General features: G+C 41.3%; 8 protein-coding genes across 14 annotated transcripts in view; 4 read left to right on the top strand and 4 right to left on the bottom strand.

Annotated features, from left to right (window-relative positions):
* swap70a (switching B cell complex subunit SWAP70a) overlaps positions 1-1,390 on the top strand; it is a 9,164-nt gene extending 7,774 nt beyond the window's left edge. For both annotated transcript variants that reach the window (XM_056412863.1, XM_056412864.1), the window contains exons 12-13: positions 1-23; positions 769-1,390. The exon at positions 1-23 is cut by the window's left edge and continues 74 nt beyond it. In XM_056412863.1, coding sequence (XP_056268838.1) covers positions 1-23; positions 769-887 — 142 coding nt within the window. In that variant the 3' untranslated portion in view covers positions 888-1,390. The remainder of the gene's footprint in view (positions 24-768) is intronic.
* A 3,668-nt stretch (positions 1,391-5,058) lies between these two features.
* On the bottom strand, positions 5,059-96,194 carry sbf2 (SET binding factor 2). The gene is made up of 41 exons (XM_056413641.1): positions 96,080-96,194; positions 79,490-79,575; positions 59,345-59,482; positions 52,905-53,033; positions 52,407-52,517; positions 51,569-51,674; positions 48,094-48,226; positions 46,004-46,112; positions 45,540-45,653; positions 45,244-45,321; positions 44,909-45,022; positions 43,995-44,123; positions 43,633-43,731; positions 43,273-43,477; positions 42,951-43,060; positions 42,117-42,266; positions 37,117-37,185; positions 30,708-30,878; positions 30,034-30,311; positions 28,775-28,947; positions 28,468-28,541; positions 26,626-26,821; positions 25,806-25,933; positions 25,052-25,227; positions 23,520-23,653; positions 23,234-23,435; positions 22,603-22,799; positions 22,273-22,413; positions 20,867-20,950; positions 18,031-18,209; positions 17,271-17,447; positions 17,025-17,126; positions 13,924-14,109; positions 12,743-12,869; positions 12,219-12,346; positions 9,530-9,754; positions 9,324-9,431; positions 9,030-9,223; positions 7,317-7,404; positions 7,101-7,232; positions 5,059-6,324 (listed from the first exon to the last, which is right to left on the bottom strand). Exons 1-41 carry the CDS (start codon positions 96,132-96,134, stop codon positions 6,226-6,228), a joined length of 5,634 nt encoding a protein of 1,877 aa, XP_056269616.1. The 5' UTR covers positions 96,135-96,194; the 3' UTR covers positions 5,059-6,225.
* On the top strand, positions 94,794-115,545 carry ampd3a (adenosine monophosphate deaminase 3a). 2 transcript variants are annotated; one of them, XM_056413644.1, is made up of 15 exons: positions 94,794-95,023; positions 110,472-110,694; positions 110,805-110,985; positions 111,158-111,323; positions 111,418-111,637; positions 111,777-111,906; positions 112,081-112,275; positions 112,470-112,601; positions 112,684-112,847; positions 112,961-113,087; positions 113,898-114,061; positions 114,294-114,414; positions 114,809-114,982; positions 115,138-115,248; positions 115,345-115,545. In XM_056413644.1, the coding sequence occupies exons 1-15, from the start codon at positions 94,999-95,001 to the stop codon at positions 115,519-115,521; spliced, it is 2,310 nt and encodes a 769-aa protein (XP_056269619.1). In that variant the 5' UTR covers positions 94,794-94,998; the 3' UTR covers positions 115,522-115,545. The 2 variants fall into 2 exon arrangements, with proteins under 2 accessions (XP_056269619.1, XP_056269617.1); XM_056413642.1 differs by having other exon boundaries at positions 94,794-95,057; positions 110,455-110,694.
* Positions 98,683-101,887, top strand: adma (adrenomedullin a). Of its 2 annotated transcripts, XM_056413648.1 has the most exons (4): positions 98,683-99,519; positions 100,109-100,211; positions 100,340-100,465; positions 100,633-101,887. In XM_056413648.1, exons 2-4 carry the CDS (start codon positions 100,117-100,119, stop codon positions 100,934-100,936), a joined length of 525 nt encoding a protein of 174 aa, XP_056269623.1. In that variant the 5' UTR covers positions 98,683-99,519; positions 100,109-100,116; the 3' UTR covers positions 100,937-101,887. The 2 variants fall into 2 exon arrangements, with proteins under 2 accessions (XP_056269623.1, XP_056269622.1); XM_056413647.1 differs by lacking the exon at positions 98,683-99,519 and having other exon boundaries at positions 99,538-100,211.
* Positions 115,546-115,650: 105 nt separating the features above from the next.
* lyve1a (lymphatic vessel endothelial hyaluronic receptor 1a) lies at positions 115,651-119,329 on the bottom strand. Of its 2 annotated transcripts, XM_056413646.1 has the most exons (7): positions 118,496-119,329; positions 118,276-118,426; positions 117,950-118,133; positions 117,719-117,858; positions 116,956-117,156; positions 116,703-116,775; positions 115,651-116,449 (listed from the first exon to the last, which is right to left on the bottom strand). In XM_056413646.1, the coding sequence occupies exons 2-7, from the start codon at positions 118,355-118,357 to the stop codon at positions 116,299-116,301; spliced, it is 831 nt and encodes a 276-aa protein (XP_056269621.1). In that variant the 5' UTR covers positions 118,358-118,426; positions 118,496-119,329; the 3' UTR covers positions 115,651-116,298. The 2 variants fall into 2 exon arrangements, with proteins under 2 accessions (XP_056269621.1, XP_056269620.1); XM_056413645.1 differs by having other exon boundaries at positions 118,276-119,329.
* A 97-nt stretch (positions 119,330-119,426) lies between these two features.
* mrvi1 (murine retrovirus integration site 1 homolog) lies at positions 119,427-156,163 on the bottom strand. Its single transcript, XM_056412718.1, has 32 exons — positions 156,145-156,163; positions 155,909-156,013; positions 155,597-155,777; positions 153,511-153,669; positions 149,233-149,350; positions 146,782-146,804; positions 145,261-145,354; positions 145,040-145,171; positions 144,860-144,945; positions 143,903-144,584; positions 142,697-142,841; positions 139,644-139,675; positions 134,587-134,793; positions 130,180-130,286; positions 130,025-130,086; positions 129,307-129,471; positions 129,011-129,088; positions 128,838-128,872; positions 128,648-128,701; positions 127,459-127,902; positions 127,261-127,339; positions 126,793-126,913; positions 126,621-126,651; positions 125,410-125,550; positions 125,061-125,192; positions 123,850-124,003; positions 123,263-123,312; positions 122,802-122,942; positions 122,124-122,185; positions 121,360-121,482; positions 120,779-120,907; positions 119,427-120,372 (listed from the first exon to the last, which is right to left on the bottom strand). Exons 1-32 carry the CDS (start codon positions 156,161-156,163, stop codon positions 120,210-120,212), a joined length of 4,254 nt encoding a protein of 1,417 aa, XP_056268693.1. The 3' UTR covers positions 119,427-120,209.
* A 2,716-nt stretch (positions 156,164-158,879) lies between these two features.
* ctr9 (CTR9 homolog, Paf1/RNA polymerase II complex component) lies at positions 158,880-167,472 on the top strand. Of its 3 annotated transcripts, none has more exons than XM_056412306.1 (23): positions 158,880-159,017; positions 159,731-159,829; positions 159,953-160,192; positions 160,287-160,404; positions 160,491-160,580; positions 162,515-162,771; positions 162,870-162,977; positions 163,069-163,305; positions 163,446-163,664; positions 163,852-164,035; positions 164,118-164,206; positions 164,299-164,484; positions 164,615-164,702; positions 164,781-164,929; positions 165,022-165,138; positions 165,232-165,377; positions 165,463-165,534; positions 165,703-165,838; positions 165,958-166,101; positions 166,186-166,328; positions 166,410-166,479; positions 166,562-166,671; positions 166,748-167,472. In XM_056412306.1, the coding sequence occupies exons 1-23, from the start codon at positions 158,973-158,975 to the stop codon at positions 167,190-167,192; spliced, it is 3,492 nt and encodes a 1,163-aa protein (XP_056268281.1). In that variant the 5' UTR covers positions 158,880-158,972; the 3' UTR covers positions 167,193-167,472. The 3 variants fall into 3 exon arrangements, with proteins under 3 accessions (XP_056268281.1, XP_056268280.1, XP_056268282.1); XM_056412305.1 differs by having other exon boundaries at positions 166,559-166,671; XM_056412307.1 differs by lacking the exons at positions 158,880-159,017; positions 159,731-159,829; positions 159,953-160,192; positions 160,287-160,404; positions 160,491-160,580 and adding an exon at positions 160,948-161,550 and having other exon boundaries at positions 161,900-162,771; positions 166,559-166,671.
* A 440-nt stretch (positions 167,473-167,912) lies between these two features.
* eif4g2a (eukaryotic translation initiation factor 4, gamma 2a) lies at positions 167,913-175,225 on the bottom strand. Its single transcript, XM_056412310.1, has 19 exons — positions 175,124-175,225; positions 174,074-174,199; positions 173,846-173,948; positions 172,897-173,022; positions 172,748-172,814; positions 172,493-172,644; positions 172,236-172,346; positions 171,974-172,156; positions 171,715-171,856; positions 171,446-171,609; positions 171,231-171,338; positions 171,019-171,129; positions 170,825-170,929; positions 170,397-170,612; positions 170,050-170,308; positions 169,742-169,946; positions 169,423-169,631; positions 169,226-169,347; positions 167,913-169,026 (listed from the first exon to the last, which is right to left on the bottom strand). The coding sequence occupies exons 6-19, from the start codon at positions 172,574-172,576 to the stop codon at positions 168,961-168,963; spliced, it is 2,085 nt and encodes a 694-aa protein (XP_056268285.1). The 5' UTR covers positions 172,577-172,644; positions 172,748-172,814; positions 172,897-173,022; positions 173,846-173,948; positions 174,074-174,199; positions 175,124-175,225; the 3' UTR covers positions 167,913-168,960.
* Positions 175,226-224,050: the final 48,825 nt, after the last annotated feature.

The following is a 224,050-nucleotide window of genomic DNA, read 5'->3' as shown; positions in this document are numbered from 1 at the left end:
GCTGGTGCGTCTCATCCAGCCAGGTGGAGAGAGACATTAAAAGTTTCATAAATCAACATTACTCGGATGCATCACAATTTGAATCAAGTCCTGATTTACAAGGACAGCTTTATAGCGAATGTTGCAGCGAGGGACACTATGTGACCAGATGTCGGTGGACAGCAGTCAACACACTCGTTGTGTTCTGGAGCGTTTTTTTATGGGCTTGGCTGGACGTTCCTGGAATTCTGTAGCAACAGTTCATGAAGGCTCTTTCTTGTCTCAACATGACAATGCTCCCCTGCACAAAGCGAGGTCCATTAGCAAAAGGTTCTTCGCAGTTTGGTGTGGCAGAACTTGACTGGCCTGTATACAGAACCCTGACCCCAAGCCCATGCAACACTTTTAAGATGAACTGGTACGCTGGGCCTCATCGCCCAGCATCAATGGTCAATCTCACTCGCGCTCTTCTGCAACCATATCCCTTAATGTTGTTGAAAACCTGGAGGTTTGTTATAACAGCAGAGTCATGCCCTTGGTTTTTGGAATAACAATTAATAATAGGGACTTAATGTGCAGGTATTCCTTTGATCATATGGAGTCATTTACAGCCGAAGAGCGTGGACAACTCAAGAGTTTACACAGTCATGCGAAGACAAAGACATAACAATGTTCTGCTTTCTGAACAGTTTATTAGTGCGCACATTAAGTATCAGTACATGTCAAATGAGTGATTTGTCTCAGCCCATCTTATTAAAAGGCCTCCTTTCTTCTCTTTTAACCTTTCAGGTGATAAAGGACCTCAGAGGATCACTCACTGGGGTCCGGCTTCGTTCACCGACGCTGAGCTGGAGCTGAGGAAGAAGTCGTGGCAGGAGAGTAAGCACCAGGGGGCTCAGGCTCAGTGAACACGTGCACACCGATGAGGAAGACTCGACTGTCACATTTGAGATCTGAAGAGGATCCATAACATGAACCTACTGAGCCATTTGATTTGGGTTGGTTTTAAAAGAGCAGTTGGGACTAACTGTTTCTTCTTTAACAAAAATTCACATTCAAGCAAAAGAAAGTAGTTTGACAATGTAATCTTAAATCATGGCCCACAGATTTAATCTGGAGATTCTGGAGAGTGAGATTCAGTCCGAGAGATGGTGACCATCGGTCGTCATTGGAACTTTAATTGAGATTATTTTAGGAAAAAAACATTCAGTTTTATTTTGTAGAGTTGTTTTTTGGGGGATTTTCTAATTTTAGCACATAGGTTTTGACTGCCTGGGTTAATTCCACTACTTTGCAGTATATTGGCAGATTAATTTCCACTCTAGCTTAGTTTATTAGCTAAAATTGAGTCTGTTAAAGTAATTACGAAGGTGATAACAAAATAAAACACCACCTATACTTTCTGAAAGTGGATGGCTGTTTTCATTTCAGAGGCCCAGGCCCCTAAATGTGCCAGAATACAGCAGGCTCCCCCTTCTTTCTTTCTTTTGGATGGTTTATTCAAGACCTTTTTTTCGTCACGTCTCGTCTCCAGTTTGACGAAGAGTGTCCACCAGATGTCACCATATAAACAAGAGTCTCAGTAAGTTAAGCCCCAAAACACTGACCTACACAGTTTTTCTTGTTTAATTCCACTGCGTGCGCTACATTTTTAAGATGCCTGAGGAGCGCTAGTGTGTCTCTACCACTGGGTCATGAAGGTGCCATCAGCCATATTGAGGAGATGGAAGTCTGGTGTTCTGACCTCTAAACACTTACAGCCTCCCCACCATGTAAGTGGCACTTAACTCCTACTTGTTCCTACTTGGGACATTTTTGTACATCTTATCAAATAGGTTACATATACATATTTCACTTTTTAAAAAGGCAAGTGGAATTTTGGTTCGAGTAGATTAGTCTGGGAATATTTTCAGTGAATGATACGTCTAAGGCACAGAGGACTTTGTGGACACGGACAACAGTAGAATGATGTCCTTGTCAATTGATCTGCCTCACTACATGGCTAATCCAGAGTGAATACAGTTGTTTATATGAATAGAAAATTCTGGATTTCATTTTCATTCATTTATTTGCCAATGACTTCCAGACAGTGAGTTATGCACATTTTAAACTTGGGGGGGGGGGGGCGGGGATTGGCAAGTTGTGTCAAGGTATCCGAATCAGCGTGTTGAGAAATCGAGAGAGTAGGATTAGCGGCTGCTTGTTTGTATGACACGTCTGTACGTTGTCCAGTGTGATCATCTCAAAACAAGTCGAGTCGCACTTGATGCACATGACTTGTCTCCACTTTGCTGCGTCAAAACAAATCCGCTTGAGCAACAAAGGACCACTGTTCTCACCGGTACACCTCACCTGCTGTGTCGTCTTTTCCACCCTCATGTTTCAGTGGAAAGAGAGACGCCGTTACAGGAACCTTGTAACTGGGTCAAACTATCTGCTGTAGGTACTTGTTCGTTTCTGCACAATGAGTGTCTTTACTTTCTGATGTAAAAACTCTCAATCTTACATTTTTTGGAAGGAAAAAGACAGTTCATGTTGAGTTCAGAGTTGTCAGAACAGGAAATAAGACACACACCTGCATTCAAACACTGATATGAGAGTCAGCCCCCTGCAGATCGCTCTGTACTGAAGGGTCACTGATAAGATCAGAAATAGAGAACGACTGCATGCATCACGAGGTAAATACTGTAAATATGAATGTTTTTTACCTCCATAAAAGATGTAATCCACATTGTTTTTCCTTTTATGGACGTCTTTGTTTGCAAGGCTTACAGTTCTTTAACATTTAACGCAATAAAAACTGATCTATACTTAACTGATTAAAATAGATTAGGACAAACCATTAATTAATAGCAGTAATTTGATTTAATTGTTCAGCTGATGGATGATAAATAGATTTGCTGTTCACATTTCTTCGATAAGAGATATTTCTATCCCAGAATCTGAGAAAACCCTTTGATTTTTCTTTGATAAAGACTAATCTCAGAATGGAGTTTCTCATCGTTGTGGCTAAATTTCTCCTCGGCATTCCAAAAATGAGGATGTCTCACCCCTGCCCCATGTGTCCGAAAAGTACCCTAATGTCCATGACCAATTCATCTGATTCATGTCCAAAATATCATCATCGAAGTTGATTTGAAATAGGAACATGTTTTTTGGGGTGGATTGTGTGCTGGTGGAAGAATGTCTGGCAGATTCCTGTTTCGGGGTTAGATGACGTCCCACAGTGAACGCTCAGCCCCGAGCATTTAACATGGTTGAATGGACTCTGGGTTTTGCTGCACAGAGAAACTGTGGGTCACATAAACTGGCAAGTGAAAACCATCAGGGCCTCAGATAAATACCTCGAAGGAAGCAGATATTAACACACACTTTAGAAACCCCAGTACTGTCCCCATAAACTGAAAATCAATGGATGAGAGGACGGCGTCCAGATAAGATCATCTGAAGTTCAGTTGATTAATCCATTTGACCATCTCCCCATTTGACCCCCATGTGCTGCAGGAAGCTGACATCATCCTGATATCGAGGGTGGGACTCGATATGTGGCCAGAACATGAGATCAGTGTTTGGAGTTGTTTCGATGAAGTTTGGAGCAGGTGCCTGCTGAGGGGTCCCAGGGCTGTGAGGCAGAGGGGGGCCCTTAGCAACAGTGAATTATGCATCATTGCAGAGGCACCCAGGAAATGGAAACCGCTACATAGTTCACATTCATTGCAACCCCGGGACTACATGGATAATAGGATTTGGAGGACCAATAAAATAAATTGGTATCATCTGTCATCGTATTTGGGGACTGTGGAAAGGCAAATCAGCTCATTTTTTAAAGCTGTTTTCTTGGACACGAGGCATTTACTGCAGCTGTGACTGTGCATGGGGCATATGGGATCCAAACATCTACAGATATCTGCAATCTTTTGGATTTTCCTTTTTCTGTAAGAGTAACTCAGAATACATTTAGCCGCACAAAATGACAGAGAATAAATCATTCGTCGAGGCAGCAGCCGAGTAGCCAAGCAGACGTCATGCTTCTGCAAAAGCAGTTAGTCAGATAGTTATTTCCTTTTCATGAATCTGGTTTGATCCAGTCAGAGGAACGCAGCTATTTGAAATCAATGATTGAGTAAAATGTTTGCAGGCTTTTTCTGGCTTTGGAGGAAATGATTCCTGTCACGCAACAACACGCCATCCTGCTGGATAACTTCCGCTGCCCTTCTGTTCATGGGCAGAGGTCTTAATCTCCGTGCCCAAAGCACAAGGCTAAATATGGAGAGGTCTGCCAGAGGCTCTGCACCTGCTGCATGTACCAGCCAGCTGAGCGATCGTACTGAGGGACGAACACAATCTCCCTCCCTGCTCTTCTTCAGGCCGTTAGCTTCCTCTCTGAGACAAACTCTCTTTGGACCACAGAAGTCTCGTTTAGAGCCGCCCACCAGGCACCACAGTGCCTGAGCTTGTTGCCCAGTCAGCATCGCCGACAGGCCAACGTTGTTGGCTCAAAGCAAAACAATATGTGTTGCAGCGATTACCTTTCATTGCGAGAAAACCTTGAATACAGATAAGGTGTTCATAAAAAGCCAGCAAAATGTGACAACTACAAATGGTCTAAGTTCTCTTCCTGTATCTTCTGACCCATTGGGATGCTGCAGCTCTGAGCCACAGCGTTGGCTTGTGCTCAGTGTCAGCAGTCCAATATCTTCACAACACAAATGCTTAGTTTCACTTATTAGCATGATAACATTGGATGTATGCAATATTGCATATATAATACAGTACTATTTTAGGGATCACTAACTTTATTAGAATTCACCCTGAAGGAACAGGAATGTAAGGATTCGATTTTCTGGTAATCAATTGCTCAACAAAAGGTCCGTCCTCCATCTAGAGACCTTTCAGTGTCCAGCAAGCCTGTGCAGGCCTACTGCCACGGGTTGTTTCACGGTCTCTACTTCACACGTTAAAGAGGAGCACTGCATGTAAAACATGTCGGTGTGTCTGAAGGCTCGACCATCTCCCGTGGGGGGAATCGGTCAGCCCTAACTCGGATTAACTCACTTAAACAGGAACACAAGCAACGGGTAGTTTCAAGTAGGTTTGGTTTATTTCAAAATATTAGTGTCATCACAAAACATGGTACAAAGATGAAATAACAAAAAAAAGCCTCCGACATCTTTGATAGATTCATTTGCATCTTTTTGCTTTGTTTTATTAAACTATCAGTTGCACAAACAGAACAGACGAGAGGAGAATCTCTGAAAACCACAATGTCCAATGATATATTGAATTACTTCCTTAAAAGCCCTTAAAAGACACAGAGCCTGCCTGGACAATCTAACAACAACAACAACAAATTAATTGTCTCCATCTACTTTCAGAACAATGTTTTATCACAAACGGGAAACCAGTAACAACACATTAAAAAAGCCTAGTTGGTCACATTAGAATTAAGGTTAGAAAAGTTTACTTATATTCAGTACATCATAAAATGAAATATCACATGTATTTACACAAACAATAAAGCCACCACACAGTTACACTTTTAATAAACAATAATAATTTACATTACATGAGACATGTGTTATTCAGAAGTCAATAAAACATTCAACAAAATAGAAAAAACATCACGTATTTAAATAGAAAAATTTCAGGTAACTCTTTTTGAACTCACAGTGCAAATTATTTTTATTTAAACTGTTTGGAGGAAATGTATGTACATTGTAAAGTAATGCCTTTAGTCTCGCTGTCTGCATCTGCTAGAAATTTATATTCGATAAGGAGTGCATACTTTAGAGCTAAGTGCAAATACATAGATTTTTAATGTTGTGCATTATAATCTGAGTTTTTGGCGGTTTATAGGTTTCTTTAAGCAGCAATAACCTTTTCCTAGTAGTAAAATATCCAATAGAAATGTTTTTATATGCTATTTTCTAAATTTCTTTAAGTCTAAAATTGAACCCACAGTTTGATTAGCCAGTGATATTGCTTTGATCTATTTACAGCTTAAGTAGCATCGCATTTCCTTGGAAGTGCAGTCGCCTCAAACATCAGCTCATCGTCACTGCATCCCCGTTGGAGCGGGGGAGGAGAGGAGGAGAGGAGGGAGGCGACAGACGAACAGCTTCGAAGTAACAAGCAGGCACTATGTTCACCGTGGTCCCCGAATTAAAGACGTCCGACAGCCGAGTCGAGCGGGTGTCGCGTCTCTAATGTTCACCACGTCCAGACAGTGTCCAGGAGGGTCACCGCTCAGGCATCCGAGATGCAGTTCTGGATCTTGTCCATCCACAGATGAGCGCTGGGCGCGTCAGAAGCGCAGAAGTTGTAGACTCGCTTGCTGGTCTTCAGCTACAAAAGGATCAGACAACAAGAGTTACATGTGGACCAGAGGGGCAGGGCAGACATACATGTGCAACACAATAACATGTCAAACTCCTTTTCTGTCCTCCACATTGACACCAAGGTTCATCTTTGCTCGACTTGTCAGTGTAATAAATGCTAATAGTTCAATATTTAACTATAAAGGTGAACTCCAGTTTGGTATCACGGTCTAGAGCTTCATTCAAATGCAAAACAAGCGGCGATGAATGCAGGCAATTGGCTCAAAGTCCTCAGATATATCAAAATATACACTATTGCAATAAAAAACTTCACACAGTCGAGTTTCCATGAACACAGCGCTCAAAACAATAAAAGGGAGCTGCGCCGCGTGTTCTGCTAGTTCCGTTAGCCGTCAGCTGAATACACAGCAGAAAGCACCGCGCGGTCCTTGAACATGCCGCCACGACTGGCCACCGGAAATATGAACGGGTTTGGTGCAGCAGAGTACGAGATCAGCCCTGGACAGACAAAGAGGCGCTCGGTCTCACGGCGGACACAACAACAACAACAACAATGGCTTCATTAGCTGTTGACTTTGGTTGATTACTTAGTTACAGCCACAGATATCAGTCGCAACATAAAAAACGATTTGCAAATGTTTTTTTTTTCAATATGCTCGGAAAGAAACTAAAATAGGAGCAAAACAACTCTGCACAAGACGGACAGCGTGGCTGCGGAAGAAGAGACGCTCACGTCGCTGACCCGGCGGCGTCCAGGGAACATCGGGGTTCCCTTGTACTCACGTCAAAGAAGGCCTTTTCACTGATGTGTTTGGGCGCTCCGATGGTTGGCGCGGCGATCGTGACCGACTCCACCTCTGCCAGATCGATGTGGCCTCGGCAGTTGGTGTCCTCCCCGGTGTCGTAGTACCTCATCTGTGGAGACGTGAGCGTTAGTCCGCCGCCCGTCACTCAGGCGAGCGCTCAGTCCTTCCGGAACATGGACGGGGCGCGGCTCACCTGGTGTTTCGTTATATCCAATACGAACCAGCGAGGTTTCCAGCCTTTCAGCAGCGCTCCGCGTTTATACAGGATCCCCTCGTAAGACCTGGAGAACGACACGCGGTGAGAGCCATGTGTGCATTTCAACGCTGGATGTCACGTCTCTGTACTTTTTGCAGTTGACTAGGTTTAAATTTGGGATTTGAGTCTGTTGTCGGCTTGGATGTAAACAGCGATCAGCCTGCTCCCCAGGAGGACCGATCACAATGTGGACGAGCGCAGAAGCAAACGTGTATTCAGTTATTCTGTCGAGGGATTGATATATGATATGATATTCCTTTATTCGTCCCACAGTGGGGACATTTCAAAAGTTGGATTGGTTGGATAAGTACTTCATACAACCCCACTTCAAAATATTCAAACTACTCCTGCTGTGCAGTCAGTTTAAATACTATTCCTAATTCTTTTTTTAGACACATTTTTCTTGTTCATGATCAAAGTGTGATCGAGCGGATCCCACTATCGCTTGTATAGAAAACAAGAGACACAATGAACACACTGAGCCTGACGTCACGCTTCAAGAACAACTGCAGCACAGTTGTACATTATGTTCCCGTTGAGGAAAGAGTTTATAAACAAATGGAACAAATATCAAAGTAATCAGTATCAATAAGACAACTAAGGGAGTACACAGTCAGTGCATTTCCATGATGGTATAATTCGAATCTTGCTTTAGTCGGACTATGCTATCTTTTGGGGGATCTGCTGTTATCCCAATATACATGGCAGTGAGTAATTCGAATCATTGGCCGAAAGCATGTCATATCCGATACGATAGGCGGCGCTGTTTTCATTACAACTCGTGGTGATACAGCCATTTCCGCTTGACCTCTTCACCACCACCAACAACAACATTTCGAGAAAGATGGCGAACAGAGAGCGGTGACTACATCCCTCTACTATTCTTCCATGGTGTTAATAGGAGTACAGCGAATGCAAATGGCGCTATTGGCTGAGTTGATAACGGAGAGAAGACGCCGTCGTCGAAGGTACACGGAGAATTTAATTTATCGTCTCTTTCAACTTCCGGGTCACGACATGGGAGGGAGGGAGGAGGGCGGGATCTCGAGCATGCGCAAAGCCGCAAAGTCCAGTTCGAATCGAATTCAGAGTTACATGCCGCGAGTCGAATTATCAACTGGATCGGACCGAGCTATCCAGGGGTGTTAATCGGACCGAAGTCGGACCGCACATAGTCCGACTAAGGTGTTTACATGAAACGGATAATTCGATTTCAGTCCGACTAAGCCAATAATTTGATTGCATGTAAATGCACTGAGTGATTACGTATCACACTTAACATTTTAATAATCTAGAGAATCATATGATTTATGGATACTATGACAGTGGTTCTACGCTTTAAAAGATGTATTGACGAGTGAGTATTTCTGATACGATGACTTTCTGTTCAGACTTTTCTCTGAACCATAAAGAACACCAAGAAATAGTAGATTTCAATAAGAAATTCCAGATATCAGAGCCAACAGACTCATTTTAACTGTGGTAATTGTAAAATTACAGACCCAGAGTACAGACTATCCTCACAAACATCACACACACAAGCCATGACTCATCTTCCAAACCTGGACCGGCCCCTCGGTACCAGTTTTAAGGGAATTAAATAGTGGACTTCTTATTCTTGTTCCAGTACTCAGGCAGTTCACGACCGACCTGTTCTCCTCGCTCTTGGGGTTGAACTGGTTGTAGAGCGTTGCGGCGCGGCGGTTGAGCCCGTTGGCCGCGTTGGCGCTCGGGTCCTCGCCCAGCGCGCTGTCTGGCAGGTGCAGCATGGAGCGCCGCTGGAAAGCCTGCAGGCTGGACGTGGGAATGAGGCCTGAGATGGACACCAGGGACTGTTTACGGAGCTGCAGACAGACACAAGATGGAAAGTGGGAAACAGTTTGACACGATTGAACAACTGTAATGTGTTGTTTCTGTTTATTATTAATACAACTTAACGCGCACATTTCCTTCTTGAGCGAGGTCTTCCTGAATGCTGAGTCGGACTCTCTCCAGAGTTGTCTGCCATTTCTCAGAGGCCTGGTTCAGCTCACCTTCCAGCTTCCCAATGTCCTGCAGCACCAATGACAGCCGGGAAAGAACACAAATGTTGAAATATGATACGAGAACAAATGGGATGAAACTTCAACATTTTTGGAAATGACTCTTACGGCAAGAAGTTTGGTGATGGCGTCCGGCTGGGCCCGGCTCACGCTGTTGTAACACGGCCACACGATTCTCCTCTTGCTGTTGGAGAGCGTGTGCACCTCCTCCGAGCTGTCCGACCTCGCAGCCATCATCCCCCAGTCGTAACACGGCCCTGTGGACAGAGTCTCATCGGTGAAGTAGTTCCATTTCTTCAGGCTGGGGATGCTGATCGAGGGCTTCAGGATGGCCTACAGAACACAAAGGTTGGAGTCAGAATCAGATGCAATGTGAATGCGTCCATTGTGTAGAATACGATCGGAAAAGGGAAACATTTATGGAGATTGATTTCTTGTTGAGGAAACCAAAAAGCCCACAATGTGTTAGTCTTGCAGAGAGCATCTTGTTAAGTCTGTGGTAGTGTTCACGCGACGGATTGATGAGAGATTTAAAACAATGAAATATTAGTAACATGTTAATAATACACATGATAATATCGTGAAAATGATCCAACATCATGTAAAAACGTACAGACTATCTCTTTCTCCACCTCCCAACAAAGATACATTTCACTGATGGCATTATATTGTTCCCCAAAACAAGACGTCGCAATTATATTGTTATCATGAATTGTGGACCATGCCTACTACGAACTATTCATACAATCTGTCGTATTCATTGAATGTGTTTTAACTCGAATGTTTCCTTCTGTACACATGACATCTGTTACATCTGTCCATCTGGGGAGAGGGATCCTCCTCTCTTGCTCTCCTGAAGGTTTCTTCCCTTTTTTCCCCTGTGAAAGGGTTTTTTCTATTTCTTGGGAGTTTTTCCTGACCCGATGTGAGGTCCTGGGACAGGGATGCCGTATGTGGTCAGACTGTAAAGTCCTCTGAGGCAAATTTGTAATTTGTGATATAGGGCTATATAAAATAAACTGAATTATTGTATTGCCATTAACAAGGTAATATGCTATAGAGAGCAGAACTGATTTGTGTACCAGGCTGTAAACATTTATTTCTGCTGAAAAGTTGAACATTTTAACATGGACGTCTGTGGGGATTGACTCGCTTTTGGAGACAGCCTCCAGTGGTTATTTGAGGGACTGCACTCAATGATTTGATTCATTTCTCAGCACCAGAGGTTGCCTCTTGGTTGTGAGCTGCACCAATAGAAATGAAGGTAACAAAACAATAACTCTGAGGTGACGTACGCTTCCTTGGAGTGAACGGCAGCGGCATTAGAGGTTCACTCTTTCCGTTCTTGCCTTTCACAAGAAAAGCAAGGAACATTTCACGAAGAGGGATTCAGAATTGAAGTCTGGTTTTGGTATCGTGACAACACTCGTCGGTGGTAGTGTGGGTCAGCGGTCCGTCTTTCAATCAGAGGATTGGTGGTTCGATCCCCGCTCACGGCCCTCGTCCATGTGTCCTTGAGCAAGACACTTAACCCTGAATGGCTCCCTGTAGCATCCTGTTCATGTCCACGGGGTACGATTGGAAGACACTTTGGATAAAAGCGTCAGCTAAATGAAATGTAGTGAGGCCGACTGCACATCGTCACTCAACACACAGAAACAGGCTTGTCTCATTGAGTTACACATCACTGTGATTAGAGTTTAGATATCATCGACATCCAACATCTGCTCATTCTTCAAAGCAAGGCCTCAATCATTAACAGGACACTTCTGTCAGAAAACTGGAAGAACACAGAGGCATTCCTAAACTATCAGAAAGAAAATAACTGCAAATGATAAAGAAATAACTCCAGAGACTAAGCTGGATTTCCTGAGTATTATATATTTCCCAACTCTACTTAATTTATTAGGTCAAAAAGGCTCTTTGGCTTTACTTGACATCAGAAATGAAATAAAAACACATTAATCTTAAACATGTAAGTTCCTGTCTCAACCAAAGGCTGTAAGGCAAAACAACGCAGTTAGCAGCTACGTCTGTAACGTCTGCATCAGTTAAACTTCAAAGCACATTTTGTATCAATATCTCCAAGTGAATCAGGACTTGGACGGTTTATTTGATCCGTCTGTGGAGCTAACAGGAGCTCCAGCTGCTTGTGTGTGCAGAGCGGTCAGTTATCGGGAGCCGTAACTGTCAGATGTGAATCGCCGGCAATTTAGACTCTAATGGAAAAAAGAACATATATCTTTCACTTGAGTAAAAGTAGTAATAGTGTCCGAGTATATTATCCATAAAGCACCAAAAGCATAACAATGCAACCTAAAAAGTTAATTTCGCTAGTTATTTTACACCACAGAATTCTTCAATAATACCTGAAATGGAAGAAAAAAAACACATGTTCACAATCAGTCCGCCTGACCTTTTGGTTCCTCCAGCTTACTGGTTCTACATAATAAGAGTTGATTATTAGTTTCTAATATATACAGTATATACGGTGGAACGAGAGTTCAACCACACCATCGCTCCTCAGAGCTGCATGGATCAGTTACATTACATTTAGCTGACGCTTTTATCCAAAGTGACTTACAATCATGTTACATTCATACACCGTAGACACGGCTACAGGGAGCAATTCAGGGTTAAGTGTCTTGCTCAAGGACACACCGACTAGGGTGGGAATTGAACCGCCAACCACCTGATTGAGAGACAGACCTGCTAACCAGAGTCGCCCCTAGTCACCCCAGCTGTAGCGGTCAGCTCTGCTACGCGAAAGAAAAGAGAGGAGGGCAGAATCACTCACGTCGCTCTCGGTGGGGCTGTACAGATAGTTGAAGAAGACGGGGCTCCTCCTGTGCATCCTGTTCATGCACTCCCAGATACAGATGCCCCTCCGGGCCTGTTTATCACCTTTATCCTCAAACAACGTGCCTGCAAAACACACAGAGGAGAAGCTGCTGAGCACACGGGACAATTCATCACACAGACTGTTTTGGCTGATGCGACACAACGGTACGAGAAGATGTCATTTAACAAAAGGGTTTCGGAGTTATAATGCAAGATATGAGAGAAGGTTTTGTTTGGCTACGTTGATCCATGGAGATTCTACTCGCATTTCATCTTCAAGCATACACATAAACCACAACATCTCAATATAGTTAAGGCAATATTTTTGGAGTATTTTTATGCAGGCCTCTGATGTGGTTTCATTCAGATGTGGGGACTTGTGTGTATATTCATGTAGACTTTATAGTAAAGTGCTAATTATATGAAAGTATTGTGATGCAGCATTTCCGCAGAAAATAAAAAATGGTAAAGGATACTGACCATGTTCCAAGCGCTCGTAGTCGGAGTCCAACAGGAAGTTCTTGAAGCGGTTAGAGATGTGATGATAGGCCAGGAACTTCAGATAATACTGATTGAACTCAAACTCCAGAGGATGTTGCTCCAAAATCTGCAAACATGAAAAGATGGATAACGATTAGATTTAAGAGACAGATAGGGGAAGGTCAGAGTGTGTGTGTGACAGCTAGATCGTGTCTTTGTGGCGTCACATCCCTCCAGTGCATAAATGACCAATTAGGAACAGGAAAGAACGTCTCCTGTCCTCGCGGGGGCAAAGGTCTGTGACATCATCACCACCAGACACAATCCAGACTGAGCCAGCAGGATTGCAGACCCATTGTTCCCATCCAGGAGTGTGAGTTGAAGAGTGTTGAATATTTGAGGCCACCTGGGTCTATTGGCAAAAACAACAGCTGTTTTGGAGATGAGGGACTTATATTTTTAGCTCCTCTTGTCCGAATCCCCTGTTTACAGCTCTCCAGGACTCTTGCCAAAATGTCTCAGTGTCAAGGCTCACCGTTTCTAAGGACAGATGCAGAAACTATGTGTTGATGTAGGTGTATGGGAGGGGGTCTGTGCAACCCCCACACACACACACACACACACACACACACACACACACACACACACACACACACACACACACACACACACACACACACACACACACACACACACACACACACACACACACACACACACACACACACACACACACACACACTCTCTGTATCAGCTCCATTCTTAACTCCACTTCCTTCCCCACACCCACACCTTCTTAGAGACCAGCAATCCCCAGAATGCAATTTCCCACATGCAGCTCTAAACACGCACTGCAATGTGAAGGGATGCTGACACACGCGAGCGCAGACAGCTTCGCGCTGATCGCGGACCATCTGGGCAGCACACTCTCTGGAGCAATACGGTGTCGCAATTCCACATCCAGTGTTGGGAATGCAAAGTGCAAAACTAAACCAAATGTATGGATGACAACTGAATTTCTTGCCTCCACCCCCCCCTTGAGGCCTGTATGCTTTTGAGGAATGTGATGCTCTCATGAAGGCGGTATGCACCGTGTGGAGTCATGTGGGGGTCAGTCACAGAGCAGGGCTCGGAGACGCTGGACTGTGTGGAGAGCCGGTGGTGGGGCCGGTGAACCTCACCTGGTGCACACAGTCCAGGAACTGCAGGAAGATGGGCGTGAAGCCGCCGCCCTGGCTGCTGGGACTCAGGTTGCTCCGCTGGCTGAACTTGTGGCCAAAGGACAGCCACTCTTTCTCCAGCAGCACCTGAAAACCTTCCAGGGTCCGATAGAAAGGATCGCTCAGCAGCTGCACCAAAGACACCACCTGCAGAGAAGAAGAGGAAACACGAGGAAGAGAAAGGTCAAAGACAAAACTTATCTGCAGTGTTATCAATCATCCATGAACAAGAACACTAGAATGTGTCTCTGTGCGTTTCTCCTGGATTGTGGTGTGCTCGGTCCTCTTAAAGCCTAATTAAAAAAACAACAAATCCAAAACAGTAAAGTTAAACTAATTATATTTGGTTGATATGAACATACGACACACTGTTCTTACAGGAAAAGAGCACCGGCTTCATATTCGAGGGGGAATTGATGTTCTCGAAAAGTTGACCTACTCTGAGATGTCATTGACAGAAACTGAGACATTTGACATTGAGCCTGACTTTGAACTCATCATCTGCTTAAACATGGAATAACTGGAATGTGTGTAATGTGACCTGTGACAACGTTCAGTGTGTAACGTTGTATTTGTGTACATCTTCTGATAAACAATGTAAGCAAAACATTGTTAATATGAATCTTGGGTATCTAAAAGTTAAAAACATTCAGGTACTGATATCATGAATAAAACAAAAGGTTACTAAATAACTGCGACAGAGATGTGAATTGAGCAGGAGATTCTACAGCTGAAAAATGCTCTCTGACGGACAAACTATTGGTGAAACCTTTTTTAATTTCCTAAACAATTTGTTCTGCTCGGTTTCTTGTTACTTGCAGTATCTGATAACATTTATTGCCGATACCAGTATTTCTGTAACGAGCATGTTTTGTCTCAGTGGGAAAGTATTTGAATAACAACCGGCTTCAATCCCACTGAGATCTCCTGAATATGATACGCTTCATTATGTTAAATATACAGGGTTGAAAATCCCCAAATGAGCGGTTTAAATATCTCACCGCTAAAGGAAAGTGGCAGCTGTCTCACCACCACAGACTGTCATGTTGGATTACCATTCAGCGGACCTTTTGTTTCTTTTAGGGTCCCACTTTGCTTTGCATCCCTTCAAAAGCTGAGCCCAACGTTAAACTGATCATCTGCTATTAATTACATTTATATAACACCGGCGCAAAATCTTCAGGCTCGCTCCACAAACCACCAGCTGAGGAGCACTTTTCTACACATGCCGTGTGCCCGGCCTGCTCCCCTGCACGTGTCTTCCCCGACACGATTAATGAGGCCTGCTGGGTGGAATGAGCGAGAAAATCAGCTCATGGCTTCCCCGTGAGGTTTCACAGAGCGTCCGGCCCTGGGTGGTAGAGAAAGCCCCCCGCAACTGAAATAAACCCCTGTTATTATTAATTATTATTATTTATAAGACTACAGCGGAGTGAGGAACGGATTTGAGAAAGATGGCAGGCATGACAGAGGACACGAGGGAGGCACAGAGGGCAGTTCTGCTTCCTGTCTGCTGGGTGTCTCTGGGCTGTGGTCAGAGGCAGGAGAGCCAGAGCATATGGAGCCCATTTGCCTGTCCGGGCTGATCAGGACCTGGCGGCCCGTGGAGAGAGACGTTCCGGTCCGAACACGCGTCGGACATTAGGGGTCCACAAACTGTACTTTTACACAGCAGCCCTGGGCTTAGCAAACCCAGTAAACACATTGTGAAGGACACTCACTCGCAGCACCAACATGTGCACTTTAACAGGTCAACAAGGAACAAATGAGCTCAGAAAGCAAACATGCCATGAATTGACGACCGCAGCAGGAAATGCATTCAATCGATCTGGATCACAAGAGACCTCCAGTTACGTGCCTTAAAATCAGAACCGTGAACTTTGGAAATCAGCAAAACCCTGTGAGCCAACGAGACTTTTATAATCTCTCTCTGTGTTATCGGGTCACCGGTGGCAGAGCTGATTAGAAGCTGAGCGTGAAAAGCAGGTGTGCCAGAGGATCTGGTATTCACACATGGTGCAGTGCAGTCTGACTGTTTGTTTTACATCAACACCAATAAGAACAGTTACTCATCATGTGGACGAGTGTTTTATGAACCGTCAAGAGACCAAGTTCTGCTTTCAGTCCAATGACACACAGGCATCTTTATGACATTTGGCCAAATGCAATGTGAATCATTGCGTGTTCTACATCGTTAAGAGTCAATGAGGATGATGTCATTGTGAACTGAGTGCTCGTGACTTGGATACATCGTGGTGTTTCATTGCTGCCTTCCACTCAGGATGGTATTGTGTGTTTCTTTTGATCCATGCGGGTTTTTTGTGGACCAACTGCTACGCTTATAAAGACGGGAGTGAAATGTACCAAGGACTTGTACCAGGGGAGTTGTGGTTACACTCATCAACCTCCTTTGTTTTGATTTCTTTGTTTATGGGCATTTGATGCAGCGGAGGCATGTGACGATGTGCGTCATGATTTGTGGGGATTGAGGGGCATTTCAAGAAAAATACTCCTCCTTGACCACCCGCGCAGAGGAAGGAAGACCGTTTCGGTTAGTTTGAATTAGTTTCTGTCGAGTTTGAATGAATTGGGTTTTACGACGCTCCACCGCTCGAACACTTCGCCCAGCTAATAACACGAGAGCTGGCACGCACTGCGAAGATGGAAAAGAGCCGCACTGAACGTGCAACACATATTTACCGGCGTCAGGGATAGTCGCATACATTATACAATTCATTTGATTAAAGTTAATTACTTCTAAAATCATGGCTTATCCCTCGTCTCCATCAGCATTTATAGTACCAGATGTTTTTGTGTTTTTATATTCTGATAAGCCAGCTCTCCTACCTCCACCTCCAAAACACCTAATGTCATTTATATCATTACTTCTTTGCTTCAATCTAATGTATTTCCCTTCAGGTTTTTTCATACACAATTAAGGTTTAGTAGAGGAACGGGATCATGGAAACGTACCAAAAGTCAAACTCTCCATGTTCTTCCTCTGCTTTAAATATTGTCTTATTTGTCTGTTTATTACATTCGGTATTGTGCGTGTTTCTCACCTGTGTAGTGATGTCCCAGCCGTCCTCCAGGCTCAGGAGAACTGATGAGCCGCTGTCCAGAAGCTCCACCAGAATCAGGGCCAGCTGCAGGACCTTGTGAAGCTGTGGGAGATCAACATATGTGCATTTGAACACAAAGACCCCCCCCCCACGCACACACACACACACTTCATTCTCCCTGTGCATATGATACCATTGGATATCATTAGAAAATGCAAAGTCAGTGTTGTTTGTGTCTTTCTTTACCTGCAGGATCCATTCAGAGTCTCCCAAGGCTTTGTGGAAGGAATCCTCGGAGTCGGCCGAGGTGGCGCTGGGAGCGCAGGCTCTCAGCAGCTTTTTAAAAGAGGCTTTCACTTGCCGGGTGTCGACAAAGTCCACCGGCACCAGTTCACAGTTCAGAGAAGAGTCCACTCTGAGGCCCTGCCAAACACAGAAAGATATCAAACATGTAAGTATATGTTATCACGGTAAGTGAGTTAGTATTAAAACTGCTTTCTAGGGTTTAGGTTGGATACAAAGTCCCCAGTCAGACTTGAACCGTGAGTACATGGTAAGTGTTTAACACCTACAGTGCCCGAAAGCTATATGGGACATTTTGAGGCCCTACTTGGTGGTGAATTATTGGACTGTACTACATTGAGAGGCGATGTGTTTTTTTTTGAACTCATTTACACTAAAAGGAAACACAAAAGTGCTGAAAAAATTATCAAAATCATATTTGAAGTGTTTGGTGAAAGTGTTTGAAATATACAAAATACCTCTGTATAACATGTGGTCCAGTACAACACGACCATCAACTACGACCGTAAGGCTGAAGCATACATTAGCATGTCACACAGTTTATGAATAAATCATCACATCACCAAAGTAGACTCCATGAACATTTGGATTGGATCGCATTTGACGGTGCAGGTCTACAGACCTAATAAATTGGACACTGTGGTTCAATTAAAGACTAAATGTCCTCCCCGCCACCACAGAGGAGCTTCCTTTTCGTTCTCACCCTGAGATGGGACTTCTCTCCAAAGACGTAGAGGGTGGCTTGCCGTTTCAGGAGCTGCGCCTGCAGACTGCTGCTCCCTGCGGGGGGCGCCAGATCCTTCCCTGCTAGTCTGGCGCCCACGTCTGCTGTCAACGGGTGATGGCCGAGTCGGCTGCTGGAGCGCAGGCTCGCCCACATGCCTGCAAACACACGAATGCAAGCAAAAGTCACACACATACATACATACACACACACATACATACATACACAGATACACACGCACGCAGGAGCCGGTCTGTTGATATACACATGCTGTCAAACAAACTAAGACTTCATGATGAACAACACATGACATGCGGACGAGCTTTACGTGCGACAGGGATTATGCCATTCTCTCCGTCCACCAACAAAGCAGTTGCCTCTGCGATTCTGTGTGTGTTGAGATATTAGAAGCAGAAGTAGTTGGAATTTAAGAAGTCAACAAGTCTAGAAGCACATTTCTCTGAAAACCAGCATGCAATGCCTTCCAAACAGCATGAATCACAATCAGGAGGGAGATGATTTTTCACAGTAATTACTTTCAGGAGTTGCATTTGTACGAAATATTTGTATTAAAATGCAGACAGATATCATAAGATCCTTGGGGAATGTTTTTTAAATGCTATCTGGAACACCTTTCACAGATATAATCAATAACATAACTGTTTATAGCTGATTGAAGCTCAACAAGACTGCCGCTACCTGATATGACTCAGAGAAAAACAGGCAATAAAGACACACAATAACAAAGCTTTTATATGATTTTTTATGAGAATATTAATCGACTACTATTTGCTTTGGGTCAAATTACAGAACGCTGGAGTCTGTCTTCAGTAGACCACAAGCTCAAAGCCTCATGACTTGTCTGCCATGACCAACGGCATCCTCTCCCCGTCAGTCGGGCTCGGCTTGTTACTAACCACCAGTTAGTTAACTCTGCCCCGCCAACGCAGTAACAATGAACAGGCCACATTAGAGCAGCCACTTTGGCTTGTGAAAAACCACAGCTCCCAGAAGAGCCCTCACAAAGTCAGACGTGATTAGAACTACGTCTCACAGGGTTTGAAGCGCGGTGAAGTGACCTGGTTAGTGAGCTCTTGTGCCGGTTAGAAAGAAAGGAAGGAGGCATGGACGATGCGTTAGAAAGATAATGAGCGCTAGCAGGGGAAGGAGACAGTGTGACTCTACCTTGATGCTGGATTCTTTCCTTACTGGCAGGTTTTTGGTTTGAGTGAGTGAAAAGTTTATCTCTGTACTCAAGCACTGGGCGGTTGTTTGTACGGGAGGTAAAGAGAAAAGATGAGGGCAGGGAAAGAGGCATGAAAAAAATAAATCACGTCAACATCATACGGACATCACCACCGGCTCTACCAACCATATCAGAGACATGCAAATGAAGAGTTGAGACTGGGCCACATTAAGTTATCTTTCAATGATCAAGAGAATGATTGTCATAGCATGCATGAATATGTGTGTCCAAGGTTATGATTGATGGTATGAAAATAAAGACTTTGTTTCGATGAGACACATTCTGTATCTGTAATAGTTGCACCGGGCTGCAGTCAGTTTGTTCTCTCCTCAGCGAGAGAGATGTTACCAGAGGTTGACGAGGAATTGGCTTTACTGACATGGATCCGCAGGTGTCAGTTTTATATGGAAAACTCTTTAAGAACAGGCAAACAAATAGAATCTATCTCTTTTCATTTCCAAAAAAGTTTGTCATATGCCTCCATCAGCATTATTAATAAGATTAATTCGTCTTTGCTAAGATACTGATTTTTTTATTTTTGAACTGTAGAAACATTTCTCCAATATCCCATATGTTCTGACTTTAGTAATCTCAAATGAATCAAATCTGTGGCACTTTCTTAGGTAATCTGGCAAAAAAACCAGTGATAATCCTGCACTTTATATACAGTCATTATTACTGGACAGTTATGCAGTTAATTAATGAAGTAGTCTCCATTTAACAATATAATTTAATCCGCCAGGTTTATGCTCTTTTGCCAGAAACACGGCAGTGAGTTGCTGTTATACTTTAAAGGATTACCAGAGTTACTAAAGTGTATACTGTAGATACTTTCACTTTGGGCACCAAGGCGCAATTATTTACATTATTTTCAGCATTTATTTAAAGTTTTTGGACTGAAAGAAAAATGACTGTAAATACACTTGTTGTATTTAGTTTATTTAGAAACTACTACTTTGTCTCACTCTTGCTCTTTAATACTTTTACAATCTTTATACTATAAGATTCCAGTATTTTCACAACTATTCATTCTAATCATGTTTTCTCACATTCAGGCATCATTGGCTTGGTAATATAGCTACAAACATTACAATTAGAGTCTGCATTCATTGTGGAGAAAGTAAATTTTTTAGAAATATTGAGCTGAAAATCTCCATCAACAGTTGTAATGAATTTAAGCATCAAAAATCTCACCCATTCTTATAAATGTACCCAACTTTCTAAAATCACAGTAATATAATCTTTTACAAGATGAGTGCTCCTTCACTTCTATCTGAATCCTTCCAGAATGTCTTTGCTTTAGTTTCATAGTTTCGTCTTCAGGAGTGTGATTTTAGTGCAACAAAGCATTCACTCATTGGGAGAACACGTGTGGACAAAAGAGAACGGGCAGAACATCTGGGATAACCCGGAGCGCTGACACGCAAACCTCATTAAACTATTATGATTATCCAATATGTGAGTGAAATTAATAAGGCCCCGCGACGCTAAAACACATTCATAACTCAGCTTCTGGAGTTTCATATTTCATCTGGCATCTGGCGGTAGGAAACAGAGAACAACACTCACCTCCTCTGGTAAAGCTGCTTGAGAATGGGAGCTCTAAATGGACAGGAGCCATCTTTGGTATCCTGGATGTCCTCCTGTCACTGCCTGAGGACAAAACATTTGCACAATACATTACAGCAAGTGTCAGTGTGCAGGAAGGTGTGTTTTCATTCAGTGTGAGCCCCAAATCCAGCAAGACAAGATGACAGATGTGCACTGCCTTCTACAAGCAAAACAAAAGTCATTGCAATGATACGTTATGCCTTCGGACTTAGTTTGCACTGCAGAATTGAGCTCAATCCAATTTTCCCATTAAGAACCCTAAACATTAAACACAAGATGCATGCTGGTAAAATGAGTATGTGTGTGTGTGTGTGTGTGTGTGTGTGTGTGTGTGTACGTGCTTGTGTTTGAGCATCCTGGACACAGCTTCAGTCTAGTCAGAGGAGATGAATGGGCAGTGACCCCAGGTTGTCCTTCGATTCTTATATAACCTTTAATTGTACAAATATCCTTCCAATTGTTGCCGAATGTGACACACACACACACACACACACACACACAGAGAGATAAGTTGGTGGAAAATAGCTGTGGACCCGTGCAAACACAAAAGGGAAGAGAGTGATTGCCTGATGGCAGAGAAAAAACAGAGCCGGAGTGAACAAAAATAAAGAGAGCAACTATGCAGTTTTTCTCTTTATCAGAAGAAATGAACTCGTGGCCTCTCGTCCCTCGCAAACAAACTACTTTTTTCCCACGGTAGAGCAAACGCCACCGCACAGTCAATTGAAGACAGGTAGGGCTGCAGCCGGTCAGATGGCGTAGCTTTGGTTTGAGGGCACTATTAATCAACAATATGTAGTTATCCGACATGATATGTGTAGTTATCTGACGTGAGGTATCCACCTCCGTTTGCTTTGTTACTGAACAAGTTGTATTTTTTTTAGATGTTAGAAACGATCAAATATGGTAACTTCCACATGACATGAAGGTAAATCAGCCAACGCTGGCGAGGAACGTGTGTGTGTGCACTATGACGTGTCAAATGCAGGAGCACTAAATAACATTGACGGCTGTATTCCATTAAGGTGTTGGAGCATCAGTGGCTTGCTACTGCGCAGACTCAATGTCGTGGGACATCGAAAGGGAAAGGAGCCTTTTTAATGTGCTACTTAAACCTGTGCTTTTCCTGTCTCCTGAAGTAAAATTGTCACGCTGACAACGGCATTATCAAAGGTCTAAAGACAAAAGTCACAACAACACAACACACATGACACAAATGTGTGTTGGTTTAGATATGAAGAGTCTATTATCTAGAAATATCCAAATAATTCCAGACACAGATCTAAATAGTCAAGTAGCAGAGATAAATGTGGTATAAAGCATAAATAAATGAAACTCCGATGTGGACCCAGAGGTTGGTGTACCTGGGGAGAGGCCTACGAGGGAGCGGTTGGAGGCGGTGTTGTTTCCGTTCATTTTGAAGTGAACAGGGATGGAGTTGAGGATGGCTTGCAGATACTTCTCTTGCTCGAGACTGCTGGACGACTCCGAGGAGGAGGCAGGAGCTAAAAGGCAGATGGCAACACTTTTGACTTGGAAAATAACGAGTTCATAAAAATGATCAAATCAGTTTGAATCAGTTTCATTGGCTAATCGAAACAAAACATGGCGAGCTATTTAGCTTTAGTTAGCCGTTACGCCAGGAGGTCAGCGTTCAGTAACATACTGATGGCACTAGATGTGTAAACGCTCACCTGTTGAGGAGGGGTTCTGCGACTTGAACAATCCCACCACACCCTTGCCGTGAAAGCCTCCCGAGCGGAGCAGCACGGCTTTAGTGCGAGGATGCTTCCAACACACAGCGGGCAGACGGTTGTGTCTGTAGCAGCGGGCTACTTTGTGGAGGCTGCTGTCCTGGACGGCCTGAGGAACCACCAACAGGCCTGGGTAACTGACGGAGAGAGGCAGAATGGACATTTTAAAACTAAATACAAGTTTTTAGAAAAAGGATTGTCTAGCACCAATAAACCCCTGTCAACGCCATTTGTAAATAAAAGATATATTACTGAATATACAGCCAAGCTCTGAAGTGGGATTATGGCTGTATTAGTCACGACATGTGTTTGAATTTGAATCCGTCTCAATTGATATGTCAAACATCTATCAGATAAAGGAGGACTCCCCACTGGCCTTTTGGGATATCAAGGCTTATAAAGCTTCTGGAAGGGCTATAAATCCTGGAGATTAATGTGCTCAGCACCACTGAGTGTCATCTGTGGACCAGCAGCGATCAGCAGGTTTCTCAACTCTTCTTTGATGCACGTCCAGCCGCACTGCAGAAACAATATTGACCTTTATCAGGGTTTCGGGCCTGTGAGTTGATACCTGCGGCAGACGGAGTAGAGTCTGTTCACGGCTGTGATCCTGAACTGCTCGCCTGACTTGGAGCGAGATGAGCTGGCAGGGATGGTGCCCAGGCCGAGTCGCTGGTAGTCACGGAAACAGGACTGCTCCACCAGCTGCTCCATGGTGGACTTCTCTGATGCTCGCAGAGTGCTGCTGGGCAGCGGCTCACCGTCGTCTGATACTGAAACACACGCATACATACAGGAGAATTGAGTTTGGTTTTCCACTTCCCTCAAACAGCTTTCACATGTGCCATTCCTCTCACTTGAAACATCATCATCTTCATTCCAGATCATCCTGCTGCCTCTGTCGTTCTTCTTCAGTGTGGTCTGGTTGCCACGGCCCATGGTGATCTTTCCGGCCCTCTTTGCTCCGTTGACAATAGTTTTGGACAGTGTTCTGTGAGGAGTGCAGGGCAGACAGCGATATCATGTCAAACAAACTGCAGAGGCATGTATTTATTATAGGGCTGTGAAACGATTAAAATTTTTAATCGGGTTAATCACAGATTTTTGTGGATTAATCATGATTAATCACATATTACCGATATTCTCGGTATATTTTGTGAGAACATAGAGATTTATGAGAAAAGACGGATATATACATTCATACATTATTCTATACAATGGTGCTGCAACTCAGCAGTTATTTAGCAGTTTTCTTCCATATGGAACATTAATACATCTTCATCCTAAACAGAATGTTTAACCCTCCTGTTGCCTTTCGGGTCAATTTGACCCCATTCAATGTTTAATGTCGGTGTTCTTTGGGGTCAATTTGACCCCAGGCTGTTTTTCACTAACCCTAAGAAATATCAACTTTTTTATTGATTTAAAGGGCTATTTAGGTAGTCAACAAACAAACATAAAGTACCTCACACTTAAACTTGGGAAGCAATATTAATTCTAATAATTTTCTGGAGGTTTTAATTAGTGGGGTCAAATTGACCCCGAGGGTAAAATATGTGAGTAAATGTAAAGGTAACAGGAGGGTTAAACAGAGCATGTTTCTCTTGTTTGTCAACCATTAACTCCACCATGATACAATCTAAAGGCCTCTAGTCTTCCTCTAGCAGCTGCTGAGGCAAACTGACTGTGTGGGTTTTCTTCATGAACTGGGCCGTGATGAAAGGGACGGCGGGGACACCGCTGCAAAGCTGAAACCTCACCGGCCCGGACAAGTGACTTTTTTTTTGCTCGGTCCCGATGCGCGCGCACGGAGCTCTGTGGCGCGAGACGGAGATCGATAAGTGTTAACGCAACGCGAAGAGACAGAAATGACATGCTGCTGTGGAGATACGATCAACAACAGACGTTTAGTTTAATAAAAGAACAAAGACGTGCTCTAGAGAACATGTCAGGGGGCGGGCCAATCTCTTTAATGTCATGCGATCTACCAACACTACGCCGCGATCGACTGGCAGGTCGCGATCGACGTGTTGAGACCCCTGATCTACAGGAAGTAAAAGTCGTAACAAGGTTTCCGGAGGTGAACCTGCGGAAGGATCATTACCGATGAACAGACCGTCTGCATGAGAGCGGACAGAGTTCAGATTGAAGTGGTGTATTGGAAGCTCATTTTGCAAGTGACTTTTTTTCGTCCCGACGACCAACAACAGACAGATTGGAAGCTCATTCTGCGCATGCGTTAAATGCGTAAAAAAAAAAAAACTAGTTAAACCTGTAATTGAATTAACTGAGTTAACGCGTTATTTTTCACAGCACTAATTTATTATGTACATTAATATCTCAGATGTCCCTTGAAATAGGTGATGTCGTCAAATAACGAGTGACAAACCTGAAGCCAGTGTTCCTCTCTTTTTGTTTTGGAAGAATTAGCTGAGGTGCCGTTTGTCCTGCAGCGAATGCAAAGCAGCTGAAGATGGACTGTGGGGAGCGAAGCCTCTGCAGGTGCTTTCTGAAAATCTCCACCATCTCTGAGCTCACCTCCTCATCAAAAGCCACCTTTAGCAGCTGCAAGAGATTTAGAGTGAAACTGATTATTTACCAACACATTGAAGATTTCATATTCACATTGGATTTGACCTCAGTTCAACCCAAGAACAATTTGGTGAGGCCATCTTCAAATGGAGGGAGTTGGTCAAACAGCCTACGTACATTTCCATCACACATACCAAGAGCATGGGCACTTTCATCATCCATGTCAGTAAAAAGACAGGAATGAACCATAAAAACTTTTACAGCAGTACATCTCAAGACAAACAACACATGCTTGGCTGAAAGAGGCTTTTCTCTTTGATTCTAAGAATCAAGTTTGTGTTATAAAACACAAGACAGTGGGGTCTCAGCAAGATGTGCCGCACAGATTGTTAATAATTATTTCAAGTGTGACGACAAATATATCTGTGAATCCTCTGTTAACCCAGTGAATTGTTTGTGATGTTTTTAGTTTTCTTTCTTTTAATCTAAAATCTATAACAAAGCCACATGAACTAAAACACACTGCATTGTGTCCACTCATCTATAGAAGATCTTTGGTAACATGTTTTCATACTAGACCAACAAAAGAGTCTCGTGAGTTTCACGTTTACCTGAAATGAAGCGGAGCGGAGCTGCAGGCCTTCCTGCATGTTCGGCTGCAGCTGGTTCTGGATGCTGATCTTCTTGTCTTTGGTCAGAGTGGACACTGGGAAAGCTCTGATCACTGCCTGCTCCCCCACTGGACGCATATAGAAACAAATGGTAAATGGACTTGTACTCCGATCACTCAAAGTGTTTAACACTACATGTCACTCACATCCATTCATACACTGATGGCCAGAGCAACCATACAAGGAGCCACCTGCTATCTAAGCATCCACACACCGATGGCACAGCTTTCGGAAGCAATTTGGGTGTGCAAGTGTCACATGGGCATGGACTAGAGGAGCCAGGGTTCAATCATCTTTATGAAGCATGACCAGCATTAACTTCTGAGCCGCAGTCGCCCAAAAAAGATCAGCATCGCATAAGAGCTCATTGATGCATCCTCTTACGGACACAACACACAGGATCACCTGCTAATAACTTAGTATTTAAAAATAAATATTGGATAGTTGACAAAAGAGAGGCGACAGTAGTGAGGGAAGAGAGATGGGGAATGACTTGAAACAAAAGTCATATGGCCGGACATGAAATGTAATGGTTGGTTTAGAAGGAACATTCAGTGATGAAGAGTATGTTTACCAGGGTACGGTATGCTGGCACTTGAGCAGAACAAGTTGGCTTTAACATAGGTTGGGACCTCGCTTTTAATACACATTTACAAATATATGTATTATATAAACATACAAAAATTATCTAAGAAATAAAAGAGTAATATTTCCTATAAGTGAGACCTAAAAGCATGTGTTGCCGTGGTTCAGTATTTACCCAGTGGGTCATGGGGGGTGCCTTTGAAAATGATGCGGTATGTGGTGAGAAAGAGGGCTCCCTCTGCTGGCAGGATGTGAGGGCCCCCCTGGAGACCCCCAGTGGCCCCCTCCCTGCCGTCAGGGTCCAGAAGCACCCGTAATCCCTCTGACACCAACTCCTCTCCAGGAAGCAGCGCGGGACGCAGAATTTTAGGCTGAAGGTATAAAAACAAAAAAACATTAAATGTGAGGACAGACCAATACCCACAAATTATACCTGTCTATGAAGTATGTCAGAGATTACATTTTGACACCGATTGTAAAGGGCTCTAGACTAGGATTACTCGGACTATTCAGTAAAGAAATGTGCTTCAGAAAATCCCCCAAAAAATATAAAATCAAGACATCATTATAATGTTAAGTCACAGCACCACATTCAATAAAGTTTATTTTGTATAGCCTAAAATCACAAATAAAAAATTAGCCTCAGAGGGCTTTATAATCTGTACACGTACATCATCCCTGTCCCAGGACCTCACACATGACCGTGTTGGACGTATCTAAGAATCACATGCTCTTCATCATCAAAAGCGCACACCCACACACTGACCATTAGATTGCAATCTAAAAGAACTAAACCAATTCATGCTCTCTGTACAGACCAATTTGCTATTTCAACCCTCTGAAAATCCTCATGATCTGTTAACTAAATAAAAACAAACAAGTGGACACAGACTGACACAATGTGTTTCTACTTTTAGAATAAGGCTTATTAAGATGAACAGTTACTCAATTCATATCAGGGTTATTTCTCCCCCAGTGGGGCAGAGGATGCAGCACCACTCTGTGTCTCAAATGTCACCTCACACAATGTCAAAGACACAACAACCAACTGGCAGACAAATATAATGCACTCAAGGTTTACATCAAAATGGTATTTAATGTTAGGCTTTGCTTTACATTATTGTCAGCGATTACGTTTAGATGTTGAGTTTCAAACAGTAAATATCTTGCATACTACTATTACTTTTCAAATTCTTTATGGGTTTGGAATTGATTTTTAGTTTTCAAAGAAGTTCACGATGAAAGAAACATCAAAGGGACAGCTGTATCTATTGTATGACCTGTAGACAACAACAGTCAAGTCCGCACCTTGTGTTGCTTCTGGCCTCACAATTCCTCTGTCACAAATATGAATAAAGGACATTAGATCATTCACAGCCTTTCCCATTAAGGCCACAGCCAACCTGGGGGGGTTGAGGTCTGGCCAGGAGCTTCTTAAATGAGTCTTTGAATGGACGGCCGGACCAAGAAAAGTCCCTGTGCACCTTTGTGTTGAACCTACCACGACTACCAGCATTCAGACGTGTCATAAAACCAGACTCAGAGGTGTTTATACCCTTTTTAGTATTTTCTGGCAGTCCAACACATAAACATGTGAGAGATTAGCTGCACAAAGTACCACAGGCAATCTGCCCAGACTGCTCACCACGGTCTCCAGGTTGCTCCCGAAGCAGTACTGGCATGGCGTATATACTTGTAAATACTTGTAAATACTTGTAAATACCCTGAAGTTGTTCTGAAGAAGAACCTAGTGCCGTCAATGCCTCTGGTATCGCCGAAACTGCTGCATCAGGTTTCAGGTATTCTTTTCACAGCAATGTAAAATACATATAAGGGAATTATGACCCATTTCCGTTTTTTTACGCACTGGTATTAGATCAGTACTTAGTACCGGCCAATACGCAGGTTCAGGTATTGTGATCAGTATCGAGAAGGAAAAAAATGATATGGAATTATCTCCAATCTGAACTGTACATACAACTGAAGTCCCAGCAGCCAAGAATAGAGCAACGCTCACCTTTTGAATGGGAGGTAACCTCCTGCTCTCTCTGTGAACTGCCTCCAGAGCCTCCATCTGCATGGCAACGATGCCTGTGGGTCACACGTCGGGGTCAGCCACCATATGTGCGTACACAAGTGCCCACACAGAGTTGGTACGGAGAAACGCATGCATGTCCACACGTTCTTACAACCAGAGGCTGTAGTTACAGATTTTAAGGCCAAAGGTCAGGAGTTGATCAGCTCAGGAGCCTCTGTTGCTGCTGGCCTGAGCTGAGAATACACACGTCGGCGTAAAGCTGCAGGGATTAGTGTGGGCGCTGTACCTGGGATCATGCTGTGCAGGCTCTTGATGTGTTCCTGGGTTACTCCGCTCTCTGTGCACACCTTGTCGATGAAGCGGGCAACGAACCGGACCACAGAGTTGACCACGTCGCTGTTCTCAGAGTCCTCAAACCCGCTTTCTGTGTCAAAGCTTTCTGCAACGCTTCCGGCGATGCTGTAAAACACGCAGGATGACGCAATGAAAATGAGCCGAGAAGAATGTTTCGCATGAGAAGCTGATGGAACCTTCCCTTTGGATTCATAGTTATTGATGAGAACCAAATGTCTTGGGGGGGGGGAAATATGAGACAATTTCCTCACAAACAATCCTTGGCTTCAGCGTTTCTGTTTTCTTATTAGAAATAAAAACAAAACACTGATTAAATAGAAACATTGTGTTCAAAACACATTTTCTATAAAGCTCAAATACCGTACATAACAACAAATTAATAACAAAGTGTAACATTTTGAGCAACAATGTTTTTTGGGTTGATCGTCTTCCAATTCTAAGAAAAGACATACATGGGGGATCTTCATCAGATATAAATCACTTCCAGTGCTCTTGTGTTTGGTTCGGGGGAGAACAGTGTGTCCCCATTGAAGACTGCCCGAGGGTTTTAAACTTCCGAATGGAAGTAAATGAGCCTCACTCTGTTTTGCAGTAGTGATGTAAACCCACGGGATGGATGTGGGCCGGAAACAGGAGAGGTACTGCGTTCCATTTGGCTTACCGGTAATAGGAAAGTATCATGTAGACTGTGGCTGAGCCACATCTGCCCACATACCAATCATCACTTTATTAGAAGAGGAACACATACTCCCCAATCACGAAACCTTACCTCGGAGTTTCCTCCAGACACGCCTGATCGTTCTACCGGACGAATACTGAACAAGCCAAAAATATGTTCTCGTCCACTCGGTTCGACTTTAGTGTACGGTAAAGACACGTGGAAGAAAATCAGTTGATTGCAGTCTTTCTCCACCGGACATGGCTGGACAGAGCCTTCTTCATAGTTCCCCCTCCCCTCCCTCTGGAACTCTCTCCCCAAACTCTTCCCAGACCACACTGACCTTTCTTTATTCAAATCCCAAATCAAAACCCACCTCCTCAGAACTGCTTTTAATGTGCGGTTGTGTGATCCGTTTTAATTGTGTAGCTCTTTTATGATGATTCTAATGTTTGTAATGTGACTGAGTATTTTAGAAAAGCGCTATATAAATCAAATGTATTATCACTCAGACCGTGAAGCTTCATGCCGACCTGTTTGTGACGATGCTGTTGCTGCCGCTCTCCCAGTCGGCGACGGGGGCGTTGCGGAGCAGCTTGATCTTCTTGCTGGTGTCCAAAGGAACGAGCAGGTACACCATGAGGCTGGCGTAGTGGATGGCCTGGCTGAACACGGTGCTCTCCTCATTCGTCACCAACTCATGCTGCTTCTCCTTGCTCAGGCCGGGCCATAAACGCAGCTGCATTGCTGCCAAGGCCATTGCCGTGTGCTCCTCATCGCTGCCCGCTGCAGACTCGGGGCTGCTCGCATCCTGGAGGAGAGGTCAGCGCAAACGGTTTGAGTTTGACACATTTCTTTAAGGTCCGACACCCCATAATGCAGTCGTGGCTGATGAGTGTGGCAAACAGTTCAACAAGAGGATGATTTTCCCCGTAAATGTTTTGTTACTTGAATACTTTGGAAAATTATTTCTGATTAACAAACACAATAAGTATCCATCCGTCCATTTAGGACCAGGTTTATCTCTTTCAATGTCACGTCCAAAGCAGTCCAGAACCCAAAGAGATTTAGTTTATTATAACAAGAAGAACATCAGCTATTAAAAAGCAGGACATAAGACATTTTCTGAGGTTCAATCTTTCCATCTCTCATTAGAGTTCAATACCGTGGGTTTAAACATATTTCATATAATCTTCCACTGTCTTACCTTTAGCCTGGCAGTGATGCAGTCGTTCCCCTCTGGGGTGTTAAGATAAAGAGCTCGGATCTGACTCTGGACCTCGCTGTAGAAAGTGGCCTCCCAGAACTGCTGGTTGGCCCAGATGGGATGGTCCTGAATGCAGGTGTAGGCAAACTGGTTCACCCCGGCAGCCAATTTCTGCAAGACAAGACATATTCCATAGTTCACTCTGCCTTTGTGTTGCGGGACATCAAAACTCTGCATGCTCATTTGAATGTGCCAACCTCAATTAAAATTTAACATGCGTAACCTCGTCAACAACCCCAGTCAAACCGAACACATGCAACACGGCCAAACTACAGAACCACAATTTAGGGAAAAGTGTACAACATATAATTTCCATTTGACAAAACTGTATAATATTTCACTCAGTGTACACATCTTTATCTTTGTTGGAGAGTTGATTGTGAACTTAAAAATACTAAAGATATGTTTCTTAAACAGTATGTTCAGGGGTTAAGCCTTTTACATCCTATCATAATAGTCTCTCTTATATTAAATGTATTTCTCCTGACAGCTGCTCCTGTCTAACATCAACATATCCTCTGCCTGCAATATGCATGTTCAGTCCTGGGTTGCCAACTGCGTCGTAATCGCTCTGGTTGTGGGCAGTCAGACACGTTTATTTGTCATTGGGTATTTGCATCAAGAAGGAATTTGGGCTGCAGCGAGTGCCTCTTGAAAAAAAACAATAAACACACACATAGTCACCCGTGGGCTTCAATGTGAAATCAATCATTTCTCGGTAGTCGTAACATTTTAATAGATAACAACCCTAACAGAGCAACGGACCGCCTCTATTTCCTTCTGTTTTTGGATGTATTTGGAAGCGGTGCTGTTGTTGCATTAGTGCGGGCTGAAGAGTAAAGCACCTGCTGCTGGCAAAAACAGCTACGAGAGAGCACACACCATACAGTGCTCAGCTAAAGGCAGTAATGCTGACCCATTCTGTCAACTACAGGTGTGAAGAAAGAACAACTTTCACCAACTGGCCATCTCCCAGAACAGTCTCACGACCAGGAGTAAGCTCAAGCCGGTTATTTAAATAGCTTCTAATTTCTCTTCCCAGAGCCTGACAATACAGTGATTTCCATTATCACTCCACAGTTTTCCTTTGAAGGATGAGAAGTAGAGCGGTCACTGTAATTGCAACAGACAGAATGAAAACAGCTCTATTCCCAGTGTGATGGGCCAGAGGCCAAGAGAGAGGAGAGCTGGGAGGACAGAGAGCAGATAAGACTCAATCGTTCTTCAGTGTGATTCAGACATATTTAGCTTTTCACATTTTCACCAGAATTGATCATAAACATGGAAATAATTTAGGAAAAAAATAGGGAAATGAAATGTCTCATTACACAAATTCTGAAGCAGGCAGATTACAAAAATGAGAAATGTTACACTGGTGTAAAGAAATACACGAGTATATCCAGAGGACGAGTGACAGAGGACAACAAGAAAAGGAATGTGAGACAATACATTTGAAGGTTTTAAAGCTATAAAAATAGAAAAAAAAATGTCCCCCCTAGAATATAGATAATAACTCCCCAAAAAAATGGCATTCTAAAAACCAACACCGATTACATTTAAATGTTGACACCCTACACACGATCGTTAATTTATTTTGAGGTCGACACCAAAATTCTGACAAGACGACGGCACTTTCAAATCAGTAGTGCAGTTCAGAGACACTCGTGCCAGAGCGCAGTTACGCTAAATCATGTGGCAACATATGGATGGGAGCTGTTTTAGATAAACTGTTCTCTCCCAGAAATAGAGAAGATTACACTTTGCTATCATCAGAGGAACCAAACATACCAACATAAATTGAGGAATTGGGAATCAGGCCAGAAAAACGCTGGATGACAAATCTACTGTAGCTCCAAATGTTTTGAAGAGAGGCTATAATGTGACCGACTCTGGGCCGGACTGGGGAACACATGGTCGACTGACGGACTGACGGAATGGAGACATGCACGAAACAAGACTGTAAATAAATGGTGACAAGTACAGTAATAATACGTTGTTGAAGTCCTTTGGGTAGTTATGGTAATACCTATCTGTCCCGGGAGTGTGCTACGTGTCTTGCAGCAGATGTTGTGTGGGTGTGTGTGTGTGTGTTTGTGTAGGGGGTTGGGGGGGTTGTGTGATTTGTCTATGCTGTCTATACTCAGCCCGTCTGTTCTTTTTTGACTTGTCAGATACGTGCAGGTCATTTTGACCGAGGTCATCTCTACCCAATATGATAATACGCAGAGCTTAAAGAGACATCCACAAGACAGATGCGCAAGGAGTAGGACAGAGAAGGAGGGGAGCAGAGCACAGGAAAGGGAGGAGTAAAGGAAGGTGAGAAGTGAAGATGAAGGGGAAGGAGGGAGTACAGCGCTATCCGACCCGTCTGGCCGTGTGACTATTGAAGAGAAGGAATGCAGCGCGTTAGAGGGAGAATGGGTTAAAAACAACCCGGAAACCACCGAGGGGAGACAGAAAGGAGAACATGCTGTGTCCAGGTCAAATAAATGAAGGTATCATTTAAACTCTGGGACATGATCCCAAGTTTCACACTATGATTGACTGCTGCCTCCAAACATCTGCTGGACAGCCATCCAGCATCACACGCTGATTGTGTCCCTCAGAGACGGTGCATGTCACGGTGGTATATGTCACTGAAGGGAGTGCACACTTATATTTAGACACAAAGTGTTGACTGCTGTGTCTGATATGTCACCAGACTTAGGGCCTTATTTACAATGTACTGGAAAAATGCATAGCATTCCTGAATCTTACATACAAAAACGGTCATTATTTCTGAACTATTCCTCTGTGGTTACGCATGCCTGACCTCTCCACAATCATCTCCTCATTTTTGCAATTCTATACTATATAATTCGAGTCTGTGTATTGTGAGGAAAACTCCTCGCATCCCGAAACTATGTATTCCCAGTCTTCCATCATGTAAAACAAACGGGGAAAAAACATGTTGACACGTTGAAAGTCAGACTAACAAACAGATCCGTCATGGCATCCATAGGCCACAACTGTGTAAAAACCCAATGTACGAGTCACATAAATGTTCCAAAACAAAGTAGACATAGATACGGGAACTCGAGAGCTGGACATTTCTGAGATGTAAAAGCAAGTACGTCATTTTCCTCACGAGGACATGGAGGTAAGCAGTTTGAGTGAGCAAGACGCTAAATCCCCCATGAATAAACTATGGCTGAAAGAATGCCAACAGTCAAGTGTTCTCCACCTGGAAGTTATCCAGAATGGAGTTTGGGTTTTTCTCTTGCTGCTGTATCCAATCTGTGTTGTCCCCGGGAGGAGGCATTTACCCCGGGACACATAAGAATGGAACAAGACATGTGGGACCGCAAAGGGCAGAATAACAACAGAACTAGACGTCAATGACACCAGTTCATCTCCTGATAAACCCACCCCTCGCTAGATAATGACTGCCAAAGGAACTGTCCACGCAGATTAGAACAACATGTAAAACCTGCAACAAAGGGCCACTGTACAAAGGTTGTGTGGCATTTAGATAAACTTTACCTGCCCAGACCGAATGACACCAACCGTGCACAAAAGATATTTTGCATATCAGTTCCCCCCTTCCTTCTATCTGAAATATGAACACACATCTATCAAATACTGTCCCAGAAATGTTTCAGTTTGGGCACAACATCCAAGAAGGGTCAAGCAGAGGGGGAAGTAAAACAAATAAATATCAAATGTGGGTCAATGTTATAAACTGTTTTGTGTCAACATGGGGCCACAAATAAAACCAAACACTGTCCGTCTCCATTCAACAGATTCTGGGAGCAGATGGTTGCAGTCCGAGGGGAGCTTCCCACGTTCCCTGACTTTGGGGCCAGACTTTAGGCGATGGGGACCGTACCACTGGAAGTATGACCAGAGTGTGAGCTTGCCAAAGTCTGGCCAAGAATACCAAACAGGGACTTGACCAATGTCGGCCTCTTGAACTTGAACCAACAGTCTTCCATATGTGGTGCCTCGGTGTTTGGCATGCAATAGCATAACAGTGAACTAGAATTCCCTCCGACAACCAGTGATTGTAATTCAAGTGGTCTGAGAGAAAACTAGACTTCTCAACCCTCTTGACTGTTTTTAGGCTTTGAAAATCGAATGACGGCTGACGTTGGCCAATCGGCTGTCGTTCCAATGCAGATGTGCATGCATGGCTCTTTGGCAAAAGCTTGATTCGACAGCAGAATATCGTGCAGGAAAAGCTGCTATTCCAACCTTAAAAAATGGAGAGAAAATGTTGCTAATAATCTCTCTGAATCATCTCTGAAACACTGACGATATCTTAGCTCACTAGGGGGCCTAGAGTCCCATGACATCTCAAAGGGCTTTATCGGCTTACAGGCTTTGCAGCGAAAACAGGACAGTAGTTCACATAGAATTGGCGCTATATAGCGGGATCAGGATCACAGTTGGGATGATATTTTAAATGAATGACTAGTTCTCAAACAGGAAACACGGTTATGTGTGGGTCAATGATTTGATTCACAGCACACAGGGCATTTACAAGAAGCAAAACAATGGAACAATGGCACTGCAGGACAACCAGACCACCTCTAGACCCTTTGAGATGTTTAACTATAAATGTACCTATAAGTCCAACAAAGTTTATAACAGTGAGAGAGAAAACAGCCTTTCCTGGTCAAAGTTACAATGCCGTGTTCAATTTGTCTCACATTTTTTTCAATGACTTCCGCGGTCTGGTAAGATTTAAGCACAGGTTAACCCTTGTGTTGCCTTCGGGTCAATTTGACCCGATTCAATGTTTAATGTCGGTGTTCTTTCGGGAGTCAACAAACAAATATAAAGTACCTCACACTTAAACTTGGAAAACAATATTAATTCTAATAATTTTCTGGAGATTTTAATAGCTGGGGTCATATTGACCTCAAGGGTAAAATATGTTAGTAAATATAAAGGTAACAGGAGGGTGAAACATTGAATCGGGTCAAATTGACCTGAAGGCAACACAAGGGTTAATAAGTTGCTGTATAATGTATTCCCCACTGTTAGTAGAGCACAAAGCTACTGTAATGCATACGCAGTGGTTCAGAGGTCGTTCTATAAGTTCCATGTCTGTATAGAGCCGGATGTCGAGTGAGCGGCCTCTGAAAGATGAGATGGTTATTGGTGCTGAAGTGTCATATTGTTTTTTGCAAAAATCAAGGCATCCCATTTATTTTACCAAACTTGTAAGGTTGCATTTTGTAATACTCATGATGACAGCTGCTGGGATGCTCCAATACTGAGCTTTGTTTTCCTACATTTTCACTGTGTGATCTTTGTGCGACTAAAATAGAGATGACAGGATATTTTTGCCAGATTCCCTTCCGACGTCACTTTACTTGTCACCCTCTTGGCGAGGCAGAGCTCGAGCTTGTCACGAGTTCAATCACGAGGGAAAATTCTAAAAATATTCTTTCCTCTTATTAGCTGCCAATGCCAGACAAGAAAATCATTTATAATCAAAAATTGCTGTGCAGTGGTAAATTCCTCATGAAACGGACACAAATGATGGATCTGAAATCCTAAAGGCCCGAAAGAGAAACAAGAATAACAACATAAGTCTTATCTAGAATTGCATTAGCCTGTGGCATGTGAAGTGGATGAGTCATGTGGTGGGAGAGAGCGGGTCAGGTCCCAGTCCAGCCTATCAGTGTATGGCACTGGTACCCACCACAAAGCCGATGCGGCCGGTTGTGTCGGTCCCCATAGCAACAAGCAAGCTGTGGGGACATAGCCGTGGTGAACAATGCAGCTACCCCGTGTTGATGATGTGGTTTGGAAACCAAAGACCGTGGTCCGCCCTCTACACTCTGATGTCCACACTCAGAGATCAGCTCAGGAAGGTCAATGCGACCCTTTCTCTCACTCTCACCCTGCCTCCCACCTCCTCGGTTCATAACAGCCTTGTCCGGACTTTTTGGGGGGCGACAGAGATATTGATATTTGAGAGTTACAAAAATCAATATATGATTATCATCAGATTATTATAATTTTATTTTTACACAACCACAATTAAAGAAATGGGAAACCGATAAACCGTGTTGTTGTGGATGTTGTGCGTTTACAAATCGCAACCAACGAATTCTATTCGATCTGGCTTTAAAGCTTTATGTTACATTTTTTTAATGTTATTTGGTCAAAAACGGAGTGATGAGAGTCATTTCAGCAGCTCAGTGAGCATGTGTGAAAATGAAAAACATATTTATAGGGTGTGTACACAGCCACACGACCGGGCGCTGGTGTGTATGCATAATGATGACAATATGACAAACAGTAGCATTGAACCAAACTTGCATACGTCCTAGTTTTTTATTATTATTTGACTCACCCTGTAAAAAGCTGTTGACAGGGGCAGCAGTGCAGCAGCCACGGTGTACTCCTCCGCGCTGGAGCAGTCCTGTGGGTCAAACAACGGGGGAGACATTAGAGCAGAGCAGCGCACAGCAGGAGAAATGTTACACAGCACTGCTAAAACATTTTTTCCACTGGAGCCCCAAAACAAGAAGCACACGTTTTCAGAGAGGTCAGACACTCCGAGGGCTAAAGAAACAATTTTGATAACCTAAAAGATCACTGGGGGCCAAACACGCCATCTTCAACGAAGGTAACTTCCTGTTTCATAGAGACACTCCGGCCCTGTTGAATATCAGGTCAATGCTACAAAAATAAAATAAAAAGTCTGCCTCAACCTCTGCTCCAATATTAGGACATATGCTTTCAATAGCTTTTTATTATCTCTGCCTTGACACAACTGTCAGAGCCTTCCAGCGTCCAATTTATTGGTAATTTTATGTTTTTCATTCTTGAACTAGATTGCTTTACAAGCCTTTTACAATCAGCACTGGATACAAAAAATGCGTTTTTCCAGTGGCATGCTGTGTCCATTTATCAAGAAGGCATGACTAGACACAAAGCAAATGTATTCCTTTTTCTATTTAAATCAGGGAATAGTATAAATATTCCCTCCTCGACATTTTACACATCATGCTGAAGTGTCTAAGTATTATGGATTCTTTCAGGTCAAAGAGGCGACGCTTAGTGGTGCTTTCATGAGAATGGTATTAAGATAAATAGCAAATAAAGAGGCTTAGAGTGGGGGACTTAGGGGCCCAAACTAAACCTCTCGTAGAGATAGCAAAGAACGTTGACAACAGGAAAATAAGAGAAAAGGACGCGAGTTGGATTGAAAAGTATTCACAGGAAATTGGTACTTATCTCTGGAAATTAGAACAGCCAGAGGAAACTTGATTTGACCCGGGGCTGCACCTCATCACCCTCAGTGGGACCTCACATCTCCAGAAAATGTTTAACTAACACACGTTTCTCTCTTTTTATGCCTTCAATTCTATTCGAAACCTTCTAAAACTATGCAACATACTATAAGCGTCTTATCCGAGTCGTACTTTTGGCAGGAGAGATAGAGAGAAGAATGCTGCACTTTCTGATAGCGGTCTTTGATGGGGGCCTCTGTTACCGCCAGTCCTCCCTCCCACAAAAACACACGCAAGAATGTAAAGAGTGGAGAAAATGCAAAACACAAGTTCCACGGCGACACATGAAAGCCTGGGCCCCCCCGTCGACTGAGCAACATAGTTTCTGTTTTATTATTCTTGTCGCTGGTGTTTCTCTTTGCAGTTATTTGGGCTGCAGTGAAATGTTCCAGCCTGGAGCGGCACCAAAGCATTGTTTACCAGCAACCCTAACAATGCTGCAGGTCACACCAGTTCATGGACCCCGGTCAAAATAGAACAACAAGTGGAAAAGCGCAGGCAGAAATGCGTGAATAATTAACAAACCAGTATTATTAAAAAAAGAAAGGAAAAAAAGAGTGAAGTTCAGCGATGCATGTCAACGGTTCTTTGCAACAGAAACTTGGTGAAAATGCCAAAGTCATGCTTCAGATGAAGAACAGCTTCGTCCAGAGGCTGCACCAACACCATATATCTAATATAAAGTATTTACTATCAGGTGTACTTAAACTCCACTTATTATCAGCTACATACCTCCACCTTAATCTCTCGTTCGCAGTCAGAGAGGCAAAGTGAAAGCACAAAATAATTGGAGGTCAACTACTGTAACTAAGCAAACAGATAAGCAGTGAAACCTGCAGCAGGTCTGAGATAAGACTGAATGAAAAGTGAAACCTGAGCGGAGCGGTTTCTAGTCGATTGGCATTACATATAAAACTTGATTAGGTATTGTATTTCTACTTTTTCTGACTCAATCATTGTCAGAGCTAAATAGAGCCAAATGGGAACATTTTAGAAAGGCTTTTTGGGGGATTTCAATCATGGAGTGAGAGGAGGGCATCGTGTGTCCCCACATTTGTGTTTGCGAGGACACCCTGCCGACTTCCTTTCCCCCTTTTATTATTTACTGTAAGTCTCACCATATTCCGCCTCATTCTTGAAGCTGAGCCATGATGGCAATGATGACTAACATAGCTATTCTGTCTCATGACACGTATACAGCCAGAACAAACAAGAAGCACGTGACAAAACACTGGAGGATGTGAGCAAAAAGCAGCTTCCTGTGTCCCAAACAAGTCAGAACTTACCAGGAAAGCATATAAATGAACCGGCACTTACGCCATTCTTTAATCAGATTTGTGTGGCAGTGGACAAAAAAATGTCTAAGCTGAGAGACTATCCATGTTAAAAGCCCTCGGGGAGGAACCGAGAGTACAGACGAGGTTGGTCGCGCTCCGGTTCATTAGCTCGCAGTTCTGCAATTCAGACACGTCAGTCAGATAAAGAGCCTCGTATCCTCCAGCCACATCTGTGAGTACTGCACGCTCTAGCACATAAGACGGTCAAGCTCATGCCGAAATCATGGGCTCCGTGCCGCTGTGGACCTCCCGCCCTAATCCCTTTCATAGTTAACTGCCAGTCAGAGTTTGTTTTTGAGCATCATGAGGCCCTCGGCCATGAGACAGCGGAGCGCAGAGGGCTCATAATCCTATCCGACAGGAAATGGTTGGGATGCCAGGATACATCCACAGCAGGACTCATTCCCCCACATGGTTTGCGCAACGTTCACTTCTAGAAGCTGCAGCACTGACCAGTGCTCACTCACACACTCACACTGTGTGTGTGTGTGTGTGTGTCCAATTAACTCAAAAACCCTAATGAGGGTAAGGATAAGGACAGAACACAGGTGTTTAAATGCTTCTCTTTAAACTGCTTCTAAACATATCAACTCATTCCAGAGAAGGTATAACACATTTTTGTATCCACTACAAAAACACGAAGAATAAACAAGCACTAAAAAGGTAGCAGCACCTCATTCTAAAGTCCTCACCTTTGGCCTAGTGGACATCTTTCTGACACGTACCACTTCCTGTTGCCGTGTCTCGCTGAGGACACTGATTGCAACCAGACGACAGAACCGTCACTTGGCCTGAAGTTAACAGTTGAACACTAAATGTTGCGATTAGCCTCATAACGATGATTTCATTCAAACTCAATGTGTCACATTAACATGGACGCCCACAATCCTAATGAGGCATCATGCTGTCATTTTACAAAAAGCAAGCAACATTTTTTACCGAGTATGTCACTTTGGCTTTTGTTAAAGGACCGAAGGACACAAACATGCACTTCAAGATTTCAAGATTTCAAGATTCAAGATTTCAAGATGTTTTATTTGTCACATACACACACACACACACACAATTGGCAAGTGTGTGCAAAAATGAAAGCAAAAATGGGCAACAACAAAGTGCAACAACACAAAACACAACAATTTAATATTTGTGTGTGTGTGTGTGTGTGTGTGTGTGTGTGTGTGTGTGTGTGTGTGTGTGTGTGTGCCTAAGAGGGGCAGTTGTGTGGGTCTATGTGGGGGTCCTGGTGGTCAACTCGATGTGTCTATTATGATATCTTGAATCCATGTTTAGATGACGACTCACTTTTCCACTTTTTATTGTCGAAATGTTTGTGTCAAAACAAAATGGCCAACTTTGGACCAATACCTAAAACTATATAAAATCAATCCGTTCCAACAGAAGCCAACACATCAAGATCTCATTTTTCCACACACTGGTTGCCTGGCAATCAGCAATGTTCACAAGAGTGTGACAATCACATTACAGTACGCAGCTTTGCATTAATTTAAACCAGAATACAAGTCTTGACAACTACTACAAACTACATAAGAGCAGCGCAGAGCTCATCTGTGCTTCTGGAAATCAAGCAAACCGACATCATGGGGCATAAAAGGGATGATGCAACACGCTTTTCTTTCCACGTCTTCCTGCATGCGTGGAAATAAATAAATAATTAAATTCAGTCAGTAGCTTTGCCAGGTCGAAGTTATAGTAGTGAAGCAAATGACACGTCAAATGACTTTGAATGTCCTTGGCTGAGGCAGATGCTGGGATTAATTGAATTTCTATCATTGTTTGAGGGGGGGGGGGGGGGGAGATGAATGGAATATAAAGTAACTCAATAAAAGTTGCACTCTTTGAGGACTGCTTAACAAGATAGAAATCTTTGGCAAGGGCTGATTCAAGGCAGTAAAACATGAGGCACGACCAATAAAGACCCGGCTGCTCTAGCTGAGTGAAGCCTCACTGACTCTTTATGAGCGGCACAAAAACACATTACTTACACACTTTGACAAGTAGCCGAGGCATGAGCACACCAGAAGGAAACAAACATGCTGGTCGATAAACAGCAAGCAAGTCAAAATGTGAAAATAAATGAAGAAAAAAGAAGCAGAAGAGGATGGACATGCCTGTTCTCTACATGTACGACTGTCCCGCTCACACATTGCTCATGTGAAACTAGGACCAATGACAACTCATAAAATATGGCATCTGCCATCTTTCAACAATATTCATGGTGCGTTCCTTTTTAAAATATATTATGTTATTAAGAATAACACAATAAGTATATTGGACAAAATCAGTTCAGGTCAAACAGAATTGTAATTATTTTTGGAAAACAATTTTAGCTTACAGTATATACAATCTTTCAGCCATCAGTGGATCTACATAATTCACATGATTAAACAGTAAAAACTGATATAATTTGGTTGATCACCTATCGTGCACCATTGTAACTAATGTATGGTGCAATTTTACTGAATGTTGCATCATGGGTGGAGTTTGTTTCTTCATTGATCAATAGATGGTCAGACTACCAGATCTATGAACATCATAACTTTCTAGAGCCCAAAGGCAACGATATGAACATTGAAAAACGTCTAGTAATGTCTTGATTGATAAGTTTGACTAACACAGATATTGTCAATTAATTTCCGATGGAGTATTGAACATGCTTCAGGAAGTAGAAAGGGTCTATGGCTTGTGTTGGCATGACTTACCTGGAGGGCACAGTTCATCATACGGATGATGTAATCAAACTGTTGGTGGTCCAGTATGGCGCGGTTCTGCTGAACATGAAGACTCAGTTCCTCAGTCAGACACTGGCGTGCTGTCTTCCCTTTCAGTGCGCGGAGTGCAGCTGGCAGCGCCTGTTGAGAGGAAGGTGGACAAAGTGGCTTTAAATAAAGAACAAATACCTCAAAGAAAGTGGCTGATCTGATAAGAGATGTTGATTAGAGATAATTGACAATTCGTGATGGGTAAAACAATTGTAATAAAAAAAAGAAAGAAAGCAGGCCCTTGTTTTATAATATATATTATTTTTTGTATATATTCCCACTTTGTACACACACAGTACTCTGAGCTACGATGGCCTGCCGTATGGTTAATGACCATTTGGCAGCAAAAGGATTTCCAGGCTCATGAGGGGGTTCACAGAATACATGCTATGCATTCTTACAATTGCACAGAAATGCAGGCCTAGATTATAACTGGCCAAAATCCCATTTTAAACACATTGGATGCACATTGGGTAGAATCACTAACAGCGGCCACGATGAAGGACATCTTTGTGTCATATAGATGCTTTTAAAAGGACAGGAACCGATTAACCTCTGTGTTAAAACAATAACTACTGCATCATGGATGGAGTGATCGATTACAGGCCCTATCGATTTCTGTGTGGCAGCTGGAAGATACGAGAATGATGATGGTGAGGAGAGATCTACAGCTCCTTAACGGTCTGCTGATTCAGTGTGACGCAAAGATGTCTTCAGTTGATGAGCTTGTTAAAAGGTTGAGGAGCTCTCCCGAGGAAGGACATTGTGCATCACCTTTTCAGTCTCCAGAGTCTTGTTGTCAAATATGAAGGAAATGCAGCTTCGCACCACCTCCAGCCTGCGAGCGCTGTTAAACACGGGGCAACTCTTACCCATAATGGACACTAGGATACAGAAAAGGAGAGGAGTCACAGCAGCTTCAAACTATAGCTGCTGCAAGCATCAGAGCTTTTTCACAAGTCAAATATATATTTAGCAAACACCCGTTCTGTTAAAGCTATGACTGTGAAAGAGATTTAACACAAAGATTGCAGGTATGTAAAGCTTCATCACAACAGTATGCGGGTACAAGACGGCAGTTGAAAGGTGACCATACCGACGGGTGGTCCAGCAGGTACAACACACTTTTTCTCAGATCGAGTAGAAGGAGGAGCGCTGCTGTGCTTAGCCACACCCTCCTGCATCATTTTCTCCACCAGTTGGTCATCCAGCAGGGGGAAGGGTACCTGGTGCACCCGCAGGTGGGACCCCTCCGAAGGCCGGGGCAATTTCTGGAATGCCATGTGGGGGTTTGGGTTCTCCTATAGTACATGTGAAGAGGATACACAGCTGTATGTACAGTGGATATACAGCAAAACATGTGCAGAGCATGCTAAAATGAAGAAATATGCGCTATACAGTAGAACACAAATACAACAATGGAAATACAGCTGGAGATATTTGCATGACGTCTTACATTTCTGTATAGCTGATCAGAGAATGACCTGATGTGCTTCTGCAGATTGGCAGGGCTGACCTCTTCTTCCTTAAAGCTGTCAGTGTCCAAGGCCACCAGCTGCAAAACACACAACAAAACAATAATATTTACTATTAAGAGGGGCTGGATCATCTAGAAAGCACATAAACCAATATCACAGTGCTCCTGCAGCATACCTAGGTCACCATCATAGCTGATAGAGTTCGTCCATATGTCACCAGTCCACATTAAAAACTCTTTCGTCTTTGATTCAGTGTACAAATGTTGTGTATGAAGTACGACTTAGAGCTTAAAAATGACGGGCAAAGTTCAGCTTTAAGTGGAGCATCATGGTACAGTACCTCATCAAAGAGATCGCAGGCTCGGTAAGGCGGACCTCTCTCTGAGACGAAGCCAGCGAAGGCCATGCCATCCAAAACCTTGGTCAGAAAATCATTCTCAATGAGGCCTCGTTGGCCCAGGAAGGCAGTCTGGAAAATGTCAGAATTAGATCAGTTACAATTCCATACAGATGGGAACAATGTAATATTGTTCATATGGATTTACTGCAGACTGAAAGACAGAAAAAAGATTCCGAGATGTTAAAAATATCTCAGCAAGAGGTCCTGAGACCAGCATCTTCTAATGTTAAAATCCTGGATAAGTTATTTATTCAGCATGAACAAAAATGGAAATAAATGTAGTTATAAATGACTACATGCAAATAAATGTACTCTTTGCAGAATTATTTGTGCTTGTGTGATGAAGAGATAAAACACAGTTCACTCAAGTCTTCCCCCTCTCAGCAGTTCCAGGCGAATGAGCGGAGCATTTGTTTATAATGTGATCCATGTGGGGTACTTTCAGGGTGATGTTCTGATGGGTTACCACGGAGACATCACAGACACGAACAAACAAAAACCTCGGCACAAAACAAAAAAGTAAACCTAATACGTTTCATACGGTCATTGCCGGGCTTTACCCAAGGTTACGGGACTGTGTCCGAGAAGCTCGCATAAACAAAAGGATAACATCATAGAAGAGTCACGAACACACACACACACACACACACACACACACACACACACACACACACACACACACACACACACACACACACACACACACACACACACACACACACACACACACACACACACACACACACACAAACATCCTTGGCAGCTCAAAAAGAAACATGCCAGTATTTGCTAAATAACTTCATTCTTTGGTCACATATTGGACAAATGCATTAATTCCATGATGACGATGTTACCTTGTGAAAGTGAATGACGGGTTCAGAATGGATGCGGATGAGCTGCAGGCAGGACCTGTAGCCCTGGAAGAGTTGTGCAAACAACCTGAGGAAGACGGCCCTCACCTCCTTATCCTGGAACACACACACACACACACCTCATCAAGAAACTATGCCACAAATGCACGTCTGATAAGTTATTCCGCAACAGACATGTAATTTATTGTGAGAGTAATGGGTGACCGTCAGTTATTGCTCCCACTCAAACGCTAACCTTTTTGCAGATAAGAGACTTTCTTTTCTTTTCTGGAGGATCGTAAATGAAAGAAGGACATTTGATCGTGATGCTGACTCACCAACAACTTGAGGTTTGAGGGAGCAGTGCGAGGCGGAGGGAATGCATTGTCTGCTATCTCCAGATCCGGGTGCAAAACCTACACAGAATACATGTTTCTCCACATTATTTATTTAGAAGTGAACAATGCTGCACAATGAGTAACCAGCTAAAACAGGATCACTTTGATTTGTATACTTGGTGTTGACAGTTGAATTGCTTTCATGAATTAATTACTTTTTGCTTGCTTAAATATATCATCAAATGTGGAATATTTAAATAGCAGGGCTGCACCTGTATGTGTAGGTTTGTGCTTACCAGGGAGAGGGCCGTCTTTGTTTGGTGTAACAGAGGTTCAGGGAGCTGGGACAATTGGATGCACTCAGGAATCTTTATTGTGCCTCCATCCAGGTCAGCAATGATGACATCCAACTGGTGATACACACGTCATCACAGACACGTCAGGTGGTTAGATTGCAGCAGAAGGGAGTGCTGTGAGCAACAACACGTATGCCGGACAAACATCAGCCGAAACCAGTTAAATAAACATCTTGCTGAAGGGCAGATCACTTCATCTTCTTGTGTACAAACTTCCTGAAGTTATCTTTTCCTGGTCAGTCGAAAAACCAACAATATAACAATTCAGCCTGACGTTTAGGATATTAAAAAAAACTCCAATATTTGTTCACAGGTTATTAACAGCATTGAACAATTTAGGGATCTTCAAGTTCGGTGAATAAGAACCAGAGATTACTGGATGCCTGTGACACATCTTCACTCACCAGATCCTGGATTTCAGTCTGAAACATGGAGTGAACTCCAATGATGAAGGGAGTGGGTGAGCTCAACACCTCCAGCAGTCGTGAAGGCAGAATGGGGATGTATGGGTAACTGAACACGGGAAAGGACACAACAGTTAATACACAATCCGTCCAATGAGATGAGCAAGACTGAGAAATAAATGTGCAAGTGAGAGCTTAACATGTACTTCCTGTGTTTGAGTATACATTATTCTGAAAGTGAAATGCAAGTGGTTACACTCACAATAACTGATCTGGGTCAATTGGAACCGGTCTCTTTAGGGTTTTTAAAAAATAGATTGAAAGAGTTGGAGGTAGGTTCATCTGGTTGTAGATGTTTTCTTTGACTGAGGTATGTGCACCTGTGTGAGCTGGGTTATGATGACTTGAGTCTTAGTTTTGGTTTTATTCATGCTGTGATCTAAAAAATTATCTTTCTTTTTTTTATATTGTCTGCCACTGTTTTATGTTGTATTGTATGAAACATTATCTAATTTGCTACTGCTGCTGTCTTGGGCAGGACACTCTTGTAAAAGAGATTGTTAATCTCAATGAGGCATTTCCTCATAAATTTAAAATAAAAAATAAAATAAAAATATAAGACAGCAGTAAAGCGAAACCTGCCCGTGGCATTCAAATGACATTCATACATTAACAAGATTAATGTTTTACATCATCATAATCATCTACCAGAAACCAGGGCAGCACGACATGGACAATAATGACTTCATAACTGATATACAGCATAATGATAGAGCGACTATTGCTGCTTTCACAGGAAATGTTCGCATAAGAAAATACTGAAAAAGATCCTAAATAATTCCGGATGATTGACAAACAGGTATAGGGAACGGCTAGATGATCACATAAATGTATGCTACTTGTTTATCTATGTTGTTTGCTGCTACTATCTAGCTGTGGGCCATCAAACGAAATGTCATTGTATAACAACAATGACAATAAAAATCTCTTATCTCTTACTTATATAAAGCGGTCTGTGAGAACAAGAAAGATGTGCTTCTGAAATGTGCTGCAGCGGTTCTAGGAGTAGTTTAGTTTTGCTCATCTTGTTGGGCACTTGAAACAGAGCCATAATTGATGTTAGCCGTAAAGCCAGAGGTTGTCAGGACAACATGTCTGCTCTTAAAACAGCCTATTGTCTTAATGCATGTATGATACGTTTTGTCTGCCACTATTTATTCACCTGCTTTCTTACGTTTGTTTTGTTTCACTTTTAAAAACTATTTTTTTCATATATCTTTATTTAACCCTTGTGTTGCCTTCGGGTCATTTTGACCCGATTCAATATTTAACCCTCCTGTCGCCTTCGGGTCAATTTGACCCGATTCAATGTTTAATGTCGGTGTTCTTTCGGGAGTCAACAAACAAACATAAAGTACCTCACACTTAAACTTGGAAAACAATATTAATTCTAATAATTTTCTGGAGATTTTAATAGCTGGGGTCATATTGACCTCAAGGGTAAAATATGTTGGTAAATATAAAGGTAACAGGAGGGTTAAACATTGAATCGGGTCATATTGACCCGAAGGCAACACAAGGGTTAAAAGGGGCCATGTACAGTTAAAATATGTCAACATTTAATGCACTGTGCCAGATTGAAGCGACAGCTAATTTGCATCTGTAGTCCATCGATGAATCAATGGACACGGAAGCAGCAATGTCGTGGTTTAAATTTGTAAAACTGTAGGGAGGAAACTTTACTTCTGCTAAACTTCCCTCTGACTTTAAATAATGTGTTTCACAAGATGAATATAGTATTGCGTGTATTTTTCTCTAAAGAATAAAGGAAGTTAATCACGCCACTTCCAGTAGAAGTGAATTCTGAAAAGTGAGTGGAAAAAAATTTATTGGAAATTTAATAGATAAAATGTCAAATATTGTGCTTTAAGTGATCTCATCCAAATATGCTTGTGTCTAGCAGTCAACACAATAACGAACAAAGTTAATCATCTGTTGAATCACAAGCCGTGCAAGTCATGACACCGGCCGAGATGTTAGTGGAAAGTCACATGGTGGATCGTGCACGCTTGAGTCGAACACATGCGTACCTGTACTTAAGGGGAAACATGAGGGCTTCCAGTGCGCGACATGCCTCTTCCAGCCTCTGGTAACTGGTGGAGTGAAACAAAACCTTGTGTTCCGTCAGAACCGCATAACACAGGCTTAGAACATTTTGGATCCCTGGAACAAAAAAGAGAACATTTATGACATATTTGTTGGTGTGCGACTGCCACATTGTTGCTAATCATTCATCAAGCATTCGTGGCTATTTGCGGAGGATTTAAAGCTTCAAACACAGATTACATCACACGATGTTCTGTTTGTATCCATAACATCTTCAAGACTGATTACTCAAATAATATTCTGTGAAATCTTGTTGGCCTTTTGAGACCAACCAAATCATTCCTAATACTGTATAGAAGGTTGTAGTGCTACTAAATTGGTTGGTATTGTTTGTGTACCAATCTCATTCAGAAAATAGGTCTGCCATTTCTGGAGAAAGTGTTGCACGACTCCAAATCCAGACGAGTTAATTGGATTCTGATTTTAATTCTCAAATTCAAGTGCAATGTTCGAGACTGCGATCAATGCAGCAACAAAAAGTCTGAGCCGGGAAAAAGCCCGACACTCTCGTGGCTATTCTCACTTTATTTTTTTAAATAGAGCTTTCTCTTCCCTGTGCATAGGCCACTGCAGCCTCGTTGATTTATTGAATAAACTTTCCACTCTATGAACATGATATATCTCTGTAGTGTGTCGTGTCTTCTCTTTGGTAGGTGAGCAGTGCACCTACATTGTGTTTACCAAGCCTCAACGCAACGGTTTATGTATTTAACTAAATTCCTACTAGATTACTTTTGCATTGTCCAGATTTTTTTATTTGCATTAAACCGTTGTTGTGTATTTCTTCATCAACAACTGCAATAACACTGCTCTTCAGAGTCTCCATAGTCTGCTCTGTGACCACTGCTTTATTATCGAAAGCTGCTCGCTCATGACGATAAAAACAATACATGTTCAAGGCCAAATGGGTCAGTTGATATGAAACAATGAATATAAGCCTAAAGGAAAACTCATCTCTGAAAACAAAAGGAAATTACACTCTCATACAGTATAAATAATATTTCAAATACCGACATGACAATCAGGAAGAATTCTAAGTTTACAGTTCCTGTTATTGTTTCCTATCAAGCAACACACCGATGCATCACACATTGGAGTGATAAAGGGAGAGGAACACCGGCAGACATACCAGTGCCACTTGGGGTGCTGGGTCTGGATGTTTGCCTGTCTGAGTGGAGCGCGTCAGTGATAAACAGGAAATGGAACAACAGCCTCCACAAAAAATGAGATTTTAAGGGGAATAGACTTTTCAAACCAAATGAGTCGTTTCATCTTTTAAAGACACGGTAAGTCGAATGATGTACAACGCTCTGTGTGCTCTGCCTCGCTCGTTCCACAATTGAGGTTCATGTTGCATAATCACACCTCAGCTTCAGGTGTTTACTTATCTTATGGAAACAGCAACGCACTTCCGAGCCCTAAATAAAAAGTGACAGCAACATCCCCGGACAACAGTTGAGACAAAGGCAACAAACAACAAACAACAGGGCTGTTGATGGCCGGTTTTATCTCGCCCCGGGGGACTGCGCTTCCTGTGCAGTGTGACATGTTTAACACACATTCCTCTCTGGTGACTCGGGTGATGCGTGCACACAGAATGATGTGCTGAACTGACGACCTGCGCGGCGACTCGCCGATCTTTAAATGTACACGAGGATGACCCGGTGAGTGCAAATGATACACTCGCTGTAGCGTAGCTGATATTTTTGTAAAGGGGAATAATTAACAGCCAACGTCTAGCGGCTCGACTCTCAAATTGTATACGGGACATAAATGTGTCCTGCGACAAAGTCCAAAACAAATATTGTATATTATATGAATAGTTAATCAAAGTGGGGTTGAGGACAAAGCCAACAACACATTCCAACAATTTTCTATTTTTCCAACCCTTTCTTCCTCGCATGATCCGAAGAGTAGAGTGAGCCATGTGGTGTCTATGGTCCTACACTCTGCAGTATGCATGTGTAAATAAGAGTTAGATGAAAGGAATGATACCCCCGTCATGTTTGTTGACACTGTCAGCCAGCAGACGGTTAGCATAGCTCAACGTACAAACGGGGGAAACGGCTATCCTGGCTTTGTCTAAAGGGGGAACATTTAAAAAATGGTCTACTCTCTATTAAGAGGTTATATCTTGTTTGTTTGATCTGTAAACAGGTATAAAACGAATAAACTGTTTTTTAAGTTATCTCATTTCCACTGCGGTATTTAAACACTAATGTTGCATATTAAGCAATGAACACCTTTACAGCCCATATTAGTTATGGCACTTGGAGGACTAACGTCGCTGCATAATGTACTGAACTGATTCATAGAAACAGGCTTATGAGGGCTGAAAGGCCATAGCCAGGATTTGAGTCAAGATTGCTGTTTTTTTCTATCCAGATTGGCTACAAATGCATGACTTCCACCTAACCCTGATCGCATGACGTGTATCGTGCAAGTACCCCCCATGTGCATGTTCAGCACGTTGTCCAAACAAACAGAGGATGGTGTTAATACACTCAGGAAATAAAAGCCACTCTGTTTTGAATCACATTCTTCTAATCAAATGAGGGCCAACTTTCCATTACAAATCAAATTTCAGGTGAATCATATTAAATTTCACTATCAGCTCTAACAGATGTAGGACTAGAGTTGCAGAAAGCAAACAATTTCTTCTTAAATAATCTGAAAATCGAATGTACAATAAATTCATGATTTATGCCAAACCATAATTTTCAATGGCTGAAAAAAGTGATGGATACACTCTTCAAACACCATGAGTCATGGTTATATCTTTGAGAAAGCACATATTGATTGTGCAAATCATTTACAGTCTTACAATATTGAGCAATCATGGCAATGCAAAACCAGCAAAGTGAATCAAATCTCCCTCATGTGCTCATTCCAGCCCAGAGAAACTTACAGAAACGTGGATGGGACAAAGCGAAAACCACATAAGCTTGCTTCAGACACATTCGGTGTAGAATTAATCCAAGTTCTTAAAAGCTCGTTGCTAAATACTCCTCATTGTAAAAGTCCCACAGAGCTGCAGTTAACCACCAAGAGATTAGCAAAGTAGAATGAAGCCTCTAAAACCCTGAATGAATGTAAAACATGTCCCAAACACACACTCAGACAATGCCACTAATGTGATTAAGACACATTTTCTTTGAGTGCCATAATTGTCTGATTATAACAACTAACAACACAAAATGTCTGAACACATAAATGAGATATTACGCAGACGTGACAGACTGCAGAAAGAAATGATTGTTCATTCATTAAATTCTCCCCGGCGGGGTTTCTGGTTAAAACAAATACATGACGGGGCAGAGAAACAGTTTGTCATTCACAAGTCATGTCTTCCTGTCTCATGATTACTCGTTAGCAGTTAATCAAAGCGCCTCGACCCACCCAGCTGCTGGAAGAGCAGAGCAACACTTTTGCTGGTGACAGGCAACGTGTCGTTCAAAGGCGTCTGGATGAGCTGACGGTCTCCTGCTCCGAGGCTAAAGAGCTTCTGTATTGGGAAAGCAAAGGCGGCACATGTCATAAAAACAGTCATGGAAATGTTAACGGCCATCAGGTCGACAGTCATCCTGTAAGATTAACAGCCGATGGCACTGTGGGTTGAATCCGATAAAGCAGACACAGACGCTGCAGCTGCAGGACTGAATTAAGCATTTGAATGAGTTTGCTTATCATTGAGCAAAGAAAACATCAATTACACGTTTCCAAAATATAACTGATGCAGAAATGTGCTCTGAATTTAAAAAGTCCGTTCAAATGGTTTATCATTCACATGATATTCACTGAATTAATAGCCTCATCTTCTGACACTTGGCCACCCAATGGCAATAAACTAAATGTGTTTTTTTTATACCTAAGTAATGTATTTAAAATAAATATTTCTCTTCGCCGTTATGAACTTAATTTAAGAGCTCTGCTGTCCTACTCTAGACAGAGGTATTTTTCTCTTCGTACCATGATGGGAAAATGACAAATATGAAGAAAAAGAAGAAAAAGAAAAAAAAGAAATACTGCCTGTGGCTGGACAACAAACTCAGGCACCATCTCAACATGACACTCTTGATTGATTGCACAGCGGAAAATAAATAAATCATACATTTAACAATCACTGCCTCAAAATCAAACGGGACAAACATTACATAGACTGGTCTGGACTGGCCCCCTGTGAGGAACAGGCCAGCAGCAGGGAGGGCCTTACAGGCTGTGGATGCTTTAGCCTTACCTGGGATCCACCAGCAACAGGAACCTGGAATGTAAAGAGGTTGGACACCAGACCCTCCAGAGGGAAACTCAAGCTATCGATGTGCACTGTGTAGATCAGACCCAAGCACCCCTGAAAGGACAACATGTGAAATACAACAATGTCACATCACACATGGACACATACAGAGGAGAACTACTCTATATAGTTATCAGTATTACAGCTCACGATTAAACACCATCCGTGGCATAAGGATAATGTCTGATAGTTGATTCTTACAGCATCTAACAAGGTGTGATCAACTCAGTCTGAGATGAAAAGATCAGCGGTGCTTTTCGCTCATGTACTTCACTGAATTGCATACTTATGCTGAAGCACACTAGGGCCTATTTTGCAGACAGTACAAAGCAGATAAGCGTCATCTCAGAGCTGCAAGATGAAAGCCTTGATTTTGACAAAAAAAACTGAACTAGACAGAAAAACATTTTTGAACCAAGATTTAATCATATGGCTTATTACCCGGAATATTTCGGGATAATCCAGCCTGGACACGAGAATGAGACTTTTTGGTGCGAACACTTGAGCTGGCTGGATCAGGCCATCGTCCTCTGCCTCCTCATCTTCATCAGCTTCAATACACTTTGATCCCTGAAAACATTAAAAAAGAAGCTGTTCAACACAGTGCCATGAGATGTACTGTAGAGCATGCCAGCACCGCTGAGCTCCTGCTTGAGCTTGTGAATACATCATGTGCCTCAAACGCATTACATTGTCCAGCACTCGTCTGGCATGTACTAAACATGGCTTGTGTTAATTGCTAATTTTTCTCTCCAGGAAAAAGCAAACAGCTGTACCCCAACAGAGTGATCAATGGTAATACTGAGCATTGTATGCTGTCATTTAGTAACACGTCTCTAAATCAATTTTCTCTTTTCACTTGGGAGATGAGTCACAAAAATGGCTTGAAAGTAGAATTATGTAGGAAAATAAATTGTCTTCCTCCTACAACACAAAAATAGCCAAGATATAACTCTTGCATCAGACGAAGTCACAGCATCAACTCCAAAACATCTTTAAAATACGGCTTTGTCCCCAGAGATGAAACACACATTCGAGAATGTTGAGACTATTAATTGGCATTTCCCAATCCGTACTCATTCAGCACAGCTGCTAACACAGCTGGAGCTATCCATGAACACGACAGATTTTTCTAAAATCCCGATGAGGATAATAGTAAAAGATCTCGCCTACGATGAGACAAAATCATCGATTTTTAACAAACTATATCATTGACAGTGAACAATATTATTTATTGTTGATTAATAAGTGAATTATTCAACCAAGTTGGTTGAATTTTGCACACATATTCTATGTGCAATTTCTGTGGTGTGTTATTACTCTAACGGTTGGAATTTCAGGTAATAATATTAATCTGAAACAAACGTTGACAGCAGGAAAGGAAAGCATAACCTTCCTGTTAAAGAGAACCACATTCAGATATGTAACAACAAGTGAGATTATGATGACATTTTACAGCAAGTCAAAGGAACACTATAAAGTACTTTTTCTCTGATCAAACACGGCGTCTAACTCTCCCCAAAATCCCGACTAATTTATCCTCAAGGCAACAACCTCAGTCTGGTTTTAATTGTCCCTATCGTGGTTCCATGAGCCCTATCAGAGCACTAATACTTCTCCGTGCTCATTCCTCACTAAAGCCTTTATCACAATCTGGTATATTTCTCGAGGCAGTGAAAACATGCAATAAGTGCTTCAGTATCTGTGGACCAAGGAGTACGGGATTAAACTATCCCATTCAGATGGGGGGTCACATTTCACCATTATTCTTAGGATTTGGTTCAATTATTAGACAAAATACATTCCTTTGCCGCCTGTCTGGACTCTCCCTGGAATCCAACACGGGAAATAAAGATGAGAGGAAGGATTATTAAAACACCCTCACATTTCAAGAGGATCCTCAGTGCCAGACAATGAATCCAGCAAGGTGTGTTTATTTTACACACAATGATGGATGAGGCCAAATATATCCTAATAAAACAATTAACACAAGACTGACAAAAAAAGGTGGGCTATCAAATTAAAAAGTCTTCATAATATTGAATTTATACAAAAAGTATACATAAGACTTGGTCAAGTCTATTTTTGACACAGACATACGCCTCAATTACTGGAAGCTGTAAATTGTTAAATAAGTAAAAAGAGTGTGTATTTTCAAAACAGAATTAATATTTTCCAGATGTATACGTGTTCACCCTGCCAACAGCTTCAGTATTGAGAAGCTTAGAATTCTGCAGCCACTTCTCACATTAAATGTTTACGTTATTTAGGACAGTATAGTCATAAACACCTAAAAATGCTTCACTAACATACATTAAATGAGCAGAAATGACAAAATAAACGAATATCTTTTGCTTCCGGTCTGGTGTGGATGCTGACAGTAAAGTTTATGGCCCTCTTTTTTTAACCCGTGCAACTTTTACAACCAGTCCGGTAATCCTGTGAACTTCCTTTAAAAATAAAGGTAGTAAGGCTGAGGAATTATGACTGTGAGAGACGGAGAAAAACAGTTTACACTAATACAATGAGTGAGGTGAAATACAACAAATGTACATGAATCACAGTCCCTTTATTTAATAATCTCAATAACAATTTGTAAATAAACCTTTTACATGTTTTTCTCTACTGTATAGATGGTGTATATAAGGAGTGGACATAGTCACTGTGACATCATTGACCGATTGGTTTGTGGCCAACGCTTTGAAACCTTGACTTCAGCATGTTGGCCGTCATCATCTTGGTCTTTTGCAACCAGAAGTGACACGAGAGGGCGGAGCTAAGGATAACTGAACACTTCACATTGGTTGGTACCAAAACATTTCAAATTGAACTCAAAACACACTGTAAAAAGGTAAAAATTCGGAGACAAAAACAACTCCTAGACTGGACAACGCCGTGGTAGCGACCTGCCCATCACAAGGTAGCCATGCGCTGAAGCAGACACTGATTATTCTTCTCACTACTCTAAATGGTCACAATTATTTTATATGAACATCAGGTTGTATTGAGGAAGCCTTGAGACTACTGATAGAGATCATAGGCTCATGTTTACAATGTTTACTGAGGTAATAAATCAAGGGAGGAGTAGGGACATTTTCCCATAGACTGCAATACAATCAGATTTATTTTTGCAACCAGATGAGTCACCCCCCCCCCCCCCCACCCGATGGCCAGTCTAAATGTGTTGTTACTGACTGTCCCCTCCGCTCAGCCCTTGTGAGAGAACCCAAAACAGAGGTTTGAGGCATTGAGGTTTCAATACAGCTGAGGGACCAACCAGCATTGGGCAATGAAAAGTCTGTTTGGAGGCTCTTAAAGAAACCCCCATAACAGTTTACAACTAGGCTATTTTTGGTTATTTTCTCCCTTTGACGTGACCATTTGCACTAACTCCTTCCTCATCTCGTGCTTTTTGGGAAAATGTGTCCAGTTGTGCAAACATAGGAATGTTTGTAATTATGGTCCAATTCACGCAACAGGGTGATGAGGAAAGCCTGAACTATTACGGTATCGTTTCTCCAAAGTTACTCCCCGATGATTTAAAAGCTGACTCATCTTTCTCGTACACAGCCACATTAAAATAATAATGATAATGATAATAAAATGATCAACTAGATATGCAAAAGGATGTGAGGTCACAGCGGGCAGAGCGACAGGAGTGATTTAAGGCCTCTAAGAAAAGAAAACAGTGAAATAATTTGCCTGGTATTCTGAGGGTTTTTGGCAGGTTGAGACTTTAATGAGATCATTTCTAAGTATAAAAATGACCCCATCATAACAAATCTGTTGTAATCAGTACTTTTATCTATTTTTTTCAACAGTTGTGCCGCTAATGTGCAATCAAAAGCAATCTTGTATACAAGAGTATGCAAATCAAATAAAAGGCACTGAAGTGGAGCACAGCCACTTCCTCTCTTTTCTATCAGCTTCCCTGCTCACAATTTATGAGCAGCCTTTGTTTTCTAATGCACACAACAACAAATCCTTAAGTTAAAATAGTGCAAACATCTAAAAATAAATGTAAAAAATACGTAAAACAAAACACAAGAATCATGGCAACCCAACCTAGATCTCTCGGTGGATTGTAAGAATCACGAGAGAGACACAAACATGAACCTCAAGCTCATCACGAGTCTGCAAAACTCAGGGTTATCATTGGGATGATCTTATAAGGAGCCTCGTAAAGAGGATGAGAAGCCAGCTGTTCCTATAGATGTGTTGCACAGCTGTTTAATGGAGTGGCAAAGCAAAATATTTGTGCTTACAGATTTCACTACATTCTTAATGAGTCTAGTGTGCAGGCTCAGTGGTTACCACTGTTCCCTCCCAGTAAGACATCATTAGTACATGATCGCCGTGTGTGCGTGGTTTGTTTGTGTTTTTTTAAAATTTTGTTTTTTGCTGTTTTTTTCGTGTTCTTTCACCAGAGAGCTCATGCTCATCAGGGGAGAAGAACAGCTCCAGCCATCAGAATTTTAAACTCGGATTTATTTCCCACGTTTTTTTTAAAAGGTGTGCTTACTCTTTGCTCACCCGCCATCGCGTGAGAGACGAGAGGGAAGGCAGAGGCGCACGAGGGCGCGCCACGGATCGGGGATCTCGTACAGCGCTGCCGATATTATCTCTCCGTCCGCCGTCACTGTGCAACAACTCTGAGCACAACTCCAGCTGCTGAGTGGGGAGAGACACTTCCTCATCCTCCTCACTACTGTGTTTTATGGAATCATGGCTAAGTGGATCGCGCCCAGATTCTGCGCTCCAGCCTCTGGCTTTTCCAGGTTTCCGCCGGCGGCCGGGACCAAAGCTCTCCGGAAAAGGAAAGGGTGGGGTGGAGGAATTTACCTCAACACAACAACGTGCAGCGACGAACGGTGATCCTGAGCCTACACTGGAATCCTTATCATTCTTTGCAAATTCACTGCAAACCGTTCCTCCCACGTTCGCTTTTCATCATCATTGGTGGGTTTACATGCGACGCGAAGGGTAAGGGCGCGCAGGAGCAGGGGACCTCGCCGAACAGACGTGTGTGGGGCGGACGACCTTCCTGACTTTAGTTATTGGGGATTTTAACAAAGGAAAACTCAGCCACGAACTCCTAAATATAGACAAATAATTAAATGCTAGAGAGAAGAGCAGAGAGACCACACCACTGCTACACAACAATCAGCACCGCACGCCCCCGTCGAGCTGCACTGGGGAAAACTGACCACGTCATGGTTCATCTGATTCCCATACAGGCAGAGACTAAAGCTCTGCAAACCTGTGGTGAGGAAGTTCAAGAAGTGGACGCTTCAACTTCTCAGCTTGTGAGGACACAGACATATTCCATCCCTCCAGGGTGAGTTATAACAAACGACAAACCCTGGTTCACAGCGGAGCTCAGAGCATCTGGCGAGGAACCTACGGCAGGATCTGTTTGTCAGCTCAGCTTTCCTTTCAACTGACAATCATCCCGTCCTGCTGCAGGACAAGCTCTCCTGCACGCACGCGGGCAGGACTCCACCTGCAGGTCTGACCGAGACTCTGTGACGACGGAGGCAGGGAAAAGGGCTGGGGGCTCAGTTCAGGACCACGGAGCAGGTTCGGCCCCATTCTCTTCCTCTGCTGTTCTCCTGTTCTCCCTCACACCCCTCCAGTCACTCTCCAGTCAAGCTCCGGCTAAGCCCTCAAAGTTCGCGGATGACACCCCTCTCATCTCTCTCTCTGGGGACGAGACTGGTGGGAGACTGACCACCTGGTGACCTGGTGCAGCCAGAGACAACCTGGAGCTCAACGCCTAAAGACAGTGGAGATGGTTCGCCCCCCTCTCATCCTGGCCGACTCGCCGACGCTGTGGAGTCCCCTGCTTCCTTGGCTCCATCATCTCCAGGGACTCAAGTGAAGCCATGAATCCCATCATCACCAAGAAGGCCCAGCAGAGAGGGATCTTTTTTCAAGGCAGCTGGAGTAAAACAACCTGCCAGGGAGGAATGATGTACAATTCTACCACGGCCATCGTTGAGTCCATCATCATCACTGCCACAGCCCCAGCACCAGCAGCAGCAGCAAGCGATCATCCCAGAGCGGCATCCGAGAGGGCTCCTGCAATCTGCCTTCCCTCAGGGCCCTCAGGTCTCCAGGGCACAGAAAAAGATTGTCGCTGACCCTCCCACCCTCGCACTCCCCTCCCTCCCTGAGAGGAGGAGGAGTGTCCTCTGAGGCACTCCCATCATGACACCACCACCACCACCCACCTTTGACGGCGGTCGGGCTCATCTGGACCCCCTCGGGACTGACTGACTGTCACCCCTGTCACCCACCTCTTCTTCCACCTTCCTCCTCTCCTCCTCTTTCTCTTCCCTTTCCTCTCTCTCCTCCTCCTCCTCCTTCTTCCTCCCTCCTCACACACTCCTTCTTTTAACACTTTAACTAACTAACACCACTTGCACACACCCAAACACATCACATGTTATTATTTCTTTGTCGTGTCTTGTGTTGTTGTTGTTGTTTGTCATGTCCATCCAAAAATCTTCCAAAAAAAAAAAATTCCTCGTTTGTTTGTGAAAACATTCCTGGCAATAAAACTGTTTCTGATTCTGATTCTGATTCTGAGTATGTTTTGTGGGTTTTCACATGTTTACTCCCAACAGTCCTTCAACAGCTGTGCGAGGGGAGCTGAAGACTGACTGATTGGCGGTTGGCCCCGTATGGACCGTATGGACTTAAAACATACGCTTCATTCTGGGATAAGCGCGGCTTCCTGTGACCCTGAACACATCAAACAGTTAGGGAGAATAAACACATGAACCATGAATTCAGAAAGATGTTAAAAAACAGTTTAATCCTCAAAAGTAATCAACCTCAAGTTTGTTTGTGTGCGTGTGTGTGTGTGTGTGTCTTACCTGGAGATTGACCTCAGCCTCGTAGAAAGTGAGGCAGGAGCAGTAGTGCCGGTCCGACTCGATGTCCGTCAGCACAATGGTGAAGAAGGTCGGTGCTTTCCTATTCCTGGACAGCCTCCAACCTCCAGGCTGGCAAAACTGAAAGGATATATAACAAAATGCCATTAAATGAGAATATCATAAAGGGCAATTCACAAAACATTCGTCAGATATACAGTACACTGTTACTTAGGCTCTAATCATCTCTGAGATATTTTCATTGGGATTGTCAAACATTTGAAATTGTTGAAAGCTCAGTGGTTGTTATGTCCCTTAAGTGAGTAAAGCAGATGTTAACTATGAAGTATTACAATTTTCTTTTTTAGAAAGTAATGTTCATCTAAAGTCTTTTTGGAATATTCTACTATTTATATTTTAAAAAATTGTTTGAGAATTTAAGAAGCACGCAAATCAAAACATAACAAAACAGCCATGTTTAGCAAATTGGGGGCATTTTAATTCAGAATAAAAAATGTCAAAAAGCACTTCAAACTGGTTAAAGTCTCAAAGGATAAGTATGAGTCAAAACCAACGGTGACAAAACATCTGTAAAATATAGGAGAAAAACAAGCCTTTTTTTCATGATACAGTGTTCGGTGAGAAATAAAACGCTTTGCAGTAAACTGATCTTGGAGATAGTTTCACAGATATCTTGTCAAACACCAATAGAACTGACCAAATGATGCTTACATTCAGTCCTTAAATCGCTGTACAGTAGCAGAGCTGAAGACTATGACTGACTGGCCGTGGCTCTATAGAACAATTATACAAAGCACCCAGTGTACGATGACTACGTAACGCAAACAAATTAGGTGCCAAAGATGGGTGAGGAGAAATTAATGAATTATTATTCAAGAGAGTGAGACACGTTCAAGAGCAGAGTGCCAAAATATGGAAGGCATGCGTGCATTGCTCAGAAAGGAGAGCGTTAGTGTCTCGTCTCGCTCTGTTTTTGCTGGAGGTCCAACTGGCCCTGGCGGTGTTTAGACCGCTCCTCGGGGGGTTGCACAGCGGATCAGCGGACACATGGAGGAAGAGAGGACACTGGGTGAAGGAGGGGCGGTTGAGGCAAAAACAGATGGACTGCTGGATCTCTGTTCAGCCACAGGCAAATAAACTGGCACGGTAGCATCTCTCGGGGAGAAACACAAGAGCAGTAGAGAGAAGGGCAAGAAGAGAAGGAGAGGGGGAGAAATGAGGGCTGAAGCATCTTTCACACATAGTCACCCCTGTAAAGTACTGGGATGATCTTTCAGCCATCGCCAGAGATTATGACATTTTACACAAACACTACATTCAGGAATATTTCCATCTGGCGCCTTTTCACACGCCATGACAATGCTGGAACCGACGGGGCGAGGGACGGTCCAGTAGATGGAGGTAATGCAACACTTATAGACGCCAACCACCATAAAACTCAACGGACAAGAAGACGTGCGTGTGCGCAAAGGAAGGAGATATTTATATATATATATGTAAATATAATATTTTCAGTAACATGGCGGACAAGGAGACGTTTTTGTCCAGTGACAATGTTTTTGTTCTGTATTAAATAGTCAACAACTTTGCGAGACCAGTCAAATCAAGCGTGAAAGCTTTGGCTCTAACGCTAAACCTTCGCGGATTAAAATACGTCATAACGGGAGTCTTGGGAGTGGCTTGCTTGCTCCCCTTGAACATGTCTTTCGTCAGCTGGACGTAGTAACCCTTAACGTCCTTGTCCCTGCATTGTGACGGCTTTAATTCACCACACAGCCGTACCGCCGTTTCAGTCTTGTGGTAGAGAATTGGCAGTACAGATTCCCCTGAATATTGATCCCTGCCCCCATAAACACACAACCACACACAGGAAATGTTCCTCAACATGTCAGGGAAGACATGTGTGAAAGGAACTTAAGAGAGGAAGAGTGGAAGACAGGAAAAGGTGGTAGGGGGTGGGGGGTGGGGTGTTCGTATTTGGCTAGTTCAACCTGGAAGATAGGACCAGGAAGCCATCATCATCCAGCAGATACAATAGCTCACAGGAAATCTGTTAAACTTGCTTTGTGATGAGGTGTGTGTGTGCGTTTATGTGCGTGTGTATGCGCGTGTCGACACACACTCAGGCCAGACAGGAATCAAGGACAAGTGCAGATAACTGTGATCCTATCCTAAACTATTCCAACTATGCCATTCATTGTTGCTAAAAAAAGAGATAAACACCTTTGGGACTGCATCGCTCCGGAGATCAAAGGTATACCATCCTGTGTGTGCGTCTTGCATTTCTGTTTGTGTTTGAGAGAGTGACTGATTTAAATATGTAAGGAGCAAGAGGAGGCGTCATTAATTATCTTCCCTTATCTTAAATCAGTGTTTCCTTTGAGCCGTTATCTCGCCTGTAGGTCTGCAGAAAAACAGTTGCGAGCTGGCGCAGGCCCAGACACACTTCCCTCCAGTGTTTAGTCAACTTCACTTTATTCCAGGACGATTGCATCCAGACAGACACCTGACTTCATTTAAAATTCAACTAATGGCTGTCTAACTCTAAGATGAATGATCGTCTTGCTTAAATATCGTAGCTGGATGCAATAGCGGCAGTTCATTAAATTAATAGGAACATTATTCTCTTATGACTCTGAACTGCAAAAACAGGGAAATAAAAATTCAACAAACTCAATTTAACTGCACACAGCCGTGTGAAAACCAAAAATATCCTCATGCTTTTTCAAACATCCAACTTGAATGATTATACCCTTTGAAATTCAGTTAACCACAGAATGTGGATGCAAACTCATGGTTAATCCCAGAAGGCAGAATGAATAAAGATGGGATGTTTAAGATTTTTAAAAAATGATAAAGTGGGGAAGCAAAACAGCAATAACTGCAGAAATATCTCTCATATTTCTCACTGTATTTATTTCCTTCTGTGCGACATTCTGTATCCAAAAACAGAGAGTGAAACAGGACAGAAGGACACGTACAGGGAGAAAAATTGCCTTAATACGGACGGACTCACACAAGCACATGGCAGACAGAAAGGGCATCTCCCATTCCAGAATTAGATCTAGTCAAGTGACAAAGGAACTCTGGGACACACTTGCTGTATTAATGTCACAGCTGAGTAAACTGCTGCCCTCCAGCTAAACCCTCTGCATCGCATCATGTGCTGCAGCCCGGTATGATCCCCTCCCACCCAACTGCACTATTATTCACCTACTCAGCCAGTGACACTGGATCTCCAGTCTGACCTGCTAAGCATCGTCACAGCTGACCAGAGTGCTTGAAGAGCAGCCCCACTAAAAAGAAAACAAATCTGCACACAGAGACCTTGCCTGATCAGGACATGGCTGCATGCATTCTTCTACTGTGACAAGACATTGATGCCTGGTCATGCCGGCACAGGCCAGATATAACTGGGGCAGCAGCCACTACTAAAGATGACTCGAGACAGACAGTATGGTATCTCCTTTTAAACAGTCCATGTTGTATTTCTCTGGTATGATAAAGATGAAAACTTGACTGGAAATGGGAAACTTGTGTTTTTATTATGACTCCAACAAGTGAGAGTGCCCTACTTAGGAAATACAAAGAGACTTTGAAAGAGTTTCTGTTACCACAAATGAGCTCAATCCTTCAAATCCTTTTGGAGAGGCACATCATTTGGGTTAAGAAATGAAGCAAATTCAAGCACCAAAGTTCCACATCACACAAACACACAAAGCTACAGGATTTTAAACATGTGTAGACTGAGCTGCCACCTGCAATATGAGCATCAGTAAGAAATACCAAAACTTGAGAGAAAAAGGGAAATAATCCTCAAACCACCATGTCCAACCCTTAGTCAAGAAGACTTTTGGGTCATGAAATGACAGCCTGAAATATGATTAGAATACATCATCCCTGTAGCAATTTATTACTGAAAGGAAAATGTGTGTAATGAAAGAAAATCTAAATCCACCTATACTAATCCAAACTTCCATAAAATACTGTTGAACTACAGACGGAACCGAAACATAAAGTTACTACAAAGACATTGTGTCAAGGAAAACATGTCAACAACAGTGCTATTAAATCATCCTCTTCCTTCCACATTCATGTGGAAGAGACGCATGCCAGGCAGACAACACAATGACGGAAAGTGAAGAGCGTGGTGTCAGGGAAAAGAAAGGGACTGGCCAGGGGTGAGAAGGTCAATGTCGTGCTGCCGGCCCAGAACTCCTGCTTTATCAGGTCGTCAGGATGAGCAGAGAACAAAACAAGCAACGATGGCAGCTCCAGACGAGGATATAGGAAGTGGACGTAGTCGCCCAGACGTTGCCCATTGGTTTGTGGACTATCGTCATAAAGCCTCGAGTCCAACGATTTTTTTCCCCGTAACCAATGTAAAGAGGTCACCAACGTCGGAATGCGGAGGAGTGATGTAGTGACGCCGGATACTGTCAACCACAGTAAGCTTCATTGTCTTATTTCACTCTCACTCATTTAGAACATTGACATAATCTCCCCAGCTCAAGGTCATGAGGGATACAAGAAACAAAACTGTGGACAAAATGAGCATAATAGCACTGTTATCCAAATAATATTTAGTGGTTGCATTTCGTCAATTTACTGCACCAGAGTAGCCCCATCAAAGAGCAATCCAATGAGGTGCATCTCCCCTTCACTTCACTCTGCATCCCCACTTTCACCAACACCGTTGTTTTCTCCTTACTGATCTGTTATGCAATATCTGGCACATATGGTCCATTTTAGAGAGAGATTTTAGATGACTATGATGGACTGCAGTAATTATAGTTAAGCAGGACCGGGAGAGTCATCAAGCAAACATTGAAAACTATGTTGTACTATACTGTACACAACATTTCAAGCTTCATAAATGTCATATGTGTAGGAAACATAACACCTGAAAAACAACTACAAGATGTATTATTAATTGAAAGTACAGTCCAGCAACAAGCTTAGAAGGACAACTCTGCCGAACCCCCAACATCCATTGGGAAGATTTGTTCACTTCAGGGCAAATACGTGGGTTTATTTCAAGACACAGCATGAATAAAAAACAGACGGTTAGTTCAACAAATGCAACTTAAAAACAGAAATGCATAAAGAGGCAAATAATGGAACATTCCTTCGCATAAATCAATCCCCTGCCGGATTAAATCTATATTCCTTAAACCAAACCTGAAATGTTTGTTCGATGTTTACGGCTGAAATGAAGGACCCAAACTTTAAATGTGCTATAATGTATCAAAGTGTTGTCAAAAGTAGCAAACAAACACCATGTCTCCCAGGCATTAACAAGTTAAATTATAGTTCAAGCAGGGAACAAATTAACTCTTATATTAAGTAAAAGTCCACGGATTTTCCCTGCAATGTTTGATGACATGTTCTCATGGTGAAACTGATGTTAAAACCACTAGAATAAGATACCAATAAGCCGAATATAATACATTGTCTCATTGCTGTGACTGAATCTGTGAAAACTGAAACGAGTAGAGCGGTAAGGTCAACTGTTTATAACTCACGGCATTCTCCCAAAAACAATCAATGACTGTTTGAGAAGGACCGTCATGTACGAACATGCCTTCTGCATTAATCATAGCCTGAGAGTTTGTCAGCACTTTTTTTTAAAATTGATGTCAAAGCCATGTTATTAGAGTTTCCCAATCCATGTGATGCGTCAGATATTAAACAGAAATCTAGCGGTGCAGTTGTTTTTGCACAGTATGAATTAAGCTAAAGTATCGGTAGACGAGTGACAATGACGACACGTTATTCTGCACATGGATGACCAGACTTTGTAAGATCCAACATTCGGTACAAGTAAAATAAAAATAATCCAGCCAGTGGCAAGCAAGCTCTAAAGTCTAAAAGAATTACAGACAGTGTAATGATCCGTCTCCCAAATCACAACGAACAACAGACCAGAACAGCGCTTTCAGATTCTGGCATTTGGGACAGCCATGGTGAGAAACACAAACATCCTACTTGGGTTGTTCCTGGCCTTGACGTTCAACATTTAAAACTTGTTTATAATACATAAGTCCATGTGAGGGCATCACCTGTTAAGATATCTTTTGGAGATTTCTTGTACATAAATTTAACTAATATATAATGAAGAAATTGAATGATGCCATCCGAATTAAACAGCAGAGCATTGGCTACAATACCAAGTAATCCATTTGTACATGCTCTGAACACAAGTCGACAACCAAAGATAAACATAACCATAAGAATGACTCGAAAATGACTTGGAGACTCGAAAATTATGGAAATATGAACTATGATCCCGCAAGGATTATACTACCCATGAATGCCGAATGTCTCTTCGTAGTAGTCTCTTGGCTACGTCAATACACATGGCAGTACATATACCTCTGGGATACAGCAAGCGGATGAAGTGGTAGGAAATCTAATTTTGAATTGACTATTTGTCCATCAGCGCAACTTTGAAATCAAACGATAGAATTATGCTACCATAAGTTATCTTTGTCTATGCTTAAAACTAACTTTTTGACAAGGCGTTGAGCACTGTCTGATTTAGTTTGAATCTTTCAAATCGAACAGAGTGGCTTTAAGCAAAGCACTTGAAGTTGATACATGCTTGATACATATATATTCTTGGGACTAAAAGTAATGTGCAGTATTTTGGTTATCTGTCCTTAGCAGGAGCGCATTGCTGAAGCTTTCTTTTTGTTTTCTTTTTCTTACCTATACCATCTGACAGAAGGTAAACATGCTTGTTTTTCCGTAAAAAGTCAAATCAAAACACATGTGAGTGATGCATGAAAGAGCAAGGTAAACAGTTTTGTCCCGAGGTTGTAGATCCGCACAATAGCAGTCCTGCGTCAGCCCCCGGCCTCATAATGGCTGATAACGACCTGCCCATGCAACAGGTGCTTCCTCCAGCTCCTTGTGAGGGCCCTTGATCAGGAACAGTATTCACAATAGGCCTCGGCCTCACTACTGTCATGAGTTCAAACCACAACAAGTTGTGTTCCTCTTCTGAATATACAATGCAGTGTGAGGTGAACATGTATGTGAATCGGAGTGTGTATAAACACAGAGGAATACATTTCATAATAAACACTGCTTCTCTTAAAGCTTCCTCTTAAATCTTAAAAAAAAGTTTTGTTTTGTGTGTGTGTGTTTGGCATGTATGCATGCATGCATGTATGCAGTGTTTCCCCTACCATTATAACAGGTTGGCGCTCCGCCGCCCTGACATCTCCGCCCGCCACCCTGTAATTGTCTCTATTGATCGTGTACCTACGATTGAAGTGTGTGTGTAGGTGTGGGTGCATACACATATACATATATATAATGATAGCAACTTCATCATAGCAACCATTTCTTTGAAGCTTTTACAATTGACATCTGAAAACTATATCAAAGTGAGTATTTTGTTCCCAAAATATCTGAAAACTTAACTGGACAAGACTCGCTGGCCTTCTGATTGGGCCACCTCCAACTACATTTCTGGTTGAATGGTAACACTGATGTCAAAGAGACCGAAAGAGGACCCAGTTAATTAAAAAAGGAGAAGTGTTTACTCGTACTGTAAATGGTTCCTACTAGCTGTTTTTTTCTCAAAAGATAAACACGGGTGCTAGACATTACATCGCACTGCTTCTGTAGCTGCTTGGTTTTAACCATCGTCTTCACAATGTTTTTAGCTCAAAACGTTAAGCATCGTCAAATCAGAGCATACACATGGTTTTATGAAATACTGTGTGTCGGTATGACCTCAAGAGGCCATGCTTTTCCACACACCCAAGCGAAATATAATGGCAGAATATGTCAATGAATAACAGCAATGTAATGTATTATTGCATCATGCTCTTATGCTGGCAGTGGCTACGACTGCTTCAACAAATCGGACTATTTCTCACCGAGAATTTAAGACATCCAGCCCGTGTCAATAAGAGTAGTACATGTCGGACGACACCAAGCAGGCTCAGCATACAGCAGTTTGTCATTATGTCGACAAAGTTAACACAAAAGGGATGCATGACAAGTCCTGTTGCTAAGGCTCAACACTGAGGAGAACATCTGAAACAGGACGTGCACATCTGCATGCATCAGCCAGCACTGGAGGTTATGATACAACTTAAATAATCTCTTTGATAGACAAAGACCGATAGCTAATATATGGAGACATCGAGTCTGTGGATTCCTACAGATATATAAAAGTATGTAGGTGTAAGAGTCATTGTTACATCACCGGCCATTGACCTTGGTGTCAGCAGCAACATTCACCAGTTGCCAGTCACTGTAGAGCTCTTTAGATGGGAGGGAGGAAACATCCACAAAAGCCACGGCATTCCAAAAGTCTTAGCTCTTGGACCTGTTAACCTGACTTCTGGCACCAGTTCACAACTCCATGTTTCTTGCCCAGCTCCTGGCGGGGCCACGGAGCTCGTCACCTCTCATCATCTCTTTCAAGATGTTGTTTGTTTGGACTCTCGGTCTTGGGTCCATCAGGAAATAACATTTCTAAAAGTGTATATGACACGAATAACACGGGACGAAACACTTAATTCCCCAAAACAACTTGTATATAAACAATAAACCATTAAGACTGGAATTTCTACTGTACTTCATCTAAAGGTTTGAGCTGCTCTCCAGCTTGCTGTGGCTTTATTTCAGCCCGTACATTTCCACTTCCTGGTGAGCTCACGGTACTTTTCAGAATGGAAAGCCCTGCTTGCTTGACAGCTCCAGCTTTGTTTCCTGATGTGTTTAGCTTCACTGGCACACGAAGCATTGATTACTCATGTGTGGATCTTCCTGACAAACACATGATCCCATTCCCCCCCGACGGCATCCTGCTATCTGGAATGCACTGTTTAGTTTTTCCGCTCATAGTTTTACAAACATCATAAGAACGACGTGCAGCGCGACATGTCAAGTTATGGTCACTTCAGTCAAGTGATTCAATTAGGTTACATTCTTTTATCTGTCTTTGGTTTGGCAACGAGCCGCAAACTGACTAACCACGGCTGCTGATTATGACAAATACAGTTAAGCCTCGTCATGATTTGCTTACTCTACTCTGCTCAGAGAACAAGACCAGATGGATGAATCCTGGCAGCAATAAAAGGTGATTTTGTTCTCGCATGAACGGAAACGGATCTTTGCCCAAAGGATCCTACTGGAATGTTAAAGTTTAATTTTTTTGAGACAATATATATATTTAAAATAATCTAAATGTTCCAATTCAATTTCCAGCAGTCACATCAACTACACACATGGCACCAGCAGTTTACACATTTCCTGAATAACTTGAGCATCCTTCCTGGAAGTGCCGGGCCACGTTCCTCATTACAGAAGGGATTTGGGGGGAAATTAAGTTCAAGAGCTCAACGTTCTAGACCGTACTAGAAGAATGACACAAATGTTTACAGTCTAGTCAAGTCAGGTCAAATTCCTTCATCAGAGGAAGTTGGGCTCCAAGGTCAATTTTTACAATTTCATGTCAATAATTGCTTGTTCAGAAGGAAACAAGTAGAGTGTAATCTGGCATGACAAATAACGTATCGGTGTTTGTTGTGATGCACTACGCCTTTGCAATTACAGTTTAATAAATATTATGTATTTAGAGAATGTACTGTGACAAACAATCCCAACTACAAACAGAATACAAGGTGCATTAACTTTACTCTCAATAACCCTAGTTTCTCTGTGGTTACCTGTGATTTATTTCTAACTGTTTGGATTAAGGATGAGGTACTCTTGCATTGTTCTTAAGCGGTGTGAATTGGAAGAAGCAATAAACAAACTACCATAGGAAAACATACATCCTTCAAACAGACCGTTTACATATACTGTTCTATCATCTGCGCACTAAGTTCTTCAATGCCTACTGTTTGTAACACTTATAAAGGCTGCTTCTTAAAACTCAGGTTCAGCCCACAACTAACTACCTGGATCAGCAGCACTTATATTTATGTAAAAAAAAGATAAGCAACAGGAAACACAACAGGAGAGACACAATCCATGAAAAGTAGCCCAAAGCCTTATTCCAGAAAATAAGAATATTTCCCTCCTTAACTTCCTAGATTGTGCGGATGCCGTCACCCTCGCTTTGGAAGATTGTTTTTAAGAATAAATTTGGGTTTACCACTGACCACCATCTTGGCAGTTATTGGGGTTAGACTATATCAATTTGGGGAAGGAGCTGTGGAGCAATGAGAGCAGAAGCCACTAGATCCTAATGTGATAGACCGACAAGCAAAAACACTCCAAAAACATCTACCTCGACTTTTACAGACAGCCAAGACTCACAATGACAATTTAATTAGCCATTAAAACCAGAATGGATTTTGGAAAACACGTATTACAAAAGACATTTTGAATGGCTTACAATCAAAAGCCAAGACTGAAGAATGCTGTGGCCATTAGCAAGGCTGCATCTTAAGGCACTTCCGTACGGCTTTAGTTTTTGGCCATTGTGGTGGCCACTTGTATAGCTGTCTTTCTCTCAGTAACAATCATGGCTACAAGTATATATCGGAGTAAGTGGGACAGAAAAGCAAATGACCGGCATGGTATGTGGTCAGAGAAACAACTGCCTCCCTGGCTGACAGAGTGGAACTAAAACCCACATGGCATACAGCGTGTTGGACTGGACCAGCACAGGATTACTATTGTTCAGTGCTGCCGCAACACACCCACAGCCACAGCAGGCAAGACCGAAGAGAGAGCAGTCTCAATATTCAGGGTTTTTCCTGCATAGAGAAAATGTGGGCGCCTAAGCCGTTTTCCCGAACGCCTATGACAAATCCCGAGCGCCTAAGGCAAAAACAGTCTGCGATGGAGAAGAAAAAAAAAGGAAAACAAATGTGTTCATCACGTGCATGTGAGCGAATATGTTCTCAATAGTATGTTTCAAGGAGGCTACAGCCAAACCCTCATTCTGTTTTGATCAATAGTAATCGAGTTGATAAGCGTGTCTTCTTGTCTGATCAATACGCAACTGTGAGGTGCGCGAATGGACCGAGCGGCCAGCTGCTGATCACTCAACAGCCCGACCTGCACGAATACACCTGGACTATTGTCAATAGGGATGCACCGATCTGATCGGCCGATATTCCCATTATTGGTTTTGATCGGCGTTCTCAAAACGGCCGATCAAACTTGGCCGATCAGATGACGTGACATCTGCGAGAAAAACTATCAGAGACGTTTCAATCGCGGCGCATCGCAACGGAGACAATGCGCCCGGCGAGGGCCGGCAGAGGTCAGAGGTCCACGAGGGGATCCTCACGCAGCGAGCGGCGTCCCCGTCCCCCGAGTTGAATCTCTGGGTCAACTCAGCCGACACTCACATGTCTGCCCCTCTAGACTGATGTTCACGGAAAACACATTGGATCGGGAGCGCGCGAGGGTTTTGATAAAGTTAGCGGAAGGATTTAAGTGACAACATCCGGTTTTGCAAAGTTAGCGGAAAGAACCACGTGAAACAACATCCGTTTATCAAAATAAGATGACGACAAATCATACACTAACATATAAAAGTAAACAATTAACTGATTTTGTATCTTTATAGATCGTTTCTGAGATTTAGCTTAAATTATGCTAACATTAAAACATTTTTACTGTACCAAGGAAGAGTTTATAAAAATAAGTCAGACTTTCGTATGTTAAGAAAAGTCCTGTATATAGATTTCCCCAAGAGTTCCAGGAAATGAATGATGCAGATGTGTTCCATACATATCTGAAATCCCGTACAATAGCAATCAAACAATTTTAATGTATCAATTAGGACATCTTTCAAAGTGAAAGTCCTAAATGTTTAAAGAAATCTGTAATTTCTTTAATGTTTGAGGTGCTTTATATATGGATTTCCTCATAGTCCTAGGCAATAATGCTACACAATAAATAGAATGCTTCAATCGACACCGTGATCGGTGTTATCGGATCGGCAGATACTGATTTCAGTGATCGGCACCAAAAAACCTGATCGGTGCATCTCTACTATCTATTTTAATCTAAAGTGGAAGCAAAATGATTTCCTCAAGCATTGCCTCCATTATTTATGTGGAAAAAAAGAAAAGAAAAATACATAGATGTCTGCTAATTACGGTGACATGGTAATACAGACCGTGCGCGACCCTGATATTAGGCTGAGATTCCCACTATGAAATACCTGATGGTAACAAGCCTTTCAAAAAGGTGAAGTGAGGTCGCCTTCAAAATTTGAAAAACAAACTAAGAAATGCGTCAACGAGGGACAACGTGCAACAAAAGGAAAGGTGTGTTGAGAAGAGGTCATTCTCAAACTGCTGACAAAGATTTCTTTTAACAAAAGTCTGACCTGCAGAACCACATTATGAATTAATTAATTGTTTATAAGTATTTGGTAGCCAGATGAAAATTCAACAATTGCATGCAAAATTTTAAACGATTATAGCTGTGGAAAATGCTCCTTAATTAGTCCTAAAAAGTCAGAATTCAATCACATTAAGATTATTTTGACTACCATTAATTTGTCTTTTTCTTTCTATCATGTATTACGGATCAGAGTTACAGATCGGATTCCAGATTAGATCAGCACAAAAGAAAAAGGGAGCAAATATACATTTTAGAGATTCCTGATCATGTTTTTCTGCTGTTGACACTACTAGCTGATCATTGATGATCCATATTGGTATCAGTAGAATGTATTATCAAGTCATAAATCCCTCTAATATCTATTTATATTGTGATAACATCTTTAACCCTCCTGTCGCCTTCGGGTCAATTTGACCCGATTCAATGTCGGTGTTCTTTCGGGAGTCAACAAACAAACATAAAGTACCTCACACTTAAACTTGGAAAACAATATTAATTCTAATAATTTTCTGGAGATTTTAATAGCTGGGGTCATATTGACCTCAAGGGTAAAATATGTTAGTAAATATAAAGGTAACAGGAGGGTTAAACATTGAATCGGGTCATATTGACCCGAAGGCGACAGGAGGGTGAAACATTGAATCGGGTCAAAATGACCCGAAGGCAACACAAGGGTTAAAAGAGTTTCAAGTTTCTCGCCAACATTACAGTTTACGAGATTACATGTGAACACATGATAACATTATAATGTATCTTTGTCAAATTCTCATTTTCACTGAATAGAGTCTGAATAATAATGAAACCAAATGCAACCTTCATTCATTAATTAATTTAATATTACCAAACATCAGCGACAAGAAAAGCACAAATGTCTTGTTCACTTTTTTACTGAATATAGTTAGTAAAATATTTCACACTGTGATGGTTAACTTTAAAATATATAATTAATCCGCGGGTTCACATGTGTGCTGACAACTGACATTGACGTTCAGAAAATAAAGAATATTGCCGTTTAAAAGCTGTCAGAGCCCAGGAGGATTGTTTCAAATTGCTAGTTTTGTTTGACCCACAGTCCAAAAACAATGTGACATTTTGCTCTGCTCAAAGTTATTTGTGGCATTGAAGCAGTCTCCCATATGTAACGTCCTGTATTGATACAGGACCTCTTACTGTTCACTGTGATGCAGCTCCTAAAATTAAATTTTCCAAAATGTAAAGATTGATTTGAGGCGCCATAATGAGAGGAGACATTTTGTTTACATGCGGGGGAACATGACTAGCAGAGACGGAGCGTAGATGGCAGATTTCATGGAATGGACTGACCCTCATGTTCAACACTGAACTTTGCGGTGTTTTGGAATGTGTATGATCTCTAGCACATCGCCGTCAAGACGTCTCTGTTCACCCAACACGGCACACGGCACACACACACACAGTGTTTATATGTGCACACACACACTGACACACTAAAGGCCAAGCCAAGCAGAAACATAAACAGCTATCATTACATGCCGTTTCACAGCCCTATGAATAATTTTCACAACCAAACTAATATTGCGTGATCAAGTTATATAACTTTGTTTCAGGAAGAAATAAGCTATATAATAATTTTAGAAGAAATTGAGAAGATTAATCACTTTGAGAATCTAACTAGGGCTGTCACGATTTACCATTATTGACAATAACCATATTTTAACAAAAATTTAATATTGATATGTGAATAATACACATATGTTAATATAATACAAAGTATTAATTTTTATGGTTAATCGCTCCACCTCCCTTCACTTGTATTTCATTTGACAACAAAATGGAGAATTTGATTGATTATATTGATATATATATATATGTATAAGTAATAAATAAATCAGTTAAATTGTAACCACACACAAAACAAAAGATAAAAAATGTAACAACTAATGCCAACATACTTGTACATTTTGCGGTGTGTTAACATCTGTGCATTTAAGGTATTTCACAAAGTTTCAGAATGGAAGAAAACATGTATTATGTTCATCTAGTTGACTTAGAATTTGAACGATATACCTGCAATTAATACAGCATAATAAACATGAAATGAAACAGTACTTGAAAAAAACAAGAGCAGGTGAAGGAGAAAGGAATAAGAGAGAAGAGTCTACAACTCCCCAATAGATACATTTCATACCAATGCATGTTGTTTACAAACAGCGGATGTTATAAACAATAAATGTTACTTATGATTCAACCACCAAACACCAAGGTAATAGACATTTGTGTCGCACTTTGCTTGCTACAAACTAGTTGTTGTTAAATCTAATTATAATCCGGGTAGATGAAATCAAGCATTCTGATTGGTTGAGCGTGAGTCACGAGGTGTACTTTATTCAGCGAGTGTCCTACAGCTGTTTACATATATTTAAGCCTTCAATATCAGTGCGCACTCAAAATAACAATAACAGTAGAGTTTGCGTGACCATTAGTTGTCAGTTTAAGCTTGACAGTTACCAAACATGTTTCATGTGAACTTTGATATTTTCTTCGGTGAAAGACTTTAGATGAGTGGTAAGCCGAAGAGGAAACTTCAGGTGGACGTCATGCTACCAGAGAGAAGAAAGAAAGTGAGACCTATGAAATGTTGCGCAACAAAATAAACACTGTCAGCCAAAGGAAGTGGGCAATTAACTGCTTCACCAACTGCGAAGAGAAACCAGAAACTAGAAACCAGAAACTAGACCTGAAGACCAGAACCAGAGTGTATGTCATGTTATGTTATATTATGTTATGCTATGGTAGTTGTTGTGTGGTGCCTTGTCCTAAGAATTTCAGTGCCCAGTCTGACCCTGTGTCATTCTGTGCATCTGACAATAAAAAGACTTGACTTGACTTGAATGAAATACTGCGGGATTTCTATGGCACTGTGTGCAATGGAAAGGGTGACCACTAGGGGATCAGCAGCTACGTCTGAACGTTGAGTCGGTGCTAGTGTTTGATGAAGCACGTTCACGTCTGCAAACAATGTTTTTGTTGGCATTGTAAAAACCCGTAGACGTCAGGGACACGACAAAACAAAGTTTGGTAAAGTTGAAAAGATATTCACAGATTCTTACTTCCCGGGCATACAGGGACTATTTTCCCTCGGCTACTGAAATTCGATATCCAACATTTGGTGGCAACAACTTTTTTGTGCTGAAAGGCAGCTTGCTATTTACATACTATTCATAATGTCGCTCACAACCGTATTATCAAAGCAATAAGGTACTCGAGGCAGTACTTTGTCTTCAATAATGTCTGTGTTGTATGGTTAGCTTGCGTCGGGCCTAACAACACCCTTGAAGCGGACATTATTGACGATAAAGTACTGCCTCGAGTACCTTATTACTTGAATAACAAAATACAGGCTGCAAAAAAAAAATTCTGGAGCAAGCAGAAACATCTGTTCTTAAAATTTGAAAAGTAAGACTCTCCTCGTCAAAGAAAGGAGGGAGATCACCATATTATATCAAATAATCTAAACTGAATAATACATTACAAACAGTCCCTGTTCATATCCTTGTTATTCATTTTATCAAGCCACAGCTTAGCTACTTTGGTCTGAGACGTGATCTACGTCCGGCTTTTCATGGTAGCTACAAAGGAATAAAGAGAAATGAGAACAATACGAGTGATTGTTGGGTAAATACTTCACTTCAACCAAAGTACTTCTGTTTATCCCCACAGCTTAGCTTTTAAATTGCTTCTATCTCAATTGTTGTGGTTTTTTTGCATTGTTTATATCATACTAAAATGTGCAACTTAATGTGAGAGTATTTGCTGTTTTGTATCTTTGACTCGATTTAAACAATTCACATTAACTTAAAAATGTGTATCTCTTCTGTCACTTGCCAGTAATTGGCACTTTTCGAAATTGTAAAACTTTAACCGTGGCAGTATTTGTATTACCATTACATACATTAGCCCTGATGTATGAAATGTAAGCAAATGTAGTTGCCTTACCTTAGTAATGACCAGTACATTATGGAGGAAGGCATTGTTTATTTCTGAAATATGCCAACTAAAAGCCTCCTATGTGACTACTACGCCAAGACCGTTTACAGAATATCACGAGTGCTGCGAGGGAGCAGTGATGGAAATGTACTCCGCGAACACAACTTACTGAACTCCATCTACAGACCTGGCTCATCCAGAACAGATGAGGATTTAAGCTGGTTCTTATCATCATCACTTGACAGAAAAGATTAGAAACACATTTTTCCAAGCTCAAGTTGTAAACGCTTTTTTCTTGGTGCATTCCTCATCTGTGGTTATTTAGTTTGCTGGGGGCCTGTTGTGACCACAAAATGTTTTTTGTGCTCAGCTTCATCCACTGTTTTCTCTCAGATGTGTTTCTTGGTGTTTGTAAACGAGTCATTTTCTTTTTCACGGAGTCGAGGAAATCTGCAAATAATAATGGTTTACATACCAGCACAAAACGGAGCCAAAATGCAAATTGCTTAGTGGGTCTGTTAAACACTATGGTGTATCTTCATTAAAGCTTCAAAGCAGGAATTTCAGTCATTTGGCCCAGATCAAAGTTTGTCACAGAACGCATAGCAGGAAAGCACATTTCTGGAACAACCCCTCCTTCCCGTCAGTCCTCTGAGCATTTTATAGAGAAAACCTGATACTTGTTTAGCATGTTATCGAATATTCTATATTATACATTTAGTTTGATCTCAGAAGAAAAACTTCCACTAATTTGCGGCTTATTTGTCAAAAAAGAGCTTTGCCAGCACTCTGGGGATCGCAGTATGTCTCAAATTCAGTTCAGGCTGCCACATAATGAAGAGGCATTGGGGGGGATCACTTCAGCGAGATGGAATACAATAAATTCCTTACCCACCCACACAAGCACAAAAGAAAATGGTACTATGCAGGTCTCAATGACATCTGGAAACACTAAGATAATATATTTAGCTAAACTTGTGGCAGTGTTTCTATTTTTAACTCTATGAAACCAGGATACTTGAGGGGTGACGCTGGGAGAGTAGAGACATCCCGGCGCATCCCTCAGAGTCACTGAAAGGTTAAATAACAGTACTAGGGTTTCAGGCACATATTCACAAAAAATTCTGTCTCCAATGTTCTTTGAGAAGCACTGTGCTTTGCCCTGTGACACACCCTTGCTCATCTCTAAGCAATGTCTCACAATAATAATCTTGATGGCCACCATCAGACGCATTGAGTTACACAGAGGATGCCAGAATGACAATCAAACCCCCCATCCAGAAAATGTCTGTTTGTGCTAAATAACAGCCTCAGATCTCCTCAATTGCCCAATAAATGCCATTAAAAAAAAGTCCTAATATAATAGTATATTGTTGACTTTCAGCTACAGCTATAATTACTCTTGGTCATTAAAAGACAAACAACACTTTATTCTAGAATAATTAATATCCAACCCATATTTAATGTTAAACTTCTAAAACTGAAAATCTGTCCAAAAATTTAGATTTTATTTGCATTAGTACAGAAGGAGCCGGTCATCATGAAAACAATGACTTCATCTCAACAGAAGATGTTGTTTAGATTAGCTCTGTCCATTTATCGGACTCATATTATGCAACTTTTTCGCCAATACACATTCATCACTTGGCCCCTAAACTACATACCTAGTATGACCTTTACCAAACACAAAACATACCTGCAACTGCAAAGTAGAAAACATGTAACATTTATTTTGGCACAGCAATAATCTATTGCTATGCATCCTTTAAATCTCCTCTAGATCTGTATTAAGTTACATTATGAAGGGAGCCGAAAAATGAGTATGACAACAGTATGTGCTGGCTAGTACTTTCAAAGGATCAAGACATTTTTCTTTTTTCCTTCTTGTCGACTGCCAAAACCGTTCTGCTTAGCCATTAAAAGCTTATCTTGAATACGAATATAAATGACCAAAAACAGATACAACACAGGCGCTAATGTCCTGTGCAGTATGATACTGTTAACTGCTGGACTGCCCGAGAGATTGACAGTAGTTTCCAGTCCTGATAAGAACATATTTGTCCATCCATTCCATTGCAATGTCCATATAAGGATAACAGACCCCCCCCCCTCACAGACCCCCTGGGTCGCCCTCAAGGCAGAAAGAGAAGCAGCTAGTCTATTAATATTTTGATAGTAAGCTGGGCATAATGTAGAAAAACGATACTGGTTCCCAATTAGGGAACGTGTAAAGTGTTTAAAACAAACGTCTGAGTAAACAATCATTATGAATTTATTTGAAACAGGAAATGCCAATATCTGTGCATAAGCTCCAAAGGGCAAATATGTTTTTAAAACATGAAAATTCCCCGGGGTACAATCCTTCATATTGTGACACTCAAAATGCCAGAGCATTTTTATAGGACAAATATTTCCAATTTTACGCAGAAATCATTTTCAATTATTAAATCAGGAAACTAAAAAGGAGTGTAAAGACAAGGACACTCACAAACTAGAAAAACACTGTATGTCCTGTGAACACCACACATTGGATCAACTATGAAGTTGTGATATTGGTCTCCACACGGCAAAGGCCACCGTCACAATATTGATAAAACCATCGAGACACTGGTCTTAAAAAACACTTAGGAGTGTCATAGCGGATTTCTACAAATCATCAAATCATGCAAAAATAATTGAGGAAGGTTCTTAACCCTTGTGTTGCCTTAGGGTCATTTTGACCCGAATCAATATTACACCCTCCCCCCGCCTCTGGGTCATTTTGACCCGATTCAATGTTTCACCCTCCTGTTACCTTTATATTTACTAACATATTTTACCCTTTGGGTTCAATTTGACGCCAGCAATTAAAACCTCCAGAAAATTATTAGAATTAATATTGTTTTCCAAGTTTAAGTGTGAGGCACTTTATGTTTGTTTGTTGACTACCGAAAGACACCGACATTAAACATTGAATGGGGTCAAATTAATCCTAAGGCGGGGGGAGGGTGTAATATTGATTCGGGTCAAAATGACCCTAAGGCAACACAAGGGTTAAGTTAATGTTTGAAATGAAGGTGGTATCACCTGCTCTGAATGTTATCAGCCAATTCAATGGTCATTGTCAGCGTTTATCAGACTCATGGATTTGGGATACAATGGGGCTGCTATAACTACCAGTAGCTCCAGAAGGATCGATTCATATGGTTGATAACCGATACCAATCAAGCCAACCTCTATTGGCCACAGTATGTATGACGAGAGCACAGGACCAAGTCAGGTGACGTTGCATAAAGAGCGACAAAGCCCGTATAAGGAGACAGTTGGTGGCGATGGATGGGTTAAACAAACACCCAAATGTATTCTGGGAGGCTGGTCTTCATGCCCGCTGTGAAACCAAAACACCACGTTGACTTATCTGTACTTTTCTTACATAACTAGGATACTTATTTTACCTCAAATCAAAATCATTTTAACGATTTATCAATAATTTTATAAAACTAAAATTCTGACATTTGTTCTGTGGCCGTGGACTATAAATGTAGCAGGTTAAACATATTTACCTTTGAGATGGGGAGGAGAAGTTTGAACTTGATTGGCAAATTTAACTTTGTAAAATGTCAATGTTAATACTTTTTAATAGAAACATATTAACATTGTACCCCGCGCGAGGGTCCGAGGTCTACCTGTCTGACAACATTTCTCAGGGAAACACTGAACACTGACATTCGTGCATCTTTGTGTTCCTGTCTGACACTTTGAATAGTGTACGTCAAACACCCAGATGGTAACGTAGCGTTCCTCCGTTTAGTTATTTAGAGTTTGTAGGAGGCTGTTATAACTCACCATTTCCACTCCCTGAGGAAACGCCGTTCTCTCCCAGTCCTTCTTGGGGAATCGCTGAATGATCTTTCCACATCCCTCCCCTGAATCTGCAGATAAAAAGACATGAAGATATGTCAGTGCATACAAGAGAGCATCATCATGGCACGGAGAACTTTGCATTGCTTTTTTTAATGAGAGAAATATCACCAATTTTAAATGAGCCAATTAAAGTGCATCAGTTAAACTTCATAAAACAATATGTAGAGCTCTAAGTATAAATAATGCACTAGTCAACGAATGTTTCTTTTCTCTCTCTGAAAGGCTTGCATTCTCAGTAACTGTTTCTGACTTATATTTATAACTTCCTTTCAGATTAATTCTGAATTACATCCCGACTCAAAATAAAGTAATGGCCAAAGACGTGAGTGAAAAACTTTAACCATGTGATCGTTTTTCACCATTTCACTTTATTTTAAATCAATCATATCTAATGGGTGTGGCTCAAGATTACTTTTTTAATAAAACAAGACAAAGAGGAATCAACATAACAACATAAGCATGTAAAATGTAAAAAAAATCTGAAATATCAAATCAAATACAGGTCGTCAGCAAGAGTATGAGTGTCTTTCTCCTCCCTCTTTTAACACACAAGTAAGTAAGCATGTAGAAACATCTGGTAAAGTGATTTCAAAGTTAAGCTGATTCACTTGGTCCGAGTCCTTTTTCAAGAAAGCTACCAGGAAGCAAAAACTGCCACCGAAAATATGTTTGTTCATTTTTTGTTTGCAAAAGAGGAAGAAACAAAATCTACAACTGAAACAAAACCAAGAGACCTAAACATTATGGCAGAGCAAAATAAAATAAAATGTAAGACTGAAATAAACAGTCAAAGAGTTAAATGAATGAAGCCGAGAGCATCAGTGAATTGGAGAGCAGTTACTACCAACTACCATGAATTCCTGGGTTGGATTAAAAAAGCCCCTGCAGGAATTTTTGACCAATGCATGTGTGACCAACCACTGCGTTATTAGTACACATTTTTAATTATGTCTATATCCCACACAACTCTTCTAAAAAATGAGCAAACCTTTCAAAATCTTCAGTCACTGCAGTTGATTGCTGTAATAACGAAATTCGAAACATTTCTTCAAATTAACAAAAACTACACAAACACTAATTTAATGGCAAAATTGCACTTAAATCAGTCCACATTCAGTCAATGTTGGCTCCAATAATCACAAAACAACTCCAAGTAAGATCCTGGTGGGACTGATTAACTTACGATGTGTCAGGAGGAATGTGGTCCAAAGTCTGAAATATGGGACTTTACACCATAAACACAAAGAAAGGCCTCTTATTCTTTTAGTGATACTGCTATGACGAGCGATCACTGGAAGTTAAATCAAAAGGAACAAAGGGTGCCCATACAATACATACCGTACTGTATTTGTAGAGTATATAATGCAACACATGCATACACAACTATACGTAGTAGCATGTGTGTTGCTGAGGCCGACAGCTGGATACTGATCCACAGCAGGTGGAGTGAACACAGATTTGCGAGGTTGACCATCGATAGCTTATTACCAGTGAAATAACTCAAATAGATTTCCCTCAAGTCCACATTTGGCTGAATCTTTCAAAACTCTGAAACCTAAATTTGATGTAATAATTCATGGTAACATGAGTGCAGAACAATATGTATTTTGGAGTTTATACATGACTGCAAAACTGTTGTTTAGCAATCTGGATAGCTAATAGGTGGACATTTTATTTAATTTAAGAAAGAAAATGCTAATTTGACTTGCCAAAAAAATTTATTTTAGGATCCATTTCACAATGTTCTTTGACACACTGGGTTATCTGACCCCATGACTTCATCTCAACGTTATTTTAAACCTTTAGTCACTCTTTGACAGTGAGGACACACTTTCTATCCATCAGCCAAAGGCTCTCCTATCAAGATAAATTAAATAAATGTAGTCTCCTTCTTGGATTACAATTATGCAATGTGGATAATATTGGGATTTTGTTTATGCCAAGCAAAATTTTCCAATTTATAGCATTTTGGCTAAATCCTAACATTGTTGAAGAGTCACATATGCTGCAGATAGTTTCAGCTTGAAAGAATCCCGATCATCCGTTTATCTAACAAAAGATATTTGGAAATCACATGGATTTTACCAACTGCAAAACAGCAATTGAGATTTAGTCCGAAAGTTTAAAAAAACCTAGAATGACCCGTTTGGACGTACGCTCTTGCTGGCACTAAAACTGTCAAATTGCTATCATGGTCAGAGAAATCCACACCGACAAACCCATAACCTGTATGTGCCTTTCAAACATCAAGTGTTGCAAAAAAATTGGCTCTAAACTATAAAAAAAACCTCCAATATAAATAAACATACAGAGACACTACTACTAAGAAAATATGTATCGCATCAGACTATGAGGACACAGGGGACCGCACAGTGTAGCATGAATAGCAATGTGCATTACCGCAGTGCTGCTCGTCAAAGCTAACCAAATATGAGCAGCGAGTGTGCCAGCGACTGTTCGATCAAGACAGGGAGGCCAGCGGCCTTTTGACAGTCAGTAGCACATCGCGGCTCTTTGAGACAGTGTGTGTGTGGCTGTCTGTGCTGTAGCTCTCCTATAGCATGAGAGGCTATCCAAGTGTGTTTGTGTGTCTTCGGAAAAAGCCAGTACAGAACTACGCTCATATTTATGCTCCCTAAATGTCTAGAGGAATAAATCTCTTTGTCATGTTTGTTGTTTCTTGCTGGCGCTTATAAATGCCGGTTACCAGCAGTTATATCATCATTTGTGGAGGTCACGTCTGGCCATTTACAATTCAAATCATTTCCTAATGCAGACACATGTCATTATATTCTCCGTGGGGAGTCCCATCTCAACACAGCCAAATGCCATGACTCGGCAAACTACTTAGCAGACTGCTCATGAAGCCCCTATCACAGTTTGGCCAAAAGGTCAAATAACATACTCGTAAAAGGCAAGTTGCAAAAAAGTTTTAAACGGGACAGCGAAATGCTTGACATCATCATAATGTCCGTCTGCTGCAGCCCTCCTGCACCAAGCGCCCCAAGCTTGCCGTCAGCAACTCCTTAAAGCATAGAGCTGTCAAAGAGAGGGACAACTTCATCGTGACGAGGCACTTTGGCTTAAGTGGTGATTGGTCTTGGTTTGGTTGCATGTGTGTTTTAAGTTAGCGAGACGATGGTTATACGTTTGCCTGTGTTCACCTGTAGAGCCGAGCGCGTCCAGACAGACTGGTGCTAGGAGAACACCAGTCTGACCGTAACGCGTCTTCAGGTCTTTACAGCTCTTTTAATTGAAATCACATGCTCCAAGTGCTCCAAGTTCAAATTTTCAACCTCGGATGAAAATAAATGACAGAATTCCTCACATTCCACGAGGCCGCACTCTTTTATTAAAACAAGCCGTGCTTTCAAACACTACCCCCCTGAGAATTATAAAGAACCCCATCATGAGGATAATATAACCCAGGCCTGAAAAGTACATGCTAATTTGAACATCCGCTTGCAAAATGGGTCCAAAATACCAGTTTATGCATTTCTTTATTTTTTGGCAGAAGCTATTTAAACAACACGATCCTGTCCCAGCCCACGTGTGTGCATGTTTAAGAGCTTGGCTCACTTCCATCATCATTATAGCACAACCTGTGTGTGGTACAGCTGGACAAAGTGTGATGTTTTCAGCTTTGTAATAAAATGCAATATATATCTGAAATATCTAGATATATTTATAGCGATATTTATTAGCAACAATAAAATTGTACCGTTAGAGATTTGCACAGTCCAGTGCAAACACTTGACCTCTTTTATGAAACCATTTCTATGCACAGGCTTCCTCTTACTACGTGCGTACCACAATTTTATGTGAACTGTTGTGGGATTCATAAACATTTTCTTATTACGAAAATAAGAAAATAAAATGTACCAGTGGTTGGGACCACTCGTTAACGGATACCCACAAATTCTTACCGAGTTTTGTGGCCAGTTCTGGGTCACGAGACAGGTAATAAAACACAACCACTGAGAAATATGAGTCAGGTTTCCTGGCAGTTTGTTTTAGTGTAGAAAAAGGAACAATGATTTACTTGACGAGGAGATATATGCGTATGGCATGAAAAAATACAATGTTTTAAACAAATTCTGATTAGTTTGATTTGGTAATAATAAATTTATTTTCGAAATATATTATATATTTAGAACAATATATATATATATATATTTATATATATATATAAAATAGGCATCAACCCTTAGCAAACTTACTGGGACTTGAGCCTACACACACACACACACACACACACCTTGAAAAGATTTTGAACCTCATCATTTATCACTGAGTTGTGTGATTTAGTGTCGTCTTACTAAAGAGTGAAGAACCAGTGAAAATGTTGCTAGTCTTTCTTGATTAGAGCAGCTGTTTCTCCTCTTGGTGAAAAAGTTGTATTAATCTTCTTGATTTATCTTCCTGCCGTTTCTGTTGATTGAATCATCCAAATGCTTATTTTACCATGTATGGACAGGCCACCGGTGGAGTTGACGAAACAACTCACGTCAGCCTCTAACCTGATTTTGGCCCAGTAGTGCACACAGGTGCACTGTTCTGGAAACAAGTTCACAGATGGAGCTCATTCACTTTTCTACACTCCAATATCCAGACCCAAGAAATCCACCCAAAACACGGAATTTATATGAAGCCATTTCAGATATTAAGAGATCGAGGATGCACATCCACTAACACTGAAATAATGATCGTCATATCAGACTACGTGGTTACTGTTCGTTGTAGTGGATTTTATGTACACTTGCACATTATATTATAAATAGAGAATATTAAGATGAATGTACTATGGATGTATTGTGAAGCATAAGAGAAATACACTGTTTTATTTTTGTAACTGTATGTAATGACAAATGTGATCATTTGTACCATTCATGTGAATGAATGACATTTTATTGTATAGAGATGTTGCATGAAATGGGTGCCGTTTGAAACCTGAGACGTTACTCTTATTTGAAGGCAGGATCTGATTGTATCTTATTCTGAACGAACTTCTGCTCCTTGACCAGAACTGTAACATTTGACCCCGTCATCTTGAATAATTAACGCAGCGAACAGAATGCCAGCATTGTTTGAATCAGCCGAAAGGTACTAACCCATAGGTGTGAACTGTTTTTGCATGTAATAACTGCCGAAGTCTTTGTGATGGAGCTTTAGAGTTAAACTGAGCTTGAAGCGGATGGACAGTTCCTTGTCTCCGGAGAGGCGTTCATGGGGCCCAGGAGAGAGTCTGTGGCCTACGCCTCCAACTCCACCAATTCGTAAGCAATAATTGTCTATCATCTTTGGCATTAAATGTTGTTAAACTTTAAACCATTGGATCCTGAATTTACTGTAGCAACGGGACCCGAGGTCTTAAACTATTCTTGCATTACCTTCCAGGAAAAATCTGCCCAGATAAAGACATACCCATTCCATTACCCAACCCGCTTATCCTTTTTTTTTTTTATGGGCGCTGGAGCTGTTCCCAGCTGTCATTGGGTGAAGGCAGGGTACACCCTAGACAAGTTGCCAGTCCATCTCAGGGGACATCTAGAGATGGTCAACTATTCACACCCACCTACGGGCAATTTAGAGTCCAATTAACCTGCAGTGAGGAAGCCGGAGAACCCGGAGGGAACCCACGCTGACACGGGGAGAACATGCATGGGCGGACTCAGACCGGGATCCGAACCAGGGGCCCTTTTGCTGTGAGGTGACTGTGCTACACCACCGTCATACCGTCATTCATTATTCCAGTATGTGGAGCGTATTCCAGTGTATGGAGCAGATCAGTTTGCCTGATTGTCATCATCAATTCGGTCACTCCTCTGATAAGCTTGAGGACTGTTTTAAATTCATGAATGAAGACTACATTTGTAAATTCTATATCAGAGCAGCTTTTTCTCTTTACGATAATGGTTGTGGTACAGGAAAAGGGTGACCATCATCAGGAAATGTAACCGTTGTGGTTGCTTTGTGTGGATGGTATGTAAATTAAGGTTTGGATGGAAAAAGGGTATCAGAGATTAGCTAAACTATTGATGTCATACAAATCAAATTCAGAAATCTTTCCAACTTACAAGGACAGCTGCAGGGCAGGAAATATGTAAAAGATGGGCACTTCCTTAAGGTCATGCCCAGGTCAAAATGATGGGTGACAACAAAAACCCATCAGTCAATAAAATTAAATGATAAAACTACCACACACACATTTTAAGATTCCACTTACTTGTGGTTCTCAGGTGGGTTTCCATGATCAACTTAATAAAACTAAGCTCACTTTAAGCTCACTAGTATCGATGCCATCATCACTGTCAGTCGGAGGGTCCAAACCTTCTGAATTCTCCCTGTGAACCCCAGTAATGTATATGTTTATAGCAGCTTATAGTGTGTCCCTTTTCCAGCAAACAATTAGATAACATGTGTTATACAGCCCCTGGTTACATTCATTAATATTCATATGTTAATTATATTCAGACTAGTCAGAGTTCAAAGCAATGTCTGTGTTCAACTCTTCGAGCTTTAACGGTTTTCCTAAGTCAGCTTAGGAAAACCCTTTCACAGGAAGGGATGGCCTCATGTATGGCAGCATTTATTCCCCCCCCCAATAGTATCTATTACATATGTCACATTCATCTATGTGTTATGACTAAAATCTTTGCTGACATGAAGTTTATCATAATTTGAATAGCCATAGAAATCCCAAAGCAGTGAAAGTATAACACCTTATCAACAGTCGCCAGCCGAGTTTCCCTTTATGTCAGTTTTAAACTCCGCAACAGAGAGGAAGGAACTCCTCCATTGTGGTCTGAATGCCTCTCACCACAAAGTCTGAACACAAATGAGAAGCTGCCAAATGTGGAGTTTAAAAGAAAATATTCAATGGAGGCAGAAAAGTAAATCTGTATCGGAGTGAAACAATTCCACATCTGCCATCTTACGCTCAGTAGCAACATTAATGCGACACCGCTGCTAACCGCAAGCAGCCGGTTGATGCTGAAATAATACAAGAACGGTAGACTTGAGATTATTGTTCAATGTGATGTTTTTTCGGCCACGATAATGGTCCTTAAATGTAAAGAACAATATTCAATCAAGCAATGCCTGCTATTATCTTCCTTTCTCATTTCCCCTGGCTTTCTCTATGCTTTTGCTGTAGCATACCAAAAAAAAAGGTATGCTATTATTCTGGTGTTATTGTGCTTATATAAAATGTAATTTATGGTGCTGTTAGATTGCTGCTAGACCACCCTGTCAAACGCATTGGACTGCAGTTAAAATGTAGTTTTTGAAAGGCTAAACGGCAGCAAATATGGATTGAAGCATAACATTGTGTTCAATAAAACCACAAGATATTGCCACTCAGGGTGTAGACGAGGACTTCGCACTGTGTCTATAAAAGGCAAATTAATGTGGAGGTCCCGTGCGTGTAACGCACACAGCCACGCACGCAAATTATAGTATGTAAGACATACAATGATCTTATAGAATATGACGCATTGCTGTAGATTAAACTAACCAACATTATATAAAGGAGTTAAAAAACATGCAGCATACACATTAATGCAGCAATGTATATACTGAACATTTTACTGCAGGGTACTTAAAGTACATGTAGCTGATAATAACTTATTATACGGTTCTGAAAGGAGAACTTGTACTTGTCGTGTATTATTTCATCAGTATATTATTAGTGCCTTTACTGCAGTGAAGGACCTGAATAATCTTTCATTCACTAATTACTTGTCAGTGATTTAAGATTAGGAACTTACTTGGCAAACAGTTGATATACAAACATTGGTTGCTAACCTTGGCTCCAGATCCTTGACCGGGTCAAAATTCTTGTTCATTGCATATACAACTAAATTGTATCTGTTAACTTCTGTAAACACAACAGTATGAATAAATATGATTACATCATGTTTTCATTAATTAAGATCAAAGAATTTCTTTGAGCTGTTTCTCACAAGAGGTTTGACTAGTGAACACACATTGTATGTAATAGAATGAGGGAGTGAATGTAAATCCATCAGTGCAACTTGACGTTTATTTAAAAAAGAAACACAATTGAGCAAACAGTATTTCAAAAGTCTCTACAGTCTGAAAAGTTAACAAAAGCTGTCAGACAAAAGTAGAATATGTACCTCTGAGATGTAGTGGAGTAAGAAGTACAAACACCATACTGTCAAAAAGAAAAGACACTCGCGAGTGAGCAGGTGAAAGTTTCCCATGCGAGCAGGTGAACGCACGCGCAGCTGTTTGAGTTGCATACGCGTGACCTCCATCAACAGGATTCTGTTACACGCACGCTGGATATTGGTTTGCCTTCGTATGAGTCACTTGTGCGTGTCTGGGAGTGAGAAGGAAGAGAATGTGTTGGCCGTTGGAATATCGCACGCAATGTTTCTCAAAGTTGTTAATAACAATAATTTGAATGAAGTTTCGAAATATTGGGTACAGCCCTAGTAATTACCCATGTAGCACTGAGTCCAGCAGGAAAGACGTACGCGTCTTCTGTGAGCAAAACTATGCAAATGCACACGTTTGACAATGTTGTGGGTTTAAACTAATTGAAAGCCAGTGAACATGAATTGATGAGCAATAAACGAGCGGGAGTAAAGACGTAAATACCAAGAATCTCCATTCACATCTTAAAACTCACCATTCAACAGTATATACACACACACAAGTGTGCAACCCACTATCTACAAAGAGTTGCCATGATGCCACCTGGATTCTAACTAACCATTCATACAGAAATTTGAGATTAAGCGTCTTGCCAAAAACACATCTAGGGAGATGGACGACGAGAGCCGGGAATCAACCCACTGACCCTTTGGTTGAAGACCGACCCTCCTCTATCACTGAGCCAGTCAACATACAGTTATGCGGTTGGTTATCACCAGTTGATTGATCTCATTTATGGTCATACAGAGGCTGTTATTATGTAATAAACAGATTATTTCATAGGGCTGGGCAATATGGAGAAAATGAAATACCATCATATTTTAGACCAAATATGTTAACCGATATTGTGACAATATTGTGTTGACCATTGATGCTGACAAAATATTTACAAAATTAGATCCTTGATAAACAAAAAGGGAGCAAAATATAGCTTTTAGAGATCCCTGAAAATGATTTGTTTTGCTGCTGATACTAATTGCAGATCATTGATGATCCATATTGTTGTTTGATTGTATAATTTATTTTCGCCCCAATACTCATTTTCACTGAACAGAGCCTGAACACATCGTCGTCATCATCATCATCACTGGTCCGTTACACCACTATTGGTCATGTGAAATGTAATCATGAAGTCAGTAAAAGCAAAAAAAAGAGCAGCTAGAAAAGCATGGTAAGTTTATAAAATGATATTTCCTTAATGTGATTCATGTAATGTGACTTTTAAGACCAGGAGAAGACAAAGTATGCCATATTAGGATCTTCACATTTTAAAACAATATCTTGTCTCATGTGATGATGATGCAGGATGACAATTGCCAAAACTGTCCAATCACCGAGTTAGCCGTTACCTGCCTGTACAACTTTACTTCTGGACAAAATAAACTAAATTACAGGTGTAAAGCACACTTAGCTACGTGAAAGAACAACACAAGAGAATGGTATTAGAAACAAACACACTCACACACAAACACACACTGTATATCCCCCCTGCACAGTGCCACTGACCCCTCATTTCATGTGTATATGTTACTGCGGATAAAACAAAACAGACTACACAAATCAACTAATGGTTTAGAAAACCAACCACAACACAAGGCAGAACTCCAAGTTCTGGCGTCTACACCATGAAATCAACATCTCCAGCTGTGGAACGGGTCTCCGAAGTCAGTGCATGTAAACAATATTTACTTTGTGGAATTATTCAGCCAAACGTAATACTGACTTGACTAAGTTACAGATGGTGCTTAGCCGTCATCCGAGCATGACTAAAAACATGTCAAATAGAATCTTGGACTAATTACCAGGAGTTAATGCTTTGTTAAACTTTGTTTATGCAACATATTTTCAGACACAGAGATTTGTAAACAGAAATGTAGCCTTTATCAAAATGTAGCCTTTTGATAAAGGTCCTAGGCCACTTCCTAAACATTCTTATCTTGGGAAAACCTTCTGGCTTATAAATCAGTTTTAGGAATGAGAAATATGCCGTTGTATTACAACTAAGCCAATTAAGAGGCATATACGGCAATTTCTGGTAAAACAAATAAAATGTATGTTGCAATATGAAAATGGCAATGCTCCAAAAAAAATACAACATTTCATGCAGTCAGTAACCTGCAGCTGTGCAAGCATTTCCCTGAAATGAGGAAACCATTGTTAAGCTCAGAAGCCAATCCCAAGCCAAGAAATGTGTGATCTTAAAAAAAACAGCACATGAAGTTAACCAAAAGGATCCGGCAATGAAACTATGAACTTCAGCTGGTGTAGACCTAAACAAGCCTGACAACTGTGTAATGGTCCTATTTTATTGAAGTGCAGAGCAGAGTGATGAGGTGTGATGTCAGGCGGGAGCGTGTGTAGTTTGTATATATATATATAGTAGTGCTGTGAAAAATAACGCGTTAACTCAGTTAATTCAATTTCAGGTTTAACTAGTCTTTTTTTTAACGCATTTAAAAAAAGTCACTTGCAAAATGAGCAACACCAGACACACAATCAACTCTGTCCGCCGCCTCTCATGCAGTCTGTTCATCGGTAATGATCCCTCCTCAGGTTCACCTCCGGAAACCTTGTTACGACTTTTACTTCCTGTAGATCAGGGGTCTCGTCGATCGCGCGCGACCTGCCAGTCGATCGCGTAGTGTCGGTAGATCGCATGACATTAAAGATTTGCCCGCCCCTGACATGTTCTCTATAGCACGCCTTTGTTCTTTTATTATAATCTGTTGTTGATTATCTCCACAGCAGCATGTCTCTGTGTTGCGTTAACACTTATCGATTCGATCTCGCGCGCCACGCAGAGCTCGCGCCGCCATCGCGCGTTCGAAAAAAAAAAAAAGTGTGTTGTCAATCTGTCCCCGCCCCCGGTGGTTTCAGTTCAGCGTGGTGTCCCCGCCGTCCCTTTCATCACGGCCCAGTTCATGAAGAAAACCCACACATCAGTTTGCCTCAGCAGCTGCTGAGGAAGACTAGAGGCCTTTAGATTGTATCATGGTGGAGTTAATGGTTGACAAACAAGAGAAACATGCTCTGTTTAACCCTCCTGTTACCTTTACATTTACTAACATATTTTACCCTCGGGTCAATTTGACAATTAAAACCTCAGAAAATTATTAGAATTAATATTGCTTCCCAAGTTTAAGTGTGAGGTACTTTATGTTTGTTTGTTGACTACCTAAATAGCCCTTTAAATAAATAAAAAAGTTGATATTTCTTATATGTTTGACACAGTGAAAAACAGCCTGGGGTCAAATTGACCCCAAAGAACACCGACATTAAACATTGAATGGGGTCAAATTGACCCGAAAGGCAACAGGAGGGTTAAACATTCTGTTTAGGATGAAGATGTATTAATGTTCCATATGGAAGAAAACTGCTAAATAACTGCTGAGTTGCAGCACCATTGTATAGAAGAATGTATAAATGTATATATCCGTCTTTTGTCATAAATCTCTATGTTCTCACAAAATATACCGAGAATATCGGTAATATGTGATTAATCATGATTAATCCACAAAAACCTGTGATTAACCCGATTAAAAATTGTAATCGTTTCACAGCCCTAATATATAGCCAAAGATACAACTGCCACTTCATAAGTAATAATTAAAGGGAAAAAACGGTCTAATGACAGAATTAATGTAAGCAATGCGTACAAGTTAACCATGAAGAAAAGAAACACAGAAATACCAACATACACTGGATGACAAGCATTGTGCAAACGACAAAAAATGCACTTGCAGAACTGGTCTGCTCCAGCTGCTAACATCAGCCACACAACACACGTTGCATCAAGAGCTGTTGATGCCTCCACCAGCCACGGACACCATAGCGCCGTTTTGTGGGGTAAAACTATTTGTTTGCGACATAATGAAAAAGCGAAGCTTACTACGTTTTCAGAAACTCTGGGAAGAAAATCCACAACTTTAGAAAGTCAGTCCAAATACTTTACCAGGTGAAGCAGCCGTTATCAGATGTTGTGGACATAGTGACCGAAAAGAAAGCCTTGGCGAAGCAGAGAAGAACAAAAACAAGACATGGCTTTGATATTTCTGACCCACATCTTTATGGCTATAAAGACAGATACGCCTTCTGGGTACTGTGCATCTTAAAGGCCAATAAGGTTGCTTGGGGTGATTGCAATGTATTTTCAATGCTCTGGTATTATTGAGTGTTTTTTCTCAGATTTAAACAACTTTATCAACCTCTCCCAAAAAGGGAAATCCTTTCGTAACTTTATCCAGTCCATGCACACAGCTTTAAAACCCACAGGTGAGGTATATGTCAAAGGCAACAGACCAACATACGTCCATATGAACCAACATTCATATCTCCAGTTGCGAGGGTCCTGGTTATCGGCTCAGTATCTGAATGTTCCCCTTGAGTAGAGGTTCAAGTCAAGGTTATCGCCTTCCACCACAAGCCTCTGAGTTACTCAGTTTAAAAAAGTTTGTTTATTCTTGTTCGGTAATTTGACAATATCTATCCCGTTTGCTTCTAAGTTTGACTGTATAAGAAATTAATAAAATGGTATTAAAAAAGGTAAACGTCAATTCATTAAGTTTCCGAGGATAAAACCAAGTATGAAGTCATTCTCGATACAACTAGTACAATAATCCTTAAAAAGCATCCGAGCATCTCATAGGATGAAAAAAATGACTTCATACATTGCGCACTTGCAACTCTACATACACACAGCCAAAAGTAATCTGCAGATGGAACTATTTTGCTTTCAATGATTTGGAAGTATTGCTTTTGTCCTCTTGCAGGATCGTGCTATGTAACATATCACTAAGGCGTTCGCCAAGTCCAGAACACAAAATGAAGACTGGAAAAACGCACAAAGTAGAGATTAAGCATCGTATCTGTGAAAAGCAGTTTGCTTCAATAAAAAGTGATGAGATCCGTGCAATAAACTGTTTAAGAAAAGCAGCTGGGCAAATTACTCTTTTTCACTTGGCAAATTATTATTTATGGCAAACAGTATTTACCACTTGCCAATAAAGAGACAGCGTCCCACTGCAAAAGGCAAATACAGAATAAAGTGCAGATTCAACACAGACAGCATCGATATAAACCAGAAAGCCCTTTTGCATTCCAACATTATTCAGGTTTAGGGCTCATGACACCGACCCCCAGGGAAAGTGGAGTCTGATCCGTTTTCTTGAAGGAATCTGCATCTCAGGTCATGCTCCCTTCCATCATACTCCTCACCGCTTATTCATTTTGTATGTGTTTTATGTCACCCAAGTTTTTCAATAAATTGTCCTAAATAGGTCACCAAGTGTTCTTGCTGGAGACACATACTCAGTGCGTTTACATGATGGTATAATTCGAATCTTGCTTTAGTCGGACTATGCTATCTTTTGTGGGATCTGCTATTATCCCAATATACATGGCAGTGAGTAATTCGAATCATTGGCCGAAAGCATGTCATATCCGATACGATAGGTGGCGCTGTTTTCATTACAAATCGTGGTGATACAGCCATTTCCGCTTGACCTCTTCACCACCACCAACAACAACCAACAACCAACAACAACAACATCAACATTTCGAGAAAGAACCATGAACTTTAGTATGTTCAACTCCTTCAATACATTAAGCATAAATTCTGTCTGCTCTTCGGTCCAGAAATGTGTGGTGGCTCTTGTGTTCTCCACAGCGTTGTTTGTTTGTTTTCTGCCGGCCAGGCTCCCGGCAGTGACAACTTATCGTCTCTTTCGACTTCCGGGTCACGACATGGGAGGGAGGGGGGAGGAGGGCGTCGGGATCTCAAGCATGCGCAAAGACGCAAAGTCCAGTTCCTAATCCAATTCACCGTTACATGCCGCGATAGGCGAATTATCAACCGGATCGGATCGAGTTATCCAGGGGTGTTAATCGGATCGTAGTCGGACCGCACATAGTCGGACAAAGGTGTTTACATGAAACGGATAATTCGATTTCAGTCCGACTAAGCCAGTTATTCGAATGCATGTAAACACGGTCACTGTGGACTTATAATCATTCACAAGGGGAACACATCTTTGGAATGAAAAGACTAATAAAAGGAAGCCAATAAAACCAAATCATGCCATTTTAAAGTAATACAAATAATTCAGAGAGAAACTTTACTTCACGGTAATTGAACACGTTTCCTGGCTATACTTTAGGAACTATCTTTATGATACAATATTGCAACTTCAAACCCACTGTACTGTAACCCTACCTCCACACCACCCTGTGAAGTACTGTCCACTGGTACTTCTACACACCAGGTGTGCGCTACTTTAAAACCAATACTTTCTCTTTCTTGCAAAGGTTATCATTGTTCACTATTACTACTCCATTTATTGTGTTGACAAATATAATTTGAGGTTTTTAAAAAAGTTATGGATTCTCAATTAGGGACTGATTTATTTTTTACAGTGTAATTCTGATCCATTGCTAAATGTAAATGAGCCTATTACTCAACAGATTGCATGCTTAACGTCATTTCCAACTATCCATCCATAGTAATCTAACAATGACAAGTGGGTCAGGCCAGTGGAGCAAAAGCCAGCAAAGAACAAGAGGCTTGATGATGACCCGGGTGTGGGTCGACAGGAAAAGATGTTGTTTCTACGACCTGCCACATATTATTACTGTGAGCAGACTGTTTTTTTATAAGCCAACTCTACAGAACGCAGGCTCTCAATAGTTAGAGAAATAATCAGTGGTCATTTATTTCCCTGTTTTTCAAATCTAAAAGTCATTTGGATTTTCCATCTCTGAGTAAATCACTTCTACTTTCAACGAGGGCGTCTCTGCAGAGCTCTAACACAAACCAGCAATGGCTATGCTAGATTATACTCAGGAAAACAGAAGAAGTAGACACATATAATTCAGTATGGAGTGTCCTACAGAGAGGCTGACATGTGGATAATACATAAGCCTGTTGCAGCACCCTAATCAACCACAATCCGAGATAGCAGACATGTTTTGCCTTCTCTCTCCACGATCGACTTCATCATTATAAACAGCGACAGCCGGTGGAGAGTAAACTAGATTAATGATCCCTGTGTCTTCATGTGGCGAGACTCACCAAATGTGAATACTTTCAGACTCCTCTGGTGAAGCTCGGAACATTTTGTCCTCGGAGCACAAAAAATGCATTTGTCAGTTGGTGATTGGATGCTCAGAGCTGATGGGAGACATTGTTTACCTATTGTGCATCGCAAGAAATCCTAAGAGGATTCAGCCGTTCTGGCCCCTCTTTGACACACATGGCGCTCGATGGACACCACCGAGGTGAGGAACTGAAGCTGTGTTCTCTTCTGGCAGGGTGAGTGAATGTGTTTAACTCTTCTCCTCCGAGGAGCCGTTACAATTGGATCTACACAAGTGGATGAGTGGCGATACATTACATTGGTTTGAGGGCCTTTACATTGGTTTGAGGGTATTTATAAATGTGTGATTTGGGAACATGGAAGGACTCCCAACATCATGCCAAAAGAGTGTCCGTCTCCCTATCCATCAATGCTTAGAAATGTGTGCAAAGCAGTTTCCTTAGATGAAAAGAATGTGAGGCTGGACCTGAGGCACGACATGTGAGAGGAAGCATGGGGAGCTCCCAGTGCAGAACAACAGTGAGAGGGGGGAGAGGGAAGAGGCTGAGCTCAAGGACCTGCCCCTGCTCGCAGCTGTAAAACGTTCCGCCCAACACGAAAAACAAGTGGAGCACTCTTCCGACAAAAAACAAATATATAACACAATAAATCAATGACATGTGTGGTGGCCGATTAGGTTACAAATAGCCCCGAAAACAGAGCGTGCTGGACGAGGCGTACAGCCAGCACACCAGAGACACGAACATACGAAAACATGGAAGCGAATGTACTCGGCGAGCAACACACGACCTACAACAAAGCACGAGCGAGGAGCAACATTTGGGTCGACATGCTCTTTTCTGAAAAGGATTCTGCAAAGTGTGCCCCCGACGGCTGGCAGTGAAAGCATGCAGCCCCCGGACCTGACAGCAGCTCGAGCAACAGGGACAGGATGTGACAGCTTTTGAATGCATGAAAAGTTTCGATTGATCCAATAAAGTCACAATCGTGTGTAAACATCTCCTGGTGATTTGACACCGGCCGTGTACTTAGCATCTTTAAACGCCCGCCGGATGGTTTATATGAGAAAATAAAAATAGAGAGAGTGTTTCCAGTGTCGCCTGATAGCTGTGTGGCTAACGTGAAGCTAAGCGCAAAGCTATCCAGCATCAACATCATCCCACAGTGACTGGCGGCCTGGACACAAACCTCAGCGCCGTGGTTCAATCTGAGCCGCCGCCGCTCCGTCGAAACTTACCAGCTTTCTCGTGGTCGTATCCCACGACCATAAAATAGTCAGCAAATCTAGCCATGTCTGCTGCTTTTCCAGAGTAATACCAACACAATTCAGCATTTTTCCTGCTTCCATAGGACAGCCATGTTTGACAGAAGGAGTGTCACTGCGCTTGCGTGCGGGAGAGAGAGACATCCATGGGCGTGGGCCCTCGAGTTTACAAATACAGCACTGTATCCCAACAGAGGCTCTTTTAGGGCCAGACTGTGGGGTCCCCACCGTTTTGTGCCGGGGGAAAGCCGCCACACTAGAATAATACTATAATGTACTGTAACTGAGAGAAATATATTGATAACTGGTTGGAAACTGAGAGAAATACTTTGATAACAACGGTGGGAAAGTGATCAACAGGTGATTTACTGGAGATGCAGCTTGAAAAGAGCAGAATTGTGGAGATTCAAGATGTTGAATAGCAACCAATTCAGCACATTTCCATCAGTATTATGTTCAGCGGGTTGTAGACTACTTTATACTTTTGTACTATACTTTTTCAGTATAATAATTTCAATGCATCATAACGATTTAGTGTCAGGAAAAGGTCTTTCATCTTCCACCGCAAGTGTACCACCAGTACAAAAAAGTACTAGTTCTAATAAAATACATTACAAAAAATATATATATTTTTTTCTGATAGTATGACAAAGCTGCTCCAATTGCAACATGAAAATTATCAGGGGTTATTCCTTGGACTCACATATTTAATTGCGCTTTTTAACGCAACTTCACGGAACACTTAAATCTTCTGGTAAGTCACATAGTCAATAGTTTGTGTTTTAAAATAGCTCTTTCAAACTGAACATGGTTGTTTTTGACATACAGTGTGCAGGGCAGTATATGCACATGTGCTTATTGTAAAATATTGAAATTTATGAGTGTAAGAGAAAAACTAAAAATTCAAGTTTTCTTTGACACTTTTTCTTTCCATCCCACTTTTGTTTGCTAGTAAATGGAGGATGAAGGCAGAGGTAGTCAAATAGTTGAACCAGAGCCAAAACATGAAGAAATGCCCACCAAGTGTTTGCATAACAAGTGTTTATAAATTAACAAGAATGATGGGAAAGCCTAAATCAATACACATTTCAAAGTGACAAACCTGTGACGTTATGGCTTTCTAATAATTATGTATCGCCTGTCAAAGTCCTGCCTTAGGGGCCGACACCCTATTTCCTGGCACACCTGGCATTAGTTGCTCAGGTTTCCTGTCACACATATCTGGGAAGAATAAAAACTGCATCCTATGACAGCAACTTCATGGAGGACAAACAACATATTTCTATATAAGGAGCCAAAAAGCAACAGCAGAAATGTGTTGTCATGATTGCACAATCTCTTATTGTAAACTGAGGGGATTACTTATCTGCCGGAGGCAATTATCATTACAAAGTACTTACAAAACATTTGCTGGTTTACAGCACATGTGTTTGACATTTATGTATTCTTTGAGTTGGGTCACATGAGATATAAATACACTCAGGAAGGCTCTACATCGGGGACTAAAAACAATACGATATGAATTATAGAATGCTGATATGCTAGAGTGGAATGTCAAGTGTTACATATTTCTAAAATGAGCCCACGGGAGTGGTTTTTTCCATTCATTGAAACTGAAACAAATATCCAAACACAGCATTACATACAGCAACTCTAAAACGCTAATGGAAACCATACCTAGCGAAAGTTTCGGCAACAAAATTTCTACACTGATAAAACCAAGTGGTTTTTTTTCTCTGGTATTTACAGAATTTCATAAACTGTACTCAGTGTTTCTGATGCACAGGTTATCTCTTCTTAACAACATCCTCATCTCAGACAGAGACTAATCTACACAAGTTGTTAGCTAGATGAAGGCTGTGCTAAACTAAAACTGGTAAACTCTGTAATGCGTTATTTGTGATAATACTTTATGTGCATGTTTCTCGACTTTCGGGGCTTATTATTCACATCTGCCTCATGGAGCCCACCGACGGACGAGGTTGTTTCCAGCCTGACAGAACAATTCTGAATAAAAATCATAGAAAGAAATATATTTTTTCCTGTATTATTTTGACTTACTTAGCTTTAACTCAATTCAATTAATTTTATTTTAAAGCCCAACATCACAAATTACAAATTTGCCTTAGTGGGCTTTACAATCTGTACACATACGACATACCTGTCCCAGAACCTCACATTGGATCAGGAAAAACTTCCATGTGAAACATGCTGGATGCAGGTTTAGAGTGACTCACTGAACTGACTATCCCATGAAGTCAAATAATGCGAGCGGGTGAGACATAGAGGCACATTTTATGGCTTTCTCTTTTCTCTGAAATAAATTCTTCGATATGCATTCCTGAGGCAAAAATGTAAGTCATTTAGTTATCATTTATAACAGCACAAAATCAGCAGGACTGTTTAAAAAAAAAAAATCTATGCTAATATTGTTCATATATCTTAGATTGTTTTTCAAGTTCATTTTCTGAATTGTAAAATTCCATTTTGCATTTATCCAAATATCCAAATAAATGGTAAGTCTGGGGTCAAATATTTGCCTTGTAAAAGCAAATACATTGAATATATTGTGTTTACAGTTGGGCATACTTACTCTATTTAATCAGTTACTCAATGTTTTTCTTTTTCCAAATCTCAAATTCATCATCGAGTGTACTTTCAAAGCCAACATGGAACTTCACTGTGTCAGGGAGTGCCCTAAAAAGGAGACTGTGGAAACATTCCTTTAATTATATTGTATCCAATTAGCCAGTTAGACTGAAAAGACACCGACAAAAACTATATCTAACTGACCTTAAGTATCAGATACAACTTTTTATTTTGTGATTATTTAGATTACTAATACTCTCACTCTATAGAAAGCAGTCAGCTTAGATGAACACATTGTACTTTTACTGGGACAATTTGTAGTGTATTGTGGGACTTACTGAAACTGAGGACCATTGATTTGTTGCCATTGTATCCATAAACTGACATAAAACAAACAACATTTTATGAGAGCTGTAAAACTTTGTTGATTGCATCATATATAATAAGCCGTGAAAAAGTTAATGGCTCAGTGAAAGAGTGAACACAGGATACGCAGATTGTATTACTTATTCTAAAACTATTTTCTTTTGTCATTTTCATGTCTATTTCCATCTTTTTCTGTGTTGGGTTGTCCTACGTGAGAGGCAGCACAGCAGCAGTGCACTGTATGGGGTGGGGGGAAAGGATGAGAGACTGTGTGTGTCAGTCATGAGCCCCTCCCACCTCCTGTATAAAGGCTCCCAGTCTGGTGTGTAGGAGCTATTAGCAGAGTGAGACACAGCTGCCTCACAGAACCAGTAGGCAATTTCAAGAAACCTGTGGAGTACTCTTTTACAGCTGACTGAGCTTTTCTCATCCATTTGAATTGTATCACTGAATTACAGGTATGTGTACTTTCTTTTAACAACTATATTGCTGTGATTTGCTCTGCTACCACCTGATGGCTCAAACTTGCTTTTTGTTGAGGTCAGGGCACAAGTATACAAGGACAGGTTATCTACCCGGTTATATAAGCACTTCAGCTCTCAATGTGTGCGTCTGTGAAGAAATTGCCTTCAAGGTGTAAAGCATCTGACAGAGGCAGTACATCATATATTGTTGATAAGTTGCAACCGATTTTGCTTTGTTTCTTTAATTACCAACTTTTATTTTGACTTATGAGCTGAGTTTATTTTGGACCCCGCAATGGTAGACTGTCCTTCGTGTTATTGGCCAGGAGCCCAAAGCATGGTTGTAGGTTTACTTAGCTGAGTAAAATCTGACCTTAGCTTAACTTTTTAAATAAATGAATGATATGTGCAAATAACTTGGCTTTTGGACTCTTGTGTAAGCAAGTGCCAGTGTGGCACAGTCACATATAGGAATGCCATAAGAGTGTAACATGCACTGAGGGACAAGAGGAAATTCCTGAAGTTCAAGATCAATTTATAGCATGAATACACAACTAACACATGTTTTCCCTCCTCTCCACAGGAGTCAAAATGCAGTTGATCATCCAGTCCTTTCTCTCGTGCTGTCTGCTGGCGACAGTCGCTCACTGTGTGGAACTTGAAGTGAATCCGGAGTTGAAAAAAAGGTGAGTTAACTCTGGAGGAAATCATTCAAAAAATTAAAATGATGATTTGATATAAGAAGTGACAGTTGGTCAAGTCTGTGACTAAATGATCTGCCTAAGACTAAATAAGAGTTGTTTTCCTCTCCCAGGCGAAGCATATGGCTCGGGAGCAGATTGAGACGGGATCTTGACAGTGTATCAGTAGAGAAGACAGCAGAGTCCGAGTACTTCGTCAGACCGGAAGATATCAGGGATACGTTGCTGCCACATTCCAGGTAAGACCCTAACCATGCTATGCTAAATGTGCAAACTGTCTCCATTTGGCCATCATATAATTTGTTGTCATACAAAAGGAATACATAAGCAGAGAATACTCAACCATTAACAACTCAAGACTGAACGGCATTGATTAATATTCTCTTCTTCTCCTTCTGTCCTCCAGCACTGACATCAATGTCCGAACCAAGAGGTCTAAGAGCTCAGGCGGTCATTCAAGAAGACAAGGCTGTTCGCTGGGCACCTGTACAGTGCACGACTTGGCACACCGCCTGCACCAGCTCAACAACAAGATGAAGATCGGGAGTGCCCCTGTTGACAAGATCAGCCCTCAGGGATACGGCCGGAGGCGTCGATCTCTCCCAGCGCACAGAGTCACACTGAGGCTAGAGCAGGGCAGGCTGAGGCCCGTGTGGAGCATAAATGATTCGCAAATTCACAAGCTCGAGGCTCTCCTCAGACGGACATGAGCGGAACTTAGCAAGAGGAGTTGGGAACAAAAGCGAGGGAGTTAGTGTCCTCTCTCCGTTCTAAAATTCTCGAAATGCCTTAGACTTCTGCCAAGTATTTCCCGGCACATTTTTCAAGGCATGAGAACTGAGTCAGAGCGAGACTGGCTGCACTGAGTTTCTATAAAGGCAGAGCCTCGCAGCTCAGCCATGTAGAGCGCGCAAACAACTGCAGCAGGCGTACAGACACTGGATGGCACAGCGTGAAGCGAGCTACAGGTGCTGCTCTTTGCTTGGCAGAGGGAAAGGAAGAGTGCTAATACCTGGAAAAGTGGACACTTCCTCTGGCTTAAGGAGGGAACTCCCTTCTATCACTCTGGGACTTTACACATTTCTTCCTCAAGGCCAGGACTTTGATACGTGCTATCCTCTAAGGATTATACCACCATGTTCCAAACCGTCAGTACTTCTCTGCACTTTTCCATTTGGACTGAAATTCAAATGAATCATCAGGAAAAGACATCTTCATCACAATGCCAAACAGGAAAATAGGCTAGAGAGCTCTGAAGATCTCAGTTTATATAAAGTTTTGGACACTGTATAAGGGGAATGTCTTAGATTGTGTGAGATATATGTGCCACTCCAAAATGGATTGAAATATACTTGAAATTGTTATTGTTTGTACAAAACCATGTGCAATCTATATTTGTTTTTATTTTATTGTTATATATATATGAATCCCTTTATTTAAATATTATATAAAGGTTACGTTAAAGTACTTATGCAGATAGAACTATTTTTGTACAGGAAGAAATATATATGGGCATTGTAGCTATATGCCATTATTATTTTTGCAATCTGTGGTAATAGGATATGTGTTATACATATATATATATTTGTAAATGTGTTCTATTTTATTTGTGTCAAAGCAATAGCATTGTTATTCAATAAACGTTTTGCATAGAAAATCTAGACCTTGTCCAGACCTCCTTTGCTCATAGTTCTTGTAAATTGGTGGTAAAAAAAAGTGGCATTCTGTGTTCGCTGCTACAGCGAGACACAGAGCGCCTGGTCTCTGTTAAGTGATTACAGGGTCTCATTAGAGCCTCCCCTCCTCTCACTACATTCCCCTAGTTATGACACCCCCCTCAAAAAAGGGCAGACAGGGTACCAGGCGCATTCCTGCTTGGTTCAGCCCATATTTGTCAGCTCACCCCACACCACAGAGCAGCCCTAAAGCCATCAGAGGAGACTGACGCTTCCATCTGTTTTCAATGGTAGATGGTTGGGACACAAAAAGGCCAATGCAGGGGGTTCCGGTCTTACATTCCTGCGAGGGCATCACAAAAACTGCTCCAACAAAGCACTGAATGTGACCTTCAAATTCAAGCAGACCCCCGAGACTGAACAGAACTTAAGGGCTGCAGACCTCATTACTTGACATATTATTACCCTTCCTTTCACATTTTGTGGGAGTTTAGTATATATATATTTATATATATATATATACTAAGTGTGTGCGTGTATATATATATATATATATATATACACGCACACACTTTTTATACTTAACAAATGTTTTATACTAAACAAGTGTGTGCATATTTATATAGCATATTTCTCTTTTGGCTTTATTCCTTTTCTTGTTCCGCATTGCAGAAATTCAAAGTCCAATCAACACTTCATCAACACATTTACAGATTGACGTCAATAGATCAAATCATGAATTCACTGAATGGCACTAAGTCAACTCACCGGGTCCTTAGTAAGAGATTCATTGCCGCTTGTTTGGTGTCCTCTGTGCTCACACTAGCACGGCTATTAGATTTTCCTGGAAGCACTAACTCAATATTCCCCCTGTTCTTATAAACAATTCTAAGTGAACACAAGCAGAACATTATGCAGAAACATGCAGCTGTTCAACACGTTGCAGCATCATTGTGAGCAGGTTATACTGAACGCAAGAAAGGTTCAACACTTTAATGACATGTTCTCTATTGCCATCTAGTGAGATTAGATGGGTAAAACGGTTTAATTTGTGTTTTTAGTTGTATTCAATTAGATCAGGCATCTGAATTCAAACTAAGGTTTGTTTTAATAAGAAGCAAGAACAGCGTTAGAAATATGACTATACCTTTAATTATACTTTTAGGTTATTCATTTAAGTCCGGCCTTTAAGCTCTGCAAATCATATAAAACGGGGAAATCCGGTACCTTTTAAAGAATTACCCCATACTTTCCACAATGTCTCTCAATTAATATGTATTTCAAAGATTATTTTCATCTTAACTAAATACGTTAAGCAAATAGGGTTCACTTTTATTGTCAAGCCTTTTTTCTTTGTCAAAGATTGCAGGGGGGGTCTAACTTTATGCAGGGTGCTCTTACTTTATTGCTGCTTCAACCCGTTCTTCTGCAAGTAGCGATTTATACTGAGAAAAGGAGCTGGATTCTGGGGTGCTTTAGTTTTTCTTAAATTGTATTTGACCTATTCCTGAAGGGTATACTTTAATTATAACAGCACAATTCACAGTAGATAAATTGTGACAAGAAAATATATAAAATAAAGCAAAGGTGCCATCTAGTGGCTCAATAATTTACACATGTTTCTACGTTAGGGAATTTAATTTCTACACAAAATCCTTTTGGTAAAAAAACACTTCCAGTGTTTCTCACCACAATAACAGCTTACTTGCTCATTGATTCTAGGTCTGGGGTCTGGTAGTCAGTGTACTACTGTCTATCAAATGATTCTGGCCCAGGGCAAAGATTCAATCCCCAACAGCCAACTCTAAAAGTACCCTGATAACCTGAGCTGAGAGGATTAGTTTTGTACACTCAAACTCAGTTGGGCTAAATCAGGGACTGTGGGCCCCTTGCTGCTTATGGCCACCGCAGTAAGTCTGGGCCTTGTTCTAAGGCTGTGAGGAGTTCACCTTTGCTGTACTGCAAGACTGCTTAATCTGCTTGGCAAAGGTACCAGAGAAAGTGCTGTGATATGTCTGTGAGACTCTACCCAGAGATCGATTTTACCAGTAAGGGCATATGCAGAATACATGCTATAACAGAGACACTTACTTTTGCCATGACGTACACTGGTGGGGTAAATCCGGGTGAATGTGCTGTAATCGTCTTTGAGGGACTGTAATTAAAGAGAAAGAAGCCAGAGCAGGGGTTTCAAGCTTTGAAACAATTTAGTCTTCTAAGTAAAAACAGTTATGTGTTGTTTACGTCATCAAAAGAGCATCCTTACATTGCTGTTGCTTGTCTGCTCATGTCAGCTAAATGTCCTGCACATCAACAAGACATCCACAAAAGAACATGATTAGTCTCTTAAGAAAGAAGGGGGAGAACAGGAAAACCCTGGGATTTTACATGTTGACCCATTTTGAGCATAAACATCTAATAATATTGCCAGAAAAAGTAGTGAAACGGTGCAAATGACCATAATGGTTGATATCTTCTTTTATTCTGATGTCCCTGCACTCTGATGCGGTACTGAAAGAGTTAAGGATGGAGTGATGAGCCCTGCAGGGTGGTGGATGAGATTTCATATACTCTAGCCATAACACGAGCGCAGCATAACTTAGATGTCTATCCGCTTCTCCGAACTTCAGAGACAGCGGAGCCTGAGGAGGTGAGTGCACTTACTGTATATATTAGTAGTCTAGAAACAGGGATGAGGCGGGATTAGAAGCAAACATCATTTACAGTATCGTTTTATGTCTTTAAATCGCCTTTGAAAAACATCTTGATTTACATGCAGTTTTGTTATTCTGTGTGTGGTGACTGATTTATGTGTGTCTCCATCAAATCCTATTCACTGATGCAATAAAAAAATTGCATCTAGATGCACTGGAAATGTATCCAGCGATTGGGAAGTTGTTTTGCATTCATGGATGAGTGCACTTCCTTCATCTTCACTCTTCTCCAGGCCCTGGCCCTTGAGAAAGACACACCTCTTTTAAAGCAGTTTCTTTACTTTCCCTTGCTCATCACTGTCTCTCTGTATTGTAAATGCTTTTAAGTAAGTGTTGGTGACCTCTCTCTCCGATATGATTTTGTTAAATAGACGACTCAGGGGCTCAGCCATTAAGATCAGAGCCTTGTGTGAGAAAAGACTAAACAAACAAGATAACAAGAATAATACAGACATCTGGGTCTGAGATAGAACTGTGAGTGGTCAGGTAACGGCCTCACATGGGGGTTATCACAGTAATGAGGAAAAACTCCGCTTTAAATTCAGCTCCACATGTTCAGTGCATTTAAACAGACTCACAACCACAAGGGCACACCCGCACATTAGCACAGCGTGAGCACCATTAAGATGTTTCCCACATGAGTGTCAAATAATGCTTTCAGCAAAGCGACACTATGTATAACTCGGTTACCCAGACATCTCATCCGATGTTTCTTAAACCAGATACGTTGATCAATAAGACACAGGCTACTGTGAATGCTGAATAAAAACGTGTAGCTACTGTGTTGGGTGCTGAGTTGAAGAGTCCTCAATATAGATGGAAGGGTATTCTTTTATCATTTAAGGATTGGTTGATCACCCTGCAGTGGTGGGGCAAGAATCAGCAGGTCCCTGTTGTTCACAACAAATGAGTTGTTTCTTTCTTGGAAATTCCAGCATGCAGCATCTGTTGACTCAAAGCCATATTGTTGTTATATTTTGTGGAACATGGTTTATCACAAGCAGATATGGGAAAAAATACAACAAACTGGTCCAGGGCATGGTGAGATTATAGGCTAATTCTTATTATTATTATGCTGATAAACAGCACCAGCACCATGCCGTATTAAGCTTATTTTACCACACTGACTGCTACAGGAGCGTCATTGACATAAATGATCAGTCTAGTCTCTCTGTTATAAATATCTGGGCAGGAAGTATAGACATATAAATAAAATACACTAAGCAGATCTGCATTATGTACATATAACAAATGGGAGAAGGGGGTCAGTTGTCTTTGATATCACACAAAAGTGAGTTATAATATGATTGTATGTGAGAAAAATACCTTCTGAAGGCAATTCTTTGTTTTTAGAGTGACTTCTAACAGGACACCACCGATTAATTATGTATCGTATTAGCGACAACACAAATTTCAGAGCTCAGATAAAAACAGTGCTAATAAACAAAAGCACCAAGATCAATGGGAAAGCACTTGTATTGATCTCAGAATGCCTGTATGGGGGTACTAAACAAAATAATCTGGCAGGTTGTGAATTGAATGAAAAAGAAAACCGTGATGACGACCTCGTTGTGATGCCTCTTTGCCACAGAAGTAGATAGATTTATTAATTAAAAGAGAATGTCAGCAGTAACACATAACACAAAAAAAAAACAAAAAAAAAAAAAAAAAAAGGAAGAAGGGTGAAGGAACAAAAAAAAGAAAAGAGACTGCTGCCCTGTAGAGCCTCCTGTGGCAGAGGAGTCTCCTGTCTATCTCTCCTTGTGGAGGCGGAGCGTGCTGTGGAGAAAGTGCTCCCTCTGTCCGGTAGAGTGTGGTGGAGAGGTGGGTGGTTGTCCAATATGGACACCAGTTTTTTCAACGTCCTTCCTCACCCCACCTTGGGTTCCAGGCAGCTCCAGCTGGCGATGAACAGCCAGAGCCTCTAAGCTGTGTTCAGTTGGCCGGACCGGATGGTGTCAGATGCTGCTCCCCCAGCAGCAGGCTGCAAGTGCAGCACTGGCCACCCACGACAACCGAAACAAGAAACAACAGACTGCACGCTGCAGGAAAGCTTTCTCAGGAAAGTTCTCAGGTGACTCATCTTCTCTGTGGCCCTTCGTTGTACAGGGCGCTGTCGATGGTCGGCTGTGTTCTGTAGCGTGCTCCACTCTCCTCCATGTCCACGTCACCTCCACTCCCAGGACACTCAGAGCTGTCGCCTCCCCACCTTCCACCACTGTCCCTCTCCTGAAGTCCACCACCATCTCTTCTCTGGTCACTCTCCCCCTCTGGTGGTCCTCACACAAGTCACTCCTTCACCCTCCTCTCCCTCCTCCATGTACTCCTCCTACCGCAGAATCATCAAGAGTCACCTTCGCAGAATCATCAGAGTACTTCTGCAGATGGTGTGACTTGTACAGATGAAGGAAGGAGAGAACAGAACAGAGGGGGGCTCCAACATCACAGACCACCCATCACTGACCACTGCCACACACGGCACGCCCTGACCTGTTGCAGACAGCAGCAGAGTCCAGGATGGCAGACGATGGTGGTGCCACCACCCAGCCCTCACTCAGGCAGCAGCAGCTGCATGGTGTTAAATGCACTGGAGAGCTACAAAAAAGTCAAAGTCAGAGACAGACACAGTTCCACACCAGGTGCGACTGGAGCTCGTTGCAGCAGGTAGATAGGCGTCGTCCACTCCCCCACATGATGGTGAGGCTGGTGCAGGTCCAACGATGATTTCACCTGCGAGGGGGAGGATGCCAGAGGTGCCTCGGCCCAGCACCTTCATCAGGGGAGGGGTGAGGCGGGCGTCGTTAGTCGCCAGGCCAGATGGTGTTGCCTGCTTTGTTTGGGGGACAGGGACCACGACTTTTCCCACAGCACAGGACCTCCCCAGCCTCAGGCTGTTGGTTGAAGAGGCGTTGAGGACAGACAACTGGGTGGCGCGGGCTGGGACCCTGGGGCTGGCCTGGGCAGGACCTTCAGCTCAGCTTCTGCTTGGTTAGTTTCTCCAGCCTCTCACCTCAGTGGTGTCACAGAGAGAGGGGAGGGGGGGGAGAGGCCCATTATTGAGGGCTCGGTGGATGTGCAGCTCAGCAGGGGGGACAGAGGGGGAGGAGGTGTTTGGGAGGTGTGATGTGTGGAGGAGACGGGGGATCTCTTTTCCTTTCTCCTTCTCTATGTGTGCCCAATGTGCTCGGTGTAAGTGACACATTGTTTGTGTGTTTGAGTGTTTGTATCTGAATCTCGAGTGAAGCAGTCTTTGTTGACAGCCAGTTTGGACATGGTCTCAGGATTAGTAGCTCTATCATAAGACCACTGGCTCCTTAAAATAGGGAGATGAGCAGTCAGAAAAACAAAACTATAATTGTATGCCACCAAAGACTCATTTATTGACTGAGCCTGATCCAGATAGTTGCAGACAGAATACCTTAAGGTACAACTGAAACTGTACGGTGCTTCACTTGAGATGACAACACCTTCAGACATGGCTGTGAGCAGCACCGAAGGTAAGCGCAGAAATGATGAAATGCATATAAATGTAATACATGACAAAAGGCAAACTCCATCTGCTATTTAGCAAGTAATAGAGGTATTACATCATGGCTAAAAGAGAAACAACACTGTTCTCACACCTAACACCCCTGCAAACACACGTTGTGTATGTATCTGTGGATTTATTTGTGGATGTATTTTCTTATTTTGTTGCTTTAAAAAAAAAAGCATCCTGTGGAGACACAATGCATCTAGTTATTGTGCATAAATGTATGTTACCATTCTCATGCCACTGTGATGTCCATATCAAATAAAGTCAAGTCAACAGACACATGTCGGTCAGCAGTGTGTGGAGGAGATGAGTTACTGCTGGCAGTAGCTCTGACTATATGAACTCACTTTGGTTTATTCAGTTGGCCAACAACCTGAATCACAGCTAATTATTAAGAAATTGTTATTTAATTTTGACTGGATGCAAGGAACTGAGTAAAACAAAATTACGTACAAAATAGCCGTGTAGTGTACGCCCGTCAAAAAAACAAAAACAAAAAAAGGGCTCAACATTTTTTTCTGAATAACGACATTTTCCAGCCACGAGTTCTTGACCCTGGTTGTTATGGCAACGCTAAATACCGTCTGTTCTCTAAATGATGAATGTTACATCGTTAGTATATATGAACATTAACTCACCAGTAGACGCACCTCAGAAGGATTAACCCTGAAAGGTGTAACGTCGTGATAGAGGTCAGTAACACCAGTAGCGACACTACGTGTCACGTGTTAGCGTCACGTGGACTTTCAATTACGTTATTGTACTTAATGAGATCTACTTTAGTGCGCTGGTTGGAGACGAGCCATAGCATATAGGCTACTTTTCTTAACACGTAAATATTGAGTTATACAACGGTGACGTTTAACCGTCACCGTTGTATAACTGCATCATGATGTAGTATATCATATATTAGACCAGCTTTCGTAACGATAGCTGCGGACTGATTTAAAAAATAAAGTGTGTTTAGGTCAACAGTTTATCCTTAGACACGATAGTTTTTTTATTCATGTTTAGTGAAAAACGGAATACATTATTACTATTTTCAGGTTAGTTTTACTTCCCAGAATTTGCTGTGAGTGCGCGCGCGTGTGCGTGTATACTCCTGACAGTGAGAAAAAGAGAAATACAATTTTGTTTTGGGAAATTATTTCAATGGGTTTGAGTGGACAGTTAATAATTGATTCGGCCATCATCTCCGGATCAATACATCTTTATGAGAATATCCCTTTGCACGTGGTGCCATGAAGCTGCGGTGATGCTCACAGCTGTTGTCAGGATGTAGGGTTGTGTGTCCGGAATGATAAGCTTCCTGGAATCACCATGGCAGAGCGGAACATTGGCTTATATGGCACCATTATGCAGCCAGGCCTTGCTCTATTGTTGCCGCAGCACTCAATGAGCAGCACGGTATCCTGTATCACGAGGATATCAGGAAGACACCGTCTGATCACTCAGGTTATCCGCTTGCAGAAATAGACCGTTCTTTGTTTGTTAGCTAATGGAATATATCCAGCATTATACTGTAGTAAAAATAAGCCCGTCATTCTATTCGTAAAGGGGTGAAATTGACTGCCACTTTGAAGTGACATGTCGAGAATAGCTCAGGAGGATTTGCATTCCTCCAAAGGCCAGGAATAAGGAGAATTTAATAATATCTGTTATTTGTAATAAGAAATACTTTCAACTTAAACATATGATATTCTACAGGATTAGTCCATGTTTTCAGATCAGTACCCCATTACAGTCATTTGCTGACAATAATAATTGTCATAGCAGCACTTTTCACAATCTAATTGACTTGCTGCTTTACATAGACAATATTTCTTGAAAAGAAAAAGGCATTGGATGAAAGAAGAACCAATAAAGACAGCAATTAGGAACACAAGATAACCGGAAAAGCAAGTTACAAAGATAATGTTATATAACAAATGTTAAAAGTAACTGTAGAATGAACAGAGAGACTATATGGAAACTAGCGAAAATAGATATTATAAGTCGATGTTATATTGACGACCTATGCCTCTTGTGTGCTGGTTTATTTGTGGCACAACAAGAAGTGATTATTGTCTGGTTTTCACTTAGTTTTTGAGAAAAAAACTATTTGATTTAAAGTGAAGCGTTTATAAGTATCGGGCATGAACAATACACAGAGCTCTCCAGGTGGTGATGCTGTGCAGCAGTTAGTTCATGAATGCCCTACAACCCTGCCACAGGTCGATTTGCTTGTTTACAGAATAAAGATAAAGAGGGCAGGTCCTCTTTGGAACATATTTGATTACATCTCACCAGTCATGATACTGTAGCCTTTACCTTCTTGCAGACATGCCTCGTCAATTCCCAAAGGTAACTCTGAGTGAGGCAGAAGAGGAGACACAACTGTTAGCGGAGAAACTGTACGCATCAGTGCTAAAGGAAGAAGACAGCAAGGATGCTTTATCCTTGTTCACCGTGCCTGAGGACTGCCCAATTGGCCTCCAGCAGGTCAAGGAGCATGAACTTCAGAAGGAGCTGGCAGAGGAACATTCAGAGGAGAGTACCAAAAGGTAGGCCATGCTATTGGTTTGGCACCAAATCGAAAAGGATGTTGTTATCAGTCCGATCAATGTCCAAAATTAAACGTTAGCTTATATTAATTGTATTGCTGATTTTGCAGGAAGAAAAGTCTGAAGATGATTCGTTCCCAGTCCATGTTCCTGCAGAGCCAAGTGAATACAGATTGTACACGGTCCGCGGTGGTCACGCCATACCTGACCCCCAGCTCCACCTGCTCATCAGTACCAGAAAATTGCCCCGAATACCAGAGAGTCACTATTAGTGGTGATTACTGTGCTGGAGTAAGTAACGTAAACATACATTTGTCCCTCACCGTCAGATAAATTGATGCCTTTTCAGCTCTACAATGTGTAGGCCTACATTTACTACTCCCATCTTATGTTGTCATGCTAACAGAATGTTAAAAAAGGTGGCATAATTGCCTAACATGTATCACGTCCATTCCCCATTTAGATCACAGTGGAGGACTATGAACAGGCAGCCAAAAGTCTGTTTAAGGCTTTGCTCATTCGTGAGAAATACTCAAAGCTAGCCTACCATAGATCCTGCAGAACCACAGCCCAGTTCCTCCGCAGAGCTGAGAACATGAAATGGAGCGAAGATGATGAGGTTCTTCCAGGTTTGGAGTGTATAAACATTATAGTAATTGATAAACTCACTGATGTTTTAGTCTGGTTTAAATGGCAGTAACAGAACAATGTTGTGGTCTCCAGACATGTGTCCGTGTCCAACAGATGGAGAAGATCCCTACAGCATTCAGAACATCCCTGAGAATCTGAACTATGAACTGAAGATGAAGGATGGGATTGTGCATGTGTATGATGATGCCGAGGCTCTGAGAGGAAACCAGCCCCACGACCTTCCTTACCCAGACATAGAGACCTTTGCCATAGACTTTGCTCATGTGCTGGCAATGATTGCAGATGGACCAACGTAAGTTGACAAGACAAAACGACACAACAGCTATGCCGGTTGAATACATATCCCTCGTTGTAAAACTGGTTGTTGCATGAAGTTACATTTTCTAATCTGCGGTCCGCTCTAATATCTTATCCACCACTTTGATTTTCAGGAAGACATACTGTTACAGAAGACTCAATTTCTTAAGTTCAAAGTTTTACCTCCACGAGATGCTCAATGAGATGGCTGAGCTAAAGGAACTGAAAAGTGTGCCTCACAGAGATTTCTACAATGTTAGGAAGGTTAGACTTCTGTGTATAATACAATATTGTATCCCACAGATTTCCTCTGTAAAAACATGTTCTTAATTCTGCCATAAATGTAACTATTTGTAAAAAAAAAAAGAAGGAAACATCCTGTGTTGAACCAACAAGTTTTCCAGGAGACTGAACGTGGACATTGTTTCTTTCTCTCAGGTGGACACGCATATACATGCAGCTGCCTGCATGTCTCAGAAACACCTGCTGACCTTCATTCAGGAAACATATAAGACTGATGCTGACCGTGTGGTGTTGGAAAAGGCTGGAAAAAAGATGACCCTGCAGGAGGTTTTCCACAGTCTCAATAAGGACCCCTATGACCTTACCGTGGACTCTCTGGATGTACATGCTGTAAGAAAAGTAGAAACTGACACTGTTTTTTTTTAGACAAGTTGAAATGAAGTGAAAACAGTTCATTGTTTACTCTCTCGTCCTTTGTGACACTTTCTCTTCTAGTACAGGTCAATACCAGTATTGATTAGTGCTTTTTAATTACTGGTCATTCTAATGTCACAATTATGCTTTGTAATGTACAAACTTTACAGGGGAGACACACCTTCCACCGGTTTGATAAATTCAATGCAATGTATAATCCAGTGGGAGCGAGTGAACTTCGAGAAATCTTCCTGAAAACAGATAACCTCATGAATGGAGAGTATTTTGCTCGCATCATAAAGGTATCATATCAAGTAATCATACACTGTAAGTCAGAACCTTTACAGAGACAGCTTATTGCACTCTACTTCTCTTCTTTATTAGGAAGTGGCCCATGACCTGGAGGAGAGTAAGTACCAGCATGCAGAGCCTCGCCTCTCCATCTATGGACGCTCTCCAGAGGAGTGGGATAGTCTGTCTAAGTGGTTTATTCAGCACAAAGTACACTCTCCAAACATGAGGTGGATCATTCAAGTGCCCAGAATATAGTGAGTGCTAGAGGCTTAAGAAATATTATGAGGTATCAAATTGAACAGAATTCTTTAAATTGTGAAGTTGTAAATGTCCTAAAAATATAAGACATTGTTTGTATGTGTTTCAGTGATATTTTCAAGATGAAGAAACTGGTACCTAATTTTGCCAAGATGCTGGAGAACATATTCCTTCCTATATTTGAGGCCACTGTCAACCCACAGAAGCACAAAGAACTTCATGTTTTCCTCAAATATGTAAGATATTGCATAATTTAGAGTCCATCATACTTGTGTTCACAAAAATGACTTGCTCATGTTTCTGATTTATATGTTTACTTTTTTATCTTTTTTAATATAACCTATTCACTGATATTTCTTTGTTGGAGCTAATACTTTAACCCCCCTGGCATTTATGCGCTGTATAAAATCACACATAACTGGTTTATAATGCGCTATAATACAATTGTAAGATGATGTGAAGTGTTTCAATGTATTTGTCAACATTTGTTTCTCACCCATAAGTGGAGGATGGTGTATAAACTGATAATGAATGACAATAGATGATCATTTTATCTTTATAGGGAAGGCACGTGTATTTGTATAGTCCATTTCAACAACAAGGCAATTCAAAGTGCTTCACATAAAACAATTAAAAGCACCAAAACATAATGTAAAATAAAACAAGATTGCAAATCAATTAAGAACATTCATAAAAACATTTTTAAAAAGCTTCTTTATATGAGAAATTATAATTGTTAACAAATACTCTACATTCCTCACAACTAAATTGTTGTGCATTGAAACCATTCTTCAAATGCTAAACGGGGGTTTAACTAAGGTGTTACCTAGAGGAAATGAAGTAAGAAATTTGAGGGTAAGAGTAAACAATTTCAGGACATAAATTATTAATTTGTTGGAACAAATTAAGCAATATAATGTATAATAAAGACTTATAAGTTGAAGAAAACAAACTCATATTTGTGACATGATTATTTAATTTAAATGTCCCTCGGTGCCTGCCAGACTTCATAAATCCATCCCAGTAAATTCCAATCTTCTGCGCAGGTGTCAGGGTTTGACAGCGTAGACGATGAGTCCAAACACAGCGATCACATGTTCTCCTTCAGGAGCCCAAAGCCAGAGCAATGGACTGCAGATGAAAACCCCCCATACAGCTACTACATCTTCCACATGTATGCAAACATCATGGTCCTTAACAACCTCAGAAAGTAAGTGCCAATACCTCCTTATCTCCGAGATATATCTCTTCGTAATGGGTCGGATATTAAAGTATCAATGTTCAAGTTCTGAACTACTGAACACTCATAGCTGATGAGCGTAACTCGGACATCACGATCTGCCGTGCAGCTGATATCTATAAATATTCTCAGTAGGCTATGGTGCATACAAGTATGAACAGATTTTGCTTGTGTTTTGCTTTTCCTTTTGTGTCGTCTGTAGAGAGCGTGGACTGAGCACCTTCCAGCTACGTCCTCATTGTGGAGAAGCTGGATCAATCACTCACTTGGTCTCTGCCTTTCTCACATCAGACAACATCTCACATGGACTTAATCTGAAGAAGGTACTTCATGGATACAGATGCTGTTTGCAGAATTTAAAACGATCAAAGAGTATGTATCAAAAGGGATACATACAAGAAGCAGGGAACATAGCACAGACCATTGCGGGGAACATAAAATAGACCATAGCGGGGAACATAGCACAGACCATAACAGGGAACATAGCACAGACCTATCTGTGTTGATGTGGATTAAGGCATACACATACCGGTCATGTTCATTATTGTGAAGCTGGAACGAAATGTTACATTTAACAACACATTAATTACTTGTGCATCGAAACAATGTACATCAAACAGTAACAGTAATCAAACAGCACTACATGTGCTCCATTCAGTAATGTTTTTAGTTATTGTTTGTCTGACTGAGAGTGGTATCTTTTTAAACTTCCCTCAGAGTCCTGTGCTGCAGTACCTGTACTACCTGGCCCAGGTGCCAATTGCAATGTCTCCACTCAGCAACAACAGCCTGTTCCTGGAATACTCCAAGAATCCTCTCCCAGAGTTTCTGCACAAAGGCCTGTGTGTGTCCCTGTCCACAGATGACCCCATGCAGTTCCACTACACCAAGGTAATCCAAGTCCCATACACAGGACGTTTAGTGTTTCCAGTTCACGATGCCAGAATATTAGTGTACATTTCTATAAACATAGTAATGCAGTGTGCTTTAAAAGGAGTTAGTTCTGCAGTGTAAATAATGATCCATTGCTCATGTCCTGCTTGTAGGAACCACTGATGGAAGAATACGCAATCGCAGCCCAGCTGTGGAAGCTCAGCACCTGTGATGTGTGTGAAATAGCCAGAAACAGTGTGCTGCAAAGTGGACTGTCTGACGAGGTACTGACACCAGTTTCTCTGCAGAATCTTCCCTTACATTTAATCAACATTAATTCCATCTGTTTCTAAATACCTAACTATGTTGTTTGTCTACAGTACAAGAGGCACTTCTTAGGAGTGAACTATCTGAAAGATGGACCTGAAGGGAACGATATCCATCGGACCAATGTTGCCCAGATCCGCATGGGCTACAGACACGAGACACTGTGCAATGAACTCAGCTTCATAGTCGACGCAGTGATGTCTGAAGCTATGAATTCCCAGTCTGAATAATATGGACCTTGTATTCGACAAGCATGCTCTTCGTAAACACCATTTACCTTAAGTTTGAAAACGAATGCTTTGGATGACTGATGGCACTTTGTTTCTCAAAGGTTTAGAGAAAAGCTGTCGAGGGCCAGATGTGAGAGACACATTTAATCACTTGCGATTACACAAACCCACAATGTATAAACAACTGTACCTTACACTCCATTTTGTGAATGGGGGTATGCCAAAGAAACAGTTAGAAACAGTTACTGTATATACTGTACATCAGACACGAGAACATTTATGCTTGAGAGAACGTAACACAATGTGAGAGACGACTCTGATAACAGATGTCTGGTACATTTCCTCCGTCTCTCCCTAAAATACTGTGGCGTGTTTTAAAGAGGTTTGAAAAGATATGAATATATATTTAAGCTTAGGGAAACACAAAAGTTCTTAACGGCAAATTACTTTTTAAGAAATGTTTGAAATTGTTCTAGAAATGTTGCATTTACATCAATGCTCATCATCTGAAGCAATATACTGTATGGCAAAAGAATAAAAAGGTATTCTGTCTTCACAATGATTATTGGAAAGCAAACATTGCCATCTAATGGCTAAACTGCACCATGTAATCATATCACATGAATTCAAAAAACACACACCTACAAAAATAAAAGCTCTTCATGGCCATTATGTTACATTTCTTTCAAACAAAACAATTGACGCGTTCGTCTTTAAAAATAATATTCAGTCGTTGTCCATGGTAGTGCCTCTAAAAACAATCACATCAGATTGTATTTAACTTGCATTGTCATCATCCACTTCTATCCTCTCATCTTCCAGAGCGGTTTCCTTGGTTTCCTTTATGTTCTTTACACATGTCCACTCTTCTGTCTGGATGTATTCTTGCTGCTGCTTCACGTCAAAGCTCAGAGCACGACTCCTCCTCCTTTTCACAGAGAGAGAGAGAGAAACACATCATATGATGCTCTTCTAGAGGCAATAAGAACCAACATGATTTCATACGTGTGTTATCAGTTTATCCACAGCTCTTCAGTGCTGTTATACAGTGAGGCGTTATTGAGTAGTGCTATACAGAGCCCACTAAGAAGCAATTACCTCTTAGCTGATTCATGTATGTACTTCTTCATATAGAAACATTTAACCACAACTAATTTGTTCGAATTTAGAAAACCACTTACATTTGTATGTACGCAAGGAGGATCATTGTCATAAGGAGAAGGGCACACGTTGAGGTGATGAGTATCACCGTCACTGGAAAAACATGAAAGGGCAAAGACATCAGTCATAAGAAACAAAAGTCACGCCAAACATGTTTCTTTGGAGTGTTTACTTGTATGTTTTCACTTAATACAATATTGTCCGAGCAGTATAAATTGAATATGACAAAACGTTCTTCCACAGAATGAATTCCCTTAAATATAATTATCATACCTCCAGTAGAGCTTTGTGCACTGCCAACAAACCGGGCTGGTTGTGCCTCACTGCCAATGGTTTTAGAAGTTGAGGAGGAAGAAGGACGAGAGGAGGAGGAAGATGTAGAGTGCGTGGTCCGGGTAGTACTTGCTGCTTTAGAGTAATCCCTCTGGTTCAAAAGACTATCAGTTGTTGCATCCTTCAATTGTGTCGCTGCATCTGTGTATGTGCATAAAGGCCATGAGAGATTAGATACCTGTTATATAAAGTGCAAACTTTGTTCTGGTGGTCATTCATAAAAAATGTTTTTTTTGTCTCCCATTGGCAACTATGTTATGAAAGTGAAGTCCTTGTCCAGCTTGATAACCCATGCAGGCATTTATGAATGGGTTTTTGGCACTAATGATACATATTTAGTTTATGTATTAAATCAAATAAACATCACAATTGAAAAGGTTTAAACAAGCCTTTTATGATATCCACAATTTTAGTCTTACATGTATTTCTCATGAATTTAGAGCAAAGTAGTGGAGCAAAAACAAAATTCTGTAGCATAGATAATAAATGTGGCTATATTCAAAGTTGGTCAACATGAAAATACATGAATTGTTACTATTCACTTTCACTAATGTGAGTAAAACTTAATACCTTCTGTATATGTTTTATTTACAGAACAAAAACATTTGACAGTGTTAGCTTGCACGATATCTTCCATAAAGTACTGCCTCTTTTTGTGTCGCGTAAAGTACTTGACAAAAAATCTATATAAAAATGTTCATACCTGATTCATTGAAGCAAAACACATCAAATCTTCGTGTAACAGACGCTCGCCATGTCACCAAGCCTTTGCGGTTTTGGCCACAATTAGGAAGGGCATTGATGCGGGGGATGACTGCAAAATGTTCATCAATCCATCCAAACCTGAATCAATTCCAAAAATGACACAATATCAGGGACGTTTCATTAAACTCCACTGAGATGACTAAGAGGAATTTTGTTTCTCAGGTCTTACCTGCACGTTTCTAAACCTCGAGTCAGAGCTTCCTGTACTTGTGCTTTTGAGGCAATGTTCACTCCGAGGGATGAGCAGAGCTTCCGAGCATCAGAGGCATTGAAGGTGTACTGAGACTGGTTGAGGCCATTCAAGCCACTAACCTTGAAAACTCCAGCAATACTTTGGTTTTCTGCTGGGAAAACTGGAAACAGCACACACATTTTTTTTAGATATAGGTTATTTTCAGTGGAGGAGTTGCTTACATTTATCTCCAGACATTTTATTTGAACCCCAAAATATAATTTTACAAATCAATAAATATCAAAACTGCTGGATTCACTTACCTCTGATGCGGCTTGATTCCGTATTTTGATCAGAGGTGACTGGAGTAATTGCGAACAGCGATGTGATGCAAAGCCAGATCATATTTAAGACTTGTCAGAGTTGAGTCGGATGAAAGCAGAGCGATGGAAAGTGAGGCACGGTTTTATGTGCCTGTGAGGCAGATGACAGGGTTAAATAGGGTTGATCCTGTTCACTGGGGCGTGTGGACTTGGTCATTACCAGAAAGTAGCGGAAAAGGAAGAGGGAAGTTCTGCTCCAGGGCCACATCAAGAGCCATCATATGTTCTCGGAGCAGGGCCCAGGAGACGAAGAGATACAATAAATATGTCAACAGGAGATAAAGCTCCAGAAATGCATTGCAAAATGTAGTTAATTGTTCTTGTGAAAATACAGCTTGTGATAAGAGTCCTCCTATAGGCAACATGCACTGTTACTGACATCTGACACTGGGCACCCTCTCCAAATGATTTCCTCCCATGGGGAATTACTCAACCATGAACATGCTCATGATCTCTGGTATCCTCTGATGAGTTTTTGGCACACGACTACATCCCACTTCCACAAAAACATCTCCATACGACCTGACGGCAGGAAATGACGCAGAGCTGACGAACATGCAGCAGTGTTTTTGTTAGATGGGAGGTGTCAATGAGGGCATAATAAATGACCGATCAGGGGCAACGGAAAAGGGCAGATATTAACTTCTCTTAAGGTGTTTGGGTGTTTTTGGGCTCATTGAGCGAGAATGTTGATTTGTTGGAAAGTGAGAACAGTCATGTTGATGAGAACAAAAAATATACATTTAGCTTTAGTTGCATCGCTAGCACTATGTTGCCTGCAAGATAAATGTTCAGTTACAGCCAGCAGCTACATGTACTTATTGTATTTACATCTCAGGAGCTGGTGGTGAACAAAAACAGAGATGTAAGGGAGTGAATATTGAATGTAAATTTACCAGGAGGCCAGAAACCAGAATCCAAATGAATAATAATGATGCTCCAAATATAATTTAAGCAACACACTCATCATACAATTTGAAAAGGTATGTCAATGTGTGACTTGTTTCTACAGTTAGATGTTCGTATGTTAGAAGAGAGAATATAGCACCAACCGGCTAGCATCTTATATTTCTCAGTAGAAACAACTGCAATATCTTTTCAGGCACCTTTATTTATAAAGGTAAAGTGGCAGATCCTCAAATCTACAAACATAAACTAACAACAAAGGTTGGCACACATGTGCAAAGAGGATAAAAATAAGCCTAATGCCATCTAATCAGTGCTCTCATAAAAGAAGAAATCTCTCAGTGCTCTGAAGACAAAATGGCACAAACAAGAACCTTCGACTGCAACAACATATTGCACTTGAGGAACTACTTTGGAATGTGCTTCTATTTGAAAGTATTTAAATACACATAATAGAAATTAAAAAAAACATTTCTTTATATTCTATATTTTTAAATATTAGTTGACATCTCTTAGGGCTTTATTATCTATTGGACCTGAGAGATTATGCTTATAACATTAGAGTGTCGTTGAATATACACTTTTTCTACTGCAGCATTTAACAGAAAAGGCCATATTTATAAAAAGAACTACCCAAACCAAAATAAGCTTATATATATATTATATATATATATATACATATGCACTATATATTTTTTTCCTAAACAGAAATTATCTGTACATTTTTTTATCCAAACAAACATTATAACTTAATAAAAATGAACTGTTAACTATAACAAAGGCAACATTATCCATTAAGCTTCCCAAAACGTCTTTGGCCCTCGAGAGTCAGGGCCATGGATTCAAGTGAGTCCGAGTGTGGTGATATGGTCAACTGGCAGAGACAGAGGGCAACCGGGTTCTTTGGTTGTTCTGCTACACTCAGTCCACGGATCTTCCTCTTGCCTCGCACTAAAGTCCGTCTCTGCTTACGTGTCCTCTCGTCTGTTGTAGTAGTCACTGAAGAATGTAAAGATACTGATAACCAGACACATCACCACAAACAGTGTCAGGGCGATCCAGAGAATTCGCCGACTCAGGGGAATCTTGGGACAAAACCGACCAAGAAGAACCAGAACCTCCTCCATCCTCCTGTGGAGATAATGACCTCGTACAGTTAACATCGGATGTGTTCATTGTTGATAACAGTTTAAACATTTACTGCAACAGATCAAATAAATCCATGTATCTAATGAAATGATCAGAATGATTTATACATTGAAAGGATGGGAACATTTGATTATGTATTTGTTAATAATGGATATGTCAGTTTATTCCTTCCGATTTAATTTCACCTTTTTCTTGTATATTTGACCATTCATGGATAATAATATGCAAACTATGTAGAGCTACATAAAGACTTTGTGTCTATAATCTACCATGTTTATCGCAATGAAATGTCAGTGGCAGACAATAGTGTTGTTGTTGTTGTTGTTGTTGTATGAAGACAGGAGTGTGTGCTTTGCTGCTTCTTTTCACAGCAACAGGTTCAGTTCACCTGCTTGTCCTTCTCTTTTTTCCACTCTCTTCATCTTTATTTTTCAATTCCAGCAACTTCTCTGCAGCGTCCTCCGCCTCCTTCTTCTCCTCCTGGAGAACTTTGCTTTGCTTCAGTCCTTCTTGTAAGCTGCATTTGAAATGTTCACATTAACATGCAAGATCTAAGAATATACAGTATTAATATTGACGTCCTATCATCACATCCTATTTTGTGCTGTAATCTTTCATCCTTTACGTCTCTACCGGGAGTGAACGCTGGCGCGTTTAGCTGCCGCTGCTCTCCGGTTATCTTAACTGTAACTGTTTTAATGTGTTGTACGGCCACCTTGAGTGCCTTGAAAGGCGCCTTATAAAATAAATGTAGTATTATTATTATTATTATTATTATTATTATTATTATCATCAGGCGGCAACGTACAATATGGAATTCATTCAAAAGTCTTTGTATACCAAACATTATATACACCCGCACAACATAACTGAGGAGTCCCTTGAATTTGGTGGTTTATGATGAGAAGCAACAATGTCTTCATACAGAGTGCGTTTGTGTGTAGTTAGGATGAGTTGAGACGGCCTCACCCTTTATTATACGACTCCTCCTCAATCTTGGCCTTGAGCTCGGCTCTGATCTCTGCTCTGATCTCTTCTATGTTGACTGGAGGCTTGGCTGGCACCCTTTCCTGCTCCGACACACTCTTTCCACTGCATTGTTTCAGATGGGAAAGAACAAATCAGGACACCACACCATCACATTTAGTGCACGTTGAGGTTCAATCACAACACTGCGGCCGTGTTTCATAACAGACAACCTGCAGCGCTGTGTGCTAGTGTGCATTACAGACACTATCGCAGGTGAAAACTAAAAGAATAGAGCGGGCACTTTGCACATTTGTTTTTGCTATTCTTGTCTCCTCAGCGAGCATCTCGACACTCGAGAGCTCCACTTGGGCTCTCTCTATAACCAGGATATGATTGGAGGCTTGTGCCTGGACTTTGTCAAACTCTTTGTACAAATGTTTATATTATGTCCCAGGCCAGCATATCCATCAATGGCAGCAGGGTTTGATTGTTTTTATGATGTCGGGGATATTCTCACCCCACTGGGGCTTTTCTCTACACGGTAAAACACAACCTGAAAGTCACATAAACGAGACAAAAAGGTCCCACTGCAGCACAAAATGCTCTTGATAAGAATGATTACAAGTTCAGGCTTGTCTTGGCCCATTGTTTCAGCACCATTGTGTGGGGACCTTGGGAATCAAGCAATGGTGTGTGTACACACTGTGTATGCATTCACGTCTTTATGTATGTGTAAGAACACGCCACGAGAACATGAAACATACCATTCTGCTGCTGGTCGTGCCGCCTCTGTGGGAGCGTTGGCTTTCACATAATTCGCTTCACACTGAAAAGGAGAGTGTTGAATATTGTAGAAGAAAATGATTGCAATAATACACAATAAACAGAAATCCTTATAGAAGGTTAGAGTGGAAATGCGTGTTGAGGGGGACTGCTAACAATTAAAAGATATCATAATGTTACAAGAAACTTCAAATAGAATCTGCTTTTTGGGAATTGTTTTTCAAATCCATATCACATTACTATATTTCCCTTTGAGAGTAGTAGAGTAACAATAAAGCAGCTTAATTTAAAATACAAGCATCTCAAATTTGTACTTAAGTACCATACTTGTGTGAATATATTTAGTTACTATCCATCACTGACAATTACTCTAGATATGACTTGGACCAGAAAGTATTACTAATAACCAATTACAGCAAAATGAGACAAATGGTTTACATTCCAAAACAATATTCATCCATTTTGAAATAGAAAGAAACACAATGTCCTGAACAAAGAGTGAATTCATCACAAAACTCTGACTCAGCAGCCAATTGGAAAGAGTGCGTGTCACTGCATTAAATGCTTGATATGTGTCCTGTTGTGCCCAGACAGGACACAACAGGACACAATAGGACACAACAGGACAGGACAAGACAGGACAAGACAGGACGACCTACCAGGGCAGGAAGAGTAGCACTAGCCATGGGTCCAATGTTGGGGCCCGGGCCCGGGCCGGCTATGACTGGGGTCTGACCCGGGATGTTAAGGAGGTTAAATTTCGGCACCACTGCTACGCTCACCCTCCGTCTGGGCAGAGCCTAGTGAGGGTGAAAGGAGACGGAGCACGTGCCAGTGGTAAGGTTGAAAAGTGAGAGTTTAGGGATGTAAGATTGTTTTGCTTTTACATAAACGACAATGACAAAGGCATGATGATGTCCCCAAAAGAAGAGTGACTGACTAAAACCATAAGAAACAGAGAAGGCAGCAAATCTTCCAATTTAAGAAGCTGGAATCAAAGAATGTGCTTAATAGATGACCGTTAGATAAAAAGTAACCATTTATCAAAAAGTTGTAGTTTTCTGTTGATTAATCAACTAATTATTTCATCACAAAAAAAGTGAAAAACTGAAGCACTTACCTTTCCCAGGGTAAGGGACAACGATCTTGACGGCCGCGGTACTCCATCATCTTTAAAGACAAAGACACACAGGATACAGCATCACATTCATCTCATGCTGCTCAGTAAGACAGCAGAGAAGAGATGGTGGAGATCAGCGGTAGGAAAACGTATTATCTTATTAAAAAGTTTACTATATTTAATATATTACAGCTTTTATTCTGAAGTGACATAAAACCATGAGTACAGTAGGTATTCAAATGAGATTTTACCATTATTATATTTTACTTCAATCTCAAGTACAAGTTCTTGATTCAATGTTCAATAAAAGTAAAGAAATATTTCCAGCTAACAGAACATCTCCTTTTAGATGTTAAACTATATTATTGCATTACTATTACTGATGTTTAGAAGTAGTTGAGATAAAAAAAAAAAATTTAAGTCAAATTCTAAATCTGCTTATGAACAAACAGCTGTAAATGTCCTTCTTACGAGGTGAATCCCTCAATCAGGATGGACAGAAGTACAACAGATGTCATGTGACCAGAATGAACAGCACAACAGAGCTACAACACAGTCAGGTCACATGCCGTGTCGACCTGTCTTACCTCCAGTGTCTATGGACCCTCCGTAACAGCGATTTGAGTTCTGGTTGGCCAGCTTCTTGAACTCCGTCAGCTCCGCATGGTCCTTCTCGTACGTCCTCTTCAGATTGTCCACATATTGTATCATGACCTCGGTGGCCTTGTTCATACGTTTCTCCTGTTGCACAAAGAAGATCAGTCAATACGGCAAGACATTATAAAGTATAGACGACTCGTGTCTGACCTAAAGCCTTTTAGCAGACACACTTTAAACAAATGACTCTTCGTGAAAGGAATATTGACCAATTTAACAAAGTGACTGCTAACTAACCAACGGACACATACACATGTATCTTCCCATGAATATTGTGTTTTTAGACAACAGATGAATATAATTCCAATATTAACTGGTGTATTCACGTTTCATGGTTTGGTCTCTCCAAATATCCGTCTTTTTACATTCAACTTTCTACACTGGCGAGTTGCTAAGTTTGCGTGTGTAAGTCAGCTAAGGGCTGGTAGCGTGCAGCGGGTTCATCAGAAGGTTTTGCTCAAAGCTGCTGACAGATTTTGGGAACAGGGTTGGAAAGAGCAGTGAGACCAAACCCTACAGGAACAGCTGTTAAAATATGTACACGGAGAGAAAATACCTTGTGGAAAAGACCTTATAGTTACAACATATCCTGCTTCATATATTTGCCTTTTCCTTCTACAGTATGGGGATCCACACACTTCCAAGTAGTTATTTGCAAAACCCACAAAGAATATAATATATAAATATATGAATGTGGCTGTCAAGAAAACAAACTGAAAGTCGAGTGACTTCACGTAATCTGATGTTATATGAAAATTATTTCCGTGCGGTTGATATATTCTTAGAATTAGATTTTTATTTATGGATGGGTAAGCAGTACAAGGAAAAGATAAAAAGGGCAGTAATTCATCAGAATAATATGGGATTATTAATAGCTAAAAGACCTTTGTACTGCAAAAACAGTAAATTTGCTCTTGAATTGATGTTTGGTTTGGCCGACCATGACATCAGATAAAGACCTTTCCCATAATTATTTCACATGCTGCCAAACAGGCTTCCCAGTGACCCCGAGACATCCTGAAAAAGTCAGTATTTAAAAAAAACAAGATGTGCTGTATATTGACATAAGGCAGCGTTCCCCTTATCTGTTCTGCATCTGCTCTCTTTGCATTGCCATCTGATTGCGTTTGTGTGACTGCACCTGTCGAACTGCTCCGACGATCTCCGATCTGCTGGAGAGCCGCGTGGCCAGCCGGTGCAGCACGGCTACCGTCTCGATGAGGCGCTGGTAGGCCTCACGCTGCTCCAAATTCTGCCACTGCGGCGAAGTCATCTACAAGAAACACAACGCCGCCTCGTTACAACTCTCTCAGGAAAACACCCTGAACATCAATGTCCTCTTCTGTACCTGGGGTCGGACTCAGACAAGATACATATTTACTGTGGGACGTTTCCAGGAAACATTAAACGGACGAACAAGCACTAAAGAGCCAGAGGGAATTCTTCTTTTCTCGTCAATTTAATGTCAGCTGCTGTATTTGAGGGCTGACCTTCAGTGCTCCTTTGAACTCTTCCAGTTCTTTCTCCGTGTCTTCCTCAGTCAGGTTCCTCTCCCTCTCCGCCTGTTTGAGCCGCATCTCCAGAGTGTAGTTGTCATTGCGAAATGCCAGTGACAGCTGGACAAAAGCGTTCTGTGGGGAGGAAGTCGCTGCAATATAACACTTGGAATGGCACATTAAAGGCACATTAACTACTGGTGATGGCAACACACCAACTCCATATAAAACTCCACCACAGTGCAGCACACACACAGTATTACGAGATAGCATTTGTATTGGTTAACGTGTGAGGGAGAACCGAGTCGCCATGAGCCAAGCATTGGGAACAAGCTGTGACTCTGACATTTGACCACTTGATGTTTTGCTGAGTTGATCAAAGCAGGTCCTCACCGTTTTTCAACACACATGGGTCACAACTGAGAGGAAATCTATGACCTTGCTGAACCAGACAGATCCCAGTGGGAAAAGCGAGACAAGCTGCAGCCGAGCCTGACAACGTCACTAATGTTTGCATTTTTTTCTCCACAGGAAATAGCTCGAGTGTTTCCTAGGTCTGATCAGGAACAGAAAAATAACCTTTCTTGTTGAGCAAACGCCATCAAAATAATACTTTTGGGAACAAAACTGATGATTATGAACATTGGGCATGGCGGATGTTCAGAGGCGAGTGCAACAAAAGATCAAAGTGCTTGTTTCATTTTCTGCTCAAAGTAAACAGATTACAGCTGACCGTCAATTTAGGACCCATTATATGGAGACTCACGCACATCGTTAATGTCTGTGTTTTGAAGGCATACATTTAAATGAGAATATCAAATTGAATATATTTCCTTCTCGGAATAAATATATGAGAAAACTGTATGAGGGCAATTCTAGTTTTATTAGTTTTCTTCTGATATTTAACACATCTAATTGTTTTTTAGCAGTAAATGTGTTTACAAATCATGTTTATACAGACCACCAAAGTGATTTAAAAATGTTCAATTATTGAAAGAATAGTTCAAATGCACTTTTTGGTTCTCTTACCGTGTGACAAGCCCAAGCATCATATAAAAACTAAATCAACCGGAGAATAAATGGACAACGTTCAATTCCTCATCATGAAAGGTTAACAATATGATGTTTTTCTGACTTTGTTCTTTATTTTTTAGCAGGAAGACTGTGTGAGAAAAATTCAAAACCTGAACAGATCTGATACCAACCTCAACTTCTTTTTCAGACAGAGGGGGTGCACTGGAATGAAAGAGGAGCTGTTAGTATGGCGAGTAATGCACATAAAGTACTTGTCTACAGCAAAATAAAGATTTGTTATCGATTAGACAGAGAAAACTAGGCAAAAGAGGGAAGTGAACTAAAGCAGCAGTTGTTGCACACCAGCCTGGTAGACCTCGGTGGAGTTTGAGTTTTCTCAGCATCACATCAGAAATGTTTGGCATGGAGTCCAACTTCTCCTTTGCCTCCTCACTACTGGTCGAGTTTGGAGAAGGTGGAGCTCCTGCAGACACATTGTTGCATAAATCAGTCCTAAAGCCAATTACCTGCTCTCAGTCTCTTTCCAAAACACACAAAATACATGAAACCATCTCATTTCATATTCCTCTGGTGATCTTTAGCTCACATACTTTAACAATCATGCCATCTGCTGATGGAAAACGCAAACAACATTTATTTCTCTGTTATGAGTTTGCCAGCAAATGGGTGGCACCGAGGGAAAAAAAACAAGAAGATCATCATCATTTGCTGACTGCAACAGATTTTCCCTGAGATTCAGGAAGGGCCCACCCTTAAACGCAGCACTGAAAGCACTTTCTGTCATACACGGACACGAGGGAAAACTGTTACCTCTTTCCTGTTCGGCAGCTTCACTCAAGTCCGGTAACTTGGATCCCACTGTGCTTTGGTTACGCAACAGCTTGTGCTCCTGGATACGCAAAACCACACACACAATGAACACAAGAACAACGCACTTACACAACATTTGACAGAAGAGGCGTTGAACAACCAAATCCAGCATTAATGACAGTGAAACGGCATCTTTACCTCTCTGAATTTAGACAGTTTCTGTGCACCTCCCTGCTGAGCGGGGAGGTCCTTGAACCCTGAGGACTTGAAGGCAGCATCCCTGGGCTTGTCTGAGAGGGTATCCTCTGCTGTTGGGACGCCATTTCGAGAATTGAGGGTGCCGACAACATCCCATGAAACGGCCCTCATGAGTGGAGGGAAGGCCCCAATCGTTTTGATCTCTGCTGTACAGGGGGCCTGCTGAGTAGGGGGTCGAGGGACGGGCTTGGCAACCCCTGTGGCCAGGGCCTGGTTGGGGTTTCGACCTGGCCCAGGTCCCTCGTCCGCTTTACCGACTGCTGGAGGACTTTTAGGGACAGCAGGGTCACAGTTCTCTTTCTGAACAGCAAAACGGGGTGTTAGAGTCCCAGAGGACACTTTCCTCTTCTCGGAGGGCCTCCAGTCCACCAATAGTCTGTTGCCCTGAGGTTAGCAAGATAATAACCATTATTAATACACATATTATTCATATTGTGTTCATAACCCTTTTCTGCAACTTCCCCGTATAGATAGACATTTCTTGGGATACGTGAAGCGTTTGAAGGGATCAAAGTCATGAGGTGTTCAAGACAAGTCATCTGGGAAGCATGAAAGTCTGTGCACAATTTCATGGCAAATTTCTGGTTGGACCAAAGTGGTGCCATTCCTCGAGAGCCACGCCCCTGCTAGCATGATTAAAAACCTCTTTCAGAAAGTCAGTAAACATTTGGCTCAAGTGTTAGGATGTTTTTTTCGGACTTATATTTTGTAGGATGCTTTTGCATGACTTAACTCTTCTTCAAACCTCTGTATGTGCATTAGACCATATACAGTTGGTCATATACGTGTGTGACACGTTTGTTTCCGTCACCAATGGGTTTCCTCCCCCCTGAGCACCAAGGATGAGCAGCTAGAGGGATATTTGGTAATATCTTTTATTTAATTCAGCCCGCAGACTGTGTCTCTGCTCTGCACTCTCGTCTTCAGTCTGTCCCGCTCCTTTATAGAGACAGACTCGCAGAGACACAAACACAGATTGTCATCAGCTGGACTGATGACCAATCAGTCCAGCTGATGACAATCAGGCACCATTCCCTGAACCACACCCTTGCTCCACCCACTCTGCAGCCAAGCCTAAACACACCGCGCCGCCACAATGTGTGAATAGAAATAGATCTGTTAATCGAACCTCTTGATCCTGTGTCAAGTCAGGCTGATCTCGCACTGAAGGAACTTCCAGATGCTGCAAGAAAAGACAACATTGCAAATTAACAAATATTACTTTAAAACAAACCATTTAAAAACACAGCAGAGAGAAATTAAATTCATTCACACCAACGTGAGTGAACGTTGTCTTTTAATAACAATCATTTCTTTACCTGCCCAACTAACTGTGAGTTTACATATTTTGCCTCTGTGGGTCCTCCATCTGAAACAGCAGAAAATAACCGCCAACATCATTCTTGCAAAGTCCATTGGACAAAAAGAAATAGAAAAATAACGTAGAAAAGTTATAAATAAATTGTAAACAGTTTTTTAAATAGTGCATTACCAGTTTGAGGAGCAACAATCAATGAAGTGCTTCTAGAAGAACACGGTGAGGATGATGGAGTTAGAGTTGGGGAAAGACCTGTGGAGAAAAAAATTAACTTATTGTTTTTAATTTGACTTTCGACCCTTTTTACCTAAATGAGTTTACCAGAGAATGCTCAGAATCCCTCAAAAATATTTTTTAAAACTAAATTAGACTCACAAAAACAACTGTGTGTCTGTGTGTGTGTGTGTGTGTGTGTGTGTGTGTGTGTGTGTGTGTGTGTGTGTGTGTGTGTGTGTGTGTGTGTTCGCTACCTGAGGGTAAATCAGTGAGGGAGCGGCGGCCGCGACGTGTCAGGAAACGGTCGCTGACCTTCTTGGCCTGTTGGAGGAGCTCCAGGTTCTTCTGTCGATCCTCCTCAGAGAGCTGCAGCTCCGGCAGCGGATCCTTCAGCAGGTCGATCACATGACCCGTGCTGTCTGAGAAAGGCAACACACACACAAGCACACTTTGGTGTTGTGGTTGTTTGTTTTGTCAAGTTCAAGGCAAACAAAACTCAGCTATAGACGAACAGCAATGTTAACCAATATACGTGTTTGCTTGCTAATCAAGTAATAAGGTTTTAAAAATATACATTGTGTACAATAACTATGTGGAAAAGAAGATAACAAAGTATGCGAGTGCTTTGGGAGTTGAAGAGATACTTCCAGGGACGTGCGGTCAGGGGAGGCATCATGAGTAAAAAAAGTATATTCATCTCTCAGGACACAGATGACCAAACTTAGTCGAAGTGTGGTGAAGCTTCTCTGAAATATTTTGGTTTTATTCATCCTTGTGAAGACAGATCTTTCAACAAAGTTACAAAAGTCCACTTAGAAACAGAGACTTCAACTAGGTGCTGGACTAAAGGAAATGTTGCCAATGATAACATCAGAATAGCTCTCACTGAGTTGTGGCTATCTTTAGATAGTTGCAGCTGCAGTGTGTGTGTGTGCGTGCGTGTGTGTATGCATGTACACAGGGTTTACCCACCGACAGTGGTGATGGGTCCTCCGGTGGAGTTTCTGGCCAGGCGAGGTCTGGGACTGTGTGGCCTGAGAGAGGAAACAGTAATGAAATGGATACATTGTCCCCGTTTACAGCTAAAAAAGAAGAAAACGGTTTGAGTGTTTGAGATGGACGGTTACCTGGTCTGCTCCAGAGGTGGTCCATCTTGTTGGACAATCGTGGCCTGCTGTGGGTAGACGATGGTGGGAGCGGTCATGACAACAGCTTGAATTTTGCCTGGTGTACACTGTGCAAAAGAGATTGTAAAAAACAAAAAAACAAAAACACAACAAAACAAATGTCAATGTTAAAATAAAGTGACAGCAGAACTGGCTATAATATTTGTTTTTCCTACATTTCCTAAACATTTGTGTCAGAATATGCATTATATTAGCACAATATTAACATAATATAACATAATACAAGTATTCAAACAATTCTTTTTACAAAAACAACAAGAACAAAAATAAAAAATGAAGTTTATATTGTGCTTCAATCGAGTGATCGCAAACAATGAAGGTGGGCGCCTTTAATGACCCTGAGAGTGGTTAACCTCTGACCAGCTGGTGATACACACAACGGCAGTGACTCCAGACACATTTGAGCAAACATTAAATATTTCCTTCCACGATCTTGATCATCATAATCCTGAAATAATGACTTTATACTTCAACACTTCTCTAAATGTAAAGCACAGCTTTCGTTGCATCGAGCTTTAGGTTGAGGGGGGGGAGGAACAACTCACTTCAAGGAGAATCTCCTCAAAGTGATTTTTGACAAACGATAAAAGGGCTTGCAGGGCTCCAGACTAACTTTTTTTACTAGGAGCACAGTGGCCCCTAACTTAAAATTTTAGGGGCGCAAGCAGAAAATTTAGGGGCGCACACAGGGTTTTTCCTGGGTCAAAATGGGTCTTCGGTGCTCCCCAAAAAAAAAATTGGCGCGGTGCGCGCGCACCGTCTGTTCATGCAGGTCGAGCTATTGAATGAGTGATCAGCAGCTGGCCGCTCTGTCCATTCACGCACCTCACAGTTGTGTATTGATCAGACAAGAAGACACGCTTATCAACTCCAGTGTTTCCCCTACCATTATAACAGGGTAAAATCTCCACCCGCCACTCTGTAATTTTCGTCTACCCCCCCGTCAACAATTCTCGGCTCGCGTGACAGAGCGATGCGCGCGCCGACATCGAAGTTCTGCCGTGATGCGCGCACACGGGTGAGCACACTCTCACCACCCCACCCATTGATTGAATGCATTCATAGAAAGCAGTTTCTTTTAGGAAACGGAATCAAAAATAAATATTACTATGCAGCACGTTCTCTTTTCAATACCATCTAGGGTTTGATGATGTTATGATTAGAGATGCACCGATCAGGTTTTTGGTGCCGATCACCGATCACTGAAATCAGTATCTGCCGATCACCGATAATACCGATCACCGAGTCGATTGAAGCATTCTATTTATTGTGTAGCATTATTGCCTAGGACTGAGGAAATACATATATAAAGCAACTCAAACATTAAAGAAATTACCGATTTCTTTAAACATTTAGGACTTTTACTTTGAAAATGTCCTAATTGATACATTAAAATTGTTTGATTGCTATTGTAGGGGATTTCAGATATGTATGGAACACATCTGCATTATTCATTTCCTGGAACTCTTGGGGAAATCTATTTACAGGACTTTTCTTAACATACAAAAGACTGACTAATTTTTATAAACTCTTCCTTGGTCCAGTAAAAATGTTTTAATGTTAGCATAATTTAAGCTAAATCTCAGAAATGATCTATAAAGATACATCAGTTCATTGTTTACTTTTATATGTTCGTGTATGATTTGTCGACATCTTATTTTGATAAACGGATGTTGTTTCACGTGGTTCTTTCCGCTAACTTTGCAAAACCGGATGTTGTCACTTAAATCCTTCCGCTAACTTTATCAAAATCCTCGCGCGCTCCCGATCCAATGTGTTTACCGTGAGCATCAGTCTATAGGGGCTCAGACATGTGAGAGTCGGCTGAGTTGACCCAGAGATTCAACTCGGGGGACGGGGACGCCGCTCGGTGGTGAGGATCCCCTCGTGGACCTCTCACTCTGCGGCCCTCCGCTGCGGTGCGCCTCTTTTCACACATTAGCCCCCCCCCCCGCTCTCACACACAGGCCAGCCTTCTTCTTCGGTTTTCGTCTCCTTTCTTCTTCTGGAGTTAATGTCGGTTAGCAAACCAGTCATTCAGGCATTATCGCTAACTATAGTGGGCTGAAGTGTAGAACAAGTTTGTAAACAACAAAAATATTTAATAACAAAAAAAAGAAATCTGCTAATTTACTGGTCGCGCATGCGCGAGTTGATGAAAAATTTACTCGCACTGTGTCTAATTTTAGGCGCAAAATGCGACCATTTGGTCGCAGTCTGGAGCCCTGGCTTGTGGTTTGCAGGCAGCAACAGTTTAACCTTCACGTGCTTCCTGCTGCGAGGTCAACGCTGGAGATGTTTTCAGCAGCCACTTGTTGCTCTACAGCAGGGCTATTCAACTTCAGTAGCAAGTGGGCCGAATAAGAAAATCACGGGGGGTGTGAGGGCCGCACAGAATATTGATAAAATAATGGCTAAAAATGAAAAACAGTAATGTATATTTCCACAGGTAAACAGTCACACACGAAAATGCGTCGGTATTGTGTGGCAAAAGTGTTGCGAACAAGCATCACTATAAACATGTTTCAAAGTGTAAATATCCGCTCAAGGTAACCAGTTGTTTCAGATCCCTTCAACCAAACTGTTCCCATGAAAACATAATAAATGTGACTTAATGCATCAATATATAAATTACTTGAGCTGAAACTAATATCTGGTGGCGCAGCGCACAGACTGCATGTCTTTGAGTGCAGACTCCTTTTGCGTGAAAGGGATCGAAACCAGGTCGGGCGATCTTTTTATTTTATTTTTTCGAAAATGTATTTCTTCATCCGTGGCTGTGATGCGCTGCTCACTTATACAATCGTAATCGCCGAAATGGATATGAATGGTGGCTTAAAGATCTCCAGCAATATGTTTGTGAATGTGTGACGAATCTGGTGAGCGAGACAGAGCCCAGCTGCAGATGTGAAGAGAACACAACGCATGCACTCATAGGGAAACCAGTAGGTTTGAAAACCAGTAGGGGTGTAACACCGGCAACCAACACGGGTGCGTAACATAAAGATGTAACCATACAGGTTTGGTTGAGGCAACACTGAAACTCAATGGCTCTGGGTTAGATGTCTCAATGTATAAAAGAGGCGTGTCCGTCAGTTTTATTTTTTCTTACCAAGCTATACTGATTTGCAGGCAGTCTTGCGGGCCAGAGTTAAACTCAAACGGGCCGTATCCGGCCCGCGGGCCGCTAGTTGAATAGGCCTGCTCTACAGTGTCAAGTTCTTCAGGATCAGTCATTTGTTAGAGATAAAGACACACAGCAATATGAATATGAGAAAAAATGAAAAAGAACAATTCATCAGTACGATAAATTATGTTCAATGTGAACATTGGCGTAAATATGTTTATAGGGGCACTTTAGCGATTTAACACAAAAAAGTGAAAATTAAAAGCTGCGGAGGCCGAGATGCCCAGAGTCCTGGTCCTACACCTCTCATAATGCAGGCCATGTGTCCAGAGCCACAGACCTCATTATATAACCATTCCCTCAGGCTAAATTGGCTACATTTGACTCCTAGTGACACAATTAAACTGGACTTCATGAATGAAATTAATGGATTACCCGTTGAACAATTCCACAGTATAGGTCGATCCTCCACTGTTCATTCCTAAATCTTTGTTCAACCATAATAGGAAAGGAGGCAGAACACAAACTGAGATCAAACACTAATTCCCTAAAAGCTCCTTTCAGCTTATCTTTGCACTAGAATCCAAATAAAAGGATTCCTTCTGGTGGTAATGCTGCATAAAGGCCACGGCCGTATTGTAGTAAAGGTGGATACTTTTACAGTGTTGGCATATGCGCCCTGAAGATTTGATTACACAGCTTGATTACATTCTGCAGAGACGTCTTATCTTGCCTATGTGTTTATGAGCGACTGCAGCGGAAGACAATGTTCTCATACTGTTTAACACTTTACTGTCTGCAGGATGTTTGCTGCTTTCATTTCTGAATCTGATCCCTTCACGATTATATCCTCCATATAGTTGTGAAGTGCTGAAAAAGATATATCTCTAATATGGGGATATTTATGATTCAACGGGTCAGTTAACCCAAATGAGAAGGAAGAAGTTGTGAATATAACGTAGACTTTTCTGAAGAACAAACTTAGGAAGTTATCGGCGAACGGGGCCCAATGCCCTCTCACTTAGTAGCTATTGATCAAATGTTTCTACTGCTTAACTATAAGTAGCATTTTGAGGTCAAAGAAGAAACCTCGAGGGCAAGATGTTCAGGAGCAACATTGATAGAATTTCCTCACCAAAGCCAAATGGATTATCCTGTGACAGATTTCATGGCCTCACATGCTTTTTCCAAAAACAGAATATTTGCTTTTTGTGACTCACTGTACTGGGAGAGCTGGACGAGCTGTCCAGGTCCTCGGGGGAATCCTCCTCTTCCTCAGGCAGTGTGGGCATGGTGTGGAGCAGTGGGGGGCGTGAGCGAGTGTGAGGGAAAATAAAAGGTGGCTCAACGGAGCAGGACTCCTCGAAGCTAGGACCACTTTGCTCAGGAGGAGATCCCACCAGGACGTGTTTCTCCTCCTCCAGGAGCTGCGAGGTCATTTAAAACACGAGGACACAAACACAAGTATGTTATGCACGAGTAGACACATGTGTATCAAAGATAACCTTAATTGCAGGTCGTTTTTTAACATTAGCTGCTGATCTTTAATAAAAAGAATGACAAGTGAATGGTGATATTCTGAAGGAAGTCTTTACTGGGTAACTCCAGCTTAATAAGACACAAAGACACCATGAATAAATCCCAGATGAGCTTCATTTGCCTGGAACACCAGCTCATGTTGAACCAAAAGGCTGAAACATCCGAAACAAAACTCTCACCTGAGAATAGACTAATTTCTACCGAGTATATGAGGTAAACATGAAATACAATGATGTAAAAATGTCATAAAACATTGATAAAGCCACGCCATCAATAAACACCTCTCTTCCCCACCCTGGGCTAGAGGAGTGTGTCTGACCACTAGGACGATGGAGCCATGTCGTGGCAGTGGGTGCCCATTGGGTTTGTATTGTACACAAAACATGCAGGAGGACCCGCGGGCACCAAGGAATGGACAGTCGGCTTTGGTGAGAACACTCAATGTTCACAACATGATTGTTGGTTTCCAAGAAAACGTCACATGGTACTTTTAAGTTTGGGAATATATTTATTTCCCTGTTCAGAGAAACATTGATTAGACTCTTCTAGAATCAAGAAGAAGTTTTTCTAAATTGTTTGTATAATTAGCCGTTTTGTTATGTTATGTACTACTCTTATTTTAGGGCAACATTTAGCATGTCACCTGTATCAACTGAAAATAAAATAATTGAAAGAGAAGTCAATTTCATTATATTGATCAGAGTGATGGTCTGTGGAGCGACAAAGAAAAACGGCAACATTCACGCAGAATTCTCTGCTTCCCAACACGAGTGATTGAAAACGCAAATAAATACAACTCATGCTTGAGCATCATGACAAGATTCATATGTTTCTCCTCGGGCAGCAGGTTGTTACACTCAGTGTTACAGGCTGACTGAGGCAATGAGTTCCTGAGGGACAGCGGAAAACCAGAGAGGGCTTGTGAGAAAATGCACGGAAGACAACCGAGAGGAGAAATCATTACTCTGAACTATTCTATTTTTTATTATTTTACTAAAAATGACAATCCTGCTACGAGCTACGATCAAATGGAAAATAACTAATCACTTACGGCAACTGAGGAAAGAGACTTGTTCCTAAGATAGAGGCTGGGAAGGAACCAGAGTGCTAACAAAAGGCAGGGTAGGGAACACTGCACATATGTTTGATGTTAATGACCAATATTTCTGGAGCGTCAGCTTTAAACAATATAAATGCCTGTGTAATTCTAAATTACTGGAATATTGTATCCGAGATATGGCCTGCCTATGTTCATATCTTTTCCAAATCCAAAACAAAGCCTGTGCTATGCTTAATTTATAATAGAGGTGCTAACAATTATTTGTATTTTCTTGATTAAATATGTATTTAATATACAATTATCGTTTTTTTTTTATCCATCAGATTTACATAGTGACATCTTCAATTGTCCCAGAATAAGATACCTCGCTGACTGCTTCAAATGTAAATACTCAAATTTAAGAAGCTGGAGCCAGTTTGTTGTTTTTGCTTCCAATATGACTTCAAGGTTTTTAATTGACAAATCGATTTATCAACTATTGTTTCAGTCATTCCAACTAATGTTTTCCATCAATGGTGCAGTAGATACCTGGCTGACTAAACTACAAAAAAATCACGACACAACACTAATTCGTGAATAAAATAGTACGTGTGCAACTTGTCTGAACCGTTGTTTGATCTCCTGGCTCCTAGCTCCTCCCTTTTTAGTAGCACATTTATGCAAAGATAAGCGCACAGCAGGCACAGTGCATAAAGAGTCCGTATGAACTATTGTCAGTGTTTTTGTGCTGGATGCTAATGCCCGGCTAATTGATTAGTCAAACCTAAAATAGAAAATACATATGCATGAGCAGCACAGAGGTGGCCGTGTTTCTACTGCCAGTGCAGATGATGAATGAGGCAAGCAGGCGAGTGAAAGGTATGATAAATGATTGGATATGTCAGAGGTATGGCATGCACTTTATGCAAGAACAAATGTTCTGTGAATTTAGGGCCAGAATATGCAGTGTGCTGTTCTTTGTCATCAGAATGACAAGTTCTTGGGAACATATAGGGACAGAAATGCTGAGTCACTGCGGAGGAAATGGTTTGTTTAACTGTCTCCCAGTGATCTGCTAGGATCTTTCCTGACTACACGGGTACTGTCGTAGAGCATTCAATTCCTACTATTTCTCAACCTGCATTGTTAGACATTCCATCTGATTCTCATACCAGAAAGTATGGAAGGTCTTCTAGGTATACTTCTTCTGTGGTTAATAATCAAATCAGAGCTAAAGAGGTCAGCTTTGAGATTCTGCATACTGAGTGAGGGGCCAAACATTTCTAAAGCGATTAAATAATTGCTCCTGGAGTTCAGGGCGGCTTTAGTAAAAAAACACCTGCATTTTTTGGCGACTGACTAAACACATATCTTAACCATAGGTTTTAATTCTTCATTAATATTCCATTTTTTCCACAGTTTGTTTCCCTCATAACAGAAAGAGACAAATAAGAATAAGAACAAAGAAATAAAAGGTCATTTTAAAAGCTGGTAGTTGTACTGCCATGTCTGTTTACCCATTTCTAAAAAGAAGAAACAACTTTGTACAAAGCAACCAAAAAAGCAGGCAAATGCAAATGCAACAAGTTTAAATATATTCTGAGGATAAGATACTGACTCCAAACAAAAGGTGCCAACCTGCACTTCACAGGAGGCTCGCTGGTGCAGACTGTTTCCCGGGCAGACCATGAGACTAAGATAAATATTGCAGAACTTGATAGAGTAATTGAATCGCTCAGACTGTTTCCTGTGGTGGGAACAGGACAGAACATACAAGCCTGAACACAGACAGAGCCATGCACCACAACTCATTCAGGACAACTGTGTTCTTAAAGGATACATTCATCTCATGAAACAAAAGAAATATGTGTCCTTTAGTACCATCAGTGTCAAAATGTACTTCTCATTGCTGCCAGGCCTCGCTGTCTCTTCCCTCAGACCGGCACCCTCCTCCCCTCCTCTGTTACATAAGCCCACTCCCTCTTGCCAGATTTGTTTAAAATTTGGTTGTGTGAAGCCCAGAGCACAGGGCCAGCAGAGGAAGTGGTTGCTTCAGAGCTACAACAGAGAGATAACAGGACAGCGGAAGTGTGCGAAAGACAGAACAGAATAAATGAATGCACAGAGATGAACAGTCAGGTGAGTGGGCAGATAGTCACTGACTTTAATACGCATGACCAAACAAAAGAGGAACAAATATAAAATGACGTAGAGTTCCACTTCCAGACAAAGACTAGATTACATAAACTCACCCCGGCAGCCACACGTCAGACGGACAGCTGTCCAAAAGGCCAAAAACACACTTTCTCGCACAAGTTTGACGCAGCGATAAAGACGCAGATGGCTGATGCCGCTGAACCTGCGAGTCCTGTGTCGACCTCAACCCATCACCCACTAAGACACCACAGCTCCACGCAGCCGATCATCTGAACCTGTCCACAGAGAGCGTGTGCACGTTACCTGAGTCCACCACTGGCGTCGGGGAGAAACCCACTCACTCCTGCTGATCTCTCCGACTCAGACCGACTTCCCACAGTCAAACTGTCACTCTCAGCCTTTTCCTCAGAAATATCCTCTTTCCTTGGGGCTTCTCCTTCCTTCTCCCGTCCCCTCCGTTCTCTGTCTTTTTTCAGCAGCAGCCTCTCTTTCACTCCTGGGAGCTTTGACCATTTAAGGAGAAGGGCTCTGAATGCCTCTTTGGGCTGCTGTGGAGTATGTGCGTGAGCGTGTGCATGTGTGTGTGTGTGTGTGTGTGAGTTCTCAGGCTGCTGCTCCACTGATCCACTCATCCCTCAACTAAAACTAATGAAGAAAGTACACAACATGATGTTATTTTTGTCGGCAGGGTTTGTTTCTCTAATAGAAGTGGGGGAGGAGAATGTGTTCTGTGTTTGTTGTGTGGAGGGTTTTTGTGAGCGATAGATAGATTGTGTCCATCCAATCGGTGTTTACTCTGCAGCCCAAGAGGAATCCACGCATCCACTTCTCAGCTCTTAAAGTTCATTATTGTTTGTCAAATCTTGCACCATTTGTGGTGCTTTTTATTGGTGAGAGATTTGGCTTTTAAGTGCTGGGATCATCCAGACTTTTGGGAGGGAAAAAGATCACAGCACACAGAGGCACATTGTTTGGGGGAACGCAGCAAATTACAGCATCACAGTTTGAATTAACGTGAGCTGATAATCTTCAGAGATTCAATGTAAACAAAACATTTTATCAAAAGGAGCAATTTGTGAAAAAAAGTCAGATGTTCTTCTTGTTTAGTTCAACTCGAGTAAATTATCTTTTAAGTTATTTAGGTATTGCGATTGTGTTGTTTTTACCGAAATCCAGTGGTGAATGTAGTATTTAGACTAAAGTTAAGAGTACATCAATGTCAAATACATTCAAAAGTTTCCTTCAGTGAAAGTAAAGTTATTTCTTTCTTAGAAAGGGGGGAGTATTGTCTAAAGTACAATATTCAGCTATTAAGTAGCAAATATATACTTAAATAAAGTACAGTACCTCAATTTATTATTTTCCATCTCTGCCGAACCCACTAAGTCCAATTAAACCTTCTTTACATTGGTATACTTGAAAGTGGTCATCAGTATCCTCTAAAAAATAACCTTTTATAATATCCAAAAAGCCAGTTAAGATACAAAATCCCCCAATACATCCGGCGAACAGTCCTGCCACTACAAACATTAATAATCTTACCGTGAAGCTGTTGCTGCCTCCTCCCGTGTCACCTGTTGGAGCCAGAGCACAGCGGACAGAGAAAACAGTTCATTTGCATTTAACAGTACAGCATGTGCAATGCAAATGTTATGAGTGGTCAGAGAAACATCAGTGTGTGTGTGTGCGTGTGTGTGTGTGTGTGTGTGCGTGTGTGTGTGTGCGTGCGTGTGTGAAAGTGAGAAACAGAATCCTGTGAGCTTGATGCTGGTGTTGTGATATTGATCCGATCGTTAGAACTATTGTAACTCTATTGCTTCAGGAAGTAGCTCATCCCCCTTGTCCACCTCTATAACTAGGGGCAACAATAACCTGGCAACCGTTTTGAGTGCAGGAGGTGCTTTGGTCCGCTGGTTGGTCGCTCTTGGCCCGAGTAACCGCGACTGTGTCGTCTGCTTTGGGAACTCTCAGGAAAAGGTTGGTAATATTGTGTTATCAAGCAAAGGGCTTAACACCAGTAGCTCTTTGTAGAGCACCATTAGAGCTGAGCAGCAATAGGGCACTATAAAGGTATAGGTAATACAATAATGACAATACATATCATATCATTATTTGATTTCTCGTATGTTGACTGTAAGAAGACATACATTTGAGTAAAGATTTGAGTAGTGCTCTTATTACAGCCGGATGTTACAACCTTGACCAGATGAAGGTGATGAAGACGTGCAGTAGACTCCTGGCAGTGTTTTAGCAGCCATGCAAACTTTCAAACATGTTTCCTAATTTTACTTCATTTACACGTCAGACAGTCGGATACTTTTGTTTTTTTTGTCTTTTCTAGGAGGCGTTCAACTGCACCAGAAATCATTTTGCGTTTAATTAATGCTGTGACATAATGTTATGTCCCTGATGAATAAATACAAAAAGTACAGTACTTTTGAGATAGTGTTAATACTTAGCTTGCTGTGTGGGGAGCGCTCCAAATACGATGAAACCTTTCTCATATTAACAATGACTAGATTGTATTACGCACCAACCACAGCTTGAGGTGCAGTAACATCAAACTGACACATTTTATGACAGTAATGTTCCCCTGCTGCAGCATTTTGGGATGTAAACTTTAGACAGAAGGCCATAAAATAAACAAACAAGAAGACACACAGATGACTACTGTATGTAATTTCCCTACTCTGAGGCCACCGGTTCTCAGCAACCGTAACATGCTCCAAACTCTCCTAGTCACAAATTAACAATTACATGCAAGACTGGTATTAGCATTAGTAGTATTGGAAAATATGTGATAAAATGGCAAAATTATGAGGATAACATCCAACAGATTTTCCGGAACAGTAACATATAGCGAGGCAAAAGGTTTGTAAATAAAGGTTTTGTGGCTATAAATAACATTTACATGTAGTTTTCTACAGTTTTTTTGGGAAAAGTCACATTTGATCTCCGAGATGTTTTTAAGGGAATATGTTGACATTTTGAGAAATACCAGATTGATAGCACTCTCATGTGTGTACGCGACATATGAAGCCAACCGTTGGCTTAGCATCAAGACTGGAACGAGAGGGAAACCGCTAGCCTGTCTCTGGGTGCAGGTTACAAAGTAAACAAACAACACTTTGAAGGGTCTCATAACATGTGATATGATCTCATCACATTAGTACAAAACCTGTGTGTAAAAACAAGTTGTGGTTTTACAGGGGGTTATATTTTTGTAGGACTTTTGAATTGATTACACAAACAATATGTCATATGTTCATCGGGCTAGTGAGCTTTAGAGGTGCTGGTCGGCTGTTTTTTTTTTAAGTTAGGTGAAATAAAAAAGGCTTTTTAAACTCTTTAACATCACATCCTTGGTCAATTTGCACCTATTTAACAATTTATGGAAACGTTTTTTCCCAAAATAATTATGTGCTCTTACGCAAGATAGTATACCAATTTTAACCGATAATATCGTATCATCAATCAATCAGTCAGCAATTTTGAGCGACCAGGGACACTAGATAGATAGATAGATAGATTTGTACTTTATTAATCCCCAAGGGGAAATTTGTCGTAACAGTAGCAGCACCAATAAACTAAACACACAAGAATAAAAATAAAATATAAAAAACAGGGATGAAAGATAAAGATGTATACAAGAAGTATACAAAGTAAAATAAAATATATATGTATCTATACAACATATATGCATACACAATACACAATACAATACTAATGACAAATTAAATATAAAAATATTAAATATAGACAGTGTGCAAAATGCAAAGTGTGTGTATGTGTGTAGTGTAAATGAAAATGAAGTGTGTGTGTATGTGTGTAGTGTAAGTAAATGAAATGTGTGAAGTGCAGATCAACATAGTGTGGATATGAAGTTATTATTGCAGTTATTGCACTATGATCTGGCAAGAGGTGATCTGTTGTAGAGCCTCATAGCCGTTGTATGGGTCCAATCGGATGCAAATGGTTTGACATTAAAATACCTTTTGTACCTGTACAGTATTCAAATATTCCACTTAACTCGGGAATAGCTCACAGTATCGAAGTTGAAGTTACTTTTGTTTTACTGTGACTTTAGACACAGCTAGGCTAGCTGTTTACCCTTTATGCTAAGCTAAGCATTTACTCGCTGTAGCGTCTTATTTTCTGCACAAACATGAGTGGTGTCAAATTTAACTAACTCAACACAATTCCTCAAGATTCTGAACTATATCTTCAAAATAAGTCAAAATAAATGTGTTACAAGCTTTTCCAAATATTTTAAAGAAAGTCTATTCTTTTATTCACATTTAGAATAGTTCTGCTTTTGTTAAATATCGACTGTAATCCATCTAAAAGCCTGAATTATGTACTTCTTTGAGCTGCAGATCTTTGATTTCTTTAAACACGCTCAAAGCACTTCAGAGCAATTCAGATGTAAATGTTCAGTGGGCTGTAACACAATAATTCACAGAAACAAAATATAGCAGTGTTGTCACTAACAAATGTCCGGCAGCTAATAATACTTACCCTCACTGTGTTTACATTAAAAAAACAGGCTGTGTCGAACAGGCTACACCATAAACAGGATAATGAAGCCATCATACCATTCATAGGTCGCTGTGGAGGCTCACTGACTTCTGGGATGAGCGGAGACGGAGGAGCGTCTCCCTCTTCCGGCTCCACAACGGACTCAGCGGTAGAGCCTGTGACGTCTGATCCAGGATCAGCTGGCAGACTGAGACATGGAGACTTCAAGAAAGTACAGACAGGGGGAACAGTTTGATCAGGTGGAGACATTTAAAGAGACAACAAAGCAACTTCATGTGTTTGACTGTCGCAGAGCTGCAGTTTATGTGATCTGAAATCACTCTTATAACAGTAATACTCGTGCTAATACTTGAATTATTACTAATAATTTCAGGTTCGGAGTCTTATAAGTCCAATTTCTGCATGTGAACATGAACAACTTTCATTTTTGCACACTCCTCTACAACAATCGTTCCTAAACTAGAGATCAAGACCCCCACAAGGGGTCAGCAGTTGCCTTTGACTGGAGGAAATAAGAAAAACTACATTATGCCAAATTATGTTTATTTTTTGGACATTGATCTCATATTTACAATTTACTTTGAACTATTGCATAGTTTTATCTTGTTGGGTCAGTACAAACTATACAACAAAAAAATGGGATATAACTAAGTACATTTACTTCAGTGATGTAGTTCAATTTCAAGGTACTTGTACTCTACTTGAGTCATTCAGGTGTTACTTTGTAATTCTACTGCACAAAAATTCAGAGGAAATTATTGTACTTTTTCCTCCATTACATAAATGAAAGTGAAAGTGAAAGTTCTAAATATTTCCACCACTGCAAACAGCCACGTTCCTCTATTTTGTGACAAGAGTGGAAGAAGTGTCATAACTTCCACTCTGAACCTTTAAAGCCAGCATCATATACTCTGGCATGAAAACATCTCCATGGAGCAGTTTGAGATGCAATCAGCACAACATTAGAATTACAAATCACAGTTCCCTGGTATTCTTTATTAAAATCCAGACCGGACGATTGTGGACACACATGGCAATAATACATTTAAATGTAATGTTTTGCAGGTGGTTTTCGAATATTAATGTTCCTGCATTATTTGATATCAAACTTAACTAAAAGTAGAAAACATTTTCGCAGACCAATATTTCACTTAATTTTTCAAACAATTGTGACCTTTTCAATTCCCGGTTTCTAAATTAATTTAAAATAACTTTAACTGTTACTCTCGTGAAAAGCAAACAGATCTTTAACGCAGACAAACCTGAGTCTGATCTTTTTCTGTGATCCTGGCCTCCAGAACATCCAGCTGCTCGTCAGTGTCGGCTGCTCGTACCAGAGCCTCCTCCACCCTCTGAGTGATGCTCTCCATCCTCACTTTCACCTGGCTCACCCTCTGCTCGCTCTCTCTCACCAGCTCGGCGGTCTCCAGGGCGCTGTTGACCATCGCCTCCATCCTTCTCAGGGTCTCCAGAAGGCCGTCTGTGGTCACCCGAAGCTGGGTTTGCTCCTGCTCTGAGGCTCCACTTGTAATATCTGTGGCCACTGCGGCATCCCTCTGATCCTTCTTCACAGCTCTGTCTGGTTCTTTTCTCTCGGTATTGGTTCCCTTGTGGACCTGAAGACTGCTGTTCTTTTTCTCCGCGACACACTCCTGTGCAGATATTAGAGAGGTTTGCAGGAGGCAAACCTGCTCCCTCATATCAAGGATCATCTGCTCTGCTTGCTGGAGCTTAACATTAGTTGCAGGGGTCTCCTGGCCCGACTGGGTGTCCTTCGTCCGGGCCTTAGTCCCCTCGACACTGCGGGCTTTCCACCAGTTCACCACAGCCACCTTCTTGGCCTCCTGGATCTGAGTCGGCTCCTTCTCCGAGGCTCTCCACCGCTCCTCCACCTTCTCCCCTTTCTCCTCCCACACACACTTGTTCAGCTCCAGCTCCTGCAGCCTGAAACCACCAGCGCGGCTTGATAAACATCGCTTTTACACACTGTTATGTCTGTAGTTACCAGGGGGTACTAAAACTGCACTTATCCTTGAGAGTCTTACACACAGAAGATAGTAACTCTTACAGGTTACGTAATGAAGATGCCAATGAATATACTGTCAAAACCAGACATCCCTTTTTATTAGCCGGAGAAAGCTTCTCAGAACAGAGACTAACATCAACCAAATCCAGTTTGTGACCATAACAGGAGAAAGGGAGGAAAAAAACTCACATACACATTGACAAGCTGCTGCATGATGCTCGCCTGTTGCAGCTGGCGCTGAGGAAAAGGCCTCTCCTGTCTTTCTACAGGGGCAAAGTCCTGCATGTGAGAGGAGACACGAGATAGAACAGATTCATACGCATCCATGTTACTGCATGTTCTCATGGTCATCCTCTGGGGATTCTCTCCTCACCCTCTCAGGATACTTATTGTGCAGAAGATGAGCTATTTCTGCAGACCTAATCCTGTGGATGATGCTCTGAATATCATCGTTGTTAGTGTGCAGGGACGGGAGGCTTTTGTCCTCCAGATCTCTGTGATGCTGCTGCAGACAAAGGGCAAAGGAATAACCGTCGACATGAGACAAAATATGAGCCCCATGAAAAGATAACGTGCAGACAGCATGCTTCCTACCTGCTGCATATCCTGCATCTCGCTCTGCAGAGAGCAGCGGTTTGGAGGATCTCGACTGTAGAGAATCTGAGGACTGATACAGTGTCTGTCATACCTGTCAGGAACAAACAGAAGAAAAACATTCACTCACTATGAATTAGATTAAAAAGCTTACGTTTAAATAAACTTGTATTAATTGTGCAATTCACACACAATAGGCCTATTTAACAGAGAACATTTGGACAGGAAAAGGTGTTAATGATCAAATTAGTTGTAGTTGAATTTTATTTAGCTCTTTCAGTTTCAGGGTCCTGGTATTGTGCATGTTGGCTCACTGTTACGCTGTCAAGAATCACAGAGTCGTTAAAGTTTATTTCATGAGTAACAACTTTGCTTTTCCTACACACGTCATTATGTCTGCTGTGAAAAAGGTCTAACATGTTGAAATATGCTCTAATGTATTGTGTATGTTTTTTTGCTTTAATAGAGCAGACGGTTTTACTTTTCTGCTAAACTATGTATTTCTATGTTTTATGTTTTTCTGTGTTTATTATATCATTTAAATAATAACTTTATCGGCTTTAGCTCAGTGGGGTAAGAGGGCCGTCCTGCAACCGCAGGGTTGTGGGTTCGATCCCCGCTCTCCCCATTAGTTGCAAGTCGAAGTGTCCTTGAGCAAGGCACTGAACCCCCAGTTGCTTCCCGGGCGCTTCAACGCAGCCCACTGCTCCTTAATAACTAAGGATGGGTTAAATGCAGAGAACTAATTTCCCCTTGGGGATTAATAAAAGTGTATATATTCTATATGGCACCTTTAATAACAGAGTTTACAATAACACAACAGAAAGCTCAACAGTGAGGCCCAACAAAGACAAACTAAGGGAAGAGTTAAACCCTCATGATGTCACACCGTGGTGAAGCTTGTCTTGTCTTGGGTTTTTGTCTCGTAACTTCCTGTTTTATTTTGAAGTCTAACTCTCCTCTCGTTTCAGGTCACTTGCCCTTCCTCATGTGTCACCGGTCTGATTGTCTCCCCTGATCTCTGATTGTTTCCACCTGTTCCCCATTACCCTCATGTGCTTATAGTCTGCGTCTTCCCTCTGTCCTGTGCCAAAGTGTTTCGTCTCATGGTCGTTCACCAAGGCCACGTTCATAGCCACCGAGCCTTTTTGGAAACTTATTACCAACCTCTTAGGAGAGTTTTTGTTTTGATTACTAAACTGCTCACTGACGCCTCAGCATTTGAGTCCTGATCGGAATCTCGGCCTGACATATGAAGCAATAAAAGAAACTTAAAACCAATCGATACAATAAGAAAAATCTAATAAATTATATAAATTATAATAATAATATCAATAATAAAATAAAGCAGTAAAGTGACGACACCTCATAAAAGCAACAAAAAAGTGTAATGAACAATTCCGTGACTATTATTAAACATCATGCTGCTTAGCCAAACAAAGGTGAATAGATTCATGGAAGAACATTTAGATGTAGACGTATAAGAACCTCAAAAGAACTTGGTGTGAATGTTCCTGTAACCTCGCCAGCTCTGACTGCAGACCCTGCAACACCAGAACAGAGTTAACGTGGTAAATACCAGCCAAAATGTCCATTCAAACTATTTCATTCATGATAAACATATTTGAAATACAATATACTTCAAATCGTCAGTGTTCCTGTTACACATATTCTCACCTTATAAGTACGTTCCAGATAAAGAAAATATGGCCCATTATTCGCCCATTATTGTAATTTTTAAATGATTGGAATAAGTGTTTGCATCACATCGCATTTGAAATAGGTCTTTTTGTGATTTAACATGATGTAAAGCACCTACTCTGCTCTTTATCATGACATGTCAAACAAGATTCACTCATTCCATATTACCAAAGCTACTTTCACGTTCACAGTGTTGGCTTTGAAACAAAAATGTACCTCAATCATGCTGTGATTCTCTACATGAGAGTTCTTCATCTTATCCATAAGAATGTCTTTCTATACAAAAACATTTGGAAAAAAAAGTTAAAAGATTAAAAAAATGCTGACTGGAATTTTCTTCTGATAAAATATATCCAAAAAGACCAACCTTTGCGATTTCTCGGTCCCTTAGCGTCAACATAATCAGTGTTTCCTCAAGTTCGGCCTGTGAACATTTAGATGTTTAACTCATAACTCATAACGCAGAGGCAAGCAGTGTTTCACTGATCTGTTCCTACCCTCAACTCAGCATTGACCTTCCGGAGTTTGTTGATACTATCTTCTGAACATGTCCTTTCAAAGCTGAGTTTTTCATTCTGGGTGGACACAAGAACGTCAATATTGGCCAGATTACAAACAACAATGACAATTCATATAGGGGAAATCAAAACAAAATAACAAAGAAGAAGATGATTGTTGATTCTAGGGGTCCAAAGACATACATCCCTGTTTACATTAATGAAGCCGAGGTGAAGCAAGTGAACAGTTATAGGTTCCTGAGAATCATCATCATTTGACATGGTCATCTCACATCTCCACTCTGGTTTCATAAGCTCATCATCGTTCTTTGAGGAAACTTAAGATAGAAAAATTCCTGTGCCAAGTTCTTGTTAACTTTTACAGAATCATCCTGACTGGAAGCATTCCAAAGTGGCATTGGACGTTCACGGCTCAGGACAGAATGGCTCTGCAACGGGTAGGGGTGGGCGATAGGACATAACATTGGATATCACGGAAGTTCTTTTATTTTTTGCAATGACAGTATTATTTCATGGTATCACAAAATTAAAAGAGATTCTCAAAACATGATTCTACTCATGTTCACTCTATTGCGATGTAAGCTGACATTTCTTAATACAGTTGTGGGTCAGTATTAAGAGGTTAGCAGGTCTGTCTTTTCAATCAGGGGATTGGCGATTCAATCGCGCCCTAGCTGATGTGTCCTCGAGCAAGACACTTAACCCTGATCTTATTTAATGTAATGTAATGAAGAGCGGTAGCCAGTATGTAACCATAGACAGCATAAACTGTATGGGAGTGACGTAGTTCATCTGGTGTTGTATCTCCCTCGGCTGCGTGTGTGCAAAATCAATACGTGCATGTTTATCATGCAAAATCTATGTTGGCCAAACATGACACTGGTGGTCATGAAACCCATAGACCGCCCACCCCAAGCAGCTGCTGAATACAACCTCCCTGAACATCATTGGTATCCATCTACTGAGCATCAGTGATATATAAAGTAGGCTGAGATGCCTTCGTAGAGCCCAGAGGATACTTAAGAAGAATAACCATCCCAGTAACAACCTGTTTACAACAAGAGATACTGACGTATCAGCTGCTGTACAACCAGATTTACAAGGAGCTTCTTTCCTCCGAGTGTAAGACCTCCTCAACTCACCATCCATACTCCACCATATATCTTTACCTTCGCATTGAAAATGCGGAAGGTTATGTTTTGATCGCCGTGTATTTGTATGCGTGCGTGTTATTCGCATAAGTCAAAAAGAGTTAAACTGAATCGCATGAAATTTGGTGGGATGATTGGTTATTATCCGGGGACCATTTGATTAGATTTGGGGATCGATCGGGTCAAAGGTCAAGGTCATGAAAAGGAAAAATAAATCTTATTTTTACCATAGCGCGGTCAATTTTTATCCAATTGGCATGCAACTAATGCCAACATGTTCATAATTCAATGCCCAATCTTGTGATATGCGAAGGTATGCGCTCTACCGAGTGCCCGTTCTAGTTTTAAATGTTTTCTTATTTTACCCATGTAGCATAATGGACTTGCATTTCGTTATGCAACCCTTACTAGCCTAGAACATGCACACGTTTAGACTTTAAAAACTACATTACCTTGTCTTCAAGCCTCCTAATGTGAACCTTCAGGCATTCAGCATCTTTGCTCTGATGATGATAAAAGATGTATATGTAAATTGCTGCAGTGAAAAATGTATGTAACATAGAAGGTAGCTCCACTGGGAGACTATTAAATCTGTGATGTACCAGTTGGTTGCAGCTGGTCTGAGTGTGGCTGGCTCTGTCCTGGGCCTCTTTGAACGCCCAGCGGGTCTCCTCCAGTTCTTCTGTCAGGGACCTGGCTCTCACTGCTGACCCCTGAGCACTACACACAAAGAAAAGACACTCAGAGCTTATTGTTTTTTATTTAACTCTACTCACACAAAACAGACAAAAAATGGATTACAGGCAGGGGGTATTTATACAGCACTTTATAATTTGCAAATATGTTTCCATGATTGTCAAAGCAGACAAAGCAGCTAAATTACATTTCAAGCAGTGAGGATGAGCGGGGCAAACCATGAAGCCCATCCTTATTCCAACAAATATATTTTCCATTGTGTCTGTCTTACAATGTCAAAATACATTAAAAAATGTATGAAGAGAGTCGGTCTTTTCATCTCATGAACTTCTTTGATTATTTAATGGCAGTAATTTACTGGAGGTGGATCGGCATGTGACTATTTACGAGGAAGTACTTTTATTTGCTGCTACTGTAAATATTTTCATGGCGTAGTTGTCATTTCCTGTTTTTCCTTCCGGCACCCAAATAAAGTGACACGCATATCAACGGGATCTGAAGCCCAATAATCTACTGCAAGATTCTTCAAATATTTCCCAAAACAGCTGTATCTTTGGGCAGATCCCCAAAAATGTGGTGGTGAGTCACCGCATTGTCCCCAAAGTTTCTCTAAAAATCTTGATTTGTAGATAGAAGATGTGTTTTCAACAAGAACAGAAATCATGCAAACACAGAACAAGAAGTAGAAACGTTTTTATTGACATAGTTAATCTATCTTTTACAATTCCCTGATCAAAGTTTTGAAATTGCTGATTAGCAACCACAAATATCCCTTCAGGTTTGCAATAGCTGCACAACGTATACTGCTTCCATCTTGTGAAGAGATTCTCATTACCTCTTCATCCAGTGGCTTTTCCTGCACATACACTGTCATGTAGCGACACTGACACCTACTGGTGTTCCACTGGGACTACTGCCTAATAATGACTGGAAATAAATAAAACTGTACCTAGGTTATTGGTACTCGATACTTTTAAAGCATCAAACCAAGATAAGTATTACAGGAATCTTCTCCAATCAAACAGAAACTGTAACCGATCCCTTTTTGTGCACTGATCTAAAAAATATATTTTGCTTGGAGACAATTACAGCAAATAGTCTTCTATTTAATGCGACTTGTGATTGGCCCACTACCGCAGCAGCTACAACCCACACGGCCTCTACTCACGCCAACGACGGCACCAGTCAAATGTTCCGACAGGGCGAACAGTTTTAACCTCAGGAACGAGAGGGTGGGCTTTCCTCTTCCGTGACAACGCGGTCCCGCCACCGTGGATCTGGGGGCAGTGTTGTCAGCAGAAATTGGCAAGCCAGTGGGGTACACACAGCTTCCATTTGCCAGATGTACACTACCGTTCAAAAGTTTGGGATCACCCAGACAATTTCATGTTTTCCATGAAAACTCACACTTTTATTTATCAAATGAGTTGCAAAATGTATAGAAAATATAGTCAAGACATTGACAAGGTAAGAAATAATTATTTGTATTTGAAGTATTAATTTTTTTCTTCAAACTTTGCTTTTGTCAAAGAATGCTCCTTTTGCAGCAATTACAGCATTGCAGACCTTTGGCATTCTAGCTGTTAATTTGTTGAGGTAATCTGTTGAAATTTCACCCCACGCTTCCTGAAGCACCTGCCACAAGTTGGATTGGCTTGATGGGCACTTCTTGCGGACCATACGGTCAAGCTGCTCCCACAACAGCTCAATGGGGTTGAGATCTGGTGACTGTGCTGGCCACTCCATTACAGACAGCATACCAGCTGCCTGCTTCTTCCCTCAATAGTTATTGCACAATTTGGAGGTGTGCTTTGGGTCATTGTCCTGTTGGAGGAGGAAATTGGCTCCAATCAAGCGCTGCCCACAGGGTATGGCATGGCGTTGCAAAATGGAGTGATAGCCTTCCTTATTTAATATCCCTTTTACCTGGTACAAATCTCCCACTTTACCAGCACCAAAGCAGCCCCAGACCATCACATTACCTCCACCATGCTTGACAGATGGTATCAGGCACTCTTCCAGCATCTTTTCACCTGTTCTGCGTCTCACAAATGTTCTTCTGTGTGATCCAAACACCTCAAACTTGGATTCATCTGTCCATAACACCTTTTTCCAATCTTCCTCTGTCCAATGCCTGTGTTCTTTTGCCCATACCAATCTTTTCTTTTTATTGGCCAGTCTCAGATATGGCTTTTTCTTTGCCACTCTGCCTCGAAGGCCAGCATCCCGGAGTCGCCTCTTCACTGTCGACGTTGACACTGGCGTTTTGCGGGTACCATTTAAAGAAGCTGCCAGTTGAGGACCTGTGAGGCGTCTATTTCTCAAACTAGAGACTCTAATGTATTTGTCTTCTTGCTGAGTTGTGCACCGGGGCCTCCCACTTCTCTTTCTGCTCTGGTTAGAGCCCGTTTGTGCTGTTCTCTGAAGGAGTAGTACACACCGCTGTAGGAAATTTTCAGTTTCTTTGCAATTTCGCATGGAATAGCCTTCATTTCTAAGAACAAGAATAGACTGGCGAATTTCACATGAAAGTTCTTTTTTTCTGGCCATTTTGAGAGTCTTATCGAACCCACAAATGTGATGCTCCAGATAATCAACTAGCTCAAAGGAAGGCCAGTTTTATAGCTTCTCTCATCAGCAAAACAGTTTTCAGCTGTGCTAACATAATTGCACAAGGGTTTTCAAGGGTTTTCTAATCATCCATTAATCTTCTAAGGCGATTAGCAAACACAATGTACCATTAGAACACTGGAGTGATAGTTGATGGAAATGGGCCTCTATACACCTATGGAGATATTTCATTAGAAACCTGACGTTTCCACCTAGAATAGTCATTTACCACATTAACAATGTATAGAGTGTATTTCTGATTGATTTAATGTTATCTTCATTGAAAAAAACAATGCTTTTCTTTGAAAAATAAGGACATTTCTAAGTGATCCCAAACTTTTGAACGGTAGTGTATGTCAATGGTATTGGGATGACTTTGGGTAGGCTAAGATTATTGTTATTGGCATCAGACTTTTTTTAAAGAATACACAGCCTTAAATTATAACTACCATGAACACCATTTTCCCATAATCACATGAAATATAACCTCCACGGTGACTCGATACAGCTCTCTGACTTGGTTATAGGTAGTGTGAAAATTGTCTTAACGCTTGACTTGTCTGTTTGTGTAATTTTGCATTGTTCTGGTCCATACAGCTGATCTTCGCTCAGCTTAACACATATTTCTTCATAAACCGTTGCACAAATGAGCCAAGGGGGCTCCAGGGCTGCCTACCAAGGGCTCATTGTCAAAGCTACCGCTCCACACTACTAAAATAACGGTGCTAGCCCAGCACATCTAAATAATATCACCATCTTACCTGAAAAAAAGCTGAAATATCCCTAAATTCTACCTCCATCTTGTACATAGATTCTTATTTTCGCACATAGTCACGCAAGACTTTGTCGTGACTCTCCCGGCACATTCACTGCATGTGTGGCTACACAAGCACCTCCTGGACTGGTGCTCCTTCTTCCCCAACATGTGACTTATTTTGCCACACTCCCTTCCATTTGGCCTCATATCCAGTGTCACACCAAATTATTGGGCAGAACGGTAATAATCCTTCGGATTAAGGACAGAGCTCCTTCCTTACTGATGATGGATGTACTATATTTGATCCATAAATTGTGAAATGTGCTTGTCCCTTTCGTAAAAGTGAGTGGTTAGGAATATGGGTAAAATATTATTTTTTATCTCAGTTCTCAGTTTAGTGGTGATGTTGACCAATTGCTAAAATCCATTTTAAATGTTCTTGTTCACACAATGAGTGAACCCAACTCCCAGATAGTTGAATGCTTTTTAAGACCAGTCAATCGGGAGTGCTTCCTTAACATGTTGAAAATATAGTTTATAGCCTGAATGTTAGCCAAATAAGGGCAGGAATGCAAACATCTGGATTATAAATATAGAGCAAAACATCATCGGCGTACAGCTGTATTGTGTGTTCCCGGTAATTGACTACAGTTCCCTGTATAGTCTTCTCTTACTGCTTGTGCAAAAGCCTCCATGTAAAGTGCAAGATTAATGTGCCTTGTGATTCGTAAGCAATCCGTTCAAAAACCTTTTAACTTATTGATCACTTTGATGAGATAGTTGAAAAGATTAAACAAGGAAGTAGTTAATCCCTCACCTGGCCAGTTTTGCTCGCATCTCAGTGACCTCCAGAGTGAGCTGCAGGTTTACATCTTCACCTTGAGCCACCGTCCTCAATAGGCCGCTGTTCTGCTCACTCAGTTTGCGGTGAGCGAGCTTCAAGTCGGCCACTGTGCCTAAAAGGTCTTTCCCCTCACTAAAGCCAAACAAACAGTTTGTGGTGAAGTATGGCAACACATTAGAGGAGAAACACATGCAGTGATTAATAATAATAACAATTATAATACTTCAAATGTATATAGCACTTTTCTAGACACTCAAAGTAGTCAAATAACTAACCAGAGACACTGGTGGCTTTCTGAGAAGGCAGCTTTGCTCGGAGAAGCGGAGGCATCCAACCCTGAAAGGAAGTCCGGCTGAGTGAATCGCCATCTGATGTGTTTCTCAGAACGCTGAACAAAAGAGTGACGGCTTACCGTTTACAGGCACCTTACAAGAGTCAGGCCAAGATACATAACTGCTGTCCACACTAGAGCTGAAACAAACAGAGCCATTAAACGAAAATGTACAGCAAATATAATTGTATTAGGGAATTCAATTACTCTGAAAGCATCGTCCCCTCTTTAATTTTTAGGAATAATCTACCTGGTTGCAACCTGAATAGTTGAAGAAGCATCGATATCTTTTACTTAAGTACAAGCAGCAATAACAGAGTATGATTATATACTTCATTGGAATTGAAGGTCCTCCATTCAGAATTCTAATTAAAAAGTACAGAGGGATTACTCACACAAAAGCATTAAAATGTCACTATTCAGATTATGATGTGTATCATATGTACATTATTTGACTATTTTCAATTATGCATTTACTTGAAAGCAATGTTAGAGTGGAGCTGATTCTAAAATGTTACACACAGTTGAGTTGTTTAATCTATAATAGTCCATCTTTTCTTCTAAGATCATGACATTTTTTTACATGGACGGTCTCCATTTGAAGACAAACCAGTAATTTAGGCTCATAAATAAATGGAGTGGAGTAAAAAGTAATATGTTTCACAACAGAGAGTTTTAGGTTTATTTGGAAATGGTCACTGTTAACTCTTGACATTTTATGAAAACAATTGTCAACCTTTTAAAAATATGTTTCTGCCTCTGGTTTCACTCTTACTAATTTATAATCTATTTGTTCGTGTGATGGACTTATTTGAAATAATTATGACCATGGCTGTTATATTGTCTAGAATAGATTGATCAAATGTCTTGCTGTTGTATCGCTTGATTGCATTTCACAAATATAATTCTATATATGTGTTAGAAAAATGTGACACTGCAAATGCTTTGTAATCATCTGGGTTTGCATATGGAGCAAAGTGGACAAATACATGTAGAAGACTACCTTTAATCAACATCAAAGTAGTCATCTAAAAGGTGGTTGCTCAAGTCTTGAAGTCCTGAATATAATGCTGACGTCCTTCTTTAATAGGTACTCCACTCCCAAGCATCGAGGAGGTCCAGAAGAAACGCTGTCTGCGTCGAGCCCGCAGCATCCTGAAGGACTCTTCTAATCCTGCTCACAGACTGTTCTCCCTCCTGCACCCTGGCAGACGCTTCAGGAGTTTACGGTCAAGGACCAGCCGTCTGAGTAACAGCTTCTTCCCCAGAGTTGTTACTCGTTTGAACTCTACCCCCCTCTGATCCTCATTACACCACTCTATCTGCACTGTAGACACTTTATGCCATTTGTTTGCACTCTCAAGTCAATATTCACTGAATATCTGCACTAGTTTAGCAACCCCAGATAGTTTATGTTTATATCTCTGCATTATTTAATGTTAATTTAATCTGTCTACTGTTTTGTCTAATTTATTACCAATAGTACCAGGTCAGGCCTTAAACCGCCCTTTATTTTCTATAATCTGTATATACTGTATTTACTATGATACTTTCGGTTGCACTTCTGGTTGGATGCCAAACTGCATTTCGTTGCTCTGTACTTGTACATGTGTAATGACAATAAAGTTGAATCTAATCTAAAAAAAATCGTATATAATCGAAATAAAATAGGCCCCCCGCTGCACGTCATACAGAATGATGCACAGCTGATGTGCAGTTTGGCCTCACCTGTCTTGGCTGCACTGTGCGATCCACTCCCTCATGGTGGCGTGGAAACTCTCTCTGCTCACATGAGGGTCCTGACAGTCAGGGTCCAGTAGCTGTCGCAGGGCAGCCAGGCCGTCCTGCTCCGGACTCTGGGCCGTCATGGTCTGCAGGTAGTCCATGATGGTGGAGGCCAATACCTCTCCTGAAGATAGAGATATAGAGAGAGAGAGAGACACACACACACACACACACACACACACACACACACACACAAACAATGATCACATGAATATTTCAGATTAGTTTCGGTGAAAACAATATCAGCCTGTGTACCTGTGTTGGCGGTGTTACATGTATTATACATGATGTCAAGGAGTTCATGTTCAGAGAATCCACTTGCGTCTTTATCCTTCGTCCCACTGTCAGCTGACTCCCACACTAAACATGGAAAGAGGGGCAAAACTTAGAGCACATTGATGTACAGGAAGGATACATGCAAAGAAAGATACTTAACTTCTAAATATATGTCTGATACTTTGATAAAAGAACAACGTAACTGCAACACTTACCATTATTGCCGTCAGACATTTTGTTTGTTTCCCCTGAATCTCTGGAGAGAAGACGTGCTGATGGGCTGTCTCGTTCCTACATGACCTGATTTTTCAATTAACGTCAAATACTTTACAGATCTTTTCCTCCATTTATTGTGTACAGGGACCAAAACTCTCACATTGAAACAATCAATATCTAAGATCTGTAATGGAGTTCTCAGCTTATAATAACTCTTTAGATTTCACTGTTTCAAACGCTTACATGCATGCAGTGAGATGTAAGTCAGTGGTCTACAGCTCAGACATTTTCTGACTTATCTATTACTATGAGGCAGAAAATGTGGCCTCAATTAGCTTGTCAACAATAGTGATGGCAATACTGTGTAAAAATGATGTTTTTAAGGAAGAGCCCAAAATAGCTCCACCAAATAAAAAATATGTAAATAAACAGAGATGACAAGGTTCCATTAAATCAGGTACACAATGAGATTATAAAACACTTTTGTTTGTTTTATAGTTACATAACCATCAAATAGTATTTTAAAAAGAGAAACAAGTGATAAAGATAGATTCTTACTTCTCAGTCGGGGAAAGTTCCTCTGAAAAGAAAAAAAAGATCATATAATGTTAAACCAAGAGCTTCATTTGAATTATTATTATTCTAGTCTCACTCTGACTCACCGTGGTGTTTGCAAAATACGTCTTCAAGATGCCCGTATGCCTGTTCTCACTGCTACACATCAAATCCAGCTGACATCCCCCGGTCCCTGCTCCACCCCCACCTCACCTCACTCCTGCGACAGTGATGCTGTTCATGGATTTCAATTTCAATCCACCGGTTCCACATAACTAAATACTGCTATTGCAACTCAAACGGATGGTTCTTTCAATATTTATGGAGGACTTAAAATATGGAGGACTCAAAATGACTTAAGTATAAATAAATAAATAAATGAATGCATGAATAAATACAAGAATAAATGAATAAATGCTTAAATAAATGTATAAATGAATAAATAAATGCTTAAATAAATGTATAAATAAATAAATAAATGTATAAATAAATAAATAAATGCTTAAATAAATGTATAAATAAATACAGGAATGAATAAATAAGTTATAAATCAACAAGACATCATTAAATAAATATATTTCTGCATTTCTGTATTTCTTCATTTATTTATTTCTCTATTTATGTGTCCACACGTATTTCTTCATTTATTTATGTGTGACATTTACGTGTCCGTATATTCAAATGAGCTGGGCGGTCCGAACCTCTGTCTAAAGCATGATTGGTCACAGGAGTGAAATGCACCTGGTGTGTTGTGCTCTACTACTTCTGCCTGGCACATGATGCTGAAGTTGACTCGCTCAGCTCACCGTTAGCAGAATTTAGCCTAGACAGCTTTTTGACTTCAGCTGTTTATCAATTCCAAGAACACTGAGTACAGACTTGTGTTCTTTTGGAGTCTGGTCTTTGGAATCTGGTCTTGGGAGTCTGGTTTTGGGAGTCCAGACTCTCGAGGACGCAGGACGGTCTTTCTGGTCTTGTGACGTCACCACATCAACTGTTCTTGCGCATGAATTTACTCCAATTATTCACTGTAAAATACTTTACAGTGGAGTAGAATGTGTTGCGGTGTTCACTGTTGTTTGGCGTAGGCTACGAATAAACGATAATAAATATACAACGTCTCGTAGCTTTCCTGACCCAGGGTCGCTACAATATGAAATTATGAATCTTAACCCTCAGTCAAATTGACGTAACGTTATCTTTTAGTAAATAATAAACTCGTTGTGCTCTTTAGATCCTCCAAAACCTAATTATATCTTATGTTTAGCCGCTACGGAGACGTCAGAGCCAGCGGAGCATTTCAAAAAGTCCTGCCGAGATCAGGCTTCTCTCGGCGGCCACACAGCGCGCTGAGCGCCCGGAGCTCACTGGTCCCGCGAGCAGGACCTCAAATCTCCGTCGCATATCCTTATTAGGCTGAATCTCGATAAACCGACCACAGATTTGATGCTTAAACTACTAACTTCTCGGCTGAAAACATCCTTAAATTACATTCCGTGACTCAACAACTGTAGTATTTAGAATGTACAGACAAGAATGCATAATAAACGCTGTTCGTCTACAGATCCAAGTGCTAGGGATCGATTGCTTCTGTCTTGCTCCCTGACTTGACCAATCCTGTTCAACAATGAGGTTCGGACCGCCCAGCTCATTTGAATATACGGACACGTAAATGTCACACATAAATAAATGAAGAAATACAGAAATGTAGAAATACATTTATTTAATGATGTCCTGTTGAGTTATAACTTATATTTATTAATTTCTGTATTTATTTATGTATTTATACATTTATTCTTGTATTTACATATTTATTTATACATTTATTTAAGCATTTATTTATTTATTCTTGTATTTATTCATGCATTCATTTATTTATTTATACTTAAGTCATTTTGAGTCCTCCATAAATATTGTCAAACTTTCAGCTCAGGCACATGTCAAATTTAATTTGTGAGATATTTATTCCCGCATCCTATCAGGTTGACTGAAAACCAACACAGATCATACATCACGTGTTTTCTCATGCAGACATTGTGCTTGTTCGTACTTTATTGTTTTAACGGCGTTTCCATCACAGCGCCTCGTGCGTTCCCCTCCAAGAGGAACCTTTCCTCTATCTCCACCAACCTGCCCGGAGCCCGTTTCCGTTGCACCGGTCGTGTGTTTGTTTCCTGTCGGGAGCATGAAGTAGCGACCGAAAGACAACGGGCTGGAGATCTTCTATTTAGTTGTATACATCTTACTCAAAGTGGACGACTCCTCAGTCAAGATGTCTCGGGGCTCCATCGAGATCCCTTTACGGGACACCGATGAGGTAAAACTCGTCTGATACGAACATTTTATTGCGTTTGTTTGACTTGCATTTAACGTTAAGGGAACCCCGCTGTGCTACTAGCCGTCTATGCTAACGACACCGAGCCTCGTCTGTCATGTTTGAGTGTGTAATGCAGAGTTATGTCAGTGAGAGACGTCACGCTATGTGCACGTCAACCCGAAACGTCAACGCCAGTTTCGTTTGGAGCAGCTCGTACAGAAGAAACATTTAGTGGCAAGCAATGCACTTTAAATCCAACGGTTCCTGTATTTTAGATGTACGAACTTTAAACGAGTTTACACATGTTATCATGTGGCTGGACTGCAGCACCATTCACAGTCGTGGATGTAATTATCAAAGTATATTTAAAGTCTATCCATGTATACACACCAATGGATATTAAAACACACTGGAATGTCAGTTGTGTCTCATCCAGTGAATTACATATCGGATGAAACAAGGTGCTCTACTGTGTTGATGCAAAAGTCATGTAAACATCCAATAAATCCACAAGTCATCAAACACTGGCCTAATATACCCAGATATATTACATTGATAGATACCACAGAATAATTCTAAATAGTTAGACCTCCCGATAGCTTCTCACTGTATGCATCATTTTATTGACCAATAGTCATTCATGTCTTAAATGATGCATATCGTAAGAGTTTTTTCAGACTCAATGACTTTATTTAATGAATTGTTTCTTGCAGGTTATCGAGCTTGACTTTGACCAGCTGCCAGAAGGAGACGAGGTCATCAGTATCCTGAAGCAGGAACACACACAGCTGCACATCTGGATTGCTTTGGCGGTGAGTCAGTGGTTGCATTTTGTATCATTACCCAGATTGTTGGTTTGATGGTTGACTTTAACATAATCCAGATGTAAAAGTTCATCCCATCGGTTGTAACTGTGGGCTCTCTGTCATTTCCAGTTGGAGTACTTCAAACAGGGCAAAACAGAGGATTTTGTCAAACTTTTAGAGGCAGCTCGTATCGATGGAAACCTCGACTACAGAGACCACGAGAAGGACCAGATGTCCTGTCTGGACACATTGGCAGCTTACTACGTTCAGCAAGCACGGAAAGAGAAAAACAAAGATGCCAAGAAAGAGCTTATCACGCAGGCCACGCTGCTCTATACAATGGCAGACAAGATCATCATGTATGATCAGGTCAGAACAAAGTGATGAGTGAAAACCGCTATTTCTCTACTAATTAAATAATCTACTAATACAAGTGAATATAACATGCTCTTGGCTCACTCAGAACCATTTGTTGGGACGAGCCTGTTTCTGCCTCCTGGAAGGAGACAAGATGGACCAGGCGGATGCTCAGTTCCACTTTGTCCTCAATCAGTCCACCAACAACATCCCTGCTTTGCTTGGCAAGATACTTATTAAAACAAGAAGACATCTATCCTGACCACTGTGATTGATTCACTGTAATGATCACATGGTTGTTGTTCAACAGGTAAGGCTTGCATCTCCTTCAACAAAAAGGATTACAGAGGCGCTCTGGCATACTACAAAAAGGCTCTCCGTACAAACCCCGGCTGCCCAGGTAAACGTGTTGCCTGTATCCACCTCAAAACCGATTCCTGTAAGCAGGGTGTCCGCGGGTCCTTAAAAAGTCTTAAAAAGTCTTAAATTGCTTTTCCTAAAAATAAGGCCTTAAAAAGTCTTAAATTGTCTTAAATTCAGATTGGATTGGTCTTAAATTTTTTGGGTGTCATGTCCAGGGGTTTTCCTGGGTCAAAATGGGTCTTCGGTGCTCCCAAAAAATATGTTGGCGGCTGCCTTTACCGTCTATTTATACAGGTCGGGCTGTTGAGTGATCAGCAGCTGTCCGCTCGGTCCATTCGCGCACCTCACAGTTGCGTATTGATCAGACAAGAAGACACGCTTATCAACTCCAGTGTTTCTATAACAGAGTGAAATCCCCCCTCGCAAACAATTCTCGGCTCGCGCGACAGAGCGATGTGCGCGCCGGCATCGAAGCTCTGCCGTGATGCGCGCACACGGGTGAGCACCGCGTATTCGGTCCCATCAATCCCCTACAACGTGAAGCATCGGCTACTTTAGAAAACATGGCAGGATGCAAGTTCAACAACGGCTTGAAAAGAACGAGTGTTTCTGGTCATGGTCGGTGAAATGCTTCTGAATCTGCGTTATGTGTCGCGAGACTTTCCAGCGGTGGAATCTCACGTGCAGAGCAAGAAGCACAGAGACTAGCGAAGGCCGCCCGCGGGGCTAGCTGCTGCTCCGCCGCTAGCTCCTGCTCCGCCGCCCGCAACGACGTCAACTACAACGCTGGAGGTCACCGGAGGAAATCCAGCGCCTTGCAACAAAGAGCTCATCACCGAAGACCAACGCTGCAGTGCGTTCTTCATTCTGTTCCACGAGACTCTGGACCAGACCACCGCGAGCAGACAGCTGGACTTCATGTGCGTTATTGGTGAAATGACCACGTCCAGTCAGGATCCTGTGGAGCTCATGGGCCATGACACCAGGACCTACTTCAGCACCTCAAAGTAAGTCTAACATAAATATATGTATTAACTATCCTCTTGTATATGAGTATGTGTTTCATATAGTTAAGCTTTACTCATGTGTCAAGTTAATAACAGCTATGCATAGGCGCACTACACATTAATTAGACTCATTAAAAATAGTTTTAGAATGGTAGTAGAGTGGTGTTTACCTGTCAATATGTCTACATAGTGTTCACTAGGCTCAAGGGATGGCTCGCGTTGCTTAATTTGTAAAAATAGTATTCATTCCTATTTATCCAGTCTGACATTAATCTGAAGTGGTGGTGTCATAAGAGATGTGGTGACTGTTGTTTGGCTAATGTCTGCCTTTTTTCTTTCTTTTTTCCAGGAGAATGGACCAAATGTCAACTGGAAGTTTTTATATTAATACAGTTTGAAAAGGATTGTTTTCCTAGTATATTCACAAAAGCTCAGCAGTAGACATGAACCTGTGCACAAACATCCATCACATAGAGACATGAGAACTCACACTCACTCACCCACACACACATACATTCTATTATGTAAATGAATTTGCATTTTAAAAGCAGCTGGAAATGTTATTTGTTATTTTATGGATTTTTTTTGTTCAAAAGGAACTATGTTGCATGTATTTTTTAAATATATTTACTTAATTTTAGAGACATTTGTTCATGGGACTTAAATGTTCTGAAAATGTATTAATAAATATAATTTACAACAGCAATGACATTTGTGTTATCCTTTTGCATTACACCATACTGTTAATTTTGAACAGACATCAGTGTGTTTACTTTGAATTAATTAATTTAGATTAATGTATATTTCCATCGTAAATTAGGTCTTAAATTTTATTTAGACGTGGTCTTAAAAAGTCTTAAAGTCTTAAATTTCACTGGTTTATTCCTGTAGACACCCTGTGTAAGGTACGTGTTGCAAGTTCCGCCTCATCGATCTTCTGTCTTGTTCTTGTGTCTCTTTCCAGCTGAGGTAAGGCTGGGGATGGGCCACTGTTTTGTCAAGCTCAGCAAACTGGAGAAGGCTCGTTTGGCGTTTAGCCGAGCGCTGGAGCTTAATTCCAAATGCGTGGGAGCTCTTGTTGGTTTGGCGGTTCTAGAGCTCAACAACAAGGAGGCCGATTCCATCAAGAACGGAGTGCAGCTCCTCTCGCGGGCCTACACCATCGACCCCAGCAACCCCATGGTGCTCAACCACCTAGCCAACCACTTTTTCTTCAAAAAGGTAGTTGCTAGTTTGCCATTGAAATACTTGGGCAGTTCTGACCCAGTGTCTGTCATGTAACTGTTATTCACACCTTTTTTGTTGTTGTTTTTTACCAGGACTACAGTAAAGTGCAGCATCTGGCCCTCCACGCTTTCCACAACACCGAGGTCGAGGCCATGCAGGCTGAGAGCTGCTACCAGTTAGCTCGCTCATTCCACGTGCAGGTAAGACCCCAACGATTCAATCCCGAGGCAGCTTACTATATTCGTTTATTTTATTTGTATTGACCTCTCTGATGTCTCTCTTTCTCCTCAGGAGGACTACGACCAAGCGTTTCAGTATTACTACCAGGCCACTCAGTTTGCCTCGTCCACGTTTGTGTTGCCCTTCTTCGGCCTGGGGCAGATGTATGTGTATCGAAGGGACAAAGAGAACGCGGCACAGTGCTTCGAAAAGGTCTTAAAGGCCTACCCCAACAACTACGAAACGATGAAAATTCTGGGGTCTCTTTATGCTTCATCTGACGACCAGGAAAAGAGAGACGTTGCAAAAGTATGTGTCGTGTATAGATTATTGTGCTGATACAGCTCATTTAGATGATTTACTAATCTGTCTACACTCGTATCTTCACAGTCAACTTAAGTAATATGCTGAAGGCTAATTATTGGAGACACGTTACTGTTGTTCCCTAGGGTCACCTGAAGAAGGTAACAGAGCAGTACCCAGACGATGTGGAGGCGTGGATCGAGCTGGCTCAGATTCTGGAGCAGACCGATATTCAAGGAGCGCTGTCGGCGTACGGCACAGCCACCCGCATCCTGCAGGAGAAGGTGCAGGCGGACGTCCCCCCCGAGATCCTCAACAACCTCGGGGCTCTTCACTTCAGACTGGGCAACCTGGGAGAGGCCAAGGTAGCTCTCCATATACAGTACAGCTTGTATAAACGCAACACCCTCATTTAGCTACATTCACCTGGCATTTCCCACAGTCCATTGACGTCGTCTCTTTCATGGTGGTATTTAAAGTCATTTTGATCCACAATCATGAAGTGGGCAGAACACTATATCTTAAGAACGGGGCATGTCTTCTCTCCTACAGAAATACTTCCTTGCGTCTCTCGAACGGGCCAAAGCCGAAGGCGAGCATGACGAGCGTTACTACAACGCCATTTCTGTTACCACCTCCTACAATCTGGCCCGTCTGTACGAGGCGATGTGTGAATTCCACGAAGCAGAGAAACTCTACAAAAACATCTTGAGAGAGCATCCTAACTACGTGGACTGTAAGCATGCGATATGATGACATCTATAAAGGAACACAAAGTTGTACTCTGTGAAGACTTGCTCGAGTTTTTGGGTTAACAGGTTATCTTCGCCTTGGAGCAATGGCTCGCGACAAAGGGAATTTCTACGAAGCCTCTGATTGGTTCAAAGAGGCCCTGCAGATTAATCAGGTACTTTGTCACCCGTAGTGTGAATGTCATAAAATCTGAATCCAATCAAACCGGATGTCAATATTATCTGATGTTTATTCCTTTTGGTGCAGGATCACCCGGATGCCTGGTCCCTGATAGGGAACCTTCACTTGGCCAAACAGGAATGGGGACCGGGTCAGAAGAAGTTTGAGCGTATTCTGAAGCAGCCGTCCACACAAAACGACACCTACTCCATGCTGGCTCTGGGTAACGTGTGGCTGCAGACGCTGCACCAGCCCACAAGAGACCGGGAAAAGGTGCAGTTCAGGAGTCGCATCACTTCGAGTCTGATGGAGCTCTTCTCCTTGTTTTCTCTGAAGTTGAAGAAGTGAAGAGAAATACGAGGTCCTCACGTGGACTAAGTGTTTTCTTCTCGTGTCTAAACAGGAAAAGAGACACCAGGACCGAGCCCTGGCGATATACAAACAAGTCCTGCGAAATGACTCCAAGAACCTCTACGCTGCCAACGGCATCGGTTCGTTGAGTTCTATTCACTTTTTGTTAGTTCCACTCTTAATATGTATAACGTATTTAACATGAACTCTTTGTCCAGGTGCCGTCCTGGCCCACAAGGGCTTCTTCAGAGAGGCTCGTGATGTGTTTGCGCAGGTGAGGGAGGCCACCGCGGACATCAGTGACGTCTGGCTGAATCTGGCGCACATCTATGTGGAACAGAAGCAGTACATCAGTGCTGTGCAGATGGTAGGGGCCGCACTCTGGATGACTTCTGAACACGACAGTCTCCGGTCGCGTGTTGGTCCTGACGGCTTGAGTCTTGTTTTCTTGCTCTCCAGTATGAGAACTGCCTGAAAAAGTTTTACAAATACCAGAACACCGAGGTGCTGCTGTACCTGGCGAGGGCGCTCTTCAAATGTGGCAAACTCCAAGAGTGCAAGCAGATGCTGCTGAAGGTAACACGAAGGAAAAGAAAGAAGGCTTTTTTTCATCGTCTGCTACAATACGAGGGGAGTATAGCTTTGTCTTTCTGATGTGTTTCGGACAAGGCCCGTCACGTGGCGCCCAGCGACACGGTGCTCATGTTCAATGTGGCCCTGGTGCTCCAGAGACTGGCCACCCTGGTACTGAAAGATGAGAAAAGCAACTTGAAGGCGGTGCTCAGCGCTGTGAAAGAGCTTGAACTGGCTCACAGGTACGAAGCTTGATTTATCTTCCCTCCTCCCAGTCTGATCGTCCGGCTGACCTCGATCCTGCAATTTGATCTCCTCCTCCCACAGGTATTTCAGCTACCTCTGCAAGGCCGGAGACAAGATGAGGTTTGATCTCGCTCTTGCTGCTTCTGAGGCCAGGTCAGTCTGAATCTATCATCACTACAGCGTGAAAAAAATAAAATCGTATTTTATTTTAAGCATATTTGTACGCATTTATTTTGTGCCACAAATGCAATTTAGGCTTTTAGGGACAAATGATTTTTCGTTCTTTTGAAAACGACCTCATACAGTGTTGTGTGTTTGCAGGCAGTGCTCTGACCTGTTGAGTCAGGCTCAGTACCACGTGGCCAGAGCCAGAAAGCAGGATGAGGAGGAGAAGGAGCTTCGGGCCAAACAAGAACAGGAGAGGGACGCGCTGCGTCAACAGATGAGGAAAGAACAGGTACGGATTGGAAGCTTTATGCTCGTTACTAGTCATGAGGAAGAGGTGGGTTTCTGTTAGCATTGCATTGTGAGCTACACTTCTTAATTTATTGTCTTGTGATCTTCAAACCTTGTTAGGAGGACAAGCGGAACAAAGCGGTGGAGGGACAGAAGAAGCTCTTGGAGCAGAGAGCGTTGTACGTGGAGAAGACCAAGGGCCTGCTCACCTTCTCAGAGGGATCAAAGGAAATGGCCAAAGACAAGAAGAGGGGCGGAGGACGTGTGAGTGTCCGATAACAGTCATCAGCAGACTAACCTAAACAGAATGCAGCGTAGATAACATACTTCTTCTTAATTATCTCCAAGCGTAAGAAGGGCGACATGGATGAGTTTGTCAACGACTCTGATGAAGACCTGCCAATGAAGAGGAAGAGAAGGAGAAAGGGCGGCAGTGGCAGTGAACAGGAAGAGGGGGCGGACGGAGAGAAGTCCCGCAGGAGGAGGAGGAAGTGAGTCTGTTACCGATGTTTATTTGGACTGCTGAACGAGGCACAAAAGATACTCTGAGCCAATGTTGTCTTTCGTTACAGCGATGACGAGGAAGGAGGGTCACGGTCCAGGAAGCAGCGCAGACCCAAAGAACGCAGGAGGATGGATAGGGTCCGTTTGAGGTTTCCCTTCTTTATTAATGTTATTTGCCTGATTTGCCATGAATGTTGCATCTTTTCTTCATTTTTAGCAGCAGCCTGAGCGTCTGCCGCCGTCTTTCAAAGGAAAGATCAAGTCTAAGGCGATCATCTCTTCTTCTGAGTCCTCTTCAGATGAGGATGGCTTGAAAATAGCTGAAGACAAGTAAGAGCGGTAACATATAACGATCATTTACACGTAGTACATCAGAATATTGACGTATGCACTTTCCCCCTTCCAGACAACACAAGGACAGTGGCTCAGGATCTGATGAGGGCGGCCACAGCAAGCGGATCGCGTCCGACAGTGAGTCCGATGCAGGAAGGAACCACTCTGGCAGTGAGGCGGGCAGCCCTCGGCGCTCTGCGGGCTCAGAGGATGACTCTGGCAGCGACCGTCCAGTGAAGAAGAGGAGGGTGCAGCGGCAATCTGACTCTGAGCAGTCGGACAATGAGAGCAAGAAGAGTCGGTCAGGATCCGATGACGAGTCCCGGCCTGGTTCGGCCGTCCCGGCGTCCGACCGAGGATCAGATCGTGGATCTGAAGCGGGATCCGACGAGGGTTCACCGCGGCGCTCCGACAACGAAGGTTCCCCGCGGCGCTCCGACGAGGGTTCCCCGCGGCGCTCTGACGAGGGTTCCCCGCGGCGCTCCGACAACGAAGTCTCCAACAATGACAGCGATTAAACCTTCCTTATTCCCATGTAATGCTGAGAAGTCATTTTTATTTTGTATTAAAGCAGGGATTTCTGTCTGTGCGATGTCTGGCATTAGCCCTGAAGGGTAGATTTGTGTTGTCCCAGCAGTGCATTACTCATCTTACTGGAAATGTCTTTACAGATTTTTTTTTGGATAGATCAATGGTTTGAAGTAAACAAAAAAAATATAAACATCTATTTTCTATCGAAGATGGTCAGATGAGACCAAAAATAAGGAGATGCAGTCAAATAAAAATGTCAAACGTGAATAGTTTCATTCTGCGTCTGACCCAAGAGGCATACTGGACGTTAGGGTTTTTGCATTAAAGTAATTAATCTTTAGTGCAATATCACTGGATCGATGAGATAAACTGTTATGCAAGGACAAACATGACCCAAAAGTGAATTTAATTCATCAGTTTGGTGATACTCTAAAGTGTTATCCCCCCAGCTATCAAATTAGCTTTCCACGTTGATCAGTACCGAGTGTCAGAACATTGCCGTGATATGCAGCATTACTCTGACCTTGTCCAGGGAGGGTGAGGACAGGTCGAGTCAGATGACCCGAGGAGGTCTGGACTCGTAGGAAACGGAAGAACTCCAACAGGACAATCTGCATCGGGTGGATTTTAACCATATTACCCAAAAAACTTTTAAAATGTTTGAAAACTAAAATCTTGACTAAAAATAAATCTTCAGGACAATGAAATGAACTGTTAAACTTTATTCAAGGTTGAGCTGTAGTTGTACACTGAACTTCTTGCACTTACCATTACAGTGACATCCCAAGAGAAGGAAAAGTGTACACATACAGTACATTCTTTGTAATTTCATGAAGATTAAAAAGACCATTTAAAAACTCGACAAATATGGCAAACCGACGAAAAATTTCCACGCATGGTGGTGAACAACTGTTGCACAGGAAACTACGCTTTGGCCGTCTCAATGGTAAAACCGAGACATTCAAGTATAGTCCGAGATACATAAGAGGTATATCCATATGAATTGATAAATTAAAAGGCCACACAGATTCATTTTTAACGGCACAAGATTTGACCATAAAAAAAAGCGCTTGATTTATTAATCTAAATGTGGGGAACTGAAAAATCACTGCAAATCAAAACAGCACCATTTTCCAAATCTAGATCTTTATGAATTTTCAGGAAATTAATGGTCTGCTTTCAAGCACATACAACCATTATAATTATGGCAGCCCAAAACCGCAATTCAGGAACAAACCAAGGAAATTGTATCTTACTATTGCAACGACTCATGATGTTGAGCAAGGGTCATCTAAAAACTGATTTAACAAATGCAGATAACGCAATGAGAAAAATCTCATTGCATTATGTTAGAGAATTCTCTTTTTGTAAACAGTTTAAGTAAATAGTTATGGCAGCAGTTTGTGACTCCGACCAGATGGAAAAGGTGATACAATGGGTCGGTTTTGGTGCCGGTACAGTTTCCGAGAAAATACTGCCTACTGTTAAAGAAAACATAACCCAAGATTGCAATGTATAAAACCACTGCAGGACATCAACTTAGATGGAAACTAAAGTAAAGCATAAATACAATATGAATATAATGGTGATGCTGGCTTGATCTGGCGAAACATTTCATAGAGGAATGAATTGTAACAGTGGTTGGAAAATATTAACTAACAAGGAGAGGGAAGGTGTTTATACTGGGAAGGGCTTATGGAGACAAGTAAAAAAGTATTCATTGCATCCTGATAACACATGGCGTTGGCCTGTTCCTCAGTAATCTTCATCCTCAGATTCCTCTTCTTCAGCAGTCTCCAGCCAGGTCAGCCACTGATTCACCTGCAGCATCAACACAATATCACCATTAGGCATATTTATGCTAGGATGCGTAAATACATAATTCGGGATGAAATTCTGGAAGCATGTTTAAACAAGTACAGTACATGACCAGTATTATCCTAGACGAGTCTTATTAACCAATTGGGAGAACAAACGCTTTTGCAACTGGTGGTATAAGCATTAAGTACATAATAATTACCTGAAATAATGCTTTTCCTTTCCCTGGATATTCTTGGGTGACATCTTCTTTCCATGAAAGGAAGGCTTCTTCTTCAATTATTTCCATGTCATAAAAGTTAACAAAGTAGCGCAGTAGCATACCTGGAAGAGAGTAAACATTAAACCTCTGCAGCAAAGTGCAATACCTTCCCCCTTGCTATGCGCGAGTGTAAATACCTTTGGGGAAACCCTTAGTGTTGCAGTGAACCTGCAGGGCATACAGCGCACCGACTTGCAGCTCAATGTGATCGTGGAGGAACTTCTGCATCACTGGCTTGAAAGCCAGCAGCTGCTGCTTCTCCTCATCCTGCTGCTCCTTACTGGGCGCTGACAGCTGCTCTTCATCGTCGTCAGGGTTGATCTCATAAGCAATGTACTGCAAGAAGCTGGGAGACGAGATAATCCATATACCGTTAACTTTAAGAGCTAAATAAATGGGTTGAGGTCAGATTAACAATCAAAGCACTGGTTGATAAGTAACAGTCTGCGGCTGTACCTGGTCATGAGGATGTTGACAAAGCCTTTGTCAGTGTGGAGTTTAGGAGAGATGTTGTCTTTGATCCACTTGTAGATGGACTGTGGAGAGGGATCTACTTTGATCTGCTTCAGCAGCTCTTTCTCCAGCTTCATCAGTGGAAACAAAAAGCTGAGACCTTTGCCATCCAGAATCTCCAGCATCCGGTCCTTGTTCTGGTCAATTTCTATGGAAGAATAAAATTAAATGCATCACTAGCAGAAAGACCCGCACATTGATTTTTAACACCCGTAACAAAACACATACGGCAAGAGTGTATTGAGACGTACCAGGTAGCATCTTCTGCATGTTGATCTTGCTCAGCTGGAACAATTCAGCGAGCCAGTCACGGTCCTTCAGTTTGACCATCTGCTGCAGGCAGAGCAAGAATAGAGGGAAATGTGCCCCATTCTCCAGAGGATGGGCCAAATCTGCAACGCTGACCAGGTCGGCGATGATCGCGCGTGCCGCAAACTGTGCCAGGTAGGACTTCACCAGAGGCACTTCTTCCTCAATCTTGGGACACTGGTCCAGAACACTCAAAAAGGCCTATAATATAAATAAAAGTTAGTTAGAACTGAGTAACCAAGTGATACATTTTTTTTTTGCCACGTATTGTATATCTGAAAATACTGACCTGCATTAGATTTTCACCCGTTGCAAGACCCTCTGTGCAGAGCGCAAGGACCAGGCTGCTTGCATGCTCCTTATCCTCATCGGAACGGTCAAGGGAATAGACCACGATCATATTCAGCATCTCAGACAAAAAGTGCTTTGGAGCTTTCATCTCCCTCACAGCATTCACCGCCTCATCGATGTTCTTGTTGTTCAGGTAATCGGCAACCAAGGTCTCCTAATAATTAAAAAACAGGAGGGTTGTGTGATATGACGACACAAGCGTGTGAAGGATTCAAACGACTGCCCAGTCTGCCTTTGAGGTACATTCCAGAAGTTGCAGTTCTTTGGCTCCAGTGTTTCCCCAGCAGTGGCAAAGCTGCTATATTAAAATATCCCCAATACACAATTAAATGTGAGTGAAGAAAGCAGAGTGCTTAATTTACTTACTGTCATTTTGCGCAACTCTTCTTTTGTAGGCGGAGCCTTTTTGGTAGACTTTGCAGGTTTTTCCTGAATTGGAGGGGGATTAATTTTCAGGCCAAGCTGTGGAGACTAAACAAATAAATCCAAATGAATTAATGTTCTCCGGAACCAGTCATTACCATACCTGTTCATAGGTTTTTAAAATGTAGACATGTTACCTGTCCGAGTGTGGAACCTTGGGCACTTGAAGGAATCATAGCCATCTGTGGCTGCAGCTTTGGGATTTGTTTTTTACTTAAGACGAAAGACTGAGCCGGTCTCAGGCTGATCTAAAAGGTTGAAGACAGTAAGTTTAACACAATAACCAGACTGTAAATTAAATTAGCTGGAACGATCCATACAAATCAAAACACTCAGTTTATCATTGTACCTCATCAGCATTGACTTTCCCCTTCTTGACAAATCGTGGCGCCATATCCTTAGACTGCATCTGCACAGCGTGATTCGGTTTGTGGTTGAAAACGGGTGAACTCTGCCCCTTTACAAAAAAAAGAGAGAAATATTCAGTTTGTGAGGAATGACATCTTCCTCACAAAATTCTTGATTACAAAGTACTGAAAAAAAATACAGTGTAGATATGTTTACCTGGCTTGGTTTTATAAACTGTTTGTTTCCACCTTCAAATTGAGCCGGGTGTGAACCGGTGCTGTTTCCATTGTGGCCGTTGTAGAGCGGGTTTGTGCGGTGACGTCCCATGGTAGGGGAATAGTGGTCCTGAATGACTCCTGGACCTGTACCAATGCCACTTCCTATGCAAACCAAGACAGCAACCATTAAAACATGTCCTAAAAGAATAAACTCTTATTATGAGGGACTAATAGTTATCGCCAGAGAGAATAAAAGATGTGACATACCAGGCATTTGTCCAAACATATCAGCCAGTCCACCAAGAGTTTCTCTGTCAAACTTGATCCTTGTTGGCAGGAAGGAGGAATTTTCCATGAAGAATTCGTTCCTCATGCCATCGTTTGAAGGTGGCATGAAAACACCCAAATCCTGCAAAGAACAGAAGAAAACAAGTCAGACTGAGGAACAGGCAAACTATGAGTACTTGATTGGTAATGTAATCCGTACATTGTGAATAATAGTGGACAGACTGATGAGGAAGCTAACCTTAACGGCATCCTGACGAACTTGGTTGATCGTCTTTGGTCCATTGTCACTATATGCTTTGCGACCGGACCAGTTGTTTGCTCGCTGCTCCACTGTGTTCTGCAGCAGGAAACGAATCCTAGCTGGCAGTTCCTTGCTGTTCGTCAAGCATTGCATGCGGCTAAAGTACTGGTTCATCAAGGACTGAAAGGAGAAGGGATTTGTTAAATAATGATGTAGACATTCCAAGACAACCATAATTGGGTTGTTTCTACATACTCACCCTAGCCCTTTCATGGTCAAGTTTAGGTCCAACTGTTCTCATTATCTGACAGAGGCATTCCAAATCTTCCCCCACATCCTTAAGTTGGACTCTCTTCTTCTTCTCCAAAAGCTTAAAAAGGAAAGAAGTGTAATTGCATAGCCATCTTGCCAGTTTGATGAACAAAGTCATGGTCGGTGTCATCCAAATTTGGGATTTTTCAGATTACTTATACAGTTTGCAATAGCCCACAAGAAATGTTATTCCAAAGACCTTACTGTTTTGATGCACTTATGAAGGATAGATTCATGGATAAGGTTGAGTTTGCCAAGTTCCGAAATGAATTTAATGTTGCCCAGCATCTTGCACTTTGCAACGGAACGCTGCTCCTCCTCTTCGGAGGTGAGTGGAGTGTCATCTTTGTCAAAGACTACAGGGAAAATTTGGTAAAGCGGTTGAATATAGGGAACAATTTTTGCACGGCATGCATATTTAGTAACCGACCACGTGTAGCAATTGTTAAATGCACTTACGTTCAACATTTCTGGTGCGGTTCTCAAATTCATCTTGAAGCTTGGAAATCAGGAGCCTTCTGAAGGTCTGCAAAACAGAAATTGTTCAAATTCCAGAAAGAAAATACCATCAAGTAGTAGCGCTATTTATATTCCTGGACAAAACTTACAGTATTCTGCTTATTTGTTACGGTTTCTGTTGGGTCTTCAAAGTTTGGTGCATCCTCTGACAAGCGTAGACATAGTTGAGCGTATAACTGACTATACTTTGGCTCTTCGAGGGCTTTGTCAACAATCTAAAATAAAAATTTAAATTAAGCAGCGAAGATAAAATTCCAAACATTACTTTCTTTATCAGGATGTAGCAGACTTAAAGCTAGAGTGAAGATACAATTATTGTATAAAACTATACTTAATGAATGCTCATTGGTATCCATGATGTCATCCTAGCTCAGAGGAAAGGCGAATGACCATCCCTTGCTGTGTCGGACAAATATATCGAGCTTTTGCAGTTTAATTCTTGTTATGATTGTGAATATTTCTGAACAGAGTTCTTGGGCTGCAACTAATAATTATTTCAATAATCGATTAAACTGTTAATGGATTTTTAAAATGGTTATTTCCTGGAAAAAAAATTATATCCCACAAGTTTTGGAAAAAGTAATGCAAATGTATTATATTCACGCTGTGTATGAATTGTATGCTTTGGAATTCTTATCGTTAGTTTAAATACTACATCTCATCAGGTTTTTCATGGATACACCGAGTTTTCACAAAATCATTTACGCCATCCACCACAGAAGAATTAATCAATATTTCTACATTATACTTCTTGAGGAAATCCCACACAAGTCGTAACATCTAGCGCCCTTGTGTTCATAACACTTTAGAGGCATTTGAGGTTTGGGTGATAAAACGGTCCAATTCAGCACTAGATCTGTGTTTCATGTATCAACACAAGAAAATGCTTCGACAATTTAGTTTACTCCAGTGTGCATTGGAATGATTATACTATACTTCCATCACAATGTTTAAAGTCTGTTTATCAATTTATGACTAAAACAACTTTACAGCTATGAGTCAGGTGAACATTTTATTAGTTATAGGAATATTACACACCAGCAAGATGGTTCCTTTTAAGACATGTTTTGACTCCACACCCACATTGAGGAGCTCCAGGCATAGTTTGTCAAACTTCTCTGGGGTCAGCTTATTGAGTATGCTAAGAGGGGAGAAAGGACACAAATAGAAAATACTTTATAAGTTATGAGGTCCAAATGTACAATTGAAATACTCCAAGAATTATTACAATAGCCAGAGTAAATATGGATTTAGACAGAAACTTACCCTCTCACTTTCCTGAAGAGTGCATCATTTTGCCCTTTCTCGTTGGAGGAGTTGGCATCTCGTCTAGTGCTTCGAGAAGGTAACCATCTCTGAACGCTAGAACCTGGGGCTTTCCCCAGGAACTCGCTGTAACGGACACAAGACAGTCAATACTACAATACAGAAAGAGATGAACTTAACCACAGGAGTCAAGCCCTGGTCTACCGGGGTGCGTTACAACAGTTCGGTTATCTTAAATCACAGACACTAAAATTTGATTTAACCTCCAGGCGCAACATGTCTGTATATATTTAAAGCCATATGTTGCCCATTTTCAACCGCATCTGCATTGTTGCAGCATCTATGGTACATGAAAATAAATAATGTTCGGCTCCCCCTTTGTTCGGGAGGACCCTACAAAAGGTCTACCGGATACCACAAAACATGCAATTGTGCAATATACGGCAACTTCTGTTGGTGGGAAAGCATGGAGGAATGTTAAAAATGTTTCATACCGCAAACATACAAAGCCAGTTGAAAACATGCAATGTTTCCCTCAAGTCATTTGAGAAAAAAAAATTAAACATTGTAGCATACATGCTACCAGCTGGTGTCAAAATATTGACGACACGCATTAACCTGAACCATTGCCAAATTAAACTAGTAGAATGCGTTTTATCCATATAATTGGAAACCACCAGGAGTGATATAGAACATACCACACCTATTCAGTGGCTAATGAAGGCACTTAGAGACATCCCTATTCCCCATAAGTGTTAAAAACAATATGTGGGAGTGCAATCTAAGCCTCGGAGATTGATTTAATATGTATTAAAAATTAATGACTAGGTGTTCCATGAGAGAAAACTTTGGAAAATCACCTGTTGCCGACAGTCTTGGGATAGTGCTGAGGTGCACCCCCACCTCCTCCCCCTACACTGATAAATAATAAATAAATAAATAAAAGGTTTTAACTTAACATAAGGAGATGTGAGGCTAATCCTTTATTTAAGCCGTTTTGGCGGTTCAGCACAATACATTAGCCAAGTGGAATGGAGTAATGGTAACTACCTGAAACGAGAAGGACCCCCTGAAGCAACGACACTCTCCACTTTGGCGGCTTGACAAAGTATATCTGAAAAGAATAATGTTCCGGGAAAGGGAAGGAAAGAGCGACCTGGAAGTAAACGGATACAAAGGAATCCATTAGCTCACAGCTAGAGTGTCCAAGGCAAACGGACACGTTTGCAGGTCGTTGACATTACAGTCAAGCTTTAATATCTGCCACGGTACGTAGTTATCATTGCGCATCTTAACAATTTAGTTCCGTACACGTGACGGCGGAACTGGATAGTTACCATTTTAATTTAGCGTTATTGTGGCTAAATTATGCTCATAGACCAAGTTGCAGTCGCGCTCCATTTACTGTAAAGCAACATTAACCTCCCAGTTGTCAGTATTATGCGACGTCACCATAAACCAACGTTGACCCGTTACCAGGGTTTACCTTATATAACCCTCCGTTAAACCGTAATCGCGGATTGCAGCGCCACATGAAGGGAAAAACAGGACTCGTTGAAATAATTTTTGTTGTTGCGTATATTATGTTTATATTAAATAAAAGCCATATCACTCTCCGTGTAAACTGCCAACATTACCATACGAGGTTCATACTCGAATCCCATAAATTCAAGATTCACAAAAAGCCCAAACTGGGTGTAAAAAAAACTAATCCAATATGCATGTATATTCAGTTATACGACACAAAAGTCACGAATTTAGACACATAAATGGACTAAATAGAGAAAAAAATAAAATCCCCATCAGCTGATTTTATGAGGTCTTTGTTCAGACACCGGATGTCCACACAGCGACATCTTGAGAGGTTTCGCTGAGCAGGCCGCCCGGTAGCTAACGGCTAGTACGCCGATTGCACCGCTTTTAAAACAAGCCGTAGTTTTCCCGTACGAAAACCCAGCTCAACGTTTTAACATTAACGATGTCAATCTAAGCCACACTTGAAAATCCACATCGATATTTCCCGGCTTCGAATAAAACGTAAGATTATAACGAAGACGAACTTCCTCCCGGACCGGTCGGTTAGCTTAGCGTTAGTCAGACTAGCTTCGCGTTAGCTAATAGTTAGCAAAGACTAGGACGCCGTCGAGATCGCTTACCGTTACAAAAAGAACGTCAGCGTAGCAGTTGTCTTGATCCCCAAAAGAGAAAATGATAGAACATATGAAATTGAACTCGACAAGTCGTGTTTACGCCAATACGGCTTGGTAGTATTTTCTTGAAACACGACGCTTCAGACGGAGTTCGCAACCAGCTACAACAGAGAAAGAATGCTGACTGCTTAGCTACGTCATGCGGAAGCCACATTTTATAGGGTGTCCACGTCACCATCACGCCCTGCCGACGTTACGTACGCAGGACGCACAAACGTTTCGCAATCTGCTCTCACCGGAATAACGTGCCTGAAGTCTTGGCAGAAGAGTTTGTTCTTCACGGTGGTGGCATTTAGCTAAAATATGCGCCGAGACAAATCAAGGATCGTCCTTACAGCTGGATATCGAGAAGCCAACGGAATAACCTGCTTTCGCTAGGGATAGGTAAATATCGATGAAAACTGAAGTCACAATTATGACTTAATAAATTGGCATTATGGGACGGCAATTACACATTTCGACAATATATATAATATAAATATAGGGGCGACTGTGGGTCAGTAGTTAGCAGGGGTTCGCGGTTCAATCCCCGCCCTATTTGATGTGTCTTTGAGCAAGGCACTTAACCCTGAACCCTGAATTGCTCCCCGTAGCTATATCTACGCTGTATGAATGTAACATGTAAAGTGTCTTCGAGTACCTTAAAAGCGCTATATAAATTAAATGGATCATATATATATATATATATATATATATATATATATATATATATTGATTTATATTAATGTATTAAAATTATATTAGTATTGTCTATTATATTAGTATTAGTATTAGTTTTTATATGATTTCTTCAAATGTATTGCTGTTAATTACCCTTTAAAATGGTTGATTCACAAAATGGTAATCTAGTTGTAAACAAATAAAACATATTCATAATGAGGTCATTGTCTGCTTCATACTTGCAAAATCATTGAGACTACAACTGCTTTTACGACTATCCTTGCTAGTTGATACTACTACTACTACTACTACTACTATTACAACTACTACTACTACTACTACTTCTATTACAACTACTACTACTACTGATGCTAATACTACTACTAGAACAACAACAACTACTACTACTACTACTACGACTACTACTACCACTATTACTACTACTACTACAACTACTACTACTACTACTACTACTTCTATTACAACTACTACTACTACTGATGCTAATACTACTACTAGAACAACAACTACTACTACTACTACGACTACTACTATTACGACTACTACTACGACTACTACTACCACTACTACTACCACTACTACTACTACTACTACGACTACTACTGCAACTTCTGGTACCAACACTGCTACTATTACTTTTGGAGCTGGTACTACTACACTCGTTCTTCCTATTTCTGCCCACTGGTATGGGGATGCAAAGATATCTCAACAAGTACCGACAATATTGGCATAAAGTTGTCAGATATTAATGGTACGCAGAGGACTCCTAATGATTTTAATGACTACATGACCTTTTGAAAGCTACTGTAATCCCAAGATTTCTATAGAAATTTCATTGGATATTCATCGGCCCCCCAGGATACATCCAATGTCTATAGTGTGATAAGCTGACCTTTCTTGTAGCACCATCAGAGGACAATATGTAAAACAATTCCCCTCCTTTCAGCAGGTTTATACTCTTTTCAGGCTTTGTGTCCAAAGACTTTCAGATCTGGAATTGAGGACGTCTGTACTTTCTAGCATGACCTCATTTGGTTTCCCTCAGGCTATTGCACAGTGGAGTTTAAGGTGTTGGGTGAAATAGTTTTCAAAGAAGTTCTGTGGATTGGGTGTTGTATTGAGAACAACACATCCGTGTTATTGTTCACATTGATTTAGCAAAATGAGTCACTTCCTCAGTCTGCCAGTAAATGACTACGGCACAAGACCAGACCTGTGCAAGATGAATGACCGTGATAAACATAATTCCCATAATAGAAACACTTTTGCAATTAACTCATCGACCTTTATAGTGCTTATGAGCAATGTAGTGCCAAAGCAATATGCAATCTGCATAGATACTGATAGTTACTAAAACTCTATTTATACTGACATTGTGTTTGGTGGTATTATCCATATGTTTAGTACAAACTGGACTCTAATGGGAAATACACAATGTGACAAATATCTATTGACTTATTAATTTGAACATGTTACTAGTAGTGCTGTGAAAAATAACGCGTTAACTCAGTTAATTCAATTTCAGGTTTAACTAGTTATTTATTTTTAACGCATTTAACGCATGCGCAGAATGAGCTTCCAATCCGTCTGTTGTTGTTCGTCGGGACGAAAAAAAAGTCACTTGCAAAATGAGCTTCCAATACCAGTAGGGGCGAGATCCCCCTAGCGACGCTGGCACTCAGTGGCACTTGCCAGTAGTTGCCACAGCTACTCAGTGGCACTTGCCGGCACTTGCCAGCAGTTGCCAGCAGATGCCACTACTAGTCAAAAAGTGCCACTACTAGTTAAAAAGTGCCACTACTAGTTAAAAAGTGCCAGCAGACGGAGGGTCGGCCGCAGTGACGAGTCTGCGACGATTTAGTGACAAGCTTCACTGAAGTGCCCGGACAGCGGAAGAAATCACTTTCATGATCACAAAATGGAGGAGCTGCGGTTTAGCTAGATAGATAGATAGCTAAAATAGCTAGATACACAGATGGATGTGTGTGTGTATATATAAAAGACACTAATTAATATATATATATATTAATTAGTGTCTTTGTAGACACTTACTGACAATATGCAATAAGATAGTGCTGTACATTACTGCTGTACTATATTTAATATTGTTTTGCTACTACTACGTTTCACTTCGTAATCTATTACACTTATATACCATGATATTGTAACGTCTCGGACGTTATGGCACTGATGACACGGAGACGGGACGACGTTATTAATCCTCCCTTTATTGGGCATCCACCAACACAGACAGCGTGTTCCTCTCAGCTTAGCAGGTCGAACGTCAACAACAACGGTTCCCGTCAACCACCCTTAACTCCCGTTTTCCGACAGGTTAACCCCGCCTCCCCTCTACTCCGCCAATCACAGGCACGCCCCCTCGACCAGCATGCACGGTGCCACACTGTGATTGACAGCCACTTCACAGGGTCGCTACAATATATTACGAAGTGAAACGTAGTAGAAGCAAAACAATATTAAATATAGTACAGCAGTAATGTACAGCACTATCGCATATTGTAAGTAAGTGTCTACAAAAAGACACTAATTATATATATATATATATCTAGCTATTTTATCTATCTATCTATCTATCTATCTATCTATCTATCTATCTATCAATCTAGCTAAACCGCAGCTCCTCCATTCTGTGATCATGAAAGTGATTTATTCCGCTGTCCGGGCACTTCAGTGGAGCTTGTCACTGAGTCGTCGCAGACTCGTCAATGCGCAGACATGCCTCAGACGCGCCTGGCCGACCCTCCGTCTGCTGGCACTTTTTAACTAGTAGTGGCACTTTTTAACTAGTAGTGGCACTTTTTGACTAGCTGCGGCATCTGCTGGCAACTGCTGGCAAGTGTCACTGAGTGCCAGTGCTTAAACTTTAGACTAACAGTGGCATCTCCTCAAAGGAGAATTTCATGGAGGTATAACAGTATGACATGGTAAACAAATTAATTATATATTTTTTATTATTAAAGAAAGGCGGGTACATTATACATATCATGGTATATAAGTGTTATATATTACGAAGTGAAACGTAGTAGTAGCAAAACAATATTCAATATAGTACAGCAGTATTGTACAGCAATATCGTATTGCATATTGTAAGTAAGTCTAAAAAAATACATTATCTATGCAAGTCTGTGGCACTTGCCACAGACTTGCCACTGAGGTGCCAGTGAGTTGCCACTGAGGTGCCAGTGAGTTGCCACTGAGGTGCCAGTGAGTTGCCATTGAGTTGTCGGTGCCAGTGATTGCACTCGCCCTCTCTCTCCAATACACCACTTCAATCTGAACTCTGTCCGCTCTCATGCAGACGGTCTGTTCATCGGTAATGATCCTTCCGCAGGTTCACCTCCGGAAACCTTGTTACGACTTTTACTTCCTGTAGATCAGGGTCTCAACACGTCGATCGCGACCTGCCAGTCGATCGCATGACATTAAAAAGATTGGCCCGCCCCCTGACATGTTCTCTAGAGCACGTCTTTGTTCTTTTATTAAACTAAACGTCTGTTGTTGATCGTATCTCCACAGCAGCATGTCATTTCTGTCTCTTCGCGTTGCGTTAACACTTATCGATCTCCGTCTGGCGCGCCACAGAGCTCCGTGCGCGCGCATCGGGACCGAGCAAAAAAAAAGTCACCTGTCCGGGCCGGTGAGGTTTCAGCTTTGCAGCGGTGTCCCCGCCGTCCCTTTCATCACGGCCCAGTTCATGAAGAAAACCCACACAGTCAGTTTGCCTCAGCAGCTGCTAGAGGAAGACTAGAGGCCTTTAGATTGTATCATGGTGGAGTTAATGGTTGACAAACAAGAGAAAAATGTTCTGTTTAACCCTCCTGTTACCTTTACATTTACTAACATATTTTACCCTCGGGGTCAATTTGACCCCAGCAATTAAAACCTCCAGAAAATTATTAGAATTAATATTGCTTCCCAAGTTTAAGTGTGAGGTACTTTATGTTTGTTTGTTGACTACCTAAATAGCCCTTTAAATAAATAAAAAGTTGATATTTCTTATATGTTTGACACAGTGAAAAACAGCCTGGGGTCAAATTGACCCCAAAGAACACCGACATTAAACATTGAATGGGGTCAAATTGACCCGAAAGGTAACAGGAGGGTTAAACATTCTGTTTAGGATGAAGATGTATTAATGTTCCATATGGAAGAAAACTGCTAAATAACTGCTGAGTTGCAGCACCATTGTATAGAATAATGTATAAATGTATATATCTGTCTTTTGTCATAAATCTCTATGTTCTCACAAAATATACCGAGAATATCGGTAATATGTGATTAATCATGATTAATCCACAAAAACCTGTGATTAACCCGATTACAAATTTTAATCGTTTCACAGCCCTAGTTACTACTCATGACACCTCCTTAAACGTTGCATGTGTTTCCTTTCTGAGATTGTTTCCTTTGAAGATTTAACAGTCGACTATCTCACAGTAAAATATATTTTTAAAGTATTTAAAACTCAACATTTACACATTATCTAATGGGAATTACATTTTAAGGAATAGTTTAACATTTGGAGAGTCAGAAATGCATATCGATACTGTTAAATGTCAGGCAACAAGTCTTTGTACTAAGCTAAGCTATCTGGCTGCTTGCCATATGATTACCAGACAAAGTGGTTTTGAAAACAAATTCACATTTAAACTGAATGTCTTGTTTATTCAGTCAGACTGTATGTACATGATCTAATCACTGAATGTAGCTTTAAAGAGGTATTTCTCTTGACACACTCTGATATACCTTATCCCATCACTTTGAAAGACTTTCTTTTCATCATGTTTGTTTGATCACATTCCCTGTTAGTCTGAGGCATTTCTCTTTGCCTGCACTTGATTGCTGCTTCACTCCTGATTGACGTCAATCTTTCATCCAAAGCAAAATTAAGCCAGTTGTCTGACAGTAAACACTCCACTCCAAGTGAAATAAGCCCAGGGTGCCAGTAAAGTCAGTGAAGGCTCGCTTGTTGTTATTATTTCCTTTGGTTTGCTTTCTTTCTCTTTCGATGTGGGTTTCATTGATCTAAGAGCCTTATTTGATACCATGTAAAGAGATGCTGAATGCAATTAGTCATCATCGCAATAACATAGCTTCTTCTTGCCATGAGGTGAAAGCGCTAACTAATGGATGAACCGATGGATTAATGTAATGTTTTTAAAAATTGCTTCAATCCACTTAAAAAAATAATAATCTGTGATCTTGTTCAAGAGTTTCCTGCTTCACACTCACTCAAATCTGAGAATAGGGTGTTGTGGCTGGATTTCTTCCTTTTTGGTCCATTCTGACTAATCTCTTAACCTGATGCTTATAAACTTGTTCCTCTCTCCTATCTGACTGCTGGTGAGACACCACAGGATACTCACCCACTGGACCTCAGTAATCAAACACCCACAGGACACAGAGAGTTTGGATCAGAGTTCAATTCACGTAGATTTATTTGTAACCAACAGTTTCACAAATAAACCTGAGCTGGGTCCGGTATGAATAGAAAGACAACAACCTCCCTTCACATCTCTCTTTCCCAATCCCCGAACAAACACATTGACATATTGTTTATACCACCACACTTGCATGTGCTCCTTCCTCCACTCCCTCATTACACATTAGTTCTCGTCTCTCAGTTTGACCTCTGTCCAAGTCCAAGCCGGTTCCTTTAAGGAATGTGGAGGTTTCTTGCTGACGTCTCCCCCCTCGTTACTTCTCTTATCGTTATTGTGTCTAAGCCTCCTGGTCCTCACTCTGCAGTCTCCTCTCTACCGGTTAATACTGGACCAGCACAAGGCCGCTGTGTCTGTCTATGTCTGGTGTTCTTGAACCTCGTCTCGGGGAGAGAGCTGTGTGCCCTCTGTCATCTTTGTAGATGTAATTTAAGCCTAATAGAACACAATGGAAACGTTTACTGCACACTATGTATATATGTTGTGGAAGCACCCAATTTGAAACATTTTAACCACCACAAGGGCAATTAGGAAAATGCTGCTTGATCAAGATAATATTTCAACTTGCTCCTCTACTATCATCAATGTGTTAGAGACTGCAAAACTCAAACTGCATCAAGGACCAATCAGACTGAATATCTAAAAATTGCCCAATAAACAATATTGACTGATAAAGTGTGGTAAACTTGTGAAAAATTACAGCAAATGTCATGGCCCCGATATACATTAAGTAGCTATATAAATGTCTAAGTATCATCACATCATTTGAAATCAAGCTCTAGAGATCAAACACAATAAAACAAGAAATATATTCATGTGCCAACTGCTTTCTGTGACAGGTGTCTAGCCGTCACTGGTAGGTTCCCCCTTTAAGCCACACGGAATGAGCAGCCAGAGTGATGTTTTGTAATATCCTTTATTGTATCCGACCACAGGCAGTGTCTCTGCTCGGCACTCCACCCCGTCTTCAGTCCATCCAGCTCCTTTTGAAGACAAAGCCTCGCAGATACACAAACACAGATTGTCATCAGCTGGTCTGATTGTCATCAGTCCAGCTGATGACAATCAGACACCGTTCCCTGAACCACACCCCCGCTCCACCCACTCTGCAGCAGAGCCTAGACACCCCCCGCTGCCACATACCTCCACCGCCCGACTTAGGCCGGGGCAACATCCGGCCTAACCTACTCCCCCTCCCCCCCATGAGAGCGGGAGAGGAAGTCGGCCACGACCATCTGTGTCCCCGGCCTATGGATCACCTTGAAATTAAAAGGCTGTAAAGCCAGATACCACCGAGTGATTCGGGCGTTGGTATCTTTCATGCGGTGGAGCCATTGGAGCGGGGCGTGGTCCGACCAGAGGGTGAATGAGCGTCCCAGGAGGTAGTAGCGCAGGGAGTCGACCGCCCACCGGATGGCCAGGCACTCCGTCTCCACCGTGCTGTACCTGCCCTCCCTCTCCGACAGCTTGCGGCTGATGTACAGCACGGGGCGGTCAAACCCCTCTACCTGCTGGGACAAAACGGCCCCCAGCCCTCTGTTCGACGCATCAGTCTGCAGAGTAAAAGGGAGAGAGAAGTTAGGTGTGTGAAGGAGTGGTTCCCCACAGAGAGCTTGTTTTACCTCTTCAAACACCAACTGGCACCGCTCCGTCCACTGGACCGGATCTGAGGCACCTTTCCGGGTCAGGTCAGTCATGGGGCTGGTCAGCTCCGCAAAGTTCGGGATGAACCGCCTGTAATAGCCCGCCAGCCCCAAAAACTGCCTCACCTCTTTTTTAGTCTTGGGCTGCGGTGGCGGCGGTCTTGTCCACCTGAGGGCGCACCTGCCCGGCGCCCAAGTGGTACCCCAGATACCGTACCTCCCTCCGTCCAACTGCACACTTCCCCGGGTTGGCCGTAAGCCCCGCCTGCCTCAGGGACTCCAGCACCGCGCCGACCCGCTGCACATGCTCCGCCCAGGTGGTGCTGTGTATGATCACATCCAGGTAGGCGGCAGCATATGCAGCGTGCGGACGCAGCACCCGGTCCATGAGGCGTTGAAAGGTGGCCGGGGCCCCGAACAACCCAAAGGGAAGCGTGGTGAATTGGTATAACCCAAACGGAGTGGAGAAGGCCGTTTTTTCCTTAGACTCTGGCGACAGAGGAATCTGCCAGTAGCCCTTGGTTAAATCCAGTGTCGTAAAGAAACACGCAGTGCCCAGTCGGTCCAGGAGCTCGTCGACCCGGGGCATTGGGTAAGCATCGAACCGTGACACATCGTTCACCCTGCGATAGTCCACGCAGAACCGTATCGACCCATCTTTCTTGACCACAAGAACAATGGGACTACACCAGGCACTGTGGGACTCTTCTATTACCCCCATCTCCAGCATTGCAGCCAATTCCCACTGAACCACCTTTCTCTTGTGTTCAGGTAACCTGTAGGGTCGTAACCGCACCGTCACGCCCGGAGGAGTCTAAATCTCGTGCTCTATGAGGTTTGTGCGTCCTGGAAGGAGAGAGAACACATCAGCAAACTGCTTCTGCAACCGGGCAATGTCTGTTTTCTGGGTCCCGGAGAGACGGTCTTCACAAAGGAGCGAGGCCGGATTGGTGGATTTTGGGACCTCAGGCCCCAGCTCCTCTCTCAGATACCGAGGACACCAGAGAAACAGACTCCGCCTCCCTCCATGCTTTTAGGAGGTTGAGGTGGTAAATCTGTGTAGCTCCGACCCTATTAGAACGCAACACCTCATAGTCGACATCCCCCACTCGCCGTGTGACCACAAAGGGCCCTTGCCACTTGGCGAGGAGTTTAGAGCTGGAAGAAGGAAGCAATACAAGTACCTTCTCTCCCGGTGTGAATTGTCTCAGCCTGGCACCTCTGTTGTACAGCCGCTGCTGACGCTCCTGGGCCTGGAGCAAATTCTCACGTGACAGCTGACCCAGTGTGTGGAGCTTTGCTCGCAGGTCCAGGACGTGTTGGATCTCGTTTTTACTGGTGCTCGGCCCCTCCTCCCAGTTTTCTTTAATGAGGTCGAGCACCCCCCGTGGAGTCCTGCCGAACAAAAGTTCAAAGGGAGAAAATCCCGTGGAGGCCTTGGGAACCTCCCGTACTGCAAACAACAGAGAGTCAAGCCATTTATCCCATTTACGTTCATCGTCATTTATAAATTTACGGATCATGGACTTCAAAGTCTTATTCAGACGCTCCACCAGACCGTCGGTCTGTGGGTGGTACGCACTGGTCCGAATAGACTTGATGCCCAGTAACCCATAAAGTTCTCTCAGTGTTCTTGACATGAACTGGGTGCCCTGGTCAGTTAGAATCTCTTTCGGGATTCCGACTCGGGAGATGACCTGAAACAGCGCCTGCGCGACACTCTTTGCAGAAATGTTGCGCAAGGGCACCGCCTCCGGGTATCGTGTTGCGTAATCCACGAAGACTAACACAAAGCGATATCCGCGTGCACTCCGGTGAAATGGCCCGATGAGGTCCATAGCGATTCGCTCAAATGGAACCTCCATTAATGGCAGAGGGCGCAAAGGTGCCCTCGGAATGGCCGGAGGGTTTACCAATTGACACTCCGGGCAGGACGCACACCAACGGCGCACATCCGCCCGGATGCCCGGCCAATAAAATCGGGTCATTATCCGGTCCAGAGTTTTATCATACCCCATGTGACCAGCCATCGGGTTATAGTGAGCCGCCTGAAAAATAATCTCCCGGCGGCTCTTCGGCACAAGTAACTGGGTGCTTTCCTACCCTGTGTGAGTGTCACGGCTCACTCTGTACAGTCTGTCCCTGATCAATGTGAAGTGCGGATATGTCTGCGCTGCGTCAGGGCGCACCAGCTGACCATCAATTCGTATCACTTGGTCAAAGGCTGAGCGTAGAGTATCGTCCCGAGACTGCTCGAGTGGAAAATCTTCCATGGAGTGAAACTCGGGGCGGAGGAGTCTCCTAGGAGGCTCCGCCGGTTCCCCCTCCCCGTCTGCAGTGTCGGACAACCTCGCGTCACCGCTGAGCACGGCGCACACACCGCATGACCCTGTTTGCCGTGAACGCACCCCCGCAGCCTTCCCCATTAACTTGTCAAAGCCCGGCCAATCGGTTCCCAGGATTAAGGGGTGCGTAAGGCGGGAGCTAACCGCGACCTTCACGTTATGCTTTTTACCCCCGTGTCTAATTTCCGCTGACACTATGGGATACTCGTGAATGTCCCCATGCACACACCTTATCTTCACCCACAATGCCTCCACCAAGCAACTCGTACTCAGGACTTGAACCGGCTCATCTCTGGTTCCGAAGCCCAACTAAGCTACATTTGTATTAGATGAATTTAGCCTACTTGTTTTTATCGTGCATATATCTCATACCTTAAACATGTTACCTTTTGTCCACCTGATAGTGGAAAAAGGATACTATATAGAAATCTGGAAAATGAATGAATGTTATTTTTTTACACATTAAGTGTTGGTCTTTTTATTTGTGATTGCAAAAACAAAAAAGTGTGAACTTTTATGGAAAAGAGAAATGTTCTAATCGATTCTACAACAATCACATTGGTGGAGATGTTGATCCCAAATATCATGAAGATTTGACAACATTTAAATTCTTAGCAGGAACAATAAACCTCTATTTGTGTATTACTGTCATGTGTGTGTGTGAGGTCTGCTCACCCAGTCCCTGGGATATCTCCTGCAGCAGTGGGAGGTCTGGTCGGTCTGCCAGGCTGTCTCCCTGATCCACCAGAGCTTCCCTCAGAACCTCAAACCGGTTCAACACCACGAACCACAGCTGGCCCATTCGAAGGCTCTACACATCTCCGTATCTCTCTGCTAACTGTGAGTGGAATTGTGAGAGGAGGGAGAGCATGATGCTTAACTTGACAGATAACACAAACAGTCCCCGTTCGATCTTTTATATTTTCTTTACATCTGTTACCTGTGTCATACTCTCATGGGTCCTGGTGTAATCCAGAGTGAATAAGTTGCCCACGATAGGAAAGGCCCGGGGCCCCGGGGGAAAGCTTCCCGGCCGACGGTTCTTGATATAATTTGCAGTGAGGATGAAAACTACAGTGAAGAACAGCAGACTTTTGACATCCCAGTTAATTAAGGATCCAAATACAGAACAGATTGAATCCATTCTGCACTCGAGGACTCAAGCCTGTCTAAATAAAGCCTGTCCTTGCTTGTCATATAAAAGACTGCCGTGTTGCCCAGAGCCAGTAAGCTCACCTATTGCTCTCCAGAGGGAGAGACTCAATATTGGCTCTTAGCAACAGAGCAGAGGACTCTGCCCTCCTAATGTTTTGTAAAGGGTTTCAAACACTGCTACTCAGTGACCCCAAAAATTAGGTACCACTGCACTGGTTATCAGGTAATAGTTGTGTTCAGAGGTGTCAATGTAAATGGGGGTCCTTACCCTTTGAAGGAGAGCTGATAAAAATAGATAAGCCCTGCAGCAGGAGGTGTATCTACCGGATCTTGCAACCTATTATGTAAGTATTCTAAATTGCTTTCAAAATAAATACATATACTACTCATATACGGTCTACATGTATTCATTCAGGCATTATTTTGAAATGCATTCAGAAAACAGTGCAGATGTAGTGCAGGTTGAGTAGCAGCAGCTGGACCATAAGGGCTTCAGGTGAGGTCTGTGTTGAGGTGTATTACCATGGCTGACAGTGTAGACATTGTCTCCCTGTTTCAAGTGAATTATTATTACCGGTACGTTAAAACATTTATGTGCAGATAAGGCTACGTTTTCTTTTCTTTTTCGGGAACAGTCAGTTTGAGTGACAGTGACGTCATGACGTGAGTGAAGCAGTGTCCTGGACATGAGGGGTGAACCGTACCAGCCTGATCCAAAATGCATCTGAGTACAGCAACTTCAGCACAATAAGTTACGGTTTCAGGCAAAGTGGTACAGTCAGTAACGGTGGCTGCATTACAGCCGTACATTAAAAAAGGTACTTTGTTTTGAGTGTGTCAAAGTGTAACCCCTGTGATATGTCTCCTGGTCAATGCATCTCATGGAACTGGGCAGGCTTGTAGTAACGTCAGTTTATTCTGTATTCAAACACAAGGGACACAGAATAGTTTGTCATCTCCTGTGGGCAACTGCGCATGCTCGGTTCTAGAAAGACGGAGTCACGTTCGCGTTAGCTAGGTTAGCTGTACTGAACACATTCATTACTGGCTAAGAAACACAAATAACACTAATACGTAACTTAATGAAAACATGACGAATACAATCTAAGACAATTACTATGCAAACAAATAAAGCCAGCTCAACTTGTATTTACTTTCTGAATGAGTTAACACGATATTGCCCACAGTCCCGTTCATAGAGACGTTACCTATTGAGGAATCCCGAGTCGCGTTGGGGATCCCCCACAATCCCGTGTTGCTATTGTAAAAGGCAGATACACATTTATTATTTATTTAAAAAAAAGAAGAAGAACAATATTGGACTTCAGACTTTTTTTTTTAAAGGACATTAATCATTTTACCTCTCTAAAAGTTTCAAGAAGTTGAGAGGGTAAAAGTGTATCTGTCAAATAAATTAAGTAGTCGGAAGACAATACACTTGTATTTATCATACATCTGCCAATCATCAAGAAGAAGTATGTGCAACAAATTAAATTATATTTTAACTTATGGTCCCTTTAAAAAAATACTGAGATAATAATATATGATAAAATATAATTAGCATCCAGTTTGGCTTTACAGCGCATACAGCTGTATACTGAACAGCAATAGATCACTGAGAAATAATAATATAATAATAATAATAATATAATAATCATAATAATAATAATAATAATAATATTTCTCGTTTGAATCAAATATATAATATATGAAAAATATGGGGGAAATCATTAATATCTCTCTCTGTATTGCTCAATCGCACGCACGCACGCGAACGTCAATGCCATGGAAACCGGACCGAGGCTATAAAAAGGCCGCGGACGTTCTGGTTCTTCCCTTTGCACTTTGGACTTTGACATGAGCTGAACCCACCGTGGACTTTCCTGTGAACCCAAACCTGTGAAGGATACTCTGAGGCTTTTGCACTTCTTGAGACTTTTTGCTGGATACAAAACTTGTTGGCGAACCGAACGACACCAGATCCGGACGACGAGAGACCCTGAGACCCTGAAAGAGGCCCTCCGACGACCGAGAGCCGAGGACGAGCCCCTGCTGAACGGATTGGGCTTTGATTTGGACTATAACTGTGACGGTAAGACCCATTTTACATTTAATTTAGCATTTATATTATTAATGTGTCCCCTTAAATCCATAAAAGTGTTCTTAGTTTAGAAATCAGTGAAACTGTTTGAGTTTTAAGGTTTAAAATGTTGTCTGGCAATGAGGGGGAAATGATGTTTTGTGAAAAGTGAGCCTCAGTCGATGATTCGTCGTGTAAAAAAATATTTGAGCTGCAGACTGTCTTGAAAATTGCTGAAGATGTGCGGAGTGTGTTGACAAATAGTGAAGGGCATCGAAACCCCTATGATTTTGGATTTAAGGCATCAAAACGTCGACGTTTAACTTGGAAATTACAGAAAAAAGATGGCGCCTCGAACGTTTTTATAGAATTTTCAAGTAAAATTTGCAAAGTGCATTTATTTTGTTCGATGTGAAGCGCTGGGGCCTCCGCGGTCACGTGACCTGCATGCACGTGACCCTGAGTTGCTCTGTTGTTCCCGTTGAAACGGGACTTACTGTACACACATCTGCTCCTTTACTTTAGCATATTAAAGTGATTTATTTGACATTTAACATTGAAATGCAATGTGCTCGTTGTTGCGGTGCTTTGCTTTCGGGGGACAAGAGAGCGATCTGTTAAGTAGCGTTAACTGATGGGAACGGCACCTCGTGAACGGGAGAATAATGAGTTATAAACCAAAGAGGTTACTGTGTCGCCATGTTTCACTGTGCGTCATGACGCGCGTGGTTTAATGTATATTAAATACGTTCACGCCGTTTATCGCCAACCATTTATTATTATAATTAATAATAAACAATGTATTTATAAGGCGCCTTTCAAGGCACTCGAGGTTGCCGTACAACACATTAAAACAGTTACAGTTAAGACAACCGGAGATTGTCTTATTCATCTTTTTATTCACAAACACCGACGTCCTGAATAAATGTCTTTGCCGAGAGCTCAACTGTCGCCTAATTGACCACCAAAAGCTGTGAAAGGCCCCCAAACTTTATGAATTAATAATTATTAAATTAACTAATTCATTATGAATCCCACTTTGTTGTTTGGAGCATATGCAAATGCTGCTGACATTATCAAAACGATAATAATAATTATTATTATGATTTCCATTAGAATAAATCTTTATTATATAGTCAATATGTCCATCTTTGTGAAACATATGTTTTTAATATTTAAAAAATGTATTAACAAAGTTTAACATGAAGTGTCACATGGAAGCAGCATTACTTGATTCTGATTCCCTCATCTGTTGAAACAGAGCTGCACTATGTTGGATGTAACTGTTAAATATATATAAAAGGCTCTTATGCACTCTTCAGCACTCTTATGTCGTTGTTAGGATACGCTGTGTTTTTATATTTTCTATTATTTCTAATAATAATATATTATTGCTAAATGTAATACAGAAATATTTATTTACTGTGACGAGAAATCCTGACGGTTTGAACCTTTCCCTCTTAGCTGCTCTGAACGACATCATGCCGCTGCCTGCGCTGGACGTCATCCGGATCGCCTCAGACGACGAAGGTAATCGAGGTGAGGCTGTGATTGCATTTGTGGGTCAGGCCATGCCTGAGGGTGGTTGGGGTCGCGGTGGTTGGGGTCGCGGTTGGTGGCCTCCCCAGGTCCCATTTGATGACGACGAGGGAGAGGAGGCCAACTCGGACAGCGAGGACTCCGGCTACGGCTCCATGTCCGAGAGGGAGGACGAAGAAGATGACCAGCCCTTCCTTCCTCCCATCCCCTTCCTTGGTGCGCCGCCCCCCTTCTTCCCCCGGCCAGAAGAGGACGAAGAGGACTCCGCCCCCTCCACCTCCGGCCTCGGCTCCTCCGTGAAGAGGACCAGGGAAGAGGACGGCGCTGGACCCTCCACCAAGAGGACCAGAGAAGAGGACTTCGGGGACGTTGCTACCTTCCGAAGATACTGGCGGACGGATGAGGACAGCGACGAGGATTGAGGCCGACCACTTGCTTGCTGCAGGATCTTAAACCTTCATGTCTGGCAGGACTGATAAAGCCCCAGACAGCCTTCCCTCGCGTCTGGCGGGGTTGGGAATAGGTTTCATCCTGCAGCACAGGTTTTGGTGCGGTCAATCCTGAAGAAGCTCCGTCCCCGTTGTGCACTTTGGAGTCCCATGGTCAGGAGGACGCAGTGCGGTCATTCTGCCTTTAGAACAGCAGCTCACCTGATGACATCATCACATCAGCTGCTCTTGCTCTTGAGTTTACTTGGGCTCTTCCCTGTGAAGCATTTTAACCATCACGCCACCAAATTGTCCCAGCACAATTTTAAGGAGGCAGCATTCTGGGATATTTGTCTCCCAAGTATGACAAGTCATTTAGGATGCATCACTTTGGCTCTATGGGAACTTCAGAATTGGAACAACTTGACAGACTTAAGATGTTTCACAAGTTCAGACAAGAACTGGTTTTGAGATGAGGACCACGATCTCCGCCCTCCACTTCAGGCCTCGGATCCTCCACAAACAGAACACACTGGCAGTGGGAGGAGGACAGCGACTCGGATTGAGACCCCCAGCCTGTTCGCTGCAGGATTTTAAACCTTTATGTCTGGCAGGACTGACAAAGCACCAGACAGCCTTCCCTCGCGTGGGGCGGGGTTGGCAATAGGTTTCATCCTGTAGGAGAGGTTTTGGTGCGGATCATCCTGAAGAAGCTCCGCCCCCAGATGTGTACTTTGGAGTCCCAGGCACGGGAGGATGCAGTACGGTCATCCTGCAATTAGAACAGCAGCTCACCTGACGACATCATCACCTCAGATCCATTTTTATGGAGGCTTAATCTTGACAACCCGACCAGATGTGATGCCTAAACAACTCACATCTGACCTCAAGAAAATACCATTTAAAAGTTTCACCTTCCAGTTGTGTATTGTCTCCTCCGCCATTGTTCCCTGATGCTGGTGGGAAATGCATTCTGCATTCGGTAAAGTGGAGCAAGTCCCATCCGGGCATCTGGACCGTGGTTGGCTATATGGGGACTTTAGAATTGGAACAACTTGACAGACCTGTGATGTTTCTTGGGAATGAGTTTACTCCGGTTCTTCACAGTGAAATATTTTTACCATCAAATCGTCGGAGCACTATTTTCAGGAGGCTTAATCTTGACAAACCAACCACAGATTTGATGCCTAAAAAATTCGGTAAGTATTATTTAGACATTTTCATCTTCCAGACTTTAGCTACGTCGCCTGGACCAGAGAAACACTTACAAGCCCTCGTCTGAGCGCCGCCATGTTGGGAGTTTTCCCCGGAGAAGGAGGGGGTCGTCGGTCCGTGTACGTAATGTTAGTTTGTTTTTCCGTTTCATTCCAAATACGGAATACGGAAATCACGTGGTTTTTTCGTTTTCCGTTTGAAACCAAAAACGGAATACCACCTCCGTATTTCGTTTCTGCCGTCTGAAACCAAAAACGACAGAACGGAAGTGCTTAAAATGAAAGTCAAAATAAAAGCCAGTGATACATATTCGTATTAACCGTAGAAGAATATTAATTAATCAATATAAAGAATAAAGAATTAAACGGGGATATTTTAACGATGCAAACACATAGCAGGGTAACGTTAGAAGAATATTAATTAGTCAATATAAAGAATAAATAATTAAACCTGGATATGTTAGCGACAGTGGTGACGACGGGAAGTTTAATATTCATGTACACAGCAAGAATCACCTTTTCACTTAATCGTTGCATTGTTTGATGCAACACAGTTCCTAATATAGATTAATCAAAGTAATGTTTCTGTGCAGAGTTGTTGCTGTTATTATATCTATATTTCCACCGCAGAGTAAACGGTTCACCTTTATACCGCTAGATGGCAGTATACCTGTTATTGATACATATGTATTTAATGCCGTTTATTTCCTCTATTTAATGTTCATGGTTAATTTCCAGCATAGTTGTATACATCATGTATTTACTTGTTTTATTTGGGTCATTTTGGAACTAAACATTCCTACATGGAAGAGTGAGGATATGATGACCACGAGGCAATACATATTGACAATTGAAAAATAAAGAGACAGTAGTTGATTTTTTCTTATTAAGCAGCCTTCAGTTAGCACCCAGTCACAGCACCACCTTACATCAACGGTTAATGGGGATAAGTTTTTTGTTTTATGTTTATTATGTGTGTATATATGTATGTATATATATGTGTATGTATGTGTGTATAAATATATATATATATGATTCTTTGAAATACGTTTTTTCGAGAAATCATAGGTTAGGGCACTTATAAGCTCGTTAGCTTCAGCCTTGACCCTTTAGGTCAGCCACTTTCTTCTTTTGTTGAATTTTGATTGTTGTATATTTTGCTGATCGAAATAAACTAAATCATCATCAACATGTAACCTGTTCTGTTGTGACTCTGCTGTCTTAGTCCTCTGACTACATCACATCATCATGTCGTACTTTGGTCTCCAGAAGGATGGAGCTCTGTGTTGTGTGAACATGTTTTGAGGAGTTGACTCCATGAGTTATTGTATCAGAGTGAAACATGGAGAGCACAGCTCCTCACATCTCTAACATGTCTCACATAGTTTATAGAAGTGATTGTTCGGCATTGTTGCCTGTGTTTAGCCGTATGGCTATATCTCTGCATGTACATTTAGATAAGCCATATTCATTTTATTTGTACACACTTAAAGCTGATTCTGGTGGGGGGGCTTTATGAGTCCTTATACGCCGAAGATCGGAAAGCTACAAACAAATACTTGGAGAGTATTATGGTTAACTAGTTTGGGGTCTCATTTTCATTTTTAATCTGTAATGGGAAAGGCTGGACCTGTAACACCAACTATTGATAGTGACACGGTGTGTTGACCCCCTGCCAGTGGTGTGAGTAAGGCACTGGAAGATGGCTTGTTCAGCGACCTCTGACCTAGGTAACAAACGTACACCCCAAAATATACACACACAAGACGGTTGCAGCCGGTTTAGGGCGGTGAAGCCATGATAACTTCATACATTAGCCACCATTGTATCACTTGTTTCAGGCTAAGAAGTCGGTCTCCCCGACAGCGGATATCACAGATTTGGACCCAGTGTGAAGATTTCCCACTGGAGGAGGACCCCTATGTGGTTGGGAACCTCGCTTGTTTATGAAGGGCAGCTTAAGGACCCTGACACCCTCAGTTTGGATGCCTATCTGACACCTATTGCTTCACTAAGAACACAGCTGATGTCTGAGCACAACAATCAAACAGCAGGAACAAACATCAATGATAAACAATCTGAGCCAACCTATAAATCACATAATACTAAACACCATTTTGACCTGAGCTTAGTAAAGTAAGACAATCTTTGGTATTTTCTAATTCTTTATGTCAAGCACAAGTTAACTACTCTCCTAAAAGAGGAAGCCTTCAGAATTAGTGCTAGCATTGCATTAGGATTACATTCCTGTATTTGAATTGTATTGCTGGATCTCAATTCCTCTGATTATTCCATCTGCAGTTAATCTGCTTGCATGATTTACATCATCAAAGTTTTGCCTTCCAAGAGCTGTTCCAAATGAAAAGTGAATGTCAGATATATGAACCGTCCTGACTGAGCTTCCACTGAAGCTTTATACCTGCTACAAGTTCAGGTCAAAATGGTGTTTAGTATTATGTGATTTATAGGTTGGCTCAGATTGTTTATCATTGTTTATTCCTGCTGTTTGATTGTTGTGCTCAGACATCAGCTGTGTTCTTAGTGAAGCAATGGGTGTCAGATTGGCATCCAAACTGAGGGTGTCAGGGTCCTTAAGCTGCCCTTCATAAACAAGCGAGGTTCCCAACCACATAGGGGTCCTCCTCCAGTGGGAAATCTTCACACTGGGTCCAAATCTGTGATGTCCGGCTGTCGGGGAGACCGACTTATGAGCCTGAAACAAGTGATACAATGGTGGCTAATGTATGAAGTTATCATGGCTTCACCGCCCTAAACCGGCTGCAACCGTCTTGTGTGTGTATATTTTGGGGTGTACGTTTGTTACCTAGGTCAGAGGTCACTGAACAAGCCATCTTCCAGTGCCTTACTCACACTGGCAGGGGGTCAACACACCGTGTCACTATCAATAGTTGGTGTTACAGGTCCAGCCTTTCCCATTATAGATTAAAAATGAAATTTGTGCCAGACTTTGAAGACATAAGTGTTAATTCAAAAAGAACATATTTCTCCCTTTAAACCCCCAACATTTGAAGAAAAGAAAAAAACATCCCGTCAGTTGAACCAATTAAAAAGCACAGACAATAACAACTTAGACACACAAAAAACATCAGCGTTGACAATTTCTCCTCAACTGCAGTGTTATTGAATGTATTGGTCAGAACAAGATCAATCACATCAGCTATGGGTGATATTTGTGGTTACTCTTATGAACATGTGTTTGCAGTGCATGTGCTACACTACCAAACTTAGCTTTTCCGTTTCTACTTAATTGACTTGGAAGCTAAATAAGCACCACATCAAATTCCACACCACTGAGGTGTGAAAGGGCGAGGGGCGTTGGCCCAACTGCTCTGGAGAAATATTACATGTTAGGGGAAAAAAGAAGAGAAAATGATATTATGGTTAACTAGTTTGGAGACCCCAAACTAGTTAACCATAATACTCTCCAAGTATTTGTTTGTAGCTTTCCGATCTTCGGCGTATAAGGACTCATAATGCCCCCCCACCAGAATCAGCTTTAAGTGTGTACAAATAAAATTAATATGGCTTATCTAAATGTACATGCAGAGATATAGCCATACGGCTAAACACAGACAACAACGCCTAACAATCACTTCTATAAACTATGTGAGACATGTTAGAGATGTGAGGAGCTGTGCTCTCCATGTTTCACTCTGATACAATAACTCATGGAGTCAACTCCTCAAAACATGTTCACACAACACAGAGCTCCATCCTTCTGGAGACCAAAGTACTACATGATGATAATGTGATGTAGTCAGAGGACTAAGACAGCAGAGTCACAACAGAACAGGTTACATGTTGATGATGATTTAGTTTATTTCGATCAGCAAAATATACAACAATCAAAATTCAACAAAAGAAGAAAGTGGCTGACCGAAAGGGTCGAGGCTGAAGCTAACGAGCTTATAAGTGCCCTAACCTATGATTTCTCGAAAAAACGTATTTCAAAGAATCATATATATATATATTAGTGCTGTGAAAAATAACGCGTTAACGCGTTATGATTAAATTACAGGATTCATTTGTTAATTGTTTTTAACGCATGCGCAGAATGAGCTTCCAATACGTCTGTTGTTGATGAGCAAGTTATGTGCACCCCTGTGTATAAATGTATATATCCGTCTTTTGTCATAAATCTTTATGTTCTCACAAAAATATACCGAGAATATCGGTAATATGTGATTAATCTTGATTAATCCACAGAAACCTGTGATTAACCTGATTAAAATTTGTAATCGTTTCACAGCCCTAATATATATATACATATATATATATATACACACATACACGTATATATACATACATATACACACACATATATACATATACACACACATACATAAATACACACACATACATATAAACATAAAACAAAAAACTTGTCCCCATTAACCGTTGATGTAAGGTGGTGCTCTGTGTCTGGGTGCTAACTGAAGGCTGCTTAATAAGAAAAAACCAACTAGTCTCTTTATTTTTCAATTGTCAATATGTATTACCTCGTGGTCATCATATCCTCACTCTTCCATGAAGGAATGTTTAGTTCCAAAATGTCCCAAATAAACAAGTAAATACATGATGTATACAACTATGCTGGAAGTTAACCATGAACATTAAATATCAGAGGAAATAAACGGCATTAAATACATATGTATCAATAACGGGTATACTGCCATCTAGCGGTATAAAGGTGAACCGTTTACTCTGCGGTGGAAATATAAATATAACAGCAACAACTCTGCACAGAAACATTGCTTTGATTAATCTACATTAGGAACTGTGTTGCATCAAACAATGCAACGATTAAGTGAAAAGGTGATTCTTGCTGTGTTCATGAATATTAAACTTCCCGTCGTCACCACTGTCGCTAACATATCCAGGTTTAATTCTTTATTCTTTATATTAATTAATATTCTTCTAACGTTACCCTGCTTTGTGTTTGCATCGTTAAAATATCCCTGTTTAATTATTTATTCTTTATATTGATTAATTAATATTCTTCTAAGGTTGATACGAATATGTATCACTGGCTTTTATTTTGACTTTCATTTTAAGCACTTCCGTTCTGTCGTTTTTGGTTTCAGACGGCAGAAACGAAATACGGAGGTGGTATTCCGTTTTTCCATTTTTGGTTTCAAACGGAAAACGAAAAAACCACGCGATTTCCGTATTCCGTATTTGGAATGAAACGAAAAAACAAACGAACATTACGTACACGGACCGTCGTCTCCTTGTGGGTTGCGGTCCTCGTGGTTCAAGAGAAGCAGTGCGGATTCCGTCCCGGTTGTGAAACAGTGGACCAGCTCTTTACCCTCGCAAGACTGCTGGAGGGGTCCTGGGAGTTTGCCCAACCAGTCTACATGTGTTTTGTGGACTTGGACAAGGCTTTCTCCTGGGTTCCTCTGGGGCTTTTGTGTGGGGTGTTGCGAGAGTTTGGGGTGCCGGGCTGTCGGGTCTCTGTGCGACTGCAGTATGAGCTGTGTTTGTATTCTCTGCAATAAATCAGATATGTTCCCGGCGTTCATTTGACTCTCTCTGGTTATTTTTAGAGTTAGGTGAAGGTGGCTGAACCAGACAGATGTGTGATAAAAACTACTAACGTTAAGAAAAGTCTCCAAGTCTCTTTTACCCAGGTTAAGGACCAGATGACTAGATGAGGAGGATGGAGGACCAGAGCACCAGATGAGGAGGATGGAGGACCACAGGACCAGCTGAGGACCAGCTGAGGACCAGCTGAGGACCAGCTGAGGACCAGATGAGGACCAGATGAGGACCAGATGACCAGATGAGGAGGATGGAGGACCACAGCGGCGGTGGTCTTTCTTTCAGTGGGCTGAGTAAGTAATCCCTCTCCAAGACGACAGAAGTAGTACGATTCCATCAATGGAGGCCAGATTCAACACAACAATGTGTCGTTGAGTTCAAAAGTATTCATCTCTTGTGTTTGTGTCTCACAGGCAGGACTCCACTGGGCTTTTGTCTCACTCTTGGGGAAGCTGAGGGTGGGCGTCAACCATCCCGGTGCCCAGACCCCCAGCAGACCTCTGAACCCCTCTCAGCACCCCAGAGAGTCCAAGACCCAGTGAATAAGGTCCTAGCTGCCCCCCCACCCCGACACCACCCGCCAGCCACGAGGACGAGGAGGGTCCCGTCCCCACCAGCACCGAGGACGTAGTTTGTTTCCATCTGCTTCTTCTGTGCTGACGGGTTCGGGAAGCTCCTCTCACACACACAGGAAGCTGTCATCCGCTGTTTGCATCATCTGCTGACAAGAAATCAAGGAGGAGACTGACGTACTTTTGGAGTTTGGACTTTGGAGTCCAGACTCCGAGGGACGGGAGGACGGAGGACGTTCTTTCTGCGATTGGAACAGCAGCTGACTTGGTGACGTCACCACATCGGCTGTTCTTGCTCATGAGTTGAAACTGATATATTACCCAATTGTCCACAAAGCACTGCAAAGAGAAAATATCCATCATATTCGGCTTCCGATGAGACGAATGATTATTAAGAATTGCAAAAAGTAAATTAGGAATTTAATTTGAGCCATCACAGAGAATATAAATGATTGTGAGAGCCTTATTCAATTATTGTATAATGTATTAAAGTTAATTAAAGTTAGTCCTTGGAATTCATGACAGAATGCTTAAATGTTTCAAGTCTAAGCAGAGGAAAAGCCATTCATACAAAGAATGAATGAGTTGAACAACTTGACACAAGATATTTTGAGTTAAAGTTTGTTTAAAGCCAGTAGATGGTGCTACAGTGCTTCTTTACTTTTTGTAAGGTTCAAATACTAGCATCATTTCCATCCATTGCACTGGGTTTAAACTGTGTTTTACACAAAGTCTAACTTAACATATCAGCAAGACATAGAAAGCTAATTAATTGAAAACCAAAATATTGCAATTAAAAAACTTTTACATTCACAATCGCAGGAATTCACAAATTCACAAACTGGCACACCTGACTGAAATAGTGTTATGGCTGATCTTCAAAATGCCAGCAGTGAGTTTCGATTTCTTTTTTAAAGAAATACAAAAGTCTATGAATGTATTCAAGTTGTAACTGATATTTGTCTGAAAATCATGACCATGATTAATTTATTATAATGTAAACAACTAGAATTCAGGCCAACCACAATCATGCATTTCTTTAGACCCAACTTAGCTTTGTTATTAATCCACACACATACACACACACGCACACGCACACGCACACACACACACATATACAAATGCACCACCATAACCAGATACTGTTATTCATGCCTATCTTTTTAAAATGCATTCCCAATCTACAATACTACTTTTGACAAATAGATGTAAGAAAGTGAACAAACAGCGGTACTTCCAGAACGACCTGATAAGGACTGCAGTACTTTTTTGTGTAAATTTCATAAATATATATATATATTTTCTAACTTGCCTTTTTAGTTCATTTTCCCCTCTTAATCCAACATAATGTGCACATATCAGTACAATCACATTCCAGGGATCATGGAAACTATCAGAGCTCTATACTTTTAGTGGTGCTTGGGTCAACAAGTTTGGGAAATATACTTTCAGGAATGCAAATGAAAGTGTCCGAACTCTCAGCAGACAGAACATGAATCCCATTAAGAACAACCGTGGCTTGGCTGAATTATTCTCCCTGTTCTACAGCAGGGAGCTTTATCCAGGAGATGCTTCTCCTTTACAAGGATTCCCATGATTGGTATCTAATTGTCTCTTATTTTTTGCTGATGGAGTGCAGGTTATCCATGTAAGAGAGGGTGTGTGGCCACAAATATCCTTACAAATTAACATGCAGGACTCCCAAACTTGCTTGTGCTGAAAGACTGTTCAATATGCTTTGCACACTCTGCATGAATATGCTGAGGTATAGTGGCTGTCCTGTGTGCCAAATTGTGTTGGGCTTGAGGGACTGTCTGAGTCATCACTGACAAGCCCTGTGTCTGATTCCAGCTATGCTTATACCCTCTGGCTGGACTGGCGGCCTGATGGTATTAGCATGAGATGTCTAGAGAGCGCTCCCTTGGGAGAAGTTAAAGTATTAGGTCTGTCTTGGGCCAAGGCTTAAAAAAAAAGACAACATACTGAACATCCAATCATGTGAGTCACAAAATCAATTTTGTAAAAAAAACACACAAAAAACAGTTATCAGAAATTCAGATCTGGCTGTACACTGTGTGGAATAAGGAGACATATTCTTTATGATTAAACACTTGCTTTTTCAGCATTTAAACATATATTATAACATTCAAACAATATACATAAAAAAGACAATCACATTCCTCTTGATAGGGTGTATCACAGACCGCAGTATTACACCTGAGCTGAGCATAACACAATTAAACAATGCTCAGAGAACAATAAGTCAGACACATAATTGGTTTCAACTGTTAGATGGATGCCATAAAAGTCTGTTGACATTCATCTCGACTTTGGATTCTGGGATGGCAGTCAAACTGACGGTGAACGTTTTTTATTTTGACGTATGACCAACATCCTTCCCGAAACCTGACCATGTGTTTTAATCATTACCGTGACGACGAGGGTTTACTAAGTTAACCTTAACAAAGTACTGGATCGAACAAACCAGGATCTTTCCCTAAACTTAGGGACGTTGTGTGTGTGCCTAAACGTAACCAACCACAGAGTTGTCACATCATGAAGGGATTTCTTTCAATGGTGATTGGTTGATTAAAATGTATTTTTCAGGTAATTTGGACTTCTTAAGTATGCAGTAGGAAGCAAACAGGAAATGATGGGAGAGATGGGGAATGGAATGAAACAAAGGTCCCTGGCCAGACTCACACTTGTGATAAGACGACATGGACAGCATCGTAAACCCTTCGTCCATCAGGACATCACTAAATGCTTTGTGTTATCTCTAATCATGATGATGTGTTTGTTCCATGATCAAAGGTATGCTGTTTGAAAGATTTTGAGATTTCAGCGTTAGAGATCTTGTCCAGGACATATTGAGGAGGATGGACAGCAGCTGTCATACACGCTCTACCTGTGACCTTGTCTGGGACAGTATCCTTACCCAATAAACCTTCCTGCAGCCAGAAATTGGCCAAGTACTCATTTCCAAAATAGCATAGTCCACTAATCCAGGTGACAATACACTCCATAAAGCCCTCAAGCACCATTGTGGGACAGACAATCTCCTAAGGTATAGGGGAAACGCTGAGGTGCTTCTTCGCCTGTGTGAACCCAGTCAGTATAATGTACGGTCTGCGAGCACCATTCTGTCAGAACAAAGGACTAATGTACCGTGCAGTACACAAACATCTTCGCGAAATACCCAAACAAATTATTAAGTCATTTATCATAATCACACTGCGGTTGGACTGGCGCTCAATGTCCTCATGTCTGCATGCAAACAGAAGGCAGTTAATAGAGGTTTAGTAGCTTTTCAATGAGTGCATTGCTACTTTCTATACTGAAATGTCTTAGAAAATACAGTATTTTCTATCATTGCCATTACTTACTGTTTCTTACAAATTGAATGTGGCAAATTCCTTTGGGTTCATAATTATAATGGACTACATCTTGTTTAATAAAAAGGCAATTGTAGCCAGCCCCTTAAGTCTTCATAAAAGGTATTTAAGGACTAGATGACTATGTCTTGTGATGAGTGTTTTGATATGCAGATACTATTCAAACCATCAGCCTCTTTGGAACATCTCAAAGTTTAACAGTGCTATCTCTGCTCTGGTGCTTTTTATGTTCCCCCTTTTGATTCATAAGGGCTTTTCATGATCTATCATGTATTTTTGCTGCTCAAAAGACATATTCATAAAGGAAATACCTGAATTATATTGGTTGTGTGTGGCTGGTTTGAGGAAATATGTCATTTCAGAACATGAAATACTAAGAAAGAATGAATTTTACTGTTTCAATAACTGTTGTACAGCAAAGGTCATATGTATAATGGAAATATTTAATACAAAATAAAGAAACAAGCAGTCTCATTTCCTCTGTTACGACCCCATGCTTGACCCTACTGAGATACATAAATAAATGCATAAATAAATAGGATTTGAAGGATTTTATTGAATACAGCGAGGAGGTTAGTTACCCTGAGGGCAGTCATCAGTCATGCATCCACTAATGAGTAAATACGAGGAAAATGGAGAAGCTTATTGACTTATTTTTTGGATTTAATGTGAGTTGACATTCTTACTTCTGCTCATCTCGCTGTGGCTCTCTGTTGAAAATGAGACGGTTTCTGCTTAATATAAAATATATATATAAACATCGTATACTATGGTATTCTCTATTGTTCATATTCATCCACTTAGATAGCGCATAACAGGTTTGTGTACGCCATGGTCGGACATATAACTGCTTTAGACATATCAATATTTATTGTCTTATATTGTATTAGTATTGGCATTTATTCTGCCTGCATGGCTATAGAAGCCACACAGAACATACTAATATAATGAACCAGGCAGATGTCTTGGGAAGAAATAAAAAAAATGGTGAAAATTCAGGTTGTTTAGACCATTACTCAACCACTCACTGTTGTAAGGTCTTTTCATCAAATTGTTGAATATTTATTACCCATACAGAGCACATTGGAGTCATCAATATTGCTGATGCTGGTTTATGGCAAGATGGAAATAGCCCTGGCATTACAGAATTTATGCTTCTGACACACACACCGTTTCCCTTTCAGACCACTTTTGGAAAATTAGTATAGAAATTCTACAGGTGCAATCGTGCTAAATAACACTGTTTATTGAACATTGTGTGCAGATGTATTTATGTAAATCCATATCAAATTATGGAAATGAACCATAGCGATTTCAAAGGATTTTCATTTTGATCAGGATTATGTTTTTTATTTGCAGTTTGTGGGATCTTTTTCTCTGAATTAAAGGTTTGATGCAGATTTTCTCGGCAATATTCAATGTTTTTTACTTTAATTCTGTTTTCTCTCTTTCTTCTTATCACTTACCCTGTTTCCCTGTGCAGGTTGAAATGTATTGACACTGATAGCTAACTCCCACATCGTACATACTTCAGTTTTGTTCCTGGGGTGCATTACACATGTTGACAGATGTCTCGCAGCATAGATTTAGACAGAAATAGATCCCAGTAGAGGGACGTGACAAGGTGAGGACTCAGCTGAGCAGCTGGGAGACAAACTCCATTCAGGCTGAGGTAATGTGACCAGCCCTGAGACCGTCTGCTCAGCAAAGGGAGAGCCACACTCCTGTCTGAATCCCTCAGCGTCGCTGTCTCTCTGTCCTGGTACTCAAGTCTGCTCTGGGAAGCACTGAAGTCCTGTCTGCAAATTCTGTCTGCCATCACAGATCAGAATCATTATAGTCGTGTCTAAGAGACGTACCTGCAGCCTGAATGGTTTATCTGCAGTCCACTCACAGAGCGTCAAGAGGGGAATCCAAACTTACCTTTTGCACTACCCAATAAAGACCGAATAGGTGGCAAAGGCAGGTTCCAGATTCTAGATTCCAGATTCCAGAACTCAGATTCCAGAATCCAGAATCCAGATTCTCGATTCCTGTTTTCAGATTGATTAAAAAAATGATTATTAATACATTATCTCATTAATCATCCTAAGTCCTTAATAATTGTTTTTTAATATATATTACTTAATTTACAAATGGGAAATCCATAATTTCTAAAGCATTAATACCCAATAATGAAACGCAAATAGTCAAGAGTATTAATCAAGAATAAAACATGTATAACTGTGTTTATGAATTGCATACTAATGAGTGTTAATGTTGGAACAATGATTTATAAATGATGAATTAAGTGGTTACTCATACATACGTAACTAATGCTAAATGGTGTGTTTTTATATGCAGTTATATTATCAAGTGTTACCAATGGGGCCTCCAACATTAAGTAATATATATACATCCATGGTACAAATCTTTCAAGACTTGCAAACGTGGGATTTATTATTGACTAAATAGTTTTGATTCATGACGAGTCATTTCTTCATCAGCTATTGCTCTTGGAAGAATTATATTTATTGTAATCCCAGCACCTCTAACAACTATTGCAAAAAAAGTATATGCATTAAATGTATCTTTGTCGTTACACAATAGGCAGTGATGAAAAAATATGAATAAAAAAGAAAGAAAACAAAATGCTGGAAATGAAAAAGAAGAAAATCTAGGATATTTGGTGTCCTTTCAGTGAATTGTATTTGCACTTGATTTGACTTGTTTTAGAGACAGTTCATTTAACAATGGACTGAACTCTCTGCCACATACTAGAGCTAAGTACTTTAAAGTAAATGGGAAACAATGTGAATATATAATATATACAAATAACTGGATACATCTGTTTATATGTGCCCTGCAGAGAGAATGTACTGCATTGACGTTACCAACTAATACATAATGGATGAAGCTGTGATGGTGTCCCATAACATACAGCAACCTAAAGATCAGATCACTGTGTTTGCTTCACAACGGCATCGTGGAGGCAAGATTTGGTGTCCCTTTTAATCGTGATCAAGTAAACGCTCCAGAGTCTGCCTTTCTCACCCTTCTGAGTTCTGTTAGCACACTTTCCCAGTTTGACAGGATGTGAAGTTCTTCACACTCACAGTTACGCTCTCGGTGTGGAACGGCACCGACCTGTCACTTGATTTTGTAGATGTTCTACGCCTGCAGACATCCAAGCAGTCTAGCATAAAGAACTCTGTATACTGTACATATAAATATATATATTTATACAATTTATTTTACCAAACACCTCTGCTGTAAAAACGTGTGTGTGTCTGTGAGTGTGTCTGTGTGTGTGGGAAACGCTGTTGGAGAGACGTTGTTTTTCATAACATTGAAGAACAATAGCCAATCCTAAGCCATAAATGTTGCATGGCTGTGTGGTCTGTACAGACCATGGCCCCGCAGCACTCAAAATATGTAAGTGCCATAATCAGAATGCTATGGGCCTAATGGCCCATCACGCTGCTGTTTAGAAAGAACAATGAACAAGATGCTGTTCCGTTTTTTACACCACACTGAAATTCAAAAGCCCATCGAGACAAAATGTACTTTCATTCTATTTGAACTTTTAACCGGTCTTGATCAGTATTTTCGTCGACAGACCAAAATCAATGTGAATTGATCTAACAAGTGTTATCCATGTTGCAGAAGCTTGTTACATCTTAATTATCCGTCCATAACACATCACAATGATTCTTTTGAATTTATCCCACACACACTATCCTGCTCACAAGCACAACAACACATTGATTATAACAAACAAATTTAAAATTGGCTTATCCTTTACAGAAGCTTAATTGGAAATCATATTTATCTCTCACTCTTGCTTTTCAAAATGTTTTAAAATACAATAAATTAAACAAAGCAAGGATCGCTAACACACAAAGGCAACACATCTCAATGAAGCTGAGAAACTGAGTCTAATCTTGCACTTTGTGATATTAAAAATAAACTCATATCACACCAAACCCACCTCCCTCTGTTGGTGCTGAAGCTTGTTCAACAGGAGTAGTAAATATAGACGTCGTGGCTCATAATCAAACCGGTTTCACAGCTCTGTGAGACTAAAGTAACTGAAACCGTAGAGAACAAATATATGTTGCACTTGTGTGTGAAAAGTGCCTCATATCTGGACTCTATGCCAACCTCTCTTTTTGGAGAACAGTTGTGTGGATAGATGTCTTCTTTTTTGATAACATAGACATTACAACATAACTGAGGCTTGATGCTAGCACTCCTGTCAGTTTGATTTACTCTTAACACCCTCTTGTCGCTCTGTGAATTTCCCTTCTTGAGCTGGGGCTTCAAGTAGCAGCAGGTTCCCAAAAATAGGGTTTCAGATGGTGGACATTTTGGTAATGATAGTAATTACAATATGTCTGACAAGCAGATGGTTGAGTAACATTTTATTCCTGCATGTTTTTCTCAATAGGAGTATTTTAATTCAGGGTAAGAAAACAAATGTCACCTTAACATCCTTCTGTATCTTGTGGCTCCACTTGACCAGGCAGCTCTCCTCAGACATGACTTTTGAAAATGCCAAGGCCACCCACTGACATGGTACTAATTTGAATAGTATTTTATAATATTTTTACATTTACTTTGTGAATTTATAGTTTCCTTATGTAACCATAAATAAGTGAAGTTAGTTGGCTTGGGGACATTTCCCCTATTTTTCCTTGATTTTGCAATAAACTTACAGGGTTTAGCTTTAAAGCTGTAAAGACCGTTTTGCAATTTATTTTTGGAATTTGGAATTCTTCAAATTGTTGAAAGTTGTTCTTGAAATGTAAAGAATTCAATATTAAGAATGCAATGTGATCAAGTAGAAGTAATTAAGCGGGTGACTTGTGCTAATTTCTAAAGTCCCTGTAACCTTTCACTTGAACTTAATGTTTATTGCATCCTGTCCCAAAATAAATCCTAATTACTTGCTCATTTATTAATGAAGATGCCAAATATATTCAGTAGAAAATGCCCAGAAATGTGTGCAACACTGTAAAAAAGCAACATTTTGAAGAAGCCTCCTAGATTTCTATCATATACCTAAAAGCAAATACAATCACACAGCAAACAGACATTGTTTTAGATTTCAGAAGATATTTATTGTAATATAAAAAAAATCTTGCAACTTAACTTGCAAACTATTTTGAGAAGAGTGCAGGCAACCTTGGAAAAAAATGAGGAAAACTGCCTTTTTCATTGAGGTAGGTTTGATTGTTTCCCCCCACTGGCGGCCAAATGTGTAATTTGTGTGGAGTTTGGTCAAAAGCTGCATTCTAATGTGAAACTGGTTCAACACCTCCCACTCATTTTGTCTCTGTGAGTGAATCAGCCTCCTTCGATTAGGAGCTCACTAGTCTCCCCGAGTCTGTTGTGCTCCATTAAATCTCTAATGATCCTCTTTAGTTTGAATTTGGAATCCACTATGTCAAAAACAGATGTTTCTCGATGATACTGAAGAACAGAGTGTGAAAAAGAGCTGATCATTTCTTACCTAAAGCAGCAATAGGAACATATAGTCCTATTGGTGAGAATAAGACAATATAAATCTCATATACCTTGTGGTTTTTTATGAAGCTATTACATTATCATGCTCTTATCAGTTCAGTTTTTAATTTACTTTATACATAAACGCCTCATGGCAGAAGCCAGACCGTCTAAATGTCTTGTTAAATGTTCTAATTACACCTGTTATACTGGCCCTGGTCGTTCCAGTGCACGAGGTGCACGGTTCAATCCCCGCGAGTTGTGTTTCCTGAGTGTGAGGACAACCCTTTTGATAAATGAGGTCGCTACCTGAACATGAAAATCGATTTTGATGCGTTTAAATGTAATAAACATAACCAGGATACTCCAAAGAAAAAATCACAAGTCAAAATGTCTGCTATTTAAAAGGCATATTAGAAGTGAATAGAAACGTACATGTATTTTCTGGTTCCCTTGTTTGTTTCTCTAACTTTATCATTTACATGTTTATTATATTATTATAAAGTTGTATCTCCGACACAATACTACACTGATGAATAATATTTCTACTTCATACATTTTGTTGTAAAACTACCAAAGTTCAGCTAAAAATATTAATAGATGAATCACTTAGTTGCTTAAGAGAAAAATATATATATTTTGATAATAATTGCACTTTGAATAATTAAAAAACATTTGATGGTTCCAGCTTCTTAAATTTGAAGAACAAAACAAGAATAGTGAAGGTGTTACTTTAATCTGAGTTTAAACCACACACACAATAGTGTTTAACTGTAGTTTCTGAATAAAAAACAAAAACAAACATTCAATTAATTATAAAAATAAATAAATAATCAGCAGATAAATCCATATTGAAAAATGACCGTCAATAATACAAATCAGTTAAAATCTATAAATCTAAAAATCAATAACCGCCTGCAGCCGAAATGTCGAAACAGCGCTAACGACCTGTTGTGGCTGAAAGGCGTATGTCGTTATTATTGATACATGTAGACGTGAGAACAAACTGCCCTTCATCGTAACTCTTTATTCCACCCGCCAAGCCGACCGTCCCAGGTTGTCCTTTCCACCTGACTGCTCCCTTCGGTCCTCAGTATGTAATAAACATATTTGAACATCAATATATCAACATACATTTATAACAAATACCACAGGGTACTGCATCTCTTTGCTTCTCCTCGACGTTAAAAAAATAACAAAACGACCAAAGAATCTTATTTTTCCTGTAAAAACACCCACACATTGCTACAGTGGCAACTGTGGTGGGAAAAATGTGATTTAATGTGTGGCCCATCTCATAAATCTCTGTACAAGTTACTTGTTTATGAATGTGTTATGAGAATTCTTTACATAGCCGTAACCCCAATTGGCCATTACCCACAATTCCCATGGGCAGCCACCACAGCCACATTTAAAAGCCAATAACTGTCAAAACTAAAGCATTTAACAATGTGAGAACAGTATCTGTAAAGTGACCTTGAGCTGTATAATGAATATATCACACATACGGACGCTCTCTCTATATGTGACGTGCTATAGGGCACTGGTCTCAAGCCCGCCTGCGGGTCTGGGAGAGTCCTAGGGACCAGAATGTACCATCCCATAATTGGGAGGAGTTCTGGTAACCAGGATGTGTACCCTAGATATAAGGATTACAACTGGTACCTCTGAAACACCATGACAATTAAAAAAATGTACACATACATTTTATATATATATATATTAAATATATATATAGAAATTACATATAGATAAAATATATACATATGTGTGTATATAAAATATAACTATACATATAATATATGTATACATTTTATATATATATATTAGGGCTGTCAATCGATTAAACAAAATTAACTAATTAATCGCACATTTTGAAATTCATTAATTGCGATTAAAAGTTTTTTTTCTTCATCTTTTTAAAGACAAAACTTCCCACAGAGCTGTGTTTTCAAAGAGGCTCCTACCTATAAAGTGCCAGCGAGGTATTTAATATTGTGGATGATAAATTGTTTCTTCAGTGGAACATCCAGATTAGTAAAAAAAATAAGTATATTTGAGACCCCATTGGTCCTGTCATCTTTAACATTGAACAGCAGCAGAACCAGTGGCCTTGGTAACTGACTGACATTCACATATGTCACGTTCACCCTCTGGAGTCTGGGGGCATGTTCTCCATTTTACAAAAAAATATAAATTCACCTTTAAAAGGCTTTTGCATATGACACATACCCCCACGTGTTATACATCAAACATTCCAGAACAATCTCAGCTCTCTATATCATGAGGCTCAGTTGTCCTCGTGCCGTGTTCTCTGGTTCTCTGACTGACAGGCTGCTAATGAGCCTCACCTGTGTGGTGGGAGGTCCTTTGTGATTTACTGAGTGTTCATTGGTTGTTTTTTTCGCAAAATGTTGACAAACGAATTGACAAATCATGTTGAAGGTTTCATGTGACGAGTTCTTTCCATGCCGCGTCACCCGACACGTCGCCCCTCCGTTCCTCTGTGTATCAGAGGGGGAGACGGGAGGAAGGAGGAGCAGGAGGAAACCCGACTGATTCATCCACGAGTTTAAACTGATTTCTGCTTCTTATTTTCGTGGAGAAATAATTGTTTTAAAAGCGGAAACAGTGTTAAACCGTACTGCCGCGGTTTGACACTCAGAGGAGTGTAAAAACTTCAACGAACACCGGAAGTAAACAAAGTTGCGTTAATTGCGTTAAAATATTTTAGTGCGTTAACGCAGCCAAATTAATCGCATAGATTAACGCGTTAACGCTGACAGCCCTAATATATATACATATATAACAATGTATAAATACGTTTTTCACATTTTTAATATATTTACGTATGTTTGGTTGTTCTTCAATATGTGATGTGATATTAAATGGAGATACAAAACATGCTACTAGTTCCTATTGCCATTCATTGATTAATTCACTGTTGCTATGGTAAAAAACAATACAATTTAACTAGGGCTGTGAAACGATTAAACATTTTAATCAAATTAATCACAGGTTTCTGTGGATTAATCATGATTAATCACATATTACCGATATTCTCGGTATATAAACATAAAGATGTATATATACATAAAGATTTATGACAAAAGATGGATATATACATTTATACATTCTTTTTTATTCATAAAAAAACCCCAATGGTGCTGCAACTCAGCAGTTATTTAGCAGTTCTCTTCCATATGGAACATTAATATATCTTTATCCTAAACAGAATGTTTAAACAGAACATTTTTCTCTTTTTTGTCAACCATTAACTCCACCATGATACAATCTAAAGGCCCTCCTAGCTAGTCTTCCTTTAGCAGCTGCTGAGGCAAACTCACTGTGTGGGTTTTCTTCATGAACTGGGGCTATGATTAAAGGGACGGCCGGGGACATTCGTATTGTGCCGCTAGAGGTGAAACTCTTGGACCAGCGCAAGTCGGACGAAAGTGAAAGCATTTGTCAAGAATGTATTCATTAATCAAGAACAGTATTACTTGTGATATATATTGTGTAATAATTACATGGATGTTCCATGACTAATTAAATCAATTGTGTGAAAAGCTTGGTCTTGAAAAGTACACATTGTTAGTCTGTCTGTGTGTGTGATGACAGCAACAGTAAAAACCGCACATGTGCAGAGCAGCGAGTGCAGGAGTGATGTGATCTCTTTTCTTAGTTTTAGTGGGAATACGAGCTGCAGCATTCTGGATCAACTGGAGGGACCTAAGAGACTTATTAGAGCAGCCTGATAATCAGGAGTTGCAGTAATCCAGTCTCGAAGTAACGAACGCGTGAATCAATTTTTCTGCATCTTTTTGAGACAAGATGTGCCTGATTTTTGAAATATTACGTAGATGAAAGAATGCAGTCCTTGAGATTTGCTTTACGTGGGAGTTAAAGGACAAGTCCCGATCAAAGATAACGCCAAGATTCTTTACAGTGGCGTTGGATGCTAGGGCAATGCCGTCTACAGAAACCACATCACCAGATAATTGATCTCTGAGGTGCTCAGGGCCGATTAAAATTACTTCGGTTTTGTCTGAGTTTAACATCAAGAAGTTGCAGGTCATCCATGTCTTTATGTCTTTAAGACATGCTTGAATTTTACCGAGTTGGTTGGTTTCCTCTGGTTTTATCGATATATATATATTAGTGCTGTGAAAAATAACGCGTTAACTCAGTTAATTAAATTACAGGTTTAACTAGTTCTTTTTTTTAACGCATTTAACGCATGCGCAGAATGAGCTTCCAATCCGTCTGTTGTTGGTCGTCTCGAACCAGCAGCGTGTCATTCTGTCTCTACGTGTCGCGTTAACACGACTCCGATCTCCGTCTCGCGCACCGCAGAGCTCGGATGCCGGCGTGTGCGCGCACATCGGGACGAAAAAAAGTCACTTGCATGTCAACAACTCTTCTCTCGGCTCGCGCGGCAGAGCTCCGATGCTGGCGCGCGCACTGGTGAGCAATGCAGGGCTCTCAAGTGTCACGCATTGAGCGTGAGACTCACGCATTTCGGTCTTAACTCACGCACTCCCGCCACACATCATATTTCTCACGCTGAAAAAAACTCTCGGCTCTTAAATGTTTTAATGCAGGGGTGCTCAATATGTCGATCGCGGTCGCCGCAGAGCTTCGATGCCAGCGCGCGCATCGCTCCGCAAGCCGAGAATTGTTGAAACCTGTGATTAACCTGATTACAAATTTTAATCGTTTCACAGCCCTAATATATATATATATATATACACTACCGTTCAAAAGTTTGGGGTCATCCAGACAATTTTGTGTCTTCCATGAAAACTCACTTTTATTTATCAAATGAATTGAAAATTGAATAGAATATATAGTCAAGACATTGACAAGGTTAGAAATAATGATTCGTATTTGAAGTATTAATTTTGTTCTTCAAACTTCAAGCTCAAAGGAAGGCCAGTTGTATAGCTTATATCACCAGCATAACTGTTTTCAGCTGTGCTAACATAATTGCAAAGGGGTTTTCTTATCAGATATTAGTCTTCTAAGGCGATTAGCAAACACAATGTACCATTAGAACACTGGAGTGATAGTTGATGGAAATGGGCCTCTATACACCTATGGAGATATTTCATTAGAAACCAGACGTTTCCACCTAGAATAGTCATTTACCACATTAACAATGTATAGTGTGTATTTTTGATTACCGGTAATGTTATCTTTATTGAAAAAACAGTGCTTTTCTTTGAAAAATAAAGACATTTCTCAGTGCGGTTCAAAAGTTTGGGATCACTTAGAAATGACTTTATTTTTCAAAGAAAAGCTGTTTTTTCAATAAAGATAACATTAAATTAATCAGAAATACCCTCTCTACATGCTATTCTAGGTGGAAACGTCTGGTTTCTAATGAAATATCTCCATTGGTGTATAGAGGCCCATTTCCATCAACTAGTGACTATTTTTTTGCTCAGTCCCGATGCGCGCAGACCGCCGTCGGAGCTCTGCAGCGACCGCGATCGACCAATCGATCGGCGTATTGAGCACCCTTGCATTCAAGCATTAAATAGCCGAGTTTTTTTCAGCGTGAGAAATACGATGTGTGGCGGGAGTGCGTGATTTAAGACCGAAATGCGTGAGTCTCACGCTCAATGCATGAGACTTGAGAGCCCTGATATATAGACTGGTTCGGTGCTCCGTGACGTCACAGCACACAACAAAGCTCAGACATACGTCAGTGACGTAATGGAATTCTCAGGCCAGCTTGACTAGCAACCGCTAGCTAGACGGCGCTAGCCTTAAATGTCTTCTCTTGAACTACTACACACTTAATGACTATCAAAATATAGCACCGCCAAAGCGAGCGAACATAAAATTAATATATAGATGGCGCTTGTGGACGTTTCTCACCTGCAAACACCAAGACAGACTCGCATTAATAGCTGCGTCACTCAGTGCGTTTACATGATGGTGTAATTTGAATCTTGCTTTAGTCGGACTATGCTATCTTTTGGGGGATCAGCTGTTATCCCAATATACATGGCAGTGAGTAATTCGAATCATTGGCCTTTGAAAGCATGTCATATCCAATACGAAAGGTGCCGCTGTTTTCATTACAACTCGTGGAGATACAGCCATTTCCGCTTGACCTCTTCACCACCACCAACAACAACATTTCGAGAAAGATGGCGAACAGAGGCGGTGACTACATCCTCTACTATTCTTCCATGGTGTTAATAGGAGTACAGCGAATGCAAATGGCGCTATTGGCTGAGTTGATAACGGAGAGAAGACGCCGTCGCCGAAGGTACACAGAGAATTTAATTTATCGTCTCTTTCGACTTCCGGGTCACGACATGGGAGGGAGGGAGGGAGGGAGGAGGGCGGCGGGATCTCGAGCATGCGCAAAGACGCAAAGTCCAGTTCCGAATCGAATTCAGTTACATGCCGCGAGAGTCGAATTACCAACTGGATCGGACCGAGCTATCCAGAGGTGTTAATCGGACCGAAGTCGGACCGCACATAGTCCGACTAAGGTGTTTACATGAAACGGATAATTCGATTTCAGTCCGACTAAGCCAATAATTCGATTGCATGTAAACGCACTGACTGTCTGTGTTACGCTGGTCTAATTTGTTTGTTTAAGACAATAATTACGGCCCCGGTCATGGCAAAACCCGCTACCGCCACCTATTGGCGAACACGAGTATCGCCGCAGGTGAGTTTTAAATGAACACAAAGCATTTAAAATGATAATAACAAGACAATAAGGATGATGGGGGCAAGGTACTAACACAATACAATAACAATTCTGACAACAATATTTGCCCTTAAAATGTCCAGGGTGCCACATATACGTATATATATACAGGACTGTCTCAGAAAATTAGAATATTGTGATAAAGTTCTTTATTTTCTGTAATGCAATTAAAAAAACAAAAATGTCATGCATTCTGGATTCATTACAAATCAACTGAAATATTGCAAGCCTTTTATTCTTTTAATATTGCTGATTATGGCTTACAGCTTAAGAAAACTCAAATATCCTATCTCTAAATATTAGAATATCATGAAAAAGTATACTAGTAGGGTATTAAACAAATCACTTGAATCGTCTAATTAACTCGAAACACCTGCAAGGGTTTCCTGAGCCTTGAAAAACACTCAGCTTGGTTCAGTAAACTAAATCACAAGTATGGGGAAGACTGCTGATCTGACTGCTGTCCAGAGGACCATCATTGACACACTCCATCAGGAGGGTAAGACACAAAAAGAAGTTTCTCAAAGAGCAAGCTGTTCACAGAGTGCAGTTTCAAAGCACATCCACAAAAAGTCTGTTGGAAGGGGGAAATGTGGCAGGAAACGCTGCACAACCAAGAGAGATGACCGCAGCCTTAACAGCATTGTGAAGAAGAGTCGCTTCCAGAATTTGGGGGAGCTTCAAAGACAGTGGACTGAAGCTGGAGTCCAGGTATCAAAAGCCACTGTTCACAGACGTGTCCGGCAAATGGGCTACAATAGCCGTATTCCCATGGTCAAGCCACTTCTGAACTCAAGACAACGGAAGAAGCGTCTGACTTGGGCTATGGAAAAGAAGCACTGGACAGTTGCAGAGTGGTCCAAAGTCCTCTTTTCAGACGAAAGCAAGTGTTGTATTTCATTTGGAAGTCAAGGCGCCAGAGTCTGGAGAAAGGCTGGAGAGGCGCAAAATCCAAGTTGCTTGAAATCCAGTGTGAAGTTCCCACAGTGATGGTTTGGGGAGCCATGTCAGCTGCTGGTGTTGGTCCACTGTGTTTCATCAAGTCCAGAGTAAATGCAGCTGTGTACCAAGAGATTTTAGAGCACTACATGCTTCCGTCTGCTGAAAAGCTCTATGGAGATGAGGATTTCATTTTCCAGCATGATCTGGCACCTGCCCACAGTGCCAAAACCACCAGTAACTGGTATACTGACCATGGCATTACTGTCCTCGATTGGCCTGCCAATTCCCCTGACCTGAACCCCATAGAGAATTTGTGGGGTATTATGAAGAAGAAGCTGAAAGACACCAGACCCAACAATGCAAATGAGCTAAAGGCCGCTATTGAAGCATCCTGGGCATCCATAAACCCTCAGCAATGCCACAGGCTGATTGCCTCCATGCCACGCCGCATTGATGCAGTAATCCGTGCAAAAGGATTCCCAACCAAGTACTGAGTGCATTAATGGACATTTTCAAATGTTTGATTTTATTTCGCTGTTATAAATCTTTTTTTTTACTTGGTCTGAGGAAATATTCAAATTTTATGAGATAGGATTTTAGAGTTTTCTTAAGCTGTAAGCCATAATCAGCAATATTAAAAGAATAAAAGGCTTGCAATATTTCAGTTGATTTGTAATGAATCCAGAATGCATGACATTTTTTTTAAAATTGCATTACAGAAAATAAAGAACTTTATCACAATATTCTAATTTTCTGAGACAGTCCTGTATATATTAGGGCTGTGAAACGATTACAAATTGTAATCTAATTAATCACAGGTTTCTGTGGATTAATCATGATTAATCACATATTACCGATATTCTCGGTATATTTTTGTGAGAACATAAAGATTTATGACAAAAGACGGATATATACTGTCACGGTGCTGTTAGCGGGGACCCAAAAGCACGACTCAGACAGGAATACAAGCTGGGTCAAAACTGGGAGATCAGTCAAGGAAGCAAACAAGTCCAAAAAGGGGCAGGGCAGAGAATCAGAGGTCAGGGCAGGCAGGCAGGGTCAGAACAGGCAGGTCAGGAATATATACTAATAATGCTGGAGAACTTGGCACTAAAACACAAGACAATCTGGCAGAGGACAAGTGGAAGTGAGGGAGCTAAATAGTGAGGGACTAATGAGGGGATGGGCTGCAGGTGAGAAGGGCGTGAGGACCACGTGAAGGTAATGAGGGACTAACGAGGGAGTGATCAGAGGCAGGTGAGGGGAGTTGGATTGACGAGATGGTGTGACAGGATGAAAACAACTCTAACAAAAAGGAAGGCGTGGAGCTAAACTGTTACATATACATTTATACACAGGGGTGCACATCAGGGGCGTCTCTAGGACTTTGATACATCTGGGGCTTAGCCAGTGCATAGAAAGTGACCCACGGCGAGCGTTGTCGACGGGGGACGGGGGACGGGTCAAATTATCCAATATTTCACAAACAAATAAAACGTGTGCAATCAATGTGAAATTTGTGTTTGTACATTTTAAATGCAGAACTTTTGTTAACATTGTTATAGTGGTACTTTTACTTGAGTAAAATATCAAAATACCTCTTTCACTATTATGGTTGACCATTTTAGTGTACCATTTAAATATGTGGCCGGGTCGGACAGTATTAGAAAAGTGGTAACGTAGAACACGGTGAGAAGAGAGACTCATAGCCTAGTATGTATTATTCTGGAAAAAAATCCTCATCGATCTTACATTTATTGTGACTTGACAGTCAGGCACTCTTTGCTGAAAGGTAAAACTTAACTGGCGAGGTGACAATGTCACATCAGCCCATCCCTGACACCATGCTGCTACAGTTTGCAGTCTTTATACACATCACATCAGTTTCCGTCTGTCTGGTTCCTGTTTAACAGTGCTGCAATGCTGTAAATGGAGCAGGTCAAAGTGTTGATATTTAAACCTATCTTATATGCTTCTATATTGTATGCGGCAATTCCATTTGGCGCAAATGCTATTTGACCACAATTCACATAAATTAATGCTATAATAATAACCTACAAAGAGCATGCTTGATTGCTTTATATCCAGAGACATGAAAGGTACAATCTCTCAAAAAATGTCAAGGTCCCCTGAAATTGAAAATTCCTCCACCTGTCTCTGAGAATATGACCAGCTCCCCTTCAGAGGCATTTCATGCGAGGTGCTCGTATAGGTGATGGTCGAAACGAGACATCAGCCAGTAAATCAAGAGCTTTGAGTTGTGGTTCAGCTCTTTCTTCCCTTCCAAGGTCTGATACCAAAGTGCGTGCTGCATGAGTTGCAAAACTGTCATGCACCGCAACCATCGATCACACAATATTTTTCACACTCGTTCATGACCCTGTGGGACCCCCTCTAACTGAACCAAATACATCTGAATGAGTAAGACTGCAGTGCTGTTGCATGGGGGAGTAGGAGTTCTGCTTTCTGCAGTCTCACAGTGGTGCACACGATGTTGACCATCCATCATGTAACTCCTGCTGTACCAGTGAGCCCTGTGCCTGTGGCTTTGCATGTGTGGTTGCACCTGTTTATGACCTTGTTTGCATGCTGTACATATGCTTGTGGGGGTTACCCTCATGTTTCTTTTCCGAACAGAGTTGATTTGCATTTCAAATAGTTTCAGCATCTAAAAATTTGTCACATTTCTTCTCTCAGAAAAACGAGATCAGAGTTGCTGGCCCCGGTGTCTGATGCCGCTCAGGTCGTTTGTCGTCATTGAGGATGGCACAGTGAGACGCATATTAAATGATTGTTATCGGATTGCTCGCTGCTTTTCTTTTGCTGTTTTGAATTTCCACAAATGATTCTCTGGCCCTGTATGAATGAGGCCAGAGAGTCATCCAAAGTGTCCGCATCTGCTTTCTGGGTAATTATCAATCTGTGCTTTCTAGCTGCATTCTGCATTGCAATTACATTACATTACAGACTCATAACATCCATGATTTTTAGCCAAATTAAGGCACTTACCCATTTCTTTATAATGTGACAAAATGAGAAGGACAATCAAGATCTGTTTATGATATTGTGGATATTTACTAATAACTTTTCAGCTATATACATTATATAAATATATATATAGATATATGTTTTCAACATTTTTACTAATCATTTACTAATAGGATATTTTACTTTTTTCAGATATGTTACTAAAACTTTACTTTCAATGCTGCGATACAGAACTTAGAAGCCAACATTTTTTAAGTTAGTACAAAAACATGCTCAAATGCTGTTATTAATAATTTAGCTGTATGTCGTATACACTTTGGCGATCATTGTTTTTTATTTCAAATGACATCTGGTGGTAAAATTGATCTAAACATCTAATTAATGTTCACTATGGTCAACAAAAACAAAGTCTAAAGACCTGCAGCTCATTACACAATAAGTGCCGGGGACTATTTCCTTTGTGAAATAAAAAGGAGAGCTCAAAGGCACATTTTAATCTAGGATTTGTGTGAGATCAGCAACTTCACAGAAGATATTCAAATGTTGGATTATGCAACATAAATAAGTAACAACATTCAAAAACATTTACTCAGGCCACAATTAAAAAAGTAATTTGAATTTATTTTACTCATGGAATTTGATCAATAACTCACAGTTGTAATGCAGTGAGAGTCACTGAATAAAGTTCAAAGGGAACGATGAAGAGATCATAGACAGAAAACAGAAAGACTGCTTCACACAGAGCTTTTGGTGGCATCAGATCTAACCTGTCGACAAGAGCGGATCTCTGTGTGAACCCTGCGGCTAAATATGATAAACCCTGTCTTCCCTTTATGTTTCAGAAACGAGTCACGTCCCAGTTATGTGCTGAAAAAGGTGTTCTCGTAATAGTTTCATTCACTTTCCAATTAGCACAGACCCAATGCAGCTGCCTTGAAACATCAACTATTCTGGCCCATAATCTCCCTTAACTCAGTGAAGTGAGACACTTGTCACACTCCACTGAGTTAAGATAATGGATCCTCACTTGTTACGGTCATTGACTTAATGGTTCCATCAACTGTCACCTGTAAGCTTCACCTGATCCCTCTTCTGGAGACTTTTCATGTTCCCAAATTAGCTGCTTGCTGAGGGGCAAAACAAATACAACTATGTTTTACCCTTTATGGTAATAGTTTGACATTTTAGGAAATGTATTCACTTTCTTGAGCAGCGTCAGAGGAGAAAATGATTACCAAATATAAAGCTACAGCCACCAGATGGTTAGCTTAAATTAGCATATGGGTCATGTGCTTGAGCAGTTGCCATGGAACCATGGTTGGACACTGGTCCCAGCCAAGACATATTCTGCCACATAACCCACCATCAAATGATAAATTATTGTTTTAGTTCGGCTGCAGTTTCTCCATCTTCATCTTCACCTGACAGATGCAAGAGCGTTATCAATTTAACTCTCGTCAAGACAAAGAATGACCTTATTTTCCCAAAGTGTCACATTTTGTAACTATTTGCGGATAACACTGCATCTCTAAAAATATGTGCATTACCCAAGTGCCTAGATTGACTATATCTGCAATGTCAGAGCACACTTTGAGTAACCTCTCTCTGTTAGTGAATTCATGAAACAGAATATTGTTTTTCTGAATAATCCAGAGCCAGCTGGTCAGGTGATAGTGTTTTGTGATTACTTTGTGGAATGAAGTGAAAGGTTCACATAGTAAATATAACTAAATTGTTAGATATAAGCACATTTCTGAGTTTCAATATGGCAAGCAATCGGTTTTCCAAGGCTCATCTAATTGAGTTGTGTAAGGGCATTCAGAAGTATTGATGGATTTTCTCCTGCAGTATATGCTGAGGATTATATTTTATAGCACTACGTGTACCCTTGATAAATTCAGAGCCAGGTGGCCATAGAAATGAGCTGTTGCCTTTCTAAAGAACATGCCATTAGATCATTGTTTTCCATCTGCTTGACAGATGCCGTTTGCCAGAGATTATTAATGTTGCATCTAGGTCAGCACGAGTTTCGTACATCAAACATCTCTTTAAAAAGTGATTAAAATGAAAGATACAGAGGATTTCTTCTTCCTTAATTGAGCTAATATTTCAAATGTATTACCGCTCTTTTGTCTTATGCAGACACTTTTGTTCTATAACAGATATAGATGTGTTATGATGAACCCATAATACCCAGATGTCACTCAACATGGTGCATTGTGTTCTTCAATCAAGATGAGTAACCAGTTTAATTCTTCAGTTAATTCCTTGGTCTGTTCTTGCCTCATTCAAAAGATCACAAGAAAATATGAGGGGTCATGAGATGATTGATGGGGTAGGAAATATGAAAAATAGACCAATGTTTATACTGTAAACAACATGGCTGTTAGAGCCGTTCACACTCAACTTCACTCCACTACTCAAAACAACAAATGATGACCTCGTCCACTGGATGAACCGATCAGTTATTAAAAGGACAATACGTCTTAAAATAAATTACTTTTTCAGAATGATCTCAACTCACTCCTGGTTTAAACTCAAATATTACTCAATTCTACTGTAAAAATAAGACACCAAGAACTAAATTGGCCACTCTTCATAAACCGAAAACATAAGGAGGAGTTGAGGCTACACATTTTTCTATCACTCTCGAGCAAATTAACTTAAATACATTCCTAAATGGATCCACACCAATCAATCAGATAACACATGGTTAGGTATAGAATCAACAGTTTATAAAGACGTTCAGATTTCAGATTTACCATTTATCAGCCAGTCTTTCAAACGCCATCTTTGTTTCAAAACATTAACAATAGCAGAAACTCTGACAGCATGTCGAAAGTCCACCACTTATCCACCATTAAAATGTACTTCCATCAGGAACAATATTGATTTTCTAAGCCACAAGAAACCACAGTCTTCACACATGGTCCGATAAGGGCATCACACATTTGAAACACATCTTCTGGTTTCATTCCTGCACTCGGTCCAGAATCATAGCAAAGGGAACAAACATTTATTTTCAATATCTACAAATTAAATCATCTGTTCAATTAAAACTTAACATTAGGAACTAATTTAGAACTTCCGCCCTCAATGTTAGAATTAATCAACATCACTTCAGCAGAAAAGGTCATCGACAACATTTAGAAAAATATCACTATCTAACCAAATATTATCCATAAACTCAAGAGAATGACTTGTCCATCACTCCTGATGTTGACTTTTGGCCCCGCATTTGCAATAACATCTTCTTCATGACAAAAAACAATAAAATACCCATCTACAACTCATACAGTAGAAATTAATATTCACTATGCTGCATGGCAAAAGACAAAAAGGGATTCATGTCAGACATCTATCCACATTGCACACACACAGCCTGGATACTATGTTCACGCCACTTGGCACTGCACACCAGTTTAACCCTTTTGGAAAGAAATCAATGAGTCTCTATCTGTCATGGGCTGCTGCATCCAATCCTCCCCTTCACTGTGTTTACTAGGAGACGTTTCAACAATAAATCAGAACAAAACGATTTTTTTCCTGATCCGATGTGAGGTTTTGGGACACGGATGTCTATATGTACAGATTGTAGAGACAAATTTGTAATTTGTAAAAATGGGCTATACAAATAGACTGAATTGAATTGAATTGATTACTCCCATAGTCCTAACTATCACCAAGAAAACTATTGTCATGAACTGGAAATCAAGGAATACCACACATATCACATAATGGAAAAACTTAACGGTAGATTACATTTCAGTGGAAAATCTAACCTCCTCAATCATATCCACTATCTTATATTAATATAAATTCATTCATTATTATTTGTATTTATTTATAATTTAATTTTTCCTGTCCACATATTGATATCCACATTCATACATAGGTACATATATACATACATACTTACTTACATAAATACATACATAAATACATATACATACAATTATACATGTAATATATATCATTATTGATTCTTGTCCCATCTTTTTATTTATATATTATTCATCTATATCTGAGCATAATACTATATATCTTGTAGTCATCTCCATTTTTCACCTGTGCTTATATTATTACTGCTGACGATATTATATTACTGAACATATTTAAGTACATTTCATCACTATTTCTCATAATGTTATATGGTTATTGTGATGATGACAATTATATATTTTTGTTGTTGTTGCATTTTCAAGTATTTTTTTTCTTCTGTCAATTAAAACCTCCCCCGCAACCCCAACCTCCCCCGCGGTGCTTCATCCCGTCCCTTGCTGCTCAAGCTCAATTCGGTCCTCTCGAGTGGCAGTGGGATGGACGGCCGGGTCACCGATGATAGAAGCAACTGACTGTTCTTGTCTTCCTTTTGTTGTTCTGTTTATGTTTAGTCTCTTTGTCTTGCAATAATAAAAGTATATATATTTTGTGTACCCATTATTTGTGGGTTTATGAAATAAGTCTCAGTCTTATGCAAATCTGTTAAGTCTGAACGAGTTAGGTGTCACAACGCAAAGAGGTATAAAATCCCTTTTGGATCAACTTTATAGAAATAATACCAAAAGATAGCGAGTAATTATAGCAGTGAAATAGAAGTACCATATCTCCCTCTGAGATTTAGCAGAGTGTAAAGTACATAACAAAACTATTACAAATATAAATACAATGTGTGCAGTTGTTGATACAAATGAGTCATTGTCTGACACTGACAGGTGGCCAGTGAATAAGACAGACAAAGACTGACAGGTTGATAAAAAATGGCATGAGACATGTCTTCAATCTTCTCTGTACTCAGGAGATTTCTGAAGAGCACACAGTTGAGGGTGATAAAACAACTCTGATGTCTATAATCTGCATGAAAAAAGTCTTTATTACATATGCTGTGCAGAGCTCCTAGTGTTTACTTACACACTGACATCTTTCAAAAAGATCTATATCCAGTCAAAGAACAGACGCAGTATCATCTTTATCTGAGAAAACCTTCATGATCAATTCCTGTTCGGGAGGACCTTGTATCAAATGCAGCTCTGTGCGCAGGAGGACCAGAATATAAATAGAGTTTTGCTTCAATGCTCACAAGATGTCTTTCTCAGCAGCCCTGCAGGAGTGGAGTGGCAGAGTCTAAATCCAGATTGCAGTGATTAGACATTGTTGGAGTGTGTCTACGATGTGAGTTCATGGACTGCAACAGTTTCTACTCATTTAGATGAAAGGCCAGCGGCGGTGTCAGGGGTGGGTGTTGTCAGCGAGCTGTCAGAAGGCCACTGTTGTTGTCGCAGCAATTTGGACCATAAATATGTTTCTGATTTCAGATAATGTACCATGTGTGTGTGTCAAGCACCAATTGAATTACTCTGTGTGATCTTCAAAATCGGTTTCCTAAGGCCTTGCTTTGATCAAGTTTCAAAGCAAAAACATCATTGTGGTTGCAGTTTGTTCATTGATTTTAGTTCATTTCTATTGATCATATTTCACACACGTAGACAGAAAGACAGAAGCAAAGCAAATAATAGACACATTTTTTTTGTCTAA

This window comes from Pseudoliparis swirei, chromosome 4 (assembly GCF_029220125.1).
Source record: "Pseudoliparis swirei isolate HS2019 ecotype Mariana Trench chromosome 4, NWPU_hadal_v1, whole genome shotgun sequence".
NCBI classification, from domain to species: domain Eukaryota; kingdom Metazoa; phylum Chordata; class Actinopteri; order Perciformes; family Liparidae; genus Pseudoliparis; species Pseudoliparis swirei.
Note: the sequence above shows the minus strand (reverse complement) of the source record. Positions and strands in the feature narration are given on the sequence as shown.

Excerpts from the sequence above, each read along its gene's own strand:
- ampd3a (XM_056413642.1), top strand. The coding sequence starts at position 94,999 with ATGGCGCTCGATGGACACCACCGAGGTGAGGAACTGAAGCTGTGTTCT. Across the intron at positions 110,695-110,804 it reads TCAGAGGAGAGTACCAAAAG|GAAGAAAAGTCTGAAGATGA; the intron begins GTAGGCCATGCT and ends CTGATTTTGCAG. Across the intron at positions 112,276-112,469 it reads ACTCTCTGGATGTACATGCT|GGGAGACACACCTTCCACCG; the intron begins GTAAGAAAAGTA and ends CAAACTTTACAG.
- sbf2 (XM_056413641.1), bottom strand. The coding sequence starts at position 96,134 with ATGGCTAGATTTGCTGACTATTTTATGGTCGTGGGATACGACCACGAG. Across the intron at positions 25,934-26,625 it reads CACCCCCCATGACCCACTGG|TGGGGGAGCAGGCAGTGATC; the intron begins GTAAATACTGAA and ends ATATGCGTCCAG. Across the intron at positions 9,432-9,529 it reads CCATCACCAAACTTCTTGCC|GACATTGGGAAGCTGGAAGG; the intron begins GTAAGAGTCATT and ends TTGGTGCTGCAG.
- adma (XM_056413647.1), top strand. The coding sequence starts at position 100,087 with ATGTTTTCCCTCCTCTCCACAGGAGTCAAAATGCAGTTGATCATCCAG. Across the intron at positions 100,212-100,339 it reads AATCCGGAGTTGAAAAAAAG|GCGAAGCATATGGCTCGGGA; the intron begins GTGAGTTAACTC and ends TTCCTCTCCCAG. Across the intron at positions 100,466-100,632 it reads ACGTTGCTGCCACATTCCAG|CACTGACATCAATGTCCGAA; the intron begins GTAAGACCCTAA and ends TCTGTCCTCCAG.
- lyve1a (XM_056413645.1), bottom strand. The coding sequence starts at position 118,357 with ATGATCTGGCTTTGCATCACATCGCTGTTCGCAATTACTCCAGTCACC. Across the intron at positions 118,134-118,275 it reads GGAATCAAGCCGCATCAGAG|TTTTCCCAGCAGAAAACCAA; the intron begins GTAAGTGAATCC and ends TGCTGTTTCCAG. Across the intron at positions 117,859-117,949 it reads CGAGGTTTAGAAACGTGCAG|GTTTGGATGGATTGATGAAC; the intron begins GTAAGACCTGAG and ends GAATTGATTCAG.
- mrvi1 (XM_056412718.1), bottom strand. Across the intron at positions 129,089-129,306 it reads CCTCACTGATTTACCCTCAG|GTCTTTCCCCAACTCTAACT; the intron begins GTAGCGAACACA and ends TTTTCTCCACAG. Across the intron at positions 123,313-123,849 it reads AGGGTCCATAGACACTGGAG|ATGATGGAGTACCGCGGCCG; the intron begins GTAAGACAGGTC and ends TTGTCTTTAAAG.
- ctr9 (XM_056412305.1), top strand. The coding sequence starts at position 158,973 with ATGTCTCGGGGCTCCATCGAGATCCCTTTACGGGACACCGATGAG. Across the intron at positions 164,036-164,117 it reads GCATCCTAACTACGTGGACT|GTTATCTTCGCCTTGGAGCA; the intron begins GTAAGCATGCGA and ends TTGGGTTAACAG. Across the intron at positions 166,480-166,558 it reads AACGCAGGAGGATGGATAGG|CAGCAGCCTGAGCGTCTGCC; the intron begins GTCCGTTTGAGG and ends CTTCATTTTTAG.
- eif4g2a (XM_056412310.1), bottom strand. The coding sequence starts at position 172,576 with ATGCTGGGCAACATTAAATTCATTTCGGAACTTGGCAAACTCAACCTT. Across the intron at positions 171,339-171,445 it reads AGTTTATAAAACCAAGCCAG|GGGCAGAGTTCACCCGTTTT; the intron begins GTAAACATATCT and ends TTTTTTGTAAAG. Across the intron at positions 170,309-170,396 it reads CGGGTGAAAATCTAATGCAG|GCCTTTTTGAGTGTTCTGGA; the intron begins GTCAGTATTTTC and ends TTTATATTATAG.